This window comes from Lutra lutra, chromosome 2 (genome assembly GCF_902655055.1).
Source record: "Lutra lutra chromosome 2, mLutLut1.2, whole genome shotgun sequence".
Lineage (NCBI taxonomy): Eukaryota > Metazoa > Chordata > Mammalia > Carnivora > Mustelidae > Lutra > Lutra lutra.
This window is the reverse complement of record NC_062279.1, coordinates 48,812,357-49,100,714: the sequence shown is the minus strand read 5'-3', so window position 1 is coordinate 49,100,714 and position 288,358 is coordinate 48,812,357. Positions and strand designations below refer to the sequence as shown.

The 288,358-nt window shown below is 41.7% G+C and overlaps 1 protein-coding gene and 3 pseudogenes across 2 annotated transcripts; 1 reads left to right on the top strand and 3 right to left on the bottom strand.

Moving 5' to 3' along the window:
* The first annotated feature begins 648 nt into the window (after nucleotides 1–648).
* LOC125094047 (histo-blood group ABO system transferase-like) lies at nucleotides 649–40,541 on the top strand (annotated as a pseudogene).
* Nucleotides 40,542–139,916: 99,375 nt separating this feature from the next.
* Nucleotides 139,917–159,337, bottom strand: LOC125094046 (histo-blood group ABO system transferase-like; annotated as a pseudogene).
* A 2,727-nt stretch (nucleotides 159,338–162,064) lies between these two features.
* Nucleotides 162,065–162,335, bottom strand: LOC125094044 (NADH dehydrogenase [ubiquinone] 1 alpha subcomplex subunit 1-like; annotated as a pseudogene).
* A 23,258-nt stretch (nucleotides 162,336–185,593) lies between these two features.
* PPP2R2A (protein phosphatase 2 regulatory subunit Balpha) lies at nucleotides 185,594–278,412 on the bottom strand. 2 transcript variants are annotated; one of them, XM_047717388.1, is made up of 11 exons: nucleotides 278,126–278,412; nucleotides 276,206–276,280; nucleotides 235,428–235,566; nucleotides 220,431–220,528; nucleotides 203,691–203,856; nucleotides 197,053–197,165; nucleotides 196,152–196,329; nucleotides 194,537–194,701; nucleotides 193,416–193,585; nucleotides 189,635–189,726; nucleotides 185,594–186,592 (listed from the first exon to the last, which is right to left on the bottom strand). In XM_047717388.1, exons 3-11 carry the CDS (start codon nucleotides 235,441–235,443, stop codon nucleotides 186,313–186,315), a joined length of 1,278 nt encoding a protein of 425 aa, XP_047573344.1. In that variant the 5' UTR covers nucleotides 235,444–235,566; nucleotides 276,206–276,280; nucleotides 278,126–278,412; the 3' UTR covers nucleotides 185,594–186,312. The 2 variants fall into 2 exon arrangements, with proteins under 2 accessions (XP_047573344.1, XP_047573343.1); XM_047717387.1 differs by lacking the exon at nucleotides 235,428–235,566 and having other exon boundaries at nucleotides 278,126–278,411.
* Between the last annotated feature and the right edge of the window lie 9,946 nt (nucleotides 278,413–288,358).

The following is a 288,358-nucleotide window of genomic DNA, read 5'->3' as shown; positions in this document are numbered from 1 at the left end:
TTGTGAATTTAGGAACAGGTGAAGTCACACGTCAGTTAAAAACTTACAGATCGCATTTCATTAGGCACAGTTAGGGAATTGTGCCCTGAAACCTAACGTCTGGGTGACCTAGCATCGGTGGTCACAGGGTGCTGGCCTGGCGCTCACCGTCAGGGTTCCTAGCCTCACGAGTGTACTCAGAAATGTTTGACGACTGGTTCCAGGGAAGGAGGCCTCCAAGGGCAGCACCCGGTGTGAATATTCCCAACACCGCTGATGTCCAGCTCCCAGGGGAACTCTGCTTGGCCCTGTGGAGAGACCATCAGCAGTACACCCTGAAGGTGCAACAGACGTACATAACGTTAGAGTGCGGAACAGTAAAATGTGGGGAAATCATTAGGAGGTAATGCTTTGGGAGTATATGCAACTATCAGGTTTATTTCACTGTGAATTTATATCATTTACTTTTTAATAACATCTGGGTGAAATAAATGGGTTTTGCAAAATTCCTGGAAACATAGTGTGTGTCATAAGCTGGAAGCCATGTACACCCGTGAGTGCAGGATCTGCCCTCCCCGTGGCCACAGCCAACAGGACCATGTAACGTTATTTAAGGCAGAAGTTATTTGGCTCATAGAGCTTTAAGGGATTTGAGCCACCGACAAGCACATGCTAGCTGTGGTGGATTTTGTGATGGCCCCCAAAAGATCTATTCACCTGGAACCTGTGAACGCCAAAAGGTGCCAAAACCTTATTTGCCAAAAGGTTCTTTGCGGCTGTAATGATGTCAAGGCTCTCCAGGTGAGAACCCCATGGAATTTTGGGTGGGCCGCAAATGCGAAGACACAGACCCGAACACACAGAGACTCAGGGAAGGCGGCCACGTGACTATGGAGGCAGAGGCTGCAGTCATCCACTGACAGACAAAGGGACGCCAAGATTTGCCAGCAGCCGCCAGGAGGAAGGAGGGAGGCATGGAACAGTTTTCCCTCAGAACCTCCAGGAAGAACCATCCCCGTCGACATCTTTATTTTGGATGCGTGGCCCCCAGAAGTATGAGAAAATAATCTTCTGTTGCTTGAGGCCAGCAGGGTTGTAGTAATGTATTGTGACAGCTGTAGGAATGAATACGCTACCCGTGACAGTGAGTCCTAGTTAAACTGGGCTCAGAGAATGAGGCGTTCCAGATTTTACAAGCTGTGAAATAATAATTTGGAAAATCATACAACACTGTAACCATGAACAATTGTAATGGAGGAGGTAGGTGAAATTTCAAGAGAAAGACAGGTTAAGTTACCACAGCTACTCTTCATTCCAAAAAGTCACCTCCTATCACAACAATCCTTCTTGGTCAGGCAAGGCCAGACTTTCTGGGAACCCAGACAGCTTGGAAAGTACCAATGGCCAGAATTACTTTGCCAGGTGGGGGAAACACATGCTCTTACATTTCTCAGCTATGGCCTTCTTTTCATCTCAAAATTGTCTGCTCCTTTTTAACAGAATATGCAATTCTTGGATGGGGAGGGGGGACTAATTAAGGGGGGAAAAAAAGTTGTATATGAACATCTGAGAGACTAGAGAAAGCGTAGCAGATATGAAAATTTCCCATTGATTATGCTTATTAGTGTGACCACATAATTTGTGGGTCCCAGTGCAAAATTTCCAAACAATCACAGCAAAGCATTAAAGCAAGGGGGGGGACCCTTCTAAGCATAAGGTCTTGGGCAGGTACAGAAGTCACAGGACCCCAGATCCAGCCCTATTAATGGAATATCAAGCCTGGTTACTACAGATTAGAAATGGTTATTCTTGAACCGAATACATGACTGTGAAAATTTTTTCAAAGTCCTTATTTACGTCTAGAAATGCCTTGCCATGCATTTGTTGCAAATAAATACTAATACGCGTTGACTTTTTTTTTCCGTAAATGTTTATAGAAACTTTATTCTCAATCACCCAAAAGTCGAAACAAACCCAAGTATCTTTCGCTGAATGAATGTAAAACAAAATCCACACAGCGGCACACCACCCAAAAGCAACAAGAATCGCTACAACTCAAACAAATGTCCTCTCTGGAACATTAAAAGGGGACAGAACCCAGTGATCTGGGGTTGTTTCGGTAAGACCCATCTAAAAGGCCCCAGAAGCCAGATGAAGGACTCCTGAAAAGCAGTCCGAAAGTCAGAGAAGTTCATGTCCTCAACTACCTGCAATGTTTTACTGATTTTTCCAGAGACATCTGCTTCTTCAGAAAAGCACATACTCCTGTGAGCTGATTGTCCTCAAGAGTGTGGGCAGCCCACCAGCAGCTGGGATGTTCCCACTGCTATTTAGGATTCATGATTCAGTAGAGGGTAGGTAGCCCAGAGCTTCAGGAGGGAACGCCATCCCACCAACACTCAACCTCTGGCCCCAGAACTCTGAGAGGATAAATTTCAGATGTTTTCAACTACCTGGTCTGTGGTGCTTTGTTCCCCAGGAAGCCCACTTACCTTCTACTCTTTCATGCAACCATATCTCAGTGCAAGCAAATAAGAGGGACAGTGTCCTGGAGCAGCCTCAAATTTATTCCTTTAAATGTAATCAGTGATAATTTACCTGTGATGCATGTCACAACCAATCACAACACACCAAGCAACCCATGGGTTGCACTAGGAGCTGTCAATCCTACATAACACTGTGACTTTGTACAGAAATGGAGCAGCACGGAAGCCACGTGGCTCACTGAGGGTGACACTTCAGGTTGACTGTGCCCCTCATCACACCTGACCCCCCACATTCTAGCCAAGTTCCTTGAACACAGGTCAAAAAAGACAATCCCAAGAAGGTGGAGACACCACATCGTTACTCATTATTGGTCCCCAAGTATCATCCTCTGGCTCCAGTTTAAATCATTTCATGCAGGCTGGGGGAACACTGAAACTTCCTTAAGCAATTCTACTCATAGCTTTGACTCTGAAGCTGATAAAGTGATTCACTTTGGCTGCTGGACTCAGTGCGTGGGGTCAGGACGTGACCCGATATCCTGTGTCAGGCTCAGATCTCAGGCAGGAGAGGAAGAGCATCAGTGCTGTGATGTTGGTCTTAGAAGACTCAGATTTACTTTCAGATCCTCCTTGGATGGAAAGACCAATGGTGAATTTTTCAGGAAGCCTGCAATATAATTTTGAAGTGAGTGATTTCTGTGCCCCTCAAATAAGAATCTAATACAGGTCTCAAAGACAGTCAAGATAAAATGTCAAAAATCTGAACACGAGGAACTTATAAGTGTAATTAAGTAATATTTTAGCCTGGAATGATGTCCTCCCTGTTCGGATGCCCTTCCAACAAGGTGACTTTGCTGACCTAGATTTCTCCCTGCAAATAGTCCTATTTGCTGCCTGCCTCTCAAAGTGCTAATTGAGTTTTCATTCATGTTTCAGAAAATAAAGTATCTCCTACTTTTGAAACATGACCAAGGAGGTTATAAGAAACTAACTACTGGGGCGCCTGGGTGGCTCAGTGGGTTAAGCCGCTGCCTTCGGCTCAGGTCATGATCTCAGGGTCCTGGGATCGAGCCCCGCGTCGGGCTCTCTGCTCAGCAGGGAGCCTGCTTCCTCCTCTCTCTCTGCCTGCCTCTCTGCCTGCTTGTGATCTCTCTCTGTCAAATAAATAAATAAAATCTTTAAAAAAAAAAAAAAGAAAGAAACTAACTACTGTGCCAGTAAAAAGTTCCCATCCACTCTCTCTAGAAATAAATTGAAGACTCGCATAAGTCAGCTAAACATTAAATGGCACCTTAAAGGGGGTCCAAGTACTGACCAAATAATCTAGTACTGGAGTTTGGGTTTAGACCCCAGAGTTATAGTCGAATAATGTTTCTAGGCACTAGATGAGGAAAGAGTCGGGGGCAAGGCTGAGAGATGCCACAGGTCCAGCAAAGCTGACAGATGCGTCTTCCAGCCAGAGGGATTCCAGGGCTTATAAGAGAGATCAAGTGAGCACCAGGAACCAAGCAGAAAGAAAGCCAATAATAAAACTGGGAGAAAATGAGAGGTCCTGGGCAATTAAATAAAAATGAAAGGTCCTAAAATGTCAGTCAGTCAAAGTGAATTAAAGATAGGATGAGACATTTTTTCTAAACAAGAAGGGTGATTTGATCTCTCAAAAAGTTGGTCTTCTCAAAATCACTTATATCTTTAGTCAGTCACATCACCGGGACTTCTTCTAGTCCCTAAATATGCCTGCCCTGTTCTGGAGCCGGAAACAGTCTAAAGTAGTCTTGTTACCCATTGTGGGATTGCTGTGACTGACTGGATCCAACAGCAGGCACTAGATCCAATCCACCATCGAGCTAACACATCATCAAATACTTCCTCATGAATTTTAATTAAGAGCCATTCCAACTATAGACAGTGGGTGGAACCAAAGAGTCATGTGACCCTGAGCTCATTGTTTCAGTGCAGATATGTAAACAGAGGACACCAACCTGCAGGAAAAGAGAATGCACCAACAGAAAGAGACAGACACTTGAGAGCCTGTGCTATGAGAAATAGTGAGGTGGGAGTTGGGGAGGGTACCTGTCTTGGTAATGGATGGCGGAGCCCTCTTCAGTAACAATTAGTATGAAATATCTACATGTACTTTGTTTCAATGAGGTTTCTGCATCCTTTCTTCAAATATCTCTTGTAACCAAAAGGACTCTGGCTAGAAAAGCACTATTAGTCATTCTCCAAACGCGTTTCTCCTGTTGTGGCCCCTGTATGGTCAGGACTGTCTTCTAGAGAGAAAGAATACCTTGGGAATCAAAACTGTACTCTCAAAATGTGTGTGCATACATACATCTGCGTGTAAAACAATAAAAATCTGATAGATTCATTGGTGTTAAATGTGACAGACCTACGTGCTGCCCTTGGTGAGGCTACTGTGAGCTGTACCCACAGATAGTAATTGCTCATCAGGACCTCAAATTCCACTGACATACGTATGGCCATTTCTATTTCTCTTCCTTAACCCTCAACATAAGGAAGAATATTCTATTACCTAAGGGAAAAACAATGATACATGTTTCTGTAAGATGAATTCTAGATGAGAAGTGTTGAACAGGCAAAGTTAAAAAAAAAAAGACAATTACATAATTTTTATAAAATACAAAGAAAGAAAAGTGGATCATTTGTCCCTGAACCTTCCAGCGGAAGGCAAAATTCAAAAGGGAAAAATATGCTGTGAAAAGAACACCTTTTGAAGTTTTTTGGCTGGAATATGTGGGATTATCAAAAAAGGTTGGGGGAGGATGAAAAATAACTGGAAGACCTAGATTATCAGATGGGCATCACGTTTCAACATGAAGTCCCAAAGACACTCTATGAAAAATCATATTTAAATGACATATTCAAGGGCAAGAGGCAGAGAAGTGGGAAGACCTTGTTTCAACCAGTCCCCTGAAGTGAGCTAAATATCTACCAGAACCTTCTGAATACCCATGAAATCAGCCTGAGATGTAAGATTATACACTTCTGGATCTCTATGAGGGCAGAAGATGCCAATGGAGGGGTAAAGTGGGGTGGGATTTTGGGAGTGGCATTGCAGTTTCTAAAGCCCAAGCTGGGAAGGTCTGAGAGCAGCTGACCTTGCCGGGAGCAAGGACCATCTCTGCAGTCAGGGCTGGTGCAGGAAGGGAAGGGGCAGGACTCTGAGGGTGGTCTTCAGCCAGAGGGGTCCCCAAAAGGGGTTGGAAGTCTGGGAGAGGCCCTGCCTATGACCCGCCCATGCCTGCCTCACCCAGCCAGGTGTTAGAGCAAGGAGGCACTTCTGGGACTACAAAAGCAGGGAGTTTACCCAGAACAGGCAGGCATGGCATCCAGTGGACTCGGGACACCACCCTCCACAGCCATGGCATCACATGAGGGCGAAGCTACCTCTCTTTGGGTGGACACAGAGCTGCCCCAGGATGCAGAGGTAGGGCAGGCAATAGGCCTGGGTAAGATTCTGAGGCAGGGGCTGGGGGGGTGTGTGTGAGCGCTCCATGAGAGCCGGCTGTGCACTGGGGTGGGAGTCCCGGGCATATGGTTCTTGAAGGCGCATGAAGCGAGTTCATTGTAGGGAATCAGATGGGTTTTCTTTTTCCCTTGAAAGCCTCTTCTGCCCAATGTCCATCAACTGGCCTTTTTCCCCAGACCCCTGAACTCCAGGGAGCCTGCTCCCCCAAGCTTTTGTGGGATGGGTTGCAGACATTTCAGGGTTCTCCCATGTTCCCCAGGAAGAGTGTATACAAAGACAGCATACAGTCCCCAACTTTAGTGATGTGCCCCTGTCCCCTGGCACAGTGCAGGTAATGGGTCCTGAGCAACACCCCAAGTTCAGCAGGGTGTCCCCTATTCCCCTCACACACAGGTGTGGTGCTAATAAGCCCCAGGGCAGCTCCCCAGCTTCAGCATTTCCCGCCCTGTCTGTGGGGTTGGTGGTAATGGGCTGTCCGGAACCCGGAGGACCCTCAGGCAGAATCCTGCCTGAGGGTCCTCCAGGTTCATGTTCCCCCAGGCACAGGTTTGGCACTAACAAGCCCCAAAGCCATCCCCCAGCTTCAGCATTGTGCCCCGTGTCCCCCCGGGATGGTGATAATGGGCTGTCAGGATCCTGCAGGAGTATCCTCCTAGTGGGGGCCTGGAAGCTGGAGGAAACCAAACCCTACTCAAGTTGCATGAGGAACAGATGAGTTGAGGTGTTTATTTGGAAGAGTAGTTTTGCTTTTACAAAAAGGACAATGGCATTGGTAAGCTTTAGAATGAAGCTAATCACTACTTAAGAAACAAGCATGTGTCTTCACTTCTCCCAGGAACTAGAACAGGTGTGCAGGCCTCTTATGTCGGAGGTGCCTTCTTATTCCCACCTGACAATACTTCTCCACTCTGGCCCCAAGAGACCTGAAGTTTTGAACATCAGCATCTGAGTCAGTCTTGCACCTTGTCACAGGACATCAGCGTTCAGAGAAAGCAGCAGGTACGTTGGATGCAATGTCATGCCCATGTCAGGATAGGAGGTAAAACTTCTCTTTAACCCCAAACCTCCTGGGCTTTTCTCTTGTCTCTAGTGGAGCCAAAAGTCAAACTGAAGCAGCTGTCAACAATCTAGAGTGGGTGCAAGAGTTCCTTAGTTTCCCTGTGGGGAGAACATGGCAGGGGATCCCAATTTCTCTGTTCATTTCTGGCTTATGAAAGTATTTGTAACATCTCTTTCCTAGGCAATCACTTTCATTAGAAAGGGAAGATGAGATTTACTCTGTGTGTATTTTTAACATAGAATTTGTTCCTTCGGGGTGCCTAGGTAGCTCAGTGGGTTAAGCCTCTGCCTTTGGCTCAAGTCATGATCTCAGGGTCCTGGGATAGAGCCCCACATCAGGCTCTCTGCACAGTGGGGAGCCTGCTTCCCCCCCTCTTTCTCTGCCTGCCTCTCTGCGTACTTGTGATCTCTATCTGTCTAATAAATTAAGAAAAATCTTTAGAATTTGTTCCTTCCTCTAACAGTGTTTATTCCATTGGGCCTATGTTGTGGTAGAGTGGCCAGCATCTAGAGTTAGGTGGTTTTTTGAGGTCAGATAGAGACTTGGATGATAACTTGTCATTTGTCAAAGGTGAAGTTTCCTAACTCATTAGTCTTTTCAACCAAAGACTTACAATGAGGGCAGAGGAAAAATTCAAAATGATTCCAAGGAGACTTTGATAATTTAAAAGGGAAGCTTGACTTTCTAGTTTCACTAAGTGGATCATCTAGGTATTGGGACATGCTGTATTTTCTCTGTAGTATTGATGAAGTCTTAGAATATTGATAAGGTTTGGGGCGCCTGGGTGGCTCAGTGGGTTAAGCCTCTGCTTTCGGCCCAGGTCATGATCTCAGGATCCTGGGATTGAGCCCCGCATCGGGCTCTCTGCTCGGCAGGGAGCCTGCTTCCCCCTCTCTTTCTGCCTGCCTCCCTGCCTACTTGTGATCTCTCTCCCTCTCTCAAATAAATAAATAAAATTAAAAAAAAAAAAAAAACCTCTGTTACTCAGTAGTGAGAATGGTAAAGAAGTGATCACTCTGAGTTACTGGGGAAGTCTTTAAAAAAAAAAAAGAATATTGATAAGGTTCAATGATGTAGAGTTTGGAGCCAACGGACATCTTTGGTGCAAAATGGTGGTTTATTAAAGCACAGGGACAGGACCCATGGGCAGAAAGAGCTGCTGCCCCGGGGATGTGAGGAGTGGTCTATTATATACTTGCAAGTTGGGGAGGGAGTTAGGGATGGCATAAGTCTCTAAGGAATTTTGGAAGCAAATTTTCTAGGACCTTGAGGGGCTAGCTATTGTTTGGGGAAAAGGTTATTCATTACCAGTAATAAAACCTTTTTGTGAGACCCTTTAGATATATATCAGTGGACCATATGCTTGGGAATGATTGTCAACACTATCTTGGAGGTTTAGAGATAAAGTTTCCAAAGGAATTGTTAAAGTAGATTTACAGGATCCTGGTTGGGGGTAGGTGTCAGTCAGGCTAGGATTGCCCTTTGCCCTTAGCAAAGCCTTAAGGTGTGGGGGGGAGTTGAGTCCCTAGAGGAGAGTCACTCTGTCTGTTTTAAGGGCTTGTCAGCAGGTAAGGAAATCTAATAATTTTTCTTCTGACTCTGTTTCCCACATCAGCAGCATTATCAACAATAATGAAACTATGGAGGGAGTCCCGGCGTCCATTCACTGATGAGCGGAGAAAAAAGATGTGGGAGACATAGATATATAATGAAATAGGGCCCAGCGTCACAAGAATGAAATCTTACCATCTGCAAGGATGTGGATGGATCTAGAGTGGTTTAAGCTAAGCAAAATCTGTAAAGAAAGACAAATACGCACTGACTTCACTCCTCTGGAATTACAGAAAGAACACGGGTAAACATAGTGGATGTGAAGATGGGCAAATGAGGAAACAGACTCAACCTTAGAGCACAAAACAAGGGTTGCTGGAGGGCAGGTGTGTGGCGGGGAGCATTAAACGTGTGATGGCTATTAGGGAGGGCACTTCGGTTGAGCTGTTGTATGCTGGTGAGGAATCACTAAATCCTACCCCTGAAGCAAAGAAATTAACACTGCATGGAAACTAACTGGAATTTAAGTCAATGAAGAAAAGAAAAAGACCATGTTCTGCTTCATGAAGAGTGAAGTAAAAATGGAGTGATTTTCGCTCTCCTATTCTGTAGATGATAGTTTCCAAACACACTGTGGTAGGATATGCTAGTTTCTTATTGCATAAGGAGTCCTTGGAAAGCTACAATGAAAGACTCAGATCTCAGAGCACATTCATGTTCCATTGATATGTTACTTACCATTTGCCCAGTTAGAAAGCTAAGTGCCCATAACTACGACAGAAAAGGAAAGTAGGTGTTAACCATTCAGGTGGTAGCCTTCTGCCTTTCTCATGAAAGCCTTGGGCCAGTGTAATTTTGGAAGGGGGGTAGATCCTGGAGTGTTGCAGCAGACAGGGGAGCTCCAAGTCTGGGGAGAGCTGACAGGGGTCGCAGAGGGAGTGAAGTGCATTCTGCGGGAGGGTGTGGGCAGGGCTGGCTCCAGGGGTGGCTGTCAGTCTCCCATGTGACAGTTGTGACAGGTCAGGGCTGTGAGCGGGTTCCTGGCTGAGGACAGGGGAGGCCCAGGTGGAGAGCTGACAGAGCCCCTTCTTCTGTGCCACTGGCCTCAGCCAACACACATGAGCACTTCTTCTGTCCCTGTCCCTGTCCCTGTCCCTCCAGTTCAGACTTCTCCGCGTTGCCAGGCTGAGACGTTGGTTTGTGTTTCATTCTTTGCGTGTGTGTGTGAAGTTTCAAGTTAGCTGGTGGAAATGACGGGTCATCAGAACATCCATTCCTCTTGTATTTCCTACTCTTCTTCCAATCACTACAGTGGATCAGACCTGCTAGTGGAAGGGGCGACCTGTGTGTTTTTCATTCCTGTTTTAATTAAACAATGGGAAAACAGTTTTCTGAAAGAGTCAAAGAATCCTTTATAGGGGTTCACGCCTTTTCCTTCCGTGAACCACTTTCTAATATTCAAAATTATTTTTGAGGGGCACGTGGGTGGCTCAGCCATTTAACATCTGCCTTCAGCTCAGGTCGTGATTCCAGGGTGCTGGAATGGAGCCACACATCGGGCTCCCTGCTCAGAGGGAAGCCTGCTTCTCCCTCTCCCACTCCCTCTGTTTCTGTTCCCTCTCCTGCTGTGTCTCTCTCTATCAAATAAATAAATAAAGTCTTTTTAGAAAAAGACATTTTTAAAAGTAAAACACAGCCTCAGGGCTGTAACAGGGTGTGGTGCCCTCTGTGATGGGGAGAAATGGAGGAGAAGTGTAGGTTGCTTAGGAGCCTGGGGAGTGGCCCATTTTGCTTCCAGTGGAACACAAGCCCTTGTTAGCTGTCCCTGGTAGCAGGGGAGTGGGTGCTGCTCACCTGGTGTCCCATCCTGGGCTCTGAAGCCTAACCCAGTGAAGTACTTACAACTTGAACTGGGGAATTTATGAGGAAACCAGAATGAAACCTGGAGGGTGCTTGTATCCTCTGCGCTCAGACTACCCCATGGAGCAGAGGAACTCATCACCTGTGAGGTGTCTCAGGATCCCTGAGGGTGTGGGCTTTGCATCCTGGGAAGAGGTTATGTCTTCATCCTTATCTGAACCAGAGCCATAACGTCTGGTTATGGAGACCCAGACCTTTACAGACCTTTACGTGACCATGTCATTATCATTCTTATTTTAAGAAAGCAATCTAGACATTGACTTTAGGAAACAAATATCAAAAGGAAAAACACAAGGTCAAATCTATATATGAAGACTGAACTTGTGATGCCTTTCATTAGTATGGGTAATACAGAGCTGCCTGTATGAGAAGGAACACGAAATTCTATTTGAAGTGTGCTGTGCACACATAGTGTTTTCTTCTATACTTTTCCTTACTTCTCTGAAGGGAAAATAGAGTGGTGACTGGAGCTTGGTTTCTGAATTTAAGAAATGGGAGACAAGAGATTTGAAATAGCAGTGTTCATGCTGACATGGTGCTCCGTGCCTAGGGAGTAAGGGTTTGAAGCTTGGACTTGGAAGTGTTGTTGTTGAGGGAGGATGTGGTCGGAGTTTCCCATACAGAGTCACTTGGCTGGTCTGCCCCATCAGACCAGTTCCTGCCTTTTGAAGGGCAGCTTGAAGGTGGCTTGAGACCCTAGGGCACTTGAGGGATGATCTGAAAGGGACACTTGGGCAGGCCAGTGTAAACAAACCAAGGGAATTCCAGAGCTAACAATGAACACGTTTCTGAGACTAGAGTTTGCTTCTCTGTAAGTAGCATTGAGCTGGGGTGGAAAGCAGTCTTTGGGTCTTAGGAGTCACCGTGTCAGCAGGTGTGAGCCTGGCAGGGGTGTCAGATCAGATGGCTGAGAGATGGTGATGCCATGGCGGTGTCCCATTGCTCTTAATGCACAGGCCAGCTTGCTCCCTGGACAGGGCTCTGCTCCCTGGCTAGCCCTCCTGCTGCAGATGTGATATGAAAGTTGCTTCCTATTGGGTTCTCAGGCCCTTGTCTTGGCAGGAGGCTTGGTGGGGGGCAGCCCACAGGCAACATTATGGATTCTTGCCCAGTGTGCCCCTTGATTCCTCCAATGAGGCACCGCAGGTGTCCTCTGCCTGGTGTCTATGAATTCAGAGCTTCTCCTTGAAGCTCTAGTTTCACATGGGACCTGATGTGTGAGACAGAGACTAAACCTGGGTGGCCTGCTGCTGCTGCTGCTGCTGCTGCTAACTTCCTGAAAACTGTGCAGCAAAGCCTGGTTTGTGATGACATCCCAGGAAACAGGGACAGTTGCACCATTCTGCCCCAGTACAGGAGGACACCGGACATCAATCATAGGTGGCTGGTGCAGGGAGGAGAAATGTCTGTTTCCCAGGTCCTTGACCAGAGGGAGATTTGGACCCTGGGATGCTTCTCTGCTCAGCTTCCTCAAATGAGCACATCAGGCAAGGGGAGGATGTGTATGTGCTCACCTGGAATCGAGGAAGGTGTCTGGTTTCAGTTTCATGTGCAAGTGGATTCCTCTTATGGCTCATTTTTCTGATCGTCTTCAGGGTGCCATAGGGAGACCCATTGTCCCGGCCATCCTAGCTGTGCAAGAGCTCTGATCACCTTTTCCCCCAGGGCTCTGGTCTGGGAAATCAGAGGGAGTCAGAGGTGAAATCATCCAAGTAGGCTTCCATTTCTCCCTTGCCAAGATGAACTGGTGACTGTGATAATTTCTCTGGAAATAAAAAGGAGACAGGGCTGGGTGCTGAAGGGGAGGTAGCAACAGGGCTTGGTATTCACAGAGGAACCAGGTGGGACTTCACTAGGAAGGTGATGCTTGAGTCAAGTTCTAAACAAGATGAGTGATATCACTTCAATACCCTTCTAAATGGAAAGGAAAGCATATGCAAAGGCCCTCAGGCAGAACCATACCAGGTATGTCCAGGAGCAGCAGGAAGGCCCTGTGGCCACAGGAAGCAGTTTAGGACATGACCTCAGGGAGGTGACAGCAGGGTAAAAGAAAGCCATTGCAGAGCTGTGACCCCATGGGACCCAGTTTCCCTGGGACATCCTGGCTACAGTGTCAAGAACAGATGACACAGCATTGAGGATGAACAATGGAGGTCAGTGATGAAGCTTTTCTAGGAACTCAGGCAAGAGATGGGCTCCAGTGTGGGTCAGACAGGTGGCCTTGGAAGGAGGGGTTAGTCCTATTCTGGGTACCTATCGAAGATGGAGCTCACAGGATTTGGCAATGGGTTTGATATTGGGAATGGGAGAAAGGAGGAATTGAGGTAACTCTCAGCTCTTGTGCATTGTCCCGAGTGAGGTGAAGGAGGAGGTTTCTGAGGGTAGGAGGTAGTCCATGTTCCACCTGCTGAGGAAAGTGTCTTTCACAGTGGATCTGCTGATATTTGTGTCCAGGAGAACTTTGAACTTGTACCCGCTTAGCAACTTTCAAGTATAAGTCTCCCCCACTTTTCTCAAATTCATGGTAAGACAGAGTTGGCTTCTTGGAAATAAATATGTTATTACCCAGCTCCAGTAGGAGGAAGAAACCTGAAGAGGATTTCCCTCTTACAAAAGTGAAAATGTGGGCATCATGTTCAGCATCTGTTTTGTGAGGAACCACTACAGAGACTGTGTGCACCCCTACCATCCCCTTCCTGGGCACTGCTCTCCACGTCTAGCCACCAGCACTTTGAATTGTGTCTGTGAGAATCTATTGCTTTATCTCCAATTATTTTGGGCACCCCTTAGGATGTTGTGTTCTGGGGCCTAAGAAGAGTCAAAGAGAAGGAACTTTTGGTGTCTGAGCATGCTCACTCATTTTTCTGTAGAAATGAATAGTAATTCTTTTTTCACTTTATACCATTTCTGCTGTGAAAGATTTCCTAGCAACACTGTACTTTCAGATAGCAGGGGATCCTGTACTCCATCCTGCAAGGCTAGCTTTAGTCTCCATGCTGCACAGAACAGTCCATGACTTGTGGGTTTTATCACTCATGTCACATTGGACCACCTTCACCCCTCTTCCCCCTTCCCTGAATCTGGCAACCACCAATCTGTTCTCAGTACGTATGTGTTCATTACTTGTTTGATTGCATGTTGAGAGCCTCTGGTGTTTGTCTTTCTGTGTCTGAGTGACTTCTCATAATGGTCCCAAGGTTCATGTTTCCATATCTGGTTATTGTGAATAATGCTGCCGTGAACATGGGAGGGCATCTCTCTTTTGGAGGGAGTGTTTCTGTGTTCTCCAGAGAAATACTCAGTAGAGCAATTACCAGGTCATGTAGTAGTTGTATTAATTTTTTACAGGAACCTCCACAGTGTTTGTCATATGACTGCATCAATTTACATTCCTACCAACAGTGCGCACGGTCCCCAATGTGCACACACCCTTGACCACACCTGGTGTCTTTCTCAGGAACAATTTCTGTTCCAACAGTTATGAAGTGATAGCTGGTTATGCTTTTGACTTATGTTTCCCTGATGACAATTGGTGATGTTGAACACTTTCTCTATGTCTGTTGGCCACCTGTATGCCATCTTTGGAAAGTATCTATTCACATATTCTCCCCAGTTTTTATTCCATTTTTGTTTGGCTTTGAAGGAGTGTTTTGTGTATTTTGGATATTAGCTTCTTCTCACACATACAATGTGCAGGTACTTTTTCTCATTGGGTAGGTTGCCTTTCAAGGGTTTGATGGTTTATTTGATCATGCAGAAATTTCAGTTTGATGTCATTCCACTCGTTTATTTCTGCTTTTGTTGTCTTTGTTTTTGGTGTCTGATGTAAAAGACTCTTCCCCAAAACAAATATCAGGAAACTTACTACCTGCATTTTCTTCTTGGAGGTTTATGGATTCAGTTCTTATGTTCACGTTGTTCATCCATTCATAATTTTTATGTGTGGCGTAAGAATGTGACTGGATCACTTTCTGCATTGTATATTTTCTGCTGCTGTGTCATAGTTGACTGTACATATCTGTATTAGTTTCTAAGGTTTCTCTTCTTTCTTTTCCTTTCTTTCTTTCTTTCTTCCTTTCTTTTCTTTTCTTTTTCTGGTCTTACAGTTTATTTGTTGGGAAAATATTTTTCCTGTCAGAATATATGCAGTGTGGACTTCATTGGTGACATCTTCATACTCTTTGTTAGGACTTCTCTCCGACATCTGTGTTTTTGTAAATGAGTAGCTGGCTCTATAGCTTTCACCAGGTTGAACATTTGGGCACAACTACTTAAGTAGTATTCTATCCTTCCATCAGATACCGGATTGTGGTGGATTGTCTTCTTTTGGGATGTTCTCAGTTGTGATGATGGATATCGATATTTCCTTTTCCACAGTAGGTTTATCAAAGTGCATTTATTTCCTCTTAAAAATATGGATTCTAAATCATCCTTATTTTATAATATATATTTATAGAAAACTACATGTTTAAAGAAATGTATTTATTGGAAGCAACAGTTGAAACAGGACATAAATATTATTAATTCCCATTCACAGTTAATAATTCTATCTGAGCTAAGTTTAAATATACATATATATTATATACAATGTATAATGAATAAATGTTGCTAACACTGCTATGATTATCCATTTCCAAGGTTTCTATCGTGTTCCATTGATCTGTGTGTGTTTTTATGCCAGTACCATACTGTTATGGTGACAACAGCTTTGTAATCTAGCTTGAAATTGGAGTTTGGTGTGTCCAAGTAGTTTAATCCCTTGTTTCTTTGTTTCTTTCTTTTTTTCTTTTTTCTTTCTTACCATAAGGTTACTTATTTATTTATGTTTACTTAGCTTACATTTGTATTCTAAATGTTTTTGTATTTTTGTGGTATTTATTGTAATACCTCATCTTTCTTTTTTTTTTAAGTTTTTCACATTTTTTAATTTAAATTCAGTTAGCCAAGGTATAGTTTTTGAGGTAATGGTCAATAATTCATTAGTTGCATATAACACCCAGGCCTCATCACCACATGTCCCCTCATTAATACCAATCACCCAGTTACCCCACCCCCCAGCCTACCTCTCCCCCAGTTTGTTTCCTATGATTAAGAGTCTCCCATAGTTTGTCACCCTCTCTGATTTCTTCCCATTCAGTTTTCCCTCCCTTCCCCTCTGGTCCTCCACACTATTTCTTGTGTTCCACATATGAGTGAAACCATATGATAATTGTCATTCTCTGCTTGACTTATTTCATTTAGCCTAAGCCCTCCAGTTCCATCCATGTTGATATAAATGGTGGGTGTTCATCCCTTCTGATGGCTGAGAACTACTATATGGCATGTATGTACCACCTCTTCTCTGTACATTCCTCTTGAGGGTTATCTCAACTCCTTCCACAGTTCAGCTCTTGTGGACATTGCTGCTATGAACATTGGGATACATGTGTCCCTTCTTTTCACTGCATCTGTATCTTTGGGGTAAATACCCAGGAGTGCAATTGCTGGGTTGTAGGGTAGCTCTACTTTTACTTTGTGAGGAACCCCTATGCTGTTTTCCAGAGTGACTACACCAGCTTGCATTCCCACCAACAGTACGAGAGGGTTCCCCTTTCTCCACATCCTCGCAAACACCTTGTTGTTTCCTGTCTTGTTAAATTAATTTTATTTTTTTTTAAGATTTTATTTATTTATTTGACAGACAGAGATCACATGTAGGCATAGAGAGAGAGGAAGGGAAGCAGGCTCCCCAGTGAGCAGAGAGCCTGACGTGGGGCTCGATCCCAGGACCTTGGGATCATGACCTGTGCTGAAGGCAGAGGCTTTAACCCACTGAGCCACCCAGGTGCCCCCTGTCTCATTAATTTTAGCCATTCTAACTGGTGTGAGGTGGTATCTCATTGTGGTTTTGAATTCCCTTATGACATGTGATGTGGAGCACTTTTCATGGTCTGTTGGCCATTTGGATGTCTTCTTTGGAGAAGTGTCTCTTCCTGTCTTCTGCCCATTTCTTCAGTGGATTCATTGTTTCTTGGGTATTAAGTTTAAGCAGTTATTTGTAGATCTTGGATACCAGACTTTTATGTATCATGCCATTTGCAAATATATTTCCCATTCTGTAGTTGCCTTTAGTTTTGTTAATTGTTTCTTTTGCTGTGCAGAAGCTTTTTATTTTGATGAAGTCCATATAGTTCATTTTTGCTTTTGTATCCCTGGCCTTTAGGGACATGTCTTGTAAGAAATTGCAGTGCCCAAGTTCAAAGAGGTTGTTGCCTGTGTTTTCCTCCAGGATTTTTATTTTTTTAAAGATTTTATTTATTCATTTGACAGAGAGAGATCACAAGTAGGCAGAGAGGCAGGCAGAGAGAGAGGAAGAAGCAGGCTTCTGAGCAGAGAGCCCGATGCGGGGCTCGATCCCAGGACCCTGAGATCATGACCTGAGCCGAAGGCAGCGGCTTAACCCGCTGAGCCACCCAGGCGCCCCTCCTCCAGGATTTTGATGTGAGACAGGAATCAGTTACCTTTCTTTCCCGATGTATTTGAGTCCTCCTTCTTTCTTGGTGAGTCTAGCTAAAAGTTTGTCAGTTTTGTTTATCTTTAGAAAAAAGTCAGCTCATATTTTCATTGATCTTTTGTCTTTTTAGTCTCTATTGGATTGATTTCAACATTCCATTTTGTTATTTCCTTATTTCTACTGTTATGGGGCTTTGCTTTTTTTTTTTTTTTTTCCCCAGTTCTTTCCCACATAAAATTAAGTTGGCTATTGGAGAGCTTTCAAGTGGACTGATGAGGACTGGAATTTCTATGAACTTCCCCTTAGAGCTACTTTTCCTGCATCCCATAACTTTTCATTGGTTCTCTTTTTCATTTGTATCAAGGTACTTTTAAAATTTCTTTTGATTTCTTCTTTGACTGTTGGTTATTTCCTAGCATGTTGTTAAATTTCCACATTTTTTACCTTTTTAAAAAATTTATTTATTTATTTATTTGACAGAGAGAGAGAGAGAGAGATCACAAGTAGGCAGAGAGGCAGAGAGTGGGAAGCAGGCTCTCCACCGAGCACAGAGCCCAAAGTGGGACTTGATCCCAGGACCCCGAGATCATGATCTTAGCCGAAGGCAGAAGCTTATTAATCCATTGAGCCACCCAGGCACCCCTAAATTTCCACGTATTTTTAGCTGTCCCATTTTCTTCTTGTGACTGATTTCTACATTCATACTGTTATCATTGGACAAGATTAGAACCAGAGCATGAAGGGAGCATTCAGTTTAAAGTTTAGTTTCCTGGGGTATTTTCTAAGGGCAGACCATGACTTCCAAGGGGAGAGAGGAAGGTTTTGTGAGACTTGGTGGATGGTCAACCCTTGTCAGAATTACTGATTACTACCATGCAGACTGTGTACCACACTTCACACTGTAGCCCTGAAAGACTTGTACTTCCTTAGAAACATTTTACTGTAGGTTCAATGGTGGCCTTCTCTAACAGAAAGGTGCCATTTGAGTTCAAATGATTCAACACCAGGGTAGATGATGCAAGGTATAGTTTCACAGAAAACATGACAAAAACATGTAAATGACAGAACAGTATGTAGTTAAAGGTACTCTGTTCTATGGCAGGGATGGGAAAAGTGAATGATCAGGTCAGAAAGGGGAATGGGCGTTCCAAGAAGCGCTGGAGTTGTCAGGTGGTAGGGGGTGTCCCTTGGAGGTAAGGACCAGGAGACTGGTCACGGGTTACAAAATTGCAGCATCAGGGTATGCGCTCTGCCTGATCCACAACCCCTGGCAGCATTAGGAGCATTCTAGATCCAGAGGATCTACAGACTGCTGACTGGCCTGAGCAGAGTCTCCATGGTATATCTTCTTGGTTCCTGGGTGTGGCTCTTCTCCTTTTGCTTTCCTCTGAGCTGCACTATTTTGTGTGGATTCAGTGCTGGTAGTTGACACGAATTCTTTCCGAAAAGAAGTGGAACAGAAGTCATCCTTGTTTCCTAAGTAGACCTGAATATATTCAATCGTCATAGCCATTTCCCAGGCCCCTGAGCCTTCATCTGCTGGCCAACTCCAAGATTTTTGGAAACATCTTCTATTTTTAACAGGTTGAAAGAATTAGTTTGATTTTTTTAAAAAAGTCAACCAAGTCACACGTTTCATAATCTATAAAATGATCTGAAAACACTGAATGAACAAGGCTTGACTGGATGAAGGAAGAATTAGCTTTGCAGTGGGGTTTGTGCCAATGTTTACCCTCTGTTGCCACCGTGTGGCCACTCTCCAGATAGCACGTGGCCGAATGTGTTCCAACTTCGCAGATCCAAGAGAATAAGACGAAGAAGGTTGGTCCCTGAATTCCTTAGCTCCTAAAAACTATGCTCTAATTTATGAATGATATTCTACATCGAGTATGTCTTAACTAGATATTAGGGTTAGGGTCAAGGTAAAGTTGCATGCATTAACTATGGGCAGCTTTTTGTATGTCAATCTTACCTGCCCAAAGTGATTAAAAAAAAAAACAATAAAATGGGAGAGGATATAGTCACCACAGCACAGAGCACATTACCTGTCCCAGGAGATAGGTAACTAAACATCTTAGCTGAGGACCAGGAGCTGGTCCTGCGGGTACGAGGCAGGTAGCATCTGTGGCCAGCTGCCCTTTACCTCCAACACCCACACCCAGCTTAGCACATCCTCTGCTATGCTCAAGGGCAGCAAAACCATGATCCGGTGCAGGTGTGACTCCCTTTTGTCAGGCGTGGCTTGCTTCCGACAGGTAGAGAAGTGGGCCAGGTCACATACACATGACATGTTCTTTTGGTTCCTTGCTATATGCCTCCCCTTTTGGTCACCCTGGTCCTGAAACTTTGGCTCCTGTGAGAACTTAGGTTTGCAGAACCTTTCTGTTGATATTTCGAAGTGAAGATCTGTGTTACCTTTGTTCCCTGTTCTTGGAAAAGAAATGGAGGTGAGAAAAGTCTTCATATTCTGAAAGCAACAAAAAGAAATATTAAGTGTGTTCTGCCCCTGGCACCTCAGACTTGATAGCGATGGCCAGCTACATACGTCATGTTCTACACAATCAGCTCTAGGGACTCTTAGAAGCATGTGGAATGAAATTGTCTGAATGAAATCTCGTTACTAAACTTTTGCTTTACAGAAGATAGTTTAGGGACACCCGCCCCTCACCCACCATCTTATTTCTGGTCTGGCCCATGCCCAGTCACACTGACATGTGTAGCCACACAAAGGCACAACTATGATATCCTCCTGGAGAACTCCTGGACCCCTGCCCCTTGGTCTGGCCAACCCTGCACACCCCCCAGTCCTCCTGAGCATTCCCTGTAGTGACACAGCTGTGATCATCCTCCTGGAGCATTCCCAGTACCCCTGTCCCTGGGTCTGACCAACCCTGCACACTCACAGTCCTCCTGAGTGTCCCCTTCATGGCACTTGTCACACAAGGCTGTCATTTATTGTCTCTCAGTCCATCCTTTCTGCTTGGAGTAGATCTGTCTCACAGATGCCTGGTTGGATGACAGGTGGATGAATGGTTTCTGGATCTTTTGTCCTGGAAGAGCAGGCATCCTTCAAAACCCTGATGGGCAGCGGGAGTCTCTGTCCCTCTGTGTGCCCCCAGCCTCAGTGGAACCTAGTGTCCAGGACAAGGGATATGGGAGTCCTCCCAGATGAAGTTTGCTCTGTGAGGGTGGATTCCTTCTGAGATCATTATGGCCACTGCATGGCTGTTCCTGTGAGACAGACAGCATGCTACTGCGTTGTATTCTCCTTGCATGCTGTGGCTAACAAAGAGGAAACACATGCTCACACTCACAAGTTCACACTTACACCTCCATTTCTGAGCATCACTACCACATAAACGACAGTGAATTCCCATTGGGCTACAGACATGTAGACATGCCATTCAAGGTGTAAATAGAGGAGGATGGAGATGGAGTTCTGGCTAAAAGGATGGCAGTCCTTGCCTCTGGGGGTGAAGAAATTAGATTTTACCCAGAAGGTGCTGCATTGTACTCAAAGAAGTGACATGATCCTAGGACCTTTGAGACCAGGGATTGGCACAGACTTTTCCATAAAGTCTTCTTTAAAGATTTTTCTGTTAGGTGTTGCAGTCCATGTGGTGTCTCTGACAATGACTCCACTTTTGCATTGCGGCTTGAAAGCAACCACAGACCATCCATAACTAATGTTCCAGCCACACTTGACTGACAGAATACAGGGGGAGGTCCCATTTGGCCCATGGGTGGTAGTTTCCCACACCCCAGATCTGCAACATGATGGATGATGGGGGAGAAGGCTGTTCTTTTCCAGTAGCAGAGTGGGAGTACACTGGGATCTATCCTGCCTGGCCCTTCCACTTGAAAGGAAAAAAAAGATGATAGTGAGATTGGCAACAATTAAGGCCTCAGGAATCCCCTTGCATTTCTTTGGAGGCCTCAAGCTTCCCAAAACACATTTGTCTGTGGTTGAATTCCACATAGGTATTGTTTGGCTGAGTATGTCCCCATTGCCTGGTGGGTATATCTTGTGGATTATATACCAACAGATGGTCACCTTGTTCAGGCCAAGCCCATGAAGACATTTAGGGTTCTCCTGAGTTAGGGAAGGATCTAGCATGTGTGGACTTCAGGACGAGTGAAGCACCTGGCTTCCTGGGTCTTCCGTGACACTGGCACAGTCCTGGCCTGGGCCACTTCTGCAGTTGTGATGGAAAAGCCCCTGGCCTGGGTGGTCCACCCCAAGCTTGGCTCAGCAGGCTGAGACCTGAGCTTCCTCCCACCTCATTGGCTGTGACCAGGTCACATGCCCATGGATGAGCCATCCTTGGAGACATGAAGATTGGCACAGGTTGTTATGACCTCTGTTGTAATGACTTTTCTAATGGAGGTGGTGGCAAGATCTTCTGGGATGCATCTGTTAATAAAACAGATATTAATTTCTGATATAAGTGGGTCCAAGGTGTTAGCTTAGCACCTAGCACCTCAGTCCCAGCACCTTGGTACTACCATCCTACTCTGCAGAGACCATGGCTGAGAATGAGCAGGGTGGATGGAAACTGGTCTGGCGTGCACACGGGAAGGGTGTGTGTGTGTAGGGGGTTGGGGATAATAGCTCTGGCCAAGCTGTATCTCCAATTTACCTAGGTTCAAGAAGGTGCGGGGAATCCATGGTGTTTTACTGTCCGTCATTTTGCAGAGGAAGAATATGCCTTTTGCATGGAGTATGGCGAGACTTGTTCCAAGCATTCTCTAGTTGGCACAGAAGTCTGGGAGAGCAGCACCCTCCATCTGCTAGGATAGGTGTGAGAGGCTGAGTGCTCTCAGGAAGGTGTCTGGCTTTTGCAGGGCTCACTGTGAGCCTACACACAGGACTGATGAGGAGAGTTCATGGTTTTGTTCTGAGGATGGAGTATTGGAAGAATGCGGTGTCCATGTAATCCCGAGAAGGGGACAAATCTGGAGTCCACTGTAGAGTTACTTTGTGGGAGTGGTGGTGATCTGCAGCATCTGCTTTGTGAGATGTCTGCCCTTTCCTGAATTCTGGGTATGGTTTCTGTGACTTTGTCCTAATGGCTGGGATTTCCAAGGAGTGGGATATTTTGGCTTCACTGTAAGAGTTGGTCCACTGGGAGTGGGCAAGTCCCATTCTGCTCCTGAGAAGTATGTCTCTGGTGCCTGGAGTGTGTATTACAAGCCTAGAGGTCAATGGTGAGGTGGTTACAGTGGTCAGCAGGGTATTATTGTTGATGATTTTTATGGGTGAATTCCATAAGATGAGATGGTAGATCTTATTGTTAGGGGTCCTCATTAATTCCCTTAAAGGGTGCTTTTTCTGAGGTTCATATTCAATATCTTTTTATTGCTTCTAATAGCCCTCCTTGTGTTTGGTATTCCAATAGCCGTGCATTACAACATTGCCTGCATTTTACCCCTGTGCTGATGAGATTTTGAGAAAGGAAAATGTTGTCAGTGCTTCCTCAAATTGTACACTGAAACAGCCAAATAGTAAAATTTTATTTTTGACACAAAGTGGGAAGTATCCTGCTGTGATTCTTAGTTTAAAGGAGGGGAGGGGGCCCTCTTTTGGTACTGGTAATGAGTACCATAGGGCTTCCTAGGGAAAATTATCAGATTCTATTGGAAACTTGGTCTTGTTATTGTGGAAGAATCAGGAGTTAATCAATTATTTGTCTCCTGTTCCATTTTCCATGGACATTTTCCTGATATTTGTTTTCACACCTCTACAATTGTGAAATCATCCCAACTTTGGCACCACCTCACCCTTCTCTGCCAAAGGTATGTTTGGGCCAAGGAAAAAGTTGCTTCTGGGTGACTGAGAGACTCTAGGAACAGAATACTTTCAGTATGAAGTTATTGGAATCCTAAATTCCAAACCAGCTCCGACACCCAGATGAAATACATTTCAGATTTAGAAACTCCAGATAGCAGACTGAGAGTTTTGGAGGGGAGAGGGGTGGGGGTTGGGTGAGCCTGGTGGTGGGTATTATGGAGGGCATGTATTGCATTGAGCAGTGGGTGTGGTGTATAAATAGTGAATTTTGGAACACTGAGAAAAAAAAAGCTAATTTAGTTAAAAACCAAAAAAGAAACTTCAGATAGAAATTTTGTGTCCATGATGATAACTGAAGAAAATGTGTCATCCCTAAACCTAACCTTAACCCCTAACTTTAACACTGAAACCTGACCTGACCTTAAAGCCCAAACTGGAACCCTGAATCCCAAACCTAAAATTGAACCTGGAGTCTGGAATCTGAACCTGAGCCCTGGATCCAAGCCCTGAACCATGAACCCAAATCCTAAACCAGAACTCTGAGTCATGAACTCTGAACCCAAATCCCAGCATGAACCCAAACTCCAAATTTGACCTTGAACTTAATCCCAGAAGCCCTGAGTCTTTTTTTTTTTTTTTTTTTTAGGATTTTATTTGTTCATTTGACAGAGCTCACCAGCAGGCAGAGAGGCAGGCAGAGAGAGAGAAAGGGAAGCTTTCGTGGGGCTCGATCCCAGGACACTGAGACCATGACCTGAGCCGAAGGCAGAGGCTTTAACCCACTGAGCCACCCAGGCACCCCAAGCCCTGAGTCTTAAACCCTAAGTCATAAACCTAAAGTCCTCAACTGTAACTGTCTTCTTGCCCTCACTGTAAATCCTCACTATGACCCTAAACCTAAGGCCTGATCTAGAACTCTGACTGAAACCTGAACCTGAACCCAAATTCACACCCTTCACCCCACTTCATTTATTGCATTCACCACTGATGGGTATTTGCAGTTTCTACCTTTTGATTCTTGTGAAACCTGTTTGGGTTGGGGGCTAGAGTTAGGGTTTTGGATTGGGGTCAGGGCCAGGCTTGAGATCAAGTTGAGGTCAGAGTGTGGGTCTCCTTCAGGGCCAGGGTCATATTTGGAGCCACTGTTTAGGTCAGGGACAGTTGTCATACTATATTGTTTCCAATTCATTGTTTCTTAGCTATTTTTGGAGAAGTTGGAGGATATTGGGCTCCATGCGGCTTGAATTTCCAGAATGAAATGGCTTCAGCTGGACCCGCGGGAGGGAGCCGGTGCTTCCATTGAAGGGTGAGCTCCCTAGTCCTACACTGCCTCCCCCACCTGCAGAGGGTGCAGGAGCCAGCTCCTGCCCTGAGCCTGGCCTGCGCAGCCACAGCTGGGAAAGGAGTCTGGCCTCCTCAGTACTCACTGTGGAGACTTCTGGAGGACATGGGGCTGGTCCCACACTGACAGGACAAGCTGGGGAGGATCTGGGTCTGCATCCACACTGACAGGACCCACTGTGGAGGACGTGGGATTACATCCACACTGACAGCAGTCCAGCCCACTCAGGACTGGCTGCTGGAGGAGAAGGTGAGGAGAAGCCACCTGAGTGGGGACTGGCGAGGGGGTGTGTGGTCTCAGGACCCCATGGAGGAAGGCCGTGTTGCGTAGACACTGGGGTTTCCGTGGTTTTGTGTGTGGTGACATGGCTTCCCAGGGTGCTGTGCGCATGGCTGTGGGGTCTCCCCTTTCTGGGCTCATGTGCGCGCCCCGGGTCCCATGTCTGTGTTTGTGCATATGTGGACTCAGTTCCTGAGGCTCCTCAGACAGTCTTCAGTCAGGGAGCAGATGCCCACCTTGGTGCTTGTGCTCCCCCCGCCTTGGCCCTGTAGGATCCTTCCCATGTCCACACCCACTTCAGGGTTGGTCCAGAGCCTGGAAGTTCTGGAACTACAGTGCAGACTCTGTAGAGGCTTTGTGGAGAGCAGGTATCTTCACAGTGTAGGTTCTTCCCTGAGCACAGTGTCTTCCCACCTGCGTGTGCCTCCCTCCCTGTCTGTCATCAGTGTCTCACAGCTGTCAGAGGAAAGGTCTGTCACCCCGTTGGTTCAGGGGACTCCTAGGTATCTTGTTCTTTTGGATGCAGTAGTAAATGAGATTGTTCTCAGTAGTCTCTTTATGATGGTGCCTTTGGAATACGTAAAAATGCAATTGATTTGTGTATATTGATTTTGCTGTTTGCAAGTTTCTTGAATTTATTAGTTCTGTTCACCTTAAACTGCCAGTTACTTGACCAGAAAAATGGGTTTATTTGGGATGAGCAAGCTATGGTCACATCACAGGCAAGTGCAAGAAACAAAGGAGAAGAACATCTTTTCATGGAGAAGGAGGAAGAACTTGGGAGGGTCGCTTGGAAGGAAAGTCCACTGGAGAAAGGGAGGGGCTCGGGGTGATGGAGGATTCTCACTGGCCGAGGTGAGGGGATGGTGGATCTCTTGTAGGAGATGAACTCTCCGGCTTCCCCTGTGGGGTCTGGAATGGATGAGTCTCCCCTGTGGGGGATTGTAATGTGGGGTCTGTAACAGCACTGAGTGCCAGGTGCCCCCTTCCAGCCTCCCCTTCTGGTGTCCCCAGTCCACTTTACTGAGGCTTCCCTTCATGCTTTTTCACAGTTCTAGCCAGGTTGTTGTGGAGTGTTGTGGAGAATTGGAATTCCAATCCCACTGCTTCTACTGCACCCTGGACACAGGGGTCCCCTGTTTAATCCTCCCACAAGTCTCTTGCTAATATGTGGCCTCCTCCAATGGTTAGTGGTCTCTCCATGGTGGGCGAACTGGATCTGGCAGGGCGTGGCCTCCACCCCCGAGTCTGATGTCCTCTCTGCTTCTGTGACGTGGTGCTGACATGAATGTTTGGAAGAGTCATTTACTCTGTGGTGATTTCAAATCTGCAGTAACTTTCCACAGCAGCACAAATACGCTTTATCTCCACACTCAGACTCCCCAGCTGTCATTTCTTTACCACATTTGCCACTTCACATGGGTTACTTCAGTGCATTTTACCCCAAACAGGGGCACTATCCCGCGGAACCACCACGTAACCCCAAGTGAGGAAATCATGACGGTGCCCACATTTGAACCCAGACCACAGGCCCACTTTAGCTGTCACCACCTGCCCAACAGTCGGAAGTGTCTTCTCTATTTGGATCCAGTTTTCTTCTTCTGGAACTTCTTCCACAACTTTCCCTTTTTTGGGTAACCTTTATGGATTTCAGGAACACAGACGGCTCCAATCTGAGTGGTAATTCTATATGGCTAATGTCACTGAGACTGTTTTCACTGTCCAGTCACGTTGTGACATGCATCAGTCCTTCATTCACTTTTTCATGGTGACTAAACATAAGAACATTGATCCCCTTAAAACTTTTCAGGTACACAGTTCTCTGGCCTTAGTTGAGTTCTCATGGTCGTGTGTCATTCTCTAGAACATTTTCATTCTATCTGAGGGAGCCTGTATGCATGAAACACCAACTCCCCATTGCCATTTCCCTTCAGCCCCTGCAGCCACATCCAGCCTTGTGTCCCAAGACACCTCACCCAAGTGGGATCATACAGTATCTGTCCTTCTGTGACTGGCTGATTTCACTCAGTGTAATGACTTCCAGGTTCAACACGTGTTGTAGCCTGTGTCAGAACTCACTTCATTTTTAAGGCCGAATCATGTTCTATTGTGTATAAACCATATTTTGTTTATCCATTCATCTGTCGGTGGACACTTGCATTGCTTCCACCTTTTGGCTGCTGTGAGAAATGCTGCTCTGAATAAGGGTTCTTCTACTTTCAGTTTTAGGGGGCATATAGGCTGCACTGGAATTCTGTGTTTAATATTTTAAGGAACCACCATATTTTCTTTTCCTACAGTGAACCATTTTACTTCATTCCTTCACGGGCAGAACAAGATTTTTTTTTTTTTGCAAGGGTTAGTTTATTTGCCTTTTAATACAGATGTCCATGCTTAAATAAGACATTTTCTTAGAGTATTTTACAGTGAGTAAAGGTTAGCATGTAGCCCAAATAGGTATAGAGAAGAACCAAATGTTCTAAAGCAACACTTAAGAAAATATTTCTTGACATTAATGTTTTCTGGTCAAAATCTTTAAAAATCAAGTTGCTCTGTCACTCTTCTCACAGATGGATTCGCTGGCCCTGTCTTTCTGGTGTTGGCTGAAAAGTATCTTCTCAGTGGGCTTCCTTAATGGGCCTCTTTGAATAGGATGCTCTCTTCGTCCTTAGCCTGCATTCCTTCCTATTGTTGATCCATTGATTATATCCCACCCTCTTTGCAAGCTCCCAGGTGGGACTAGAGCTATACATTTGCACTAAGTAGATACTCCATAAATATTTATGAATTGAACAAGTATGGGTTTCTTTTTAATAAAAAATATCCACGTTTTACCAGTGAATTTTTTACCATTTCAGAATATATTTGGAGAAATCTACTGCTGCATGAGTACACAACTGTCAAGCCTTTGGTTTTCTTATGTCCTACGTCATGCTTCCCTCAGCTAGCCAGAGTGCTCATGACCCATGTATGAAGCTCAGCTTCAAACCTTAGGGGTGAGTTCTGTGAAGGCGCTGGGGGGCATTTAGAGGTCTTGTCCTGCTGGATACCACCGTGTCATCTGGGGCTAGATGTGATGTGAGCACCCCCTCTTTCCCTAGCTTTTCCCATCCACCTCTACCCTCTGTCAAAATGTGGGTTCCCACTGTGTCTTTGCAGACAAACTCTGAGATGGGCTATGCTTGGGACTCATTGACATCACAGAGTCTCGTTATAAACAGTGTCAAGGTCTTCTGTGGCACTGACATGAACTTTGTTCCCAGAATATGCCTCACGAAGAGTCCCATGAGAGTCTGGGAGTCCAGGAAAGATAAATGGGTGATTGTGGCTCTAGGTAAAGCCACTCTGGGGAATCATGCTGGAGGTCATCCCACCTCTCAGTCTGGCTCTTTCACTGATTTCCAGTATGACCTAGGACAGTCACTTCCTCAAGCTCCAGGCTCATCATTTCTAAAATGAGAAAGGTTTTTAGACTAATTGATTCATTTAAGACTATGGGACGTACTCCTAGGAAGTTCTGGGCAGTCTCCAAGATGGATTCTACCTCAGGAGTTCTGACTCCCATCCTCCCTGATCCTATTGAGTTCCCCATTGGACACAACGGCTGCTCCATAGAAATTTCCCAGGGCAATGTTGGACTAGCAAGTGTCTTCAGGTGTGCTCCCATGCCATCCAATGTGGCTGAGGGGCCATGAGCAATTCTGAACCCAAACCAAGGTTTTGGCTGTATGGTCTTACTTGCACAAAAATGGCAGTGCCTGGATCAGACCTTCACTGCAACGGCTGAGCCGGCTTAGTGAGGACCTGGCCCAGGACACTAGCCCCCTGATGCTGTGAGGGGACTGTGAGTCCACAGTGAATTCATGCAACACAACAAGTGATTCAACATCAGGATAGATGTTACAAGGTATACTTTCACAGCCGACATGACAAAAAAAAAAAAAAATTTAAATACACAATAGTATGTAGTTTTTTTTGTTTGTTTGTTTGTTTGTTTTATTTTTTCAGCATAACAATATTCATTATTTTTGCACCACACCCAGTGCTCTATGCAATCCGTGCCCTCTACAATACCCACCACCTGGTGCCCCCAACCTCCCACCCCCCACCCCTTCAAAATTCTCAGATCGTTTTTCAGAATCCATAGTCTCTCATGGTTCACCTCCCCTTCCAATTTCCCTCACTCCCTTCTCCTCTCCATCTCCCCTTGTCCTCCATGCTATTTGTTATGCTCCACAAATAAGTGAAACCATATGATAATTGACTCTCTCTGTTTGACTTATTTCACTCAGCATAATCTCTTCCAGTCCCGTCCATGTTGCTACAAAACTTGGGTATTCATCCTTTCTTTTTTTTTTTTTTTTTTACAGCTTTATAAACATATATTTTTATCCCCAGGGGTACAGGTCTGCGAATCGCCAGGTTTACACACTTCACAACACTCACCATAGCACATACCCTCCCCAATATCCATAACCCCACCCCCTCTCCCAACCCCCTCCCCCCATCAACCCTCAGTTTGTTTTGTGAGATTAAGAGTCACTTATGTTTTGTCTCCCTCCCAATCCCATCTTGTTTCATTTACTCTTCTCCTACCCCCTCGACCCCCCATGTTGCATCTCCTCTCCCTCATATCAGGGAGATCATATGATAGTTGTCTTTCTCCGATTGACTTATTTCGCTAAGCATGATACCATCTAGTTCCATCCATGTCGTCGCAAATGGCAAGATTTCATTTCTTTTGATGGCTGCATAGTATTCCATTGTGTATATATACCACATCTTCTTTATCCATTCGTCTGTAGATGGACATCTAGGTTCTTTCCATAGTTTGGCTATTGTAGACATTGCTGCTATAAACATTTGGGTGCACGTGCCCCTTCGGATCACTACGTTTGTATCTTTAGGGTAAATACCCAGCAGTGCAATTGCTGGGTCATAGGGTAGTTCTATTTTCAACATTTTGGGGAACCTCCATGCTGTTTTCCAGAGTGGTTGCACCAGCTTGCATTCCCACCAACAGTGTAGGAGGGTTCCCCTTTCTCCGCATCCTCGCCAGCATCTGTCATTTCCTGACTTGTTCATTTTAGCCATTCTGACTGGTGTGAGATGATATCTCATGGTGGTTTTGATTTGTATTTCCCTGATGCCGAGTGATATGGAGCACTTTTTCATGTGTCTGTTGGCCATCTGGATGTCTTCTTTGCAGAAATGTCTGTTCATGTCCTCCGCCCATTTCTTGATTGGATTATTCGTTCTTTGGGTGTTGAGTTTGCTAAGTTCTTTATAGATTTTGGACACTAGCCCTTTATCTGATGTGTCATTTGCAAATATCTTCTCCCATTCTGTCAGTTGTCTTTTGGTTTTGTTAACTGTTTCCTTTGCTGTGCAAAAGCTTTTGATCTTGATAAAATCCCAAAAGTTCATTTTTGCCCTTGCTTCCCTTGCCTTTGGTGATGTTCCTAGGAAGATGTTGCTGCGGCTGAGGTCGAAGAGGTTGCTGCCTGTGTTCTCCTCGAGGATTTTGATGGATTCCTTTCTCACATTGAGATCCTTCATCCATTTTGAGTCTATTTTCGTGTGTGGTGTAAGGAAATGATCCAATTTCATTTTTCTGCATGTGGCTGTCCAATTTTCCCAACACCATTTATTGAAGAGGCTGTCTTTTTTCCATTGGACATTCTTTCCTGCTTTGTCGAAGATGAGTTGACCATAGAGTTGAGGGTCTATTTCTGGGCTCTCTATTCTGTTCCATTGATCTATGTGTCTGTTTTTGTGCCAGTACCATGCTGTCTTGATGATGACAGCTTTGTAATAGAGCTTGAAGTCCGGAATTGTGATGCCACCAACTTTGGCTTTCTTTTTCAATATTCCTTTGGCTATTCGAGGTCTTTTCTGGTTCCATATAAATTTTAGGATGATTTGTTCCATTTCTTTGAAAAAAATGGATGGTACTTTGATAGGAATTGCATTAAATGTGTAGATTGCTTTAGGTAGCATAGACATTTTCACAATATTTATTCTTCCAATCCAGGAACATGGAACATTTTTCCATTTCTTTGTGTCTTCCTCAATTTCTTTCATGAGTACTTTATAGTTTTCTGAGTATAGATTCTTAGTCTCTTTGGTTAGGTTTATTCCTAGGTATCTTATAGTTTTGGGTGCAATTGTAAATGGGATGGACTCCTTAATTTCTCTTTCTTCTGTCTTGTTGTTGGTGTAGAGAAATGCAACTGATTTCTGTGCAGTGATTTTATATTCTGACACTTTACTGAATTCCTGTACAAGTTCTAGCAGTTTTGGAGTGGAGTCTTTTGGGTTTTCCACATAGAGTATCATATCATCTACAAAGAGTGATAGTTTGACTTCTTCTTTGCCGATTTGGATGCCTTTAATTTCCTTTTGTTGTCTGATTGCTGAGGCTAGGACTTCTAGTACTATGTTGAATAGTAGTGGTGATAACGGACATCCCTGCCGTGTTCCTGACCTTAGCGGAAAAGCTTTCAGTTTTCTCCATTGAGAATGATATTTGCAGTGGGTTTTTCATAGATGCTTTGATAATATTGAGGTATGTGCCCTCTATCCCTACACTTTGAAGAGTTTTGATCAGGAAGGGATGCTGTACTTTGTCAAATGCTTTTTCAGCATCTATGGAGAGTATCATATGGTTCTTGTTCTTTCTTTTATTAATGTGTTGTATCACATTGATTGATTTGCGGATGTTGAACCAGCCTTGCAGCCCTGGAATAAATCCCACTTGGTCGTGGTGAATAATCCTTTTAACGTACTGTTGAATCCTATTGGCTAGTATTTTGGCGAGAATTTTTGCATCTGTGTTCATCAAGGATATTGGTCTGTAGTTCTCTTTTTTGTTGGGATCCTTGTCTGGTTTTGGGATCAAGGTGATGCTGGCCTCATAAAATGAGTTTGGAAGTTTTCCTTCTATTTCTATTTTTTGGAACAGTTTCAGGAGAATAGGAATTAGTTCTTCTTTAAATGTTTGGTAGAATTCCCCTGGGAAGCCGTCTGGCCCTGGGCTTTTGTTTGTTTGGAGATTTTTGATGACTGTTTCAATCTCCTTACTGGTTATGGGTCTGTTCAGGCTTTCTATTTCTTCCTGGTTCAGTTGTGGTAGTTTATATGTCTCTAGGAATGCATCCATTTCTTCCAGATTGTCAAATTTGTTGGCGTAGAGTTGCTCATAGTATGTTCTTATAATTGTCTGTATTTCTTTGGTGTTCGTTGTGATCTCTCCTCTTTCATTCATGATTTTATTTATTTGGGTCCTTTCTCTTTTCTTTTTGATAAGTCTGGCCAGGGGTTTATCTATCTTATTAATTCTTTCAAAGAACCAGCTCCTAGTTTCGTTGATTTGTTCTATTGTTTTTTTGGTTTCTATTTCATTGATTTCTGCTCTGATCTTTATGATTTCTCTTCTCCTGCTGGGTTTAGGGTTTCTTTCTTGTTCTTTCTCCAGCTCCTTTAGGTGTAGGGTTAGGTTGTGTACCTGAGACCTTTCTTGTTTCTTGAGAAAGGCTTGTACCGCTATATATTTTCCTCTCAGGACTGCCTTTGTTGTGTCCCACAGATTCTGAACCGTTGTGTTTTCATTATCATTTGTTTCCATAAATTTTTTCAATTCTTCTTTAATTTCCTGGTTGACCCATTCATTCTTTAGAAGGATGCTGTTTAGTCTCCATGTATTTGGGTTCTTTCCAAATTTCCTCTTGTTATTGAGTTCTAGCTTCAGAGCATTGTGGTCTGAAAATATGCAGGGAATGATCCCAATCTTTTGATACCGGTTGAGACTTGATTTAGGACCAAGAATGTGATCTATTCTGGAGAATGTTCCATGTGCACTAGAGAAGAATGTGTATTCTGTTGCTTTGGGATGAAATGTTCTGAATATATCTGTGATGTCCATCTGGTCCAGTGTGTCATTTAAGGCCTTGATTTCCTTGTTGATCTTTTGCTTGGATGATCTGTCCATTTCAGTGAGGGGAGTGTTAAAATCCCCTACTATTATTGTATTCTTGTCGATGTGTTTCTTTGATTTTGTTATTAATTGGTTTATATAGTTGGCTGCTCCCACGTTAGGGGCATAGATATTTAAAATTGTTAGATCTTCTTGTTGGACAGTTCCTTTGAGTATGATATAGTGTCCTTCCTCATCTCTTATTATAGTCTTTGGCTTAAAATCTAATTGATCTGATATAAGGATTGCCACTCCTGCTTTCTTCTGATGTCCATTAGCATGGTAAATTCTTTTCCACCCCCTCACTTTAAACCTGGAGGTGTCTTCGGGTTTAAGATGAGTTTCTTGTAGGCAACATATAGATGGTTTTTGTTTTTTTATCCATTCTGATACCCTGTGTCTTTTGATTGGGGCATTTAGCCCATTCACATTCAGGGTAAGTATTGAGAGATATGAATTTAGTGCCATCGTATTGCCTGTAAGGTGACTGTTATTGTATATTGTCTCTGTTTCTTTCTGATCTACTACTTTTAGGGTCTCTCTTTGCTTAGAGGACCCCTTTCAATATTTCCTGTAGAGCTGGTTTGGTATTTTCAAATTCTTTCAGTTTTTGTTTGTCCTGGAAGCTTTTAATCTCTCCTTCTATTTTCAATGATAGCCTAGCTGGATATAGTATTCTTGGCTGCATGTTTTTCTCATTTAGTACTCTGAATATATCATGCCAGCTTTTTCTGGCCTGCCAGGTCTCTGTGGATAAGTCTGCTGCCAATCTAATATTTTTTACCATTGTATGTTACAGACTTCTTTTCCCGGGCTGCCTTCAGGATCTTTTCTTTGTCACTAAGACTTGTCAATTTTACTATTAGGTGACGGGGTGTAGACCTATTCTTATTGATTTTGAGGGGGGTTCTCTGAACCTCCTGGATTTTGATGCTTGTTCCCTTTGCCATATTGGGGAAATTCTCTCCAATAATTCTCTCCAATATACCTTCTGCTCCCCTCTCTGTTTCCTCTTCTTCTGGAATCCCAATTATTCTAATGTTGTTTCGTCTTATGGTGTCACTTATCTCTCGAATTCTCCCCTCGTGGTCCAGTAGCTGTTTGTCCCTCTTTTGCTCAGCTTCTTTATTCTCTGTCATTTGGTCTTCTATATCGCTAATTCTTTCTTCTGCCTCATTTATCCTAGCAGTGAGAGCCTCCATTTTTGATTGCACCTCATTAATAGCTTTTTTGATTTCAACATGGTTAGATTTTAGTTCTTTTATTTCTCCAGAAAGGGCTTTTATATCTCCCGAGAGTGTTGCTTTAATATCTTCCATGCCTTTTTCAAGCCCAGCTAGAACCTTGAGAATCGTCATTCTGAACTCTATATCTGACATATTACCAATGTCTGTATTGATTAGGTCCCTAGCCTTTGGTACTGCCTCTTGTTCTTTTTTTTGTTGTGAATTTTTCTGCCTTGTCATTTTGTCCAGATAAGAGTTTATGAAGGAGCAAGTAAAATACTAAAAGGGTGGCAACAACCCCAGGAAAATATGCTTTAACCAAATCAGAAGAGATCCCGAATTGTGAGGGGGGAGAAAGGGGATAAAAAGGGGTTCAGAAACAAAGAAAGAAAAAAAAAAAGAAAAAGAAAAAAAAAGAAACTATTAAAAAAAAGAAAGCCGATAAAGAAAAAATATAAAAAGAGGAAAAAATATATATATATTAGATAAACTATTTAAAAAACGTTAAAAAAAGAAAACGGTAAGAGTTAAAAAAAATTTAGCAGAAGAAGAGAAAAAGAAAAAAAATTGAAAAAGAGAAAAAAAATTAAATTAACTGCAAGGCTAAAAAATCATGGGGAGAAAGCCATGAGTTCCGTGCTTTGCTTTCTTCTCCTCTGGAATTCCGCCGCTCTCCTTGGTAGGTGAACTTGGTCCTGGCTGGGTTTCCCGTTGATCTTCTGGGGGAGGGGCCTGTTGTAGTGATTCTCAAGCGTCTTTGCCCCAGGCGGAGTTGCACCGCCCTTACCCGGGGCCGCGCTGAGTAATCCGCTCCGGTTTGCTGGGTTTGCTTTCGGGAGCTTTTGTTCCCTCAGCGCTTTCCGTAGAGTCCGGAGGACGGGAATAAAGATGGCGGCCTCCCGGTCTCCGGCCCGGAGGAGCCAAGAGCCCGGGGCCCCACTCCTCAGTGCGCCCTCAGAGAACACACCCAATGACTCCCGCCACCCTGGCCTCCGGCCGCGCTCCGAGCTGACCGAGCCTGCGACCGGTTCAAGGCAACCCCGAGCTGAGAGTCACTCCTCGGCTCTGTCTCTGTAGCCGGCTTCCCCGTTCTAATACCGGTAAGCTCTGCGACACTCAGACACCCCCGATCCTTCTGCGACCCTGCGGGAGCTGAGGCCGCGCTGACCCCGCCTGGGCTTCACCCCAGTTAAGCCTCTGGAGCGATGTCCCTCAGCGGAACAGACTTTTAAAAGTCCTGATTTTGCTCCGTTGCTCCGCCGCTTGCCGGGAGCCGGCCCCTCCCCCCGCGGTCTATCTTCCCGTCGCTTTGGATTCACTTTTCCGCCAGTCCTACCTTGCAGAAAGTGGTTGATTTTCTGTTTCTGGAATTGCTGTTCTTCTTCTCTTCAATCTCCCATTGGATTTGTAGGTGTTTGCAATCTTTAGATAAGCTATTTAGCTGATCTCCCGCTACCCGAAGTAGTCTCAGCCTGCTACTTCTCTGCCATCTTGACTCCTCCTCAATAGTATGTAGTTTTAAACATACTCTATACTATGGCGGTGATAGGAAAAGTGCACGATGGGGTCAGAAAGGGGAATTGGAGTTCCAAGAAGCAGGTTGGAGTAGTCAGGGGGTAGTGGGTGTCTCATGGAGGAAGGGACCAGGAGACTTATCGCGAATTACCCCAGTGCAGCATCAGGATGTGTGCTCTGCCTGACCCACGACCCCTGGGGCACTGGGGGCATTCTAGCTCCAGAGGATCTACAGACTGCAAATTGGCCTGAGCAGAGCCTCCGTGGTATGTCTTCTTGGTTCCTGAGTGTGGCTCTTTCTCTGCTTCTGGAAGTTGATTCTCCTTTTGTTTTCCTCTGAGCAGCACTATTTTGTGTGGATTCAGTGCTGGTAGTTGACACGAATTCTTTCTGAAAAGAAGTAGAATAGAAGTCATCCTTGTTTCCTAAATAAACCTGAATATATTCAATAGTCATCACCTTTTCCCAGGCCCCTGGGCCTTCATCTGCTGGCCAAGTCTGAGATTTTTGGAAACATCTTCTATTTTTAACAGGTTTAAAGAATTAGTTTGGTTTTTTAAAAAATCAACCAAGTCACACTTTTCATAATCTATACTATGATCTGTAAACGCTGAATGAACAAGGCTTGACTGGATGAAGGAAGAATTAGCTTTGCAGTGGGGTTTGTGCCAATGTTTACCCTCTGTTGCCCCCGTGTGGCCACTCTCCAGATAGCACGTGGCCAAATGTATTCCAACTTAGATTCAAGAGAGAATAAGACAGAAGAAGGTTGGTCCCTGAATTCCTTAACTCCTAAAAACCATCCTCTAATTTATAAGCGATATTCTACATCAAGATATCTTAACTAGATATTATGTCAATGTCAAGTTGCATACAGTAACTATGGGCAGCTTTTTGTATGTCAATCTTACCTGCCCAAAGTGAATTAAAAAAATAAATAAAATGGGCGAGGATATTGTCACCACAGCATCGAGCACATTACCTGTCCCAGGAGATAAATAACTAAACATAATTATTGTTTCATCTCAGCTGAGGACCAGGTCCTATGGGTACCTGGCAGGTAGCATCTGTGGCCAGCTGCCCATCTCCCCCCGACACCCACACCCAGCTCAGAACATTTTCTGCTATGCTCAAGAGTAGCAAAATGATGATCCAGTGCAGGTGTGACTCCCTTCTGTCAGGCATGTTTGCTTCCAACAGGTAGAAAAATGGGCCAGTTCACAAACACATGACATGTCCTTTTGGTTCCTTGCTATCTTCCTCCCCTTTTGGTCACCCAGGTCCTTAACCTTTGGCTCCTGTGAGAATGTGGGTTTGCAGAACCTTTCTGTTGACATTTCAAAGTGTAGATCTGTGTTGTTACCCCTTCCCCCATGGATGGATATTTGCATATTTTCTAGGTTTTGCCTATTAGAAATGCTGCTGCTTTGAATATTCCTGTACATTTTTGTTTGTTTGTTTATTTGTTTGAACCAGTGTTTTTAATTGGGGGGGTGGTATATATCTAGGAGAACAATTGTTGAAACATGGTAATACTACTTTGATCTATTCGAATAAATGCCAAGCTATTTTACATGTAGAATGCACCATTTTCCACAACTGAGGCTTAATGATTTCAGTTTCTCAACATCTTTTTGTTATTTTTAGTTTTCTTGACCATAGTGATTCTACTCATGTAAAAGGACATCTAACTGGTTTAAATCTTCATTTCCCTAAAGACTAATGATGTTTAACATCTATTCATGTGCCATTCACCATTTGTATGATTTTTCTGGAGGAGGGTCTATCCAAGTCCTTCGTCCATTTTTTTTTCCTTTGTCCATTTTTAAAATGGGGTTGTCTTTTTGTTGAGGTGTTGTAGAAGCTCTTTATATATTCTGGGCAACAGACTCTTATTAGATAAATAAGGTACAAATATTTCCTGGGGCTGTCTTTTCACTTTCTGGAAAGTATCTTGTGATATACAAAGATTTTTAAATTTTTTGTACAATTTCTTTTTTAAGAGTGAGTGAGAGAGTGTGTGCAAGTGGACAAGGGCAAAGGGAGAAGGAAAGAGAATCTTAAGCAGGCCCCACAATCAGTGTGGAGCCTGATGTGGTGCTCAATCTCATGACACTGAGATCATGATCTAAGCCAAAATTAAGCATCAGATGGTTAACCAACTAAGCCACCCAGGCGCCCAGGACAGATCTTTAATTTTGAGGATATTATTTTATCTAGTTTTTTCTTTCCCTTCTTATGCTTTGGTGTCACATCTAAAAGCATTGCTAAATCCAAGGTAATGAAGACTGATCCCCATTTGTTTCTTCTAGAGTTTATCATTTTACCTCTTACATGTAAGCCTTTAACTTACTTTGAGTTAATGTCTATATGTGGTTTAAGGTAAGGGTCCAGTTCCATTCCTCTGTACATGGATAGCTGATTGTCTCTCACCCTTTGTTGAAAAGACCATTCTGTCCCCACAGTGTAATATTGTCCACCCTTGTCAAAATTCAGAGGACCATAGATGAAAGGGTTTATTTCTGGGCTCTCTGTTAAATCCCACTGATCTCTATGCACACTTAAGATATTTTTTTACTTCATTTATTTAAAAAATTGCTACAATTTATATTCAATTAATTCACATAGAATGTATTACTTGTTTCAGGGTATATGCATACCTTTACAACAGTATCACAATGTTTTATTTACATTGCTTTGTATTAAGATTTGAACTTTGAAAGTATGACCTTTCACCTTTCATTTTCTTTTTCAAGATTGTTTTGGCTATCTTGTGGTCCCTTAAAATTCCTTATGACTGTTACGATTAGCTTGTATAATTCTTCCCAAAGGCCTTTGTGAAATTTCTTGGGAACACATTGAATTTCCACATTGCACTGGGTACTGTTGCCATCTTATCAATAGCCTTTTCATCACCATGGGTGTCCTCAGATTTATTTAGGTTTCCCTGACTTTCTTTCAGCAATTTTTTGTAACTTTTGGTGTACAAGACATACACCTTGATGACGTCTATTCCTAAGTATTTTGTCAATGTTGGTGTTCCCTAAAATGGAATTGTTTTCTTAAATTCCTTTTTGGATAATTCGTTGCTAGTGTATACAAATAAGAGACATTTTTGTGTCTTGATATTTTGTCCTGTAACTTTGCAGAATTAGGGAACTGGCTGTAATCATTTTTTGTTGATTCTTTAGGAAGCTCTCTACATAAAATGATGGCATCTCTGGTCTCTGAACTGACCTAGTTCTACTGTTTTCTTTCACATGTGGATTCCTTGTTTCTTACCTTACTGTTCTGCATAGAACTTTCAGTACAATACTGAGCAAGGAGTAAAAGCCAGCATGATGGACTTGTTTGTGATTTCAGAGTAGAGCTATCGGTCCTTAAAATTGAGCATGGTGTTCGATTAGGGTTAGGGTGGGGTTAGGATTAGGGGTTAGGGTTAGGGCCTCCCTGTCCTCTGCTGTACAGAGCCCAGTCTTCCCCAGTAACCAGAGTGATCTTTTCAGAACATCACCTTTGAGCCTCTCTGTGATCCACTCCCCGGTTGCCCATCCTCTCCAGCCTCACCTTTCCCAGTGAATCCCCCAACCCCATGGGCCCCCCCAGGTGTGTGGTCCTTCCACATGTGCCACAGGCCTGACTCCAGGCCTTTACATTCTCTCTGCCCTCTGCCAGGGGCACTCTTCTCTCCCCTGTTTCATGTCTGCCTTGTTCCCCTGTTGGCTAGACCTGGACTTCTCCCCAGTGACCTGACTTGTATCTGGTGGGTGTGTGTGGCCTTGTCCCCTATTTTAATGTAGTTCCCACTTTCCCTGTGTGAGTGATTTACTAACCTGCCAGATATGGGGCATTCACAGGGAAGTAGCCTTGGTGTCTGTGTGGAAAAAAAATCAGTCTCAGGGTGCCTGGGTGGCTTAGACATTAAGTCTCTCTTGTTGGCACAGGTCGTGATCCCAGGGCCCTGGGATCGAAGCCCGCCATGTCAGGTTCCCTGCTTAGGAGGGAGCATGCTTCTCCCTCTCACTTCCCCTGCTTGTGTTCCCTCTCTAGCTGTCTCTCTCTCTGTCAAATAAATAAATAAAACCTAAAGAAAAATCTGTCTCAGAGGGGCTCATCACCCTTGGTGACAAAGCTGGACCTGATTCCTTATCTGGAGGATTTTGAGGTTGACAGACTCCTAGGAATAGCAGTGGTTGACTGATGGACCTTGTCAGCAAGAGGCCCAATAATCTTCAAGGGAAAACCCTATAGGGGGTGGAAATAGCTCTGTGGGGGCCAGCGACAGCCCACTCAAACAAAGTGGGGAAGGTGACCAGCCTTCCTGATTCTATCCAGTCTGTAGGCTATAGAAAGGAGGGCTGTGCCCAAATGTGCTCCACTCCTGGCAGGTGAGGACAGGAGCTGCAGGGGGTCGGCCAGGGGAGGGCACCTGCAGGATTTGCTTGGGAGCTCGGCACAGGGGGAGTGTTTCTGGCTTCAGAATGCTGACTGTGGGGTTGGTTTCCTGCCTCTGAAGCCTCAGGCTCCCCTTTGTATGATAGGGTACTGATGGCCCCCATCTCTGGGAGCAGAAGGTAGGGAGGTCCCATGAGCAGACTTGCTCAGGACAGGCTGGGAGAGTGACTGTTGCTTAAAGCAACTTAGGGCCTGTCCCCTTGAAGAATGTGCACATGTCCATGGCCACCAGCTCTGGGGTCCTGCTGCCAGCCTCTGACAGTGACCTTCCTCCCACCTTGTCCCTCATCCCTGTAGATAGGTGGTCTTCCTGGAGCTGTTTCTGCAGAGGGCAGAGAAGCCCATCATGGTGAGACACAGAGTCACCTACTAGGTCATCACCAGCCAGCGGGCTGCCAGGCCCGTGTGCACCTCTGGGAGGTCTGAAGGGTGGTGGTCCTCGAGGTCCCTGGCACCCCACACTGGCAGGATTGTCCATGTCCACGCAGCGCATGGCGATGGTCAGCTGCTTCTGTGAGCAGTCCTTCCTCTGTGAGGTGGACGACCTGGTGTGCGTGGATGTGGACATGAAGTTCTGTGATCATATGGGCATGGAGATCCTGTCCGCCTTCTTTGGCACCCTGTACCCCAGATTCTACTGGATGGCTCATGAAGACTTCAGGTCTCAGCACCAGCCACATTTCCAGGCAACATCCCCAGGGACCAGGGCAATATTTACTACATAGGGGCCTTTTGTGGGGGGTTGGTAGTAGAGGTTCACCAACTGACCTTGGCCTGTCTCCAGGCAATGGGGGTCAACCTGGCCAATGGGATTGAGGTTATGTGGTGTGATGAGAGCCACTTGAAGAGGTACCTGCTGTACCACAAGCCCAGCAAGATGCTATCCCCAGAGGACCTGTGGGACCCGTGGGGGCTGTGCTGCCTACCTGTCCTTCATGAAGAAGCTGAGATTCAGGCTGTGCCCAAAAATCACTAGAACATCCCAGACCCATGAGGGGATGTCACCGTCTCCATCAGGAGATGCTGTCCTGAGCAGAGCTGTCATACCAGATTCCTACTTCTATTCCCTTGAGGAAGACCTTGGAGCCCAGCACTGCCCACACGGGCATGTCCTGGGCACCCAGCTGCACCGGCACACAGGAGGCCTGCCTGGCAACACAAGGTCCTCTCTTTGGGGTCACTACATTTTGATAACTTCTGGGTCATTTGGAGCTGTGACGGCTCCAGTTTTATGTTGGATGTTTTTCCCGTGTCAATGCTGAGCAGCCATCTTTTAAAAAAACAATCAAGGGGAAACGTTTTTTTCCTGGTTCTAGGCAAACACTGCCTGGTGGGGCTTAGAATGGTCCTACAGCAGCCTGGAGCCAGGATGGCCTCTGGTTGGGTCTTCCCTCCCAGTCTGTGCCCCTTGCCATGGCCATGGGGCTTCAGGGTTCAGGGTGCACTGAGCCACCTGTCAGACCTCCAGTCCCTTGACCTCCAGAGACCGTGGCCATGGCTGCTAACTCAGCCTCCAGGAACACGGAGCCCTCTGGGTTATATATAGTTCCTGCCTTGGTTTTATGTTTCTATTATTTTTATTTAATTTAGTTTTTAAAATTTAAATTCATTAGCCAACATACAGTACATCAGCAGATTTTAATGTAGTGTTCAGTGATTCATTAGTTACCTGTAACACCCAGTGCTCATCACAACATGTGCCCTCCTTAATACCTGTCACCCAGCTACCCCCATCTCCCCACACCCCTCCAATCTGCAGCCTTCAGCTTGATTCCTGGAGTCCAGAGTCTCTGGTGGTTTGTCTTCCTCTCTGATTTCTTCCCATTCAGTTTTCCCTCCCTTCCCATGTGGTGGTCCACTCTATTCCTTATGTTCCACGTATGAGTAAAACCATATGATAATTGTGTTTCTCTGCTTGACTTTTTTCACTCAGCATAATCCCCTCCAGTTCCATCCATGTCAGTGCAAATGGTGGGTATTCATCCTTTCTGATGGCTGAGTAATACTCCATTATATATATGGATGATATCTTCTTTATCCATTCATCTGTTGAAGGACATCTAGGCTCTTTCCACAATTTGGCTATTGTAGACATTGCTGCTATGAACATTGGGGTGCAAGTGCCCCTTTCAGATCACTACATTTGTATCTTTTGGGTATATACACAGTAACACAGTTGCAGTGTTGTAAGGAAGCTCTATTTTTTATTTCTCTTTTTTAATTTTTTATTTCTTTTCAGTGTACCAGAATTCATTGTTTATGCACCATACCCAGTGCTCCATGCAATACTTGCCCTCCATAATACCCACCACCAGGCTCACCCAACCTCCCACCCCTCGCCCCTTTAAAACCCTCAGATTGTTTTTCAGAGTCCATAGTTTCTCATGGTTCATCTCCCCCTCCAGTTTCCCCCAACTCCCGTCTCCTCTCCATCTCCCCATGTGCCCCATGTTATTTCTTATGCTCCCCAAATAAGTGAAACCCTATGATAATTGACTCTCTCTGCTTGACGTATTTCACTCAGCATAATCTCTTCCAGTCCCGTCCATGTTGATACAAAAGTTGGCTATTCATCCTTTCTGATGGAGGCATAATACTCCATAGCATATATGGACCACATCTTCCTTGTCCATTCATCCGTTGAAGGGCATCTTGGTTCTTTCCACAGTTTGGCGACCGTGGCCATTGCTGCTATAAACATTGGGGTACAGATGGCCCTTCTTTTCACTACCTCTCTATCTTTGGGATAAATACCCAATAGTGCAATTGCAAGGTCATAGGGAAGCTCTATTTTATTTCTTAAGGAATCTCCACACTGTTTTCCAAAGTGGCTGCACCAACTTGCATTCCCACCAACAGTGTAAGAGGGTTCTCCTTTCTCCACATCCTCTCCAACACATGTTGTTTACTCTCTCGTTAATTTTGGCCATTCTAACTGGTGTGAGGTGCTATCTCAATGTGGTTTTGATTTGAATCTCCCTGATGGCTAGTGATGATGAACATTTTTTCATGTGTCTGATAGCCATTTGTATGTCTTCATTGGAGAAGTGTCTGTTCATGTCTTCTGCCCATTTTTTGACATGATTATCTGTATTGTGTGTGTTGAGTTTGAGAAGTTCTTTATAGATCCTAGATATCAGCCCTTTGTCTGTACTGTCATTTGTGAATATCTTCTCCCATTCTGTGGGTTGCCTCTTTGTTTTGTTGACTGTTTCCTTTGCCTTTGGAGACATATCTTGAAAGAAGTTGCTGTGGCTGATATCAAAGAGGTTACTGCCTATGTTCTTCTCTAATATTCTGATGGATTCCTGCCTCACATTGAGGTCTTTTATCCATTTCAAGTTTATCTTTGTGTGTGGTGTAAGAGAATGGTCGAGTTTTATTCTTCTACATATAGCTGTCCAATTTTCCCAGCACCATTTATTGAAGAGACCGTCTCTTTTCCACTGTACATTTTTTCCCGCTTTGTCAAAGATTATTTGACCATAGAGTTGAGGGTCCATATCTGAGCTCTCTAATCTGTTCCACTGGTTTCTCTCTGTTTTTGTGCCAGTACCATGCTGTCTTAGTGATCACAGCTTTGTAGTAAAGTTTGAAATCAGGTAACGTGATGCCCCCAGTTTTGTTTTTCTTTTTCAACATTTCTTTAGCAATTTGAGGTCCCTTCTGATTCCATACAAATTTCAGGATTGCTTGCTCCAGCTCTTTGAAAAGTGCCGGTGGAATTTTGATTGGAATGGCATTGAAAGTATAGATTGCTCTAGGCGGTATAGACATTTTTTTTCCTTTTTTTTAATTTTTAAAATTTATTTTCAGCGTAACAGTATTCATTGTTTTTGCACCACACCCAGTGCTCTATGCAATCCATGCCCTCTCCAATACCCACCACCTGGTTCCCCCAACCTCCCACCCCCCCACCCCTTCAAGACCTTCAGATTGTTTTTCAGAGTCCATAGTCTCTCATGGTTCACCTCCCCTTCCAATTTCCCTCAACTCCCTTTTCCTATCTAACTCCCCTTCTCCTCTGTGCTATTTGTTATGCTCCACAAATAAGTGAAACCATATGATAATTGACTCTCTCTGCTTGACTTATTTCACTCAGCATAATCTCTTCCAGTCCCATCCATGTTGCTATAAAAGTTGGGTATTCATCCTTTCTGATGGAGGCATAATACTCCATAGTGTATATGGACCACATCTTCCTTATCCATTCGTCTGTTGAAGGGCATCTTGGTTCTTTCCACAGTTTGGTGACTGTGGCCATTGCTGCTATAAACATTGGGGTACAGATGGCCCTTCTTTTCACTTCACCTGTATCTTTGGGATAAATACCCAGTATTGCAATTGCAGGGTCCTAGGGAAGCTCTATTTTTAATTTCTTGAGGAATCTCCACACTGTTCTCCAAAGAGGCTGCACCAACTGGCATTCCCACCAACAGTGTAAGAGGGTTCCCCTTTCTCCACATCCTCTCCAACACATGTTGTTTCCTGTCTTGCTAGTTTTGGCCATTCTAAGTGGGGTAAGGTGGTATCTCAATGTGATTTTAATTTGAATCTCCCTGATGGCTAGTGATGATGAACATTTTTTCATGTGTCTGATAGCCATTTGTATGTCTTCATTGGAGAACTGTCTGTTCATATCTTCTGCCCATTTTTTGATATGATTATCTGTATTGTGTGTGTTGAGTTTGAGAAGTTCTTTATAGATCCTAGATATCAGCCCTTTGTCTGTACTGTCATTTGTGAATATCTTCTCCCATTCCGTGGGTTGCCTCTTTGTTTTGTTGACTGTTTCCTTTGCTGTTCAGAAGCTTTTGACTTTGATGAAGTCCCAAAAGTTCATTTTTGCTTTTGTTTCCTTTGCCTTTGGAGACATATCTTGAAAGAAGTTGCTGTGGCTGATATCGAAGAGGTTGCTGCCTATATTCTCCTCTAGGATTCTGATGGATTCCTGTCTCACATTGAGGTCTTTTATCCATCTTGAGTTTACCTTTGTGTACGGTGTAAGAGAATGGTCGAGTTTCATTCTTCTACATATAGCTGTCCAGTTTTCCCAGCACCATTCATTGAAGAGACTGTCTTTTTTCCACTCTATATTTTTTCCTGTTTTGTCGAAGATTATTTGACCATAGAATTGAGGGTCCATATCTGGGCTCTCTAATCTGTTCCACTGGTCTATGTGTTTTTATGCCAGTACCATGCTGTCTTGGTGATCACAGCTTTGTAGTAAAGCTTGAAATCAGGTAACGTGATGCTCCCAGTTTTATTTTTGTTTTTCAACATTTCCTTAGCGATTTGGGGTCTCTTCTGATTCCATACAAATTTTTGGATTATTTGCTCCAGCTCTTTGAAAAATACTGGTTGAATTTTGATCAGAATGGCATTAAAAGTATAAATTGCTCTAGGCAGTATAGACATTTTAACTATGTTTATTCTTCTGATCCAAGAACATGGAATGGTCTTCCATCTTTTTGTGTCTTCTTCAATTTCTTTCATGAGTGTTCTGTAGTTCCTCGAGTACAGATCCTTTACCTCTTTGGTTAGGTTTATTCCCAGGTATCTTATGGTTCTTGGTGCTATAGTAAATGGAATCAATTCTCTAATTTCCCTTTCTGTATTTTCATTGTTAGTGTATAAGAAAGCCACTGATTTCTGTACATTGACTTTGTATCCTGCCACGTTGCTGAATTGTTGTATGAGTTTGAGGAGTTTGGGGGTGGAGTCTTTTGGGTTTTCCATATAAAGAATCATGTCATCTGTGAAGAGAGAGAGTTTGACTTCTTCATTACCAATTTGGATACCTTTTATTTCTCTTTGTCTGCTTGCTGTTGCTAGGACTTCTAATGTTATGTTGAACAAGAGTGGTGAGAGTGGGCATCCTTGTCGTGTTCCAGATCTCAGTGAGAAGGCTGTGAGCTTTTTCCCATTGAGGATGATATTTGCTGTGGGTTTTTCATAGATATATTTTATGAAGTTGAGGAATATTCCCTCTATCCCTATATTTTGAAGTGTTTTAATCAGGAACAGATGCTGGATTTTGTCAAATGCTTTTTCTGCATCAATTGAGAGGACCATGTGGTTCTTGTCTCTTCTCTTACTGATTTGTTCTATCACATTGATTGATTTGCGAATGTTGAACCACCCTTGCATTCCATGGATAAAATCCCACATGGTCATGGTGGAATCATCTTTTTAACATACTGTTGAATCCTATTAGCTAGGATCTTGTTGAGAATCTTGGCATCCATGTTCATCAGGGATATTGGTCTGAAATTCTCCTTTTTGGTGTGGTCTTTGCCTGGTTTGGGGATCAGGCTAATGCTGGCTTCATAGAAAGAGTCTGCAAGTTTTCCTTCTGTTTCTATTTTTTGAAACAGCTTCAGGAAAATAGGTATTATTTCTTCTTTGAATGTTTGTTAGAATTCTCCAGGGAAATTGTCAGATCCTGGGCTCTTGTTTTTTGGGAGATTTTTGATCACTACTTTAATCTCGCTACTAGATATCAGTCTATTCAGGTTGTCAGTTTCTTCCTGGTTCAATTTTGGAAGTTTATAGTTTTCCAGGGATGCATCCATTTAATCTAGGTTGCTTAACTTATTAGCTAAAGACCACCTTGCTTGAGAATGCTTGGATCAGGGCGCCTGGGTGGCTCAGTGGGTTAAGCTGCTGCCTTCGGCTCAGGTCATGATCTCAGGGTCCTGGGATTGAGTCCCACATCGGGTTCTCTGCTCAGCGGAGATCCTGCTTCCCTCTCTCTCTCTCTCTGCCTGCCTCTCCATCTACTTGTGATCTCTCTCTGTCAAATAAATAAATAAAATCTTTAAAAAAAAAAAAAAAAGAATGCTTGGATCAACCAGAAAATCAAAGAACTTAAACAATTCATGGAAACCAATGAGAATGAAGACACTTTGGTCCAAAACCTATGGGATACAGCAAAGGCGGTCCTAAGGGGGAAATACATAGCCATCCAAGCCTCCCTCAAAGAAATTGAAAAATCCAGAATACACCAGCTGTCTCTGCACCTTAAAGAACTGGAGAATCAACAACAAATTAAACCAACTCCACACACAAGAAGGGAAATAATCAAGATTAGAGCAGAGACCAATGAGATAGAAACTAGAGATAAAGTAGAATGCATCAATGAAACTAGAAGCTGGTTTTTTTTAAAGAATCAATAAGATCGATAAGCCATTGGCCAAACCAATCGAAAAGAAAAGAGAGAAGGCCCAAATTAATAAAATTATGAATGAAAAAGGAGAGATCACAACTAACACCAAGGAAACAAACAACCATCAGAAATTATTATCAACGGTTTTTTTTTAAGATTTTATTTATTTATTTGAGAGATGGAGATCACAAGTAGGCGGAGAAGCAGGCAGAGAGAGAGGAGGAAGCAGGCTCCCTGCTGAGCAGAGAGCCCGATGCGGGGCTCGATCCCAGGACCCTGAGATCATGACCTGAGCCGAAGGCAGAGGCTTTAACCCACTGAGCCACCCAGGTGCCCCAACAGTTATTTTTAATTTCTTGAGGATCTTCCACACTGTTTTCCAGGGTACATCACCACGTGCATTCCTAACAGTGTAAAAGGGTTCCCCTTTCTCCACATCCTCACTAACATCTAACTAACATCTGTCATTTCCCGACTTGTTCATTTTAGCCATTCTGACTGGTGTAAGGTGGTATCTCCTTATAGTTTTCATTTGTATTTCCCTAATGTTGAGGGATGGTGAACACTTTTTTATGTGTTTGTTGGCCATCTGGATGTCTTCTTTGGAGAAATGTCTGTTCATGCCTTTGGTCTATTTCTTGATTGGATTATTGTTCTGTGGGTATTGAGTTTGGTAAGTTCTTTCTAGATTTTGAATACTAGCCCTTTATCTGATACATCATTTGAAAATATCTTCTCTCATTCTGTTTGTTGTCTTTTGGTTTTGTTGACTGTTCTCTTTGCTGTGCAAAAGCTCAATCTTGTTGAAATCCCAAGTTCATTTTTGCTTTTGTTTCCTTCTCTTTTGGAGACGTGTCTAGCAAGAAGTTGCTGTGGGTGAGGTCGAAGAGTTGCTCGCTCTGTTCTCCTCAAGGATTTGGGTGAATTCCTGTCTCACCTTGAGGTCTTTCATCCATTTGGAATCTATTTTTGTGTATCATATAAGGAAATGGTCCAGTTTCATTCTTCTGCATGTGGCTGTCCTGTGTCCCTATAACCATTTATTGAAGAGACTGTCTTTCTTCCATTGGATATTCTTACCTGCTTTGTTGAAGATTAGTTGGCAGTAGAGTTGAGGGTCTATTTCTGGGTTCTCTATTCTGTTCCATGAATCTCTGTGTCTGTTTTTGTGCCAGTACCATACTGTCTTGATGGTCACTGCTTTGTAATACAGCTTCTGATCACCTACCTTGGTTGTAAGTGGTTATTTCTGTGCTGGCATTTGTGAAATGTGGGCACTCACTCAGTCTGGATGCACATCCTGTTGAGATTCCTCAGTGCCCACTTGTGGGTCTGCATTTTGTCCTCATCTGCCTTCACTACGTCTCAGCTAGCATTCGCTGAGTACCTCTAGTGAGCTCAGTCCCCAGCTCAGATACAGGATCCCTGTCCTCCTGGGACTTGTGATAACCCCATCCTCTTGACTCACCCCATCCTCCTGACTCACTTCTTTCCTATTATGGTGTAATTGACATACAACTGATAAGCATGTTTCAGGGTACAGTTCCGTGGCAATAAGTACATTCACTGTTCTGCACCTGCCACCTCCATCCATCACCACCAGTTCTTCATCATCCCAACCTGAACCTCTACCCATGAGACCCAAAACTCCCATTCCCCCTCCCCAGCATCCAACAGCTCCTTCCATCTCTTTGAGTAGGAGTGCTCTCTGTCTCTCACAAGTAGGGTCCTCCAGTATCAGTCCTTTAGGGACTGACTTATTTCATGTAGCTCAGTGGTCTCAGTTTCTGTCCCCATGACCCAGGATCTGACACACTTTTGCCCCAAAGGAATCTCTCGGCCCTCTCCTGTCTAAGTCGAGCCTCCTCAGTCCTCTCTGCTCCCCTCTTGTTCCTCCTCAGCCTGAAGATGATCCCAACCAATCTGCAGCTTTGAAGACCAGTTCAGTCCAGAAATATACCCTGGGGGTCTGAGGCAATCTGTCCTGTTCATGTCAGGTGAGTGTATACACATGCCCACTAGCTTGCCACCTGCTCCTCTCACAGATGTCCTCATCTCAGGAGAGGGAAACATCAAGTCCAGACCCTTGGATGCCTCTGTGACTTATTGCTTTCCACCAACTCACCAAGTAGTGAGGTGTCTACTGGAGGACATTTGATGTCCAAACCATTTAAAGGCATATGTGAGTCTCTACTGCTTAGGGAAATGGATAAGAGTTGGGGGAAGTGGAAACCAAGCAGAATCACTGAAAGAAAGGCTGAGTGAAGAGGAGCTTTAGGGGAGAAGGGCCTGGTAGCTCTGATCTATTCCCAAGCCCCTGGGACACTGCATGCATGGGCTGGGTGCCTGCTCACGGCAGACCTGAGAAGGCCCTAGGCTCTGCCCTCTGGTGATTGTCAGACTCAGCAAGTAGGAAGTGAAGGTCAAGGCAGAGTGCTAAGAGGCCTGGCTGGTGCTGAAGGTGTATCCCGACACCCACACATCCAGAGCCCTCCTCCCTTCTGCAAACACTGGAAGTTGTTTTGTTTTATTTTGTTTTTCTTTTTCTCCTCAGAAGGAGGGCAGTTTCCAGATGTTTAAGGAAATCTCGTGTAATCATCATTGACCACTATATTCACAGACCAGACACTTCTGTAGCCACACATGACAAGGGATACAGATTTGACAAAATCAATTCAGGAAATGTCACTAAGCCAACAGCAGAACTGCAATGAGAGGAGAAGCAGCAGTGAACCCTGGGGAGGGGAAGGACTGGTATTTGACTTGCAACATTACACTATTCACAGTGTCCCAGAGCAAAAGGCAGAGAGACGCAGGGTGGTGACACAGGAAAGGAATTTATTTCAGAGCAGCCAACACAGGAACTCAGAGAACTGGCATGGTCTCAAGATGCTGAAAACACCCCTGGGCTTTTACATGAGGAAAATCTAGGACAAAGTTTGGTGGGCAGGTGCTGGGGGTCAGTAAAGTACTGGTCAATCATTGCCTTGGGGTCCATCATGCAGGGTCTTGCTGGCATCTAGGAGTGGTTATTGCTTGAGGGGTCATTTAGGTCCCTGCTGGGTCTTTGACTTGAGTTAATAGATGAGCCTGAAGGAAGGATGTCATCAGTTAGGAAGTACAGACAAAGGTCAGAGGGCAGGTGGGTAAAGGCCTCTTTCACTCCGAGAGCAAGAGAGCTCTGAGCCTCTGCTACACACCTTGCCCTGCTCATCACTTCTAGCTGCCTGGTCCTGAGTTCTGTCCTTTTGATGAACTGGTCATCTGGTAAGTAACGTTTTTCTCTGAGTTCCATGAGCCACTCAAGCAGACTATTCGAACCTGAAAAGGAGGTTGTGGGGACCTTCAATCTGTAGCCATAGCTTAGAAACACAGGTGACCTGTCTGCCCAGCCACTGGCTGACCACTAAGTTAACAGCACGGGATTCAGTGGCCACACACAGCAAAGAACACAGACTTAACCAAGTTAGTTCAGAAAAGTCACTAAGCCAACAGTAGCAACTACAGTGAGCAGCCATAATGAAGCCTGGTGTAGGGAAGGTCTGATACTCAGGATGCTTCCGTTATAATATTCATCATCACACCCTGGACTTGTCAGTGGGGCCAAGTCCCCCGGCTGGGGGTCAGGTAGCTTCCTACAAGTTCCACCTGCCTCTTCCTGGCTCCACCAGCCATAAACAGCCCTTTGCTTCTTCCCAGCAGAGAGCAGTTTTAACCATGGTCAGGAAAACAGGATGGGTTTTCCTATCTCCCTCTACAACCACCCACTGTCCAGGGCTGCAAGAGAGGAAAGTTTCCTTCAACTCCACTTAAGGTCCCTGGCTGGGTCTAGAAATTGACAAAGACAGATGAACAGGAGAAATGCTGGCCAAGTGTATTGATTTTTTTGGTGGGAGCCTCACATGAACATGGAGACCAGCAGAGGCAACTGGAATGGATAGATCTTCTGCCTTTTAGACAAAGAAGGAATCAATGTGTGAGGAATTGAGAGACACAGGGGTTTGGACTGGGGCTGGTAAATGATAAATAAGTAACCAGGAAGATAAAGGTTAGTTTAACCAAGTTTGTTCCTATAGCCTTTGTGGCCCTAAATTCCATGACTCTGGTGATAAGCCTGTCCTCCCTGCAGTCTAGGCAGTGAAAGTGCCCCATGGGAGTATTCTGACCTGATTCAGGGAAGAGGGGCTGATGGATGGGAGATCAAAAGGAACTTTCGGCTTCTGCTCTATGTAAAATTCTTTCAGTTTCTATATTTAATATGCCAGGGGGCCAAATTTGGGGTAGTGTGTATTTACCTTTACTGGCCTGGTGCTGTACTCCATCTCCTCCTAGTATCCAGGACATTGAGTGGGTTGCTGTGGAGACTTCCCAGCCCTGGGGCAGCCTCTTGTCCCAGGAGACACCTGCCTTGAGGTGTCTTTCCACATGAGTGCCCTGTTGCTAAGGGTGGCTACCCCACCTCAGGGAGATTGGGTGAGAGCTGTAAATCTTACTTCAAGAAACTGACTTCATTTCCTGGGAATGGGTACCCAGTAGTGGGATCATACAGGAGTTCTATTTTTAGTATTTTGGGGAAGCTCCATGCTTTTCCCACCATGGCTGTGCCAACAAAGGTCAATTCCAGATGATTTTACCTATAAACCAGAGATTTTTCAAGAACTTCTCTGGCAGAGAACATTTTAAGGCCTTGTGAGGTATCCCAACCTTAGGAACAAACCAGTAACTCAGAAACTATCAAAATCAAGAACTGGTTCTCCCTCTTCCATTTGTGGCTGGTACGTTAGCCTGTGGCTCGATCCCACCTCAGGCAGCTAAAAGGTTGACTGACCAGGTCAGCTGACCTGACCACTGAGATAACTACTATTTCTAGAAATCCTTCGGGTGTGGCCAGGTTTCCCCACCTGTGCAAGATCAAGTTGGCAACCTCTGACAGTGGAGACCAGGGTCCTCCAAGCATGGTCCCTCCCCCATCCCCCAGTAGAGCCATGACACGGAGGGTTTAGGGGGATGGGAGCTGACCATAGGCAAAACCACCCAAGATTCCTACTGCCCCTAACTGACCTTCAGATGCTCCTCAATTACTCCTGAGCCTCTGGTGTCTTCCTGGATCCCTGACCTGGCTGTTTTGGGACAGCTTGTCCAGTCCTCACTTTCTGGGAGGGGAATTTGCTGGAGTCCGCAGTGTGTCCTGCTGCCCCACCTGGGTCGCTTTTTGAAGACACATTGTCTGGGCCGTTTGAGGACCCAAGACTGTGCGTCTGTGGCCTGGAGGTGTTTTGAGCAGAGCTGGTGGGATGGGAGGGCTGCAAGGCACAGAGGCAGATTTCTAGAAAGCTATCGGGTCCGTAGCATCCTACCATTTTTGAATCAAAGCCCTGAGATCCTTAAAATGCCAGCAATGTTACAGCATGGGCCAGAAAATCACATGTCTCTGTGCACCCAACACCATCTAAACTATTGGCCATTTCTTGCACTTGAGCTGAGCACAAAGGATTAAGAGTCAGGTCTTGAGGGGCAGTCCTAGGAGAGACTTTGTGTTTAGGGACAAAAGCCATCCAGACAAGCTTGTGCTATACCTCAGGAGGGGGCCTGTGTGGAGAGCCCAGCTGCCGACAGTGCTGTCCGCTCATGCTGCCTCAGCCCGCCCCAGTGCACTTGCTGCTGGAGGAGCACCTGTCCCATCCTCTCTGTGGAGGGCTCTTTCCTGCTCTAGTGGTGCCTCTTCCCCTGCCAGTCACCCAGTCTGCAGCCTGGGAGGGTGGGTGCCCCAATGATCTCCAGCCTGGGGGGTGGATTTAGTGCAGGTGGGACGTGGTCTCCAGCAGTTTTGAGCACCAGGACCCCACAGTGCTCACTCTCCTCCTGTGGGCTCACTGTGCCACGTCCTCTCTCAGGCTTCTTGGGCCCAACTCCTCTTCTGCTCCGGGACCACTCTTGGGCCAAGATCAAGACACTGGGACTGGGAACAGGACATCTGGACCTTCTGGACTCGTGCTTCCAGTGCCAGTGACATGGGCTCGCCTCAGTGATTCATCAGATGATACCCAGGGCAGGAACATGCAGGCCATTGCAAGGGAGTTGGCAAGTGACCCCAGAGGGAGCACACAGGCCTTTCACAAAACATGGGGCTCATGGAACCCACTGTGGGATGTGGGCATCCAGCCAAGGGGCATGGGGAGTCATGGCGAGGGTGGCCCTGGAGACGGGAGGGGAGACCACCGAAAGGTCGCAGAAAAGGCAGGAGACAAAGAAGATGATGGGAGAGAGCTTCCCAAGGAGGTTGATGGAAGGGTCAGAGTAACCCAGAGATCCTTGGGTCTCTGGAGATGTTAGCTGAAACGATGTCATTCAGTCAGAAAAGTTGTGTCACAAATCTCCAGTCAATGCTGGATGATTTACTCTTTGTTGCTTCTAGGAATCGGTGGGTATGGACCATTAGATCTCATAGTGCATGAAGTTAAAGATATACTTACTTTTCGTCACTTTTCTGAACTAGATTTTTCTTGACGAAGTGCTAAGCATGAGTCTATCCATTCTTTTCTTTGTGCAACTGGCTTCTGTTTTCAGGAGCAGGTTCCTGGTGCTCATCACCACGGTTAAGCCTGAGGACTGCTCCCTGTCACCTCCCACAGTGGACAAGACCACGTAGGTTTGGAGATGCTCGCTAATGAAGTCCCCATGCTCAGTAAAGAGATGGGACCCCAGATCTTCTGCTGAATGAGGGAGGGCAAGAGGGAGTGAGGATTGGAGAGAGGGAAGGAAAGGTGGGAGGGAGGGAGGATGAGAGGGGTAGAGGGGAGGGAGGGGAAGGAGGAAGGATATAAGAGAGTAAGGGAGGGAAGAGAGGGAGGGAGGGTGAGAGTTGGGGGGATGGGAGGGGGGGAGGCAGGGAGGACAGGTTGAAGAGAGAGGTAAGAGAGGGGTTGAAGGGAAGGAGGGGCGAATGAATGATGAGGTGAATAAGTGAGGTAGAGAAGGAGGGAGTGAAAGAGCAGAAGTCCGGTCCATAAAACAGGAGCCATTATTTGGGGTGAGGTCCGAGGGCATCATAGCCCAGGCCCTGCATGGTGGCTCGGGGCACGTCCATCTGTCCCTCCCAGTGCTGACCTCCCCTCAAACAATTCTGAATGTTCCTAGGATGGGATGGCAGGAGAGGGTCTCAGGAGGGGCTTTCTAGATCCTGTGCCCCAGAAGACACTGGACAGTCACTTCAGGGCATTCTATTATGAGGAATGGGACCAAGGATCCCATCCATCTCTTTGGGCATTAACATTGTGCCATTCCCTGCTCTGTCCACCACCACTGTGCTGAAAACTCCTGGGAAAAAACATCTGAAAAACCACACCAGAGTTTCCGGGTGTGAGTCCCAGCCCAAGCAGAGCTAGGTGACGGGTGCACCTGCAGCCTGGGTTGGGTGGTGCTCACTGTTCTCCCAGACAGGGATGCCTGTCACGCTTCTCTCCAGGGGGTCTGCATTGGACCTCTGCCTCCTCACATTCTTCCCCGTGGTGCCAGTCCCCAGACCAGACACCTGCCAGTCTGAAGGTGACTAGCGCTTCCTCCATAGGGTTTTCTTTTCCAGAATCATTTCCCAGGAGCTCCTGCATCTCTGACACATGCTCCCCATGTGCCTATCCTCCCCCTTGGATTTGCATTTGTTTAGTCTTTGTCTCTGTGGAACCCCACGACTTGGAGCATGGTTTGAACCAGAGGCAGGGGAAGCCTTTCTCTGGCCTTGGGTGTGAGCGATGTATTTGCCCTCTGTGGTGTGTCATCCAGCATCCAGCATTTCTCTGGTTTCTGTGTGGGCCACAGGAGGAACCAGCCTTGTGCTGTCTGGGGTCAGGCTGTGGTGTCTTAGCAGGAACAGGGGTCTCAGACCCAAGATTGTGCCCTTGATTCCTAAAGGGGCTTCTATGATTATATCTCATCTGTAATCCACTGGCATTTCAATAACAAATAAGGGAAATTCTCTGTCAAATAAATAGAAACAAACAAACTAATTAACCTGAGTCCTCTTTGAAAATAGGTGGGCAGACACAAAGGCACCTATGGCCTGATTCCACGTGCAGGAAGCATCCACAATAGGTGAAGGGAGAGAGAGAGAGAAAGCAGCATAGTGGTAGTGAGAGCCTGAGAAATGGGCAGGGTGGGCTTTGGGTTCAGGGTCTCCTTTGGGGAAGGAGATATCCCGCAGTGGTGTTCTTGGTGTGGGGGCACAGCACTGGGAATAAACTCAATGCTCACACGTATTCACTGAAAACAAGTAGTTTTATTTAAAACAAATGATAAACAGCATAGAGGACATGGAAAGCCACTATAACAGTTAATATGTACCAGAGAGAAAGAACATAGGGGGAGGGGACAAAACATTCTGGACAAAACCCAGGCCATCAGGGTCGGGGGCTAGAATTAAAGGTAATTGTACAGGGAGCTCTCCCTGCAGGGCTGTGGGCGCTGAATGTGGCTCAGAGATTACCGCAGGAGCAGGAGTAGGAACAAGGGTTGGGATAGGGGCAGGGACAGGAGCAGGGACAGTTGCAAGAGCAGGGACAGGGGCAGAAGAAAGGGAAGGACAGGGTCAGCAGTAGTGGCTGGTGCAGGATCCAGGGCAGGATCTGGCCCAGAGACAGGAACAGAATCACAGGCAGGGGAAGGTGAAGGAGCAAGGGGTCGGAGCTGGGGCAGGATCTGGGTCTGGGGCAGGAATGGGGCCACAGACAGGGGCAAGGGAAGGGACAGGGTCAGAGAAAGGGATAGGGGCAGGAGCTGGGCTAGGTGTGTGGTGATGTCCGGTTCAGGATCAAGGGCAGCACTGGGTCTTTGACAGAAATAGGGACACAGGCAGGAGCAGGGAAAGGGACAGGGACAGGGTCTGGGTCTGAGGCAGGGGAAGGGACGGGGGCAGGGGCAGGAGCTGGGTCAGGTGGGTCAGTGGTGATGTCTGGTGCATGATCAAGGGCAGGGGCTGGGTCTAGGGCAGGAATAGGATCACATGCAGGGGCAGGGGAAGGGGCTGAGACTCTGGCAAGAACAGGAAAAGGGGCAAGATCAGGGGAGGACCTGGGTCAGGGGCAAGAACAGGAGCATAAGCAGGGGCAGGGCAAGTGGGAGCGGCTCTGGCAGGGGCAGCAGCAAGGGAAGGGGAAGTGGCAGGAGCAGGGGTGGGTCAGGAGCAGGTGCCAGCTCTTCCTGGACAGTGTCAGCCTCTCTGTGGGCAGTGCCAGGCCACCTGCTGGCTCCTGGTCTCCTGCTGACATTGCTGCAGGCACCGTCCCCCACTCCCAAGCCATTGGCTCTAGCTCCCCAGCTGGAGCAGCTGCGAGAGAAGAAATCTCACCCTCGTGCCTGCCTCTCCCTGTGCCTTTGCAGAGACCAAGCACTGCCCAGGGCTTCCCAGAGAAGCTGCAGCCAGGAGGGAACCCTCACTGGGAAGTCTCCCTGACTGCAGTTCAACCCTGGATGCTCTGAGCCCAGCCATTGGTCCTGGTGCCACAACAGTCTCTGGGGACTCCTCCCTGTGGGGCTCAGCACTGACCCATCCTCACACACCCACAGACATCCAGTCCCAGCCTTCTCACCCTCGGGCTCGGCCTCCATGGGCTCCAGGTCCAGGACCGCAGTCCAGTGTAGTACATCCAGGCACAGTGGCCTGGGTGGTTGTTGGAGGCCTTCCCAGGACTGGGGACTCCTGTGTCGGGAGGAGTGTGTGTCCACAAGCCTCCTCTCATCATCTGTGGCCTTCTGCAAAGACAGGGACTGGTATCTGGCCTGGACGCATCACAGCCCTGCGTCCCCACCATCCTCCTGCCCAGTCCCCCTGCTGGTCCCAGATCAGACACAGACCTGTGCATGCACAGCCCTGCACCCAGGACAGTGACCCATCCCTGCAGGGCTCTCGGGATAAACCCTTGGCAGAAGGGTGCAGTGCCGCACACCCCATTCCACCTAGCCAGCCTGGACCTAGGGTATGAACATGAACCCCCCCACCAGGCATCTGACCCCTCATCGGCCTGCTCCTGCTAGTGGCCTCCTCACCCTACATGAGGCCGCTTTCCACACACACAATTACACACACACACACGGGGAGGGGACCTGGCGCTGCACAGGTCGATCAAAGCATGTGGGGCTGGGTGGCTGCCTCTGGGCCTCCCTGCGTCACCTTTTGGTCCTTCCAGCCAAATGGCCAGAGGTGTCCGGGAGCCCTGACATGACACCCCCAGGGAAGGAAAGCGTTGGCAGGGCGGGCTTTCCTCTGCTTCCAGCCTCTGGACTTCGGGATGCTACATGCGAACATGTTGTTCCTTCCAGTCCCTCCAACGAAATGAGCTGGGCAGGGGTCTGTCTCTGGAATGTGGGTGCCTGGTTACCTGGATTCCAAGTTCTGTTGGGCTCTGTTGTCAGGGAAGTGAGGTCACCACTGCCTGAGGTCTGCTTACCAGACTTCCTCCTCACACCAGAGCCCCCAAGTGCTCTATGCTCTACCCCTCCCCAGGTGCTCTATGCTCACCCTCTACCATATGCCCCATCCATACAGTGACACCTACCTACACAGTCCACCCACAGCCCCTGTGGGGACTAGATGCAGATGGTGTCCCAGCCATGAGCATGCAGAGCTGGGTTCAGACCGGGTTCCTGCTCAAGCACAGGGCTGTGACCCTGGACAGACCCTGTGCCTCTCAGGGCCTCCCCCAGGCTCCCCCTCTGCACAGGGGTGTCTTCTGGCTTCTACTTCGAGGGATGCCATCAGGAGTAGGATCGCCACATATGTTCTGTACCTGCTATCACAGGAGGCTGGTACACACACATGGCAATGCAAGGATGATTGAGGGGCTGGGCGGAGCATAGAACACAGCTCAGAGTGGCCTGGATCTGCTCTGGGGTCCAGGAAAAGCCACCCTCTTCCTGCCTGTCTCTCCCAACCCCTGTGGGAAGGTTGCAGTGGACTGATTCCAACCTTGTCCTCTCGAGACACAGACTTCCAGGGGCTCCCATTAGGTTAGGGCCTTGTCCTAAGTGGTTCCCAGGGATTCCTGAATCCTGGTCACACAGCCCTGTGGACTCCCCTCCCGTCCAGGGTGGATGGCCTGTGTGACTGCGCTCTAAGGAGTAGAGTGGAGGGAAATGATGGGATGCCCTTTCCAACCTGATTGAGGGAAGTCTGTGACTCCGGCTTTCCTCTCTTGTGTTCATTCTCTGTCTCTGTCTTCTTTGTGTGTGTCTGTGTCTCTCCCAGGGGCAGGACCTGGGGGCTCTGAGGGCAATGTGAGAAACCTCAGAAGCCTCCCTTCTCCCCATTTCCCTCTCCTGTCCTGGTGCTTGGTTCCTTCCTAAGCCCTCCTCACCCTGACCAGAGCACTGATTCTGGAACCTCTTCCAAATGGGGACCCTGAGGCTACAACAAGGAGGGTCCGGCCTTGGTCCCCAGACCAGTGGCCCAGTGCTCTGCCAACCCAGATCATCAGGCACCCAAGCGTCTAGGCTGTCCCCTTCTCAGAAGCATCTTGGGAGAGTACAAAGCATTTTCCCAGGACTGGGAGCACAGTGGTCAGGGATGAAGATCCAAGGCCAACAGACACTTCTACAAGCCTGTGGGACCCCAGGGATACCCCATCTCTACAGCCCACTTGACAGAAGAGTAAGCTGAGACCTTTTGTGCTGTAGCCCTGTCTGGACTTGGGGGGCATCTCTTCCTACTTCCAGTAGCTCAGGATGGTGATGGGCACCAGACCCCAGACCCTGTCCTCTCCCAGTGTCCTGGCAACACCCCTGGGACCCTTGAGAACCCCCTGACCATCACTTTGGCCTGTTTCCATTCCCATGCTAGGGACGTGGGTTCTTGTCAGGAGTCCTGATGCCCCTGCACCATGGCCCAGCTGTCGCCATCCTCTATTTTCTTTCCCCCTTGTCACCCACCTTGCTCTCAAGGTGTCCTCCCCTTCTGACCCCAAGCTGGGCAGTTAGAGTGGGGTGTGTGTGTTTGTGTGTGTGTGTGTGTGTGTGCAGGTGCACATGCCTCTACCTGTCTAGGGATGCCGAGGGTCATGTCCCTACATGGGACAGGGTGGGCTGCATCCCCAAGGATCTGAGGGGCTCTCACTCCCAAAGCCAACCTCATGGGAGGGTTGGGGCTCTCCTAGGACTGGAGAGCAGCCCCACTCCTTGGACTCTATACTCATTTGTCCTGGGCCAGTCCCTGACTCTCTTGACCCCAGGTTCCCAACTGTCCCTGAGGGTTGGACATGGAAATCTTTGAATTTGCCTGCTCCTCCAGGGGTAGGCGGAGGACAGGTGCACCAGGCTCACAGGCCTCCCTCCTGAGGGCTAGGTGTGCACCGGGGACCTGCCACAACACGTGTACCATGACCCAGGCCTGTGGTGGACGTGCACGAGACCCATGGCTCCACACCTGACCGGTCCCCTATGTTCCCTCACCACTGCCAAGTGCTCTGTAGCCCCAAAGTCTGCTGAGCCCCAGACCCATGCCCATCCTGGGCAGCAAGGCTCGGGGTACAAAGCCAGGAGGGTTGGATATCTGAGGATGCAAAAGTCACTGAATACTCCCCACCCAGCTGGCCAGGAATGCAGACTCCCTCCCAGGGTCCAGCTGATAGAGGGCTGGGCCAGAAGACTTGGAGGCAGCAGTGGAGGCCGACTCAGGGCAGGGAGAAGAGCAGTCCACTGCTTTCCCTTCTCTTCTCCTTCTTCTGCTTTGTCTTCCTGGTAGGACCCTGGGACAGAGGTCCAGCCTGTCCCTGACTGCAGCCCTGGCTGGAGTCAGAGGTGTGGGAAGGAGGCCAGGGAGGAGCGGCCCAACACCAGGATGCCTGAGTGTGAGGGTGTCGTTACTATAATGAGTGACCCCGTGGGCATCAGGGATTTCAGCCCTTTTTAGACATGAACAGTGGCCCCAGGACTCCGCCCCTGCCCTATCCTTCACCCTCCACAAGGCCCCACATCTCCCCCAGCCCAGTCCTTGTCTGCAGCCAGTCCTCCCTCCAGCCCCAGGAAATCCAGCTGCTCCAGGGGCTGCAAACTCATTACAAGCTGGAGCCAAGTCAGCCCTATGGACCTGGTTCTGGGTCCTAGAGCCCCACAGTGAGGAGAGTGATACGGCGCCGGAGCTGGGAGAAGGCAGAGTGGACTCTCCCTGGGGGCCGTGGCTCCCTGGTCGGCACAGACTGTTGTGTGCCGGCCCTTAGGGCACCCAGACTCCAGCTCCCAGACAGGCTCCAGGAGGAAGACCAGAGTGTGGCACCTGCCAGCTCAGACGTGTCACTCTGTCCTGTAGCTACAGCCTGTTCCACCAGCTGCACTCCCCCTCCTAGTCAGCCAGCAACACCCTCAGGGCCAAGATAAACCGTCCATGACCAGCTCAGGGACCAGTGTGTGGCTTGGAAGGCAGGGGAGGGCTCGCTCTGGGCTCAAGGAGTCCCCGGCTAGGCTAACAGGGACTCAGGAGCGCTGGTCTTCCAGCCCTTATGCTGACCAGCCCTGTGACTGGAACCATTTGCCTCCCCTCTCCGGGCCTTGCTCTCTGTCTCTGTGCAATGCGGTGATGCTGAATGATCACTCCCATGGCAGGAGCATGTGAGGTACTGGTGATTGACCTAGGCTGGGAACAGGGCCTGGACTGCAGTGTGCAGTGGGGGGTGGTGAACGGTGTCACCACTGAGCACCCCTTCCTCCAAAAGCCATTCAGCCTTTCCATGAAGCCGCCAGGACCCTGGGAGTGCACACTCCTGACACCAGATCCCTGTACATGGCTCTTCCTCAGCAGTGGGACAGAGTGGGGAACCCAGGACACAGGGCCAGCTCCTCCTTCTTAGGGCACGAGAGCAAGGAAGACTTTCCCTGGGGTCCCAGGGTTGTGGCTACCTCCCAACAGGGCATTGAAATTCTGCTTCTGTTAGAACCTAAGCATTGGGGTTTGGTTCTTTCACTTGCTAGGCTGACAAGACACACACACTCTCCATGACTCCTCGAATGAAGAGCTCTTGCATTGTCCCTTGCACCCTGGGGAGAGGGACCAGTCCCCTCCCTGTCTCCTGAAGGAGACCCATCCTCCCAAAGACAAGATCATTTCAGGTCATGATCATGGGCCAGGATGGTAGACAGCTCCTCATGGCTCTCAACTCTGGGCCTGAAGGGGCCTTTCTCAGGCACAGCAATGCCCACTGAGAGTGGGGGCTTCAGAAAGAACACGTGCCGGGAACAGTCCTGCCCCAGGATGGTGGCTGCCTTCCCCAGCGCTGGAGGAAGAGGGACATCTCTGGATGGGGGGCCTCTGACCCATGAGCAGAACCTAGAAATGTTCTAGTCTGCCTCTGGAAGTGCACCAGCACTGAGTAGCTAGATCACTGTTCACACATGAACATGGAAACAACATGCTAAGGAAGCAGCAGAGGTGATCCTGTGCAAATGGCCTCTGGCCGGCAGGGCTGGCAGCTTCAGTGCCCTCCAATGGGTCCCCTTCCCCTGTATGGGAATCCTCCTGGAGTCTCTGTCCTCAGAGCTCCCTTCCTGCTGGTTTCAGCACCAAGGGAGGGACTGTGGTGTGGCTTCAAAAGCTCCACCCCAGCCTCCCTCCTTCTGTACACATCACTCCTCCTGAAGAAGAAGAGGCTGCTGTTCCCACATGCCCCATGCAAGGCTGCTTTAAGGCACTCATTCCCTCCATGGCCAAGCCGCTCTGGCTCTGTCACATACACGGTGGTCATGGCTGCCTGGCTGGGCCAGGGGTCCCAGGAGAGCTCTTCTTTCCCAGGATCAGGTTCATAGTCCTGGCCAGAGAAAGAAGTCCTATCTGCTAGAGAAGGTCAATTCCTGGGCCAGGTGACCCCCAGGTGCCTGAGGACATGGGAGTCCCCTGGAGTGAAGGCTGACGGGCACCCCTGTCTGGGAGAACAGTGAGCAGCACCCACCCCAGGCTGCAGGTGCCCCCAGCACCGAGCAGTGCTTGTACTCAGACCCACGCCAGGAAACTCTGGCATGATTTTTCATAGATGTATTTACAGGAGTGTTCAACACAGCGGTGATGGACAGAGCAGGGAATGCACCAATACTAAATGCCCAAGGAGATGGATGGTGGCTCAGTGGGTTAAGCCACTGACTCTTGATTTTGGCTCAGGATGTGATCTCATGTTGTAGAATCGAGCCCCATGTAGTGTCTGTGTTCAGTGCAGTATGGGCTCACGATTCTCTCTTCCCCCTTGTGCTGCTCCCACCACTCTCGTGACAAGCTCTCTCTCTAAAATAAATTAATAAAATCTTTATAAAAATGGAATCATACAGAATGTACTTTTAGAAAATTGTAAAAAATCCTAACATTAATTTATATAAAGTCCAGTGGTATTAAGTATACTTACACTGCTATAAACATATCTTGAGAATATTTCATCCTGCAAATCTGAAATTCTTTACCCATTATTATATGTTTTTCATGTAGAAATCATGTTTATTTATTTATGTATTTATTTTATTATGTTCAGTTATCCATTACACAGTACATTAGTTTTGATGTAGTATTCAATGATTCATTAGTTGCATGTAACACCCAGTACTCATCACAACACGTGCCCTCCTTAGTACCCATCACCCTATTACCCCATCCCCCTCCCCTCTGTAACCCTAAGTTTGGTTGCCGGAGTCCAGAGTCCCTCATGGTTTGTCTCCCTCTCTGATATCTTCCCATTCAGTTTTCCCTCCCTTCCCTTCTGGTCCTCCACACTATTTCTTACACTCCACACATAAGTGAAACCATATGGTAATTGTCCTTCTCTGCCTGACTTATTTCATTCAACATAATCCCCTCCAGTTCCATCCATGTCAATGCAAATGGTAGGTATTCATCCTTTCCAATGGCTGAGGGATATTCCGTTGTATCTGTGAACCATATCTTCTTTATCTACTCATGTGTCGAAGGTCATTTCAGCTCCTTCCACAGTTTGGTTATTGTGGACATTGCTGCTATGAGCAGTGGGGTACAGGTGCCCCTTCCTTTCACTATGTCTGTATGTTTGGGGTAAATACTCAGTAGTGAAATTGCTGGGTGGTGGGGTAGTTCTATTTTTAACATCTTCAGGAACCTCCATACTGTCTTTCAGAGTGGCTGCACCAGCTCGCTTTCCCACTGACAGAGTAGGAGGGAGTTTTCCGCATCCTTGCCAACATCTGTCATTTCCTGACTTGTTAACATTGACCATTCTAACTGGTGTGCGGTGGTATCTCACTGTGGCTTTGATTTTTATTTCCCTGAGGCAAGTTATGTTGAACATTTTGCTATGTGTCTGTTAGCCATTTGCATGTCTTTGAGAAATGTCTGTTCATGTCTTCTGCCCATTTCTTGATTGGATTATTTGTTTTATGGGTGCTGGGTTTGAGAAATGCTTTATAGATCTTGGATACCAGCCCTTTATATGACATGTCATTTCCGAATATCTTCTCCAATGCCATGGGTTGCCACTCTGTTTTGTTGACTGTTTCCTTTGATGTGCAGAAGTGTTTCATCTTATAAAGTCCCAATAGTTCATTTTTGCTTTTGTTTTCCTTGCCTTTGGTGATGTGTCTAAGAGGTTTCTGTGGCTGATGTCAAAGAAGTGACTTCCTGTGTTCTCCTCTAGGATATTGATGGGTTCCCATCTCACATTGAGTTCTTTCATCCATTTTGACTTTTCTTTGTGTTTGATGTAACAGAATAGTTGAGTTTCAATCTTCTGCATGTAGCTGTCCAATTTTCCCAGCACCATTAGTTGGAGTGACTGTCTTTTTTCCACTGGATTTTCATTCCTGCTTTGTCAAAGATGAGTTGACCATCGAGTTGAGGGTCAGCCTTGCTGGATAAAGGTATCCTTGGCAGTATGTTCTTCTCATTTAGTATCCTGAGTATGTCTTGCCAGCCCTTTCTGGCTTGCCAGTTCTCTGTGGACAGGACTGACATTATTCTGATGTTCCTCCCTCCATACATAAGAAATCTCTTCCCCCTGGCTACTTTCTGGATTGCTTTCTTGGTTCTAAGATTTGCAAGTTTACCATTTTGAATTCTAATAGGGTATTTATAGACTATTCTATATTTTCTATATACACCCTCATATTATCTGTGAATAGTCACAATTATCCCCTCAATTCTTACTCTTTTTGTTTCTCTTGCCTTATAACACTTGGTAGATTCTCCAGTGCAAGGCTGACTATAGTAGCACTGTTTGAGGATTTTAATATACCTTTCTCAATACCTAATAGAAAAAGCAGATGAAACATTGGTAACAAATGTGACCTCATTTACATATATGGAACATTTCATATGAAGGACAGAATGCATTATTTTCAAGTGGTCCTGGGATATTTACCCAAGTAGATGAAATGTTGGCCCATGAATCAAGTCTACACCTTATAAAGCCTGAAATTAACTAGATTATATTCTAAGACCACAGGGGAATTGAGCCTTAGTCATAATGAAAGAAAACCAGGAAGTCCCTCAATGTCTAAAAATTAAATGTAACTTTGTTACATATCCTAAGGGTCAGAGAGGGAATCACAAGCTAAATTCTCAACCTTTCCTACATCAGAGCTGCAGACAATGGCACTCTATCTGTGAAGAGCACTATAATTAGCTAGACAGCACACCTGCCAGCCTTGGCCTGTGGTCCCCCCGCAGCTGCCCTTGTTGGTAGCCCTGAGCTAAGAGGAACAGAATGGCCATATGGAATTGGGAAGCTCCCCAATCCTAGTGATGACGGTGTCCCCCACCCAAACTGCCCTTTCTGGTGGCCCTGAGCTAAGTGAGACAACATGGCCATAAGGAGATGGGAAGCTCCACACCCCTACTGGTGACAGTGCTATTGTATTGTCCTCACCAGTCCAACAACATGTTTTCTGATTGAAATATGACAGAACAGCAGGTTCTTGACCTTCTTTTCAAACCTTAAGGTTTGAAAATCATCCTGTGAGTCATCTTAGAAATATGGATTCAACATGAAAGAAATAGACCCAAATAGGAATCATGGCTTCCTGAGCACCTGCTCTTGAGAGCCATCACACTGGCTCTTTGTGGAATGCTCCCTCTTAAACTTCCAAATTATGATGTAGATATTATTGGTTGCATTTTCTAGATGGTTAGACAGGGGCTCAGAGATGATCCAAGGTCACAGAGGATTTTAGTGTCAGAAACCTAAGTGGGATCCCCAAACTGACTCCAAATCCCTTGTTATCCCATACACAGTACTATTTCCCTCCTGTCTCTGGTCTTCTCAATCTGGAAATATCTCAAGGCTCAGGATTTTCTTGTTGTGTGGTCAACTGGAATGAATTCAGCTGGCCTTTTTACCTCTGCACATCATGATCATTAGGAGTGGAGGACCTCTGAGTAAGATACTCAAAGATCCCTAGGAATAGAGACATTATAATATTTTTATGATATTAAAGTTGCTGAAAGAACTATCTTTTTATAATTGATTCAGGCTCTGGGATGTTCAGAGTGTGCTGCAAGACAGGTCTGAAATAGTATTTAAAAACACTCAGCTCATCCTCTTCTACAAAGTAAGACAATGCTTTATAAACATTGCTCACAAGAACTTATTCCCAACCATCGTAGTGTTTATATGGTATGACTATGACTTTCATTAGTCAAAATCTGCAGGGAAAGAACTAAGACAGTATATCCAAGCTTTAGGGGGATTTTATGTTTAAATTAATATTGGGAAATGAGCTACTCTGTTTTATTCTGTAATCCAAGGAAATGGTTCCAGACATCTCTAAGATGTCGGGTGGTTCTAAAATTGACTTGAAATTGTCTGTGTACTTCAGAGATTTGGGCAGGAGAAAGCAAGCAGCCCAGCTTCTGTGAAGACCTCTGTTACCTGTGTTGACCATGGAACAGGTAAGCTTCTGTAGGCATCATTTTGATTTCTTGGTAGTAGTGTTAAAGGTGCTTTTGTCTCAAGTTCCTCCCTTTAGCAGTAATTAAAATGGTAATGGAAAGTTCTTTTTAAAGATTTTATTTTATTTATTTGACAGACACAGATCACAAGTAGGCAGAGAGGCAGGTGGGGGGGCAGGAGGAGCAGGCTCCCCGCTGAGCAGAGAGCCCAATGCAGGGCTGGATCCCAGGACCCTGAAACCATGACCTGAGCCAAAGGCAGAGGCTTTAACCCACTGAGCCACCCAGGCGCCCCGGTAATGAAAAGTTTTATATTTTACCATCCATGGGCCCAGATACTGGGCTCCCAGGGAAGCTAACCTTTCACATTTTACCAAGCTCAAAATGCCTGGGCCAAACCTCAGAGCATGGCCCCAATTTCTGCCCCGCATACATGTTGTACATCTGCTTTGAGAAGAAAAAGATAACCATAAAATGCCATTGCCAACATTAAGATATGAAAAACCAAAGAACCTCTCTTTTTTAATTTTGTTTTTTTTTTTAATTTTTTAAAATATTTTATTTATTTATTTGAGAGAGAATATGAGAGTGGAGAAGGTCAGAGGAAGAAGCAGACTCCCCACAGAGCTGGGAACCCAATGCGGGACTCGATCCCAGGACTCCAGGATCATGACCTGAGCCGAAGGCAGTGGCCCAACCAACTGAGCCACCCAGGCACCCCCAAAGAACCTCTCTTGCTCCCATAAGGTTAAAGTCCTACTGACTTGCACATACTGAAAACATAAGAAAAATTCTGTAACTTCCTGGAATGTTCTTTCTCATGATGATGTGTAACTCTGTATGTAAAACAAAACAGAACAAGTATAGAAACCTGCCCCAAATGTTCCTCCCCCAGAACACTCCCTTCCTGGTGAAGATTCTGTCTCCCAGGCAGCTGTCTTGACTTGGGTTTGAAGAAAACTCTCTTCCTTTCTCTCTAAAATATTTAAAAGGGTTTGTTCCTTTGGTGTCAACAATAGCAATATGTTTTCTTTTTAAGTGAAAAATCAATGTTCCTGGTTTACAACTCCAACAGCACAGAAGGGCAGTTGTTCTGATTCATCCTGGAGCTTCCCTGCAGAACCAAGCATATGGATATATAGTCCAGCATAAATGGGATCATCCTGGAAGGATGCTCAGAAGGTCTGAGAAGCTCTATCCACTCCATGGGTGAGACCAGAAGGTGAAGCTCCTCCCACTTAAAGCATTACTTTTTGGGTCTTAAAATTGCCTTGGAAATGTGGGAAATGATTGAATTTCCTCCCTTTTTAAAAAATTTTATTATTTGACAGAGAGAGAGACACAGCAAAAGAGGGAACATAAGCAGGGGGAGTGGGAGAGAGAGAAGCAGCCTTCCTCCTGAGCAGGGAGCCGGAGGCAGGACTTGATCTGAGGACCCTGGGATCATGACCTGAGCTGAAGGCATATGCTTAAGGACTGAGCCACCCAGGCACCCCAACCAATGCAGTTCCTAAAGCCCAAGCCTGGGAAGGTCTGAGAGCAGTTGACCTTGCCAAGAGCAGGAAATATCTCCGCAGGCAGGGCTGGTGCATGAATGGAAGGGCCAGGGCTCTAAGGGTGATCTGCAGTCAGAGGGGTCTCCAAGAGCCTCAAAATCTGGGGGAGGGGCGAACCCAGGAGGCCCTGCCCACAACTCGCCCATTCCCAGAAGCCCCCCTGAGCTAGGTGTTAGGCCCAGCAGGCGCCTCCAGGAGTACCTGCAAAAGCAAGATGCAGGTGTATGGACCGGTGGCCTGGTACAGGCAGGCACGCCATCCAATGGGGTCAGGGCACCACCCTCCCTGACTGATCAGCATGTGGGGGTGGAGCTACGTCCTCCATGGACGGAACCATAGTTGCCCCAGGAGGCAGAGGCAGGGCAGGCAAAGGGGCCCTAGGAGAGATCCTGGGCAGGCGTCCTGCCTCCATAATTGTGATCTGTGTGCTGGGGTGGGAGTCCTGGGGGTAGATTCCTCGGAGGACACATGACGCCAATCCATTGTGGAGGCTCAGATGGGTTTTCTTTTTCCCTTGGAAGTCTCTTCTGCCCAATGTCCATCAACTGGCCAAATCCCCCAAACCCCTGAACTCCAGGGCACCTGCTGACCCAAGCTTTTTTGTGAAGGGTTGTGGACATTTCAGGATTTCCTGTGTTCTCCAGGAAGAGTGCATATAAAGACAGCATACAGTCCCTAGGTTCAGTGTGGTGCTCCCAGTCCCCTGGCACAGTGCAGGTAATGGACCTTGAGCAGCACCCCAAGTTCAGCAGAGTGTCCGCTGTTCTCCCCTACAGATGTGGCACTAATAATCCCCAGGGCAGTTCCCCAGCTTCAGCATTTTGAGCCGTCTGTGGGGTTGGTGGTAATGGGCTTCAGAATCCTTCCTGAGGGTCCTCCAGGTTCCTGCCACCCCCCAGGCACAAGTGTGGTGGTAATAGCCACAGAGCCATCCCTTAATTTTAGCATTGTGCCCCATGTCCCCTGGGGATGGTGATAAAGGGCTGTCAGGATCCTGCAGGAGTGTCCTCCAGGTGGGGGCCCGGAAGCTGGAGGAAACCAGACCCCACTCAAGTTGCAGGAGGGTCAGGTGAGTTGAGGTGTTCATTTGGAAGCATAATTGCACTTTCCCAAAAAAAGACAAGTTATTGGTCTACTTTAGAATGTAGATAATTACTACTTAAAAACAAATATGTGGTTCCCCTTCTCCCAGGAACAGAAGCAGGTGTGCCAGCCTTAGGTCAGAGGTGCCTTTTTATCCCCACCTGATAACACTTCTCTGATCTGGCTCCACGAGACCCAAAGTTTTGAACATCAGTATCTGAGTCAGTCATGCAGCTTGTCACAGGACGTTAGCATTCAGAGGAAGCAACAGGTACATTGGGTGCAATGTCACATCCATGTCATGGCTGGAGCTAAAACTTTTTAACCCAAAACCTCTGGGGCTTTTCTCTTTTCTCTAATTGAGCAATGAAGTAAAACTTAAGTAGCTGTCAGCATTCCAGATTTGATGCAAGAGTTACTCCGTTCCCTTGCAAGTAGAACATTGCAAGGAATACCATTTTCTCTGATCATTTACTGCTTACAAAATGTAATCTGAGCATTTGTTTCCTAGGAAATCACTTATATTAGAGAAGGAAGATGAGATTTACTCTTTGTGTGTTTTTAGCATAGAATTTGATCCTTCATCTAGCAGTGTTTATTCACTTGGGCCTAGGGTATGGTTGAATGGCCATCATCTAGAGTTAAGGGGCTTTTTGTCATCAGATACAGACTGGGATGATATCTCATCATTTGTCAAAGGTGATGTTCCGGGACACCTGAGTGGCTCAGTGGGTTAAGTCTCTGCCTTCAGCTCTGGTCATGATCTCAGGGTCCTAGGATAGAGCCCCGCATCAGGCTCTCTGCTCAGCAGGGAGCCTGATTCCACCCCCTCCCCGCCCTGCCTGCCTCTCTGCCTATTTATGATCTCTGTCTGTCAAATAATTTTTTTTTAAGTGATGTTTCACAACATGATTAGGGTTTTTGTCCAAAGAGTTACAACTAAGCTGGAGAGAAAATGCAAAATCATTCAAAGTAGCCTTTTACCGTTTAAAAGTTAAGCTTGACTTTCTAGTTTGACTAAATGTATCATCTAGATATTTTGACGTACTGTATTTTCTCCTTAGTTTCTTTGGTGGTGGAGTCAGAAGGAGAGTCTCTGGGAATTCTCCTGGATAGAGGTATGCTGATGGCTTCAAGGGCCTTGGTGGGGATCTGGAGCCCTGGAGTAAGTTCTGGAACTTCTTGCCTAATGCTGTGTGAGTTGGGTTATCTCACAGAGTTTGTTTCTCCTTATTAAATTGCTGAAAGGTAGTATCTATAGAAAGGCTTTTTACACAGAAACTTTCAGCCTAATGAAGAGCAACTAAACATGAGGTGATTTGGGCTGTATTATTCTGTAAATAATAGTTTTAAAACCCACAGTCACAGGCTTTGGTATTTTATTGCACAGGGAATCCTTAGAAGACTACAATGAAAGACTCATATCTCAGAGCACATTCATGTTCCATTGATAGGTTACTTTCAGTTTGCCCAGGTAGGAAGATGAGAGAAATATGACACATTTATGAAAGCCTTGGGCCAGTGCAATTTTGAAAAGAGGGGGGAATCCTGGAGCTTTGCAGCAGACAGGGGAGTTCCAGGCCTGGGAGAGCTGACAGGGTCCCGGAGGAGAGTGGAGTGCATTCTGCAGGAGGGTGTGAGCAGGGCTGGCTCCAGGGATGGCTGTGAGTCTCCCGTGTGACAGTTGTGACAGGTCAGGGCTGTGAGCGCATTCCTGGCTGAGGACAGGGGAGGAACAGCTGAAGAGCTGACAGAGCCCCTTCTTCTGTGCCACCGGCCTCAGCCAACACATAGGAGCTCTTCGTCTGTCCCTGTCCCTCCGGTTCAGACTTCCCTGAGTTTCCAGCCCCAGATATTGGTTTGGGCTTCTTTCTTTGTGTGTGAAGTTTCAAAACCTAGAAATGGAAATGAAGGGTCCTCAGAACATCTGTTCCTCTTGTATTTCCTGCTCTCCTTTAAGTCACCTTGGTGAATTGTACCTGCTAGTAGAAGGGGCTCTCTGTGCATTTTCATTTCCTGTTTTAATTTAACAATGGGAAACAAATCTTCTGAAATATTAAAAGAATTCTTTGTGGGTGTTCATGTTTTTTTCTCTTCTGTGAACCACATTCCAATATTAGAAAATATTTTTTAAAGTAAAAGACAGTGACAGAGCTCTAACAGGATGCAGTGGCCTTTGTGAGAAGGACAAATGGAGGAGTATAGGTTGTTGAGTAGCTCAGGGAGTAACTCATTGTGCTCCCAAAGAAAATCTAGCCCTCCCTGGAGAGGAGAAGAGGTGGCTGCTTACTTGGTGGCCCATCCTGGGCTCTGGAAGCTTGGCCCAGTGAGTTCCTTGTAAGTTGAACTGGGACATTTATAAAGAAACCAGAATGAATGCTGGAAGGTGACAGCATCCTTTGCACGTGGACAAGTCCATGGAGCAAAGGAACTCATCACCCATGATGCGTGTCAGGGTCCTGAGGGTGTGGGCTTTGCTTCCTTGAATAAGGTTGTGTCTTCATCCTTATCTGAACCAGAGCCATGTTGTCTGGTTTTGGAGACCCAAACCTTTACATGACCACGTCATTTATTACTCTTGTTATTTTTAAGAAAGCAATCTAGACATTGACTTCAGGAATCAAATATCAAAAGGAAAAGCACAAGGTCAAGTCTATATATGAGGACTGAACTTGTGGCACCTTTCATTAGTATGGCAATGTCTGGCTGCCCACATGAGGAAGAACGTGGAATTTTTGGATAAAAGTGTGCTGTGCCCATGCAGTTTTATTCTATCCTTTTCCTTACTTCTCTGAAAGGAAAATAGAGCAGTGACTGGAGCTTGGTTTCTTATTTTAAGGAAAGGGAGATAAGAGATTTGCTGACATGGTGTTCCATGCCCAGTGAGTGAGGGTTTGAAGCTTGGACTTGGAAACACTGATGTTCATGGTGGATGCTGTCCGAGTTTCCTTCACACAGAGTCACTTGGCTGGTCTGCCTAAATGGATCCATCCCTGCCTTTTGAAGGAGAGCTTGAAGGTGGCTTGAAACCCTAGGGCACTGGAGGAATGATCTGGAAGGGACACCTGGTGGGCCAGTGTAGACAAAACAAGGGAATTCCAGAGCTAACAATGAACTCATGTCTGAGACTGGAGTTTGCTTCTCTGTGAGTAGCATTGCACTGGGGTGGAAAGCAGTCTCTGGGTCTTAGGAGTCACCAGATCAGCAGTCACCTCCTGGCAGGGGAGTCAGATCAGATAGCTGGGAGACTGTGAGACCGTGGTGGTGGCCCATTACTCTGCATGGACAAGCCAGCTTGCTCCAGGGACAGGGCTCTGCTCCCTGGCTAGCCCTCCTGCTGCAGATGTGATATGAAAGTTGCTTCCTACTGGGTTCTCTAGCCCTCATCTCAGCAGGGGGGTTGGTGGGAAGAAGCCACAGGCAGTATTATGGATTCTTGCCCAGTGTACCCCTTGCTTCCTCTGATGAGGCACTGCAGGTATCCTCTGCCTGGTGTCTGCGAATTCAGCCAGCAGAAGCACTTCTTCCAGAGCCACACTCATGAGAAATCCTCCCCTTCCTGTGCTGTGTGCAACAGGCCGGTTTTCATTTGGAACTGAAATCTCAGCTCCTGCCATTAGGTTCCAAGACCACATGGCACACCAATTTCCTTGAAGCTCTAGTTCCACATGGGGCCTCACGTGCGAGACTGAGACCAAACTGGGATGGCCTATTGCTGCTGTTGCTGCTGCAGGTTCCTTCCTGAAAACTGTGCAGTAAAGCCTGGTTTGTGACAATGTCCCAGGAAAGAGGGACAAGTGCAGCATTCCGCCCAAGCACAGGAGGATGCTGGGCATTAATCACAGGTGGCTGGTGCAGAGAGGAGAGATGTCTGTTTCTCAGGACATTAGCCAGAGGGAGATTTGGATCCTGGGATATTTCTCTGCTCAGCTTTCTCAGATGAGCACATCAGGCAAGGGGAGGACATGTGTGCACTCACCTGGAATTGAGGAAAGTGTCTGGTTTTAGGTTTCATGTGCAAGTGGATTCCTCATTTTCATTTTTCTGATGGTCTTCAGGGTTCAGTAGAGGGACCCATTGTCCCAGGCATCCTGGCTGTGCAAGAGCTCTGATCACCTTTTCCCCCAGGGCTCTGGACTAAGAAATCAGAGGGAGTCAGTGGTGAAACTATCCAAGTAGGCTTCCATTTCTCCCTTGCCAAGAAGGACTGGTGACTGTGATAACTTCTCTGGAAATAAAAAGGAGACAGGGCTGGGGAGCTGAAGGGGAGGTAGTGTTGGTGCTTGCTATTCACATAAAGGCCAGCTGGGACTTCACTAGGAAGGGGATGCCTGAGTCAAGTTCTAAAGAAGATGAGTGATATCACTTCAATACCCTTCTAAATGGAAGGGAAAGCACATGCAAGGTCCCTGGGGTAGGACCATACCAGGTATGCCCTGGAACAGCGAGATTTCCCTATTGCTACAGGAGACAGCTTAGGACATGACCTCAGGGAGGTGATAGTAGAGTGACAGAAAGCCATTGCAGAGCTGTGACCCCATGGAACCCTGTTTCCCTGAGCCATCCTGGCTACAGTATTGAGAACAGATGACACAGAGTTGAGGATGGGCAATGGAGGTCAGTGATGAGGCTTTTCCAGGAGCTCAGGCAAGAGATGGGCTCCAGTGTGGACCAGAGAGGTGGCCTTGGAAGGAGGGGTTAGTCCTATTCTGGGTACCTATCGAAGATGGAGCTCACAGGATTTGGCAATGGGTTTGATATTGGGAATGGGAGAAAGGAGGAACTGAGGTAACTCCCAGCTCTTGTGCATTGTCCTGAGTAAGGTGAAGGAGGAAGTTTTAGAGGGTAGGAGGTAGTCCAGGTTCCACCTGTTGAGGAAGGTGTCTTTCACAGTGGATATACTGATGTTTGTGTCTGGGAGAACTTTGAACTTCTACAACCTTAACAACTTTCAAGAACAAGTCTCCCCCATTTTTCTCAAGTTCATGGTAAGACACTTGGTTTTTGGAAGTACATACATTATTACCCAGCTCCAGTAGGAGGAAGAAACCTGAAGTGGATTTCCCTCTCATGGAAAAAGTAAAAAAGAGGCATCGTGTTCAGCATCTGTTTTGTGGGGAACCACTACAGAGGCAGCGTGCACCCCAACCAGCTCCTTCCTGGGCACTGCTCTCATGTCCAACCACCAGCACTTTGAATTGTGTCTGTGAGCATCTGCTGTGCTTTATCTCCATTTATTTTGGCACCCATTAGGTGTCCTGAGGCCTAAGAAGAGCCAAAGAAAGGGAACTTTTGGTACCTGAACATGTTCACTCATTTTTCTGTAGAAAATGAATGGTAATTCCCTTTTCAGTTTACACCATTTCTGCTGTGAAAGGTTTCCTAGCAACACTTTATTTTCAAATAGCAGGGGAGCCTGTACTTCATCCTGCAGGGCTAGCTTTCATCTTCATGCTGCACAGAAGATCCCATGACTTGTGGATTTTATCACTCAAACATGGGACCTTGGACCACCTTCACCCCTTTCCCCCCTTCCCTGAATCTGGCAACCACCAATCTGTTTTCAGTATGTATGTGTTCAGTACTTTTTGGATTCCATGTGGAATGTCCATGAGAGCCTCTGCTGTTTGTCTTTCTGTGTCTGAGTGACTTAGCATAATGCTCCCAAGGTTGATGTTTTCATGTCTGGTTATGCTGAATAATGCTGCTATGAACATGAGAGTGCATCTCTCTTTTGTGTTCTCCAAAGAAATCCTCAGCACAGCAATTACCCAGTCATGTAGTAGTTGTATTAATATTTTCCCAGAACCTCCATAGAGTTTGTCACCATGGCTGCACCAGTTTCCATTCCCACCAACAGAGCACAGGGTCCCCTGTGTACACACCCTTGAGCACACCTGGTGTCTTTCTCTGGGACAATTGCTGTTCCAACAGTCGTGAGGTGATAGCCGATTGTGGTTTTGATTTATGTTTTACTGAGGACAATTAGTGATGTTGCACAACTTTCTCTGTGTCTCTTGGGTACCTTACACCATCTTTGGAAAGTATCTATTCACATATTCTCAGTTTTCAGTTTTTGTTTGGCTTTGAAGGAGTGTTTTGTGTATTTTAGATATCAACCTCTTCTCACACTTAGGATTTGCAGATATTTTTTCTCATTGGGTAGGTTGCCTTTCAAGGGTTTGATGGTTTCTTTGGTCATGCAGAAAATCAGTTTGATGTCATTCCACTTGTTTATTTTTGCTTTTGTTGCCTTTGCTTTTGGTGTCTGATGAAAAGGACTATTCCACAAAACCAATATCAAGAAATTTACTACCTGTGTTTTCTTCTTGGAGCTTTATGGATTCAGTTCTTATGTACAAGTCATTCATCCATTCATAATTTGTATGTGCGGTGTAAGAAAGTGATCTGGTCACATTCTGCTGCATTAGTGTCCATTTTCCCAATACCATTCACTGAAGAGACAGTCCTTTCCCCATTGTATATTTTCTGCTGCTGTATAATAGCTTAAGATCATACATGTGAGTCAGTTTCTAAGTTTCTCAGGATTCTTTCTTTCTTTTTCTTTCTTTCTTTCTTTCTTTTTCTCTTTATCTCTCTCTCTCTCTTTTTCTCTCTCTCCCTCCCTCTCTATCTGGCCTTACAGTTTATTTGTTATGAAAATATGTTTCCTGTTGGAATATATGCAGTATGGGCTTCAGTGGTGACATCTTCATACTCTTTTTTAAGACTTTTCTCTGACATCTGTGTTTTTGTAAATGAGTAGCTGGCTCTATTGCCTTCAACACATTGAACATTTGGGCAGAACTACTTAAGTAGTATTCTATTCTTCCATCAGATACCGGATTGTGTCTGATTGTCTTCTTTTGGGATGTTCTCAGTTGTGATGATGGATATCGATATTTCCTTTTCCATGGTTAGAGGTTTATTAAAGTATATTTAATTTCTCTTAAAAATGTGGACTCTAAATCATTTTATTTTATAGTATATATTTATATAAAATAGCAAGACTAAAGAAATGCATTTATTGGAAGCAACAGTTGGAACAAGGCACAAATATTAATTCCCATTCACAGTTAATAATTCTATCAGAGATAAATTTAAATATACTTTTAATACTAATTAATAAACTTTGCCAAAAGTACTATGATTATCAGTTTCAGAGCTTTCTCTTGTGTTCCATTGACCTGTGTGTCTGTTTTTATGCCAATATTGTACTGTTGTGATGACAACAGCTTTGTAATCTAGCTTGAAATTGGAATGTGGTGCTTAATCGCTTGTTTGCTTGTCTTTCTTTCTCTTTCTTTTCTTTCTTTCTCTCTTTCTTTCTTTCATCAGTGAGATTTTTATTTATTTAGTTTTACTTAGTTTACATTTGTATTCTAAATGTTTTTCTTTCATTTATTTTGTATTATGATCATATAATGTGTTATTTGTTTCAGGGGTACAGGTTTGAGATCCTTCAGTTTTACCCAACACACAGTGCTCACCACAACACATACCCTCCCCAATGCCCATCACCCAGCCACCCCATTCCCCCAACACCCTCCCTTTCAAAAACCCTCAGTTTGTTTCCTGAGATTAAGTTTCCCTCATGCATTGTCTCCCTCTCTGGTTTCATCTTGTTCCTTTTTTCCTCTCCTCCCATATGATCCTCTGTCTTGTTTCTTAAATTCCACATATCAGGGAGATTATATGATGACTGTCCTTCTCTGATTGACTTATTTTGCTTAGCCTAATATCTTCTAGTTCCATCCATGTCATTATAAATGGCAAGATTTCATTTTGATGGCTACATAATATTCAGTGGTTTATATATATATGTGTATATATCCATTCATCTGTCGATGGACATCTGCGATCTTTGCATACTTTTGCTATTATTGGCATTGCTGCTATAGACATTGGGGTGCAGGTGCCCTTTCAGATCACTACATTTGTATGTTTGGGGTATATACCCAGTAGTGTAATTGCTGGATTGTAGGGTAACTGTATTTTCAACTTCTTGAGAAACTTCCACACTGTTTTCCAGGGTGCATCACCGTGGAATGCATTACCACATGCATTCCCAACAGTATAAAAGGGTTCCCCTTTCTCCACATCCTCACCAACACCTGTGGTTTCCTGACTTGTTCATTTTAGCCAATCTGACTGGTGTAAGGGGGTATCTCATTATAGATTTGATTTGTATTTACCTAATGTTGAGGGATGGTGAGCGCTTTTTTATGTGTCTGTTGGTCATCTGGAAGTCTTCTTTGGAGAAATGTTTGTTAATGTCTTTGGCCTATTTCTTTTTTTTTTTTTTAAGATTTATTTATTTATTTGACAGACAGAGGTCACAAGGAGGCAGAGAGGTAGGCAGAGAGAAAGGAGGAAGCAGGCTCCCCACAGAGCAAAGAGTCTGATGCGGGGCTCAATTCCAGGACCCTAGGATCATGACCTGAGCTGAAGGCAGAGGCTTAACCCACTGAGCCACCCAGGCGCCCCTGGCCTATTTCTTGACTGGATTATTTGTTCTGTGGGTGGTGAGTTTGGTAAGTTCTTCCTAGATTTTGGATACTAGCCCTTTAGCTGACATGTCATTTTAAAATATCTTCTCTCAGGGCACCTGGGGGGCGCAGTGGGTTAAACCTCTATCTTCGGCTCAGGTCATGATCTCAGGGTCCTGGGATCGAGCCCTGCATCAGGCTCTCTGATCAGCAGGGAGCCTGCTTCTCCCTCTCTCTCTCTGCCTGCCTCTGCCTGCTTGTGATCTCTTTCTCTGTCAAATAAATAAATAAAATCTTTAAAAAAATAAAAATTAAAAATAAACTCTAAAATATCTTCTCTCATTCTGTTTGTTGTTTTTTTATTTTGATGCTGTTTCCTTTGCTGTGCAAAAGCTTTCTATCTTGATGAAATCCCAACAGTTTATTTTTGCTTTTGTTTCCTTTGCCTTTGGAGACATGTCTAGTAAGAAGTTGCTGTGGCTGAGGTCAAAGAGGTTGCTGCCTCTGTTCTCCTCAAGGATTTGAATGAATTCCTATATCACCTTGAGGTCTTTCTTACATTTGGAGTCTATTTTTTGTGTATGGTATAAGGAAATGGTCCACTTTCATTCTTCTGCTTGTGGTTGTCCCGTGTTCCCAGCACCACTTATTGAAGACATCTTTTTCCCCCATTGGATATTCTTTCCTGCTTTGAGGAAGATGAGTTGACCTTAGAGTTGAGGGTCCATTTCTGATTTCTCTATTCTGTTCCATTGATGTATGGGTCTGTTTTTGTGCCAGTACCATACTCTCTTGATGATTACAGCTTTGTAGTAGAGCTTGAAGTCTGCAGTTGGTTTGCCCCCAGCTTTGGTTTTCTTTTTCAACATCCCTTTGGCTATTCAGGGTCTTTTCTGCTTCATACAAATTTGGGGATTATTTATTCCAGTTCTGGAAAAAAGGTGAATGGTATTTTGATAGGGATTGCATTGAATCTGTGGATTATTCTAGGTAGCATACACATTTTCACAATATTTGTTCTTCCAATCCATGATCATGGAATGTCTTTCCACTTCTTTGTGTCTTCTTCCATTGCTTTCATGACTATTGTATAGTTTTCTGAGTGCAGATCCTTTGCTTCTTTGGTTAGATGGATTCCTAAGTATCTTATGGTTTGGAGTGCAATCAGACATGGCATAGACTCCTTGATTTCTCTTTCTTCTGTTGCATTGTTGCTGTAGACAAATGCAAGAGATTTCTGTGCATTGATTTTTATCTGCTGCCACTTTACAGAATTCCTGGATGAGTTCTAGCAATTTTGGGGTGGAGTCTTTTGGGTTTTCCACAAAAAGTATCCTATGTGTGCACAGAGTGAGAGTTGGACTTCTTGTTTGCTGATTTGGACACCTTTTATCTCTTTCTGTTGTCTGACTGCTGAGGCTAAGAATTCTAGTACCATGTTGAACAATAGTGATGAGAATGGGCATCCCTGTCATGTTCCTGACCTGAAGGGAAAAGCTCTCAGTTTTTCCCCACTGGGAATGATATTTGCTGTGGGTTTCTCATAGATGGCCTTTATGATGTGGAGGTAAGTACCCTCTATCCGTTCACGGTGAAGAATTTTGATCAAGAAAGGATGACTTAATTTGTCAAATGCTTTTTCTGCATCTATTGAGAGGATCCTATGGTTCTTGTTCTTTCTTCTATTAAGGTAGTGTATTTCATGGATTGATTTGCGGTTGTCAAACCACCCTTGCAGCCCAGAAATAAATTTGATTTGGTTGTGGTGAATCATCCTTTTAATGGACTGTTGAAGCCTATTAGTAGTATGTTGGTGAGAATTTTTGCATCCATATTCATCAGGGATAGTGGTCCATAGTTCTTTTGGGTAGGGTCTTTTGTCTGGTTTTGGGATCAAGGTAATTCTGGCTTCATCAAAAGGGTTTCAAAGTTTTCTTTCCACTTCTATTTTTTGGAAAAGTTTCAGAAGAAGAGGTATTAAATTTTCTTTAAGTGTTTGCTAGAATTCCCGCTGGGAAGCTATATGGCGCTGCCCTCTTATTTCTGGGTTATTTTTTATGACTGCTTCAATTTTCCTACTGATTATGGGTCTCTTCAGGTTTCCTTTTCTTCATGGTTCAGTTTTGATTGTTTCTAATTTCTTGAAACGCATCCATTTCTTTGAGTGTGCCTGATTTGTTGACATAGAGTTTCCTTCCTATGTTCCTATAATTATTTGTATTTCTTTGGTGTTGGGTGTGATCTCTTCTTCTTGATTCATGATTTTTTTTTAATTTTATTTTTTTTATAAACATATATTTTTATCCCCAGGGGTACAGGTCTGCAAATCGCCAGGTTTACACACTTCACAGCACTCACCATAGCACATACCCTCCCGAATATCCATAACCCCACCCCCCCTCTCCCACCCCCCTCCCCCCATCAACCCTCAGTTTGTTTTGTGAGATTAAGAGTCACTTATGGTTTGTCTCCCTCCCAATCCCATCTTGTTACATTTATTCTTCTCCTACCCCCTTAACCCCCCATGTTGCATCTCCTCTCCCGCATATCAGGGAGATCATATGATAGTTGTCTTTCTCCGATTGACTTATTTCGCTAAGCATGATACCCTCTAGTTCCATCCACGTCATCGCAAATGGCAAGATTTCATTTCTTTTGATGGCTGCATAGTATTCCATTGTGTATATATACCACATCTTCTTTATCCATTCGTCTGTTGATGGACATCTAGGTTCTTTCCATAGTTTGGCTATTGTAGACATTGCTGCTATAAACATTCGGGTGCACGTGCCCCTTCGGATCACTACGTTTGTATCTTTAGGGTAAATACCCAGCAGTGCAATTGCTGGGTCATAGGGTAGTTCTATTTTCAACATTTTGGGGAACCTCCATGCTGTTTTCCAGAGTGGTTGCACCAGCTTGCATTCCCACTAACAGTGTAGGAGGGTTCCCCTTTCTCCGCATCCTCGCCAGCATCTGTCATTTCCTGACTTGTTAATTTTAGCCATTCTGACTGGTGTGAGGTGATATCTCATGGTGGTTTTGATTTGTATTTCCCTGATGCCGAGTGATGTGGAGCACTTTTTCATGTGTCTGTTGGCCATCTGGATGTCTTCTTTGCAGAAATGTCTGTTCATGTCCTCTGCCCATTTCTTGATTGGATTATTCGTTCTTTGGGTGTTGAGTTTGCTAAGTTCTTTATAGATTTTGGACACTAGCCCTTTATCTGATATGTCATTTGCAAATATCTTCTCCCATTCTGTCAGTTGTCTTTTGGTTTTGTTAACTGTTTCCTTTGCTGTGCAGAAGCTTTTGATCTTGATAAAATCCCAAAAGTTCATTTTTGCCCTTGCTTCCCTTGCCTTTGGTGATGTTCCTAGGAAGATGTTGCTCGGCTGAGGTCAAAGAGGTTGCTGCCTGTGTTCTCCTCGAGGATTTTGATGGATTCCTTTCTCACATTGAGATCCTTCATCCATTTTGAGTCTATTTTCATGTGTGGTGTAAGGAAATGATCCAATTTCATTTTTCTGCATGTGGCTGTCCAATTTTCCCAACACCACTTATTGAAGAGGATGTCTTTTTTCCATTGGACATTCTTTCCTGCTTTGTCGAAAATGAGTTGACCATAGAGTTGAGGGTCTATTTCTGGGCTCTCTATTCTGTTCCATTGATCTATGTGTCTGTTTTTGTGCCAGTACCATGCTGTCTTGATGATGACAGCTTTGTAATAGAGCTTGAAGTCCGGAATTGTGATGCCACCAACTTTGGCTTTCTTTTTCAATATTCCTTTGGCTATTCGAGGTCTTTTCTGGTTCCATATAAATTTTAGGATCATTTGTTCCATTTCTTTGAAAAAAATGGATGGTACTTTGATAGGAATTGCATTAAATGTGTAGATTGCTTTAGGTAGCATAGACATTTTCACAATATTTATTCTTCCAATCCAGGAGCATGGAACATTTTTCCATTTCTTTGTGTCTTCCTCAATTTCTTTCATGAGTACTTTATAGTTTTCTGTGTATAGATTCTTAGTCTCTTTGGTTAGGTTTATTCCTAGGTATCTTATAGTTTTGGGTGCAATTGTAAATGGGATGGACTCCTTAATTTCTCTTTCTTCTGTCTTGTTGTTGGTGTAGAGAAATGCAACTGATTTCTGTGCATTGATTTTATATCCTGACACTTGACTGAATTCCTGTACAAGTTCTAGCAGTTTTGGAGTGGAGTCTTTTGGGTTTTCCACATAGAGTATCATATCATCTGCAAAGAGTGATAGTTTGACTCCTTCTTTGCCGATTTGGATGCCTTTAATTTCCTTTTGTTGTCTGATTGCTGAGGCTAGGACTTCTAGTATTATGTTGAATAGCAGTGGTGATAACGGACATCCCTGCCGTGTTCCTGACCTTAGCGGAAAAGCTTTCAGTTTTTCTCCATTGAGAATGATATTTGCGGTGGGTTTTTCATAGATGACTTTGATAATATTGAGGTATGTGCCGTCTATCCCTACACTTTGAAGAGTTTTGATCAGGAAGGGATGCTGAACTTTGTCAAATGCTTTTTCAGCATCTATGGAGAGTATCATATGATTCTTGTTCTTTCTTTTATTAATATGTTGTATCACATTGATTGATTTGCGGATGTTGAACCAACCTTGCAGCCCTGGAATAAATCCCACTTGGTCATGGTGAATAATCCTTTTAATGTACTGTTGAATCCTATTGGCTAGTATTTTGGCGAGAATTTTTGCATCTGTGTTCATCAAGGATATTGGTCTGTAGTTCTCTTTTTTGATTGGATCCTTGTCTGGTTTTGGGATCAAGGTGATGCTGGCCTCATAAAATGAGTTTGGAAGTTTTTCTTCTATTTCTATTTTTTGGAACAGTTTCAGGAGAATAGGAATTAGTTCTTCTTTAAATGTTTGGTAGAATTCCCCCCGGGGAAGCCATCTGGCCCTGGGCTTTTGTTTGTTTGGAGATTTTTGATGACTGTTTCAATCTCCTTACTGGTTATGGGTCTGTTCAGGCCTTCCATTTCTTCCTGGTTCAGTTGTGGTAGTTTATATGTCTCTAGGAATGCATCCATTTCTTCCAGATTGTCAAATTTGTTGGCGTAGAGTTGCTCATAGTATGTTCTTGTAATTGTCTGTATTTCTTTGGTGTTCGTTGTGATCTCTCCTCTTTCATTCATGATTTTATTTATTTGGGTCCTTTCTCTTTTCTTTTTGATAAGTCTGGCCAGGGGTTTATCAATCTTATTAATTCTTTCAAAGAACCAGCTCCTTCGGGCTCTCTGCTCGGCAGGGAGCCTGCTTCCCTCTCTCTCTCTGCCTGCCTCTCTGTCTACTTGTGATCTCTGTCTGTCAAATAAATAAATAAAATCTTAAAAAAAAAAAAAAAGAACCAGCTCCTAGTTTTGTTGATTTGTTCTATTGTTTTTTTGGTTTCTATTTCATTGATTTCTGCTCTGATCTTTATGATTTCTCTTCTCCTGCTGGGTTTAGGGTTTCTTTCTTGTTCTTTCTCCAGCTCCTTTAGGTGTAGGGTTAGGTTGTGTACCTGAGACCTTTCTTGTTTCTTGAGAAAGGCTTGTACCGCTATATATTTTCCTCTCAGGACTGCCTTTGTTGTGTCCCACAGATTCTGAACCGTTGTGTTTTCATTATCATTTGTTTCCATAAGTTTTTTCAATTCTTCTTCAATTTCCTGGTTGACCCATTCATTCTTTAGAAGGATGCTGTTTAGTCTCCATGTATTTGGGTTCTTTCCAAATTTCCTCTTGTGATTGAGTTCTAGCTTCAGAGCATTGTGGTCTTCAAATATGCAGGGAATGATCCCAATCTTTTGATACCGGTTGAGACTTGATTTAGGACCAAGAATGTGATCTATTCTGGAGAATGTTCCATGTGCACTAGAGAAGAATGTGTATTCTGTTGCTTTGGGATGAAATGTTCTGAATATATCTGTGATGTCCATCTGGTCCAGTGTGTCATTTAAGGCCTTTATTTCCTTGTTGATCTTTTGCTTGGAGGATCTGTCCATTTCAGTGAGGGGAGTGTTAAAATCCCCTACTATTATTGTATTCTTGTCGATGTGTTTCTTTGATTTTGTTATTAATTGGTTTATATAGTTGGCTGCTCCCACGTTAGGGGCATAGATATTTAAAATTGTTAGATCTTCTTGTTGGAAGTTCCTTTGAGTATGATATAGTGTCCTTCCTCATCTCTTATTATAGTCTTTGGCTTAAAATCTAATTGATCTGATATAAGGTTTGCCACTCCTGCTTTCTTCTGATGTCCATTAGCATGGTAAATTCTTTTCCACCCCCTCACTTTAAACCTGGAGGTGTCTTCGGGTTTAAGATGAGTTTCTTGTAGGCAACATATAGATGGGTTTTGTTTTTTTATCCATTCTGATACCCTGTGTCTTTTGATTGGGGCATTTAGCCCATTAACATTCAGGGTAAGTATTGAGAGATATGAATTTAGTGCCATTGTATTGCCTGTAAGGTGACTACTTTTAGGGTCTCTCTTTGCTAGAGGACCCCTTTCAATATTTCCTGTAGAGCTGGTTTGGTATTTGCAAATTCTTTCAGTTTTTGTTTGTCCTGGAAGCTTTTAATCTCTCCTTCTATTTTCAATGATAGCCTAGCTGGATATAGTATTCTTGGCTGCATGTTTTTCTCATTTAGTACTCTGAATATATCATGCCAGCTGTTTCTGGCCTGCCAGGTCTCTGTGGATAAGTCTGCTGCCAATCTAATATTTTTACCATTGTACGTTAGACTTCTTTTCCCGGGCTGCTTTCAGGATCTTTTCTTTGTCACTAAGACTTGTAAATTTTACTATTAGGTGACGGGGTGTGGACCTATTCTTATTGATTTTGAGGGTGGTTCTCTGAACCTCCTGGATTTTGATGCTTGTTCCCTTTGCCATATTGGGGAAATTCTCTCCAATAATTCTCTCCAACATACCTTCTGCTCCCCTCTCTGTTTCCTCTTCTTCTGGAATCCCAATTATTCTAATGTTGTTTCGTCTTATGGTGTCACTTATCTCTCGAATTCTCCCCTCGTGGTCCAGTAGCTGTTTGTCCCTCTTTTGCTCAGCTTCTTTATTCTCTGTCATTTGGTCTTCTATATCGCTAATTCTTTCTTCTGCCTCATTTATCCTAGCAGTGAGAGCCTCCATTTTTGAGTGCACCTCATTAATAGCTTTTTTGATTTCAACTTGGTTAGATTTTAGTTCTTTTATTTCTCCAGAAAGGGCTTTTATATCTCCTGAGAGGGTTGCTTTAATATCTTCCATGCCTTTTTCAAGCCCGGCTAGAACCTTGAGAATCGTCATTCTGAACTCTAGATCTGACATATTACCAATGTCTGTATTGATTAGGTCCCTAGCCTTTGGTACTGCTTCTTGTTTTTTTTTTGTTGTTGTTGTGAATTTTTCCGCCTTGTCATTTTGTCCAGATAAGAGTATATGAAGGAGCAAGTAAAATACTAAAAGGGTGGCAACAACCCCAGGAAAATATGCTTTAGCCAAATCAGAAGGATCCCAAATCGTGAGGGGGGAGAAAGGGGATAAAAAGGGGTTCAGAAAGAAAAAAAAAAAGAAACTATTAAAAACAGAAAGCCAATAAAAAATATAAAAAGGAAAAAAATATATATATATATATTAGATAAACTATTTAAAAAACGTTAAAAAAGAAAACGGTAAAAGTTAAAAAATTTAGCAGAAGAAGAGAAAAAAAATTGAAAAAGAAAAAAAAATTAAATTAACTGCAAGGCTAAAGAATCATGGGGAGAAAGCCATGAGTTCCATGCTTTGCTTTCTTCTCCTCTGGAATTCCTCAGCTCTCCTTGATATTGAAACTGCACTCCTTGGTAGGTGAACTTCGTCCTGGCTGGGTTTCTCGTTGATCTTCTGGGGGAGGGGCCTGTTGTAGTGATTCTCAATCGTCTTTGCCCCAGGCGGAGCTGCACCGCCCTTACCCGGGGCCGGGCTGAGTAATCCGCTCGGGTTTGCTGGGTTTGCTTTCGGGAGCTTTTGTTCCCTGAGCGCTTTCCGTAGAGTTCTGGAAGACGGGAATGAAGATGGCGGCCTCCCGGTCTCCGGCCCGGAGGAGCCGAGAGCCCGGGGCCCCACTCCTCAGTGCGCCCTCAGAGAACAGCGCCCAATTACTCCCGTCACCCTGGCCTCCGGCCGCGCTCCGAGCTGACCGAGCCTGCGACCGGTTCGAGGTAACCCCGAGTTTAGAGCTTACTCCTTGGCTCTGTCTCTGTAGCCAGCTTCCCTGTTCTAATACCGGTAAGCTCTGCGACACTCAGACACCCCCGATCCTTCTGTGACCCTGTGGGACCTGAGGCCGCGCTGACCCCACCTGGGCTTCACCCCGGTTAAGCCTCTGGAGCGATGTCCCTCAGCGGAACAGACTTTTAAAAGTCCTGATTTTGTGCTCTGCTGCTCCGCCACTCGCCAGGAGCTGGCCCCTCCCCCCGTGGTCTATCTTCCAGTCGCTTTGGATTCACTTCTCCGCCAGTCCTACCTTTCAGATAGTGGTTGATTTTCTGTTTCTAGAATTGCTGTTCTTCTTCTCTTCAATCTCCCATTGGATTTGTAGGTGTTTGCAATCTTTAGATAAGCTATTTAGCTGATCTCCCGCTACCTGAAGTAGTCTCAGCCTGCTACTTCTCCGCCATCTTGATTCATGATTTTATTAATTTGGGTCCTTTCTCTTTTCTTTTGGAGAAGTCTGGCCAGTTCTTTCAAAGAACCAGCTCCTAGTTTCATTGATCTGTTCTATAATTCTTTTGGTTTCTAGTTCATTGATTTCTGCTCTAATCTTTATTATTTCTCTTCTCCTTCTGGGTTTAGGCTTTCTATGCTGCTCTTTCTCCAGCTCCTTTAGGTATTGGTTATGTTGTGTATTTGAGACCTTTCTTGGTTCTTGAGAAAGGCTTGTAGTGTTATATACTTCCCTATTTGGACCGCCCTTGCAAGATCCTAAGGATATTGAATAGTTGTGCTTTCATTCTCATATGTTTCCAGGAATTTTTAAAATTCATCTTTAATTGACTGGTCGACCCATTCATTGTTTAGTTGGATGCTCTCTCTCTAGCCTCCATGTATTTGAGTTCTTTCCACTTTTCCTTTTGTGATTGAGCTCTATTTTCAAAGCATTATGGTCTGAAAATATGCAGGGAATTATCCCAATCTTTTGGGATGAGAATGGACATGGCAGCCTCCCCATCTCTGTCCCCGGACCTGAGAGCTCAGACCCCCACTCCTCAGTGCACTCTCACAGAGAAGCAGTCAATGCTTCATGTCTCCCTGGTATCTGTCCACATGCTGTGCTCACCAGACCTGTGAACAAGCATTTCTGTCACTCACACATGACCCCGTTTTGAGTCTCCAAAGCCAGCAGTCTCCTGCAGCATGCTCAAGCTCCACTCCTCCGGGGGGAAGAATTGGGGTCACCCAGTTTTGTCACTTCTTTGGCCTCTTCTTAAAGACCAGTGACCAGACTGTGCCATGGATCATATTTTATGGCAACCTCAAGCTTAGAGCCCACTCCTGGGTTCACTCTTTGCCTCTAGCTTCCATGCTCCAATACCTGGGAGCTCTACTGCCCTCAAGTGCCTCAGTCTTCCTGAGACCCCAAGGACCCTGAGATCACACTGTCTCATCAAGGGTTTGACCCCCAGCTTAGCCCCCAGAGCAACATCCCTCACCAGGGCAAACTTCTAAAAGTTCCAATGTTGTGTTCTGCTGCCCCTAGCACTTGGCAGTAGCTGGATGACGGAGGATCCCTCCCCCACAGTTGATCTTCCCGCCTAGCGACTTAGACTCACTTTTCTTTACCTCCTACCTTGCAGAAAGTGGTCGCTTTTCTGTTTGTCGAGTTGCAACTATTCTTTTCTTGGATCTCTGCTTGAATTTGCAGGTGTTCAGAATGGTTTGATAGCTACCTAGCTAAATTCCTTGTACCAGATGAAATTAAGATCTCCTACTCTTCTGCCATCTTGGTCTCTCTCTCTCTCTTTCTCTCTCTCTCCCTCTGTTCTTCTTTCTCCAGACTGCTTTGGGTATTTGGGGCGTTTTGTGTTTCCATACATATTCCAGGACTGTCTTCTATTTCTTTGAATAATGCCATTGGAATTCAGATAGGGATTTCATCACATCTGTAGATTGCTTTGGGTACAGTGGACATGTTAACATTATTGAACCTTCCCATTAATGAATATGCCATCTGCTTCCATTTATTTGTTTCATCTTCCAAATCTTTGGCCCATGCATTCACCTGCCAACATGCACATGTTTTTCCTTCCTTTTCCACCATGTATTCAGTATACCAGGTCTTTCTCATTCCTGGTTACTTTTATTCCTAGATCGTTTTGCTTGATGCAATTGTCAATGGCATTGCTTTCTTAATTTCTCTTTGTGAAAGTTGGTCATCAGTATATAGAAATACAAGTTGGGGCACTTGGGTGGTTCAGTCAGTTAAGTGTCTGCCTTCAGGTCAGGTCATGATCCTGGGGTTGAGCCTGGGAATGAGCCTGGCATTGGGCTCCCTGCTCCACAAGGAGACTGCTTTTCCCTGTCCCTGTGCTGCTCTCCCTGCTTGTGCGTTCTCTCTCTCTCTCTCTCTCTCTCTCTCTCTGTATGTGTGTTAAATAAATAAATTCTTTTAGAAAAGGAAATCCAACGGGTCTCTGTATATTGACTTTGTATCCTGCAGCTTTACTGAATTTGTTTATTCTAACAGGTGGGTTTTTTTGCGGGGGGTACTCTTTAGGGATTTCTACATACAGTATCATAGCATCTGCAATTAGTGACCTTTTTCTTTTCCTATTTAGATTTCACATAGTTTTTTGTTTTGTTTTTGTCTAAATGGCTTGGCTAAGGCTTTTAATACGATGAGGAATGAAAGTGCTAAGAGTGGGCATCTATGTCTTTTTCTTGCTTGTAGTGAATAAGTTCCAGTATTTCACCCTCAAGTATAATGTCAGCTGTGGGCTTTTCATATAGGATCTTTGTTGGGTTGAGGTTTGTTCCCTCAGTACACAGATGGTTTAGAGTCTTTATCATAAAGCCATATTGAATCATGTGAAGTGTTCCTTCTGCACCTACTGTAACAATCTGAGGATTTTTATCTTTTATTTTGTTAAGGTGGTTTATACTATTGGTGGATGTACAGATGTGGAATCATCCTTGCGTCCCTGGAATAAATCCCACTGGATCATGTTGTGTGATTCTCCTGATGGATTGTTGAACTGATGTTGCAGATAATTTGTTGAGGATTTTTGCATCTCTGTTCATGAGGGATATTGGTCTTTCCTTTTCTTGTAGCATCTTGTCTTGTTTTGGTAACAAGGTAATGCTGTTTTCTTAAAATGAGTTTGGACATATGCCCTTCTCTCCTTTTTTAAAAACAGTTTGGGGAGGGTTGTTATTAATTCTTCTACCATCTGGTTGAACTCTTCAGTGAAACTGTCTGGTCTTGGGCATTTGTTTGTTGGGAGGATTTGTCAAATCAATTTTTTAGTAGTGATCAGTCTGTTCAGATTTTTTTTTTCCTTCACGTTTCATTCTAGGTTGTTGTTAAGAACTCATGCATTTCTTCTAGTTGTCCAAGGTGTTGGCCTGTACTTGCTCATAGTAGTCTCATACTAGTCTTTGTAATTTTGTGCTGTTCATTGTAGTAGTTCATCTTTCTTTCTTCTTTTATGTTTTTCACATTTTTTTAATTTATATTCAGTTAGTCAACTAGGTATTTACCCCAAAGATACAGATGTAGTGAAAAGAAAGGCCACCTGTACCCCAATGCTCATAGCAGCAATGGCCACAGTTGCCAAACTGTGGAAAGAATCAAGATGACCTTCAACAGACGAATGGATAAAGAAATATGGTCCATATATACAATGGAGTATTATGCCTCCATCAGAAGGGATGAATACCCAACTTTTGTATCAACATGGGTGGGACTGGAGGAGGTTATGTTGAGTGAAATAAGTCAAGCAGAGAGAGTCAATTATCATATGGTTTCACTTACTCATGGAGCATAAGGAATAATGTGGAGGACATTAGGAGAAGGAAAGGAAAGGCGAATTGGGGGAAATCAGAGGGGGAAACAAACCATGAGAGACTGTAGACTCTGAAAAACAAACAGGGTTTTGGAGGGGTGGGATGTGGTGGGGTTAGGTGAGCCTGGTGTTGGGTATTAAGGAGAGCACGTATTGCATAGAGCACTGGGTGTGATGCATAAACAATGAATCTTGGAACACTGAAAAAAAATAAAATTAAATTAAAAAAATAAAGTCAGTTAGCAAAGGTATAGTTTTTGAGGTAATGGTCAATGATTCATTAGTTGCATATAACACCCAGACCTCATTACTACATGTCACCTCCTTAATATCCATCACCCAGTTACCCCACCCCCAACCTGCCTCTCCTCCAGTTTTTTTCCTTTGATTAAGAGTTTCCAATGCATTGTCTCCCTCTCTGATTTCTTCCCATTCAGTTTTCCCTCCCTTCCCTAGTGTGGTCCTCCACACTATTCCTTGTGTTCCTCATATGAGTGAAACTATGTGGTAATTGTCATTCTCTACCTGAATTATTTCATTTAGCATAACCTCCTCCAGTTCCATCTATGTCGATGCAAATGGTGGATATTCATCCCTTCTGATGGCTGAGTATCATTCTATGGTATATATGTACCACATATTCTTTATCCATTCCCCTGTTGAAGGACATCTCAGCTCCTTCCAGTTTGGCTCTTGTGGACAATGCTGCTATGAACATTGGGGTGCATGTGTCCCTTCTTTTCACTGCATCTGTTTCTCTGGGGTAAATACCCAGGAGTGCAATGGTTGGGTCATAGAGTAGCTCTATTTTTACTTTGTGAAGAACCTTCATGCTGTTTTCCAGAGTGATTACACCAATTTGCATTCCCACCAACTATATGAGAGGGTTTCCCTTTCTACACATCCCCACCAACACTTTGTTGTTTCCTGTCTTGTTAATTTAGCCATTCTAACTGCTTGTTAATTTAGCCATTGTGGTTTCAAGTTCCCTGATGGCAAGTGATGTGAAGCACTTTTTCATGGTCTGTCGGCCATTTGGATGTCTTCTTTGGAGAAGCGTCTCTTCCTGTTCTTCTGCCTATTTCTAAGTGGATTTGTTGTTTCTTGGGTGTTGAGTTTGAGCAGTTCTTGTAGATCTTGGATAGTGGAGCATTATCTGTAATGCCATTTGCAAATATCTTCTCCTATTCTGTAGGTTGTCTTTCAATTTTTTTTAACTGTTTCCTTTGCTGTGCAAAAATGTTTACCTTGATGGAGTCCCAATAGGTCGTTTTTGCTTTTGTTTCTCTGGTCTTTGGAGATGTGTCTTGCAAGAAATGACAGTGCCAAGGTCGAAGAGGTTGTTGCCTGTGTTCTCCTCTAGGATTTTGATATGATAGGAGACAATTATCTTTCTTACCTGATTGTAATTGAGCCCTCTCTCTTTCTTGGTGAGTCTAGCTAAAAGTTTGTCAGTTTTGTTTATCTTTCCCAAAAAGGCAGCTTGTATTTTCATTGATCTTTTGTCTTTTTGGTCTCTATTGGATTTATATCCACATTCCATTTTGTTATTTCATTATTTCTACTGTTACAGAGCTTTGCTTTTTTTTTTCCCCCACTTCTTTCCCATGTAAAATATGGTTGGTTCTTGAAGCACTTTCAGGTGCATTGATGAGGACCAGAATGTCTATGAAATTCCCCCTTAGAGCTACTTTTGCTGGATCCCTTAACTTTTCATAGGTTCTCTTTTTCATTTGTCTCAAGGTAGTTTTAAAATTTCTTTTGATTTCTTCTTTGACCATTGGTTGTTTCCTAGCATGTTGTTAAATTTCCACATATTTTTGACTGTCCCATTTTTGTGACTTATTTCTACTTTCATACTATTGTGATCAGGCAAGATTTGAACCAGAGCATGAAGGGAGCATTCAGCTTAAAGGTTAGTTTCCTGGGGTGTTTTCTAAGGGCAGACCATGACTTCCATTGGGACAGAAGAAGATTTTGTGAGACTAGAGTGGGGGCAGGGGTCAACTCTTGTTAGAATTACTGACTACTACCTTATAGGCTGTTTACCACCATTCACACTGTAGCCTTGATGGATTGGTACTTACTTAGAAATATTTTGTAGGAGGTGCATGGTGGCCTTCTCTAAAGAAAGGTGCCAGATGGGTTCATGGCATGGTCCCAAGTCAGCAACCAGGATATATGGTACACTGGAGGATCAGAACCCAACTTTCTGTAGGAAGTGACAGAAATGGGGCACGGTGAGTTTCATTGCAATAGCTGAGGTCCCAAGCAACCCACCAGTTGTTGGTGGTGGGTAGGGTAGTGGGGCCTGTAGATCTGTCTTCAGAATCTGTGGAATTCAGGGAAACCCTCCTGTCTGTTGACTTGTGTGGAGACAGGTAGACAGCAATCTCTGGCAAGTCACGAGTGTCACACTGGACCACCACCAGAGGCACTGTTTGGTTTCCATCAAAAGTGATTGGGAGGGGTGCCTGGGTGGCTCAGTGGGTTAAGCCACTGCCTTCGGCTCAGGTCATGATCTCAGGGTCCTGGAATTGAGCCCCACATCGGGCTCTCTGCTCAGCTGGGAGCCTGCTTTCCCCTCTCTCTCTGCCTGCCTCTCTGCCTACTTGTGATCTCTCTCTCTGTCACATAAAAAAATAAAATTAAAAAAAAAAAGTGATTGGGATCTGGTGAATGATTCCTAGCAGCAGCATGGGGAGAGTAGGGTGGAGGTGCTGCACACTTCCTAGGGTGGTGGTCAGGACTAGTCTGGAGCCGACTGAAGTAAAACATGCCTGGCACAGAAGGCACCAAGTCACTGTAGCTATGGGCACTGTGCCATGGCACTTTTGTGCCTGCTGCCTCCCATGCTGCTGCCTCCTACTTTTCATCATCTTCATGGTCATGAGCCTCTGCTCTTCCCCATGGCCCCTAGGATATTGCCCTCCTTCCATCTGTCCCTCATTGTCTGCCTACTGCAACCCAATGCAAGGGAAGCCTTCTTGAGAGGCAGCTCTGTCAATCCCCTGATGGAACACTTCCATGGATTACCTGTGAGGTGAGGATGATGCCCTGCCCTAGAAGGGGGCTGCAGGTCCCAAATCAGGAGATCCATGTCTTCCTTTTTAGCCTGGCCTACCCTCCTCTCAGTCCTCCTCAGGGAAGCTGTCTCCACTTCCTGAGGTGAAAACCCAATATTGTTTTCTGTTTCTCCATGCCTTAGTTCATCCATGGCATGTCTTTTGAACCTCTCAGTGGGTTTTCAGCAGCCCTGCAGGGCTGTCTGCTCAAAGAGGCAATGACCTAGTAGAGGCAGCCTTTCCTGCCACCTCCCTCAGCATGCCCCTGAGCCCAGGAGCCAGCTATCCCACTGAGTGTTGAGGGACCTGAGCCAGCCCATCCTGATCCAAGGCTGTGTCAGCTGTGTAGACTGACATGTGCCAGGACTGGTGGGCAGCTGGCATGGGCCAGGTGCAGAAAGTTTTGTTTTCTCATTCCTTCCCCGCTCTCCCTCCCAGAGGTAGCTCAGAGCAGCTTCCATGCTCCACATCTTGAGATCCCTTGACCTGTGCCTCCTGCATTCAGATGGTGAGTTTGGTGGTTTCCCATTGTTTCTGTCTTCCATACCCATGGCAGTTCTGGTTCAGGGGAGGAATCATACCCTTGTCTGTACTTGACCCTCTTCCTATCACGCACTGAGCCCACCCACCTTTTGCCTCTTCCATAGATGTGCTTGGAAGCAAGCTCATCCACAGGGAACCTATTAGCCAAATGGATCCAGGTAACAACCACTGAATTGCTCATCCATGATAGAGAACAAGCCTGCTCTGAAACCTGTCCCATACTCTGTGAGCATCTCATACTAAAACAGATACAATAATAGCTTTCTGGATTATGAAGTGGCACCCATCTCTACTTACACTCTCTGGAATGCTTAGGTGCTGATCCTGGTTGGAAAGGGACCATGGCTTCTATGGGCTAGGATTAACAGTTAAAGTATAAGAATTCAGTGAAATTTGAATTTGAGACATAAAGTGAATAAGTATTGTCGAGGAAATACTCCCACGTAGGGCATATGAACATTGTGTGCCAAAGTTTTTTCAAATAGGTTACTGAAAGAAAAATCTTTTTATTGATTATTTAATTCCAGTCGAGTTAACATACAGTATTATGTTAGTTTCAGGTGTACAATAGCGTGATTCATTCATTCTATATATTACTCAGTTCTCACCAGGAAAAAATGTACTCCTAGTCCCCTTCATCTGTTTCATTCATCCCTCCATCCATCTCCCCTTTGGTAACCATCAGTTTGTTCTCTACTGTTAAGAATCTGTATTTTGGTTTGTCTCTTTTTTCTCCCTTATTTATGTATGTTTGTTTCTTCAATTCTACATAAGAGTGACATCATATGGTATTGTCTTTCTCTGAGTGACTGATTTCACTTAGGATAATACCCTCTAGATCCATCCACGTGGCTGCAAATGGCAAGATTTCATTCTTATTATGGCTGAATAAGATCCCACTGTGTGTGACCGTGTGTGTGTGTGTGTGTGTGTGTGTGTGTGTGTGTGTGTATGTACACATCTCTCATCTCATTTATCACTTTGTCAACAGACACTTGGGTTGCTTCCATATTGTGATCTTGTAATCACAATCATAAATAATGCTGCAAGAACCATAGGGGTTCATGTATTCTTTTGAGTTATTGTTTTCATATTCTTTGGGAAAATACCAGTAGTGTGATTGCTGGATCCTAGGGTAGCTCTATTTTTATCATCTTGAGGAACCTCCATTCTGTTTTCCAGAGTGGCTGCACCACTCTGGAAACCTTTGCAGGTTCCACCAACAATGCACGAGGGTTCTCTTTTTTCCATATCCTCCCAACACCTGTTGTTCCTTGTGCTGTTGATGGGAGCCATTCTGAAAGAATATGGTAGCATCTCATTATACTTTTCATTTACATTTTCCTGAGATTGGGTTATGGTGAACATCTTTTCATGAGACATTTGGGCATCTGTATTTCTTCTTTGGAGAAGAAATGTCTTCTATTTTTTAACTCAATTATTTGTTTTTTGGGTGTTGAGTTTTATCTATTCTATATATTTTAGGCACTATCCCTTTATTGCATAGGATATTTGCAAATATCTTCTCCCTTTCAGTAGTTTGTCTTGTGATTATTACTTCTTCATAGTTCTTCATCTGTGCAGAAACTTTTTATTTTGATAAAGTCTGAGTAGTTAATTTTGTTTTTATTTCCTTATCCTTTTCCTCAGGAGACAGTCTAGAAAAATGTTGCTTTTGTCCATGTCAAGAAGTTACTGTCTGTTACCTCTTGTAGGATTTTTATGGTTTCAGGTCTTCCACTGAGGTCTTGAAACTTTAGATTTTAATTGTCCATATGGTGTAAGGAAGCAAAGTAATTTTATTCTCTTCTGCATAGCTGTCTAGTTTTTCCAACACCGTTTGTTGTAAAGACTGTCCTTTTCCTTTTCAATATTCTTGCATGCTTTGTGGAAGATTAATTGACCACATAATTGTGGTGTCACATCTGAGCTTCTATCGTGTTCCCTTAGTCACTGTGTGTACTTTTGTGCCAGTACCATACTGTTAGAATGACTACAGCTTTGTAGTGTAATTTGAAATCTGGAATTATGACTCCCCCAACATTGTTTTTTTTTTTTAATTTTATTTATTTATTTACTTACTTACTTACTTATTTATTTTTGTTAACATACAATGTATTTTTGCCCCAAGGGTACAGGTCTGTGAATCATCAGGCTTACATATTTCACAGCACTTCACCATAGCACGTAATGTCCTATAACTCAGTGTGCATAATCCAACCACCCTCTCCCTATCCCCCACCCCCAGCAACCCTCAGTTTGTTTTGTGAGATTAAGAATCTCTTATGGTTTGTCTCCTTCCCAATCCCATCTAATTTCATTTTTTTTCCTTCCCTACCTACCCACCAAAACCCCCACCCTGCCTCTCAAATTACTCATATCAGAGAGATCATATAATTATCTTTCTCTGATTGACTTATTTCGCTCAGCATAATACCCTCTAGTTCCATCCATATTGCTGCAAATGGCAAGACTTTATTTCTTTTGATGGCTGCATAGTATTCCATTGTATATATCTATATCTATATCTATATCTATATCTATATCTATATCTATATCTATATCAATTTCTATTTCTATTTCTATTACATCTTCTTTATCCACTCATCTGTTGATTGGCATCTGGGTTCTTTCCATAGTTTGGCTATTGTGGACATTGCTGCTATAAACATCTGGGTGCACGTGCCCCTTTGGGTCACTACATTTGTATCTTTAGAGTAAACACCCAGTCATGCAATTGCTGGGTTGTAGGGTAGCTCTATTTTCAGCTTTTTGAAGAACCTCCATGATATTTTCCAGAGTGGCTGCACCAGCTTGCATTCCCACCAACAGTGTAGGAGGGTTCCCCTTTCTCTGCATCCCTGCCAACATCTATTGTTTCCTGACTTGTCTATTTTAGCCATTCTGACTGGTGTGAGGTGATATCTCATTGCGGCTTTGATTTGGATTTCCCTGATGCCAATTGATGTGGAGCACTTTTTCATATGTCTGTTAGCCATCTGAATGTCTGCATTGCAGAAATCTGTGTTCATGTCTTCTGCCCATTTCTTCATTGGATTCTTTGTTATTTGGGTGTTGAGTTTGGTAAGTTCTTTGTAGATTTTAGATACTAGTTCTTTATCTGATATGTCATTTGCGAATATCCTCTCCCATTCTGTCAGCTGTCTTTTGGTTTTGTTGACTATTACCTTTGCTGTGCAAAAGCTTTTGATCTTGATGAAGTCCCAATAGTTCATTTTTGCCCTTGCTTCCCTTGCCTTTGGCGATGTTTCTAGGAAGAAGTTGCTGTGGCTGAGGTTGAAGACGTTGCTGCCTGTGTTCTCCTTAAGGATTTTGATGGATTCCTGGCTCACATTGAGTTTTTTATCCATTTTGAGTCTATTTGTGTGTGTGTGGTGTTAGGAACTGGTCCAGTTTCATTCTTCTGCATGTGGCTGTCCAATTTTCCCACCACTATTTGTTGAAGAGACTATCTTTTCTCCATTGGACATTCTTTCCTGCTTTGTCAAACATTAGTTGACCATAGAGTTGAGGGTCTATTTCCAGGCTCTCTGTTCTGTTCCATTGATCTATGTGTCTGTTTTTGTGCCAGAACCATACTGTCTTGATGATTACAGCTTTGTAATAAAGCTTGAAGTCTAGAATTGTGATGCCACCAACTATGGCTTTCTTTTGCAACATTTTCTGGCTACGTGGGGTCCTATCTTGTTCTACATAAATTTCAGGATTATTTGTTCCATTTCTTTGAAAAAGATGGATGGTATTTTGGTAGGAATTGCATTAAATGTATAGATTGCCTTAGGTAGTATAGACGTTTTCACAATATTTGTTCTTCCAATCCATCAGCACAGAATGTTTTTCATTTCTTTGTGTCTTCCTCAATTTTTCTCATGAGTACTTTATAGTTTTCTGAGTACAGATTCTCTGCCTCTTTAACCAAAGGTTTATTCCTAGGTATCTTATGGTTTGGGGAGCATTGTAAATGGGATCAACTCTTTAATTTCTCTTCCATCTGTCTTGCTGTTGGTGTATAGAAATGCAACTGATTTCTGTGCACTGATTTTAGATCCTGATACTTTAATGAATTCCTGTTGGAGTTCTAGTAGTTTTGGAGTACAGACTTTTGGGATTTCCATGTAAAGTATCCTATCATCTTCACAGAGTGAGAGTTTGACTTGTTCTTTGCCAATCTGGATGCCTTTTATTTCTTTTTGTTGTCTGATTGCCAAGGCTAGGACTTCTAATACTATGTTGAATAGCAGTGGTGATGGTGGACATCCCTGCCATGTTCCTGACCTTAGGTGAAAAGCTCTCAGTTTTTCCCCATTGAGAATGCTATCTGCTGCGGGTTTTTCATAGATGGCTTTGATGATATTGAGGTATGTACCCTCTATCCCTACACGTTGAAGAGATTTGATCATGAAAGCATGCTGTGCTTTGTCAAATGCTTTTTTCAGCATCTATTGAGAATACCATATTGTTCTTGTTCTTTCTTTTTTTAATGTACTGTACAAGACTGATTTACGGATGTTGAACCAGCCTTGTAGCCCAGGAAATAATCCCACTTGGTAGTGGTGAATAATCCTTTTAATGCACTGTTGGATCCTATTGGGTTGCATTTTTGTGAGAATTTTCACATCCGTGTTTATCAAGGATATTTGTCTCTAATTGTCCTTTTTGGTGGGGTCTTTGTCTGGTTTTGGGATGAAGGTAATGCTGGCCTCATAAAATGAGTTTGGAAGTTTTTTTTCCATTTCTATTTTTTGGAACAGTTTCAGGAGAATAAGTATTAATTCTTCTTTAATGTTTGGTAGGATTCCCCTGGGAAGGCATCTGGCCCTGGGCTCTTGTTTGTTGGGAGATTTTTGATGACTGCTTCAATCTCCTTACTGGTTATGGGTCTGTTCAGGTTTTCAATTTCTTCCTGGTTCAGTTGTGGTAGTTTATATGTCTCTAGAAATGCACCCATTTCTTCCAGATTGTCAAATTTGCTGGCGCATAGTTGCTCATAATATGTTCTTATAATTGCTTGTATTTCTTTGGTGTTAGTTGTGATCTCTCATCTTTCATTCATGATTTTATTAATTTGGGTCCTTTCTCTTTTCTTTTTGGTAAGTCTGGACAGGAGTTTATCAATCTTATTAGTTCTTTCAAAGAACCAGCTCCTAGTTTCCTTAATCTGTTCTACTATTCTTTTGGTTTCTATTTCATTGATTTCTGCTCTGATCTTTATGATTTCTCTTCTCCTGCTGGGTTTGGGCTTTCTTTGCTATTCTCTATCCAGGTTAGGTTATGTATTTGAAACCTTTCTTCTTACTTGAGAAAGGCTTGTATCACTATATACTTTCCTCTCAGGAGCCACCTTTGCTGTGTCCCACAGATTTTGAACAGTTGTGTCTTCATTTTCATTGTTTTTCATGAATTTTTTCAATTCTTTTTTTTTTTAATTTCTTTTCAGAGTACCAGAATTCATTGTTTAGGTACCACACCCAGTGTTCCATGCAATACATGCCCTCTATAATACTTACCACCAGGCTCACCCAACCTCCCATCCCCTGCCCCTTCAAAACCCTCAGATGGTTTTTCAGAGTCCATAGTTTCTCATGGTTTGTCTCACCCTCCAATTTCCCCCAACTCCCTTCTCCTCTCCATCTCCCCATGACCTCCATGTTATTTCTTATGCTCCAAAAATAACCGAAACCATGGATGATTGACTCTCTCTGCTTGACTTACTTCAATGCTTCCTTAATTTCCTGGATGACCCATTCATTTGTGTAGGATGCTTTTTAGCCTCCATGTATTTGAGTTCTTTCTAGCTTTCCTCTTGTAGTTGAGTTGTAGCTTCAGAGCATTGTGGTCTGAAAATATGCAGGGAATGATCCCAATCTTTTGGTATGAGTTGAGACCTGATTTGTGACCCAGGATGTGATCTATTCTGAAGAATGTTCCATGTGCACTAGAGAAGAAATTGTATTCTGCTGTTTTGGGATGAAATGTTCTGAATGTATCTGTGATGTCCCTCTGGTCCAGTGTGTCACTTAAAGACTTTATTTCCTTGTTGATCTTTTGCTTAGATGATCTGTCCATTTTGCCGAGGGGGAGTATTAAAGTCCTCTACTATTATTGTATTATTGTCGATGTGTTTCTTTGATGTTGTTATTAATTGGTTTATATAGTTAGCTGCTCCCATGTTAGGGACATAGATATTTAAAATTGTTAGATCTTCTTCTTGCACAGACCTTTTAGGTAAGATATAGTGTCCTTCCTTATCTCTTATTATGGTCTTTGGCTTAAAATCTAATTTATGTGATAAAAGGATTGCCACCCCAACTTTCTTTTCATGTCCATTAGCATGGTATATTGTTTTTCACCCCCTCCATTTAAATCTAGAGGTGTCTTTGCATCTAAAATGAGTTTCTTGTAGACAGCATATTGATGGGATTTGGCTTTTTTATCTATTCTGATACCTGTGTCTTTTGATTGGGGCATATAGCCCATTTACATTCAGGGTAACTCTTGAAAAATATGAATTTAGTGCCATTGTATTGCCTGTAAGATGACTGTCACTGTATATTGTCTCTGTTCCTTTCTGGTTACTACTTTCAGGCTCTCTCTTTGCTTAGAGGACCCTTTCAATATTTCCTGTTGGGCTGGTTTGGTGATTGCAAATTCTTTTAATTTTTGTTTGTCCTAGAAGCTTTTTATCTCTCCTTCTATTTTCAATGACAGCCTAGCTGCATATAGTATTCTTGGCTGCATATTTTTTTCATTTAGTGTTTTGAATATATTAAGCCAGTCCATTTTGGCCTGCTAGGTCTCTGTGGATAAGTCTGCTGCCAATCTAATATTTCTACCATTGTAGGTTACAACGTCTTGTGCTGAGCTGCTTTCAGGATTTTCTCTTTGTCACTAAGACATGTAAGTTTTACTATTAGATGACTGGGTATGGACTTATTTTTATTGATTTTGATGGTGAACCTCTGCATCTCCTGGATTTTGATACTTGTTCCCTTTCTCATATTGGGTAAATTCTCCACTATAATTTCCTCCAGTATACCTTCTGCCCCTCTCTTTCTCTTTCTTCTTCTGGGATCCCAATTATTCTAATATTATTTTGTCTTATGGTACCATTTTTCCCTCAAATTCTCCTCTCGTAGTGTAGTTATTTGTCTCTCTCCCTGAGCCTCTTAATTCTCTGTCACTTGGTCTTCTATACCATAATTCTCTCTTCTGCCTCATTTATCCTAGCAATAAGAGCCTCCATTTTGTAACTGCACATCATTAACAGCTTTTTGGATTTCAACTTGGTTAGGTTTTCATACTTTTATTTCTCCTGAAAGGGATTTTATTTCTGTGGGAAGGGGTTTTCTAGTAACTTATGCTTTTTTGAAGCCCAGCTAGTACCTTGATAATCCTCATTTTGAACTCCAGTTCTGACATATTACCATTGTCTGTATTGATTAGGTCCCTAGCCATTGCTACAGCCTCTTGTTCTTTTTCTTGTGGTGTTTTCTGCCTTGTCATTTTATCCAGATAAGAATATTTGAACAAGAGAACAAAATATTAAAAGGGTGGCAAGATCCCAGAAATATATACACTAACCAAATCAGTAAAGACCCGAAACCGGGGGGAGAAGAAAGGAGGAAAAAATAAAAATAAAGCAATAAAAAATAAATATATACATATATATTAGACTGGTGAATAGAATAGAGACATCCCCTTGATTTGGGGTGTATTCTGATCTCTTAGAAGAAACTACTTCCTAAATTTTAAAGAAAGGAAATATATATATATATCACAAGATTGTGATCAAACTGGAGACTAGAACAAAACCATGTGCTAGATTTAGGGTATATTTTGATCTATTAGAAGAAATTGTATACCAAAATTTTAAAGGAATAAAAACACTATATGTATACAAACAGTAAGGTTAAATACAATGAAGGGATAAAATATGACTAAACAATGAAAATTTAAAAGATTTTTTAAAAAACGTATTGTTAAGATAAAATAGTTTAAAAAGGGAAAGCTATTTTTTTTTTTTAATTTCACTCTGTAAGACTAAAGGATCATGGGGAAAATGCCATGAATTCTATGTGTTGCTTTCCCCTAGCTCTGGACTTCACAGTTCTCATTGATTGCTCAACTTGGTCTTGGCTGGATGTTCTTGCTGATCCTCTGGTGGAGGGGCCTGTTGCAGTGATTCTCAAATGTCTTTGCCCAAGGTGGAATTGCACTGCCCTTGCTGGGGGCCAGGCTAAGTAATCTGCTTGGGTTCAATCTCAGGAGCTTTTGTTCCCTGAATGCTTTCCATAGAGCGTTGGAGGATGGGAGTGAAAATGGCGGCCTCTCCATCTCTGGCCTAGAGTAGCTGAAAGCTCAGGGCCCCACTCCTCAGTGTGCCCCCAGAGAAAAGCAGTCAGTCCTTCCCATCTCCCTGGTCTCCAGCCTCACACTGTGCTCACCCGGTCTGTGACCAAACATTTCTATCTCTGGTGCACAGCCTCATTTGGAGTCTCCAAACCGAGCAGATTTCTGCAGCGCACTCCCACGCTGTTCCTCCCAGAGGGATAGGTAGGGGTTCTCTCCGGATCTGTCACTTGTGGGGTCCCTGCACGAAGATCAGTGGCCCGACTGTGCCTTGGATCATGGCTTAAGGTAACCTCGATCTGAGAGCTCACTCCTTGACTCCATCTCTGTAGCCAACTTCCCTGCTCCAATATCTGGGAGCTCTGCCACACTCAGACACCCCTGGTCTTTCTGTGACCCCATGGGTCCTGAGCCCACACTGTCCCTGTGAGGGCTCCACCCCTCTCACCTTCTGGAGCAATGTCCCTCAGTGGAGCAGACTTGTTAAAGTTCTGATTTTGTGCTCTGCTGCTCCACTGCTGGCTGGGAGCTGGCCCTTTCCCTGACGGTCTATTTTCCCATTGCTTTGGATTCACTTCTCCACTTGTCCTACCTTCCAGAAACTGGTCAATTTTCTGTTGCTAGAGTTGCTGCTCTTCTTCTCTTCTATCTCCTGTTGAGTTTGTAGGTGTTTGGAATGATTTGATAACTATTTAGCTGAACTTCTGGGATCTAATGCTGTTTCAGTCTGCTACTCCTCTGCCATCTTGCTCCCAGTAGCCTTGTTTTTCTTTCTTAACATTGCATTGGCTGTTCAGTATCTTTGGTGTTTCCATACAAATGTTTAGGAATGTTTGCTGGAGTTCTTTTTGTTTACCTTTAATGCAATGAGCCAACCTAAAGCACATAATTAATTTCAGATGTAGTGTTCTATAATAGATCAGGTGTGTATAATACCCAGTGCTCATTGCATCACGTGTATTCCTTAACGCCCATCACCCAGTGACCCCATCCCCCATCCACCTCCCCTCCAGCAACCTTCAGTTTGTTTCTATAATGAAGATTCTCTCGTGGTTTTTCTCCCTCTCTGATAACTTCCTATTCAGTTTTCCCTCTCTTGCTCTCTGATCCTCTGTGGTGTTTCTTCCATTTCACATGTGAGTGGTACCATGTGCCGATTGTCTTTCTCTGATGGACTTATTCCCCTCAGCATAATACCCTCCAGTTGCATCCCTGTGGATGCAATGGTAAGTCTTCACCCTCTCTGATGCTGAATTACATTCCATTGTAGTTATGATCCACATCTTCTTTATCCGTTAATCTGTCCATGGACTTCTGGGTTCTTCCCATAGTTTGGCTAGAGTGTATATTGATGCAATGAACGTTGGGGGGCTAGTGCCACTACTTGCACTCAATCTGTATTTTTCCTGTTCTGACTCCCATCCTCCCTGATTTCTATTTAGTTCCCCCATTGAACACAAGGACTGCTACAGAGAATTTCCCAGGGCAACACTGGACTAGCAAGAGTCTTCACGGTGTGCCCCCATGCCATCCAATGTGGCTGGGAAGTCATGAGCACTTCTGAACCCAAAACAAGCTTTTGGTTGTGTGGTCTTCCTTGCACAAAAATAGCAGTGCCTGGATCAGGCCTTCACTGCAAGAGCTGAGCCAGCTTAGTGAGGACCTGGCCCAGGAAGCTAGCCCCATGACACTGTGAGGGGACTGTGAGTCCACAGTGAAGTCATGCAACGCAACAAGTGATTCTACATCAGGGTAGATGATGCAAGGTACAGTTTTACAGCAGACCTGACAAAAAACCCCACATTTAAATGACAGAATAGTGTGTAGTTAAACGTACTCTAGACTATGGCAGTGATGGGAAACGTGCACGATGGGGTCAGAAAGGGGAATGGGAGTTCCAAGAAGCAGGCTGGAGTAGTCACAGGGTAGGGGTGTCTCATGGAGGAAGGGACCAGGAGACTTGTCATGGGTTACCCCAGTGCAGCATCAGGGTGTACGCTCTGCCTGTCCCACGACCCCCAGGGGCATTGGGGGCATTCTAGCTCCAGAGGATCTACAGACTGCAAGTTGGCCTGAGCAGAGCCTTGGTGGTATGTCTTCTTGGTTCCTGAGTGTGGCTCTTTCTCTGCTTCTCGAGGCTCTTGATTCCCCTTTTGTTTTCCTCTGAGCAGCACTATTTTGTGTGGATTCAGTGCTGGTAGTTGACACGAATTCTTTCTGAAAAGAAGTGGAACAGAAATCATTCTTGTTTCCTAAATAAACCTGAATATATTAAATAGTCATCGCCTTTTCCCAGGCCCCTGGGCCTTCATCTGCTGGCAAACTCTTAGATTTTTGAAATCATCTTCTATTTTTAACAGGTTGAAAGAACTGATTCAGTTTTTTAAAAATTCAACGAAGTCACACGTTTCCTCATCTATAAAATGATCTGAAAACAGTGATTGAACAAGGCTTGACAGGATGAAGGAAGAATTGGCTTTGTAGTGGGGTTTGTGCCAATGTTTACTCGCCATTGCCCCCGTGTGGCCACGCTCCGATAGCATGGGCCGAATGTGTTCCAACTTAGTAGATTCAAGGGAGAATAAGACAAAAGGTGGTCCCTGAATTCCTTAGCTACTAAAAACCATCCTCTAATTTATGATTCAATATTCTACTTCGAGTATATCTTAACTAGAGGTTAGGGTTAGGGTCAGGGTCAAGCTGCACACCTCAATTATGGGCAGCTTTTTGTATGTCATTCTTACTGGCCCAAAGTGTTTTTAAAAAAATAAAATGGGAGATGATACAGTCACCACAGCACTGAGCATATTACCTGTCCTAGGAGATAGGTAACTAAACATAATTATTGTTTCATCTTAGCCGAGGACCAGGAACTGGTCCTACGGGTACTGGGCAGGTAGCATGTGTGGCCAGCTGCCCATCTCCCCCTGACACCCACACCCAGCTCAGCACATCCTCTACTATGCTCAAGGGCAGCAAACAGACAGACCAGGTGCAGGTGTGATTCCCTCCTGTCAGGCGTGGCTTGCTTCCGACAGGTAGAGAAGTGGGCCAGCTCACATACACATGACATGTTCTTTTGGTTCCTTGCTATCTGCCTCCTCTTTCTGTCACCCTGGTCCTGAACTTTTGGCTCCTCTGAGAACTTGGATCTGCAGCTTTCCATTGACCTTATGAAGTGCAGATCTTTTTGCCTTTATTCCCTCTCCTTGGGTTGGAGATGAAGGCGGGAAAAGTCATCAGACTCTGAGAGCAACAAGAAGAAATATCAAGTGTGCTCTGCCTCCGGCACTTCAGACTTGAAAGCAATGGCTAACTGCGTACTTCATGTTCTACACAATCGGCTCTAGGGACTCATAGGTGCGTGTGAAATGAAATTGTAGTAAAGAAATCTCATTACTGAACTTTTGCCTTGCAGAACACAGTTTAGGGACACCACCCCTCACCGTCCCTGTCATTTCCAGTCTGGCTAATGCCAGGTCACACTGACACGTGTAGCCACACAAAGGCACAACTGTGACATCCTCCTGGAACACTTCTGGACCCCTATCCCCCAGTCTAGCCAACCCTGCACACCCCAGTCCTCCTGAACATTGCCCGTAGTGACACAGCTGTGAGCATCCTCCTGGAGCATTCCCGGTCCCCCTGCCCCCGCATCTGGCCAATCCTGCACACCCCCAGTCCTCCTGACTGTCCCCTGTTGTGGCACTTGTCACACAGGCTGTCATTTGTTATTTGTCTCTTGGTCTGTCCTTTTTCCATATACCTCATTTTGTTTTTCCTTTTCCCCGTGGATGGACGTTTGATACTTCCGGTTTTTGCCTGTTGTGAACGCTGCTGCTATGAATGTTCCTATACATGTTTGTTTGTTTGAACCAGGGTTTTCAATTAAGGGTATATATCTAGGAGAACAAGTGTTCAGCCATATGGTAATTCTACTTTGATCTATTTGAGTAAACACCAAACTATTTTGTATGTAGACTGCACCATTTTCCACAACCGAGGCTGAAGTGTTTCTGTTTCTCAACATCCTTGTTATTTTTAGTTTTCTTGATCATAGTGATTCTACTTGTGTAAAAGGACATCTAACTGGTTTAAATCTTCATTTCCCTAAAGACTAATGATGTTTAACATCTATTCATGTGCCATTCACCATTTGTATGATTTCTCTGGAGGAGGGTCTATCCAAGTCCTTCGTCCATTTTAAAAATGGGGTTGTCTTTTTGTTGAGAAGTTGTAAAAACTCTTTACATATTCTGGGCAACAGACACTTATTAGATAAATAATGTACAAATATTTCCTTCCATTCTGGGGGCTGTCTTTTCACTCTCTGGATAGTATCTTGTGATGTACAAAGATCTTTAATTTTTTTTTTTTTTACATTTCTTTTTTAAGAGTGAGTGTGAGAGAGTGTGAGAATGGACAAGGGCAGAGGGAGAAGAAAAGAAGTTGCTTTTTGTTTTTTTTTTTTAGATTATGTATTTGTTTGTTTGTTTGTTTGACAGACAGACAGAGAGAGAGAGAGAGAGGGAGAAGCAGGCTTCCCGCTGAGCAGGGAGCCAGATGCGGGGCTGGATCCCAGGACCCTGAGATCATGATCTAAGCCAAAATTAAGAGTTGGATGGTTAATCAACTTAGCCACCCAGGTGCCCAGGACAGATTTTTAACTTTGAGGATATTATTTTATCTATTTTTTTCTTTCCCTTCTTATAGTTTGGTGTCACATCTAAAAGCATTGCTAAATCCAAGGTAATGAGACTGATCCCCATTTGTTTCTTCTAGAGTTTATCATTTTACCTCTTACATTTAAGCCTTTAACTTATTTTGAGTTAATGTTTATATGTGATGTGACGTAAGGGTCCAGTTCCATTCCTCTGTATATGGATAGCCGATTGTCTAGCACCATTTTTTGAAAAGACCATTCTGTCTCCCCAGTGTAATGTTGTCCACTCTTGTCAAAATTCAGAGGACCATAGATGAAGGGGTTTATTTCTGGGCTCTCAGTTAAATCCAAGTGATTGTATGCATACTTGAAAAAAAATTACTTTATTTATTTAAAAAAATGTTTTAAATTTAAATTCAATTAATTAATATATAATGTATTATTTGTTTCAGGGTGCATGCATACCTTTAAGACAGTGTCAAAATGTTTTATTTGCTGTTGCTTTTTATTAAGATTTAAACTTTGGAAGTATGACCTTTCACCTTTCATTCTCTTTTTCAAGGTGGTTTTGGCTATCTTGTGGTCCCTTAAAATTCCATATGACTGTTACAATTAGCTTGTGCATTTCTTCCCAAAGGCCTTTGTGAAATTTCTTGGGAACACATTGAATTTCCACATTGCATTGGGTACTGTTGCCATCTTATCAATAGTATGTCTTTTTTTTATGATTTTATTTATTTGACAGACAGAGATCACAAGTAGGCAGAGAGGCAGGCGGGGGGGCGGGGGGGAGCAGGCTCCCTGATGAGCAGAGAGCCTGATGTGGGGCTCGATTCCGGGACCCTGGCATCACGACCTGAGCCAAAGGCAGAGGCTTTAACCCACTGAGCCACCCAGGCGCCCCAATAGTATGTCTTTTCATCACCATGATTGTCCTCAGATTTATTTAGGTTCCCCTTACTTTCTTTCATAAATGTTTTGTAATTTTTGGTGTACAAGACTTACACCTTGATGACATCTATTCCTAAGTATTTTGTCAATGTTGTTTCCTAAAATGGAATTGTTTTCTTAAATCCCTTTTTGGATGATTCATTGCTAGTGTACACAAATAAGAGACATTTTTGTGTCTTGATATTTTGTCCTGTAACTGCAGAATTAGGGAACTGGTTGTAATCATTTTTTGTTGATTCGTTAGGAAGCTCTCTATATAAGATGATGCCATCTCTGGTCTCTGAATTGACCTAGTTCTACTGTTCCCTTTCACATGTGGATTTCTTATTTCTTGTCTCACTGTTTTGGGTAGAACTTTCAGTACAATACTGAGCAAGGACTGAAAGCCAGCATGATGGACTTGTTTGTGATTCAGAGTAGAGCTGTCAGTCCTCAAAATTAAGCATGGTGTTTGATTAGGGTTAGGGTGGGGTTAGGATTAGGGGTTAGGGTTAGGGCCTCCCTATCCTCTGCTGTACAGAGCCCAGTCTTCCCCAGTAACCAGAGTGATCTTTTCAGAACATAACCTTTGAGCCTCTCTGTGATCCACTCCCCAGCTGCCCATCCTCTCTAGCCTCACCTCTACCCCTGTGTTCCTCCAACACCATGGGCCTCCAGTGTGTGGTCCTCCCACAAGTGCCTCCGGCCTGACTCCAGGCCTTTACATTCTCTCTGCCCTCTGCCCCGAGCACTCTTCTCTCCCCTGCTTCATGTCTGGCTTGTTCCGCCATTGGCTAGACCTGGACTTGACCCCAGTGACCTGACATGTGTCTGGTGGGTGTGTGTGGCCTTGTCCCCTATTTAAATGTAGTGCCCACTTTCCCTGTGTGAGCAATTTACTAACCTGCCAGGTATGGGGCATGCACAGGGAAGTAGCCTTAGTGCATGTGTGAAAAAAATCAGTTTCGGGGTGCCTGGGTGGCTCTGTCTTTAAGCATCTGCCTTCAGCTCAGGCATGATTCTGAGGTCCTAGAATCGAACACCACCATGTCAGGCTCCCTGCTCAGCGGGGAGCATGCTTCTCCCTCTTCCACTCCCCCGGTTTACGTTCCCTCTCTATTTGTCTCTCTCTCTCTCTCTGTCAAATAAATAAATAAAACCTTTAAAAAAAGTTTGTCTAGAGGGGCTCACCACCATTGCTGACAGTGGGGGAGCTGCAGTCCCCACAGATATTCCCCTCAAAGAGAAAAGACTTACAACTTCTTGGGGCCAGAGAGATGAAGATCTGGACCTGGAAGCTTACTCTGTTGGATTCACACCTGGGGCCTAAGCAAGGCCCTCTTCTTCGATTGGTCGGTCCTCTTTCTGCTTCCCTGCCCATGGGCTGGACCTGATTCCTGATCTGGAGAAGTTTGAGGGTGACTGACTCCTAGAAATAGCAGTTTTTGATTGATGGACCTTGCCAGCAAGAAGCCCAGTAGCCTTCAAGGAAGGACCCTATAGTGAGTGGAGATAGCTCTGTGGGGTCCAGTGACAGCCCACTTAAAGCAAAGTGGGGCAGGTGGCTGGCCCTGCTGATTCTATCCATCTGTAGGCCATAGAAAGGAGGGCTGTGCCCAAGTGTGCTCCACTCCTGGCAGGTGAGGACAGGAGCTGCAGGGGGTCAGCCAGGGGAGGGCATCTGCAGGATTTGCTTGGGTGCTCCGTCAGGGGGTGTGTTCCTGGCTCCAGCATGCTGACTGTGTGGTTGGTTTCCTGCCTCTGAAGCCTCAGGCTCCCCTTTGTATGATAGGGTGCTGATGGCCCCCATCTCTGGGAGCAGAAGGTAGGGAGGTCCCACAAGCAGACTTGCTCAGGACAGGCTGGGAGAGTGGCTTTTGCTTAAAGCAACCTAGTGCCTGTCCCCCTGAAGAAGGTGCACATGTCCATGGCCACCAGCTCTAAAGTCCTGCCACCAGTGTCTGACAGTGGCCCTCCTCCTGGCTTGTCCCTTGTCCCTGAAGATAGGTGGTCTTCCTGGAGCTGTTCCTGCAGACGGCAGAGAAGCCCATCTTGTTTGGACTCAGGGTCACCTACTAGGTCTTCATTGGCAAGATTGCTTCCAGGCCCGTGTGCCCCCACACCCCTGAGAGGTCTGGAGAGTTGTGCTCCTCGAGGTTCCCAGTGCTCCACACTGGTAGGATGTGTACATGCAGCTCATGGTGAAGGTCAGCTCCTTCTGTGACCAGTGCTTCATCTGTGAGGTGGACGACTGGTGTGTGTGGATGTGAATAGGAAGTTCTGTGATCATGTAGGCATGGAGATCCTGTCCCCCCCTCTTTGGCACCCTGTACCCCAGTTTCTACCGGGTGGCCCATGAAGACTGTAGCTACCAGCATCAGTCATAGTCCCAGGCCCACATCCCCAGGGACCAGGGTGACATTTACTACGTTGGGGCTTTTTGGGAGGTGGGAAAGGTGGTGGAGGTTCACTGACTGATCTTGGCCTGTCACTACGTGATTGGGATGGACCTGGCCAATGGGATCAAGGTTGTGTGGCATGATGAGAGCCACTTTAACAGGTACCTGCTGTACCACAAGACCACCAAGGTGCTATCCTTGGACGAACTGTGGGACCTGGGGCTGCTGGGCAGCCATCCCCAATTCCACCCCATCCCCATCAATAAGAAGCTGAGAATCAGGTCTCCCACTCCTCCACTACCTTGGGCTCTCTCTCTCTTCTTTCTCTAGATTGCTTTGGGTATTGGGGGTATTTTGTGATTCCATACACATTTTAGGACTGTCTTCTATTTCTTTGGACAATCCATTGGAATTCAGATGGGAGTTCAGATGGGTCCTGGGATCCAGCCCCGCATCTGGCTCCCTGCTCAGCGGGAAGCCTGCTTCTCCCTCTCTCTCTCTCTCTCTGTCTGTCTGTCAAACAAACAAACAAACAAATACATAATCTAAAAAAAAAAAACAAAAAGCAACTTCTTTTCTTCTCCCTCTGCCCTTGTCCATTCTCACACTCTCTCACACTCACTCTTAAAAAAGAAATGTAAAAAAAAAAAAAATTAAAGATCTTTGTACATCACAAGATACTATCCAGAGAGTGAAAAGACAGCCCCCAGAATGGAAGGAAATATTTGTACATTATTTATCTAATAAGTGTCTGTTGCCCAGAATATGTAAAGAGTTTTTACAACTTCTCAACAAAAAGACAACCCCATTTTTAAAATGGACGAAGGACTTGGATAGACCCTCCTCCAGAGAAATCATACAAATGGTGAATGGCACATGAATAGATGTTAAACATCATTAGTCTTTAGGGAAATGAAGATTTAAACCAGTTAGATGTCCTTTTACACAAGTAGAATCACTATGATCAAGAAAACTAAAAATAACAAGGATGTTGAGAAACAGAAACACTTCAGCCTCGGTTGTGGAAAATGGTGCAGTCTACATACAAAATAGTTTGGTGTTTACTCAAATAGATCAAAGTAGAATTACCATATGGCTGAACACTTGTTCTCCTAGATATATACCCTTAATTGAAAACCCTGGTTCAAACAAACAAACATGTATAGGAACATTCATAGCAGCAGCGTTCACAACAGGCAAAAACCGGAAGTATCAAACGTCCATCCACGGGGAAAAGGAAAAACAAAATGAGGTATATGGAAAAAGGACAGACCAAGAGACAAATAACAAATGACAGCCTGTGTGACAAGTGCCACAACAGGGGACAGTCAGGAGGACTGGGGGTGTGCAGGATTGGCCAGATGCGGGGGCAGGGGGACCGGGAATGCTCCAGGAGGATGCTCACAGCTGTGTCACTACGGGCAATGTTCAGGAGGACTGGGGTGTGCAGGGTTGGCTAGACTGGGGGATAGGGGTCCAGAAGTGTTCCAGGAGGATGTCACAGTTGTGCCTTTGTGTGGCTACACGTGTCAGTGTGACCTGGCATTAGCCAGACTGGAAATGACAGGGACGGTGAGGGGTGGTGTCCCTAAACTGTGTTCTGCAAGGCAAAAGTTCAGTAATGAGATTTCTTTACTACAATTTCATTTCACACGCACCTATGAGTCCCTAGAGCCGATTGTGTAGAACATGAAGTACGCAGTTAGCCATTGCTTTCAAGTCTGAAGTGCCGGAGGCAGAGCACACTTGATATTTCTTCTTGTTGCTCTCAGAGTCTGATGACTTTTCCCGCCTTCATCTCCAACCCAAGGAGAGGGAATAAAGGCAAAAAGATCTGCACTTCATAAGGTCAATGGAAAGCTGCAGATCCAAGTTCTCAGAGGAGCCAAAAGTTCAGGACCAGGGTGACAGAAAGAGGAGGCAGATAGCAAGGAACCAAAAGAACATGTCATGTGTATGTGAGCTGGCCCACTTCTCTACCTGTCGGAAGCAAGCCACGCCTGACAGGAGGGAATCACACCTGCACCTGGTCTGTCTGTTTGCTGCCCTTGAGCATAGTAGAGGATGTGCTGAGCTGGGTGTGGGTGTCAGGGGGAGATGGGCAGCTGGCCACACATGCTACCTGCCCAGTACCCGTAGGACCAGTTCCTGGTCCTCGGCTAAGATGAAACAATAATTATGTTTAGTTACCTATCTCCTAGGACAGGTAATATGCTCAGTGCTGTGGTGACTGTATCATCTCCCATTTTATTTTTTTAAAAACACTTTGGGCCAGTAAGAATGACATACAAAAAGCTGCCCATAATTGAGGTGTGCAGCTTGACCCTGACCCTAACCCTAACCTCTAGTTAAGATATACTCGAAGTAGAATATTGAATCATAAATTAGAGGATGGTTTTTAGTAGCTAAGGAATTCAGGGACCACCTTTTGTCTTATTCTCCCTTGAATCTACTAAGTTGGAACACATTCGGCCCATGCTATCGGAGCGTGGCCACACGGGGGCAATGGCGAGTAAACATTGGCACAAACCCCACTACAAAGCCAATTCTTCCTTCATCCTGTCAAGCCTTGTTCAATCACTGTTTTCAGATCATTTTATAGATGAGGAAACGTGTGACTTCGTTGAATTTTTAAAAAACTGAATCAGTTCTTTCAACCTGTTAAAAATAGAAGATGATTTCAAAAATCTAAGAGTTTGCCAGCAGATGAAGGCCCAGGGGCCTGGGAAAAGGCGATGACTATTTAATATATTCAGGTTTATTTAGGAAACAAGAATGATTTCTGTTCCACTTCTTTTCAGAAAGAATTCGTGTCAACTACCAGCACTGAATCCACACAAAATAGTGCTGCTCAGAGGAAAACAAAAGGGGAATCAAGAGCCTCGAGAAGCAGAGAAAGAGCCACACTCAGGAACCAAGAAGACATACCACCAAGGCTCTGCTCAGGCCAACTTGCAGTCTGTAGATCCTCTGGAGCTAGAATGCCCCCAATGCCCCTGGGGGTCGTGGGACAGGCAGAGCGTACACCCTGATGCTGCACTGGGGTAACCCATGACAAGTCTCCTGGTCCCTTCCTCCATGAGACACCCCTACCCTGTGACTACTCCAGCCTGCTTCTTGGAACTCCCATTCCCCTTTCTGACCCCATCGTGCACGTTTCCCATCACTGCCATAGTCTAGAGTACGTTTAACTACACACTATTCTGTCATTTAAATGTGGGGTTTTTTGTCAGGTCTGCTGTAAAACTGTACCTTGCATCATCTACCCTGATGTAGAATCACTTGTTGCGTTGCATGACTTCACTGTGGACTCACAGTCCCCTCACAGTGTCATGGGGCTAGCTTCCTGGGCCAGGTCCTCACTAAGCTGGCTCAGCTCTTGCAGTGAAGGCCTGATCCAGGCACTGCTATTTTTGTGCAAGGAAGACCACACAACCAAAAGCTTGTTTTGGGTTCAGAAGTGCTCATGACTTCCCAGCCACATTGGATGGCATGGGGGCACACCGTGAAGACTCTTGCTAGTCCAGTGTTGCCCTGGGAAATTCTCTGTAGCAGTCCTTGTGTTCAATGGGGGAACTAAATAGAAATCAGGGAGGATGGGAGTCAGAACAGGAAAAATACAGATTGAGTGCAAGTAGTGGCACTAGCCCCCCAACGTTCATTGCATCAATATACACTCTAGCCAAACTATGGGAAGAACCCAGAAGTCCATGGACAGATTAACGGATAAAGAAGATGTGGATCATAACTACAATGGAATGTAATTCAGCATCAGAGAGGGTGAAGACTTACCATTGCATCCACAGGGATGCAACTGGAGGGTATTATGCTGAGGGGAATAAGTCCATCAGAGAAAGACAATCGGCACATGGTACCACTCACATGTGAAATGGAAGAAACACCACAGAGGATCAGAGAGCAAGAGAGGGAAAACTGAATAGGAAGTTATCAGAGAGGGAGAAAAACCACGAGAGAATCTTCATTATAGAAACAAACTGAAGGTTGCTGGAGGGGAGGTGGATGGGGGATGGGGTCACTGGGTGATGGGCGTTAAGGAATACACGTGATGCAATGAGCACTGGGTATTATACACACCTGATCTATTATAGAACACTACATCTGAAATTAATTATGTGCTTTAGGTTGGCTCATTGCATTAAAGGTAAACAAAAAGAACTCCAGCAAACATTCCTAAACATTTGTATGGAAACACCAAAGATACTGAACAGCCAATGCAATGTTAAGAAAGAAAAACAAGGCTACTGGGAGCAAGATGGCAGAGGAGTAGCAGACTGAAACAGCATTAGATCCCAGAAGTTCAGCTAAATAGTTATCAAATCATTCCAAACACCTACAAACTCAACAGGAGATAGAAGAGAAGAAGAGCAGCAACTCTAGCAACAGAAAATTGACCAGTTTCTGGAAGGTAGGACAAGTGGAGAAGTGAATCCAAAGCAATGGGAAAATAGACCGTCAGGGAAAGGGCCAGCTCCCAGCCAGCAGTGGAGCAGCAGAGCACAAAATCAGAACTTTAACAAGTCTGCTCCACTGAGGGACATTGCTCCAGAAGGTGAGAGGGGTGGAGCCCTCACAGGGACAGTGTGGGCTCAGGACCCATGGGGTCACAGAAAGACCAGGGGTGTCTGAGTGTGGCAGAGCTCCCAGATATTGGAGCAGGGAAGTTGGCTACAGAGATGGAGTCAAGGAGTGAGCTCTCAGATCGAGGTTACCTTAAGCCATGATCCAAGGCACAGTCGGGCCACTGATCTTCGTGCAGGGACCCCACAAGTGACAGATCCGGAGAGAACCCCTACCTATCCCTCTGGGAGGAACAGCGTGGGAGTGCGCTGCAGAAATCTGCTCGGTTTGGAGACTCCAAATGAGGCTGTGCACCAGAGATAGAAATGTTTGGTCACAGACCGGGTGAGCACAGTGTGAGGCTGGAGACCAGGGAGATGGGAAGGACTGACTGCTTTTCTCTGGGGGCACACTGAGGAGTGGGGCCCTGAGCTTTCAGCTACTCTAGGCCAGAGATGGAGAGGCCGCCATTTTCACTCCCATCCTCCAACGCTCTATGGAAAGCATTCAGGGAACAAAAGCTCCTGAGATTGAACCCAAGCAGATTACTTAGCCTGGCCCCCAGCAAGGGCAGTGCAATTCCACCTTGGGCAAAGACATTTGAGAATCACTGCAACAGGCCCCTCCACCAGAGGATCAGCAAGAACATCCAGCCAAGACCAAGTTGAGCAATCAATGAGAACTGTGAAGTCCAGAGCTAGGGGAAAGCAACACATAGAATTCATGGCATTTTCCCCATGATCCTTTAGTCTTACAGAGTGAAATTAAAAAAAAAAAATAGCTTTCCCTTTTTAAACTATTTTATCTTAACAATACGTTTTTTAAAAAATCTTTTAAATTTTCATTGTTTAGTCATATTTTATCCCTTCATTGTATTTAACCTTACTGTTTGTATACATATAGTGTTTTTATTCCTTTAAAATTTTGGTATACAATTTCTCCTAATAGATCAAAATATACCCTAAATCTAACACGTGGTTTTTTGTTTTGTTTCGTTTTGTTTTGTTTTTGTTTTTTTAGCACATGGTTTTGTTCTAGTCTCCAGCTTGATCACATTCTTTCCTCTTTTGTTTTCTTTTTCTTTTTTCAACCAACTTATCAATTCCTTTTTTAGAATCTTTTTTTAATTCTCACTTTACAGTCATATCATACCTTCATTATGTTTACCCTTATTTTTGTGTATATATATATATATATATATATATATATATAAGTTTTCCTTTCGTTAAAATTTTGGGACGTAGTTTCTTCTAAGAGACCAAAATACACCCAAAATCAAGTGGGTGTCTCTATTCTATTCACCAGTCTAATATATATGCATATATTTATTTTTTATTGTTTTATTTTTATTTTGTCTTCTTTCTTCTCCCCCCAGTTTTGGGTCTCTACTGATTTGGTTAGTGTATATTTTTATGGGCTCTTTGCCACCCTTTTAGTGTTTTGTTCTCTTGTTCAAATATTTTTATCTAGATTAAAATGACAAGGCAGAAAAGCTCACCACAAAAAAAAAAATGTCTGTACCAATGGCTAGGGACCTCAATACAGACAATGGTAATATGTCAGAACTGGAGTTCAAAATGAGGATTATCAAGGTGCTAGCTGGGCTTCAAAAAAGCATGAGTTACTAGAAAGCCCCTTCCCACAGAAATAAAATCTCTTTCTGAAGAAATAAAAGAACTAAAATCTAACCAAGTTGAAATCCAAAAAGCTATTAATGAGGTGCAGTTACAAAATGGAGGCTCTTACTGCTAGGATAAATGAGGCAGAAGAGAGAATTATGGTATAGAAGACCAAATGACAGAGAATTAAGAGGCTCAGTGAGAGAGACAAATAACTACACCAGGAGGGGAGAATTCAAGAGAAGAGTGATACCATAAGACAAAACAATATTAGAATAATTGAGATCCCAGAAGAAGGAAGGGGGGGCAGAAGATATATTGGAGCAATTTATAGTAGAGAATTTCCCTAATATGGCAAAGGGGACAAGTATCAAAAATCCAGGAGGTGCAGAAGTTCACCATCAAAATCAATAAAAATAAGTCCATACCCAATCATCTAATAGTAAAACTTACATGTCTTAGTGACAAAGAGAAAATCCTGAAAGCAGCTCAGCACAAGACGTTTGTAACCTACAATGGTAGAAATATTAGATTGGCAGCAGACTTATCCACAGAGACCTAGCAGGCCAGAATGGACTGCCATGATATATTCAAAACACTAAATGAAAAAAATGTGCAGTCAAGAATACTATATGCAGCTAGGCTGTCGTTGAAAATAGAAGGTAAGATAAAAAGCTTCCAGGACAAACAAAAATTTAAAGAATTTGCAATCACCAAACCGGCCCTATAGGAAACATTGAAAGGGCTCCTCTAAGCAAAGAGAGAGAGCCTGAAAGTAGTAATCAGAAAGGAACAGAGACAATATACAGCGACAGTCATCTTACAGGCAATACAATGGCACTAAATTCACATCTTTCAATAGTTACCCTGAGTGTAAATGGGCTAAATGCCCCCAATCAAAAGACACAGGGCATCGGGATGGATAAAAAAGCCAAAACCCGTCGATATGCTGTCTACAAGAAATTCATTTTAGATGCAAAGACACCTCCAGATTTAAAGGGAGGGGATGAAAAACAATTTCCCATGTTAATGGACACCAAAAGAAAGCTGGGGTGGCAATCCTTTTATCACATTAATTAGATTTTAAGCCAAAGACCATAATAAGAGATGAGGAAGGACACTATATCTTACTTAAGAGGTCTGTCCAACAAGAAGATCTAACAATTTTAAATATCTATGTCCCTAACATGGGAGCAGCCAACTATATAAACCAATTAATAACAACATCAAAGAAACACATCGACAATAATACAATAATAGTAGAGGACTTTAACACTCCCCCTCGGCAAAATGGACAAATCATCTAAGCAAAAGATCAACAAGGAAATAAAGGCTTTAAGTGATACACTGGACCAGAGGGACATCACAGATAAATTCAGAACATTCCATCCCAAAACAACAGAATACACATTCTTCTCTAATGCACATGAAACATTATTCAGAATAGATCACATCCTGGGTCACAAATCAGGTCTAAACCAGCACCAAAAGATTGGGATCATTCCCTGCATATTTTCAGACCACAATGCTCTGAAGCTATAACTCAACCAGAAGAGGAAAGCTGGAAAGAACTCAAATACATGGAGGCTAAAGAGCATCCTATACAAATGAATGGGTCAACCAGGAAATTAAGGAAGAACTGAAAAGATTCATGAAAACAAATGAAAATGAAAACACAACTGCTCAAAATCTTTGGGACACAGCAAAGTTGTTCCTGAGAGGAAAGTATATAGTGATACAAGCCTTTCTCAAGTAAGAAGAAAGGTTTCAAGTACATAACCTAACCCTACATCTAAAGGAGCTGGATAAAACAGCAAAGAATGCCTAAACCCAGCAGGAGAAGAGAAATCATAAAGATCAGAACAGAAATCAATGAAATAGAAACCAAAAGAATAGTTGAACAGATTAAGGAAACTAGGAGCTGGTTCTTTGAAAGAACTAATAAGATTGATAAACTCCTGTCCAGACTTACCAAAAAGAAAAGAGAAAGGACCCAAATTAATAAAATCATGAATGAAAGATGAGAGATCACAACTAACACCAATGAAATACAAGCAATTATAAGAACATATTATGAGCAACTATGCGCCAGCAAATTTGACAATCTGGAAGAAATGGATGCATTTCTAGAGACATATAAACTACCACAACTGAACCAGGAAGAAATTGAAAACCTGAACAGACCCATAACCAGTAAGGAGATTGAAGCAGTCATCAAAAATCTCCCAACAAACAAGAGCCCAGGGCCAGATGCCTTCCCAGGGGAATTCTACCAAACATTTAAAGAAGAATTAATACTTATTCTCCTGAAACTGTTCCAAAAAATAGAAATGGAAGGAAAACTTCCAAACTCATTTTATGAGGCCAGCATTACCTTCATCCCAAAACCAGACAAAGACCCCACCAAAAAGGACAATTAGAGACAAATATCCTTGATAAACACGGATGTGAAAATTCTCATGAAAATACTATCCAACAGGATCCAACAGTGCATTAAAAGGATTATTCATCACGACCAAGTTGGATTATTTCCTGGGCTGCAAGGTTGGTTCAACATCCGCAAATCAATCAGTGTGATACAATATATTAATAAAAGAAAGAACAAGAACCATATGATACTCTCAATAGATGCTGAAAAAAGCATCTGACAAAGCACAGCATGCTTTCATGATCAAATCTCTTCAAAGTGTAGGGATAGAGGGTACATACCTCAATATCATCAAAGCCATCATGAAAACCCCACAGCAGATAGCATTCTCAATGGGGAAAAACTGAGAAAAACTCAATGGGGAACATGGCAGGGATGTCCACCATCACCACTGCTATTCAACATAGTACTAGAAGTCCTAGCCTTGGCAATCAGACAACAAAAAGAAATAAAAGGCATCCAAATCAGCAAAAAAGTCAAACTCTCACTCTATGCAGATGATAGGGTACTTTATGTGGAAAACGCAAAAGATTGCACTCCAAAACTACTAGAACTCATACAGGAATTCAGTAAAGTGTCAGGATATAAAATGAGTGCACAGGAATCAGTTGCATTTCTATGCACCAACAGCAAGACAGACGAAAGAGAAATTAAAGAATTGATCCCATTTACAATTGCTCCCCAAACCAGAATATACCTATGAATAAACCCAACCAAAGAGGTAGAGAACCTGTACTCAGAAAACTACAAAGTACTCATGAAAGAAACTGAGGAAGACACAAAAAATGGAAAACATTCCATGCTGATGGATTGGAAGAACAAATATTGTGAAAATGTCTATGCTACCTAAGGCAATCTATACATTTAATGTAATTCCTATGAAAATACCATCCATTTTTTTCCAAAGAAATGGAACAAATAATCCTAAAATTTACATGGCACCGGAGAAGACCCCGAATAGCCAGAAGAATGTTGCAAATGAAATCCAAAGTTGGTGACATCACAATTCCCAACTTCAAAGCTTTATTACAAAGCTGTAATTATCAAGAGAGTATGGTATTGGCACAAAAACAGACACATAGATCAATGGAACAGAATAGAGAGCCCGGAAATAGACCCTCAACTCTATGGTCAACTAATGTTTGACAAAGCAGGAAAGAATGTCCAATGGAAAAAAGATAGTCTCTTCAACAAACGGTGTTGGGAAAATTAGACAGCCACATGCAGAAGAATGAAGATGGACCATTTCCTAACACCACACACACAAATAGACTCAAAATGGATAAAGAACTCAATGTGAGCCAGGAATCCATCAAAATCCTTAAGGAGAACACAGGCAACAATGTCTTCGACCTCAGCCACAGCAACTTCTTCCTAGAAACATCGCCAAAGGCAAGGGAAGCAAGGGCAAAAATGAACTATTGGGACTTCATCAAGATCAAAAGCTTTTGCACAGCAAAGGTAATAGTCAACAAAACAAAAGACAGCTGACAGAATGGGAGAAGATATTCGCAAATGACATAACAGATAAAGGGCTAGTATCCAAAATCTACAAAGAACTTACCAACTCAACACCCAAATAACAAAGAATCCAATGAAGAAATGGGCAGAAGACATGAACACAGATTTCTGCAGTGCAGACATTCAGATGGCTAACAGACACATGAAAAAGTGCTCCACATCAATTGGCATCAGGGAAATCCAAATCAAAGCCACAATGAGATATCACCTCACACCAGTCAGAATGGCTAAAATAGACAAGTCAGGAAAGAATAGATTTAGGCAGGGATGCGGAGGAAGGGGAACCCTCCTACACTGCTGGTGGGAATGCAAGCTGGTGCAGCCACTCTGGAAAATATCATGGAGGTTCTTCAAAAAGCTGAAAATAGAGCTACCCTACAACCCAGCAATTGCACGACTGGGTGTTTACTCTAAAGATACAAATGTAGTGATCCAAAGGGGCACGTGCACCCAGATGTTTATAGCAGCAATGTCCACAATAGCCAAACTATGGAAAGAACCTAGATGTCCATCAACAGATGAATGGAGAATGAAGAGGTGGTATATATATACAATGGAATACCAGGTAGCCCTCAAAAGAAATGAAGTCTTGCCATTTGCAACAATGTGGATGGAACTAGCGGGTATTATGCTGAGCGAAATAAGTCAATCAGAAAGGCAATTATCATATGATCTTTCTGATATGAGGAATTTGAGAGGCAGAGTTGGGGGTAGGGTGTAAGGAAGGAAAAATGAAACAACATGGGATTGGGAAGGAGACAAACCATAAGAGACTCTTAATCTCACAAAACAAACTGAGGGTTGCTGGAGGGTGGGGGGGTAGGCATAGTGTGGTTGGGTTATGGACATTGGGGAGGGTATGTGCTATGATGAGTACTGTGAAATGTGTAAGCCTGATGATTCACAACCTGTACCCCTGTGGCAAATAATACATTATATGCTACTAAAATAATTTAAAAAATAAAATACAAATAAAAAAGAATGCTGGGGTAGTGATTCTCATATCAGAGCAATTAGATTTTTAAACTAAAGACTGTAATCAGAGATAAAGAAGGACACTACATCATTCTTAAAGGTCTTTCCACCAAGATCTGACAATTGTAAATATTTATGCCCCCAATATGGGAGCAGCCAACTACATAAGACAACTGTTAATCAAAATAGTCATATTGATATGAATACATTAATAGTAGGGAGTCTTAACATGCCACTCTCAGTAATAGGTCATCCAAACAGATATGAATACATTAATAGTAGGGAGTCTTAACATACCACTCTCAGTAATAGGTCATCCAAACAGAAAATCAATAAACAAGAGCATTGAATGACACATTGGATGAGATAGACCCCATAGATATATACAGAGCATTCTACCCTAAAACAACAGAATACTCATTCTTCTGGAGCACACGTGGAACTTTCTCCAGAATAGACCATATACTGGGTCACAAAGCAGGACTCAACTGATACCAAAAGATTATTCCCTGCATTTTCTCAGACCACAATGCTTTGAAACTAGAACTCAATCACAAGAAAAAGTTTGGGAGGAATTAAAACACTTGGAAGCTAAACATTACCCTCCTTAAGAATGTTTGGATCAGCCAGGAAATCAAAGAAGAACTTAAGCAATTCATGGAAACCAATGAGAATGAAGACACTTTGGTCCAAAACCTATAGGATACTGCAAAGGTGGTCCTAAGGGGGAAATACATAGCCATCCAAGCCTCCCTCAAAAAAATTGGAAAATCCAGCATACATCAGCTCTCTTTACACCTTAAAGAACAGGATAATCAACAACAAAGTAAGCCAATTCCACACACAAGGAGGGAAATAATCAAGATTAGAGCAGAGATCAATGAGATAGAAAATAGAGATACAGTAGAACAAATCAATGAAACTAGAAGCTGGTTCTGATTAAAAATAGAGCTTCCCTATGACCCTGCATTTGCACTACTGGGTATTTACCCCAAAGATACTGATGTAGTGAAAAGAAGGGCCATCTGTACCCCAATGTTCATAGCAGCCATGGCCATGGTAGCCAAACTGTGGAAAGAACAAATATGCCCTTCAACAGATGAATGGATAAGGAAGATGTGGTCCATATACGCTATGGAGTATTATGCCTCCATCAAAAAGGATGGATACCCAACTTTTGTATCAACATGGACGGGACTGGAAGAGATTATGCTGAGTGAAATACGTCAAGCAGAGAGAGTCAATTATCATATGGTTTCACTTATTTGTGGAGCATAAGAAATAACACAGAGGACATGGGGAGATGGAGAGGAGAAGGGAGTTGGGGGAAATTGGAGGGGGAGATGAACCATGAGAGATTATGGACTCTGAGAAACAATCTGAGGGTTTTGAAGGCGTGGGGGATGGAAGTTGGGTGAGCCTGGTGGTGGGTATTATGGAGGGCATCTATTGCATGGAGCACTGGGTGTGTTGCATAAACAATGAAGTCGGTACACTGAAAAGAAATTTTAAAAAAATAAAATAAATTTTTTAAAAGTCAATAAGATCGATAAGCCATCGACCAAACTAATCCAAAAGAAAAGAGAAAGGACACAAATTAATAAAGTCAAGAATGAAAAAGGAGATCGTGACTAACACCAAGGAAATAGAAATAATCATCAAAAATTATTATCAACAGTTATATGCCAATAAGTTAAGCAACCTAGACAAAATGGATGCATTCCTGGAAACTTCCAGAACTGAATCAGGAAGAAATTGACAACCTGAATAGACCAATATCTAGTAACGAGATTGAAGCAATGATAAAAAACCTCCCAAAAAACAAGAGCCCAGGATCTGACAGATTCCCTGGGGAATTCTACCAAATATTGAAGAAGAAATAATACCTATTCTCCTGAAGCTGTTTCAAAAAATAAAAACAGAAGGAAAACCCCCAAACCCTTTCTATGAAGCCAGCATTAGCCTGATCCCCAAACTAGGCAAAGACCCCACTAAGAAGGAGAATTTCAGACCAATATCCCTGATGAATATGGATGCCAATATTCCAAACAAGATCCTAGCTAATAGGATCCAACAGTACATTAAAAAGATTATCCACCATGACCAGGTGGGATTTATCCATGGAATGCAAGGGTGGTTGAACATTAGCAAATCAATCAATGTCATAGAACAAATCAGTAAGAAAAGAGAGAAGAATCACTTGGTCCTCTCAATTGATGCAGAAAAAGCATTTGACAAGACACAGCATCCATTCCTGATTAAAATGCCTCAAAGTATAGGGATAGAGAGTACATTCCTCAACTTCATAGAATCTATCCATGAAAAACCCACAGCGAATATCATTCTCAATGAGAAAGAGCTGACAGTCTTCCCTTTGAGATCAGGAACACGACAAGGACATCAATTCTCACCACTATTGTTCAATGTAGTACTAGAAGTCCTAGCAACAGCAATCAGACAACAAAAAGTAATAAAATGTACTCAATTGACAAAGAAGTCAAATTCTCTCTCTTCATAGGTGACATGATACTTTATATGGAAAACCCAAAAGACTGCACCCCCAAGCTACTAGAACTCATACAGCAATTCAGTAATGTGGCAGGATACAAAATCAATGTACAGAAATTAGTTGTTTCTTATACACTAACAACAAAAATATAGAAAGGGAAATTAGAGAATCAATTCCATTTACTATAGCACCAAGAACCATAAGATACCTGGGAATAAACCTAACCAAAGAGGTAAAAGATCTGTACTCATGGAACTACAGAACACTCATAAAAGAAACTGAAGATGACACAAAAAGATGGAAGACCATTCCATGCTCATGGATTGGATGAATAAACATTGTTAAAATGTCTATACTTCCTAGAGCAATCTATACCTTTGATGCCATCCCAATCAAAATTCCACTGGCATTTTTCATAGAGCTGGAAGAAACAATCCTAAAACTTGTATGGAACCAGAAAAGACCCCACACAGCCAGGGAAATGTTGAAAAAGAAAACCAAAGCTGGGAGCATCATGATGCCTGACTTCAAGCTATATCACAAAGCTGTAACAGCATGGTATTCACACAAAAACAGACACATAGATCAATGGAACAGAATAGAGACCCCATAAATGGACCCTCAATTCAATGGTCAACTCATCTTTGACAAAGCAGGAATGAATATCCAATGGAAAAAAGACAGTCTCTCCAACTAATGGTGCTGGGAAAATTGAAGAGCCACATGCAGAAGATTGAAACTCAACCATTCTGTTACATCAAACACAAAGATAAATTCAAAATGGATGAAAGACCTCAATGTGAGATGGGAATCCATCAACATGCTAGAGGAAAACACAGGCAGTCACCTCTTCGACATCAGCCACAGAAACTTCTTCCTAGACACATCACCAAAGGCAAGGAAAACAAAAGCAAAAATGAACTATTGGGACTTCATCAAGATAAAACCCTTCTGCACATCAAAGTAAACAGTCAACAAAACAAAGTGGCAACCCATGGAATGAGAGAAGATATTCAGAAATGACATGTCATATAAAGGGCTGGTATCCAAGATCTATAAAGAATTTCTCAAACCTAACACCCATAAAACAAATAATTCAACCAAGAAATGGGCAGAAGAGGGGCTCCTAGGTGCTCAGTGGGTTAAGCCTCTGCCTTCGGCTCAGGTCATGGTCTCAGGGTCCTGGGATCGAGCCCCGCATTGGGCTCTCTGCTCAGCGGGGAGCCTGCTTCCCTTCCTCTCTCTCTCTGCCTGCCTCTCTGCCTACTTGTGATCTCTCTCTGTGAAATAAATAAATAAAATCTTTAAAAAAAAAAGAAATGGGCAAAAGACATGAACAGATGTTTCTCAAAGACATGCAAACAGCTAACAGACACATGGCAAAATGTTCAACATCACTTACCATCAGTGAAGTACAAATAAAAATCACGATGAGATAACACCTTACACCAGTTAAAATTGCCAAAATAAACAAGTCAGAAAATGACAGATGTTGCGAGGATGTGGAAAAAGGGGAACATTCCAACGCTGTTAGTGGGAAGGCAAACAAGTACAGCCACTCTGAAAAACAGGATGGAGGTTCCTGAAGATGTTAAAAATAGAACTACCCTACCACCAAGCAATTTCACTACTATTTACCCCAGAGATACAGACAGAGTGAAAGAAAGGGGCACCTGCACTCCAATGTTCATAGCAACAATGGCCACAATAGCCAAACTGTGGAAGGAGCTGAGATGACCTTCAACACGTGAATGGATAAGGAAGATATGGTTCATAAATACAATGGAATATTCCTCTGCCATCAGAAAAGATGAATACCTACGATTTTCATTGACATGGATGGAACTGGAGGGGATTATGCTGAATGAAATAAGTCAGGCAGAGAAGGACAATTACCATATGGTTTCACTCATATGTGGAGTGTAAGGAATAGTGTGGAAGACCAGAGGGGAAGGGAGGAAAACTGAATGGGAAGATATCAGAGAGGGAGACAAACCATGAGAGACTCTGGACTCCGGCAACCACAGTTTGGCGACCATGGCCATTACTGCTATAAACCTTGGGGTACAGATGGCCCTTCTTTTCACTACATCAGTATCTTTGGGGTAAATACCCAGTAGTGCCATTGCAGGATCATAGGGAAGCTCTATTTTTAATTTCTTAAGGAATCTCCACACTGTTTTCCAAGGTGGCTGCACCAACTTGCATTCCCACCAACAGTGTAAGGGGGTTCCCCTTTCTCCATATCCTCTCCAACACACGTTTACTGTCATTAATTTTGGCCATTCTAACTGGTATAAGGTGGTATCCCAATGGGGTTTTTATTTGAATCTCCGTGATAGCTAATGATGATGATTCCATTTTTATGAAGATTTTATTAATTTATTTTAGAGAGAGAGCATGGTATGAGAGTGGGGGAGAGGCAGGAGGGAGAAGAAAGAATCGTGAGCACACGCTGCACTGAACACAGACCCTACATGGGGCTCAATTCCACCCATGAGATCACATCCTGAACCAAAATCAAGAGTCAGTGGCTTAACCCGCCGAGCCACCATCCATCTCCTTGGGCATTAGTATTAGTGCATTCCCTGCTCTGTCCACCACTGCTGTGCTGAACACTCCTGTAAATACATCTATGAAAAATCATGCCAGAGTTTCCTGGGGTGGGTCTGAGTACAAGCATTGTTCAGTGATGGGTGCACCTGCAGCCTGGGGTGGGTACTGCTCACTGTTCCCCCAGACAGGGGTGCCCGTCACCCTTCTCCCCAGGGGACCCCCATGTCCTCAGTCACCTGAGGGCCACCTGGCCCAGGAATCCACCTTCTCTAGCAGAGGACAGATGAGACTTCTTTCTCTGGCCAGGACTATAAACCCTGAACTTGGGAAAGGAAAGCTCTCCTGGGATCCCTGGCCCAGCCAGGCAGCCATGACCACTGTGTATGTGACAGAGCCAGAGTGGCTGGGCCAAGGAGGGAATGAGTGCCTTAAAGCAGCCTTGCCTGGGGCATGTGGGTGCAGCAGCCCCTGCTTCTTCAGGCGCAGTGATGTGTACAGAAGGAGGAGGCTGGGGTGGAGCCTTCGAGGCCACACCACAGTCCCTCTCTTGGTCCTGAAATCAGCAGGAAGGGAGCTCTGAGGACAGAGACTCCAGGAGGATTCCCATCCAGGGAAAGGGGACCCATTGGAGGGCACTGAAGCTGCCAGCCCCACCGGCCACAGGCCTCTTGCACAGGATCACCTCCGGTGCTTCCTTAGCACGTTGTCCGTGTTCATGTGTGAACAGTGATTGACCCACTCAGTGCTGGTGCACTTCCAGAGGTGGACTAGAACACTTCCAGGGCCTGCTCATGGGTCAGAGGTCCCCCCACCCCCCGCCGCACCGAGAGAAGCAGTGGATGTCCCTCTTCCTCCGGCACTGGGGAAGGCAGCCACCATCCTGGGGCAGGACCTTGTCCAGGCGTGTGTTCTTTCTGAAGCCCCTGCTTTCAGTGGGCATTGCTGTGCCTGAGAAAGGCTGCCTCAGCCCCAGAGTCGGGATCTGTGAGGAGCTGTCTATATCCTGGCCCAGGATCATAACCTGAAATGATCCTGTCTTTGGGAGGATGGGTCTCCTTCAGGAGCCAGGGAGGGGACTGGCTATGAGGGCACATGGCCCTGAACGTTGATTAGGTCCCTCACTGCAGTAACAACACCCTCACACTCAGGCATCCTGGTGGTGGGCCCCTCCTCCCCAGCCTGCTTCCCATACCTCTGACTAGAGCCAGGGCTGCAGCCAGGGACAGGCTGGACCTCTGTCCCAGGGTCCTACCAGGAAGACAAAGCAGAAGAAGGAGAGGAGAAGGGAAGGTGGTAAACTGCTATTCTCCCTGCCCTGAGTCGGCCTCCACTGTTGCCTCCAGTCCTCTGGCCCAGCCCTGCATCAGCTGGACCGTGGGAGGGAGTCTGTATTCCTGGCCAGCTTTGTGGGGGGGTATACAGTGACTTTTGCATCCCCAGATGTCCAACACACCTGGCCTTATACCTGAGCCTTGCTGCCCAGGATGGGCATGGGTCTGGGTCTCAGCAGACTTTGGGGCCACAGAGCACTTGGCAGTGATGAGGGAACTTAGGGGACTGGTCAAGTGTGGAGCCATGGGTCTCACGCACATCCACTGTGGGCCTGGGTCATGGTACAGGTGTTGTGGCAGGTCCCCTGTGCACATCTGGCCCTCTCAGGCCAGGGAGGCCTATGTGCCTGGTGCACCTGTCTTCCACCTACCCCTGGAGGAGTGGGCAAGTTCAAGGATTTCCATGTGAAACCCTCAGGGATAGTTGGGAACCTGGGGTCAAGAGAGGCAGGGACGGGCCCAGGACAAATGAGTACAGAGTCCAAGGAGTGGAGCTGCTCTCCAGTCCTAGGAGATCCCCAACACTCCCATGAGGTTGGCTTTTGGAGTGACAGCCCCCAGATCCTTGGGGATAACTGCCCACCCTGTTCCATGTAGGAACATGATTCTTGGCATCCCCAGACAGGTAGAGGCATGTGCACCTGCACACACACACACACACACACACACACACACACACAGACAACACACCCCACTCTGACTGCCCAGCTTGGGGTCAGAAGGGGAGGACACCCTAGGAGCGTGGTGGGTGACAAGGGGGAAAGAAGATAGAGGTTGGAGACAGCTGGGCCATGGTGCAGGGGCATCAGGACTCCTGACAAGAACTCGGGGCCATAGCATGGGGATGGGAGACAGGCCAGAGTGATGGTCAGGGGGCCCCCAAGGGGCCCAGGGAGATGGGAGAGGACAGGATCTGGTCTGGTGTCCATCACCATCCTGGGCTACTGGAAGTAGGAAGAGATGCCCCCCAAGTCCATACAGGGCTACAGTACAAAAGCTCTCAGATTACTCTTCCATCAATTGGGATGTAGAGATGGGGTATCCCTGGGGTCCCACAGACTTGTAGAAGAGTCTGTTGTCCATGGGTCTTCATCCCTGACCCACTGTGCTCCCAGTCCTGGGATAATGCTTTGTACTCTCCCGAGGTCCTTCTGAGAAGAGGACAGCCTAGGGGCTTGGGAGCCTGATAATCTGGGTTTCCAGAATGTGACAGAGCACTAGGCCACTGGTCTGGGGACCAAGGTCAGGACCCTCCTTGTTGCAGCCTCAGGGTCCCCATTTGGAAGAGGTTCCAGAGTCAGTGCTCTGGTCAGGGTGAGGAGGCCTTAGGAAGGAACCAAGCACCAGGACAGGAGAGGAAAATGGGGATAAGGGAGGCTTCTGAGGTTTCTCACATCGCCCCCAGAGCCCCCAGGTCCTGCCCCTGGGAGAGATAGACACACAAAGAAGACAGACAGAGAATGAACACAAGAGAACACAAGAGAGGGAACCAGGAGGAGTCACATACTTCCCTCAATAGGGTTGGAAAGCACATCCCATCATTTCCCCCCACTCTACTCCTTAGAGTGCAGTCACACAGGCCATCCACCCTGGACGGGAGGGGAGTCCACAGGGCTGTGTGACCAGGATTCAGGAATCCCTGGGAACCACTGTGGAGACTGGCCAGCACTGGGCACAGATGAGGCTCTGGGACCAGGGCCTAAACCTAATGGGAGCCACTGATGTCTGTGTCACAAGAGGACAAGGTTAGAATCAGTCCACTGCAACCTTCCCACAGGGGCTGGGAGAGACATGCAGGACATGCGTGGCTTTGCCTGGACCCCAGAGAAGATCCAGGCCCCTCTGAGCCCATCCCCCCAACCATCCATCCATTGCCACGTGTGTGTACCAGCCTCCTGTGATAGCAGGTACAGAACATATGTGGCGATCCTATCCCTGATGGCATCCCTAGAAGTAGAAGCCAGAAGACACCCCTGTGCAGAGGGGGAGCCTGGGGAGGCCCTGAGAGGCACAGGGTCTGTCCAGGGTCACAGCCCTGTGCTTGAGCAGGAACCCGGTCTGAACCCAGCTCTGCATGCTCATGGCTGGGACACCATCTGCATCCAGTCCCCACAGGGGCTGTGGGTGGACTGTGTAGGTAGGTGTCACTGTATGGATGGGGCATATGGTAGAGGGTGAGCATAGAGCACCTGGGGAGGGGTAGAGCATAGAGCACTTGGGGGCTCTGGTGTGAGGAGGAAGTCTGGTAAGCAGACCTCAGGCAGTGGTGACCTCACTTCCCTGACAACAGAGCCCAACAGAACTTGGAATCCAGGTAACCAGGCACCCACATTCCAGAGACAGACCCCTGCCCAGCTCATTTCGTTGGAGGGACTGGAAGGAACAACATGTTTGCATGTAGCATCCCGAAGTCCGGAGGCTGGAAGCAGAGGAAAGCCCGCCCTGCCAACGCTTTCCTTCCCTGGGGGTGTCATGTCAGGGCTCCCGGACACCTCTGGCCATTTGGCTGGAAGGACCAAAAGGTGACGCAGGGAGGCCCAGAGGCAGCCACCCAGCCCCACATGCTTTGATCGACCTGTGCAGCGCCAGGTCCCCTCCCCGTGTGTGTGTGTGTAATTGTGTGTGTGGAAAGCGGCCTCATGTAGGGTGAGGAGGCCACTAGCAGGAGCAGGCCGATGAGGGGTCAGATGCCTGGTGGGGGGTTCATGTTCATACCCTAGGTCCAGGCTGGCTAGGTGGAATGGGGTGTGCGGCACTGCGCCCTTCTGCCAAGGGTTTATCCCGAGAGCCCTGCAGGGATGGGTCACTGTCCTGGGTGCAGGGCTGTGCATGCACAGGTCTGTGTCTGATCTGGGACCAGCAGGGGGACTGGGCAGGAGGATGGTGGGGACGGCTAGGCAGGGCTGTGATGCGTCCAGGCCAGATACCAGTCCCTGTCTTTGCAGAAGGCCACAGATGATGAGAGGAGGCTTGTGGACACACACTCCTCCCGACACAGGAGTCCCCAGTCCTGGGAAGGCCTCCAACAACCACCCAGGCCACTGTGCCTGGATGTACTACACTGGACTGCGGTCCTGGACCTGGAGCCCATGGAGGCCGAGCCCGAGGGTGAGAAGGCTGGGACTGGATGCCTGTGGGTGTGTAGGGATGGGTCAGTGCTGAGCCCCACAGGGAGGAGTCACCAGAGGCTGTTGTGGGGCCAGGATCAACGGCTGGGCTCAGAGCATCCAGGGGGTGGACTGCAGTCAGGGAGACTTCCCAGTGAGGGTTCCCTCCTGGCTGCAGCTTCTCTGGGAGGCCCTGGGCAGTGCTCTGTCTCTGCAGAGGCACAGGGAGAGGCAGGCACGAGGGTGAGCTTTTCTCCTCTCAGAGCTGCTCCACCTGGAGAGCTAGAACCAACTGCAACTTCAGCAACTCGGGAGTGGGGGATGGTGCCTGCTGCGACGTCAGCAGGAGACCAGGAGCCAGCAGGTGGCCTGGCACTGCCCACAGAGAGGCTGGCACTGTCCAGGAAGAGCTGGCACCTGCTCCTGACCCACCCCTGCTCCTGATCCTGCCACTTCCCCTTCCCCTGCAGCTCCCCTGCCAGAGCCGCTCCCACTTGCCCTGCCCCTGCTTATGCTCCTGTTCTTGCCCCTGACCCAGGTCCTCCCCTGATCTTGCCCCTTTTCCTGTTCTTGCCAGAGTCTCAGCCCCTTCCCCTGCCCCTGCCTGGGCCCCTATACCTGCCCCAGACCCAGCCAGTGCCCTTTACCCTGCCCCTGTCTATGTCCCTATTCCTGCACCAGAACCAGCCCCTGCCCTTGATCCTGCACCAGACATCACCACTGTACCTGACCCAGTTCCTGCCCCTGCCCCTGTCCCTGCCCCTGCCTCAGACCCAGACCCTGTCCCCGCCCCTTTCCCTGCCCCTGCCTGTGCCCATATTCCTGCTCCAGACCCAGTGCCTTCCCTTGATCCTGCACCGGATATCACAACGGCACCTGACCAAGCTCTTGCTCCTGCCCCTTCCCCGGCCCCTTTCCCTGCCCCTGCCTGTTCCCCTGTTCCTGCCCCAGACCCAGATCCTGCCCCAGCTCCTACCCCCTTGCTCCTGCACCTTCCCCTGCCCCTGCCTGTGATTCTGTTCCTGTCTCTGGCCCAGCTTCTGCCCTGGATCCTGCACCAGCCACTACTGCTGATCCTGTCCTTCCCCTGTCTCCTGCCCCTGTCCCTGCTCTTGCATCTGTCCCTGCTCCTGTCCCTGTCCCTGACCCTATCCCAAACCCCATCCCTACTCCTGCTCCTGCGGGGCTCCCAGAGCCACATTCAGAACTCACAGCCCTGCAGGGAGAGGTTCCTGTACAATTACCCTTAGTTCTAGCCCCTGACCCTGATGCCCCACCAGAATGTGTTGTCCCCGCCCCCTATATTCTTTCTCTCTCATACATATTAGCTGGTATACTAGCTTTCCATGTCTTCTATGCTGTTTATCATTTGTTTTAAATAAATCTACTTGCTTTCAGTTGAACATGTCGTGAGCATTAAGTATATTCCCAGCGATGCGCCCCCACATCACAGAACATATCTGTGGGATATCTCCTTCCCTGAAGGAGACCCTAAACCCAAAGCCCACCCTTCCCATTTCTCCTCCAGCTCAGGCTCTCGCAACCCCTATGCTCTGTTCCTTCACCTATTCTGGATGTTTCCTGTACATGGAATCAGGCCACAGGTGCCTTTGTGTCTGCCCCTCTATTTTCAAAGGGGACTCTGGTTTGTTTATTTGTTTGTCTCTGTTTATTTGACAGAGAATTTCCCTTATTTGATATTGAAATGCTGATGGATTACAGATGAGATGTAATCATAGAAGCCCCTTTACGAATCATGGACACAATCTCGGGGCTAAGACCCCTGTTCCTGCTAAGACACCACATCCTGACCCCAGACAGGACACGACTGGTTCCTCCTGTGGCCCACACAGAAACCAGAGAAATGCAGAAAGCTGGATGACACAGCACAAAGGGCAAACGCATCGCTCACACCCAAGGCCAGAGAAAGGTTTCCCCTGTCTTGGTCCAAACCATGCTTCAAGTCATGGGGTTCCACAGGGACAGAGACCAAACACATGCAAGTCCAAGGGGGAGGTTAGGCACGTGGGGAGTATATGTCAGAGATGCGGGAGCTCCCAGGGAAGGACTCTGAAAAAGGAAACCCTATGGAGGCAAGCTGGTCACCCTCAGACTGGCAGGTGTCTGTTCTGGGGCCCAGCAACCCTGGGGAGGATGTGAGGAGGCAGAGGTCCAATGCAGACCCCTCTAGAGAGAAGCATGACAGGCACCCGCATCTGGGAGAACCGTGAGCACCACCCAACCCAGGCTGCAGGTGCACCTGTCACCTAGCTGTGCTCGGTCTGGGACTCACACCCGGAAACTCTGGTGCGGTTTTTCAGATATTTTTCCAGGAGCATCCAGCACAGCGGTGGTGGACAGAGCAGGGAATGGCAAAACGCTAATGCCCAAGGAGATGGGTGGGATCCTTCGTCCCAGTCCTCATAATAGAATGCCCTGAGTGACTGTCCCAGTGTCATCTGGGGCACAGGATCCAGGAAGCCCCTCCTGAGACACCCTCCTGCCATCCCATCCTAGGAACATTCAGAATTGTTTGAGGGGAGTTGGAGAGGATCCAGGATGACAGAGGGCCAAGAAGGAAGGTCAGCACTGGGAGGAGGACAGAGGGATGTGCCCTGAGCCACCATCCAGGGCCTGGGCTATGATGCCCTCGGACCTCACCCCAAATAATGGCTCCGGATGTATGGACCGGACTTCTGCTATTTCACTTCTTCCTCCTCTACCTCATTTATTTACCCCATCATTCATTCACCCCTCCTTCCCTTCCACCCCTCCCACCCTTCCTCCCTAACTCCCCCTTCCCTCCCTCCCATCCCTCCAACTGTCATCCTCCCTCCCTCTCCTCCCTCCCTTCCTCCCTGCCATCCTTCCTCCCTCCCCTCTATCTCTTTCATCCTCCTTCCCTCCCATCCACCCTTCCCTCCTATCTTCCTCCCATCCTCCCTTCCCTCCTCCCTCTCTCCAATCCTCACTCCCTCATGTCCTCCCTCATTCAGCAGAAGATCTGGGGTCCCATCTCTGTACTGAGCACTGGGGCTTCATCAGCAAGAACCCGAAAACCCAAGTGGACATGTCCACTGTGGGAGGTGACAGGGGGCAGTCCTCAGGCTTAACAGTGGTGATGAGCACCAGGAACCTGCTCCTGAAAAGAGAGGCCAGTTGCACAATGAAAAGAATGATAGACCCATGCTTAGCACATCCTCAAGAAAAATCTAATCCTAAAAAGTAAGTATATACTCAACTTCACGCACTGTGAGATCTAATGGTCCATATGCACTGATTCTTAGAGGCAAAAAAGAGTAAATCATCCAGCATTGACTGGAGCTTTGTGACACAACTTTTCTGACTGAATGACATCGATCAGCCAACATCTCCAGAGACCCAAGGGTCCCTGCGATCCTCCGACCCTTCTGTCGACCTCCTTGGGAAGCTCTGTCCTGTCAACTTCCTTGTGTCCTGCATTTTCTGCGACCTTTCGTGGTCTCCCCTCGCCCCACCAGGGCCACACTCTCCAGGATTCTCCATGCACCTTGGCTGGGTGCCCACATCCCACACTGGGCTCAATGAGCCCCATGCTTAGTGCAAGGCCTGTGTGCTCCCTCTGGGGTCACTTGGCAACTCCCTTGCCATGACCTGCATCTTCCTGCCCTGGGTCTCCTCTGATGAATCTGTGAGGCCAGCTCATGTCACTGGCATGGAAGGACAAGTCCAGAAGGTCCAGATGACCTGTTCCCAATCCCAGCATCTGGATCCTGGCCCGAGAGTGGTCCCCGAGCAGAGGAGGAGTTGGGCTCAAAGAGCCTGAGGGAGAGCATGGCACAGTGATCCAACAGGAAGAGAGTGAGCACTGTGGGGTCCTGGCACTCAAGCCTGCTGGAGCCCACATCCAACCTGCACTGGATCTGTCCCCATGGCTGGAGGTCATCAGGGTACCCACCCTCCCAGGCTGCAGGCTGGCAGTGACTGGCCTAAAAGAGGCACCCCTGGAGCAGGAGAGAGCCCTCCATGGTGAGGAGGGGGCAGGCGCTCCTCCTGCAGCAGGTGCGCTGGGGTGGGCTGAGGGGGCATCAGCACATAGCACTGTCTGCAGCTGGAGTCTCACACAGTCCCCCTCCTCAGGCTCAGCACAAGCTTCTCTGGATGGCCTTTGCCCCCCCAAACAAATCTGTCCTAGGACTGCCCCTCAAGCCCAGACTCTCAATGTTTTGTACTCAGCTCAAGTGACAAGAAATGGGCAATGGTTTAGATGGTGTTGGGTGCACTAAGACATGTGATTTTCTGGCCCACACTGTAACATTGCTGGCATTTAAAGATCTCAGGGCTTTGATTCAAAAATGGTAGAATGCTGGGGACCCCAGACAGCTTTCTGGAAACCTGCCTCTGTGCCTTATAGCCCTCCCATCCCACCAGCTCTGCTCAGAACACCTCCAGGCCACAGACCCACAGTCTTGGGTCCTCAAATGGCCCAGACAATGTGCCTTCAAAAAGCGATCCAGGTGGGCAGCAGGACACACTGCGGACTCCAGCAAATCCCCCTCCAGAAAGTGAGGGTACCACTGGACAAGCTGTCCCAAAACAACCAGGTCAGGGTTCCAGGAAGACACCAGAGGCTCAGCAGTAATTGAGGAGCATCTGAAGGTCAGTTAGGGACAGTGGGAATCTCAGGTGGTTTTGCCTTCGGTCAGCTCCCGTCCCCCTAAACCCTCAGTGTCATGGCTCTACTGGGGGATGCGGGAGGGACCATGCCTGGAGGACCCTGGACTCCACTGTCAGGGGTCGCCAACTTGATCTTGCACAGGTGGGGAAACCCGGCCACACCCCCAAAGAATTTCTAGAATAGTAGCTATCTCAGTGTCATCTGACCTGGGCAGTCAACCTTCCAGCTGCCTGAGGTGGGATTAAACCATGGGCCAGCACACTAACCAGAAATGGAAAAGGGAGAACCAGTTCTTCATTTCAATCATTTCTGAGTTACTGGTTTGTTCCTTATGGTTGGTATACCTCACAAGGCCTTAAAATGTTCTCAACATGTTTTCTGCTGGAGAGGTTTTTGAAAATTTTCTGGTTTATAGGTAAAATCATCTGGCGTAGACCTTGGTGGGAAAAGTATGGAACTTCCCCCAAAATACTAAAAATAGAGCTCCTGTATGATCCCACTACCAGGTACCCATTCCCAGGAAATGAAGTCAGCTTCTCCAAGTAAGGTCTACACACTTTCACCCAGTCTCCCTGAAGAGGGGCATCCACCCTTAGCAACAAGGCACTCATGTGGGAAGCCATAGGCAACCCTCCCCTCAAGGCAGATGCCTCCTGGGACAAGAGGCTGCCCCAGGGCTGGGAGGTCTCCACAGCAGCCCACTCAATGTCCTGGATACTAGGAGTAGGTGGAGTACAGCACAAGGCCAGTGAGGGTGAGGACACACTACCCCAAATTTGGCACCTTGGCAAATTAAATATAGAAACTGAAAGAATTTTGCATAGAGCAGAAGCAGGAAGGGCCTTCTGATCTCCCAGCCATCAGCCCTTCTTCCCTGAAGCAGATCAGAATGCTCCCATGGGGCACTTTCTCTGTCCAGACCACAAGGAGGACATACTTATCACCATATTCAAGGAATTTAGGGCCACAAGGGCTGTAGGAACAAACCTAGTTAAACTAACCTTTGTCTTCCTAGTTACTTATTTATCATTTACCAGCCCCAGTCCAAAACCCTGTGTCTCTCAATTCCTCACATATTGATTCCTTCTTTGTCTAAAAGACAGAAGATCTGTTCCAATCGGCTATGCTGGTCTCCATGTTCATGTGAGGCTCCCACCAAAAAAATCAATACACTTGGCCAGCATTTCTCCTGTTCATCTGTCTTTGTCAATTTCCAGACCCAGTCAGGGATGTTAAGAGGAGTTGAAGGAAACTTTTCTCTCTTCAGCTCTTGGTGGGGGGTGATCCAGGGGGAGTCCGGAAAATGCATCCTGTCTTTCTGACCTTAGTTAAAACTGCCCTCTGCTGGGTGGCAGCACAAGGCTGTGCACAGCTGAGGGAGCCTGGGAGACGCAGGTGGAACCTGTAGGAAGCTACCTGACCCCGAGCCAGGAGACTTGGCCCCACTGACAAGTCCAGGGTGTGATGATAAATATTGTCATGGAAGCATCCTGAAATCAGACCTTCCCCACACCAGGCTTCATTATGGCTGCTCACTGTAGTTGCTACTGTTGGCTTAGTGACTTTTCTGAACTAACTTGGTCAAGTCTGTGTTCTTTGCTGTGTGTGGCCACTGAATCCCAGGCTGTTAACTTAGTGGTCAGCCAGTGGCTGGGCAGACAGGTCACCCGTGTTTCTGAGCTATGGCTACAGATCGAAGGTCCCCACAACCTCCTCTTCAAGTTCAAATAGGCTGCTCGAGTGGCTCATGGAACTCAGAGAAACACGTTACTTATCAGATGACCAGTTCATTAAAAGGACAGAACTCAGGACCAGGCAGCTGGAAGCGATGAATAGGGCAAGGTATGTAGCAGAGGCTCAGAGCTCCTCTGCTCTTGGAGTGAAAGAGGCCTTTACCCACCTGCACTATGACCTTTGTCTGTACTTCCTAATGATGATGTCCTTCCTTCAGGCTCATTTGTTAACTCAAGTGAGAGACCGGGTGAACACCAAAATGACCCCTCAAGCAATAAACACTGCCTGACACCAGCAAGACCCCATGTGATGGGCCCAAAGACAATGACTGACCAGAACTTTACTGACCCCCTGCAGCTCCCCACCAACCTTTGTCCTAGATTTTCCTCATGTAAAAGCCCAGGAGTGTTTTCAGCACCTTGAGACCATGGTAGTTCTCTGTGTTACAGTGTCGGCTGCACTGAAACAAATTCCTTTCCTGTGTCACCACCACTCATCTCTGTGCCTTTGGATCTTGGACACTGAATACTCTAATGTAGCAAGTCAAATACCGGTTCTTCCCTTCCCCAGGGTTCACTGCTGCTTCTCCTCTCACTGCAGTTCTGCTGTTGGCTTAGTGACATTTCTGAACTGATTTTGTCACGTTTGTATCCCTTGTGTGTAGCCACAGAAGTGTCTGGTCTTTGAATGTAGTGGTCAATGATGATTGGGCAAAATTTCCTTAAACATCTGGAAACTGCCCTCCTTCTGAGGAGAAAAAGAAAACAAAACTTCCAGTCTTTGCAGATGTGGCGGAAGGGTGTGGCTGTATGGGTGTCGGGATATACCTTCAGCACCAGCCAGGCCTCTTAGCACTCTGCCTTGACCTTCACTTCCTACTTGCTGAGTTTGACAATCACCAGAAGTCTGAGCCTTGGGCCTTCTCAGGTCGGCCCTGAGCAGGCATCCAGCCCATGCATGCAGTGTCCCAGGGGCTTGGGAATAGTTCAGAGCTTCCAGGCCTTTCTCCCCCAGAACTCCTCACCACTCAGCCTTTCTTCTAGTGATTCTGCTTGTTTTCTATTTCCCCCAACTCTTATCCACTGCCCTAAGAAGCAGAGACTCACATATGCCTTTAAATGGTTTGGACATTGAATGTCCTCCAGTAGACACCTCACTAATTGGTGAGTTGGTGGAAAGCAACAAGTCACAGAGGCATCCAAGGGTCTGGACCTGTTGTTTCCCTCTCCTGAGATGGAGACATCTGTGAGAGGAGCAGGTGGCCAGCTGGCATGGCGGGGGGGGGGGGTGCAGGCACCTGACTTGGACAGGACGGATGGGGTGGGTAAGGCCTGAGACCCCCTAGGTATGTTCCTGGCATCTGGACTGAACTGGTCTTCAAAGCTGCAGATTGGTTGGGATCATCTTCAGGCTGAGGAGGAACATGAGGGGAGCAGAGGGGACAGAGGAGGCTCAGCTTAGACAGGAGAAGGCTGAAACATTCCTCTGGGGAGAAGTGTGTCGGATCCAGGGTCATGGGGACAGAGCTTGAGGCCATTGTGCTATGCGAAATAAGCCAGTCCCTAAAGGACTGATACTGGAGAACCCTACTTGTGAGGGACAGAGAGCACTCCAACTCATAGAGATGCAAGGAGCTGCTGGGTGCTGGGGCAGGGGGAGGTTGAATGGGGATTCAGGTCTCATGGGTAGAGGTTCAGTTTGAGATGATGAAGAAGTGGTGGTGATGGATGGAGGTAGCAGGTACAGAATGGTGAATGTACTTATTGACACTGAATTGTACCCTGAGTCATGCTTATCAGCTGTATGTCAATTACATCACAGTAGGAAAGAAGTGAGTCAGGAGGACAGGGCCATTGCAAGTCCTAGGAGGGCAGGGATCCTGTATCTTAGTTCTCACTCTCCTGATCTGACCCTTGTTGGTGACTGAGCTCACAGTAGGCACTCAGTGAATGCTTGCTAAGACGCAGTGCAGGCAGATGAGGGCACAAGTGCAGACCCACCAATGGGCACTGAAGAATCTCAACAGGATGTGCACCCAGACTGAGTGAGTGCCCACATTTCACAAATGCCAGCACAGAAATAACCATTTAAAACAAAGGCAGGTGACCCAAAGCTGTATTACAAAGCAGTGCCCATCAAGACAGTATGGTACTGGCACAAAAACAGGCACATAGATTCATGTAACAGAATAGAGAATGCAGAAATGGGCCCTCAAATTTATGGGCAATGAATCTTCAACAAAGCAGGAAAGAATGTCCAATGGAAAAAAGACAAGTCTCTTCAATAAATGGTGCTGGGAACATGGGACAGCCACATGCAGAAGAATGAAACTGGACCATTTCCTTATACGGTACACAAAAATAGACTCCAAATGGATGAAAGACCTCAAGGTGAGACAGGAATTCACCCAAATCCTTGCAGAGAACAGAGGCAGCACCTCTTTGACCTCGGACACAGCAACTTCTTGCTAGACACATCTCCAAAGGCAAAGGAATCAAAAGTAAAAATAAACTGTTGGGATTTCATCAAGATAGAAAGCTTTTGCACAGCAAAGGGAATAGTCAACAAAATGAAAAGACATCAAACAGAATGAGAGAAAACAAATGACATATCAGATAAAGGGCTGGTATCCAAAATCTAGAAAGAACTTAGGTAACTCAATACCCACAGAACAATAATCTAATCAAAAAATACGCCAAAGACATGAACAGACATTTCTCCAAAAAGACATCCAGATGGCCAACTGACACATGAAAAAGTCCTCACCATTCCTTGACATTAGGGAAATACAAATCAAAATCATAATGAAATACCACCTCACACCAGTTAAAATGGCTGAAATTAACAAGACAGGAAACAAGTGTTGGCAAGGATGCGGAGAAAAGGGAACCTTCCTAAACTTTTGGTGGGAATGAAAGCAGGTACAGTCACTCTGGAAAACAGTGTGGATATTCCTCAAGAAGTTGAAAATAGAGCTGCCCTACAACCCAGCAATTGCACTCCTGGGTATTTACCCCAATGATATGATGTGGTGAAAAGAAGGGCAACCTGCACCCCAATGTTCATAGCAGCAATGTCCATAAGAGCCAAATTGTGGAAAGAGCCTAGATGTCCTTCAACAGATGAATGGATAAAGAAGATGTGGTCCATATATACAATAGAGTATTACTCAGCCATCAGAAAGGATGAATACCCACCATTTGCACTGGCATGGATGGAACTGGAGGGGATGATGCTGAGTGAAAAAAGTCAAGCAGAGAAACACAATTATCATATGGTTTCACTCATACATGGAACATAAGGAATAGAGTGCAGGACCACAGGGGAAGGGAGGGAAAACTGAACAGGTTGAAATCAGAGAGAGAGACAAACCATGAGAGACTCTGGACTACAAGAAGAAAACTGAGGGTGACAGATGGGAGAGGCATGGCAGGATGGGGTAGCTAGGTGACAGATATTAAGGAGGGGACATGTTGTGATGACCACTTGGTGTTATAGGCAACTAATGAATCACTGAACACTGTGTTAAAATCTACTGATATATTATATGTTGGCTAATGAATTTAAATTTTAAAAATTAAATTAAATTAAAAAATAAATCCAAGGCAGAAACAGTACATAACTCAGAGGGCTCCGTGTTCCTGGAGGCTGAGCTAGGGGCCATGGCCATGGTCTCCGGTGGTCAGAGGACTGGAGGTCTGAGAGGTGGCTCAGTGCACCCCAGACCCTGAAGCCCCATGGCCATGGCAAGGTGCACGGACTGGGAGGGAAGACCCAACCAGAGGTCATCCTGGCTCCAGGCTGCTGCAGGAGCACTCTCAGCCCCACCAGGTTGTGTTTTCCTAGAACCAGGAAGAAAACTTTTCCCTCAATTGTTCTTTTTAAAGATGGCTGCTCAGCACTGACACAGGAAAAACATCCGACATAAAGCTGGAGCGGTCACAGCTCCAAATGACCCATAAGTTATCAAAATTAGTGACCCCAAAGAGAGGACCTTGTGTTGCCAGGCAGGCCTCCTGTGTGTGGGTGCAGCTGGGGGCCCTAGACATGCCCGTGAGGGCAGTGCTGGGCTACACGGTCTCCCTCAAGGGGACAGAAGTAGGAAACTGGTCTGACAGCTCTGCTCAGGACAGCACCCCTGATGGAGAGGGGAACAGCCCCTCTTGATTCCTGGATGTCCTGGTGATTCCTGGGCATGGTGGGAATCTCAGCTTCTTCATGAAGGGGGTGGGGAGGGCAGCCAAGGCGCTGTGGGTCCCACAGGTTCTCCAGGGATAGCACCTTCCTGGGCTTGTGGTCAAGCAGGTACCTGTTCAAGTGGCTCTCATCACACCACTCAACCTCAATCCCATTGGCCAGGTCGACCCCCATTGCCTGGTGACAGGCCAAGGTCAGTCGGTGAACCTCCACTACCTATCTCCCCAAAAAAGGCCCCCATGTAGTAAACGTCACCCTGGTCCCTAGGGATGTTGCCTGGGACTGTGGCCGGTGCTGGTAGCTGAAGTCTTCACAGGCCACCCAGTAGAAACTGGGGTGCAGGGTGCCAAAGAGGGGGGAAAGGATCTCCATGCCCACATGGTTGCAGAACTTCATGTCCACATCTGCACACACCAGGTTGTCCACCTCACGGAGGAAGTGCTGCTCACAGAAGAGGCTGACCATCACCATGCACTGCAGGGACACATCCTACCAGTGCAGGGTGCTGGGGACCTCGAAGACCACCGCCCTCCAGCCTTCCTCGGTGGCACATGGACCCAGCAGCAAGCTTGTGGATAAAGACCTAGTAGGTGACCCTGTGTCCCACTATGATGGGCTTCTCTGCCCTCTGCAGGAACAACTGAAGGAAGACCACCTATCTACAGGGACAAGGGGCAAGCCAGGAAGAGGGTTACTGTCAGAGGCTAGCAGCAGGACCCCAGAAATGGGGGTCATGGACGTGTGCACCTTTTTTTTTTTAAAGATTTTATTTATTTAACAGAGATAGAGATCACAAGTAGGCAGAGAGGAAGGCAGAGGGGGGAGGTGGGGGAAGCAGGCCCCCTGCTGAGAAGAGAGCCAATTGCAGGGCTCAATCCCAGGACTCTGGGATCATGACCGAAGCCGAAGGCAGAAGGTTAACCCACTGAGCCACCCAAGCACCCCACTTGTTCACCTTCTTCAAGGGGGCAGGCCCTAGGTTGCTTTAAGCAACAGCCACTCTCCCAGCCTGTCCAGAACAAATCTGCTCATGGGACCTCCCTATCTTCTGCTCCCAGAGATGGGAGCCATCAGCACCCCATCATACAAAGGGGAGCCTGAGGCTTCAGAGGCAGGAAACCAACCCCACAGTCAGCATGCTGGAGCCAGGAACACGCCCCCTGTGCTGAGCTCTGAGGCAAACCCTGCGGATACCCTCCCCTGGCCAACCCCCTGGAGGTCCTGTGCCCTCCACTCAGGAGTGGAGCACATTTGGGCACAGCCCTCCTTTCTATAGCCTACCGATGGATAGAATCAGCAGGGCTGGCCACTTGCCCCACTTTGCTTCGAGTAGGCTGTCGCTGGTCCCCACAGAGCGATCTCCACCCCCTCTAGGTTCCTCCCTTGAAGGCTACTCGGCCTTTTGCTGACAAGGTCCATCAGTCAAACGCTGCTATTCCTAGGAGTCGGTTACCCTCAAACTTCCCCAGATCAGGAATCAGGTCCAGCCCATGGGCAGGGAAGTGGAAAGACAACCGATGGAAGAAGAAGGGGCTTGCTTGGGCCCCAGCTGTGAATCCAACAGAGAAGCTTCCAGGTCCAGGTCTTCATCTCTCTGGCCCCAAGAAGTTGTAAGTCCTTTCTCTTTGAGGGGAATATCTGTGGGGCAGCTCCCCCATTGTCAGCAATAGTGGTGAGCCCCTCTAGACAAAATTTTTTAAGGTTTTATTCATTTATTTGACAGAGAGAGAAACAGAGAGGGAACATAAGCAGGGGGAGTGGAAGAGGGAGAAGCATGCTCCCCGCTGAGCAGGGAGCCTGACATGGTGGGGGTTTGATCTCAGGACCCTGCGATCACGACCTGAGCCGAAGGCATATGCTCAACCACTGAGCCTTCCAGGCACCCCGAGACTGATTTTTTTTCACACAGGCACTAAGGCTACTTCCCTGTGCATGCCCCATACCTGGCAGGTTAGTAATTCGCTCACCCAGGGAAAGTAGGTACTACATTTAAATAGGGGGACAAGACCTCACACACCCACCAGACACAAGTCAGGTCACCGGGGTAAGTCCAGGTCCAGCCAATGGGGGAACAAGTCAGACATGAAGTGGAGAGAGATGAGTGCTCCTGGCAGAGGGCAGAGGGCAGAGAGAATGTAAAGGCTTGGAGTCAGGCCCGAGGCACATGTGGGATGAACACATACGTGGGAGGCCCATGGAGTTGGGGGATAGGGTGGGAAATATGAAGCTGGAGAGGATGGGCAGCTGGGGAGTGGATCACAGAGAGGCTCAAAGGTTATGTTCCGAAAAGATCACTCTGAAGAATGGGCTCTGTATAGCAAAGGACAGGTAGACCCGCACCCTAACCCCTAGCCCCACCCTAACCCTAATCAAACACCATGCTCAATTTTGAGGACTGACAGCTCTACTCTGAATCACAAACAAGTCCATCATGCTGGCTTTCAGTCCTTGCTCAGTATTGTACTGAAAGTTCTACCCAAAACAGTGAGGCAAGAAATAAGGAATCCACATGTGAAAGGAAACAGTACAACTAGGTCTATTCAGAGACCAGAGATGGCATCATCTTACATAGAGAGCTTCCTAAAGAATCAACAGAAATGATTACAACCAGTTCCCTAATTCTGCAAAGTTACAGGACAAAATATCAAGACACAAAAATGTCTCTTATTTGTATACATTAGCAACGAATCATCCAAAAAGGAAATTAAGAAAACAATTTCAGGGGCACCTGGGTTGCTCAGTAGGTTAAAGCCTCTGCCTACAGCTCAGGTCATGATCTCAGGGTCCTGGGATCGAGCCCCGCATCAGGCTCTCTGCTCAGCAGGGGGCCTGCTTCCTCCTCTCTCTCTCTCTCTCTCTGCCTACTTCTGATCGCTCTGTCAAATAAATAAATAAAATCTTAAAAAAAAAAGAAAATTTCATTTTAGGGAACATCAACATTGACAAAACACTTGTGAATAGATGTAATCAAGGTGTATGTCTTTACACTGAAAATTACAAAACATTGCTGAAAGAAAGTAAGGGAAACCTAAATAAATCTGAGGAAACCCCATGGTGATGAAAAGACGTACTATTGATAAGATGGCAACAGTACCCAGTACAATGTGGAAATTCAATGTGTTCCCAAGAAATTTCACAAAGGCCTTTGGGAAGAATTGCACAAGCTAATCGTAACAGTCATATGGAATTTTAAGAGACCACAAGATAGCCCAAACCATCTTGAAAAAGAAAATGAAAGGTGAAAGGTCATACTTCCAAAGTTCAAATCTTAATGTAAAGCAACAGCAAATAAAACATTGTGATGCTGTTGCAAAGGTATGCATATACACTGAAACAAATAATACATGCTATGTTAATTGATTGAATTTAAATTTTAAAAATTTTGTTAAATAAATAAAATTTTAAAATTTTAAAGTATGCATACAGATCAGTGGGATTTAACTGAAAGCCCAGAAATAAACCCCTTCATGTATAGTCCTCTGAATTTTGACAAGGATAGACAACATTACACTGTGGGAACAGAATGGTCTTTTCAACAAAGGGTGCTAGACAATTGGCTATACATGTACAGAGGAATGGGACTGGACCCTTACCTCACACCACATATAAATATTAACTCAAAATAAGTTAAAGCCTTTAATGTAAGAGGTAAAATGATAAAATATAGAAGAAACAAATGGGAATAAATCTTCATAAGCTTGGATTTAGCAATGCTTTTAGATGTGACACCAAAGCATAAGAAGGGAAAGAAAAAAATAGATAAAATAATATCCTCAAAATTAAAAATCTGTCCTGGGTGCCTGGGTGGCTAATTGGTTATCTGTCCAACTCTTAATTTTGGCTCAGAATATGATCTCAGGGTCATGAGATTGAGCCCCATGCCCGGGTCCATGCAGTGGGGCCTGCTTAAGATTCTCTTTCCTTCTCCCTCTCCCCCATCCATTCTCACAGTCTCTCTCACTTAAAAAAGAAATGTAAAAAAAAATTAAAAATCTTTGTACATCACAAGATACTATCCAGAAAGTGAAAAGACAGCCCCCAGAATGGAAGGAAATATTTGTACATTATTTATCTAATAAGTGTCTGTTGCCCAGAATATGTAAAGAGCTTTTACAACTTCTCAACAAAAAGACAACCCCATTTTTAAAATGGACGAAGGACTTGGATAGACCCTCCTCCAGAGAAATCATACAAATGGTGAATGGCACATGAATAGATGTTAAACATCATTAGTCTTTAGGGAAATGAAGATTTAAACCAGTTAGATGTCCTTTTACATGAGTAGAATCACTATGATCAAGAAAACTAAAAATAACAAAAGAATGTTGAGAAACTGAAACCCTTTAGCCTCTGTTGTGGAAAATGGTACAGTCTACTTATAAAATAGTTTGGCGTTTACTGAAATAGATCAAAGTAGAGTTACCATATGGTTGAACAATTGTACTCCTAGATATATACCCCCCAAACTGAAAACACTGGTTCAAACAAACAAACAAACAAAAATGTACAGAAATATTCATAGCAGCAGCGTTCATAATAGGCAAAAACCAGAAACTATGCAAATGTCCATCCATGGGGAAAAGAACAAACAAAATGAGGTAGACCCATAAATGGCAATCTTGTTCTGCCTATGAAGGAATGAAGTAAAATGATTCATTTGTGGGGTAAAAATATGGTAGTTCTTGAAAATATTAAACACGGAATTCCACTGCAGCCTATATGCCCCCTGAAATTGAAAGTAGAAGTACCCTTATTCAGAGCAGCATTTCTCACAACAGCCAAAAGGTGGAAGCAACGCAAGTGTCCACTGACAGATAAATGGATAAACAAAGTGTGGTTATATACAATGGAACACAATTCAGGCTTAAAAATGAAGGGAGTTCTGACACAGGCTACAACACAGATTGAACCTGGAAGTCATTACGCAGAGCAAAATCAGCCAATCACAGAAGGACAGATACTGTATGATCCCACTTGGATGAGGTGTCTGGGACACAAAGCTGGATGTGGCAACAGGGGCCAAGGGGAAAGGGCAATGAGGAACTGGTGTTTCACTCATACAGTCTCCCTCAGAGAGAATTAAAAAGTTCTGTAGAATGATGTACAACCATGGGATGCTCTTGTGTTCTTATATTTAGTCACCGTGAAAAAGTGAATGAAGGACTGATGCATGTCACTACATGGATGGACAATGAAAACAGCCCCAGTGACATTAGCCATATAGAAATACCACTTGATTGGAGCCCTCTGTGCTCCTTAAATCCATAAACATTACCCAAAGAAGGGAAAGTCCTGGAAGAAGTTCCAGAAGACGAAAACTGGAAAACATTTCAGACTGTTGGGCAGGTGGTGACAGCTGAAGTGGGCCTGTGGTCTGGGTTCAAATGTGGGAACCGTCATGATTTCCTCACTTGGGGTTACATGGTGGTTCCACGGGCCAGTGTTCCTGTTTGGGGTAGAATGCACGGAAGTAGCCCATGTAAAGTGGCAAATGTGGTAAAGAAATGACAGTTGAGGAGTGTGAGGATAAAGCATATTTGTGCTGCTGTGACAAATTGATGCAGATTTGAAATCACTGCAGAGTACATGACTCTTCCAAACATCCACATCGACATGTCAGAGAAGCAGAGAGGACATCAGACTTCGGGATGGAGGCCAAGCCCTGCCAGATCCAGTTCACCCACCATGGAGAGATCACTAACCATTGGAGGAGGCCACATATTAGCAAGAGACTACTGGAAGGATTAAATCAGGGGCCCCAGTGTCCAGGGTGCAGTAGAAGCAGTGGGATTTAAAATTTCAATTCCCCACAATGCTCCAAGATAACCTGGCTAGAACTGTGAAAAAGCATGAAGGGAAAGCCTCAGTAAAGTGGACTGAGGATACCAGAAGGGGAGGCTGGAAGGGGGCCCCTTGCACTCAGTGCCCATTACAGGCCCCACATTACAATCCCCCACAGGGGAGACTCATCCATTCCAGGCCCCACAGGGGAAGCCGGAGAGTTCATCTCCTACAAGAGATCCACCATCCCCACAGCTCGGCCGGTGAGAATCCTCCATCACTCCGGACCCCTGCCTTTCTCCAGGGGACTTTCCTTCCAAGCACCCCTCCCAACTTCTTCCTCCTTCTCCATGAAATGATGTTCCTCTCCTTTGTTTCTTACACTTGCCTGCGATGTGACCATAGCTTGCTCATCCAAGATTGTCACTCTCTGCTCTTCCCAAATAAACCCATTTTGCTGGTCAAGTAACTGGCAGTTTGAGTTTAAGGTGAACAGAACTAATAAATTAAAGATACTTGCAAGGAACAAAATCAATATACACAAATCACTTGCATTTCTACGTGCTCTGAAGGGACCATCATAAAGAGACTATGGAGAACAATCTCATTTACTACTGCATCCAAAAGAACAAGATACCTAGGAGTCCCCTGAACAAAGGGGGTGACAGACCTGTCTTCTGACAGCATGAGACACTGATGACAGATATGGAGGGAGACCCCCAGAGATGGGAAGACACTCTGTGCTCAGGGAAGAACCTATACTTGAAAATACCTGCTCTCCCCAAAGCCATCTAGAGTCCCCACTGTCGCTCCCAAACTTCCAGACTCCAGACCAACCCTGAAACGGGTGTGGACATGGGAAGGACCCTGCAGGGCCAAGGCCAGGGGAGCATAAGCACCAAGGCAGACATCCACTCCCTGACTGCAGACTGTTTGAGGAGCCCCAGGGACCAAATCCTCATGCATGCGCACAAACACAGATGCGGGACCCGGGGCGCACATTAGAGCCCAGAAAGGGGAGACTCCACAGCCCCGCCCACAGCACTGCCAGAGGCCATGTCACCACACACAAAACCACAGAAGCCTGTGTCTACACAGCACACCCTTCCTCCGTGAGGTCCTGAGACCATGTACTCCCTCGCCAGTTTCCACTCAGGTGGCTTCTCCTTGCCTTCACCTCCAGCGGCTGGTCCCGAAGAGGCTGGACTTTGTCAGTGTGGATGCAGCCCTAGGTCCCCCACAGTGGGTTCTGTCAGTGTGGATGTGGACCCACATCCTCCACAGCTTGTCCCGTCAGGGTAAGAGTGGCCCCACATCCTCCAGAAGTCTCCACAGCAGGTCATGAGGAGGCCAGACTCCTGTCCCAGCTGCGGCTGTGCAGGCCAGGCTCAGGGCAGGAGCTGGGGTCCTGCACCCTCTGCAGGTGGGGGAGGCAGTGCAGAACTAGGGGAGCTCACCCTTCAATGGAAGCACCTGTTCCCTCCTGGGGTCGAGCTGAAGCCATTTCATTCTGGAAATTCAAGCTGCATGAGCCCAATATCCCCCAACTTCCCTCCAAATAGTTAAGGAACAATGAATTGGAAACAATATGGAATGACAACAGTCTCTGACCCATACAGTGACATGGAACATGACCCTGGCCTTGACACAGACCCACACTCTGACCTTAACTTGATCTCAAGCCTGGCCCTGACCCCAATCCATGACCGTAACTCTAGCCCCCAACTCAAACAATGTTCACAAGAATCAAAAGATAGAAACTGCAAATATCCATCAATGGTGAATGGATAAACAAAGTGTGTGAAGGGTTTGAATTTGGGTTCAGGTTCAGATTTCAGTCAGAGTTCTAGATCAGGCTTTGGGTTTAAGGTCAGAATGAGGATTTACAGTCAGTGTAAGGAACAGTTAGAGTTTAGGGCTTTAGGTTTATGATTCAGGGCTTCTGAGATTAAGTTCAAGGTCAAATTGGGGGTTTGGGTTCATGTTGGGATTTGGGTTCAGGGTTCATGACCCAGAGTTCTGGTTTAGGGCTTGGGTTCATGGTTCATGGCTTGGATCCAGGGCTCATGTTCAGATTCCAGACTCTAGGTTCAATTTCAGGTTTGGGATTCAGGGTTCCAGGTTGGGCTTTAAGGTCAGTTTAGGTTTCAGAGTTAAAGTTAGGGGTTAAGATTAGGTTTAGGGATGGCACATTGTCTTCAGTTGTCATCATGGACACAAAATTTCTATCTGAAGTTTCTAAATCTGAAATGTCATTCATCTGGGTGTCAGGAGCTGGTTTGGAATTTAGGATCCCAGTAACTCCCTACTGACAGCATTCTGGTCCTAGAGTTTCCCAGTCACCCAGAAGCAACTTTTTCTTGGCCCAAACATATCCTTGGCAGAGAAGGGTGATCTGGTGCCAAAGCTGGGATAATTTCACAAGTGTAAAAGTGTGAAATGAAATATCGGGGAAATGTTCATGGAAAATGAAACAGGAGACAAATAATTAGTCAACTCCTGATTCCTCCACAATAACAAAGACCAAGTTTCCAATAGAATCTGATAATCTTCCCTAAGAAAGCCTATTAGCAGTACCAAAGGAGGGCCCCTCCCCTGGTTCAAACTAAGAATCACAGCAGGATACTTCCTACTTCATGTCAAAAATAAAATTTTACTCTTTGGCTGTTTCAGTGTACAATTTGAGGAAGCACTGACAACATTTTCCTTTCTCAAAATCTCATCACACATGGGTAAGATGCAGGCAATGTTGTAGTGCACTGCTATTGAAATACCAAGTATAAGGAGCGCTATTAGAGCAATAAAAAGATATCAAATATGAAACTCAGAGAAAGCACCCTTTATGGACACTTAATGAGGATCCCTAACAATAAGATCTACCATCTCATCCTATGGAATTCACCCATAAAAATCATCAACCATAATAGCCTGCTGACCACTGTAACCACCTCACCATTGACCTCTAGGCTTGTAACACACACTCCAGCCACTAGAGACACACTTCTCAGGAGCAGAATGGGACTTGCCCACTCCTGATGGACCAACTCTTACAGAGAAGCCCAAAAATCCCATTCCTTGGAAATCCCAGCCATTAGGACAAAGTCACAGAAACCACACCCAGAATTCAGTAAAGGACAGACATCTCATGAAGCAGATGCTGCAGATCACTACCACTCCCACGAAGTAACTCTACAGTGGACTCCAGATCTGTCCCCTTCCCAGGATTACACAGACACGCCTTCTTCCAATACTCCATCCTCAGAACAAAACCGTGAGCTGTCCTCATCAGTACTGTGTGCAGGCTCACAGTGAGCCCTGCGAAATCCAGACAGCTTCTTGAGAGCACTCAGCCTCTCACACCTATCCTAACAGATGGAGGGTGCTGCTCTCCCCGACTTCTGTGCCAACTACAGAATGCTTGGGACAAGTCTCGCCATACTCCATGCAAAAGGCATAGTCTTCCTCTGCAAAATGACAGACAGTAAAACAGCATGGATTCCCCACACCTTCTTGAACCTAGGTAAATTGGAGATGCAGCTTGGCCAGAGCTATTATCCCCAACCCCTTACACACACATACCCTTCCTGTGTGCACTCCAGACCAGTTTCCATCCACCCTGCTCATTCTCAGCCATCTCTGCAGAATAGTACAGTAGTACCGAGGTGCTGGGACTGAGGTGCTAGGTGCTAAGCCAGCACCTTGGACCACTTATTATCAGAAATTAATGTTCATTTTATTAACAGATGCATCCCAGAAGATCTTGCCACCACTGCCATTAGAAAAGTCATTACAACAGAGGTCATAACAACCTGTGCCAATCTTCAAGGCTCCATCCCTGTCTCCAGGGATTGGCTCATCCATGTGCATGTGACCTGGTCCCAGCCAATGAGGTGAGAGGAACCTCAGGTCTCAACCTGCCAGCCAAGCATGGGGTGGACCACCCAGGCCAGGGGCTTTTCCATCACAACTGCAGAAGTGGCCCAGGCCAGGCCTGTGCCAGTGTCACGGAGGACCCAGGAAGCCAGGTGCTCCATAACATTACTAAGGGCTGAATCAGACTCGTCCTAAAGTCCACACATGCTAGATCCTCCCCTAAATCAGGAGAACCCTAAATGTGTTCATAGGCTTGTTCTGAACAAGATGACTATCTGTATGGTCTATAACCCACAAGTTATACCCACCAGGCAATGGGGACATACTCAATAACTACATGGAATTCAACCACAGACAAACAACTTGTGGGAAGCTCAAGGTCTCCAGAGACATGTGGGGGAATTCCTGAGGCCTTAATTGTTGCCAATCTCACTATTATTTTTTTTTCCTTTGAAGTGGAAAGACCAGGGTCAGGGTGGATAGATCCCAGTGTACTCCCACTCTGCCACTGGGAAAGAACAGCCTTCTCCCCCATCATCCATCATGTTGCAGATCTGGGGTGTGGGAAACTACCACCCATGGGCCAAATGGGACCTCCCCCTGTATTCTGTCAGTCAAGTGTGGTGGGAACATTAGTTATGGATGGTCTGTGGCTGCTTTCAAGCCACAATTCAAGAGTGGAGTCATTGTCAGAGACACCACATGGACTGCAACACCTAACAGAAAATCTTTACAGAAGACTTTCTGGAAAAATCTGTGCCGATCTCTGTTCTCAAAGATCCTAGGATCATGTCACTTCTTTGAGTAGAAAGTAGCACCTTCTGGGTAAAATCTAATTTCTTCACCCCAGAGGCAAGGACTGCCATCCTTTTAGCCAGAACTCCATCTCCATCCTCCTCTACTTACACCTTGAGTGGCACATCTACAGGTCTGTAGCCCAATAGGAATTCACTGTAGTTTACATGGTAGGATGCTCAGAAACGGAGGTGTAAGTGTGAACTTGTGAATGTGAGTGTGTGTCTCCTCTTTGTTAGCCACAGCGTGCAAGGAGAATACAATGCAGTAGCATGCTGTCTGTCCCATGGAAAAGGCCACGCAATGTGGCTCCATAATGATCTCAGAAGGAATCCACCTTCACAGAATAAACTTCATCTGGGAGGACTCCCACATCCCTTGTCCTGGACACTATGTTCCACCGAGTCTGGGGGCACACAGAGGGACAGAGACTCTCCCTGCCCATCAAGGTTTTGAAGGACACATGTTGTTCTAAGACACTGATCCCAAAACAATTCATCCACCTGTCATCCAGCCAGGCATCTATGAGAAAGATCTACTCTAAGCAGAAAAGACAGACCGAGAGATAACAAATGACAGCCTTGTGTGACAAGTGCCATGACAGGGGACACTTAGGAGGACTGGGTTGTACAGGGTTGGCCAGACTGGGTGGTAGGGGTGTGGGAGTGCTCCAGGAGGATGTCACAGTTGTGCCCTTGTGTGGCTACATGTGTCAGTGTGACCGGGCACTAGCCAGACTGGAAATGACAGGGGCAGTGAGGGGTGGTGTCCCTAAACTGTGGTCTGAAAGGCAAAAGTTCAGTAATGAGATTTCTTTTACTACAGTTTCATTTCACATGCATCTATGAGTCCCTAAAACTGATTGTGTAGAACATGAAGTACGTAATTGACCATCGCTTTCAAGTCTGAAGTGCCAGAAGCAGAGCACACTTGACCTTTCTTTTTGTTGCTTTCAGAGTCTGATGACTTTTCCCAGCTTCATCTCCGACCCAAGGACAGGGAACAAAGGAAACACAGATCTACACTTTGAAATATTAACAGAAGGGTTCTGCAAACCCAAGTTCTCACAGGAGCAAAAGGTTGAGGACCAGGGTGACAGAAAGAGGAGGCAGATAGCAAGGAACCAAAAGAACATGTCATGTGTATGTGAGCTGGCCCACTTCTCTACCTGTCAGAAGCAAGTCATGCCTGAAGACAGTCACACCTGCACTGGATCATCTGTTGGCTGACCTTGAGCATAGCAGAGGATGTGCTGAGCTGGGTAGGGTGTTGGGGAGAGATGGGCAGCTGGTCACAGATACTACTTGCCCAGTACCTGTAGGACCAGCTCCTGGTCCTCAGCTAAGATGAAACAATAATTACATTTAGTTACCTATCTCCTGGGACAGGTAATGTGCGCTGTGCTGTGGTGACTATATCCTCTCCCATTTTATTTTATTTTTTTAAATCACTTTGAGTAGGTAAGATTGACATAAAAAAGGCTGCCCATAGTTACTGTATGTAACTTAACCCTGACCTAACCCTACTATCTAGTTAAGATATACTCTATGTAGAATACCGCTCATAAATTAGAGGATGGTTTTTAGTAGCTAAGGAATTCAGGGACCACCTTTTGTCTTATTCTCCCTTGAATCTACTAAGCTGGAACACATTCGGCCCCATGCTATCTGGAGATTGGCCACACGGGGGCAAGAGTGAGTAAACATTGGCACAAACCCCACTAAAAGCCAATTCTTTCTTCATCCAGTCAAACCTTGTTCATTCAATGTTTCCAGGTCATTTTGTAGATTATGAAAAGTGTGACTTTGTTGAATTTTTTAAAAACCGAACTAATTCTTTCAACCTGTTAAAAATAGAAGATGTTTTCAAAAATCTCAGACTTGGCCAGCAGATGAAGGCCCAAGGGCCTGGGAAATGCCTATGATTATTGAATATATTCAGGTCTACTTAGGAAACAAGGATGACTTCTGTTCCACTTATTTTCAGGAAGAATTCATGACAACTACCAGCACTGAATCCACGCAAAATAGTGCAGCTCAGAGGAAAACAAAAGGAGAATCAAGAGCCTCCAGAAGCTGAGAAAGAGCTGCACCCAGGGACCAAGAAGACATACCACGGAGGCTCTGCTCAGGCCCATTTGCAGTCTGTAGAACCTCTAGAGCTAGAATGCACCCAATGCCCCCGGGGGTCATGGGTCAGGCAGAGCACACACCCTGATTCTACACTGTGGAACTAGTGACAAGTCTGGTCCCTTCCTCCATGAGACACCCCCTACCCCCTGATTACTCCAACCTGCTTCCTGGAACTTTCATTCCCCTTTCTGACCCCATCGTGCACTTTTCCCATCACTGCCATAGTATAGAGTACATTTAACTACACACTATTCTGTCATTTAGATTTTTTTTTGTCATGTCTGCTGCCAAACTATACCTTGCATCATCTACCCTGATGTAAAATCACTTGTTGCGTTGCATGACTTCACTGTGGACTCACAGTCCCCTCACAGTGTCATGGGGCTAGCGTCCTGGGCCAGGTCCTCACTAAGCTGGCTCAGCTCTTGCACTGAAGGCCCGATCCAGGCACTGCTATTTTCGTACAAGTAAGACCGCACAGCCAAAACCTTGGTTTGGGTTCAAAAGTGCTCATGGCCCCTCAGCCACATTGGATGGCATGGGGGCACACCCTGAAGACACTTGCTAGTCCACCGTTCCCCTGGGACATTTCTATGGTGCAGCCATTTTGTCCAATGAGGGAACTCAATAGGATCAAGGAGGATGGGAGTCAGAACCCTGAGGTAAAATCCATCTTGGAGACTGCCCAGAACTTCCTACAAGTGCATTCCATAGTCCTGAATGAATCAATTAATCTAAAAACATTTCCTTATTTTTGAAATGATGAGCCTGAAGTTCAGTTGAAATGACTCTCCTAGGTCATACTGGAAATCAGCGAAAGAGCCAGACTGAGAGGTGAGATGGCCTCCAGCAGGATCCCCCAGAGTGGCTTTACCTAGAGCCACAATCACCCATTTATCTCTCCTGGACTTCCAGACTCTCATGGGACTCTTTGTGGGGCATATTCTGGGAACAAAGTTCATGTCGGTGCCACAGAAGACCTTGACACTGTTTATAACGAGACTCTGTGATGTCAATGAGTCCCAAGCATAGCCCATCTCAGAGTCTGTCTGCAAAGACACAGTTAGTGGGAAACCCACATTTTGACAGAGGGTAGAGGTGGATGGGAAAAGCTAGGGAAAGAGGGGTTGCTCACATCACATCTAGCCCCAGATGACACAGTGGTGTCCAGCAGGACAATACCCCCAAATACCCCCCAGCGCCTTAACAGAACTCACCCTTAAGGTTTGAAGCTGAGCTTCATACATGGGTCATGAGCCCTCTGGCTAGCTCAGGGAAGCATGACACAGGACGTAAGAAAACCAAAGTCTTGACAGATGTGTACTCATGGAGCAGTAGATTTCTCCAAATATATTCTGAAATGGTAAAAAATTCACTGGTAAAATGTGGATATTTTTGATTAAAAAGAAACCCATACTTGTTCAATTCATAAATATTTACAGAGTATCTACTTAGTGCAAATGTATAGCTCTAATCCCACCTGGGAGCTTGCAAAGACGGTGGGATATAATCAATGGATCAATGATAGGAAGGAATGCAGGCTAAGGACTAAGAGAGCATCCTATTCAGAGATGCCCATTAAGGAAGCCCACTGAGAAGATACTTTTCAGCCAACACCAGAAAGACAGGGCCAGTGAATGTGTCTGTGAGACAAGTGACAGAGCAACTCGATTTTTAATTATTTTCACCATAAAACATAAGTGTTAAGAAATATAGTTTCAAGTATTGCTTTGAAACATTTGTTTCTTCTCTGTAATTTGACTTATAGACTAATCTTTACTCACTGTAAAATACTCTAAGAAAATATCTTATTCAAGCATAGACAACTCGTATTAAAAGACCAAAAATTAACCCTAGCAAACCCCTAAGCCTACCCTTACCCCAACCCCTAACCCTAACCCCTGAGCCTAATCCATGACCCTAAAACCTGACCCTAACTGACCCCAACCTGACCCTAGGTTGGGCTTGAAGGAGTGTGTCCCCAGAGACCTGGCGCCAAACCACAGGGACAGCGACACCCAATCGATTCCAGAAGACTCCCCCTGCCATCCAGAAGGAAACCCTGATGTTTGGAACTCTGGAAATGACTCAGAGCAGGAGAAATCTGCATGCACAATTGAGGCCACCCCCCACATTCAGTGGCCTGCTGGACACAGACCTGGAGCCTAATACTCACCCTGACCCATGCCCTCAACTCAGCACTCCAAGAGTCTTCCCACACAGTTGGCTGATTGAACCAGGCATCATCCTAGGCCCTAACCCCAACCCTAGGTTGGCTTTTTAAAGGACCACACCCAGAGGCCTGGCTCCAAATCCCCAGCGAACGGGGACACCTGAGTGAAGAGGAGGGCTCTTCTTACAACACAGTCAGAAATCATGCCTTCTCCAACTCCATGGAGGATTTAGAGCAGGAGAAATCAGAATGAATTCCTGAACCAATCTCTGCTTATTTTTAACTTCATACCATTTATAACTGAATGCCAAGCCTGAGCCTGATACTCTCCTCAACTCTAGCCCTCAATTCAAATGTCTCTGAAGGTCTCCACACCTAAGCAGATCACACCTTCCATGTTCCTGGGACTACGCCTATCCCAGCATAAGACACAGGTGTAAACATGAACATACGTTTCTACCAATAGCACTTACAAGCGACCAAGAGACACAGGAAGAAGTGCTCCACATCAATAGTCATCAGCAAAATACAAATCAAAGATACCACCTTACAACAGCTGGCATAGCTAAAATAATCAAGGCAGGGAACAACAAGTGTTGGAGAGGATGTGGTGAAAGGGGAACTCTTACACTGCTGGTGGGAATGCAAGCTCATATAGCCACTCTGCCAAATGTTATCAAGTTTCTTCAAGAACTTAAAAATGGAGCTACCCTATGACCCAGCAAATTGCACTACTTGGTATTTACTGCAAGATATAGATTGAGTGAAAAATAGTGGCACCTGCCCCCGCAATGTTCATCGCAGCAATATCCACACTAGCCCAACTAAGGAAAGAGCCCAGATGTCCACAGACAGATGAATGGATAAAGATGGTGTGGTTCATATCTACAACGGAATATCCTTCAGCCATCAGAGAAGATCAATACTTACTATTACATCCACCTGGCTGGAACTGGAGGGTATTATGCTGAGGGGAATAAGTCTATCAGAGAAAGACAATCGGCACATGGGTTCACCCATATGTGAAATGGAAGAAACACCACAGAGGATCAGAGGGGAAGGGAGGGAAATTTGAATGGGAAGTCTTCAGAGAGAAAAACCATGAGAGACTCTTCATTACAGAAACAAAACGAGGGCTTCTGGAGGGGAGGTGGATGGGGATGTGGTAACTGGGTGATGGGCATTAAGGAGGGCACATGATGCAATGAGCACAAGGTGTTATACACACCTGATCTATTATTGAGCACTACATCTGAAACTAATGATGTACTCTAAGTTGGCTCATTGAATTAAGCAAAAAGAACTCAAGCAGACACTCATAAAAATTTGTATAGAACCACCAAGAAACTGAATAGCCAATGTAATGTTAAGAAAGAAAAACAAAGCTGGAGGAGACACAAATCCAGATTTCAAGTTATACTACAAAGCTGTAGTCATCCTAACAGTATGGTACTGACACGAAAATACACACAGCAATCGAGGAAACAGGATAGAAGCTCAGATATAAACCCACAATTATGTGACCAATTAATCTTCCACAAAGCAGGCAAGAATTTCAAAAAAGAAAAGGGCAGTCTCTACAACAAATGGTGTTGGAAAAACTGGACAGCTATGCACAGAAGAATGAAATTAGACTGCTTTCTCACACCATACAGAAAAATAAACTCAAAACAGTTTCAAAACCTTAATAGAAGACCTAAAGACCTGAAACCATAAAAACCCTGCAAGAAGGCACAGACAGTAATTTCTTGACATGGACCAAAGCAACACTTTTCTACACTGTCTCCTGAGGCAAAGGAAATAAAAGCAAAAATAAACTACTGGGAATCTATCAAAAAGTTTCCACATAGCAGAAGAACTATGAAGAAGTAATAATCACAAGAAAAACTACTGAAAGGGAGAAGATATTTGCAAATATCCTATACAATAAAGGGATAGTGTCTAAAATATATAGAATAGATACAACTCAATACCCAAAAAACAAATAGTCCAGTTAAAAAATAGTCAGTAGACATGAACAGACATTTCTCCAAAGAAGAAATACAGATGCCCAAATATCTCATGAAAAGATGTTCACTATTACCCAACTTCAGGAAAATGCAAATCAAAAGTATAATGAGATATTACCACGTACTGCCAGAATGGCTCCCATTAACAGCACAAGGAACAAAGGTGTTGGGAGGATGTGGAAAAAGGGGAATCCTCGTGCACTGTTGGTGGAAACTGCAACCTGGTGCAGCCACTCTAGAAAACAGTATGGAGGTTCTTCAAGACGATAAAAATAGAGCTACCCTAGGATCCAGCAATCACACTACTGGTATTTAACCAAAGAATACAAAAACAATAACTCAAAAGGATACATGCACCCCTATGTTTCCTGCAGCATTATTTACAAGATCACAATATGTAAGTTTCTGTTAATAAAGTGATAAATGAGGTGATACACACACACACACACACACACACACACACACACACACACGGTCACACACAGTGGGATCTTATTCAGCCATAAAAAGAATGAAATCTTGCCATTTGCAGCCACACGGATGGATCTAGAGAGGATTATCCTAAATGAAATCAGTCACTCAGAGAAAGACAATACCATATGATGTCACTCTTACGTAGAATTGAAGAAACAAACATACATAAATAAGGGAGAAAAAAGAGACAAGCCAAAATACAGATTCTTAACAATAGAGAACAAACTGAAGGTTACCTAAGGGGAGGTGGACGGAGGGATGAGTGAAACAGATGAAGGGGACTAGGAGTACACTTTTCTTGATGAACAAGTAGTACATAGAATGACTGAATCATGCTATTGTAAACATGAAACTAACATAATACTGTATGTTAACTCAACTGGAATTAAAATAAACAATAAAAAAGATTTTTCTTTCACTAATCTATTTGAAAAAGCTTTGGTACACAACATTCATATGCCCTACCTGGGAGTATTTCCTCAACAATATTTATTCACTCTATGCCTCAAATTCAAATTTCACTGAATCCTTATACTTTAACTGTTAATCCTAGCCCACAGGAGCCATGGTCCCTTTCTGTCCAGGATCAGCACCTATACATTCCAGAGAGTGTAAGTAGAGATAGGTGCCACTTCATAATCCAGAAAGCTATTATTGTTTCTGTTTTAGCATGAAATGCTCAGAGAGTGTGGGACAGGTTTCAGAGCAGTCACGTCCTCTATCCTGGATCACTAATTCAGCGGTCTTTACCTGGATCCATTTGGCTAATAGGTTCCCTGTGGATGAGCTTGCTTCCAATCACATCCATGGGAAGGCAAAAGGTGGGTGGGCTCAGTGCGGGATAGGAAGAGGAACAAGTAGACAAGGGTATGATCCCTCCCCTGATCTAGAACTGCCATGGGTGTGGGTATGGGAGACAGAAGCAACAGGAAACCACTAAGCTCACCAGCTGGATGCAGGAGGCATAGGTCAAGGGATCTCGAGATGCAGGGCATGGAGGCTGCTCTGAGCTACCTTTGGGAAGGAGAGGGGGAAGGAACGAGAAAGAGAAACTGCTTGCACCCAGCCCATGCCAGCTGCCCACTGCTCCTGGCACTCATGAGTATACACAACTGACATTGGGCTCCTGATGGGCTGGGTTGGGTCCCTCAACACTCAGTGAGATAGCTGGCTCCAGGGCTCAGGGACATGCTGAAGGAGGTGGTAGGGAAGGCTGCCCCTATGAGGTCATCCCCTCCTTGAGCAGACAGCCCTGCAGGACTGCTGAAAACCCACTGAGAGTTTCAAAATACATGCCATGGAGGAACTAAGGCATGGAGAAACAGAAAACAATATTGGATTTTAAGGTCAGAGCTGTCAGCTCAGGAAGTGGAGACAGCTTCCCTGAGGAGGCTGAGGGGAGGGCAGGCCAGGCTGAAAAGGAAGACATGGCTTTCCTGATTGGGAACCTGCAGCTCCCTTCCAAGGCAGGGTATCGTCCTCACCTCACAGGGGATCCATGGAAGTGTTCTACTAGGGGACTGACAGAGCTGCCTCTTGAGAAGGCTACCCTGGCATTGGGTTGCACAAGGCAAATGTTGAAGGCCAGATGGAAGGAGAGCAATACCCCAGGGGGCCATGGCGAACAGCAGAGGCTCATTACCATGAGGATGATGAAAAGTAGGAGGCAGCAGCATGGGTGCCGGCTTGAAAGGCTACTGCCCACAGGTAGATTGACTGGGTGCTTTCTGAGCCAGGCATGCCTGAACCTTGGTGGGCTCCAGACTAATCCTGACCACAACCCTAGGAAGTGTTCACCACCACTGCCCTCCTGTCCCCATGCTGCTGTTAGGAGCCATAGTCACAGACCCCCGATCAGTTTGTATGAAAATGAAGGAGTGGATCTCCGCCCCCCACCCCCCAGCACATTGCAACTCTGGTGGCAATCCAGTGCAACCTTGGTTCCTGACCAGAAACTGCTGTCTACCTGTCTCCACACAACTCAAAAGACAGGAGGGCCTCCCTAATTCCACAGGATATGATGAGACAGATCCACAGGCCCCACTACCCCACTTACCAATAACAACCAGTGGGTCACTCGGAACCTTGGCTATTATCACAAAGCACACCATGCCCCGTTTCTGTCACTTCCAAAAGAAAATTGGGTTCTGATCTCCCAATTTACCATATATCCTGGTTGCTGACCTGGGACCATGCCATGAACACACATGGCACATTTTGTTAGAGAAGGCCATCCTGCACCTCCGACAAAATGTTTCTAAGGAAGTACAAGTCCATCAGGGCTACAGTGTGAACAGTGGTACACAGCCTGCATGGTCAGTAATTTGAATAAGGTTGACCCTGCCCCCCGACTCCAGTCTCACCAAACGTTCCTCTGTCTCCACATAATACGTGGTCTTCCTTCAGAAAAAAAGCCCAGGAAACCAACCATTAAACTGATGCTCCCTTCACCCTTTGTTTCAAATCTTGTCCAACCACAATGGTATGAAAGTAGAAATCAGTCACCAGAAGAAAATGGACAGTCAGAATTATGTGGAGATTTAACAGCATGCCACTAAACAACAAATTGTCAAAGAAGAAATGAAAAGAAATTTTAAAAGTACTAATGAGACAAATGAAAATGAGGACCTATGAAAACTTAGGGGGGGATACAGCAAAAGTAGTTCTAAGGGAGAATTTCATAGAAATTCGGGTCTTCATCAATCCACCTGAAAACTCTCCAATAACCAACCTGATTTTACATGGGAAAGAAGTGGGAAGAAAAAAAGAAAAAAGCAAAGCCCCATAACAGTAGAAGTAAGGAAATAACAAAAAGGAAAGTGGAAATAAATCCAATGGAGACTAAAAAGACAAAAGATCAATGAAAATACAGGCTGCCTTTTTTGGAAAGATAAATAAAATTGGCAAACTTTTAGCTAGACTCACAAAGAAAGAGAGAGAACTCAAATATATTGGGAAAGAAAGGTAATTGATTCCTGTCTCACATCAAGATACTAGAGGAAAACACAGGCAACAACCTCTTGGACCTTGGACACTGCAACTTCTTACAAGACATGTCTCTAAAGGCTAGGGAAACAAAAGCAAAAATGAGCTATCGGGACGTCATCAAGAAAAAAACTTCTGCACAGCAAAGGAAACAATCAACAAAACTAAAAGGCAACCTACAGAATGGGAGAAGATATTTGCAAGTGGCACTATGGATAAAGGTCTGGCATCCAAGATCTACAAAGAACTGCTCAAACTCAAAACCCAAGAAACAAAGAATCCACTCAAGAAATGGGCAGAAGACAGGAAGAGACACTTCTTCAAAGAAGACATCCAAATGGCCAGTAGACCATGAAAAAATGCTCCAGATCACATGTCATCAGGGAATTCAAATCCACAATGAGATATCACCTTCCAGCAGTTAGAATGGCTAAAATTAACAAGACAGGAAGCAAGTGTTGGCGAGGATGTGGAGAAAGGGGGACACTCTCACACTGTTGGTGGGAAAGAAAGCTGGTGCAATCATTCTGGAAAACAGCATGGAGGTTCCTCACAAAGTAAAAATAGAGCTACCCTATGACCCAGCCATTGCACTCCTGGGTATTTACCCCAAAGATACAGATGTAGTGAAAAGAAGAAACACATGCACCCCAATGTTTATAACAGCACTGTCCACAAGAGCAGAACTGTGGAAGGAGCTGAGGTGTCCTTCGAGAGATGAATGTATAGAGAAGATGTGGTACATACATACCATAGAATAGTACTCAGCCATCAGAAGGGATGAATACCCACCATTTGTGTCAACATGGATGGAACTGGAGGAGATTATGCTAAATGAAATAAGTCAAGCAGAGAATGACAATAATCATGTGGTTTCACTTATATGTGGAACACAGGGTATAGTGTGGAGGACCACAGGGGAAGGGAGGGAAAACTGAATGGGAAGAAATCAGAGAGGGAGACAAACCATGGGAGACTAAATCATAGGAAACAAAATAGAGGAGGGTACATTGGGGGAGGGTAACTAGCTGATAGGTATTAAGGAGGGGACATGTGATGATCAGCCTTGGGTGTTATATGCAACTAATGATTCATTGACCATTACCTCAAAAACTATACCTTGGCTAATTGAATTTAAATTCAATTTAAATGTGAAAAAAGAAGAAAGATGAGCTATTACAATGAATACCACAAAAATACAAAGGATTGTAAGAGACTACCATGAGCAAGGAGAGGCTAACATCTTAGACAACCTAGAAGAAATGGATAAGTTCCTAACAACAACCTAGAAAGACTGAACTGCATATATACAAGTGTGTGTATGTACATACACACATGTATATTAGATGTATATATATATATATATATATAATACACATTTTACACACACACACACACACACACACACAATAGAATATTACTCAGCCACCAAAAAAAAAAAAAAATGAAATCTTGCCATTTGCAACAATGTGGATGGAACTAGAGGGTATTATGCTAAGCAAAATAAGTCAATCAGAGAAAGACAATTATCATATGATCTCACTGGTACATGAAATTTAAGAGACAAAACAGAGAATCATAGGAGAAGAGAGTAAAAAATAAAACAAGATGAAACCAGAGAGGGAGACAAGGCTTAAGAGACTCTTAGTCATAGGAAACAAAGTGAGGGTTGCTGGAGGGGAAGGACGTGGAAGGATGGGATAACTGAGTGAAAGACATTAAGGAGGGCATGTGATATAATGAGCACTGGGTATTATATAAGACTGATGAACCACTGACCTCTACCTCTGAAACCAATAATACATTATACGTTGATTAATTGAATTTAAATTTTAAAAAAGGAAAGTTCTTCTTTAATCACTACTTTCCAAACCCTTGGACCCATAGCAACAATTAATTCCAGAGATGTGCCTATCTCTCTCCATCATACTCTGCTGATAGGAATAATAGGCAATCTTTTTTCTTGCCCCCATTAGTGAACCTGTGGATGCGCACAGTGGCTATGTTGGGCATGAACAAGCACACAGCTAAGACGCCAATCCCAGGCAGAATCTCAAACCAAATTGCACCTTGGTTACCAAAGCTAAACCTTTCCTTTGTGGCCCCTTTAAAGAGACCCAGCATCGTTCATTGATTTTCTAATGTGAAAGCCTTGCATACCTGGGATAAATCCCACTTGCTTGTGGTATGTAACCCTTTTTATGCATTGTTGGATATGATTTGACAATTTTCTTTTGAGGATTCTTCTCAATGAATGTGTGTACGTTCATAAGAGATATTGATTTGTAATTTTCTTATGAAGCTTTGTCTGCTTTCAGATTTTGGTATTTGGTATTTGGTTTTAGGGTATGCTGGCTTATAGAATGAGTCAGAAAGAATTCTCTCTGCTTTTGTCTTCTGGAAGAGAGTCTAGAAAATTGATATGATCTAAACATTTCATTTAGTTTATCACTGAACACTTCTTGGCCTGGTGCTTTCTCTTTTAGAGGGCTATTAATTTTAGATTCAATTTCTTTCATAGACATAGCTTTATCTCTTCTTGTGTGAGGTTTGGTAGATTGTGTCTTTCAAGAAATGTATCCATTTTATCTAGGTTATCAAATGTGGGCAGAGAGTTGTTCATAGGATGCCTTTATTGTCCTTTTAATGTCCATGAGATCTGTATTAATGTTCTCTCTTTCATTGCTGATATTAGTAATTTGTGCCCTTTCTTTTTTTTCTTAATTATCCTGTCTAAAGGCTTATCAATTTTATTGGTTTTTTTCAAAAACCAGCTATTTGTTTCATTGAGTTTATCCATTAATATTCGGGTTTTGATTTCATATTTTTATTATTCCATTTGGTGTAGTTTGGGTTTAATTTGCTCTTCTTATTCTAATTTCCTAGGGTAGAACCTTAGATTATTTCTAATCTTTCTTCTTTTCTAATATGTACATTCAATATTATAAAATTCCCTGTAAGCACTACTTTCACTGTATCCCACAGATTTTGAGAACTTGTGTTTTCATTTTCATTTAAGTCAAGTATTTTAAGATTTCTCTTGAGTTTTCCTCCTTGACCCTTGTGTCACTTAGAAATGTGTTGTTTAGGGATGCGTGGCTCAGTCAGTTAAGCATCTGCCTTCAGCTCAGGTCATGATCCTGGGGTCCTGGGATCAAGTTTTGAATTGGGATCCTTGCTCAGCAGGGAGTCTGCTTCTCCCTCTGCCTGTAGCTCCCCATGCTTGTCCTCTCTTGCTCGCTCTGTCTGTCTCTCTCTCTCTAGTTGACAAATAAATAGATAAAATCTTTTTTTTTAAGTGTGTTTGATCTCTGAGTATTTGGGGAATTTCCAGCTCTCATTCTGTTATTAAATTTTAGTTTAATTCCACTATGGTCCAAAAGAAGTCATTATATGATTTCTATATTTTTTTTAATTTTTGAAGGTATGTTTTTTTTTTTAATTTTTTATTTTTTCAGCATAACAGTATTCATTATTTTTGCACCACACCCAGTGCTCCATGCAATCCATGCCCTCTACAATACCCACCACCTGGTGCCCCCAACCTCCCACCCCCCACCCCTTCAAAATTCTCAGATCGTTTTTCAGAGTCCATAGTCTCTCATGGTTCACCTCCCCTTCCAATTTCCCTCAACTCCCTTCTCCTCTCCATCTCCCCTTGTCCTCCATGCTATTTGTTATGCTCCACAAATAAGTGAAACCATATGATAATTGACTCTTTCTGCTTGACTTATTTTTGAAGGTATGTTTTATGGCCTAGAATGGTCTATCTTGATGAATGTTGCATAGGAACTTGAGAAGAATGTGTATTCTGTTTTTGGATGAAGTAAGCTATAGATGTGCATTATATCCAGTTGATCAGTGGTATTGCTGATTTCTACTATGTATTCAGTGGTTTTTTGGGAGCTGGGTGTGTTCATTTCTGATACAGGTAGATTAAAGTCTCCAAATATAATATGGATACATCTATTTCTCCTTGCAATTCCTTTTTTTGCCTGATGTTGCTTGAAGCTCTTTTGTTTGGTGCATATATGTTAAGGTATGTTATGTCTTCTTGGAGAACTGATCCCTTTAATACTATGTAATGCCCCTCTTTATCCCTAAAAACTTTCCTTTTTATGAAGTCTTCTCTGTCTGAAATTAATATTGCTATTCCCCCTTTGTTTGGTTTGGAGTTAACATGTTATCTCCTTCTCGATCCCTTTATTTTTAATCTATATCTGTTTTTGTATTTAAAATAAATTCTTGGGGTGCCAGGGTGGCTCAGTGGGTTAATCCTCTGCCTTCACCTCAGGTCATGACCTCAGGGTCCTGGGATAGAACCCCGCATCGGGCTCTCTGCTCAGCAGGGAGCCTGCTTCCCCCTCTCTCTCTCTCTGCCTCTCTGCCTACTTGTGATCTCTCTCTCTCTGTCAATTAAATAAACTCTTAAAATAAAATAATTCTTTTGTAGACAACATATAGTTACATCTCTTTTTTTTTTTTTTAGATTTTATTTATTTATCTATTTGAGAGAGAGAGCATGTGCACTGGAGTGGAGGAAGGGGCATAGGGAGAGAATCCCAAGCAGACTCTGCACTGACTGCTCAGCCTGACTCAGGGTTCAATCTCATGACTTTGAGATCATGACTTCAGCCAAAATCAAGTGTTGGGTGCTTAACCAACTGAGCCATCCAGGTGCCCCTGGGTCTTGTTTTCTGAATCACTCTGACAAGTGGCACAGTTAGACCATTTATATTCAAAGTGATTATTGATATAGTTGGATTAATATTTGCCATATCTGTTACCTTTTATAATTGTTGCCTTTGTTCTTATTTTTGTCTTCCAATCTTTTTTTGCCTTGTGTCATTTTTTAAATTTTTTTGCAAACATATAATATATTATTAGCCCCAGGGGTACAGGTACCCTCCCAATGTCCATAACCCCACCACCCTCTCCCTACCCCCCTCCCACCAGCAACCCTCAGTTTGTTTTGTGAGATATCTATATCTATATCATCTATATCTATATCTATATCTAATATCTATTAGATCAATTAAACATAAGAACAATAACTTTATTTTATCTTCAATTATTCCTTCTCCAGTGCTCTTTCTTTCTTTTAGTAGATATGAGTTTTTGACTTATATCATTTTTCTTCTCTCTAAAGAGAGACATTTTTTGCAAGGTAGTTTACTGAGAAAAAATTCCATCAATTTTTGTTTGAGAAAGTCTTCATTTCCTTTTCACTCTTGAAGGATAATTTCACAGGATACAGAATTCTAGTTTGGTGGGGTTTTTTTCTCTGAACCTTTTAAATATTTCACATCATTCTCTTTATGTTTGAATGGTTTGTGAGAAGTCTTGTGTTTAGATGTATCTTTGTTCCTCTATAAGTAAGGTGTTTGTTTTCTTTTTTTTTTCACCTGTAGCTTCCTTTAGGATTCTCTTTATCTCTTATTTTCAGTTTTGTTTTTGTTTGTTTGCTTGTTTGTTTGAAAATGAGATGCCTAGGTATAGTTTTTGGTGTTCAACATTAATTTATGGAAACTCTCAGTCCTTATTGTTTCAAATATTTCTTCTATTCCTTTCTCATTCTGTTTTCATCTTCTGTTTTAAGCTGTATGTGTTAGGACTTCTGAGTTGTCACACAGTTCTTGGATATTGTGTTCTGCTTTTTTCAGTCTTTTATCTGTTGGCTTTGCAGTTTGGGAGGTTCCTATTAAGATATTCACAAGTTCAGATATTTTTTTTTCTCAGCTTTTCCAGTCTATTAATAAAGCCATCAAAAACATTCTTCATTTTGGTTAGTGTTTTTAGTCTCTAGCATTTCTTTTTGGGTTTTTTATTAGAATTTCCATCTCTCTGCTTACATTGCTTGTGTGTTGCCTAATTTATCTATTAGAGCCTTTAGAATGTTAATTATAGTTGTTTTAAATTCCCTGCCTGAAAATTCGAACATCTTGCCATATTTGAGTCTGGTTCTGATGCTTGCAGTACTCTTTTAAGAGGTGTTTTTTACTTCTCAGTATGTCTTGTAATTTTTTTAAAATAACTGAGCATGATAAATTCGGTAAAATCATTTGCTGTAAATAAGCCTTTAGTAAGGTACTGCTAAGGTGTAGGCAATGGGAAATGTTCTATATGCCTATGATTAGGTCTCAATCTTTTAGTGAGCCTATGCTTCTAGACTGTGCATTTCACACCTGATTTTCAGTCCCCACTCCCTTTAGGTGAGACAGGATGGCTAAAGTGGGCTGAAATTGGGTAGTTTCCTTCTCCCACATATATATATAGAAGGAGCTTGAGTAGCTCCTTTCCCTGTCCCCTTCTTTCTAGCCTTTCTGTGAAAAGCTAGAGTCATCTGGCGTTGGGTATTTCCTTCCTGGAGGCCAATTAGGCTCTGATAGGAAAAACAAAAAACAAAAACAAACAAACAAAAAAAAAACAAAAAACAAAAAAATCAGCATATATGGATCTGGTTAAATAGTTTCTCTTGAAAGTAGACCTTGTTAAGAAGGACAGAATGGTCAGGCATATTCTAAAAGGGTTTTTTTTTCCCCTTTTCCTGATAAGCACAAGTGGATTTTTCTCCAATATACACTGTGAGAACCTGGCAGAAGCCTAGGAGATAAAACAAGTGTGAGAACCTCCCAGCTATTTGGTTTCCTTGGAGTTTTTATTCTCAGCGTGATCCACCCTGAGCATTCAGCAATCCATCAGTTATGTTTAGGCTTTCCTACCCCGAGCACTGGTTCTCAGGAAAGTTTCAGCTCAGTTTCCAGTATGGAAAACTGAGTCTCTGTGTTTACCTGTCAGTCTTTCCAAATTTGGGGGCAGTGCTTCGCTCGGTGTCCTCACTTCTCTTATGGATCTAAGAATTGTTGATTTTTTTAGTTTGTTTCGCTTTTTACTTTACTTTTTACTTTATAAGATGGAGTGGTGACTTCCAAGCTTCTTATTTACTGACCATAAACCAGATTTGGAATTATTTCTTTCTGCTCCTCAGACTGGATTTTCAAGTCTGTTAAATTATTTTAATTTAATAATCTGTTAATTTATTTTTTCTAATAAATTAATTTAATCTGCTCTAATCTGTTAATTTATTTTTTCATTTCAATTATCGCACTCTGAAGTTCCAGAATTTTATTTTTTTAAAGATTTTATTTATTTATTTGAGAGAGAGAGACAGTGAGAGAGGGAACACAAACAGGGGGAGTGGGAGAGGGAGAAGCAGGCTTCCCATAAAGCAGGGAGCCCAACACAGGGCTCAAACCCAGGACATCATGACCCGAGCTGAAGGCAGATGCTTAATGACTGAGCCACCTAGTAGTCCCATAGTTCCATAATTTTTGTTTGGTTCCTTTTTACAATTTATGTTTCTTTATTGATATTCCCTATTCATTGAGATGTTATTTTCCCTTTTCCCTTTAGCTTTTCTTCTCTGGTTTCCTTTAGCTCTTTGAGCATATTTTAAATAGTTTATTTAAAGTCTCATCTAGTAAGTTCAATATCTGTGCCTTGTCAGACACCTTTTTTTTTTAAGATTTTATTTATTTATTTGACATAGAGAGATCAGAAGTAGGCAGAGAGGCAGGCAGAGGGTGGGGGGGAAGCAGGCTCCCCGCTGAGCAGAGAGCCTGATGCAAGGCTCAATCTCAGGACCCTGAGATCGTGACCTGAAGGCAGAGGCTTAACCCTGTGAGCCACACAGTCACTCCCAGACACAGTTTTTGTTGATTTTTTCTATGAATGGGCTATACTTTTTGTTACTTTATATGCTTCCTAATTTTTGTTGACAACTGAGCATTTTGAATATAATATGGCAACTCTGGAAATCAGATTTTGTCCGTTTTAGGGTTTATTTTGTTGTTAGTTGTGGACTGTAGCTGTTTAGTTTTTTAGTGGCCTTTAAAAACTATTTCTGTAAAGTCCATATTCTTTCTCATGTGATATTTCTGAAGCCTCTGTCCCTTTAGCTTGTGATCAGGTGGTGTTTTGACAGAGATTTAAGAATCTGTAACCAAAGGAACAAGACAAATAAAGAAAGAAATGAAAAAAACACTCTCAGCCTGTTTTGGGGCACTCCTTCAGGGTTTTGACAGGCCATTTACAATGCTGAGCCTCTACTTCTTGCCAATGCTGAGCCTAGAGATCAGCCAGGGTGAAAGTTTAGTGTCTTTCCAAGTCTTTTCTAAGCAAGCATCCCACTTTGGGCATATGCATAGCTTTCTTGGCTCCTCGGCATACATAATTACTTTGAATGCTCTAATTTGAAAAAAACAAAAACAAAAACAAAAAACAAAACAAAACAAAAAAAACCTCTTTCCAGCTTTTCCTTCCAGGCTTTAGGCACATCTACTGCTTGCCTCAGCTGTATTCTTTTGCCAAGGCAATAGCAGTAGTACATTTGCCTTGCAAGGATTACAAGAAGTTCCAACTGTATAACCACTTTTCTGCCCTGATGACTTCCAAGTTAGGGGGAAAAAAAGCAAGACCTTCCAGTAGCCCCCGCACAAGTTAGAACAGACCAACATAGTTCTTTGAAAATGTGGTGTACTCTTCTCTCTCTGAGGCCGAGGCCCAGGATCTCACAGTGGTAATACAGGCTGCCATCATGAGGACTACCCTGGAACGAGGGATGCATGGGGCCAGGGTGAGTAGAAATGCCGCAAATCTTTACTACCATTTTTTGGTTGCCTTTTTCATAATTCAGCATTCCTTTTATTATTATCCAGAGTTCTGAAAATTTTGTTTCTGACAGTTTTTACTTTGTTTTCCAAAGTTTGGGGAAGATATTTTTGCAGGGTATAGAATTCAAAGTTTACAAGTTGTTTTTTTTTTCCCTTTCAGTACTTTATTTTTGAGAGAGAGAAAGAGAAAGACACTGCCTGCCCTCACCTGCATAGGGCATGGGGGTGGGGGAGGCAAAGAGAGAAAAGGAGAGAGAGAGAATCTTAAGCAGACTCCACATCAGCACAGAGCCTGATATTGGGCTTGATCTCAAAATCCTGAGATCATGACCTGAGCCAAAATCAAGAGTCCCATGCTTAACTGACTGAGCCACCCAGGCACCCCTCTTTCAGTATTTTTAAAATGTTGCTCTGGTGGTTTCTTGTTTGCATTATTTCCAATGAGAAATCTGATACCCTTTTCTTTGTTCCCCTGTAAAATACTGTTGTTTTTTCTTCATTGCCTTTAATATTTTCTCTTTATTACTTACTTTCAGCCATTTGACTGTGTTATCTTGATTCAACTTCCTTTATGTTTCATATGTTTGATCTGTTTCATATGTTTGGGATTTATTTAACATTTTGGATCTCTGTTTATCATTTTGATCAAACTTGGAAAAATTTCAGCCATGATTTCTTAAAAAAAAATTTTTGGAGTCTTCTGCTCTCTCCTTTCCTTGTGGTTGCTATTTATCCATATACTCAGTTGTTTAATGTTTCCTATAGTTCACTGGTGCTCTTTTCCTTATTTTTTCCCTTTTATGTTTCATTTAGAATAGTTTCTATTGGAATTGCTTCAGGTTCATTAATCTTTTCTTCTCCAATATTTAATCTACCATTAACTCATCTAGTGTATTTTTCATGTTAGATCTCATAGTTTTTAATCTCTAGAAGTATGACCTGAATCTGTTTTCTGTCTTCCATGTCTCTAATTTTTTTAACATATAAAACACAGATTTACAGGTGTCTATAAATAATGGTGCAATAAACATAAGGGTGTATATATCTTTTCAGACTAGTGTTTTCATTGTCTTTGGGTAAATACCCAGTAGTGGAATTACTGGATCATGTAGTAGTTCTATTTTTAATTTTTTGAGGAACTTCTTTACTGTTTTCCAGAGCAATTGCTACAATTTGCATTCCCAATAATATTGCATTAGGGTTTGTTTCTCTTTCTCCACATTCTCACTGACATTTGTTATGTGGTAGCATTTATTTATCGTGCTTTTAGTAAGCGTGTCTGGCAGTGGTAGCACTAGTAAAGGCAGGTAAATCTTGGCCACTGGTTTCCTGCTCAGACATCATGCTTCCCACAGTAGCAGCCACACAAATGCAGTCTTGATAGCATAGCATCTGTGGGCTCTCAGCCTGGAAGTAGCAAGCACTTTGGACTCATGGTCTTCTGCAGCATCAGAAGGAATAAGCATTCCTGGGTATAAGGTAGTGTTGGCAGTTCCAAGAACTTCCCCATCATTACAGAAAAAACTGTGGGCTTTGAATTTCCCACTTTGGTTATTCAGCTTCAGAGCTGGTAGTGGCTTCTTGAAGTAACTAGTCTATATATAACTATTTGTATAATCAATATCCTGTATTAAATTTTCTCTACAATCTATGATATTTCTTCAAAACATCTGCAATACTTTCTTTTTCTTAACTGAACATGGAGTATTATAGTATAATTGGGCTATACTTTATTTAAAGATTTTTGTCAGCATTACTCCACTGTCTTCTGGCATTCAGTATTGATTGGGGGAAATGTGAGGTCAGCTTGATTTATAATTTTAAATTATAATTTTATATATATATATAAATTATATTAAATATATATTAAATACATATATTTTATATAATTTATATATATATTTATATATAAAATATAATTTATATATTTTATAATTTTATGATTTATATTTTCCTTTAATATTTTTAACTGGAGACTCATGAATTTTTTTCTTCATTTTTGACATCCATTAGCTTTATCCATTTTGTGGATATGGATTGTTCTGTATCAGGTTTTCCCAGATATCTGTATGTCTTTTTTTTAATGATTTTATTTATTTATTTGACAGAGAGAGACACAGCGAGAGAGGGAACACAGCAGGGGGAGTGGGAGAGGGAAAAGCAGACTTCCTGCTGAGCAGGGAGCCTGACATAGGGCTTGATCCCAGGACCCTGGGAGCTGAAGGCAGATGCTTAATGACTGAGTAACCCAGGTGCCCTGCAGTGCCCCTGTATGTTTTTTTGTTTGTTTGTTTGTTTTAAGTCTTGGGTCTTGTTTCTGGAAATTCTTTCTGAATCATGGAGTGTAGTTATTCTATTTTTTTTTCCAGATACAAAAATGAGTTATATGATAGAACTCATTTTCCAGTCTTTAATATCATTTTTGATCATTTTCCTCTTTTTTCCTAAATATTTTACTTCTTTTCTTCTGAATATTTTATATTATAGGTGGAATAGCTGCCCCTCCCCCCAAGATGTCCAGGTCCTAATCACTAGAACCTGTGCATGTGTTACATTAGATGGGAAAAGGGACTTTGGATGCAATTAAGGTTATAGACTCACAAAGAGGGATATTATCCTGGACTAGCTGGGTGGTCTTAGTCCAATCACATGAGCACTTAAAAGTAGAGAATTATGGGGCGCCTGGGTGGCTCAGTGGGTTAAGCCACTGCCTTCGGCTCAGGTCATGATCCCAGGTCCTGGGTTCGAGCCCTGCATTGGGCTTTCTGCTCAGCAGGGAGCCTGCTTCCTCCTCTCTCTCTGCCTGCCTCTCTGCCTACTTGTGATTTCTCTCTGTCAAATAAATAAATAAAAAATCTTAAAAAAAAAAAAAAAGTAGAGCATTATCTCCCTAAAAATGGATGAATCAAAAAAGGAAGTTAGAGAGATTACAAACATGAAAAGGATTCAACTTGCTGTTTTTGATTCTAAGATATTGGGAACCATATAGGGCTAGTCCTCTAGGAGCTAAGAAAGGCCCAAGTTGCACAAGCAAATGGTGACCACCATCTTAATCTACAAGGATGAGAATTCTCTCAGAAATCTGAATGTATTTCAAAGTGGATTCTTCCTAGAACCTCCTGATAAGACTCCAGCCAGTGAACATAGTGATTTCATCCTTGCAATATTTGGAACAGAAAAATTACCCAAGACCACATGTATTTCTGACCCGCAGAACTGTGAGATAAATAAGTTTGTGTTGTTTTAAACCTCTCAGTTTGTGGTGATTTACTTGGAAGCAATAGAAAATGAATTTATTATACATCATGCTTTAATACAATTTATTTAAAAAGGAAAAGATCAAAGTGATACATTGAAATAAGAAATGAATGAATTTGAAATTTTGAACTAATACGTCTGACTGTATATCTTTTCCTTTACATTCCAGTGTTAACATATTACAAATTTTACTGTTATTGTTCAGAATTTCCACTAAAATATGTGGTCACCCATGTTGATTTTTTGAGTAAGACTTTATATTTAAGTATATAAATATAAAAGAAATATACAGCAAAAGTTGTGTAAATATGGGAGAAACAAGTAAAAAAGTAAAAAATGCATCATTGAAAAGGTGCATAAAAAATTTCTAGACAAAGTAAGTGAGAACATGGATAGAACTATTTAAGCAGGATATGTTATGAAAATTATATTACAGTGTATAATTTCATCATTCCATGCAATGGTGGAAGAAACATGAGTTAATTTGGCTTATCCGGTTAATAAATTAAGTCTATTACAACTTGGAATACTAACTAGGACAGGAAATAAAATTTTTAAAGTTTTTATGAATCAAGGACTTCCATTTATAGCTATCAGAGAATAACAGGGACTAGATTTATCTTCTGATAATATAAATTAATAAATTTGATCAAATATACAGAACAATAATTTTTAGACATTGCATAAAGTCCTACCTATTGCACAATTGCATAGGACTTTGATACATGAGAGAAAGGAAACAAGTAAGCCCTAATAATTACCATGGCTTCCTACTTGAAGGGAGAACCACAGCAGAAAAGAGAATCAAAAGCAGAACAAGGAAGACTTGGTGAGGTGAAGATGACATTGAGAGAGAGATCTGAGTCCAGGGAGATAAGAGGGTGGCAGAGTTGGGCAGAGTTCTGGAGAGAAAGAACAATGCATGAAAAAGAAATCCCTTTTATTCTTTGCCTAGTACTAAGCTATGCAAGCATAGAGTGAAATTCTGTAAGCAAAGAAGGCATGGGAAATTGTAAGCTGAAGAATTTCCAGGGATGTACATTACATGGGAATAAGATACATTTAGGTTCTGATAAGACAAACTGTAAAGTTCTCATTGAACACTCAGTAAAGACCCCAGAAGTATCATGCCTTAGGAGTAGGTCTAGGGGCTCCTGGGTGGTTCAGTGGTTAACGGTTTGCCTTCAGCTCAGGTCATAATCCTAGGGTCCTGGGATCAAGCCTGGCGTCAGCCTCCTTGCTCAGTGAGGAGCCTGCTTCTCCCTCTGCCCCTCCCCCTGCTTGTGTTCCCTCTCTCCTGTCAAATAAATAAATACAATCTTAAAAAAAAAAAAAAAGGAGTAGGTCTAAATTATCTCTAGAGTAAAAATATTCTAGGCCAGCAATGTCCAATACAGTTGCTACTAGTTGTATGTGGTTGTTGAATATTTGAAATGTGTCCACTAGGGCTATGGAATGGAATTTTTCGTTTTACTTAATTTTAACTCATTTAAATAATTTATATTGAAACTTAGTCAAATGTGTCTAGAGGCTACCATTGTGGACAGTGAAGTTCTATGGCTGACCTCATGCACCTTAACAAAGACGAGTCTTGAGGAGATGAAATTGAACTGCAAATAACTGCTTGCCATAACAATTACCAAAACTCTTTAAGAGAAGAAAACAAAATCTGTATGTTCAACTATGATTCAAAATGTTTGGAAACTAATACAAAAATCACGAGATATGCCGAGAAGTAGAAAAAATGTGAGCCATAACTAGGAGGAAAATCGATCAATAGAACAGACCTATAGATGACAGAGATGATGGAATAAGTAGACAAAGATGTCAAAATAGTTAGTGTAAATATACTCAAAGATTTTAAGGAACACCATTAACATACTGAGGAGAAAAATGAAAGATTTTTTAAAAACCAATAGAACACTTAGAGATAAAAATAAAATATCTGAAATAACAAATTCACTGGATAGGTATTAAGGACAATTGTATATTGCAGAAGAGAAGACTTGTAAATGAAGAAAGCAATAGAACCCATATTTTTTTTTTAAGCCAGAGAATAAAGATGGGAAGGAAAATGAACAGTGACCTAAGGGATATTATCAAAAAATCTGGCATACATATAATTGGAGTCCTAGAAGGAGAGCAGAGGGAAAGACAGAGAAAACCAGTAAAGAAATAATTTCCCAAACTGATATAAACTATGGTCCCATGCTTACAAAATACTCAACAAACCCAAAGCTTGAAAAACATGAAGAAAATCATACCAAAGCACAACATAATCCCACGGCAAATTTTAAAAAAAGGTGATAAAGAGGGGCACCTAGGTGGCTCAGTCAGTTACACTCCTGTCTTCATCTCAGGTCATGGTCCTGGGGTCCTAGTATCAAGCCTTGCATTGGGCTCCCTGATCAGCAGGGAGTCCGCTTCTCCCTCTCCCTCTCCCTTTCCCCCAGCTTGTGCTGTCTCTCTCGTTCACTCTCTCTCTCTCAAATAAATAAATAAAATCATTTTTAAAAAGTGATAAAGAGGGCGCCTGGGTGGCTCAGTGGGTTAAGCCTCTGCCTTCGGCTCAGGTCATGATCTCAGGGTCCTGGGATCGAGGCCCGCATCGGGCTCTCTGCTCAGCGGGGAGCCTGCTTTCTCCTCTCTCTCTCTATGCCTGCCTCTCTGCATACTTGTGATCTCTCTCTCTGTTTCAAATAAATAAATAAAATCTTAAAAAAAAAAAAGTGATAAAGAGAAAAATCTCAAAAACAGCAGCAAAAAACAACATTTACCTTCCAGAGAGACAAAGATAAGATGTAACAGACTTCTCATTGGAAACCATGGAAAGCAGAAAATACTGGAATCTCTTTAAAGTGTTGAGGGTATAAAAGTCAACCTAGAATCTACACCCAGAAAATTTCCCTCAATAAATACATTACAAAATACCACCTCATCATTAAAAAGGCCAACATCATACTAGCTACTGTTTAGAGCCATGGCCTATGCTAGGCACTTAACATATATTCACCTCAATTGAGCCTCATTATTAGCATCACTTAACCAATGAGAAATCTAAAACCTACATCCAGGGTGGCTCAGTCAGTTGAGTGTCTGCATTTGGCTCAGGTCCTGGAGTCCTGGGATCTAGTTCCATGTTTGGCTCCCAGCTCAGTGGAGAGCCTGCGTCTCCCTCTGCCCCTCACCCTGCTTGTGCTCATTCTCTCTCTCAAATAAATAAAATCTTAAAAAAGAAAAAAAAAAAAAAAACCATACATCCATGGGGTAGCTTGGGCAAGTTTATGGAGGACAAATAATAAAGCCAGAACTTATTCATTAAGTCAACCAATAAGCAATTCTTTGTTTATTAGGTGCCAGACATGTTTTAGGGTCCAGGTTACTACAGTTAAGGAGTCAGACAGCTGTCTTTTGTAGCTTCCTGTCTAATTAGTGAGACAGGTAAGTATCAAGTGAATGATTGCCACAATTTGGATAGGAAGAAAATTGGAGGCCTGGAGGTTGGTGACTGAGGTTCACTGAAGGGAATTAGACTAGGCTTTAGTCTGAAGAAAACTATCTAAGGAGTAGACATCTGAACTAGGACATAGTGATAATAGAACCTTGGTGTGCCCTTGGATGGGAACAGAGAGCCCAGGGGAAGGGTTGTGGAGCTGGAGACAATGACCTATATTGGTTGGGGGTCTGTAAACTATAGCAGGGTTTCCTTGATGTAGTGCAGCAGGTTTCAGTTAAGGCAAACTGAATTACTGAGTAAAGCCTGAATTCCTCCCCACTGACCTGGTAAAGGTCCCATTCCCAGGTTTATTATAATGACATAAGCCACATGCAAGTGCAATCCTAGTGAGGGGCAAAACACATAGTCTGGCCAGCTCCACTTTGGAGGAAGGCCTGAGCATTTGTCTGTAAAGTATGTTATCATGAGGGGAAATCTGTGTTTTACGTGTTAAACTGGGTCTGGATGCTAAAGAATTTGTATGTACCACATTACATTTTACTTCCCCCACTGCCTTTATTCAAAACCAGTTAGATAAGAGTCAGGAAGAGGAGGGGGTCAAACATGTACAAATATGTACAGTCCAACGTTACTGTGCCTTTCATATTCACTAGACTTGGTAAGGACTTCATAGGGTTAGTGTACTATTTAATTCTCTCAACAGTCTCATGGGTTAGGTATTACTACTATTCTACAGATAGGAAAAGCGACACACTTGCAAAGTACCATCCACAAGACAGCACTAGTAGAGCTAGGACTTGAATCCAGAACCATTTGACTCCAAAGCACAGATTCACAGCTACTATGATCCCTTTGCATTTTAACACAAATATGGGAGAAGTGACTACTGTATTATAATTGTAGTCTAGTTTCTCAGGCTCCAAGGCACTGTCTAGAAAAATGGCTCTGGTTCAGCCACGTTCTTCTTTACCCAGACTTACAGGGATTCCACCTGGACCCATTTGGGTTCTCCTACATCATCTGCACTGCCATGCATTCAGATTCTCTCATTATCAGAGTTCCTACTTTAGAGTCTTATGCAAAGTTCAGTCATTGAGGTTCAATGATTTAGTACTTCTCTTGTAGGGAAGAATTTGTTTCCTTTCAAATGCTCAAAAAAAAAAAAAAAAAGCCACCAAAAAACCCACAAGCAACCTGCTGGCTGCCTGTGTGTTAATCCAAGGAACGATCTCTTTCAAATTTCCTGTCAAGAGAAAGAGTCACAATTATATTGTGCAGATAATGTTTTACCTTGATATCTGGAATTTCACCCAGTTCTATAACCTTGCAATTTTATTGCCCTTGGAAAAATAAGGGTCAAATTTAATATAAGTCAGTAAGGAAATGGACATTTTGATCCACTTCTTTGGCACCTGTCATATTGATATCTAAATTAGAACCTTAAGCTTCTTATTCATTCATTCTTTCTTTCTGCTTGTTTTACTTTCTAATAAAGCTTTGTCTACAACCTTTCTGGTGGACAGTTAAAACACTGTGTCCAGATTTAAAATGCAGCTGCTTGATCTAGAACTTTCATTTTCAGTAAATTGGTCTAACAGAATAATCAAAGAGTACTAGATGTCTGTACATGGATAGCTATTGCAGAATTACTTGCAACAACAACAAAAAAAACCTAGAAAAAAATCTAGACGTGGCCAACAGAAAGTCAACTTAATACACCATGGTATAGCTTTGTAATGCAGCAATTAAAAATGAAACTGTGAGGGGCGCCTGGGTGGCTCGGTGGGTTAAAGCCTCTGCCTTTGGCTCAGGTCATGATCCCAGGGTCCTGGGATCGAGCCCCGCATCGCATCGGGCTCTCTGCTCAGCAGGGAGCCTGCTTTCCCCTCTCTCTCTGCCTGCCTCTCTGCCTGCTTGTGATCTCTGTCAAATAAATAAATAAAATCTTTTAAAAAAAATGAAAATGTGTCTCAGTAGTGAGAAAATGTGGGCCACAATGTGAAAATAGTTTACAAAACAGTGAGTAGAGCTCCATTTTTTTTTTTTTTTAACACATGAAAGCAAAACGAATGCCCTCTGAGAGGTCACATTATGGATGAACTTTATTATTTTTTTTTCTGGCAGCCTAACATAGCGGTTAAGACTCTGGGTTCTGGAGGGGTGTCTGGGTAGCCCAGTTGTTGAACATTGGACTCTTGGTTTGGCTGGGGTCATGGGACTGAGCCCCGCGTAGAGCCCTGAGCTTCTCACTCTGGCCTTACTGCTCATGCTCTTTCTCTCTCTCTAAAATAAATAAATCTTTAAAAAAAAAAAAAAAAAGACTATGGTGGGCTCTGGAGATGGCCCAACTAGGTTTAAACCTTGACTCTACTCTTTATTAGTTGTATGGCTCTCTAGGCAAGTAACTTTTATGAAAATTACGTGAGTTACTTTATGTAAAATCTTTAGTACAGTGAAATCATCATCATCATTATAAAATGGGAACAAAGTTAAAAATAAAAAATGCCTTTAATAACAAAGAGGCAGTGTGTTTAATATTATACCAAAGGACACATGGGAACGGGAGTAAGAAAAACTGGGTTTGAGCCAAAGCTTACCAAGTGGTGGAGATTCTGCACAAATCCCATCCTCGGAGCCCTGATTTCAAGGGTCAAATGGGGAGAGTAACACTCTTTCACCATCTCAGAAATGTGGCTGGGATCAAATGAGAGTTTATAAGAGGACTACATAAACCATGATACACTTGGCAAAATATTTTATTATTATATTGAACGTTGAATCCTTAATATCATACGCAATTACAAATAATTTTGTCCTAATTGCAAAGCAGGAAAGGTGCAAACTCAAATGGTTACAGAAGAAAGGGAAATAACTAGATGTAGTGGAATAAGCTCGTCCACAAGATACGTCAGCACTTGGCCACCAGCAGGGAGAGTGAAGCAAGGGTAAGAGGAGAGAAATAACTTTATAACAATATTTTCTTAGACTAGCAGTGTTCCTAGTGTGGCATTCCATCACATCCTAACCACCTGTTCTTTGCTATTTAAGATAACAACTATATAATCTGATCAGTGGATCCTTTCAGGCATCACTGAGTAAACTGCTGGGCAGCAAGGCTTTGATCTAGATCTGGGCCAACAGATTAACATTCTCAAAGTTACTGGGAAGAAACAAAATGTCACCAGTAAAAGTTCAAATTATGGTGCTTCATTCTGCTGACTTTGCTGGGTGATTCAGAGAATAATAAAGTAATAGTACATTTCAATTCCCAGAAGGGACATGTTACAGCTCTCTTTGTAGAGTGACTTACAGCTATGTGACTCTTGATGGAACAATTTTATGTTTTGCCATTTTTCAATTGAGGAGCTTGCCTTAACGGGGTATGAGGTACCTTTAAGCGATAAAGTACTTTATTGATGTATAGGTCAAGATTATGCTAATAGGACATAGTATTTGGTAATTTGGAGTAGATTCTTCACTTATAATTATTTTACCTATTATAACCTTGATGGAATTCAGAATTAAAATAGGGAGGAACTTTTGGAGAAGAAAGTAACCGCCACAGAAATAAAATCTCCTTACCTCTTGCCACCCTACCCCTACTCTGCTGGAATTACCAAGAGTACACCTGATTAAAAGAAGCAAAACCATGCTAAAGCATTGAGAGAGATGAGACCATCTCATTTAATTTTATCAAGCTGGCCCAATCCTGACAACAACTACACACAAAAACGTCATCTAGTATACAGAAGTAAATTCCAAAAATATTATCCATCAATTTAGTAGTTTCAAAGGGAACAAAATAAACTCAATAGACAGCCACAGCATTTGATATTATTACATTGGATAAAAAGAAAAAAAAACCTTAGTGAAAATAGGACCAGGAAGATTTTTCTTCTTAATGGGATGAAAAGTATCTCAATCAACAGCTTATGTTATACTTTAACAACAAATACCAAAGGTATTCCCCTGCAGTCATAAATAAAACAAACAACTTCATGTCTGTTTTGTATTTAGCATCACTTTGGAAGTTACTGCAATTAAAGCAGAAAAGTCAGAGATTTGAAAATAAGAAATTCAATATTAGAAAATAAATGAAATTATGTGTAGACAACATAATTACACAGAACACCAAAGAATCAATTGACATACAGAGTAGAACTACTAAATGTTCTAGTTAATGGTTAAATTTAAAATAGAGTGAAATTAACAGCGCTCATATGTCGTTAATAGAAATGAAAATGCAATGAAGAAATAAAGTTATTCATAATAAAAAGTATTAATTGTAAAAAATGATTAAAGAACTTTTTCTCATTTTCTAACCATAAATGAAATTAACACTTTGGTTGGAATACAAAAGAAGAAGAAGAAGGGGAGGGAGAGACAGAAGAAGGAGAAGGGGGAGGAGGAGGAAAAGAAAATAAGAAAAAACACAGTCTACAGTATTTTTGTTTAGTAGCTTGACCAAAGGAAGATAAAACAGAATGTTATGAATAACTACACTCATGTTTGGTAACTTAGATGAAATGGACAATTTCCTTGAAAGTCAAACTGCCAAAACTCAAGAAATAGTCTGCATAATTCTATTTAAAGAACTGAATTCAGATAAAAATCTTCCAATAAAGAGGCCCAAATGGTATCATTGGTGAATACTATCCAAACTGTAGGGAAGAAATTATATGAAGTTTACCCACATTCTTCCATAACTTGTGAAGGCAACATTACACTGACCAGACAATGAAATTAAAAGGTAAGGAAAACTACAGATCAACATCCCTTATGGACATTGATGCAAATATACTCAACAAAATACTAGCAAAGGAATCAAAGCAATATTCTGGAAATTCAAGGCTGGTCCTACAAAGGAAAATGAATGTGATTCACACACCAACATTATGAAGGGAAAAAAAGACATGATGGTTTCAATAGATGAAGAAAAAAAAAAAAAGAAACATCAGATGAAACCCAATATCCATTCATGATTAACAAGTCTCAGAAAACAAGGAATAAAAGGGAATTTCCTCAGTCTGAAAAGGCCATTTACAAAAGTCCTACAAATAACCTCCTTAATGAAGACTGAATGCTTGCTTCCCAGGACTGATGACAAGGCAAGGATGTGTCTAACCTCACTACTGCTTTCACCATCACCTAGGTCAAACCAGTGCAACAGGACAAGGAAAAGAAATAAAAGACATTTGAAAGGAAAATTTTCTAGAAAGATTGTAAAGAAAGAAAACATTTATTACAAATAAGCTGCAGACAACACGACTGAATAGAAAACTTCTAAAAATTTACCTAAGTGGATTTGGTATCAGGATACAAGATCAATGTACAAAAACCAATTGTACAATGAACAATTAGAAATTGAAAATTTTGTACATATACACACAGTAAACTAGTAACAATGTATGTGCAAGATCTGTATGCTAAAAACTAGAAATACTGATAAATCCATGACCCACATAAAACAAAGCAATATGCTGCCTTCATGGATTGGAGGACAAATATTAAGATGTCCGCTCTCCCTGGTCTATGCATTAAGGGCAATTATCATTAAAATCCAAGAGGTGTTTGTTTTTGTTCTCATCAAGAGGCTGACTCTAAAATGTATAACAGAAAGGTAAAGGAACCAAAATCGCAAAATGTTTTTGGGGGAAAAAAAAAACCACGTTGATTTACTGGCTTATGGAAAGCTACAGCAACCAAGGCAATGTAGTATGGGTGAAAGCACAGATATATAAACTACTGGAACACTTTTTAGAAAAAGACTAACATGGTGCCAACTGATTTTCAACAAAGGTACAAAAAAAAAAAAAAACAAACTTCAACCCATCTGTGGTGTTTATGTAATGTTTATATGTACCATATGTAAAAAGTAACTTAAATGGATCCCAGACCTAAATGTAAAAAGTAGAAACTAGTAAAGTCCTAAAAATAAAAAATCTTTGTCACCTTAAGGTAAGCAGTTTTCTTAGATAGGACGCCAAAAGCATAATCCATTAAAGAAAAAGTTGCTCAAGTGGACTTTGTGAAAATTAGGAACTGCTGCTCTTCCAAGAGCTCTGTCAAGAGTAGGAAGAAAAGAAGCCCAGACTGGAAGAAAATATTTACAGAGCACATCTTGTATCAAGATTATGGAAATTAGTATCTGGCTAGAAATTAAAAAATTAGTTACTTTTGACTTTTTCAATTTAATAAAGATAAGACATGGGATTTTTTTTGTCCATTAGTGAGAGTGTGATGATTTGGGTAATCCCATATACTTGGTGGAGCTTCCAGTTTTGGAAGGAAATCTGACAAGATCTGTCAAATCTTAAATATACCCATATCCTTTAATACAGAAACTCTATTTCTAGGAACCTATGCTTAAAAATCTTGTACTCAAAACAAAACAAAAAACACCTTACACTCAGGTACTTGTTTGCAAAAATGAAAAAAAAAAAAAATCAGCCCTTACAACAGACTGATGAAATAAATAGCAGATCCACCAATATGAGGCTATGCAGACAAGGAACTCTTGCTAAAAGTGTCTTCTGATCTGGGAAACTGCTCAAGACACATTAAGTAGGGAAATAGGACATAAAACTGTATACAGGATCCCATTTTCTATGAAGAAGGAAAGACAAATATGTTTTCTCTGCATGATGAGATTGCTGGTGGGGTATTTTTCCTTTTTTGTACTTCCTGAAAAACATGTATTCTCAGGATATAGAAGTTACTTTGTAAAAGGAAATGGTGTCCCATAGTTTAACTCCACATAAGTTCGACGTAAGTCAACATGTAATTCCTGGGCTCCTTGTAAAGGAGAAAGCGAGCATGGCACGTAAGGATGGGATTTTGCAAAGGGGTTGGCAGATTGCATAGGCTATGACTGACAGCTCAAAACTTTTGTTGCTTCCCCAGTAAGACCGTGACACACACTGTAACTGACATGTGGGTTCCCCCTCTATCACTGAGCCCTCAATTGAGTACTCCTAGTATTCATGTTGAATATTGGTCTTATCTGGACTTAAATATCCTTTGGACTTTCCCTTCACTTGGCTCCCAACTTAGTTTTTAGTAATTAAGATCTTACAGTACGGGAATAGAATTCTGCTGATGCATTCTTAAAAATACCTATTTAGGACTTAAACATTGCCCTCTAGTGGGAAGCCCTCAAATAATTTATTGCTGTTCACAGATTAGAGCAGAAACTGTGGCTAGAATATTAAAAGAAAAAAACTACTAGCTTCCCCCTCCATGCTAGTTTCTTTGCCAGGTTTCCCCTTTTGGAGGAATCTTTGTAGTGCACTCATTATGGTAAGTTCTGTGCTAAAGAGGAACTTTTCACATGTATTAACTTTAAGTCCATAAGGTGGGCAGTTCTTATGTTTTTTTAAAAGTGGCCACTTCTTAATGCTTACACACACAGAGGTTAAGTCATAGCGCTAATACCATTATGCAATAAAATGTCAGGGAGACAAAAAAATTTATCTTATCATTATGGCTAAAAAAGTATCTTCAGCAGTTGAGAACATCCCAAGACCTTTAATTTCACTTTTCATTTAATACTACAGTTACAATATTTTGGCCTCATATGCATTTTTACAAAATGAAGCAGGGTCAGGTTCAAAGATTTTGGGTTGAGGTGTGTAAAAGAACTTTTTAGCCACAGACACACACACACACACACACACACACACACACACACACACACACACACACCACCCCCCGCCACAGCTTCAGTTATTGAACTACTGAATAAAGAAGATACCCCATAGAGTAGTGCTCTCAAATACTAAATAGATTTCAGTTCTCAATTACCTAGCATTCACCTTTTTTCTCTTCTCTTGGTTTGGTTTTGTTCTTTCAGAAGTCTACAGTACTATCTCCACTTGAATATGTATGTGATCTTTAAAAAAAAAAAAAAAAAAGGATGTAGAAGCATTACCTAAGAAGGTAATGATTCCACTAAAAATACTGTCAGTAGTGTTCAGGTTTCACATATAAATTTTCCAAGACTAAAAACCTATTACTTGAAATAAATCCTGTTACACACAAGAACATGTTTTTGTATTTCTCATTTTCTCTAGGAGTATCTGTAACCAGAATCCTCACATTGAAGATTTGAAAAGATCCTCACTTAAAAAAAAAAAAAAAATCCTCACAATTTGAAAGGAAAAAAAGTACACGAATGTAGTATTTATTTCCAAAAGACTAGGCTTCACAGAAGAAAATTTAATATCCAGTAGTTGTTATATAAACTTTTGTTTACATACAGAGATTCATAAAGTAACTATTGCCCAGCCACTAAATAAAGATCAAAGTAAATTAACAGAATAAGAGTTTTTTTCCTACTCTAATTTAAAAGGAAAAAAAGTTTTAGATAGAAGGGATAGGATATGGAGGTGTCAAGAAAATAGGAGAATACAAGCAATTTGACAAGACTAAGTTTATTCTAAGCAAAATTTTTATTAATAAAAAGATTAACCATGACCATATGAGATGAGTGGCTGGGCTTAGAGTCTGCTACATCAAATAAATTAAAAACTGATAATTGAGAATATCATTACAATTTATAATAGCATTCTTTTATAGAGGCATTTTAACTTTAGCAATGTTTCTCTTAAACATAAAAAACTAACCCTTATTGTCATGGGTGAGAATCATCATAGCTACTGCTGACTCAAAAGAGAATTTCCAAGAGCTGTTTGGTGATATTACCTCAAGACCTACACCCGAACTTTAGGGAAACAATCTTCCAAAAAGATCTGGAACGCCTGATAGGAAACAAGTATCAGTGTTTGATACTGTGGCAGGAGGATATCCCACTTCAAGTGTGAAGAATAAATAACACAAATTAAGAATGCACCCAAGACCCCCAAATAAGTTAGCAAAAGTGCCGTTACTTTAAGAATTATCAGACATATGTGTTTAAATACAAATTCAAATTTGTTAAGTCGAAAAGATACAGTAATTTTATTACATAAAATTTCTCCTGTGTGTTAAAAATGTTAACTTACAAGAACATAATATTTGTATAAGTGTAGAGGGAATTATGGTCGAATTGTCTAATCATTTTTCATTGATGAGAATAGAACAGTAGGTAGTGGACATAGTCGAAGCACTCAAGAGTCCTCGAAAATTCAAGGTTGTCTATTACTGCTCAGCCAATACACACTAACCATTCTCTAATAATATAAATGCCTACTTGATTTTTATTTTTAAAAATAAAGTCCATTTGTTTCTCCATTAAAGCTTCTGCAAGACTGACAAAGGTACATTCTACCTATTAAAAATAGGAGTACTCTTCATCTTTGGATAGGGAAATGTAATCATATACAGATTACTAAATTTTTATTTGAGGCAGCTCTTGGGAGTCCATTAAGCACTTTTTGAACACTATACCTTTAAAGTTTGTCTTTAATAGTAATACTTTGGAAAACCAAAAATAGAGGAAAAACATCTATGGCAAAGTACATTTCATTCAGATTTGATAGCAGTAAAGTACAAAAAAAAAAAAAAATAGTGCAGTGTCAATTTTCTCTGTAAATCACTTGAGAATAGTTTTATGTTTTATGATTGAATGACAAAAAAAAGTTTTAACCTGTTAAAAAAGTTTTTTAAGTCTTTGACTTTAGTAAGGCAAAAATGAAATTAAGACTGTAAAAAGACTTTAAAAATGAAGTTCTACAAATTTGGTTCCCATTTACAACAATTTCATTAACAGAGGAGTTAAGTGTAGATACAATGTATCCAATACTCATAACCACAGTAAAAAAAAAATCTCTAGCAATTTGTAGATTGTGAAATCCTTAGTAATACCAATATATATTCAAAACTTGTTCATACAGAACCAAGATCTCTCCTTCTCCAGGTAAAAAGAACACTTGTTAAAGATAATTAACAAAAAAACCAATTAAACAATGGAAACTCATTTCATTTCACTGCGCCCAAAAGTATGACACAAAATATTGGCTTAAAGAGGTAGATTAAAAAGAAAAAAGAAAACCAGATTCTCCATTCTTTGTCACTTTTATTCAGTAGTAGTATTTTTTTCCTTATTTTCGGTGCCAGACACGGCAAGGAGTGATTACAGCCAACTGTTATTAAAACATTTGTTCGCAACATATACCCCCTTTACCACTGACCCCAAACTGACTCATTTTGTGTGCTTTCGTTCTTTCTTTTTTTAATATACCACCACCAAGACTGGGTGGAGGGGGCGAGGGTAAAAGAGATGAAGGGGAAGAGTCCAGGAGGCCAGAAGAGGAGGAATGCTACAAGCCACAGTAAGAATGAGCTGTATTTAATTTAAAAAAGGGGGAGGGGTGTACCCCACAAATGATACAGTAATGAGGATACACAATTAAATCCCGTAAGCATGACTGAAGGCTTTCACTGTGTTTGACGTCATCACAATGGAAGGCATAAAAAGTGGAGTAAATCAATGTTGATACAGTCCAATCTAGTCCATTAGGCAAGATGGTGCAAGAAGTCATTTAAATTAAAAGTGCCTACCCTTACCTACATGGCTAGCAGACATGGAGAACACCACAGTGATGAATCCACAGAGATTTCTCCATGTAGCTATAAAAAATGTGTTGTCGAATGGCACATTGTCAAACACTGGAAAGGGGCGCCACAATGGACCTCTCTCTTTTTTAGGTACGAATGCTAGATTCAACTATCTCAACTAAGCAGGAAGTGGGCTCTTCTGCTGGGAATGCCAACCCTAATTCACTTTGTCTTGAAATATATACAGATTGTTTGTAGTAGCTACAGCAATGATATTTTCCTTGGGGTGCCAGGCTGTATGAAGGATTTTCTTGTTGAAGTCTAAGCTGTCAACACTTATTTCATCCTTCTTTCGCTTGCCACTTGCACAGACTTTTCGTGGTTTCAGAACTGTGCGAGGTTTGTTGTTTTCCCGTGATGCTTCTAGGGTTATGTCTCGCTTTGTGTTCCTGTCAAACATTCTGAAGAAATTATTGTAAGATCCAGTCATGACAACACTGCAAAAGCAAACAGGATGCAAGTAAGTAAACAAAAGTTTATTTCCAGTAAAATGATTCAGTGATGAAACCTAGCCTATTACCACATAGGAAATAGCTACTTCAAGCTGATCTGGATCTAGGGAGAGGGTTGCTGACACCAACCCAAGGACCAATTATTCAAATAAACTAGTACTAGTCTGGTACTAGTTAGTGGCAATTAGCTTGGATTTCTATTAATAGCTCCTTTTCAGAACTACCAAAACTATCACTGAAGTTGAAAATATTCTCGAAAGTAGCTTCTTAGTAGTACTGAAATAATCTCTGCTGAATATATTTTTGCAACTATAGGTTTTGTGATTAACCAAACTGGTAGCTTCTTCAAATACCAACCAGGGGATCACAGGTTCTAAAACCCTTCAAAATTCATGGTATATAGTTATTCATAAGAAACCAATACATTACTTTGTGATTTAAATTATCAACTACAGAATCTGCTCCCAGGATGTTGTCTGATTGGGAAAATGCTGTCTTATGAATGCTTTTAAGGTATCTGGGATGCCTGGGTGGTTCAGTCCACTGAGCGCCTGCCTTCAGCTGAGGTAATGATCCCAAGGTGCTGGGACAGAGTCCTGTATCAGGCTCCTTGCTCAGCAGGGAGCCTGCTTGTCTCTCTCCCTGCAGCTTCCCCTGCTTGTATGTGCTCTCTCTCTCTTAAAAAACAAACAAACAAACGAAAGCCTTATTCTGTGATTATTAAGAGTAGAATATAAATATTTTTCTTCACAGGAAGTCATTTTACCTATTGCATTAAATACAGTTAAAGCACTTTTTCTGGGGACAAATATTTTTACAGTATCCGTTTAATCGTTGCCAAATTTTAACCTTACCCAGGGTACCTCTGTCAGTTCACCTTTCCATCCATCACTGCTCAATGTTTGCTAAGTTTAAGCACCAACAAGCAAAACCACCCAAGTCTGAAACTATTAATTTAGAAAGGGTCTGGTGCTACTATTACATACCATGTTCTTCCATATGGTTTAAATTATTTTTTAAGTAAGATTACAGAATATCAAGGAACTGTTTAAAGTAATGCTTGAAAATAAGTATTTTTATGTTATCATACATTTTATACAGGTCATATATGAAATATAAATGATTACCATCTATTCAGTAATGTCAAGTCCTCCAAAGGACACTTGACAACATTTTAATCAAACTCAAACTGGTGCACATACCTGAGGGTAATAAAACTCTTTTAATATGAATTATGTATTTGGATTGGTACCCCCATATTATCTGAATTTGTGAGATTTTAATAATTAGAACACCTAGGTCGATGGCTCTTTGTAAATTTTAAAAGGTTTTGGTAGGTCAGCATTTCTATGGTATACCTGCCCAAAATGTATAACCTGAATCAAATTATGAGAAAACATTAGGTAACACTCAGATTAAAAAATGTTCTATAAAATCATTGGCCTGTTTTTCAAAATGCCAAAGTGGCAGGAGACAAGAAAAACATGAAGAACTACTATTCCAGATTAAAGGAGAACAAGACAAGACAATTAAATGTTATATATACTTTGGGACTGCATATTTGACTGGATTTTCTTCTCTGCTAGGAAGGATACGGCCAAGAGGGCTGGTGAAATTTTAATGGGCTCTGTGGATTTGAGGGGAGGACTGTGCCACGGGAACTGTTTTGCTTTATATGACTACCCTGTCACAATGTAGAAGAGACTCTTATCCTTTAGAAAATGCTCATTAAAAAGTTTAAGAGCAATGGGCCACCATGTTATTGGTTCACAAATAAAGAATGTGTATCTATTTGCGTGTCTTTACAGAGACAGATATAAAGGAAGAGACTGACACAGCAAACAGTAACAGGAGACCCTGAGTAAAGGCTAAATAAGACTGTGTCACTCTTACAAATTTTCTCCCAGTTTGAAATTATTTCAAAACAAGTTTTTAAACAGTAAGGGAAATCAAGAATTTCTTTTTGATAATGGAACATAACTTAAAACCGGCAGCAATATGTTTCAACAATGAGAAGAGCTGGTGCAGTGGTGCATCAGATCCTAGTGTATCAGTATCTTCTTTCTCTTCCTGTCTGCAAATTTCTCCTTTCTCTTCTTCCCTTTCCTTCTTCCTTCCTGATGGCTTAGGGTTAAGCAGTGGCATTCAAAGGCAAACCTTGCTTGTTCTGAATCTAGGTTTACTGTGGCCAGCCTATTTCTGGGTGTCATGTTACATTCAGATGAAGGTAATATTAAACATCACAGCAAACGTAAGTGATCCAAGTTCTAGCATCCTCTATAACACAGAACACCATGATCCTTGAATGTTCTATCAAGCTTCACTGATTAAACTGTTAAAAAGTACATCTAATGACCATGAAGGCAAGCTTAAGTAATTCCAAAACTGTCTTTTCTAACGTTTTCTGTTCTACTGGAACACAATAAATGGTAAATAAATATTGATAAGGAAAAACTGAAAGACTTATTTGTCCTTCGAAATAATGGTACCACACATTTTAATGATACAGTAAAAATGAATCATACACTGTGGCAAAGTTGTAGATTATAAAAACCTTAATTACTCAGGTAATATGGTTAAAATGACATATGGTAATCCCACTTCTATGAGATATTGATGTGATATCTGGAAAAAACTGGTGTTTAATATTCCAAATGAAATATCTATTGCCTAAATATTTCTCAAAAGTTTCATAGATGAACCACCAAAGTGAAATTTCGCCATTTTAACAGTTGTCATGTCAAAGATGTCACTGCTCTGGTTCATAAAAAGGAATATTTAAAGATGTTTAAATCATAACTTAAGATAACTACATTTTTGTGTATTTTCATATTTACTAATGAGACAAAGTTTAATTTTTATTTGCTATTATTGCTACAAGATTACTGAATTTATTTCAAGCAAACTGAAGGAAAAATGTAGTAAGGATTTATAATTTATGTCAATCATACTAGAAGTGAAACAGAACATTTTTTTCCTCCAATAAAAGGCTGATTTGAATGAGAAGTTCAAATTAAAATCAATTACCTGTCAGATCCATTCCAACAACATTCAAATTTATCAAATATGCAGTCATTTTCATATAGTGAACAAAGTTTACTTCTGAGGTATTCATGAACCTGGGTTTTAAATATAAATATATTATTATAGATATACTTAACTTCAAGATCTAATTGATATTAGAAAAATATTTAAACAAGTCCTTATTTTTTTTAAAGGAATATACAGACACACATACATACTCTGTAATCTTACTAAAACTCAACTCTCTTAGTAACAAACAATAAAGGCGTTTCATCCTTCTCACGAACAAAGCTCTCTTCCATGAACACACATTTTCCTACTGTAGGACAGAGAAAAATACCCTTTGGGGCATGACACATGAACTCTACAAGCTGGACTAAAATATTTAGGCTAAAATACATTTGAAAGTGGTGCAGATAACAGAATAAGTAAAGACTACTATATCAATAGTTGAATATGTTAACACCTGTTTTTTTCAGTCCATTAACTGCTGATTAAAAAAATACTCAATATTATGTTTTACTTCCTTTTTAAATACCATTTTTGGGCATAAATAACTGAATCCTACATTATCATTAAAGTGCATATGCTATGGGGGTGGGGTTATGGATATCGGGGAGGGTATGTGCTATGGTGAGTGTTGTGAAGTGTGTAAACCTGGCGATTCGCAGACCTGTACCCCTGGGGATAAAAATATATGTTTATAAAGCTGTAAAAAAAAAAAAAAAAAAGAAAGAAAGAAAGGATGAATCCCCAAGTTTTGTAGCAACATGGACGGGACTGGAAGAGATTATGCTGAGTGAAATAAGTCAAGCAGAGAGAGTCAATTATCATATGGTTTCACTTATTTGTGGAGCATAACAAATAGCATGGAGGACAAGAGGAGATGGAGAGGAGAAGGGAGTTGAGGGAAATTGGAAGGGGAGGTAAACCATGAGAGACTATCGACTCTGAAAAACGATCTGAGAATTTTGAAGGGGTGGGGGGTGGGAGGTTGGGGGCACCAGGTGGTGGGTATTGTAGAGGGCACGGATTGCATGGAGCACTGGGTGTGGTGCAAAAATAATGAATACTGTTATGCTGAAAAAAATAAAAAAATTAAAAAAAAAAAAAAAAAAGTTTTTCGATAGGAATATATTAATGCCTGGCTTTAAAGCACATTCCTGTAGAGTAAATTTTATACATATTCCTCTCGGTACCTCCAATGCGAGTAGATGTAGTAAACTCACATTTTGGCTTAGATTTCTCAGTCCACACAGGCAATGTGAATTTCAGGCTATGAAAATTAATAAAGGTAATTTATAAATAAAAAAAAAAAAAAAAAAAAAAAAAAGTGCATATGCTATGCAATTATAACTGACCCTTGAGCAGCTCCAGGATTAGGGGTGTTAATCCCCCTGCACAGTCAAAAATGCACATATGGGGCACCTGTGTGGCAGAGTCAGTTAAGCATCCCACTCTTGGTTTTGGCTCAGGTCATGATTTTGGGGTCTTGAGACTGAGCCCCATGTCAGGCTCCATGCTCAGGGTGGAGTCTGCTTCAGATTATCTTCCCCCTTCCCTGTGCCCCTCCAGTTTGCACTCTCGCCCTCTCTCAAATAAATAGGTCTTAAAAAAATAATTCACATACACTTTTTGACTCCCCAAAACTTGACTACTAAGAGTCTACTGGGGGGACTTACTGATGACAAAGTTAACACGCCATTTTATGTCTGTAGTATGTATTATGTACTGCGTTCTTATAAGAAAGTAAGCTAGAGGAAAGAAAATGTTATTCAGCAAATCACAAAGAATATACATTTGCAGTATTCTACTGTTTTTATAGACAAAATATCCAAGTATAAAGTGGACCAACACAATTCAAACGCTGTTGGTCAAAGATCAACTGTATACAGTTACTCAAAGCATGCATCATTGAAAAAAATCTTATCACTTGATATTCCTCACAGAATATCAAAAACTAATGAAAATGTACCTCTTTTTTGAAGTATAATTCACTAGGATTTCACAAGGGAATAAACCAAAAGATAAATAAATTTGGTATTTAAAATGTACTCTGAGAAATAATGCATTTCAATATTAACACTGTTAAATTACAAAGGAGGAAAGTCCCAAAGCTTTTGTTGTGATGGAGTGGGAGGGAAGGGGTTGTCTTGATCTCACTAATCCTTTTTACTTAAGAAGAACCTTAAAAAAGAATTAATGATAGAAAAGAGTAGGTACCTTCCCAATGCTTAGAATTCCCTGTTCCTTATGAAGCAACCTAAAATCATTTTAAGTGTCCATTTCAACTTTTAAGTATAATGGAATGATTCAGGCCATGTCTATGTGACATTACGTGCAAATTTGTTAACTATGAGGAACTGCAACTCAGGGAGGGGTCAGGATAGAAGGCAAAAACTTAGTAAGATCAAAATACCCTTTAGTCACACAAAGCTCAGGAAGATGCTTATATAAATTCAACAACAGCTAAATCTGCATACGTTGAGTATAAAATGTAACTCTACTCTGAATCACTAATCCAATTCAGCATAAGCAGAAAAACTGCAAATTAGGTTAATCATAACAATTCAGCAAAGTTCTAGAATCCACATATAGGGTTTCCCACCAAACAATTTTAAGAGTATGAAATTAAGATCCAAATCAATTTTATTCTCAATGGCAACGGGGGTGGTGGTGGTGGTGGTGAGAAACAGCAGGAGATAGATCACAATCTTGGAAGTTATACAAATTTAACTGAAAACAAAGCAGTATGTATCTCTTTGCCGTTGTTTCAAGGTAGCATTTCCTTTAAAAATTTCAAACCAGAGACACCTGGGTGGCTCAGTGGGTTAAGCCTCTGCCTTCAGCTCAGGTCATGATCTCAGGGTCCTGGGATCGAGCCCCGAGTTGGGCTCTCTGCTCAGCGGGGAGCCTGCTTCCCCTTCTCTCTCTACCTGCCTCTCTGCCTACTTGTGATCTCTCTCTCTCTCTCTCTCTCTCTCTGTCAAATAAATAAATAAATAATCTAAAAAAATAAAATAAAATTTCAAGCCATTAAGGAAGAATCTTTATAGTAGTTTATGTTTGTAAAAGAGTAAAAGGCTTGAGAAACATCATTTTAATTTTATAGAAAACACACAACATAAAGAAGGTACCATTTACAAATTCTGTATTCTTAAAACAGTGTTAAGTGTCTCCTATACTGTAGTTTAGGGTTTACCCCACGTTTCTGCTCGCCCCCATTCCTGTCCTCGGCTGTGCATGTCTTTATTCTATTCTCCAGAAGAAAGGGATAGGGGATCGATGGTGGCTGACTGACAAGAGAACCCAGAACTAATATCCTGGGCTTTCAAGCCCTTCTCCTTTAGCCTAAGACAACAGTCATCCGCCGAAAGGCAGAATGTCAGTCTATTTGACTGGGCACGCCAAAGTTAAGCTCCAGTTCAACTACTACTGCTCATACTCCAACCAAGATGGGCCATTCTCCGCAATCTTCTTCCCCACCTAGACCTTATTATTCTTCCTCCTCATTTTAAATGCAGACAGCAGTGTGGAAAAATGGTGTCAACAGTGAACCAAACTGGTAGCAAAATCACCTTTTAACTGAACAGACAACACAACCTCTATAAAAGTATACATAAAATCAACATATGGAAAAGCAACATACTTATGAATCTCTGAAGGAAAACGCCTAAGGGTCCACCCATGCTGTACTGGGATTAACACATAGTACAAAATCCCTTTCTATGAAGACTTAGAGTAAATAGGGCATATGCTAATTGAAAGAAAAAACTGCAAATACCTGGTATGTTTCCACAGGCCTGTTTTCCATATTTAAGTCCCAAATTTTGACTGATAAATAGTCTCTAGTCATCATATATCGACCACTATGGCTGAATTTTACATCAGAAATAGAGGAGATGATTTCAGAAAAAAAAGACCTGTTACTGGGATCTTCAGGTTCTTCAAACACTAAAAACAAGCAAAAAAAAAATTTTTTTAAAAAGGGCAATTTGTAGAATATTCTGGCTTGGACAAAGCACTTGCTGAGACAACCATTCACAAACTTCCTAAGAGTGAGCTGGAGATGACAGGCTAGTGCAGAACTGAAAAACATCTCTCTGACTATAAGAACATAACCTTCCCTGAAAGTTTCTTAAGGGGAATGACTTAACATTGATATTGAAGATATAAAAGTATACAGTATCTTCCCAGGGTCCTATAGCTGATTTAGCAGAAAGAGGAATAGCCAGGACTTCTGATTTCAAAGTGCACCAGGTCTGTAGGTTCTGCATATACCTCCATAACTTTGCCTGTATGTTCACCACAAGGGAACACACCATCCATATTTATACCAGATTTTATTTTTTTTTTAGCGGCCAGGTATTTTGGTAACAGGCATGTACCCATTTTTATGAGTTTTAAAAACACTTAACAACATGAAGACAATAATAATGCAACCCCTTAATTTTTTAACCCAGTGTTTTTTCGAACTTTTTTTAAACCAAGGAAATCTCTTCTCAGAAAAATCTTCCTAGAAAGCTCAAAACAGAAAGCAACAAAGGGAGAGCAGGAGGAAAAGAGAAAAGGGAGGCAAGGAGGAAAGGAAAAAAAAACAAAACCAACTCTACTTAAGAGTTAGAGAGCCCAGCCCCAAGTTCTCCCAAAATCACATTCCATTTAAAAATATATCCACTAGGACAACAACAGACATGCTCCCAAGAGAGCCTTTTATGGTCTTCCAGTAGAATGACCTATAATACCTCACGTGGAGTCAGGCAGTTTATTACCAAAGGGTACAGGAGGCCCTGGGCACACAGGTTTCCAGATTTATAAACCCATGTAAATGTAGTCACTATGCCTGATGCCACTTTCAAAGAGCAGAAAATGTTACCATTTGAAAAAAAAGACGAAAACACTTACGTTTAGAATGCCTATCACAGAGGGCAGAGGCCCTCATGTCACATAACCGAATAGTTCCTTTACTGCTGCTGTATACAAACGTGTTGCAGCTGTTTGGATGGAATTCTGCTGCCGTAATCACCTCTGTTAGCTCTTCCATATTGGCAGGCTTGATATCCACAATATCTGGATAGCATTTTATTAAGGAATTTCCACTTAGAAAAAAGGGCAAATATAATTTTACATTTCTCAAGTTTGAAATTAATTCATAAACTTAACCACAAGGATTAATTCTGAATTGCATTATACTCCTTATAGGAGTACAAATCCCAGAGGGATAAAAACTTCTAATGCTTGGGAAAAAATCTTAGAACAAACCATGTTAGAATGTAGATGGGCCTCTTTTTCTGAGTATGATGCGAATCCCAGAAGCCATAAGGGAAAGACTGATTAAGTTTATCTTCCTATATTAACAGGACTTAGTGTAAATTCTAAACAAATCAAAAGTAAAAAACTTCAAGGGGGTAAAAAAGGGAACCTATCTGCATACAAAGGAGCTGATTCACTTAATATTTTTAAAAAGTGCTTTAAAAACAAACAAAAACCCCGGTAAGTATATAAATTCAATGAGAAAATGAGAAGAGAACAAAAAGAAATATAAGTAGTTGATAAATAGGACTTTTCACTAACTAGACTGGTAATGAAGGGAAACAGGCTCTTTTATATACTATGGGCAGATTATGAACTATAGTAAAGTGCTGATTTTTCAAATGATGTCTATTTAAAAAATATAACATTAACACTAGCAGTAATAACTACATGTAACAAGACCTTTAAAGAAAGATACTTAAATACATTTATAAACAATCCTAGGTTTATATGTATATAGTATACTGTGTATGCCAGGTATGTCTGAATCACACACTTGTACATGTACAGAAAAATCTCAGAAGGATAATATAAACAATGAAAGTGGCGTCTGGAGAAGTATTTCTATTGCCTTTATACCACGATGACTTCTATGAATTTCTTTAGCCAACCTCACTAAGAATATTTTTATAATTATAGATAATACTCTACAAATTTGTTTTATTAAAAACTCAACCATTAGGGGCGCCTGGGTGGCTCAGTGGGTTGAGCTGCTGCCTTCGGCTCAGGTCATGGTCTCGGGGTCCTGGGATCGAGCCCCGCATCGGGCTCTCTGCTCCGCAGGGAGCCTGCTTCCCCCTCTCTCTCTGCCTGCTGCTCTGCCTACTTGTGATCTATCTCTCCCTGTGTCAAATAAATAAATAAAATATTAAAAAAAAAACTCAACCATTAAAAAAACTTTTTATAGGTAAAACTGTATTTAATATACATAGTAGTATTATAGCAAAGTATTTAATACTAAGTACTAAACTTACTATAATAGTACTTATAATTCTAAGAATCCTATTTTTTAATCAATGTATCATGCTCTTTAGCAAAGAACTTCCCACACTATTTAATCACTTAAACACAAAGAAAAACTGTTATAAAGTAAGAGGCTACTTTTAAAAAGAAGAAATAAAAATACACGGAGAGATGAAAATAAATCTAGTATGGGGCACAACATGTCTTCTTTACCAAACACCAAAAAAAGAAACCAAATGGATACTAAAACTCCTGTCTGTAATCTCCAGATGCCAAAGATTAATCCGTAAATCGTCTGCAGATAAATATGTTTCATAATCACTATTAATAGAAATTGAGTTGATGTGATATGTATGAGCATTGGCAAATATTCTTCGTGGACTGGCCTCAACCATTAGGTCCATGGGCCTAAAGACTGGCACCTGTCAATAAGACACATGAAAAACGGTCATCACAAAATGCTCACTATTTACAATGGCACTTAAGGTTCAGTTCTTTATCCTAGTTTTTGAGGCAACACTATAGTATAACAGTGCAGTACAGTAGTTTATATAGTGTAATATTACACAGATTTAGCTTTATAAAGCAATTGACATTGATCTTTATAAAGTATTGAAATGAAAAGAAAAATAAATAATTTTGTTAATTTACCTTCTTTTATAGATAGCAGTATTATTAGAATTTGATGTGCTTTCTAGTTCCAATCTTTTGCTGGAGACTCGCAAAGCTAAATGTTTCTGGTTTGGACTGGCTAAGAAGGAAATTAGCTCAGAACACCTAATTCTTGGTATTTCTTAGCTTGATCTAGAATATCTGGTCCATTTTTACCTACTTTCTTATCTCCAAAGCAAATTAATCTTGATACTTAAGGTCAGAATAGCTGACATGCAAACCATAAGGGCAAAAAAGAGTGTGGTATTGTATAAAACGGTCTTGTATTGGGTCCTGGATCACCCCTTGGCACAGACAGACCTTTATGTGGGACAGTTATTTAAAACAGGAATTTTTAATGTCCTATCTGGTTATATACTTTTTGAGAGGGGGCAGATTATCGTTAATCCTATTCAAGTTGTTTAGGATCTAGAATATGTAGTATGAATACAGAACACTATCAGAGTTACCATCATTTTTTCTTAAGTACTTACTCGTAGTGTAGTGACTGTAGTAGGATCTCTATACCTTCCATCTTCCTCTTTCAAGTTATACCCTTCTGGTCTTTTGTCCCTTTCACTGATTTTCCATAATTTTATTGTTTTATCTGGAGAGAAAAATGAAAAAAGTCCTCAAAAAAAGAATACTGCTAATAGAAGAAAAACATTTTAAGGCATATTCAAACACGCTATCTCATAGTTACCTAAAAGGATCCCAAGAATACAATCTCTTATATGACTTAATAAAAAAAATTTCCTATTACCTGGCGAATAAAGACACATATACATAGAACTACAATACAGAAATGACAAATTATACATTAGTGGCACTCACGGTACCATTTTTTAGAAAGAGTTGTATTTATTTATTTATTTGAGAGAGAGAGAGCGAGCGAGCAAAAGCGGGCAGAGCAGCAGGCAGAGAGAAACAAGCTCCCCACTGAGCAGAGGCCTGACACTAGGCTTAATCCCAGGACCTTGGGATCATGGCCTCAGAGCCAAAGGCAGACACTGAACTGACTGAGTCACCCAGGTGCCCCTCAAAGTACCATTTGGTATTAAAATCAAGTCACAACCAGGTCCTTGTCCTTTAAAACTAATTAATCCTGGGGGGGGGGGGGGGCGTTGTGTTTGTGTGTATAAGCACCTACATGTCTGTAAATACAAACACATACATACACATACACATTTTTTAGAAAAGAATGGAGTTACTACTATAGCCTATTATCTAGAATAAAAAGGATAAAGGTGTATCCATCTCCTTTATCTCCTAGGATTTCTAACAGATCCTACCAAAGACTCCACAAATTCCTACAAAGACTGGATGCCTCTGTTTGAATCTATCTTTCCCTGTTGTATTAGGGATTCAAGTCAAGTTGGTCACGGTCTGAAAAAAAAAAAGACCAATTAAAAGCTGTGTCCCAAGTTCTTTAAGACAAAATTCCTGGTATCAAGAATATATTAAATAGTATTTTTATTTTTTAAAATAGTATTTTTTAAATAAATGCTTATTTTTGGAGTAAATTTTGACTTACAGTAAAGTTGCAAAATTGTCCAAAGTGTTTCCATTCTACACTTCACCCAATTCTTCTAATGTCAACATCTTAAGCAACCATGGTATATTTGTTAAAATTAAGAAATTAACATTGTACATTACTACTAACTAAACTCTAGACTTTACTCAGAATGCACCAGGTTTTCTCCTAACAGCCCTTTCTCTTCCAGGATCTAAGCAACACTGTATTTATCTGTCAAGTTTCCCTAGTCTCTCTGACTTTAACAATTTCTCAGACTTTCCTTAGTTTTCATCATCCTGACAGTTCTCAGAAGAGCGATGCAGTATGTCTGCTGTTTTCTCATGATCAGACTGGGATCACTGGTTTTTAGGAAGAATACCAGAGGTGCAGTGAAGGTATACACAGTATCAACATGACTTTCCCACTGGAGATGACAGTTCTGTTCACTTGGTTAAAGCAGTATCTGCCAGGTTTCTCCATTTCAGAGTTAATTTCCCCCTTGCCATACTCTAGTCTCTGGAAATGAATCTCTGAAGTCCAGTCCACACTTAAAGGAACAATAAATTACAGTCCCTGTGAGGAGGAGCATCCATCCATGTATTTTAAATTATCCTGTAAGAAGCATCTCCTCTCCCTGCTTATTTATTTATTCAACTAACTTTTTATTTAAATCATTACAGACTTGTGCATGTTTATTTAATACTTTGGTTATAATCTTCGAACTGCATTCATATAAAAGTATCACATTCTTAATGGTCCTTTCATAATCCAAAGGGTACAACTGAAAAAAAAAGAAGTGTATAGAGGCACTTTCTAATACATTGTCTCACAGAGAGGTACAGGACTCCTCTAAGCCTACCACCTCTCTCTGCCTGGTAGTGAAGAGGGTGCTAGCCAACCCTATGGATACCCTTTGCAAGGATGAAGTGTAAGAAAAAAACTGCTAACTTTACTAACTTGTAATCTATTTCATCTAAACCCTAGCAATCTACAGTTAAGTCATATGTGTTTTCTATGTAGTATGTCTAGGTAAAGACTTATGCATTTTAGGATATTCTACTTGTCCCCAAATGTAGTAAGTCAAGCCTAAACTCTTAATTTTCAGGGTAATTACCAAAAAATAAGGATGAAAAGCTTCTCCTCACCCAATCTCCAAAACTGTCTTATTGCCTGTCCAAATTCATCATCCTTACCAAAGATCCAGATAAAGAAATCACAATATACTTACCAAACTTTTCAAATAAGATGTAATTAGTTTATGGTTCCTAATAGTGTTTTAGGAAGAAAAAAAATGTTTTTTTAAATCACGAAAAACTGGGTAAAAGGATTTTTTAAATGTATTACCAAAAAAGTTGTCACTTAAGAGGTTAAAACAATTTGGGAGTCTGGGTGGCTCAACTGGTTAAGCATCTGCCTTTGGCTCAGGTCATGATCCGGGGTCCTGGGATCGAGTGCTGCATCAGGCTCCTTCTCAGTGGGAAGCCTGCTACTCCCTCTGCCCCTGCCCCTGCTTGTGTGCTCTCTGTCAAATAAAATCTTAAAAAGGGGGGAAAAAAAAAGAGGTTTAAAAAATTTAGTAACATAGGGGCGCCTGGGTGGCTCAATGGGTTAAAGCCTCTGCCTTTGGCTCAGGTCATGATCCCAGGGTCCTGGGATTAGGCCCCCCACATCAGGCTCTCTGCTTGGCAGGGAGCCTGCTTCTTCCCCCCTCTCTGCCTGCCTGCCTGCCTCTCTGCCTACTGGTGATCTCTGTCAAATAAATGGATAAAATCTTTTTAAAAAATTTTAATAACATAAACACAGGATAGAAAAGTACTATACAATTTCAGTGCAATGCTTGGGAACAAGGCAGGTCAGAAATAAAATATTTTAATACATGTAACAATTTTTTAAAAAAAATCAAATTCTTAAGCTCTGTAGTAGTGACTTTTTTAGCTATAGTTTTTGGCCTATTGGAGGTATGTGACAATAATCAAACTCCATAGGACTACATGCAAAATTATGCAAATATACATATTTTTCTATAAGGGGATTATTGGATTCCTCAAAGAAATCTGTCATTTCCAAAAGGTTAAGAACCACCGCTCTATGGTGTTTCCCTACAGTGCCAATACTAACAAGTAAGGGCACCTGGGTGGCTCAGTCAGTTGAGCATCTGCCTTTTAATCAGGTCATGATGGGGGGGGGGGGGGGGGGTGTCTTGGGATCCACCCCTTAGTGAGCCCTGAGTAGGGTTCCTTGCTCAGCAAGTATTCTGCTTCTCCCTTGTCCTTTGCCCCTCCCCCTGCTGATGCACTCTTTCTCTCACAAATAAAACCTTAAAAAAAAAAAAAAAAAAAAAAAAAAAAAAAACCTAACACATAAAGAGGGTTCCTAAAGTCCGTAAGCCCCAGTGTTGGTCTCATCATAAAAAGAGAATTGGGAAAGGGAAAACCGCGCTACCATGTTTCCTTTGTGGGAATGCAGCTTTATGATTAAAGAGATTCTTAACAAGCTGTTAAAATACACTTTACTAGTAAACTTTTTATTACTCATATATATATTACTCATATATACAAGACCCACGGTCAACAGGTTAGAGGTAGAATGAGGAGCAATGAGGAAGAGTTGAGGAGAACTCAGAGAAAGCAAAAGGAGATGAAAGAGAAAGAGTACACCCACCTGAAGAAACATTAAATGAACTAAAACTATGAAGTTATTTAAGTAAAACCGATTTGGGAGACATGGGACAGTTTATGATGACCGTGGAAAGCCAATAGCCAAAAGTAAGATCACAGGTGATATGTTTAGTCCTGTTTTCCACCAATGTCCTACAGGAGTTCATCTTTTATGAGTGGAAAGGCCTGTTGTTATATGTGGAGGAGAGGTATTATTTTGCTCAATCTCACAGAGACAACTATACCAAATAATATAAAAAGTATTACTTAGATTTAAGCGATGCTGACATTCTCCCATGATTACTTTCTCTCTTCTTAAACAATAAAGCTTTCCAAATATTGCTTAAGTTTTAGCCCTTCCATCCTTTCCCCATCCCACCACATCCAGACACAGCAGTCTGTAAAATTCCCACACTGGTTTTATCCTTCCAAAGTGGACTCTATTTTCTAGCTCCAAAAAAAAAAAAAAGAAAAAAAAAAATTACACAGCCCCAAATAAATGTATTTTATTTACTATTCATTAACAGTAACAACAAAAGACAGAAACCTACAATGCCTTGTGCAAGTGCCCTTTAAAATAATTTGTATTATTAATCAAGGGCTTAAAATTTACATGGTAAACATACTGGGGAGAGACTGCTGTTTCCGTCTACAGAAAAATACTACATAGAGTCACATACTTGAGACCCAACCACTGGAATTCCCAGTGGCCTCTCCCTCCATTGAGCCTTTGAAGAGCTTACTGCCTAGAAAAGCTTGTCTGGCTAAACACTGCCTTGGTAATTCAAATCAGAGAGCACGTGGATACCTGCATGGAAGACAAATTTGAGTATCAACAGAGAAGTTAAGAGGTAATTAAGACTTAATCCATAAGTGAACTAAAATGGGATTTGTTTCCAAACAATACTGAGAAAGAGAGGAAGTGGAAGTATCTGAAAAAACAACTGGCTATGAACTCAGACCTGCTGAAGCTGGCTGATGGGTACACAGGGCTCCCTTATCCTAGTTCAGCCTGTATTTTAAATATTTCCCTTTATAAAAAGAAAAGTAATTTATCCCATAAGAAATGAACTGCCAAAATTAAGAACAAATATCCCAATACATGAATTATGTATGTCCCAACACACTTACCAGGGGCATTTATTTCCAAAAGCAGAAACCATGTAAATGATTAGATTATGATTTTATGTGAAAGAGCAGTATCTCAAGTGCTATTTGAAATAGCTCAGTTTACCATATAAATGAAAACTGAACCAAGATTAGAAGCCAACATACAACAGGAATAAATATAATTCCTCCATCTATAATGCTCTAAGTCATAAGCTTGAAATCATTTATTTTTCTTTTAGTAAGGAGAAGAGAGGCAAATACAGTGAAGTGAGAAGAGAGGGGGTAGAGGGTTTTGGTGGACTGGCTGGGGAGAAATTTGACCTTCAGAAAAACAAAATGGACACCTAAGAGGAAGTAAACTTGAGGTGTTAGCTAATGACACTGTGTTAAGGAATACACCTTTAAGAACTTGAAAAAGTGGGTGATGAGGCCTAAACAGGCTGAAAGGGGCACTTTGCATTTTCCACCATGTAAAAAACTTTTCAGAAGTTTCCTGAGTTTATAATCAGCAAATGGTAAAAAATGGTAAGGTCTACCAAGTATTAAAATCTGATTTAATTAACAGTGCCTTATATCAGCCTCAAGAAAGTTTTAATTTAAACTTTTACAGACAATGGCTAACCTGAACCTATAAGTCCCCATCAATCACCCAATCACTCTAACGGTTCTCTTCAGACCCAAGCCCCCGAGGATTAACCAAGTCACAAAAACCCATAAGAAAAAAATTTTGAAGAACAAAAAGAAGGTGCCTGTGTGGTTCAGGTCATGATCCCAGGGTCTTGGGACTGAGGCTGGCATCCAGCTTCCTGCTCCACAGGAAGCCTGCTTCTCCCTTCCCCATCTCTCATGAATAAGTGAATAACATCTTAAAAAAGAAAAGAAATGTTCTTCAACTTGTCATGAAGTACTTTAAATTCTGGTATTCTCTTATTTGATAACTTTTCCCCAGCAGACTAAGAAGAATCTTCTCCCTCCCACCCATGAGGTTTGTTGGGAAGAAGGCAGAATGCAGGGCGCCTGGGTGGCTCAGTGGGTTAAGCCTCTGCCTTCGGCTCAGGTCATGATCTCAGGGTCCTGGGATCGAGGCCCACATCGGGCTCTCTGCTCAGCGGGGAGCCTGCTTTCTCCTCTCTCTCTCTATGCCTGCCTCTCTGCATACTTGTGATCTCTCTCTCTCTGTTTCAAATAAATAAATAAAAATCTTAAAAAAAAAAAAAAAAAAAAAAGAAGGCAGAATGCAGACTCCAGCCTGTATCCTAACTGAACAATGGATCAAGTAGGAAAGGTGCTCCTCTAGAAAGTATCCTGGAATGGAGACCATCCTTTGATGGAGTATTTTGTATTTATAGTTTGAGATATTCTTTGGAGAGTTTAGGCACACTTTAACAATTATGAGAACTTTAACATTTATGAGAACTTACTACGCTTACCAGGAATTTTATTAACTACCCATAACAATACTACTACATAGATATTACCATCTCCAGTTTGCTGACAAGGAAGTAACTCAAGTGCTATAACCTCTCCAAGGCTAGTAAGCCAAGCTGGGACAAGCCATACCTGATCTAAATCCAATGATTAAGTCCCTTTTTATTTCCACTACAGACTGTGTGTGCACCATAAGAAAATTGACACCCGAGGACTTTTTTGTGGAATTTAAAAACTAAGAAGAGAATTTAAAAACGGAAGACAAAAAAGAAGAATTTACACATTCCCTATGGGGAAGACATATTTCCAAGTGTCTATTTGCAGAAATCTCTGAACACCTATTCCTCTTTGTAAAGAACTAAGTATCCTATAGGACATATGTAGATAGTGGGCATACAAAAGGAAAAAAATTAACACTTACCATTGGTAGACAATAAAAACTGAGCAGCATTTTTCTGGGGTAACCACCTAATTTTGTTGATCTTTTCTTCTATTTCTAAACTTTTCAAGTAGTCAAACTCTGGTTCATGGCTCTGAAAGGTGCTGTAAACATTATATTCTCCTCTGCTATGAGACTGGATTTTGTTCTAAAATGGAAACAAAAATATTTGGACCATTGTTGAAAAATATTTCAAAAAATAAACATGCAATCAATTTCCAACAGACCTTGTAAAATGCTGGTTAATTACTTGCATCTTAAATACAACTATATTGTTTTTTATATTTAAGGCCTTCAAGGAATAAGTAAAACAGCTCCTCTCAAAAAGGGAAAAGCTAAATAAAGCCTAATAACAATTAAGCCCAATTCAATAGGAAAAGTGACATTAAAATATGATCATTTGATTATTAATTTACCATTATTTAGTACACAGTAGAGAACTATTAAAAAGATCTAAGCATCCTTAATGAGGGAGCACAGCTGAAAAGGTAAGATTAAATAAAATTAATAAAAAGGGAAGATAAGCGTGTCAGAATCAGCTGGCCACCACACTCTTTCTCCACCCACTTTAAGGTCAATCAGTTATTTATTATGATGTATTGTCCTCCTCTTCCTTTCTTCTTTTCTCATGCCTGCCTTTAAGTCATTTCACTGCTGAAAAATTCTTATTTAAGAGCTCTCATCAATGTAATGGCATTATCTGACCCTGACTTCCCACCCCAAGACCACTGTTACAGAGCTCTGTTACTCACTAAAGACCACATTCAGCATTACCCAGCAAACCTCATTCCACAAACCCATCAACAATTGCTTCCCCTCCTTAAGTCTGCCTTCTTATGAGCCTAGCACACACTGATTTCTTTCATTTAGTTATCAGTGTGAGTGAATATAGTTTAAGCTATTGGATAGAGACTACTTGTGAACTACTTCAGTTAACACTAATACCTTTGCAAAAGTGAGAATCAGAACCATGAAAGAATTTCATCTTTTCAACCTATTACCTACCACATAACTAAAAATCTTTCCATCAAAAACATTAAAAGTCTAGTTCTAAGAACCTATGGGAAAACAGTTTATAAACGAAAGATATTACTGATAGTCAATTACTTTAAAGTAGAAGTGAATTTATCAAGTGAAATGTTTACGATTACCTGATTATAAGAATGGCTCATTAGTTATTGTTCTCCATATAGAAAGAAAACCTTATTGAATCATCATCTTAAAACCATGTTTTGGGTTTTTTTTCCCCAGTAGTTTGATTATCTGGATTGTCATTCATAATTCTAGTTATATTTGAACCCTCTGATAGCAGTATCAACTATTGAGTTTGCCAATATAAAGAATGCAGGGCATACCATAAAACATAATCCACACTGCCGATTCGAACCTTAGTCTCATTATCATACTTACACACCAAATCAAATAACCCTATCTATTAAATATATATATGCTAATATTGCTTTAGAGAAATTCCATAAGCCTTCTATGGAAAATTGCTGTTTTAAAAGGTCTGTCATGCAGATGTTGGCGAGGATGCAGAGGAAGGGGAACACTCTCTCACACTGCTTGTGGGAATGCAAGCTGGTGCAGCCTCTCTGGAAAACAGTATGGAGGTTCCTAAGAAAGTTGAAAATAGACCTACCCTATGACCCAGCAATCACATTACTGGGTGGGTATTTACCCCAAAGATACAAATGTAGTAATCCAATGCACCCCAGTATTTATATCAGCAATGTCCACAATAGTCAAACTATGGAAAGAGACCACATGTTCATCAATAGATAAATGAATAAAGAAAATGGGATATATATACGAGGGAATATTATGCAGCCATCAAAAAATGTGACTTCTTGCCATGTGCAACTATGTGGATGGAACTAGACGGTATTATGCTAAGTGAGATAAGTCAATCAGAGAAAGACAATCATATGATCTCACAGGTGTGTAGAATCTGATACACAAGGCAGAGGATCATAGGGGACGAGAGGAAAAAATAAAACAACACAAAACCAGACAGGGAGACAATCCATAAGAGACTTTTACTCTCAGGAAACAAATGGAGGGTTGCTGAAGTGGAGGCGGTGAGAAGGATGGGGTGGCTGGGTGAAGGACACTGGAGAGGATATGTGTTGTGGTAAGCACTGTGTATTGTGTAAGACTGATGAATCACAGACCTGTACCCCTGAAACAAATAATACATTATAAGTAAATAAATAGTTTGTCATGTTATTCTCCAAAAAATCCAAAATAGCAATTCGATTTTTAGCATGAATGCTATGTTTTGAATTTAAACAAGAAACTATGGTACTATGTACACATCAGGTTCTAGAAGTATGGAGATTGAAAAACACAGCATCTCTACCTTCAAGTAACTTATGTATGTGAAACTTTACTTAAAGCAGAAATTAAGGTCCACATAACTTAGGTAAGCAATATAAAGAACTAAGGGCAAGCACATATAGTTCTATATGTAAAAACTGTATCTATATGGATCACAACATAAAAGTAAGAAAAGCACAAACATATGAACATATCTTCTAAAACAGAAAAGAAAAAAACACCATCATTCTAAAGACTCAATAATTACTACATGGGTCTAAACATGATCCATTACAGAATACAAAACGAAACCATGGAGGTGATTAACAGTCTTAATGGATTTTAAGAAGCACTGTTGCTTTTCAGCAGAAAAAAAATACATCACAGAAGATGAAAGTTATGTCTACAAGGTTAAAAATGCCAGCCTAGGCTCATATATTAGCATCCACACCCCTGAAACTCCACTAAAATTACAGTGAAAGAATTTTTAAAGACAAATCAACAAGAACAAAGAACAGCAGCAAAAATGACAGTAGCAGTAACAAAATGCAGCAGCCATAAAAGAGACGCATAAATGGAGACTAGCTTAGTGAACTGCAGAGAGCTGTGAGCTTTTGCCTTAAGTGATCAATTAGATTCCGCCTAAAACGAGGAGAGGGATGCGTTTATATTATTGTAATGATCATGACAGTGAGTAAGTACAAACGAAGTACCGTGAACAAAATATGAAGAAAAGGAAATATAATTCCCTGTTCTTAACACTGTGCCCCCCAAAAATGCATCACAGAATGCTTTGTTTTAAAAATTCTCCTACATAGAGAACCGACACATGGTAGAAATGCCGCATATTTGTGTTTTCTTGCATAGCTGTTTGCAACTCCCTTTATCGTAGCTTGTTATGACCACTTAGAGAACTTATGTTCTTAACCAATCTCTTTATAGAATTATATATACAGCTAAATAAAATATTTTTATATATGAAAATAAATAAAATAAATCTAGAAGTGCTTTATCCTTCAATATCATGTAATAGTGCCTGGCGTAACAGGCATTCAATAGATGACCAAAAAGAATAAAAGCTGGTGCTGGTATGGTAAAGGAGGTTGGAATTAACCCAGTAATTAGAGTACAGTGCAGAAATCAGAAGAAATGGGTTAGAGGTACATATAGTAAGACAAAAGGATCTTGAAAACATAGCTCTTCGTTTAAAAAAGTAGGATATTGAATGAGATGTGAGATACAGTATTTTTCCTATATACTGAAAACACACAGTACAAAAAAAATGAAATCACACATTTCAACAAACAAAATTCATAAATATATAAAAGATACTATATCATGACCAAGTTTTAGAACAAAGTAATGAAGACAGTGTGGTACTCACACAGTACTGACAAATAAACCAAAGGAATAGAATAAAAGGCCCAGAAATAGCCCTGAATTACAACAAAGTAGCACTGGTGAACCAGGATGGTCTTACCATTAAATGGTTTTGGTTAATTTGCTATTCATATGTAAGAAAATGAACCTCAGGGCACCTGGGTGGCTCAGTGGGTTAAAGCCTCTGCCTTCCTCTCCGGTCATGATCTCAGGATCCTGAGATAGAGCCCTGCATTGGGCTCTCTGCTCAGCAGGAGGCCTGCTTCCCCCTCTCTCTGCCTACTTGTGATCTCTCTCTGTCAAATAAATAAAATCTTTAAAAAAAAAAAAAAAGAAAGAAAGAAAGAAAATGAACCTCAAGCCCTGCTACCTCAAACCAGTCATATAAATTGATTCCAGGTGAATCAGAAATACAAATACAGGGGCCCCTGGGTGGCTCAGTGGGTTAAAGCCTCTGCCTTCAGCTCGGGTCACGATCCCAGGATCCTGCGATCGAGCCCCGCATTGGCCTCTCTGCTAGGCAGGGAGTCTGCTTCCCTTCCTCTCTCTCTGCCTGCCTCTCCGCCTACTTGTGATCTCTGTCAAATAAATAAATAAATAAAATCTTTTTAAAAAAATAAATAAATATAAATGTTCAATAATCAGGTTCTAGGACAACAATGCCCAATATAGCTTTCTGTAGCGGTAATAGTCTGTATCTGTGCTGTCCAATATGGTTGCCACTAACCACATGTTGTTTTATGAAATGTGGTTACTGTGACTAAGGAAATGAACCTGAAATTTTATTTAATTTTAATTAATCAGAATTTAAATAGTCACATGGAGCAAGTAACTACCATAATAGACAAGCACACGTCTAAAAGATCTGGCACATATGTCTTCCTGGACCTTGATGTAGAGAAGTATTTCTGATGCAAGGCAGAAAAAGCAGTAAGCTCAAGGAAATCATTGATAAACTGTACTGTGTTATTCTACTAATAACCTCTATTTATCAAAATCCACCACTGAGGAAAGGGAAAAGGTAAGACACAGAGTGAAAAATTCTTCCAACAAATTTTAATTACAATTACAGTATGATATACTTAAAACCTCCAAAAATATTTGAAATTTTAAAAAGACTGACAATAATGAAGCATTGGCAAAGATGTGGAACAGCCATAATTTTCATATATTGTTCATGAGAATAAAACTGGCAGAACCACTTCTTACTCTTCTGTCTACCCCATGACATAATTTTATGCATGATTATATTACCAAAAAACATAATCAGGAATATTCATAGCTGCATTTATTAATAGCCACAAACTGAAACACCAAAATGTACACTTCTACAACATAATGGATAAACTGTAATACAGCAATACAAAAGAAATTATACAGCAATGAATGTGAGCAAATTATTTCTATACAAAGGTAATACTGAGACAAAAGGCCAGACCCAACACTTACTGCCTGATTCTATTTATAGAAAGTTCTAAAACTATAGATTAAACTAAGTGTTAGAAGACAGGCTTATAAATAGGCTTATAGGGGGAGGAAGAAGAAATCAGTGACTTGGAAGGGGAATGAGAAGGGTTATGTAGAAGGGCAGGAAGTTCTATTTCTTTTTTTTAAAGTTTTATGTATTTCTTTGAGAGAGAGACGAAGAGAAAGCACACACACGTAAGCGGGTGGAAGGGCAGAGGGATAGAGAATCTCAAGCAGACTCCCCACGTGCACAGAGTTCCACTTGGGGCTCAATCTCACGACCCATGAGATCATGACCTGAGCCAAAATCACAAGCTGGACACTTAACCGACTGAACCACCCAGGTGGTCCATCTCTTTCTTGACCTAGATGTCTGCTGTGTAATAATCTCCTAATGCTTTGTGTGCTTTTTTGAGTATATTTCAATAAAGTGTAAAAAATAAATATAGCACACAAAAGGTGCAGCCACTTTGAAAACAGTACCAGGGAGTGATTTTTTGAAATAAAACTACTCTGTGACACAGCAATTCTGCTTCTAGGTATATATCTGAAAGCACGGGAAACAGGATCTGAAAGAGATTATTCATAACAGCCATGTGGTGGAAGCAAACTAAATGTTCATTGATGGACAAATGAATAAAGAAAATGTGACATACAAACACACATGAATATTATTCAGCCTTATAAAAAGGAACTCCTATCATACACTACAACTTAGAGGAACCAGGAGGAAATAATTCCAAATCAAACAATCCAGGCAGATAAAGACAAATACTTCATGATTCCACATATATGAGGTTATCTAAAGTAGCCAACTTCATAGAAACAGCAAGTGAGAATGGTGGTTCAGGGGCTGGGAGGAGAAAGGGGGCCGGAAGTTGTTCAGTGGTTATAGAGTTTCAGTTATGCAGGGCTGAGGGGTAGTTTCTAGGGATCCGTTGTACAACAACATATACATGGTTGGCAATACTGTATCATATAGTTGGAAACGGTTGAAAAGTTCCATGTTATAGAATATTTTGCTATAGTTGAGTAAGAATTCAGCACACAAAAAAACAAAATACATATTTACAAGAACACACTGAAATGATTATCCAAATGAGGAGGAGGTGATGTGCAAAGTATGTGCGTCTGCACACCTATGTGTACGGGTTCGTTTCCTTCAAGAGAGGACCTTGCTATGGTATGTCATGCACTCAAGTAGGCCCCTTAGGCTTAAGCAAACCAAAACAAAATTTATAAAATAATAATAAAATTCAATGGTGTTAGAACCAACCAACCATTGGACAAGAGGACTGAGCTTCATTTCTTATACAAAAGTAAATTTCAGAAGGAAAAATTAAATTCTTAAAAGTAAGTAAAAGCACCAAAATGAAAGAACAATGGTGAATTTCTATGTATCTTGACAGTGAAGAACTTTTTAGTATAAATCACAAGCAAAGAACAGAGAAAGGCTGATATCTAACTTAAGAAACAAATATTTAAAGGTTAAAAGAAGCATACTAGCAAGAAAATTGTATCTTATGATAGCAGGTTATGGTCTTTCATGTATAAAAAGTCCTTAAAAGTCACTAGGAAAAATATTAACACCTTTCCTTGAAAGATGGCAAAGGTCAAAAGTTGATAATTTATATAAAAAATGGTGAGATATTTATGTATAACTGATCATCAGTAATCAAAATTAAGAAACAATGTTTTGTCCTTAAACTGATGAATAAAAAAAATTTAATGTTCCTCTAAATATGGGCAAAATCATATACTACTAGCAGAAGTATAAATTTTTACAGCCTTTCTGGATAATTTGTCAATACTTATTGAAAGCCTTAAAAAATAACAGATACTCAACAATTCCATTTCAAAGTATAATATATGCAAAGATGTATCAACTTAATGCATAAACAACCTCAATGTCCATCAAATCGACTTATGAAATTACTACAGAGCCAACTACATTCAATCGCAAATCAATGTTTGCCAACCATATTAACTTAGGCACAACGCTTCCTGGTACCCATTCTCTGCGGTACCCACAAGCTACATTTTTATTGGCACTTTTGTCACTTAAGTTATAAAAACAGACTGGACATATTCTTCCAACTACACATGTATTCCTTTCCTTTCAATAGTTGTAACAGTCTCATCACTTCACTTAGATTAACCTGAGTAAACCTGAGTAAACATCAACAGATATAAAAACTCAAAGTTACAGAATGACATGTTCAACATGATTCTCTCTCATTCTGCAAAACAGTAACAAAAACACCCAGAACATGCACAAATTGGTTTTTACTCATGAGATGGGATGATTTTGGATTTTTTATCTTTTTCTTTGTGAAAAATGATACATTTGTTCATATTTTCCATGATAAACAAATCAAGTATAATGAATTAAAAATGATCTTGGAAAAGAACATCACCTGATAGTCCATTAACAGTTAATTCTAAATATAAATAACTACACTGTGCTTTTACTAACTTCCTCCTTTTTAGATGAAGCTCTGAAAATGTAGGATTTCCTCTGCTCCTTGAACAATACATAAGTTTCAGTAAAAATGAACTATACTTCAATCATTTCATATAAATGAGAATGGATATTTTTTAAGCTTCCAAACAGAACACTACTAAAACTTAGTTACTGTTTAGTAATGCTACTTTAATCTTACGTTTGTCAGGGAATCATTTGTTTTCTATTTCAAAGTAGTTTAAGGAGTTTTAGAAACTTGTGAAAAGGACCATTCAGGGACAGTGAGATAAATCAATTTATATCTGATAACAAGCCACTATCAATGCAAACAAGTGGAACTTTCTAGAATAAATCAAATCACAACACCAATTACATCAATGATGTAAACAGAAAAAAAAAGAAATTTCAAACATTTTATGAACTGATCACAATAACAGTGACTGTGGTGGAATACCTTAAGATTTTGCAGGAACTTACTAAATTACTTTCAGTAAGTTGTGCCCCTTCACTGAGTGCCTACTATATACATACTTTACTAAGAAACATACACTTTATAGACAACTTTTTAGACTCTTAAGGAGTTGAGTTTCAAGATTCAGCAGATGGACCCCACTTAATGTTAAGATTTAGAAAAAGGGGGGAGAATTCTTTCTACTAATTTTGTGTGTTTTTACCTCACAGATTCATTAAATATAAAATCTTCAGACCTCAATTTCCTCACGTGTTAAACAGAATTTATCCTCACTACCTTTGGTGTGACAGGGCAGTTTTGAGAATTAAAAGAGAAAGTGAGTAATGTTGAAGTATCAGTTTTTCTTCCAGATAGACAGGAAGTCCAATCAATCCACATCATGCGATGTAGAAACAACATGATACAGCTAAACATATAATGGCCTCAAAATCAAGGAGCCTTAAGTCAGTTTCTCAAATTTGGAAACCTCCAACACGCTTTATTCTGACCAAGTCATTTATTTTGAAAAGAACATAAAGAGATATATGAGAAAGAAACAACTTCAGTGAATTTCAAAACCTGTCTATACAACTCAATTACAATACGGGAAAAATGAGGGGAGCCTGGGTGGCTCAGTCGGTTAAGCGTGTGCCTTCAGCTCAAGTCACACATGATCCCAAGGTCCTAGGATCAACCCCTATGTCGGGCTCCCGGCTCAGTGGAGAGCCTGCTTCTCCCTCACCCTTTGCTGCTCCCCCTGCTTGTGCTCCCTGTCAAATAAATAAATAAAATCTTTAAAAAAAAAAAAAAGTTGTTTCATAAAGATACATTTAAAACAATCATTGTGAAAAGATTTTCAGTAAGTATGTTGGAATCACATGCCTGTCCATTTGGGAGTGGCACAGAAAGCAGAGGCGGGGAAGATCCTGAAACCATATTAAATAGGGTAATAAATTTCAACCAGATAATGAATTGAAATGGGACAAATGAAATATGAGTAAATGTCTAAATAATTTAGAGTCAGGAAAGCAACAACAAAAAAGTGAACAAAAGTTAAAGGCAGTCAATCCACAAAACTGAAAAACACAGCCTCATGAAAAAACTTGTTCTCCTCACAACACGTGGCCTATAAGAATCATTTTAACAAACACACCAACAGAAAAACATAGCATAGAGCAAACAATTTTAAGAACTCCAAGTATTACGAGGTTAGGTAAAACTAAAACCCAGTAAAAAATATGTTTTCAACTACCAATTTGTTTTATTTATCTCTATTGAGAAATTTTTGGTTGAAGTATAAATCGGTAAAATTTACTAAAAGAGATCTGGCCAATATGACTAAAAATGTGCACAACCTTAGATCCAGCTACTTAATTTCTAGAAGGTTCTAAAGCAGTAATAAGTTCTTCAAAGATTCCACCAGAAGAATATTTTTATAGCGTCATTTATGATAGAAAACAAAAAATGAACAGAAAACAAGAAATAAAACACTCTAGGTAGTATCTAATCTAAAAATAGAGACTACATTAAATAGTAAATGGAATCAGTAATGGAATACCATACAATCATTAAAAATGATGATTCAGAATCTTTAATGACATGAAAGGTCTTTACATACATTATGCAAGGGAGAAAAAAACCACACCACCCTAAATATATTATAACATCATTTTAGAAAGATAAACTTAAAAACACACCAAAAGTGTTTGTTTTTGTTTGGTAGTTGTAGATATTTTCTTTGCACCTTGTCCTTATTTCCTACATTATCTACAATGAGTATGATGACTTTTTTTTTAAGATTGTGTTTATTTATTTGAGATAGAGGGACAGCACAGGGAGAAAGGGAGCAGCAGACTCTCCCCTGAGAAGGAAACCCGATTTGGGGCTTGATCCTAGGACCCCAGGACCATGACCTGAGCCAAAGGCAGACATCCAATCGACAGCCACCTAGGCATCCCCATGACTTTTTAATTAGAGATAAAAAATTACTTAGGAGAAAAATACAATGAAGTAGTATTGTATGATGTTGAGATGATAGAAGAGGGAAGAAAAAGTAAATTCTAAAATTACTGGGTATTACTAGTTTCATAGATTTTGATCTGTTTGTTGCTTGGAATTTGGGGAGGACAATATAAGAAATATGGTTAACTCAAATTTCTGGGCAACAGGTGAAGTGGAAAAGTAATTTTACTTTAATATGTCAAAATATTCTTTCAAGATCTAATCTAGTGTTAAGAAAAATAACACTTAAATGAATCCTACTTTGTCTAACAGTTGTTTAGTGACCATCATTCTGACAAGCTCAGCAATCAGCAAAGGTACTTTTTTAAGTGATAATCCACTTTTGAAAAATATAATATTCTAAATGAGATAGAACCTCAAAAATTAATAGGTAGTTTATAAGTGTGTGACAGCTGGTTGGAGAGAAATGTGGAGACAGACAGATGAACGAGGTGAGGTTGCTGGATGAATCCATGAACAAACAGAAATGAAGACTACAACTTCTCCAGGTATTTAAACTATCAATTCAAACTTTTTAATTTTTCCTTCCTTAAGCCTACCACAGAGAAGACATCATTCATTAATGGCTACTATTAAAAAGCTAAGATCCAGTACTTTCCTCATTATTATTAAGGGATGAACCTGATTTTCCTGTGTGATTTATACCACTTAGTCTCATTACTTAGCAGAGACAGATTTTTTTCATTTGTTGAAAACAATACTCAGCGTTGTGGGTATTCTAACAACTTATACAGAATTAGCTTTTTTTTTTTTTTAAAGATTTTATTTATTTATTTGAGAGAGAGACAGTGAGAGAAAGCATGAGCGAGGAGAAGGTCAGAGGGAGAAGCAGACTCCCCATGGAGCTGGGAGCCCGATGCGGGACTCGATCCTGGGACTCCGAGATCATGACCTGAGCGGAAGGCAGTCGTCCAACAACTGAGCCACCCAGGTGTCCCTATACAGAATTAGCTTTTACCCACCTTCGCTAGCTGTGTGATCTTAGAAAAGTTAATTATCTTCTCTGATCTCAAGTCATTTATAAATTGGTGATACACTGAGACACAGATAGGAAGTATGCATACATCTTCAGTATTTTGCTGTGAAGATTTATAATTGAGATTTAGCGACCTTGGCAGGCCTGGCAGAAAAACTACTGTTGCTATACCCAGGTCGAAATGGGAAAAGCTACAGGCAGGTAAACAGGACAGGGAATAAGGGTTCACCTTATTAACTGTATGATTGTGGCCCATCATCTGGGCCCCTAATCTCTTTATTGGTTAAAAGAAGATTACATTACTAGGGACTGTTAAATCAGGGCCCTATTACAATCTTATCCATGGACAGAACCCAGGGATTTTGTGAACTTGGATGTGGTGCAAGTTTACGTATTTATCCCACTAATGTCCAGCTAAAATTCGGCTTTTCTTCTAATTATGGATAGAGGCGATAAACCATCATTATTAGGAGTACCTGTGACTTTGTCACTATAGAAATGACAGGTTTTAAAATCACACCCCAGCTGCTGTCCACAAAAAACACGTATTACTCAATGTGTTTTAACCTTGAAAATATTTTTCAATATAGTTTCCTTCTATGTATTTTATGCATCTAAGACATTTTGAGAAGTCCATGGAATTGACCAGGCTGGAGAAAATCCATGACACCAAAGGTGGAGAGCCCTTGAAAAATCCTATAAATTTTAGCATTTAATTTCTATGAATGCATCATATAAAGTTCAATACAGGCAAAACAAGTTCACAGCTTTGGCAGAGGGTAGTAGTGACAAGAAAGGACAGAAAAGGCTTCTGATATGCTAGTAATATCCCATTTCTTGATCTGGGGAAGAGCGACACAAGTGTGTTTGTTTTGTGAAAATTCACAGAACTATACACTTGTGATTTTGTGCATTTTTCTCTATGTATCATAAGATCTACCTTGGGAAAACAGTTTAAATGTATTTTTAGGTAATATAAACCTGAAGCTATATTTTGGAGTTTGTATCATTACCCTGGTAGTGGAATATACACAATTTCAATTTTACATTTTCTATCAGGTGAAGTTCCCAAAGGACTTAAAAAAAAAAAAAAAAAAAAAGTAAAAGTGGAATCTCATGCTTCCAGACATTCTGATTTAGTGATTCAGAGACACAGCCTAGGAATCTGCATCTGAAATATATGTCCCTTGGTAATTCCAGTATTTTGCACTCTGAAAAACATAAACAGGTCAAACAGAGAATGAAAAAAAAAAAAAAAAAAAAAAAAAAAGAGTGAAAGCCTGGTAGCTTAGAAAAGAAATCTCATTTAATAGATTATGTTGATTTGTGGTATTTTCTTGAACTTCTAGTGTATTCTTTCTAGAATACTCCTGATAGAAGGGCATCCAGCTCTTGTGCATTTATTTCCACATACAAAATAAACTAATCATTTTCTTCTCACGCATATCTCTAAACATCAAGACTAAATCATCTCTTCTCCCAGCTATTACAGGCTCAGTCCCTTTGACCATTCCTCACTGGCACTGCTGAATTTGCTGTTCTGATTGGCGCTCAGTAAATACACCACGTTAAGTGAATGCTGCCACATCACCCTAGAACAGTGAGTGGGTTCTATTCCTTCACTTAAACATCAAACTAGATCAACTCCTTTGTACAAAGTTATAGTTATAGTTAATTTAATTAATAAATTCTGTTAAACATCTTGTTGATTTTGAGCCCTATTCTAGTCTTCCAAATAATTTAAAAAGAAAATTCAATCTTTTAAACCCCCACCCATCTTTTGTGATAAGCATGATTTCTAAGGTTTCTTCTATATCCTATTGAGCAGCTTTAGGAATACCACAAAGCAACAAACAGAGAGAGACAGAGACAGAGAGGGGAGAAAAATCCTGGCAAATTACTAGCACTCATAGAAAACAAAAACCAAAGGCTATATAATGATCTAGGAAGAACTGAAAAAAAGGAAAAATTCTCCTTCTCACCTTTCTCCTTAATTATTCCTTTAAAAAATCACTCCCCACACACTTTAACTTATCATGTACATCAGAAAGCCTTAGAGAAAACTGAAGATCTGAGCAATCCAAAGTCAAGAGGAAACCAGCTATTTCAACAACTGCAAACCACCTAATTTGAGCACCCATAAAAACAAAGCTCCCCTAAAAAGTACAGAAACCAAGCACACCTAACAGTGGCTTTGGAATCAGCCAAGAACAACTGTATTAATATTTTCATTATCAAAAAAATATACCCCACCATCTACTTTGTTGTGAAAAGCTATTACATACAAGCTATGACAATAAATTAGTTAAGACTGATGACTTATTTCAGGACATGCTATGAACACTTGATTGGATATCAAAACACAAGAGGAAGGATGCCTCATGGAAATCATCTTATCCTTGTGCCTCAATTTCCCTACATGACTGCTTCTATCAAGAGATTCTATCAAACAGAAAACTTTAAGAACATATTAGTTAGGGGCACCTGGGTGGCTCAGCAGGTTAAAGCCTCTGCCTTCGGCTCAGGTCATGATTCCCAGGGTCCTGGGATGGAGCCCCGCATCGGGCTCTCTGATCCGCAGGGAGCCTGCTTTCCCCTCTCTCTCTGCCTGCCTCTGCCTACTTGTGATCTCTGTCTGTCAAATAAATAAATAAAATCTTAAAAAAAAAAAAAAAAAAAGCACATATCAGTTAGAAAAGTTATTACTGAATGACAGCAAAAAATGTTACAGGATCACCAGGCTGAAATATACTGAATTGAATGAAGACCTACCCTCAAAATGAATACCTAGTTTCTCTGACAGGGGAAAAGAGGGACAGGCAGCAAGAGGTACCTAACAGGATGACAGGCAGGGGTTTGCCACATTTGAAGCGCAACAGAAGTGAGAAAGGCGAGTTAAAGGTATCAGTCTGATATGTCAGTTAAGTGAAGTTCTCTCCCAGCCAATGGGTGAGAAGATAAAGACAATAATGCAAATGCCACTGTGTTTTGCAAACAGAGCAGGCTAGCATCATCAACAGAGGTGAAGACGTGCTCCATGGACAAGCACCAGTGTGCCCTGAAATGTATGCATAATAGCTGTGATTGTTAGAAGGTGGACTGAAATTTAGAAATCAAAGTTGTAATTCCAGAGCTCTGCTATTAAACTAAACAATGTAGCCTTCTGATATAAACTTTTCCTATGATTATCTAAAAACTAGGAAAGGGCCACTTTTCAAACTGTATCACTGTTTCACAGATGTAATAAGTGTGAATTCATAAAAATCTAAATATATTAGGTACTGACATAAAGGTGCCTCTAGATGTAAGCAGCACATATAGTATCAGTGACGTAAACAGTGACTGTCCTGAATACAGCACTATACTAGAAGCTCCAGTAAAAGATATGGCTTTAAAATGTGGAAAATAAATTAGGTAACAGGCACCAAATTAATATTAACAAGATCAAGTTTCAGAGAAGGAAATCAATCTCTACATCATCATTATTTAATCTATCACTTAAAAATACTGATACTCACACTAAGTAATTCTCAGTGGACACACTACTAATCTGAAGTACTAGATAATGAATTCGACTTGAATTCTTAAACGCAGTTAAGAATGATAGATACCAGTGGCCCTTCTCAAAAAGTCATTTTGCTGATTCTCGTTATCAGGGCATGTATTTTAAATATCAGTACTTTAGGGGTGCCTGGGTGGCTCAGTCGTTAAAGGTCTGCCCTCGGCTCTGGTCCTGATCCCAGGGTCTTGGGATTGAGCCCCACATCAAGCTCCCTGCTCCGCAGGAAGCCTGCTTCTCCCTCTCTCACTCCCCCTGCTTGTGTTCCCTCTCGCTGTCTCTCTACCAAATAAATAAAATCCTAAAAATAAGTATCAGTACTTTAGAATCTCCTATATCATTTCACAAAAAAAAATTATCTGCTTCAAAAATTTTGTTTCCCAATACAAGTAAAGTTCAAGCAGTTTCAAGTAACTCCGTGTTAGACCTTTTATTCCAATTTAAGGTATTACTGACAGCTGCAACTGTTACTCTTGAGTACATTTATCGAGAGCTCCAAATACCTTTCTTTAGAATAGAAGCAAAGCATAGACAAGTCTTTCACTTCCAGGAAAAAAAAAAAAAGGCAAAAACACTCAAGGGCACAGAATGCTTAGGGGAATGCCAGCTCAAATTCTGAGTAACAAAATTAACATTCCTTTTTTTGGTTATCCAACATGAAAGACACTGAAGAATACTGAAAAGATTACGTGTCAAAAGTTTTGGGTTCTAGTTGTTAGTTCTGCCACTAATCAAGTGATCTCTTAGTATCCTGACTTTCTTACTTGTAAAGAAAGGGAAACTGTAATGATCTGTAAGGTTCCATTTCAACTCTATGTATTTCAAGATTCCTGTGGTCAAGATTTTAGTTGCTTGAAACAGGAACAGAAAATTGATGTTGCCCCCATCCCCAACCCCACTTCCCACAAGAACAGTCTCTGACAAGAAAAGCTGGAGTCTTTTCATCTTGTCTTCCAACCAAAAAAATAATAAAAGGAGACATATTTAGTGTTTGTGCATCTTCTAATCAGACACTATTAATCATTTCTTTTAAAATTAAATTACCTACCTCACTGGGGTGTTGTGAGGATTAATTCATTAGTGTTTGTAAAGCACTTTGAGATCCTCAGGTCAAAGGCGCTATAGAAGTGCAAAGTAGTAGTATTATTACTAGATTCTTTGCTTATTTAAGGAACTTCACAATCCTTTAAAACCTAACTCCCTGTTATGATTTAGACATCTCTTTGTAAACCCTTGCAATTTATGCACATTATTTTAACCCTCTTTGGATCTATAGACAGGGACAGGATGTTTCAAAGCAAATGATTTTAAATAAGGTTTAAGCTTTGATCTATAACTGGTGGGAGAGAGCAAGGGAAAATCTAGTGTGACAAATTCTGTTCAGCATAAAATTTTAGTGAGAAATCCTGTCAATCGGATTTAGAAGTGTGCCTAAGCTATACCCAAACAAAATAAAACTCACTTTAATCTCAAGAGTCTTGAATGAGAAATTCCTTTCTTCAAAGAGAAAAGGAAACAATTTTCAAATCAACTCATCTTAAAAAGGGTACTGAGCTTATAAAATTACATTACATAGGTATACATGCAATTGTCATTTAAAACCGATTTAAATCATAGTAACAGTATTAGTATGAACTAATTATCAAAATAAGTGAGCAGCTTTTCCTTTAAACTAGCCTCCCACCCCCAATTACACAAAGCAAACTAGGCACTGAGAAGACAACAAAGCAATTTTGCTTTACCGAGTTTTTTTTTTGGGGGGGGGGGGGTACAGGGGACCAAGGCTTCAAAACCAGTTCAACTCTTGGATTAATTCCACCACTTCCCACTCCTTTCTCTAACCAAATCTTCTAACAATTAAAGTGCTGTGTTTTTAAATCAAAACCACACACACACACACACACACACACACACAAAGCTAAGAAAAGCAGAGCTATCTATCAGTTAAGATATTCTGCTTGAATAAACAGGTACTTCTTTAAAAGAAAAAAAAGCCAACATCCTTCGATGAGATACTTCAGTGCAACACAAGTTCTAGCCCCAAGAGCAAACTGAAATTTAGATATTAAACTTTAAACACTTACCTCCTGCTCCTGTTGAAAGATGACAACTCTACCACCTTTATCTCCTGTTGCTAGTAATTCTCCAGAATGATTAAATTCTACCGTAGAAATTATATCTGCTGTATAATTGAAACAAAAACAAAGAGAAAATATAAGTTTTTCTTTCCCAACTTACTAGTTTCAGAACTTAGCATGTTTTCCCTAACATGTTCCAAGCATATAGATCAAACCATCATCAGAAATAAGTAATTCTAAGGTTCTTTCATGAACATTTTGGTTCTCCAAAGAAACACTCTCTCCAGAATAAATCAATATGAGAATATTTTAATAAGAACAGAAGTAATAAATACTTAAATACTAGAGGGTTACTGGTATTTCACTAAAACAATTTGTGAAACATTTTGATTGCATCATTAAACATTAATAATTCTGTTAATTTTCTTTCTTATATACTTCTGATAAAGTTCTTTATGCAAACCCAAAGGCAGCCTACAAAATTAAAGCAGATATAACTGAAATGGGGGAAAATTTTAAATGTAAAAATGATTTCAGATAGAATAGTAAAATTATTAATTCAAATTATGGCCTCTCAAACAAAAGTCTGCAAACAGAACACACATACAGCAGAAATGCATTGCACTACTGCACCTTCAATATTGCACAGCTCTTGTGGCAACACAAAGGCTACTAGAATCAGTCATGTTACACCTGAAGTCAGTGCTAGTCGCACAGTTAAGTTCAAATAAAATTAAAGGGTTTTTCACTTGCTTTTTGACACTAGAGCCATTTTGCTAAGGAAAAAAAAAATCCAAGTTACAGAATTAGGCATTAAGATAAAGCAACTACTGTGTAAAACTTACCACTGTTATTAACAAGTTCTTCACTACAAAGTATTAAGCCAAATTACTAAATACTACGTCATATGCACTTGAAGTAAGTAAACTTCCTACAAGAGAAGAGTCATTTTCTGGTCTACACAGGCTTACTGTAAGAATTTAAAGATGCTGACTTGATATAATAAAGAATGCGGTCTACCTTAAATTTTTAAAATTACTAACATATCTTTATCAATAACCCGTACAACACTGCATTTTATAGTTTTCTTTTTAGTGATTTTTCCAAGACCAGTTTGATTTTGGAAAGCTTTCTTTGATTTCTCCGTTGCCTAGGTCCAAGACACTTTACCTTTTTGGAACACTCTTGAGACTCTACTGCAAGTTACACAGCATGTAAGTGCGTATGTTTTAAGTGTGCACAAAAATTTGCGTATACCTTTCAGAAGGCATGGACAGCACCCCACCTCCAGGTTAAAAACCTTATTCCAGAAGCCTACCATGGTCAGTGGTATCAGGAGGAAAGATTAAGTTTGGTGTTTGCATATGTAACATAAAGCTGTAAACTGAATAAACTGCACTACTCTGTAAAGCCAAACACATGTAAATACTTCTTAAAGCCATTCTATATTTTATTGTTTTTTATTTTAGTTCCAGCATAGTTAACATATAGTGTTATATTAGTTTCAGGTGTACAATATAATGATTCAACAATTCTATATTCAGTGCTCATCATGATTAAGTTTACTATCAATCCCCTTCACCTGCTTCACCCATCCCCCCACTCACCTCACCTCTGACATGATTTTAAATGAATACCCTTAGTTAAAATTTTTTTTTCAAGAACATTTTTTACTTGAAGCATACTTCAGAATACATGATTCTAAAATATACATATAAAACATTCACAAGAAAAGCAGAATACATATTTTCTTCAAGTACCGAGAATCCCCTGATTAAATCACATAAAAAGAGACCTAACAAATACTACAAATTTAAGACTGAAATCACACCAAGTATATTTTCCCATCACAATAGTAAAAAACTAAAGATCAACAATAAAATAACATTGGAAAAGCTACACTGTAAATATTAAATATTTAATATGTAAATACTGATCAACACACTACTGCACAAGCAATGGGACAAATTAAGAAATCAAACATTAGGGGCACCTGGGTGGCTCAGTGGGTTAAAGCCTCTGCCTTCAGCTCAGGTCATGATCCCAGGAGAGCCCCATATCAGGCTCTCTGCTTGGCGGGTAGCCTGCTTCCCCTCCTCTCTCTGCCTGCCTCTCTGCCTACTTGTGATCTCTGTCAAACAAATAAGTAAAATCTTTAATAAAAAAAAAAGAAAGAAAGAAAGAAAGAAATCAAACATTAAAGCCATTCTATTTGGTGCTGTGTACTGTACTTACTTCTGTACTGAATATGTTAAATGACTAAAAACATACAAAGTCCCCTCACTCAAAGTACATTACAGTACAGTTTGAGACAGAAAGTAAGGAGGAGCTAACAATATCAGACAGAATATATGGACTCACTTATTTGAAGGTTAGGTTCTAAAATTGGGGAAGAAGGTAAAAATCATACATAATAAAATTATCTTTAAATTCAAACCCCTCAGGGGCTTCTGGGTGGCTCAGCAAGTTAAGCCTCTGCCCTCAGTTCAGGGCATGATCTCTCTGTGTCAAATAAATAAATAAAATCTTAAATAAATAAATAAGTAAATAAATTCAAGGCCCTCAGACAAGCATAAATTGCTTCTGCTGTCAGTCCAACTCAGCCAAGTTCCCCTAATGTACTGCTAGTTTATGGTTTCTTTGGCTAATGCACCAAATGAACTACTTAGTTTGAATATAAAGTCACGCTGCATCAAATGAACTCTAAAACTCTTGACTTGGTAAAATGCTCACACCTAACACCAGATTCATTTTTCTATTCATCTAACAAATAATAGGCAGGATTTGCTCAGTATTTACATTATTTCATCTTTTTTCCGGGTACAAATTGTTGCATTCACTTAAATCACAACTGCTTGTTTAGTAGATGAGCTGTCATGGCTATACCTTAATACATGTCAATGAAGATGGTATGACTAGCCTGACCAGCTTCCCAGCTGAGTAGTGAAAAGCAGGAGGGATAGGTATTCTGCAAGATGGGCTCTATTTCCAATGAACCTTCTTGGAGGACCGGGACAGGAAAAAAAACCGAGAGATGATCAGTCAGAAAGGAGGTTGTTATAGTAAAAAGGGCTAAAGAAAGATGTGGAATGGGGATGGTGGTGATGGGAAATCCACATCTAAATAATCCTTAGAAGACAGAACAGGGATCAAGTAATAAAGCAGCCTTTAATACACTACCCCTAGGTACTAAAGACAATACTGGAGGCACCTGGGTCGTTCAGTTGTTAAGCGTCTGCCTTTGGCTCAGGTCATGATCCCAGGGTCCTGGGATTGAGCCCCACATCGGGCTCCCCGCTTAGCGGGAAGCCTGCTTCTCCTTCTCTCATTCCCCCCACTTGTGTTCCCTCACTCGCTGTCTCTCTGTCAAATAAAAAAATAAAAATACAAAAATTTTAAGACAGTATTGGTCCACGAAGCAAGTTATAATGCAGTCACTGAATATGTGATAGGGAGGGGAAGCAAAGTAAGTGTGTAGGTCTGTGTCTGTGCACCTGTAACAGAGAGCCCATGGGCGGGGGGGGGGGGGGGGAGTAGAGGAGGGAGAGAAGAACAGAAAAAGACCAGTATTTTAGTGCAAGCTGCAACAAGAATAATAACACATCTGTTCTTACATATGTTAACTAGAATTTAAATAAAAATTTGAAAAAGGAAAAAAAAAAGAAATGTGTTCTCACAATGGTCACTCATCCCAGGAATGGTTATTTTCTAACAGCTAGAATGCCAAAGTAAAGTGATGTTATAAATGTTTAATACTGAAACAACTCTGCAGCAAGAGTACAAAAAATTTTAACAGGCACACTTGACAGGCTGAGAAATCCTATAAACAACTAATAACTGGCCTAAGAATCCAAAGACACTGAACATTAGGGAAGGGCAGGAACCAAAGATAAAGATACCATACACCACAGAAATCAACCTACTTTAAATCCTTTCGGAAGGAAGAGAAATGATGGGTGAAAGGCATACAACTTTCTCAATTTAGATATTCTTAAGATACTGGTGTTTGCTATTATTCGTCTTGCCAAAGTCAACAGACAAAGAGAAATTTTCAGAATAGTCAACCAAATCACTGCTTAGTTAAACAGTGTAGAGCAATGTTTCTGGTGAAGGGGTAGGTGGACAGACTTGTAGCCTCCTTGCTGTGATTTTTATACTTCATGTATTTAATACAGCCATACTTGAGGTAAGTATTTTTGTGGTTTGTGTGATGGGATTTAAATAGGCACGGTGTCAATGGCATTCCTTCATCCTTTCCCCCCAAAAGAAAATAAATATCATGATTTCTGGATGCTAAGCCACATGTATCAGCGTAAGAACCATCTAATATACACAAGCACCTATTAAATCTCCAAGTCTGTGGATGATGCTTTTTAAGTTGTTTTTTGACTGGTGAAATGCCAAGATCTCACAGGGTCTCACTGAAAATGTGACTATGAAAGGGAGGAATAAAAGGAAGAACAAAACCAAACGCTGCCTACAAAACCACAAAACCTCACTTATGAAGAGCACTATGAAACTGAGCTTTGAACTGCACAGGCCACGGCCTACTGGTGTGCTAAGATGGATTATGAGTTTGACTGGATACTGCAAAGCACCCAAATCTGTTAACCTCCCATCTGAACACTTTTTACCTCAGCGTGCCATACTGACACAATTGCCTTCTAGGGGTACCATGATGCACAAAAGGTGAGGAAGAAGCATGGCTCTAAAAAGAGTGCTCCCTTATCACACTATATACTGGCAATGTTGACCAAATACAGGTTATCAGTTTTTGGAAAATTATAATAAATTCGCTCCTAGAAAATAATCCTTTTAATGTTCCATACCATTTTAAAAAAATAGAGGCGATCTGTAAGTCCACAACAGGGTTATTCTACAAAACTGTGTTATAATTTAAGTGTCTTGTATCTGCACTGTTTAATACTATCATCAGAAGCCACACCTGGCTCCCACACTGGACAGTGAAAGTCTAAAACATTAGAGCACAGACCCTGACTTCTATCGCAAAGCCAAGAATGCCAGACCGAAGCTACTTTTGAACCTTTAAACAATGAGTTATGGGTAAAATAAAACTATCTTACAAAACATGGACTGCTGCCCCAAGGAGCAGCAGGATGAAAATATAAATGTGTTTCATGAAAATTTAGATTCCTGGATACTACTTTTTAAACAAACTATTAACGAAAACTTGAGAACACTTCAGAGACTAAAGTAACTATAACATGCTTTTAAAAGCAAAGACATTAACCTCACTGTTAAGAGTCACACTACTAAACTCAAGGGATGTCTCAGTGTAACACATCAACTAGGCTATGTTCTCCCATACCAATAGCAACAAACAACAAAACTCAAAGAACAAAAACTTCCTCCTTTAAAGAAAAAAGAAAGATACTGCCTATGGGCAATAAAAATGTTATTTCACAATGAAAAAACTGCCTATGTTAATCTCATAAAAGAACATTCTAATATAGTTATTAATAAAAAGAAAGGACTCCCTTTCAACTGCCTTCCTGTGCACTAAGTCACACAGTAATTTTAGGCAGAGACTGAATTCCAAGCAATATAAAGACATCACTTCAAGGCACCATCAAATTTTTAGTAAGAAAACTTAATATCCACAATGTTTTTTACCTTTACTGTCAAATCTTCTATACTGTTAGTAAAAACCAACAATTTATAATGTATTATATAAAATGGAACTCATTTCTTCCAACACTTTCCTTCTAAACTATCAGTAGCCAAATCTCATTCTAAGAAAGCAAAATAACTGCTTTTGTTTGGCAGCAGAGTGGTAGGTAGTTGGTGGTGGTTAAGAGTGACAACCGCAGTATTATTGGTCTGTTTTTATTTCATCAGACTAACATTACCTACCTTCTCTATTTCTTAAGTGGTAAAATAAACAGGGTACAGAAATACAACATTCTCAGCAAAAAAAATCAAACAAGGGAAAATTAACTTATGGTATATATATACATGGTAGTAATAAACAATAATTTCTATGTATTAGGTGAGGAAATAATTATTAGTTCTGACATGTGGGTGAGGAAGAGGGTTAGGATGGGTCTTCTGCTTCTGGCCATGAGAAAAAGAAAATAAGACAATCTGGATGGATCCTCCTGATGGGAAGGACTAGAAAAAGGAACAAAATACCATGGACTATGAACTGTTAGACAAGACAAAGAAATGGAGTCATATATTTAATCCCCTTTACTTTCGGACAGTGTAGTCAGACAGAAAGAATTCAAATACAGACCAGCACTCTCACTTAGTTGTGGTAACAGAAACTGGGGGTTAGAGAAAGCAGAATCAGCTGCAATTCGTGGCAGAGTACCGAAAGAACGTTGGAGGGATTTAGAGGAAACTTAGGATCCTTAACTGAATACCCATCTGAGCATTCCATATGGCCTAGGAAAGAACCACCAGAAAGCTAATGAGGGCTCAGGATTGTTAAGGATCCCTACCAGCTGGAATAGAGAAACCTCACAATTAATGAGGCACCAGGTAAAGTCTTCAGAAGAGCATCCCCTTAGAAGTGGACTAAATCAGGGGCGCCTGGGTGGCTCAGTGGGTTAAGCCGCTGCCTTTGGCTCGGGTCATGATCTCAGGGTCCTGGGATCGAGCCCCACATCGGGATCTCTGCTCAGCAGGGAGCCTGCTTCCTCCTCTCTCTCTCTCTGCCTGCCTCTCTGCCTGCTTGTGATCTCAGTCTGTCAAATAAATAAATAAAATCTTTAAAAAAAAAAAAAAAGTGGACTAAATCAGCACTAAAGATGGAAATCTGTCCTAACAAAGCTAAAAGTAAACGTTAAAACAACCAAATTTACCTCAAGTAACGATGTGCTAGAACAAAATCCAACGCTCAACAACGTAAACTGACACTGTTTGGCATCCAACCCCAATTCACCAGAATGTAAAGTAGTACGAATATGTGACTCATAACCAGAAGAAAAATAAACCAACAGAACCAGAAATGACAAAAAGGATGGAATAAAGGTCTCACCAGACAAGAACCTTAAAATAGCTGTTTTAAATATGCTCCAGAACACAGAATTATCAACATGTTGAGAACTATGAAAGACAAAGAAGGAACACCTAAAAATGAAAAATACACTAGATGGCATTAATACTGAAGTCGAAAAGATCAAGAATTTGAAGGGCTAGCAATAGGGGAGGGAAAATTTTAAAGAGGCAGGAGCAAAGCAGGAAAAAAGAACAAAGACCTGACCTGTGGGATACAAACAGTTATCTAACGTATGGGACACTGCAGTCCCAGAAAAAAAGGTGGGAAATACTTTTTTTTTTTTTTGAAGACCACTATATAAATGTTCAAGCATGAGGACACTACATGTAGGATAACAACTATAAGAGATCAGTTATAAATGCAGACTTATACAGGTATATAATAGTGATAACTCAAAAACTATCAATAGCCTGCACTGGGGACTGCCTTTGCAAAATCACAGAGAATTCTTTGTAAAATTCCAGTATTTCAGGGGTGCCTGGGTGGTGCAGTTGGGTATACAATTCTCGCTTTTGGCTCAGGTCATGATCTCAGGGACCTGGAATTGAGCAGTGCCTAGGGCTCTGTGCTTCGAACTCAGCCCTTCCTCCCAGCTCACCCTTTCTAGAATCTTTAAAAAAATTTCTAATATTTCAAAGCACAATATTCCCTTGATATACACAGTAAACCTCAGTATGTACATTAAACCCATGTTTAACTAAAAAAATAGCTGATAAATAGAAAGTTGTATTTTAGGCTCAGAGTAGGTGATTTTTTCTTCAGCACCATGAACTTTTGGCAGAATATTCTAAGTCATGCAGACCAGAACAATTTTTCCTTGTTCAAGACCATCCTGCAAGCTGCCAAATAGCTAATACACTTGGCCCATGCCTAGTAAATGCCAATAATGCCTCCAATCATGGTTAAAGTAAAAAAGAGATCAATAGAAAAAAAAGCATGGTAGAGATGTTAACAGTCATGAATCTTTACACCCAGAGATTTTTACTATATGTAATTCAAGGTTATCAGAAATGAAGGAGCTGATAAAGATTTGACAAAAATTTAAACTACAGTGTAAGAATGACATATGCTTCTCCATGCCTGATAGATTTGAAGAACAAGGGGACAAAGTGTATACACCTAGAAGACATAAATGATACACACTTGCAGAGAACTTTATACTAATATAAAAAATTAATATCTTCCAAAGAACTATGCAATTTCTAAAAACTCATCCACTGAGCCACAGACAGTCTCTTAAAGAATTCTAATTACAAATTTAAAGACCACATTCTCTAACCACAATAAAATCAGTTAAAGATTAAGAACCACTGGTTCTAACTAACCACCTGGTAATCTTACAATTCTAAGGCAAAAGATAAAAATAAGAATACCGAATATACCGCAATAAGAATACCGAAAAAAAAAACTTAACAGGAACCTAAGTATATAAATATTTAAGACAAATATTTAAGACAAGTGTCTTTGTTAAAAAAAAAAAAAAGAAGAAAAAGAAAAAGGAAAAAAAAAACAGCGATCACTTTAACTTAAAAAATAACTGAAAGAATAAGAAAACATGAAATCCCGCTACTAAGAGATGACCACAGATGAAAGCTAAATAGTCTTTCAGCAAACTTGTGAAATTATAAAATATGTATCTGATGTATTTATATACACTGTGATTTCTGTAAGATCTGTAATGGAATTATAATAACTTTACTCTGTTTCAATCACACAAACTGCTTTATAAATAAAGACAATCATCACTCTTAACACCACTTCTGAGAGAACCTATTATATTAGTATATATCCCTCCAGAGTTTGTCCATGTATACCTTACATTCTCAGTCCAAAACAGTATTATCTATTTGTATTAAGAATGTTGTCTACATTGTATCACTGAGTTTAAAAAAAATAACAAAGCATATTTGATCTTACTTGTGAGACCTAAATAAACAATGAGCATTATGGAATTTGTTTCCAGAGCTCAGACAGGAAGACCAGGTTAATACATCTATAGCCATTACCATAAAAGTAACCTGGAAACTCTGACAAAAAATTAATCTCTACAAGCTTTCAAGCTTTGGAAAAAAAAAAAAAAAAAAAAAAGGAAATGAGACACCACTACACACCATCTGAATGACTAAAATTTAAAAAAGAAAAAAGATGACAATGCCTAGTGCCAATACTGAACAACAGAAACTCGCACATATAGCTGATGGGAACGGCACACCCACTTTGGGGAAAAGGAGAAAAAGTCTGGCAGTTTATGAAGTTAAAACACCATGTGACCTAGTAATCGCAATACTAGATACCCAAATGAAACAAAAACCTATGGTCATAAAAAAATCTGGATGCAAACGTTTATGCAGCTTTACTGGATGAAAAACAAGAAACTGGACGAAATCACAATAAACTGGACACAATCCAAAATGACCCTCAACTGGGAAATAAAGAGAATACAATATAACCATACAATGAAATAACACTCAGCAATAAAAAGCAACTACTGATACAAACAATAATATAATTAAACTCAAAATGCATTGTGCTAAAGCTAAAGGAACCATATTAAAAGGTTACATACTATATAATTCCATTCTAGACATTCTGGAAAAGGTACAATTAGAGGGACAGAAAACAGATCAGTGCTTGCTTAAGAATGGGGTAGAGGTTGAGTACAAAGGGACATGAAACCTCTTGGAATGATATAACTGCTTTTCATCTTGGTAGTAACTTATGTCTGTATGGGTTTTTTTTTTTAAAGATTTATTTTTATTCATTTTAGAAAGAGAAGAGAGAACACATGCGCGTGCAAGTGCACATGCTTGCAAGGTGGAGGGGGAGACTGAAAGCAAGGGGGGGTGTTCACCAGACTCCGCGCTGAGCCTGGAGCCAGACACGGGGCTCGATCTCACCACTCTGAGATCACTACTTGAGTTGGAACCAAGAGTCGGAATCTCAACCACGCAGGCACCCCATCTGTCTGTGTGTGTGTGTGTGTGTGTGTGTGTGTGTGTATTTTTTAATCAAACCTTGAAGAACTGTACGCTAAAAGGGTGAATTTCATTGTTTGCAAATTTTAAGAACAATATGAACCTTTCCCCTGATTATACCATCTTCCTTTCTAGTTCCATAGCACTAGCCAAATTCTCTAGAAAACATGACGTTTTACATAGAGCTTCCACATTTATACTTATGCTCACTCTTATACCTCCTCTAGCTTGGGTGTCTTGTCTGCCTTGCTTGAAGTATCACCCTTCCTACCCCCATCCTTTAGCCCTTCTGTATGTGGCCCATCAGGGAAAAAAAAAAAATTTGTATCAGATCTTTGGAGGGGTGGAAATACACCAGAGATAATCAATATAGATGTAATAAAAGAAAATGTGATTTTACACAATAACTAAAGACAAGTGGACTAGGAAAAAAATGCTTGTATTTCCAAAAACAGTTAATATACAACATGATAAGACAATTCACAGAAGAGCAATACTGGTAAAATCTAAGAAAATATCCACTCAAAAGTAAATTAATTTTTAAATAAGACATCATTTTCTACCAAACAAGAGAAAAAATATAAACTGTTCTACTTACATTGTAGAGAGAAGTGTATCTGGTTATTTTGGAAAACTATTTCGTAATTTGTATAGACAGCCACAAAGCACTGATTCTCTTGGAACTTTATGTCAGGTTCCAGAAGTTATCCTACTGAAATAATCCAACAATTTTAAAAATGTATAAAGATGTTCACTAATATCTTCAGTAATCTAAAGTGTCAGAGAATATAAGGGAAACATCCAATGTTCTTATTCTGCTAATATCCTTTCACATTTTGCTCTAATTTTCCTTGCAATACTCCTCCCTTTCTACTCTTTTCCCTTGGCCCTTCATTAACCATTAGGCAAGAAGTAAAAGACCCCTGGAGACGTAGTCTCAACTGTACTATAAGATATAATTCGATCGTAAGTCATTTATGAACTTCAAAATTTGCAAAGAAATTTCATTTGCAAAGAAACACCAAAAGATGATTTTTCTCTTCAGAGGATTTATCTTTCACACAGCATATACCATGTATTCAAATACTTAACACATCTAGGAAAGGAAGAAAACAGAACAAAAAATGGCTGGAGAAAAATAATGTGCTTTTATCAGGCAACTTGGAATACAGAAAATTTTAAGACCTGAAAGGACAACACATCTGCAAATGCTAAGTAACTCCACCCATGACCATGTATCTCTCTCTGTCAGTCCACTAGTCCAGAATGCACTGCCGACAAAATGGATCTCAGATTTGTTTCTTTGTAACCCGGAATTCATCAACAACACTGATTTAACATAAGTTACTTTCTGTAACTTATAAGCCAATCAATGGTGAAATCAGAACAGAACTGAGGCAGTGTATGTAGCATGATTCTGCTCTATTCAACTCCCACCACTGCTAGAGCAGTTAACCATGGTACTAGAGATTCTTGAGTCACTCACTGATCACTACTCACTCTTTTGAGATGAGGCCTTTCTCGCTTTTAAAGTCACACACACAAAAGTCACATGCTACTTAACTCCAAGTGATAATGCATAAATACGTAAGAGAGAAGTTCCCCATATTTCAAGACACAGGATGGTTTTTCAAACATCACTGAACCAAAGTTACATAGCACAAAAGTTAACCAAGCTGAATCTTTGTTTTCCATAAGTTAACTTTAGCATAATTTTAGAATTACGGAAGAGTCCCAAAGACAGTTCCCGTATACCTTCACCTAGGTCCTTCCTTATTTCCTGGCATCTTACATTTGCTATGGTTTATTTGTCACAACTGAAGAACAACACTGGGATATTAACTGAACTCCACACTTCATTCAGATTGCAGTCACTTTCTCTAGTGTCCTTTTTCAGTTCCACGATCCCACATTACATTTAGTCCTCTTGTCTCTAGCTTCCTCTGGTCTGTGACAGTTTCTCAGACTTCCCTTGTTTTGGATGACCTTGAAAATTCTGAGGAGTACTGGCCAGGTGCTTTACAGTATGTCCCTAAATTTGAGACTGTTCTTCTCATGGCCACACTTGCTATTATGGCTTACTGGCAGGAAGATCACAGAGGTGTAATGTCATTCTTATCCCATCAGGCAAGGGTACATTTTAACAGTATTATTTACTGATGACTGCCAGGTTTCTCCACTATAAAATCATCCCCTCCCCCCCTAAGGTGGGAAGTCATTAAATGCAGCCCACATATAAGGAGGGGGGGGGGGTTGTTAAGCCCCACCCCTTTGAGGAGTATCTACATAAATTACTTGAAATTCTTCTGTTGGAGAAATTTGTCTCCCTCCCCCACTTATTTAGTTATTTATCTATATGAATTCATATTTATTTATTTCATACTCTGGGTTATACTCTTACTATATTATTTATTGTATTGTTCAAATTATTCCAGATTTGGTCAATGAAAGCTCTTTCAGGCAGGCTCCTGCATCCCTCTATGGGATGCTCCCACCCTTGTTGTTTTTTGTTTTTTTTGAGCACTTCAAGAATCTTTAAAAAATGTGTAATTTTCACATATTCTTAATATTACCACAAACTGAACATGACTTCTAACTTTTTCATTCTATACATACTAACTATGTATGAGTTCTGAAGAGAAGAATAAACCATACTGAGAACAAGAGGAGTACATTCGGTAAAGGTCAGCAATGTAACTAAATTCTCATCCATGGGGTATCTGACCAGAACTAAGATTTCTGTCTTCAAACATATTTTTCATTTGGTCAGCTGAGGTTCTAAAACTTAAATTTTATGTTAGCTTTCTTAGGTTTTAACATACGCCTGCAATTTGGACTTCGGCATATCAACCTTCTGGTACTCAATGCTCTCTTCTTTTCAGAAGTTGGGGAGGTGGGGTAAGAACACAGCGGGTATAGTGATCACGTTTAGCTCTGCTAAAGTCAAGGCCTGCTGTCAGAATGTTCTGATAGCACAGAAATTCATTCTCATTTTCATCCGGTTTGCTTCAACACTCAGAGCTCCCATTAAGAAGCATGCTCTTTTGTTTGTACACAATCTACTTTCAAGATCTTTTCTCCTTTACTAGTTCAATATACCCTAAAATACAGCAAACACTGAATATTAGGATTGACCCCGCATAGCTTATTACAGTTATGATTAACCCAAATTTCTTCTCAAAGGTAGCTAACCACTCCCCAAAGAAAATATTTTTCCAAACACTGCATCAATAAAATGCTAGTTTCTTGCTAGCTTCTTTCATGAAGGCGAGCTATAGGTTCAGTTTTTTCCCATTATGATGCGCCTTTCTCACTGTTGACCTCTAGAGGGAGCTCAAAGGTTTTGTTACCTTTACTCAAAGGTCCGTCCACTCCTCCCACAAATGCGGTATATTCAAGATTTAAGAACATTTTATTATGGCCTAAAAGCAAGTTATGTGTGTGCACTCCCTTTAGGAATCTCTTGTTCCTGTTACGTAAATAAGGTCTTGACCCACTCACCCTGGGGGGGAGTGGGCTCCAACCATTTCTTTCTGTCTCCCTTCCAGACTCTCTTAACACTCTTTCCCACTTGCCACTGACTAGCACTTATTACTATAGCCAGAAAGGCTGACTGGAGGATGGCTGTAAGAAGTGGGGACAAATGCTCTCTCTTGCTGACTCTTGTTGCTTTCAGTGGAGCCCGCCAGTGCATCTCTATCTTCCTCATGTCAGCACATACACAGAATACAGTATTTGTATGGCACACCAGTATAAAAGATTAGACTGGTCATATCTATTCAGTCAGACATTCTAGTCAGCTAAGTTCCCCCACCCCATCCAGCCCAGTAGGCATCCCCCAGGATCAAGTGATCATTATCTTAGCACACCTGTAATACATTCTTGGGGCCCCATCTCTAAGAAACTTGTTCAAGAAATGAGAAGTCATACTGGACACTTCTTCACTTCACCTGCCTGTATGACCCTGAGGAAGTAACTAAGGCTTTTAAAGACTCACCTTCCTCATCTTTAAATACCTATCTCTCAGAGTTGCTCTGAGGACTAACCAAGCAATAAACGTAAAGAAATGAGCACTGAATGTGGCACACAGTAGGCACACTGGTAAGCAAAAGGTGTCAGCAGGGGTTTGGGCTTTGCTGCACAAAGAAACAAGCATTTACCAATTCTAGTTCTAAGCTACTGAGGCCAATTTGGCTTAGGTAAAGTTCTCCAAATGGTCCAGCAAAGCTCCCTGGAGCCTGAAGCTAAAGCCAGAACTACCAACAAAGTGTTACAGCTGACCGGCTTTGCTGCTTCTTTGCATTAACAGTCTTGACTGAAGACAGGGTTACAGCCCAATAAACCCATCATAAATTGAAAATACCATAAACTGAAATGCATTTAAATGCACCTACCCTACAAAACACAGCCCAGCCTTAAGCCTACCTTAAATGTGCTCAAAACACTTATATTAGCCTACAGTTGGCTAAATTATTGTATTGGATAATTTTGTATGAAAAGCCTGTTTGATAATGAAGTGTTGAATAGCTCATGTAAGTTACTGAATAACTATCCTGGCAGTGAAAAATAAATGGTTATATGGGTACAGAATCACTGTTAAATGTACTGGCAATTTACCCTTGTGGTCACATGGCCAAACGGGAGTATCATACCTTGTATTGCTAGCCCAGGAAAAGATCAAAATTCAAAGTACATCTACAGAACGCATACAGCTTTCATACCATCACGAAGTTGAAAAATCCTAAGTCAAATCACCATTAAGTCGGCAACTGTCTGTACATTCAAGAAGCCTCAGGCTGAAAGCAGGACTGGTCAGATAAGATTCTGTACTCCTAGGTCTCTGGACCAAAATATCACTTTGATTACACCATTATTTCCAATAATAAAGCAACTGCTAACAGACTTTATAATATCCTTTTTCAACCTCTGACTCAGTGAACAGGAACATGTTACGTGATAGGCTCAACAAAGACCACTGGCTATTGATGCTCATATAAAACCTACATTGTAATGTTGCCATGAGAGTCAGGGTCCATAGGGTAATTTCCAGAGATGTGTTCTGGAACCAGTCTCCCTTCTTTTTAACTTGTTCCTGGATAATCTGATATCATGTTTGGATAAAATGGAATGGAACCATACCCTCCTGCAACAAAGAACAGAAAGATAAACAGTTGCTAATACATTTACTCTATAGGTGTGATCTTAACAAACAAGCCTTGGTGTATTAAGATTATATAATGTTAGAATGAAGAGCTCGAAACTGACCATTCTAAACCTAAAGTTACCATCTTTGTTAGATGTTCACTAACTCTTAACTGGCTCATAATTCATTCCACAAAGCAAATCACCTCATTAAGTTGCCTTATCAAAATATAATGCACATAGTTTCCATGGAGATTATACAAAGTAATACTGCACAAAATTTGTACATCTATGCATGCCCTAAGATATTTTTATAATCAGAATGGGCATCTGGTTATTAATATCACCTAAAATCTTTACAAACTAGGGGCACCTGGGTGGCTCAGTGGGTTAAAGCCTCTGCCTTCAGCTCAGGTCATGATCCCAGAGTCCTGGGATTGAGCCCCACGTCGGGCTCTCTGCTCAGCAGGGAGCCTGCTTTCCCCCTCTCTCTCAGCCTGCCTCTCTGCCTACTTGTAATCTCTGTTAAATAAATAAATAAAATCTTTAAAAAAAAAATCTTTACAAACTAGAATTATTATGGCCATGCTTTAAGAAACAGAAAGCCCTTCCTTGTTCATCTGTCCTGGCAAAGTCACAATCAATTCTATTTTGTTTTGACAGGACTCCTCCCTATTCACCTATAAACCCTGCTACAAAAGAGCAGCCTTCACAAAAAGAAGTCAGAGTTCATAAGGTATGTTATAAAAATTTTCGCAGATGTTACACCAATGATAAAAGGAGCCCACTGTGAAGTTTTAAACAGGGAAGTGTTAAATACAAGTAATCCAAACAGGTGTGCCTTTAGATTACTCAGGCTGAAGTGAAGAGAAGTGGGAACTGGGAGATGACTAGACAAATCCTGGTAAGGAATGAGAGTGATCTGAACCAGTATCTACAGTAACAATATTAGCATAAACAGCAAATATTCAAAATGCACTTATAGTATGTTAGATATTTAACCCTCACAACAAACCTATTAAATTGGTTTTTTAATATTAACTATTTCATTAACTAAACCACAGAGGCAAAAACGGGACAGAAGTGAAGAAATTTTAAAATACATCTATGAAGTTTAGAATGCAAGGCCTGATCACTGATAAGGTGTGGAGAGCTAAAGATGAAAGCAAGAATAATAATGTCCAGCTTCCCATCATGGCGCCTGAATATACTTAATACCATTAGTAGACTGATATTTGTCTAATATTAAGTATTATTTAACAGCATCTAAATGGCAGATACAACTTTGGTTTAAAGAAAAAAGTTTACCTCCATTGGCTAAATAATACAAAAGATTATGTCACGAATAAGAAAGCACCAAAATGCTTGACTAAAAGGAAAACATTCTATGACATTAAAAGGAAATTTAGTTCAGAAAAAATCTTCTCGTCCATTTTTCCCCTTTTTTAAAATCCTTTTTCTCAACTCTGGCAGGTTTGCTCAAGGTCATACTCCTGACCTTCCTAACAACTGTATTTACACTGAGATTCATGTGCTCGCTTCGGCAGCACATATACACTGAGATTCACTGCCTCCACCATACTTTTTTTAAAAATTATTTTTATTAACACGTTATTATTTGCTCCAGGGGAACAGGTCTGTGAATCATCAGGCTTATACATTTCACAGCACTCACCACTCACCATAGCACATACCCTCCCCAATGTCCATAACCCAACCACCCTATCCCTACCCTCCCACCCAGCAGCAACCCAGTTTTGTGAGATTAAGAATCTCTTATGGTTTGTCTCCCTCCCAATCCCATCTTGTTTCATTTTTTCCTTCCCTACCCCAAGCCCCCACCCTGCCTCTCAAATTTCTCCTATCAGAGAGAGCATATAATTGCTTTCTCTGATTGACTTACTTAGCTCAACTAATATCCTCTAGTTCCATCCACATCCTTACAAATGGCAAGATTTCATTTCTTCTGATAGCTGCATATACACACACACACACACAACCCACATCCTCTTTATCCATTCATCTGTTGATGGACATCTAGGATCTTTCCAGAGTTTGGCTATTGCGGACATTGCTGCTATAAACATTCGGGTGCACATGCCCTTTGGATCACTACATTTGTATCTTTAGGGTAAATACCCAGTACTGCGATTGCTGGGTTGAAGGGTAGCTCTATTTTCAACGTTTTGAGGAACCTCCGTGCGTGCTGTTTTCCAGAGTGGCTGTACCAGACTAATCCCACTAATAGTGTAGGAGGGCTCCCCTTACTCCTCATCCTCATCAACATCTGTCATTTCCTCGCTTGTTAATTTTAGCCATTCTGACTGGTGTGAGGTGGTATCTCACTGTGGTTTCGATCTGTTATTTCCCTGATGCCAAGCGTTTGGAGCACTTTTTCATGTATCTGTTAGCCATCTGGATGTCTCCTTTGCAGAACTTTTCTGTTCCTGTCTTCTGCCCTTTTTTTTTTTTTTAAGATTTTATTTATCTGACAGACAAGAGATCACAAGTAGGCAGAAGAAAGAGAGAAGAGGAAGCAGGCTCCCTGGGGAGCAGACAGCCCTATGTGGTGCTCGATCCCAGGACCCTGGGATCATGACCTGAGCCAAAGGCAGAGGCTTTAACCCACTGAGCCACCCAGGCACCCCTCTTATGCCCCTTTTCTTGATTGGATTATTTGTTCTCTGGGTGTTGAGTTTGTTAAGTTCTTTATAGATTTTGAGTACTAGCCCTTTATCTGATATGTCATTTGCAAATATCTTCTCCCATTCGTCAGCTGTCTTTTGGTTTTTTTTTTTTTAAGATTTTATTTATTTATTTGACAGAGAGAAATCACAAGTAGGCAGAGAGGCAGGCAGAGAGAGAGGAGGAAGCAGGCTCCCTGCTGAGCAGAAAGCCCGATGTGGGGCTTGAACCCAGGACCTGGGATCATGACCTGAGCCGAAGGCAGCGGCCTAACCCACTGAGCCACCCAGGCACCCCTGTCTTTTGGTTTTGACGACTGTTTGTTGCTGTGCAAAAAGCTTTTTGATCTTTAAGTCCCATTTTTTCCCTTGCTTCCCTTGCCTTTAGCGATGTTTCTAGGAAGAAGTTGCTGCTGCTGAGGTCAGAGAGTTTGCTGCCTGTGTTCTCCTCTAGGATTTTGACGGATACCTGTCTCACTTGAGGTCCTTTATCCGTTCTGAGCCTATTTTTGTGTGTGGTATAAGGAAATGGTCCAGTTTCATTCTTCTGCATGTGGCTGTCCAATTTTCCCAACATTAGTTGAAGAGGCTGTCTTTTTTCCATTGGACATTCTTTCAGCTTTGTTGAACATTGGTTGACCATAGAGTTGAGAGTCTGTTTGTGGGCTCTCTATTCTGTTCCACTGATCTATCTGTCTGTTTTTGTGCAAGTAACATACTCTCTTGATGATTACAGCTTTGTAATAGAGCTTGAAGTCTGGAATCGTGATGCCACCAACTTTGGCTTACTTGTTTTCAACATTCCCCTGCCTTTCGGGGTCTTTTCTGCTTTCATATAAATTTTAGGATTATTTGTTCCATTTCTTTGAAAAAAAAAATGGATGGTATTTTGATAGGGATTGCATTAAATATATAGATTGCTTTAGGTAGCATAGACATTTTCACATATTTGTTCTTCTAATCCATCAGCACAGATTATTTTCCATTTCTTTGTGTCTTCAATTTGTTTCATGAGTACTTTATAGTTTTCTGAGTACAGATTCTCTGCCTCTTTCTTATGGTTTGGGGAACAATTGTAAATGGGATCAACTCTTTAATTTCTCTTTCATCTGTCTTGCTGTTGGTGTATAGAAATGCAACGGATTTCTGTGCAATGATTTTATATCCTGACACTTTACTGAATTCCTGTATGAGTTCTAGTAGTTTTGGAGTGTAGTCTTTTGCGTTTTCCACATAAAGTATTCTCTCATCTGCACAGAGTGAGAGTTTGACTAGTTCTTTACCGATCTGGATGCCTTTTGTTTCTTTTTGTTGTCTGACTGCCAAGTCTAGGACTTCTAGTACTATGTTGAACAGCAGTGGTGATAGTGGACATCCCTGCAATGTTCCTGACTTTAGGTGAAAAGCTCTCAGCTTTTCCCCATTGAGAATGGTATCTGCTGCAGGTTTTTCATAGATGGCTTTGATGATATTGAGGTATGTACCCTCTATCCCTACACTTCGAAGAGTTTTGATCATGAAAGCATGCTGTACTTTGTCAAATGCTTTTTCAACATCTATTGAGAGTATCATATGATTCTTGTTCTTTTTTATTAATGTGTTGTACAACACTGATTGATTTGCAGATGTTGAACCAACCTTGCAGCCCAGGAATAAATCCCACTTGGTGAATAATGCTTTTAATGTACTGTTGGATCCTATCGAGTTGTATTTTCGTGAGAATTTTCACATCCATGCTCATCAAGGATATTGGTCTGTAATTCTCCTTTTTGGTGGGGTCTTTGGTTTGGGGATGAAGGTAATGTTGGCCTCATAAAATGAGTTTGGAAGTTTTCCTTCCATTTCCATTTTTTGGAACAGTTTCAGGAGAATAGGTATTAATTCTTCTTTAAATGTTTGGTAGAATTCCCATGGGAAGGCGTCTGGCCCTGGGCTCTTGTTTGTTGGGAGAATTTTAATGACTGCTTCAATCTCCTTACTGGTTATGGGTCTGTTCAGGTTTTCAATTTCTTCCTGGTTCACTTTTGCTAGTTTATATGTCTCTAGAAATGCATCCATTTCTTTCAGATTGTCAAATTTGCTGACGCATAGTTGCTCATAATATGTTCTTATAGTTGTATTTCTTTGGTATTCGTTGTGATCTCTCATCTTTCATTCATGATTTTATTTATTTGGGTCATTTCTCTTTTCTTTTTGATAAGCCTGGACAGGGATTTATCAATCTTACTAAGTCTTTCAAAGAACCAGCTCCTAGTTTTGTCGATTTGTTCTACTGTTCTTTCGTTTCTATTTCATTGATTTCTGTTCTGATCTTTATGATTTCTCTTCTCCTGCTGGGTTTAGGCTTTCTTTGCTGTTCTTTTTCCAGCTCCTTTAGGGGTTAGGTTGTGTACTTGAGACCTTTCTTATTTCTTGAGAAAGGCTTGTATCGCTATATACTTCCCTCTCAGGAGCACCTTTGCTGTGTCCCAAAGATTTTGAACAGTTGTGTTTTCAATTTCATTTGTTTCCATGCATTTTTTCAATTCTTCTTTAATTTCCTGGTTGATCCATTCATTCTTTAGTAGGATGCTCTTTAGCCTCCATGTATTTGAATTCTTTCTAGCTTGGTTGAGTTGTAGCTTCAGAACACTGTGGTCTGAAAATATGCAGGGAATGATCCCAATCATTTGGTACCGGCTGAGACCTGATCTGGGACCCAGGATGCGATCTATTCTGGAGAACGTTCCATGTGCACTAGATGAGAATGTGTATTCTTTTGCTTTGGGATGGAATGTTCTGAATATATCTTTTATGTCCATCTGGTCCAGAGTGTCATTTAATGCCTTTATTTCCTTGCTATATTTTGCTTGGAAGATCTGTCCATTTCAGTGAGGGGGTTGTTAAAGTCTCCCGACTATTACTGTATTATTGTTTGACTGTTGATGTGTTTCTTCGATGTTGTTATTAATTGGTTTGTGTAATTGGCTGATCCCATGTTAGGGGCACAGATTTTTAAAACTGTTAGATCTTCTTGTTGGACAGACCTTTTAAGTATGATAGGGTGTCCTTCATCATCACTTATTATATAGTCTTTGGCTTAATATCTTATTCATCTGATATAAGGACTGCTACCCCAGCTTTCTTTTGATGTCCACTAGCATGGTAAATTGTTTTCCACCCCCTCACTTTAAATCTGGAAGTGTCTTTAAGTCTAAAATGAGTTTCTTGTAGACAGCATATCGATGGCTCTTGTTTTTTTAACCATTCTGATACTCTATGTCTCTTAATTGTATCATTTAGCCCATTCACATTCAGGGTAACTATTGAAAGATATGAATTTAGTGCGACTGTATTGCCTTTAAGTTGACTGTTGCTGTATACTATGTTTGTTACTTTCTGGTCTATTATTTTTAGGCTCTCTCTTCCCTTAGAGTACACCTTTCCCTATTACCTGTAGGGCTGGTTTGTTGTTTGCAAATTCTTTTAATTTTTGTTTGTCCTGGAAGCTTTTTATCTCTCCTTCCATTTTCAATGACAGCCTACCTGCATATAGTATTCTTGGCTGCATATTTTTCACGTTTAGTGCTCTGAATATATCATGCCAGTTCTTTCTGACCTCCCAGGTTTCTGCGGATAAGTCTGCTGCCAATCTAGTATTTCTACCATTGTATGTTACAGACTTCTTGTCCCGAGCTGCTTTCAGGATTTTCTCTTTGTCACTAAGACATGTAAGTTTTACCATTAGACGACGTAGTATGGACCTATTTTTACTGATTTTGATTGGGGGATTCTCTGTGCCTAGTGGATTTTAATGCTTGTTCCCTCTGGAATATTAGGGAAATTCCCTACTATAATTCACTCCAATATACTTTCTGCCCCTCTCTTTCTTTTTCTTCTGGGATCCCATTTATTCTAATATTGTTTTATCTTATAGTATCACTTATCTCCCAAGTTCTCCCCTCGTGGTCCAGTAGTTGGTTGTCTCTCTTTTGCTCAGCCTCTTTATTCTCTGTCATTTGGTCTTCTCTATCACTAATTCTTCTGCCTCATTTATCCTAGCAGTAAGAGCCTCCATTTTTTATTGTACCTCATTAATAACTTTATTTCAACTTGGTTAGATTTTAGTTCTTTTATTTCTCCAGAAAGGGATTTTATTTCTCCATAAAGGGATTCTTTAATATCTTCCATGCCTTTTTTGAGCCCTACTAACACCTTGATAATCGTCATGCCTTTTTCGAGCCCAGCTAGCACCTTGATAATCGTCACTCTCAAGTCTAGTTCTGATATCTTACTAATGTCCATATTGATCCGGTCCCTAGCAGTCAGGACTCCCTCTTGTTCTTTTTTTTTGTGGTGAGTTTTTCCGCCTAGTTATTTTATCCAGATAAGAATGTAATAATGAGAGAGTAAAATACTAAAAGAGTGGCAAAGACCCCAGAAAAATGTACACTAACCAAATCAGAAGAGATCCAAAACCTGGGGGAGAAGGGGAGGGTTAAAAACAAAAAAATAAAAAATTACACATATGTATTAGACTGGTGAATAGAACAGAGCCACCCACTTGATATGGGGTGTATTATGGTCTCTTAGCAGAAACCACCTCCTAATTTTTAAAGAAAGAAAAGCATATATACACAAAAATAAGGGTAAACACGATGAAGGGATGGAATATACTGTGAAGATGAAAATTTTTAAAAAAGAAATGTTAAAATAATTTGGTTAGAAAAAGAAAAAAAAAGAATGTGATCAGGCTGAAGACTGGAAAAAAGCCAAGTGCTAGATTTAGGGTATATTTTGAGCTATTAGAATAAATTGTATCCCAATATTTTAAAGAAGAAAAACCTATATGTATACAAAAAATAAGGTTAAATACAATAAAAGGATAAAATATGACTATAATGAAGAAAATTAACGATTTTTTAAAAAGGTAAAGATAAAATAGTTAAAAAAACATTAAAGAGGTAAGAAGGATAATTAAAATAGAATAAGAAAAAAATAAAATAAAATAAATTTAACTTTGTAAGACTAAAGGTTCTCGTTCATTAGTGAACTTGGTCTTGGCTGGATGTTCTTGCTGATCTCCTGGGGGAGGGGCCTGTTGCAGTGATTCTCAAATGTTTTTGCCCCAGGCAGAATTGCACTGCCTTTGCCAGGAGTCAGGCTAAGTAATATTTATGGGTTCAATCTCCAGAGCTTTTGTTCCCTGCATGTTTTCCCTACAGCTTTCAAGTAAGGGAATGAAAATGGCAGCCTCCCAATCTCCAGCCCCATCGGAGCAGAGAGCTCGAGGCCCCACCCCTCAGTGCACCCTCAGAGAAAAGCAGTCAATCCCTCCCGTCTCCCTGGTCTCCAGCCACACTCCATGCTCACCTGGCCTATGACCGAGCATTTCTATCTCTGGTGCACAGCCCCATTTGGAATCTCCAAACCCAACAGATTCCTGCTGCACACTCCTGTGCTGCTCCTCTCGGAGGAGGAAGGGAGGGCGTCTCCCCGATCTGCCTATCAAAATACCATCCATTTTTTTTTTTCAAAGAAATGGAACAAATAATCCTAAAATTTATATGAAAGCAGAAAAGACCCCGAAAGGCAGGGGAATGTTGAAAACAAGTAAGCCAAAGTTGGTGGCATCACGATTCCAGACTTCAAGCTCTATTACAAAGCTGTAATCATCAAGAGAGTATGTTACTTGCACAAAAACAGACAGTGGCCCAAATGTGCCTTGGATCATGGTTTAAGGTAACCACAAGCAGCAAGCTCACTCTGGGCTCCGTCTCTGTAGCCGGCTTCCTCACTCAGATACCTGGCAACTCTGTCACACTCCGACAGCATGACCCCATGGGTCCTGACACCACATTGTCCCCGAGAGGGCTCCACCCCCGCTTAGCCTCTGGAGCTATGTCCCTCAAGGGAGCGAACTTCTAAACGTTCTGATTTTCTGCTCCGCTGCTCCACCGCTTGCAAGGAGCCGGCCCCTCCCCCCACAGTCTATCTTCCGGTCGCTTTAGATTCACTTCTCCGCCCATCCTACCTTCCAGAAAGTGTTCTATTTTCTGTTCCTAGAATTGATGCTCTTCTTTCTCCTGTTTAGTTGTTCAGAATAATTTGATAACTGAAATCCTGGGACCTAATGATATTTCAGTCTGCCACTCTTCTGCCACCTTGCTTCCTCCACCATACTTTTTGAATAATTGTAATCATGTTTATCCAATGACTTGAAATTTTCACAATTCCATTTTCAAAGATGCAATTTCTTTCATTAATTCATTAAGAGAGAATTAAACATTAAAGATCTTCTCCACTTACTAGAACTAAACATTTACCCTCTAATTCTGGAAGCTGTTTTTTTTTTGTTTGTTTGTTTGTTTGTTTTTAATCTCATTCACTTCTGTGGTTTTGCTCATTTTAGGGAAAGGCCTCCCTTCAACAATAGTTTAGTAAGCATCTATTTATATGCTAGTACAATACTCTGGGTCATGCTAGGATTTCTAGCTGCTAGGGATATAGGAGTTAAATAAGACAAAAAAAAATCCCTGCCTTCATGAACATACATTCTAGTGTTGGGGGCTATTATAAACAAATATAAAATGTTTCAACTAGTGTTAACTACTATAAAAACAGACCAATAAGAGAATGTAAGTAATGACAGTGGGGCATTATTTCAGGTAGAATGGTCACAGAAAAGCCTCTCCGAGGATGTGACTAAAGCAGAGACCAAAATGAACAGAGAATTAGTCATCCAAACTTGTGAAGGAAAATATTTCAGGCAGCCTAAGTAGAAATAAGTTTGCTAAATTTAATAACACTAATACAGAGTAAGGTGGTAGAGGAGATGGCTCAGTTAGCAGAGGCCTGACCAGACACAACTTTGTATGCCATGGCAGAAGGACCGTGCATTTAAGAGTGGTTAAGAAGCCACTGCAGAGTTTCTACCTTGTTCTGAGGTAATTATCTGTTGTGTGAATACAATGCGAAACTGGAAAAAAGGAGACTGGTTCCTGAATTACTGCTGTAACATAGGTAAAGATAATGATGGTCTGACCTCAGGGGCAGCCACAGACAGATGGATAAACTCAGAATACGTTCTGAAGATAGCACGGCCAGATTTAAGCTGGTGGACAGAGGAGTCAGAGGATAAATCCAAGGTTTTAGAACCAAGCCCAATGAAGGAAAAGGCGAAAGTTCCATTTACTGAGGAAAAACACACCAGGAATGCGCAAGTCTGGGGTAAGAAAGGAGCATACAGGCCCCTAGGCACCGGAGTCAGTTGGGCGTCTGACTCTTGGTTTCAGCTCAGGTCATGATCTCAGGGTCTTGAGACCTCAGGGTCAGGCTTTAGCTCAGTAAGGAGTCTGCTAGGGTTTCTCTCCCCTCCTCCCTCTGCCCCTCCCCAAACTTGCTCCTGTACTCTCTAAATAAATAAATCTTATTTTAAAAAGAGAGAGAGAGAAGCCAAGAATTTCATTTTCACCTCTTTGGGTATTGATTTCAATCACACATACAAGCAGAAGAAATGTCATATAGGCAGCTAGACAGATTTAACAGCAGTTTAGGGAAGGAAGAGGAGATATAAATTAAAGTATCATCAGCTAACAGAAGACATTTAAACACTAAATGTGATTTCCTAGTGAGTAATTACAGAAAACAAGAAGTCTGGCCTGAGGACTGAGCCTTGAGGCCTCCCACATTTAGCACTAAGGAGGAGGAGCCAGTTAGTGAAGGAGACTGCACAGGGAACTACTGGTAAGGTAGGAAGAGCTTTTCTGGAAGCCAGGCAGTGTTTCTAAAAGGAGACAATGATGAACTGTGCCCAAGAAGTACACAGATCAAGCAAAGTGAAGACTGAGAAGTCAGCTTGGATTTGGCAGCACGAAGATATTCTGTGTGATTTCAACAAAAGTTGTTTCAGTGGATTAAGTGTCCTTAAAATACCAACTGTTTTCTGTGGTTTTATTTAACAACCGTCAGAGGGAGAAGCAGCTCTGGAGTTAAGATGTTGTTGGTTGAAATCACTGCTCTCACAGCCTGAAATCTGGTTTATGAAGGATATTCTCTTTAGATTTGTCATCAATGAAGATTTTCCCTTTAACAGACCTTAGGTCATTCTGAGAAACAGAGCGTTAAACAAATAGGACTCTGAAGCTGATTCATCATCCTTCTGAGTTGCTGACTCCCCAGGGGCCTGGATTTACAGAGTAGGATTTTTTCAAGAAAAGTACTCAAGAGACATACTTCCAATCATCACAAGCCTGAAAACTGCCATACTGTTATCCTGACTATTTGAAGGATAGTTTCACCAATTTAAAATTCTTAGGTTATAATAGCTTCTTCCTCAGGATTTTCTAAATGCCATGCCACTATCTTTAACATGATGCTATCCAACAAAACTTTCTATTATAATGGAAATGCTCTATTCTGCACTGTCCAACATGGCAGCCATATGTCTTCCTTTGCAGGTAATCTGTTTCTTGTCTGCATACTTGTACTATTTATTTCTGTATTTCAAAATTTTTAAATCCACTAGGCTATTCCTAGGTATGGATCTCATTTATTTTGCTTGGCATGCATTTTAGTTATCTGTAGAATAACAACATTAACAGATCCTACCACATATGGGGGTGGTAGAGAATTTCAAATGAGTTTCAAAGTGAAAAATACTTGACACATAATAACTGTTCATAAATGTTAGCTATATATTCTCTGAGCCCTTTTGATCCTTCCTCTCTAGGTCAAGATAATTTTTACTGTTTCTCTGACTTTATCTTTTATATGTTTGCTCTGATCGCTCACTCTGAACCTTTATTATACACTGGATCTATTCTTTGTTGTTTCTTACGCTTGTGCCTAGAGTGTCCATTTCAGATTTTCCTCTTAAATATGGGACTATTTCTAAAGCCTTCTGCTACCTCTCCAAAAACAAATCAGTTAAGAATCACAAATCTCCATGAACACTGGGGAAGGTATGTGCTATGATGAATGCTGTGAAGTGTGTCAACCTGGCGATTCACAGACATGTACCCCTGGGGCTAATAATACATCATATGTTAATAAAAAATTAAACATAAAAAAAAAAAAAAGAATCACAAATCTCACTTAAGAATTTTCACTCTTGGAGCACCTGGGTGGCTCAGTGGGTTAAAGCCTCTGCCTTCGGCTCAGGTCATGATCCCGGGGTCCTGGGATCAAGCTCCACATCAGGCTCTCTGCTCCGAGGGGAGCCTGCTTTCTCCTCTCTCTCTCTGCCTGCCTCTCTGCCTACTTGTGATCTCTGTCAAGTAAATAAATAAAATCTTTAAAAAAAAAAAAAAAAAGAATTTTCTCTTTCCTGCTGTCTAATTCTTTTTCTTCAAATGTTCATGAGTCTCCTTGAGAATACTAATTGGTTCTTCTTTAAACTGCAACATTTTCTCTCATTTCTTGCAATAAGTCTGTATCACAGGATATCACTTGCTCATAATGTCATCTTCTTTTAGACTACTGAGACTGTATGTGTCTAGCTTTTTGTATATTCAAATTAAAAGAGAAAGATCTATGTTTATATAACATTTGGGAACTGTGTCAGGTTCAATCAGAAAACATTCAGAACCAAGTTCAAAACTTGGGGGCAGGTGTGTATGTGTGTGTGTGTGTGCACGCGCGCTTGTGTGTTCACATTGTTATTTCCTGTCTTGGCTCTCAAACTGCTGCCTAACAAATTAGCCCAAATTTAAGAAGCTTAAAAAAAATCAAACATGTATCTTCTCAGTTTTTCTATTTTCTCAGAAATCTAAGTGTGGCTTAGCTGGGGGCATTCAGCTCAGGGTCTCTCACAAGACTACAGTCTATGTGTCCACCAGGGCCTCTGTCATCTCAGAACTTAATGGTGGAAGGATCTGCTGGCAGTCCAAGCTCATATACATGACTACTGGCAGGCATCAGGTCTTCACTGGCTGTTGGCCAGAACACTAGGTCCTTGCCTCATGAGCTCCACAGAGAAGTTTACAAAATGGGAGATTGTTTCAGAGAAAATCAGAAAGGACAGATCAACATGAAAGCCAAAGCTTTTTTGTAACCTAACCTGAAAAGTTTTGCTGTTAAGTTAACCCATTCACTTCTGTCATACTTGGGAGAATCAAGTCACTAGCTCCAGCCACACTCAAGGCGAGGGGAATCCGATACAAGGCATGAATACCAGGAGGCAGGGATTATTGGGGGCTATCTTACAGGCTGCCTGTCAAACTTCCTTGGTCACCAGAGAGACTCAGCAATATGTAGTCAAGTAGCAACAATCCAGATCACAGGCAGATTTCAGAGCAAGCGAACTCTGAACTCTGTGCTTCACGGTTAGTCTCTCCCCTGCTTCATGCTTCATGGTTAGTCTCTCCCCTGCAACCATGATCATTGATCATACTTGCCCTTGGTAAGTACCATTCTGAGTCATTTAGTTTTCAATCCTTGCTTCAAAGTACAATATATTAAATCAACCACCTACCCCATGGACAATCCTTAAATTCTATCTCAAAATAGGTCTTTACCCACAACCACAGAGGGCTTCTCAACCACCAAGTTAACCAGAAAGAACTTCCCTCGCTGCATTTCTCATTTGTACCTTTTCCTGCCAAAATTCTCTTTAGTTTAGTTATGGCACCTTTCCAGGATTTCCATGGAGACCAAACTCTCCCCTTATCTTGTTGGTCATTTCAGTGTGTGTTTGTCTGTTTGTTTTAACATATGGGCTTAGATCATCATCTTCCACCGGAAGTCAGCACAGCGATTTGTTTAAGTAAAGAACTTTACACATTCTTTAAAACACTGTTTTGATAAATATGGCAGGAAATGCCTGTTGGTCTTCCTACCCATGAATTCAATTCTATTGTTAGACAAAACAAAGATGTTTTAATCTGCATCATCAATTCGCAGGATACATTCTACTATGATAATTTAAGTAACTAAATCTTGATGATTTCCCAAAAAACGCAATGTCCAAACTTAGCATAGAAACACTTTAACAAAACACTTAAAATCTTAAAAGGAATCAGACACACAGCTGCTCAGAAGCATAAACTAGTCACACATGGTTGTAAAGAAGCCCCTACAACTATGTGCCCAGCAGCAGGTACCTAGCACTGTCAAAAGAACCTAATGCTTAATCAAAGACAAATCTTAAGTCAGAATACCAACAGAACTGTAATTCACAAACCAAAATATCCAGTTTTGGTTTACAATGAAAAAAATTTTTCCTACACTGTATTATTCCTCTACCCCACCCTTATTCCCCTTAACATCATTTATTTGCCCTATTTTCTTCGAATACTAATAAACAGGGCAGGAGGAGAATCAACAAAAACTATTATCAGATGTCAACAAATTTTCTCAAGTGATAATATCTGGTACAGAGTGTATACTCTTCTGGGATAATCAGAATTATGGTTTCTTGTCCTCTGCTGATGAATATACAGGAAGTGGAATTAAGAAGGGACTTAACACAAATAACATTAAGCACCAATAACATACTGCTGCACTGGACCTATCCTATATAGCAGCCAACCTGCACAGACGGGTAAAGCAGAGCGCCTGAGGGATAAACCCTGTATCTGAGCTCTGATCAGATTTCTAGGTGGTATGTTCTTAGTCAAAGAAAAGGGATTTTCAAACGTGTTAGCACTTAAGGAATAAAATTACTTGTTATCTCAATGAAGTTGCAGGACACAAAATCAACACACAAAAATCCATGGTGCTTCTTAACAATCCCAAAAGGAAATCATGTAAACAACTGATTTTACAACAGCATCAGAAAGAATAAAATATTTAAGAATAAATTTTATCAACAAGGTGAAAACTACAGAACATTACTAAAAGAAATTTAAAAAGTGGAAAGACATCCTTTGTTCATGAACTAGAAGATTTAATACTGTTAACATGTCAACATTATCAGAAGTGATCCACAGATTTAATGCAATCCCTATCAATATCCTGATGGCATTTTTTTGCAGAAAACTGAAGGGACCTGAATAGCCAAAACCATGGGGGGGGGGGGGGGTAAAGTCAGAAATTTTGCACTTCCCTATTTCAAAGAGTACTACAAAGCTACAATAGTGTGATAATGACATAAACACAGACATACACACCAATGAAACAGTGACCAGAGAGAAATACTACTCTATTCCACCTATGGTCCCATGTGACTGCAAATACAGTCAAATGTTTTTTGACAATGTCTTTTCAATACATGGTGATAGGGAAATTGTATAGCCACATGCGAAAAGAATGAAGTTGGATCCTTTCCTTACACAACCTACAAAAATGGATCAAAGACCTAAAACTAAGACATAAAACTTTTATAAGAAAATAAGGAAAAGCACCCATGCCATGAGATTTGGCAGATTTCTTCATCAGGATGCTAAGAAAAACAGGCAACAAAAGAAAAAGTAGATAAACCGAACACCACCAAAATTAGAACTTTTTTGTGCATCAAAAGACAAAAGTGAAAAGGTAACCCATGGAATGAGAGAAAATGTATGCAAATTATGTATCTGATAAGGAATTATATCCAGAACATATAAAGAACTCCAACAACTCAACAATTTAAAAAAAGGCCAATTTAAAAATAGGCAAGGGACGTGGAGAAACATATCTCTTAAGACATACAAAAAACATGTAAGAAGATGTGTAACATAACCAGTCATCAAGGAAATATAAGTCAAAACCACAATGAAACACCACTTCACATCCATTAGCATGACTATTATTGAAAATAAATAGTGTTGATGAGGATGTGAAGAAATTAAAACCCATGTACACTGCTGGTGAAAAGTAAAATAAAATGGAGCAGCCACTGTGGAACAATATGGTAGTTTCTCAAAAAGTTAAACACAGAATTACGTTAAGATTCAGCAATAACACTTCTGGGTATATAACCAAATGAATTCAAAGCAGGGACTTGAACCTATACCAGAACATCAACGTTAAGAGCAGCATTATTCGTGATAGCCAAAGGTGAAAACAATCAATGGATGAACAGATCAATGGATAAACAAAGTGGTATTAAAATACAATGGAGGAAAGAAATGGACACATTCTGGAACATGGATAAGTTCTGAGCACTATTATGGACTGAATGTTCTTTTTTTTACCTCCCCCTTTCTGTATTTTGTATCTCTCTTCTCTTACAGTGAGAACCTCAGTTCCCCAATCTGTAGCTAACTTTTGACAGAATATAAGGTGAAAATAACCTGGGTCTCCGATGAAATAAGCCCAAAATTCATGCTGAAATCCTAACCCTCACTGTGGTATGAGGATGTGGGGCTTCTGGGAGGTAATTAGGTTGTAAGGGTAGAGCCCTCATGAATGGGTTTAGTACCATTCTATAAAAGATCCCAAAACGCTCTCTCACCTCTTCTGCCATGTGAGGACACAGTGAGAAGATAGCGGTCTGTGAACCAAGAAGCCAGCCCTGATCAAATACATAATCTGTCAGCACCGTGATTTGGGGCTTTCCACGACTGTGTAAAAATATTGTTATGGCAGCCTGAACAGACCAAGACAAAGACATTATGCTATGTAATGTTATACATTATGCTATGTATGACAAAGACATTATGCTATGTAAAATAAGCCAGTCCCAAAAGGACAAATACTATGTAACTGCACTTTTATGAGGTACCTAAAGCAGTCAAATTCCTAGAGACAGAAAGTAGACCGGCAGTTGCCTGGAGCTGGGAAAGGGAAGAATGGGAATTTACTGTTAAGTAGGTATGAAGTTTTAGTTTGTAAGATAAAAAGATCTGGAGATAGATGGCAATGATGGTTTCCACAATGTGCACATACTTATTAAACTGTACACTGAAAGATGGTTAATACAGTAAATCTTATGTATATTTGATTACAAAAAAAATTATTTGTTATCTCCCATAAGAATTCCCAAAGTAAGGCAATTAAATGCAAGGTTAGTTAATTCAGTGGTTTATTTCATCAAAGACCCAGGTTCTTTTCATCTTCATATTTGGCCAAAAGATAGCTATGGATCTGGGAACTGAGCTTCTCACTATAAGAGAAAAAAAAGATACAGATAGAGTGGGGAAGGTAATAGAGAACTCTGGTAGTAAATCGAAATGGGCAGATCAGTATAAACCAGTATTCTACAAATTTCATCACGAATTATTTTAATTATATATGAAAGTAGGTAGAAGAGAAAACTCACGGCCACTCTTGCTTTATCCATAAAACCATCCTATATTATTTTGTGCATATCCCAGATACCTAATTATTTTGCCCATAAAAATTTTTCAAAGTTATCTTTGAAAGATAATACCATTTTAAAAATAACCGAACACCATTATACGTGGGAAAACAAAGCAAAACATAGTACTTCCTTAATATCAAATATCCAGTATACTGCATAAATTCAAATTTCTAATTCTTATGTTAAAAAAAAGTTTACCTGTCTGAATTATAATCCAATAAGGTTTTCAAACTACAATGGATTGATATATTTTTAAGTTTTTTCTTTCATCTATAGGATCCCCCTCTATTTTTTCTTGCAACTTATCTTTTAAAGAAACAAAAGTACTGTAGTTCATCCTGTATGAACTCATAAACTAAACACAAATTGGCAAAATCCTTTTAATAGCGGTCTTAAAAAAAAAAAAAAACCTGACATTCCAGCAGTTAAGAACACACTCAGCACAGAAAATGGTTTCTAAATACCATGCCCTCCTAAAAGAACCCAAGACTTCTTATGATTCCAAGTCTTAGGAAGAAGAATTGTAATCTGAAACATCTCTTGTTAGAAAATAGGGAGTGATCAAAAACTGGGACATGTAAAACCCAGCAAAGGAGGGACTTGAGGTTCTCTCTCACAGATCAAATTTAAGACAATCTGAGCAACAAAAGGACAGTGGCATTAACAGACTGGGTGACATTAACTGATTAACACACTGAACAACAAAAGAACCTATCAGTCCACAATGATACCATAAAGGAGAGGAAGAGTTAGAAGATTAGGAAATCACCATTCTGCATCCAGAAATGGAGTAACTAACTGCCTCAGGCAACGACCATCAATGAATGTTTATTAATTACAAAGATGAAAAAATTGTCTTTCTTGAGAGATCAGGCATACAAGTGATCAATAATGGGACAAATTTCCAAGATTTGATGTACGAGGAAGTACATATTATGTTTTGCTAAGAATGTTTAACATGGAAACGGTGAAATCCAGAAAGTATGATGTTTTAGATAATAAGCTTTGACTCTTCAAAATTAATAGAATGCTTTGACTGGATTCTGGATTAAAAAAAAAAATTAAGTATAGTTTTTAAGCCACCTGGGAAAGTTTAAATATGAACTGTGCAACAAAGAACATTTCTGAATTAATGTTAAATTTCTTGGGTATGATAATGTTATTGTGTTTGTGTAAGAGAATACTTCTTAAGAGATTAATGCTAAGTTATTTAGGGGTAAAGCATATGCTGTTTCCAACATATTTTCAAAAGATTTGAGAACTTAAGTGCAGGTCTAAGTGTAAAAGGAGGTAAAGGTAAAGCAAATGTGCCAAAATGTTTATAACTGGTGAATATAATTAAAGCATAGTTATAGAGGCACCTGGGTGGTTCAGTTGGTAAGCATCTGACTCTTAATTTTGGCTCAGGTCATGATCTCAGGGTGAGATTGGCTCAACGCTCAGCAGGGAGTTTTTTCTGGTTGAGATTCTCTCTCTCCTTTTCCCTCCCCACCGGTGCACACACACTCTCTCTCTAAATTAAATAAATACATCTTTATTTTTTTAGTAAGATTTTTAAAATTTATTTATTTGAAAGAGAGAGCATGTGCATGCACCATCATGGGGGGGGGGGGCGGTGGACAGAGAAGGTAACTCCCCAGCTGAGCAGGGAGCCTGATGAAGGATTCCATCCCAGGATGCTGGATGGTGACCTGAGCCAAAGGCAGATGCCCAATCTAACTGAGCCACCCAGGTGCCCCAATATATACATCTTTAAAAAAGAAAAAAAGAAAAAGAAAAAAATTTGCAGCCCTCTTCCTTGGGTTTCTTTTTAAAGCCTTTGCAAAGCCTTTCATGGAACCACCCCCATGGCTTCTACCCCCAAGAAAGAGCTCTTTATTATTTCATTGTATAGATCTAATATTATCTGTCTGACCTCATTTCATATTTAGCTTAGTCCTAAAATCATGAATACACCTACAACGAGGAAAAAAAATGTCAGACTGGACTTTTCCCACCTAACCAGCAGGAAAACCAAGATCTAAGCTGGTATGTTTTTCCCAAACCATTATGGAGACAAAAAAATCTCCCCTACTCTATCTAACACTAGGCTATATAAGGGCACTCATAATTGGGGAAGGATTCTTGCCTCTTAAAAAGGACATTTAAGTCTTTTCCATCTCCCATCAAACAAGACACAATCAAACCAAAATTGAAGACTGTTACTCTTTTGTTACTGCTCTAGAACCTACCCCATTCTGGATTAACCAACATTTTATCTGACAACGAAAGTTGCAGAAATACTTTTAATTTTTAATTTCCTGAAAAAAATATCTAATGTTAGATATAAATGAGGTGGGAAGGAAAGAACAATGCACTAAGGAGTCAAAGGCTTGAGTAAAAGTTCTGAAAATTACTAGCTATAGCAGAGACTAACTGTCCTTGCAAGTGGCCATGTTTCCCTTTCCTCCTTTTAGTAAAAAAAGGTACCCTGGTACCCCTTTCCTCCCCAGCAAAACATCAGAGTTTTCAAGTAAATAAGAGGTTACATTCCTTGGGCTCTCCTAAAGCCACATGACCAAATTCTGAACAATGGGATATAAGTGTAAAATTTTCATGTCACACCCTTACAAAGAAGCTACTTGCCCCCCTTGCTTTGTCTTCCTCCTATGGGCTGAACAGAGATGTGAGTCAGATCTGACCATGCAGACAAGAGCATACTAAACACCAAGACAGAAGAAAAGAAACCTGGGTAGCTGGAAAATCTCTACAAAAGCAGCTTATCCACTCTGGACTCCTCTCTACCACTGGAGAATTACGTGAGTGAGAAATTAGCTGATTTTCAGAACCACTGTATGGGTCTTTTCCAGCAGCTTGGACCATAAGAGCTTGTATGACTGGGTACTTCTCTGGGCCTCATTTTCCTAGATTACCCAAAACTGGGAAGATGGGTATCAGTGCTGTAACTTCTTCTTAGCTTACTGTATTTTTTTTATTTAAAAAAAAAAAAGGGGGGGGGGGGGGCGCCTGGGTGGCTCAGTGGGTTAAGCCACTGCCTTCGGCTCAGGTCATGATCCCAGGTCCTGGGTTCGAGCCCCACATCGGGCTTTCTGCTCAGCAGGGAGCCTGCTTCCTCCTCTCTCTCTGCCTGCCTCTCTGCTTACTTGTGATTTCTCTCTGTCAAATAAATAAATAAAAATCTTTAAAAAAAAAAAAAAAGATGTACATTTAATAAAATTAAAAACAGAAGTTTCAAATATTTTCAAATAGGATGACATGTGAAAACACTTTGTACAGTTTACATAACCCTTCAACAAATAATTACAAAATGTCCACCAAGTGCCAGACACTGTTATGTGTCTGAAACTGTTCAAAATGCTAACAATAAAGTGGTAAAACAAAAGAAACAGAGTTCATTCCTTCACAGGTGAAACTTAAAATGTGAGAGGAAGCCTATAATAAGCCGGCAAACAATAAACAAACAAGATTATTCCAAGTAACAGCAAGGTTATCTGAAAAAGAGAAAGAAAAAAAAGCAAACAACACTGAGTTATCTAGGTTTAGGAGGGGAAATCAGTTAATTTACACAGGGCCACACAAAAAATCTGGGTGAAGTCTATTACAGGTTAAAGGGCAAGTCTGAGGCCTTAAGCAAGAACAAGATGGTGTTTGTTTAGGAACCACCAAGAAAGTCCCAGTGGCTTGGAGCTACTAGTGAGCAAAGGAGAGAAAGAAAAGCTCTAAAGCAGGCAGGGGCAGTGTGGTATTAAGCGCACAAACGTTATATTACTATTATCAGGGGATGCGTGCTCCTCATGAAAAGCAGGGGAAAAACAATTACTCCCTTAATTCTGTTTGCTGGTTTTAGGAACAACTAATAGTCCCAATAGAAAATTATGATCTTAGCTGCCCTTCAATCAGTAAGTGACTATAATCTTACATTCTACTTATAAATGTCTTTACTGGGATGCCTGGGTGGCTCAGTGGGTTAAGCCTCTGCCTTCGGCTCAGATCATGATCTGAGGGTCCTGGGATCGAGCCCCACATCGGGCTCTCTGCTCAGCGGGGAGCCTGCTTCTCCCTCTTTCTCTGCCTACTTGTGATCTCTCTCTCTGTAAAATAAATAAATAAAATCCTTAAATGTCTTGTCTTGGGGATAAATGTTTCATTAATTAAAAGCAATTTTTGGAGTAGAAATAAAACTTAAACTCACTGGAATCCAATAAAGCTAACACCTTCTCTGGTATTTTAGATATGCGAACAAATTTCACATATGTACTCAGTCAACAATACTTCATGAGGACCTACTGTGTATGCCAGATATGGCTGCAAGCACTTTATTAACATACAGACCCACTCCTTGTAGAGTTTAATAAATCAGAATACATTTCAAAGTTTAAATATGGTAATAGTAAGTTTTTTAAAACCTCACTGCTTTTGGCTGATTCCTTAAAGGTACCTAAAACCTAGGTTTTGAAAATCCAAGTTAGTATCTTAATTTCTGTCATCTATTGCTGTACTTGAGGGAAAGAATTCACAACTGTCTAAAGCTTAGTATATTAAAAACAATACTACATAACCTTAGAATTTAGATCTAAGAAAGCAATTTTCTAAAAAGAAAAACAGAAATATGAATTCTGTGAATTCTCCCTTTTTTTTGGTAGATAAAGCAATTATCAAGTGTTTTGGAACATGAAGGAAACAGTACTAGAAGAAATGTTTTATTAATACACTTGTTAAACACAGAAATCCGAAACTCCGTTCTCTCCCCCCTCTGGATCCCATTAAAGTGACAATAAATGAATAAAAACAGTTAAAGACTGTAAGAACAATGGAGCATGCAGGGAATGAGCAGAAGGAAGAAAACAATGAATGTGCTAGAAAACAGAAACCACGTAACTTAAGAATAAAAGCATGTGGAAGGGGTTGCCAAGCAGAGGCGAGCAGACTCGCCTGGCAGACCCCAAGAAGGGTCAGGAAAGGACAACAGAGAGGAATGGGGCTCAACACACGGCTACTGGTTAAAACCTCTGTGTAAGATGCACAGAAACCCCATTCTCATGGAAAAACGACTTTACTTTCTGAAGTAGCTGGACCAGAGAAATCAGAGCTGGAGCTGAGGCTGATGGTGAAGTACCAAACTGAAAACAAGATTAAGTGGAAGGACACAAACAAAACAATGAGCTGTTCAAGGCAGGGCTTGAACACACCACTCTGAGACCAAAACCTGTTAGTTCCTCATTCTTAAATGCTACTGATGACCAAGGATCCCTAGATACTGCGGTCTGCTGACACAAAACAAGAAACTTGAAAGAAATGGAATGCCAAAACCAAAACACTTTTTTAAAAATTTAGCCTTCTCAAAAAGAAAGGTCTACTGGAAAATGAACAGAGTTCTTAAAAACAACTGGAAATGTAAAAATCAGTGATAAAGAGTTGGAAACAGAACTGAAGAATTCTTCTAGAATGTAGAACAAAATGGAGAGAAGAAAAAAAAATTGGAGGATCTGTTCAAAACTGAAGGAAATGAATTCACAAGTTGAAAGGGGCCAAGGAGAACCAACCCAGTATCGAAGCACATCATCCAAATAGGAAAAAAGAAGAGTAAACAGAGTGGCATTAGGCTTCTCAAATCCAACAGCAGACAGAAGAAATGACTTTCAAATTTTGAGGAAAGATGACTTCCAGTTACCAGCCAATCCTTGAAATGGGCAAGTAGAATAAAGATGCATTTTCCAAGCAAGGAAGACCTCAAAAACTACAACCCATGAAATCTTTCTCACAAAATATTGATGCTGTGCACCACTAAAAAGAGGAAGCAAACCAAAAAAGGAAAAGATACAGTTCCAGGAATAGAGAGCCAACACAGAAGAAGCAAAAAGAATTCCCAAGATGATGAAGTAAAAATAAGAATGAAGGAAAATCCAAGGACAAGAGCTATGCAAAAACTTAAGAGAAAAGCCAGGCCAGACTGAAGGATAGAGCCCAAGACAAAAGTAAAACTGGTAGAAATTTGACATACCTCAATATACTTACAGGAGATTTAGTAACCTGTCAGAAAAAACTAAGGATGATTTAGTGATAGAGTTACAGAGAACAAAGCAAATCAGTTTAGACTGAAACATGATGGAGAATTCCAGAAGGTAGGGTGCGTATGTGTGTGATCTGATTCTCTTGACCACGTAGAAAATTATATTGAAAGGTACACAAAGAAAACAGTGATGATGTATTAAAAAACAACAACTGAAAAACAAGGTAATTATTAACCCTAGAGAAAATAATGTCAGAGCAGAAAGGATATAACCACAGTACCTGGCAGCAGTGAGTATATAGACATAGTAATGTCCACTCTTCTATAGTTTCCTACTCAACTATAACAAATTACCACAGATTTGTTGGTGGCCCAACAGTATGCAGGTTACTCAAAGTTCTGGAAGCCAGAAGTCCAAAAGCAGCTTCACTGGACTCAAGGTATCAGCTAGTCTAACTCTTCTTACTAGAGGCTCCAAGGAAGAATCTGGTTACTTTCTTAGTTTTGGGAGGATACCTGCATTTCTCAGTTTCTAACCCTTCCCCTGCATCCATCCTTCCAACCTCTTGCTTCTGGTATCCTATCTACCTACTTCTCCTCCTTAGATCTTACCTCCCTCTTTTCCTTGTAAGGATCCTTGTGATTACATTTAGGGCCTAGGATAATACAAAATAATCTCCCTATGTTAAGATCCTTAATTTAATCACATCTCTACTCCCTTTGCCATATAAGGTAAATTCACTTGTTCTGGGAGGACATCATTCAGCTTACCAAAAACCTGAATACTGGTTTAAACTGTAACAGTAGGGGTGTCTGCCTTCAGCTCAGGTCCTGATTCCTGGGTCCTGGGATCAAGTCCTACGCTGGGCTCTCTGCTTCTCCCCCTACCTCTGCCTGCCACTCTACCTGCTTGTCTCCCTCCCCCTCACAAATTAATTAATTAGTAAATTAAATTTAAAAGAACAGTAACAGTATAGCAATACTGAAAAACGGGAGCAGTAAGAGGGGCTATCATTTACATATGAGGACACCTAAAATTGACAAACATCTAAATGAACATACTCTTTAGAAATAGGAAAATAAATACCTGAAGAAGCTAGCTGGAAGTCTGAGGAAGGGGACTCCAGGGTAGTTACAGGTGAGGAAGACATAAAACTGTCACTTTTCCTCATAAGCATTTTAAAATTACTAACTTGTTGAACTACGCACACGACCTATAAGGATAAAGTGAAAATCAACTTAAAATAAAACTAAGATTAGGCAGGGAGGGAGAAAAATCCTGACTGGAGACTGAAAAAGTATCTCCCAGGCTAACAAAACAAACAGAAAAATCAGAAAAATAAAAATAAAAAAGCTAATCATTTATACTTCTAAAAATCTGTTAAGAGATTATAAAACAACCAATTTAGGAGTGAAGATTTTATTTCCTAAATTCATCTTTTCACAGCACTAGGAGGACAACCTATTTAAAAAGGCAAATAAATTACTGGGACGCTTGGGTGGCTCAATGGGTTAAAGCCTCTGCCTTGGGCTCTCAGGTCATGATCCCAGGGTCCTGGGAACAATCCCCACATAGGGCTCTCTGCTCAGCAGGGAGCCTGCTAACCGCCCCCCTCTCTCTGCCTGCCTCTCTGCCTCCTTCTGATCTGTCAAATAAATAAATAAATAAATAAATCTTTTAAAATAAATAAATAAATAATAAAAAGGCAAATTACTAGCAAAGGCAAACCTTTAAGTATACTGAGATATTGATTAGTATGAGCTAAATTTGAAATACAAACACAAATTTAATCTAACAATTAGGGGTGGCTAACAAGTAGTACACTATGGTGCAAGCTGCTCTTTTAACAGCTAGTACAAAGCTCCCCAGGAGGTATTTATTCATTTATTGAACAAATGGTAAATGATGTGAGAACAGTACAATGAATCTATTCAGTCTGTCAGAAATGCTGAGTAAGATACTACCCTACCTGTTCTCCCTTCCCCGAAAAACGAAAAACGGCAACAAACTGCCTCTTCCCTGTAAGTGTAGACTGCAAACCAAGTGAGCAGCAGTGGCGGCAACATGACAATCACTGGAGTGAGCAAAATCATAGGCTCCGCCCCAGATCTATAAGCAGAATCATAATCTGCATTTTAATAAGATTTCAGGGAAACCCATAAGCATATAAAGCTTGAGAAGTGCTGATATCCAGCTAATACAGTTCTTTTGACAATAAAATAGTGCACTTCTGAATAACGAATCAGAGAGAGAAATAAGGGTGTTCATTGGTACAATAATATGCACTTTCTCTTCAGACTCCTGTAAAATTTTTTATGGGCTCAACATATATTCATCAGCCTACTCAAGGCCTGGTAAAAGATTCAGATCATCACAGAACATCAGAGAAACAGAGAACACTGCCACAGAGGGGGAGGAATAACAGGGCTTTTTTTTAAGAACCTCCGCAGTTTAGGGTCAACACTTCTCATGGGATTTTCCTAAGATCACACCTTCAGGTGCTTCCAAACTCCGCTCCTACCAGCTAGGGGAATATGTAACCACCAGTATGAAGAATGCTTTGGCTCTAGTGCCCGCTGAAAGCCCCACCATTGATGCAGAGTATCCAGTCCCAGGAAAGAACAAAACCATGGAGGGACTTGAGAATAGAAAAAGGAAACAAAAAAAAAATTAAGCAAGCTTGAACTTTTACTGTAAATTAACCTAATAATCAAAGTGCCAGACCCCAGCCTAACTCAAATTCTGATGAAACTTATCTTCCTACTTTTGTCTTTGGATTCCCCAAACTCCCAACTCAACTAAGCTAAAGCTGTATTCATTAACGCAACATGTACTTATTGAAAGTGCCTATAAATCGCAAAAACAACTGGCCGATCTTGGTTTGTGGACTTGAAAGACATTTATTCTGTTAATTGTTAATCTGTTATTTCTGTTAATCATGCATTAAATAACTAACTGCGCCAACTAAATTTTCTGAGCACTAAGTATATGCCAAAACTAAGCACTCATGTATATTTAATCCTTTAAATAACAATGCAAGTGCTATTAATCATCCCCATGTAGATAAGAAAACTAACAAACAGCAGTTGTCAAACTTTTCTTACACTCTGCCTTCCACTGCCTGTCAATAACAGACCAACAACAACAACAACAACAAGGCCACTTCATTTAGAAAGACTTTCCCCTTCTACTCTAGACCCAAATTACTCCTTTGAGTTTTCACACAACTTTCCTCAGCTATGATGATGGGAGGGGGGAGAGGTTTAGCTATTACAAATGAGTAAGAAAAGCACTGGCAAGGAGCAACAAAGGACATGAACAGAATCTACATACTTAAACATGCTCAAACAAGTAAGTGGAAAAGATTTTACTGAATGGCAATATTGTGCTAGACACTGTAAACACATCAGGAAATGGGTACTCCTATTCATTGCTGGAGGAAGTGAAAACCCACACTAACTTTCTAAGGCAATTTAGCAATACATTCTTTAAGCCATAAAGAAGGTCACATCTTTTGGCCATAACTCCCATGTCTAGAAATATACCCTAAGTAGTAAGATTCTCACAAGGATGTTCATCATAAATTTACAATAGCAAAAACTGTAAAAACTAAAAAGCCCAAATTAAGTACAAAAGCCATTTATCTTCTTAGACATTAACGGGGAAAAAAGCATTATATAAAGCCTAACATGTAATGCTTGTTTTTAAAATATACATTCACAGTAGAAAAAGGAATGACCAACACCAATATGTTAATAGGTGTTACCTTAAAAATGGTGAGATTATGTGTGACTTTATTTTGTTGTTTACTTATGGTAGTTCTAAAGTCAGAAGAACCAAGGTTCAACCTCTGGCTCCCCCACTCACCATGTGTAACCCTGATCAGGTTATTTTATCTAATTCTTGACTTCCTTATCTATAAAATGAAAATACTATTAAGACCTATCCTCAGGGGTGCCTGGGTGGCTCAGTGTTTAAAAAAGCCTCTGCCTTCGGCTCAGGTCATGATCTCAGGGTCCTGGGACTGAGCCCCGCATCAGGCTCTCTGCTCAGCAGGGAGCCTGCTTTCTCCTCTCTCTCTCTCTCTCTCTCTCTCTCTGCCTGCCTCTCTGCCTACTTGTAATCTCTGTCTGTCAAATAAATAAATAAAATCTTTAAAAAAAAAAAAAAAAAAAGACCTATCCTCAGAAGCTAGCTGTGATGATTCAATGGTAACACATGCAAAACACTTAACACTGGTTGGCAGTTAGCTAAGTTTCTTGAGCACTTTTTTTTTTTTTTTAAAGATTTATTTATCTATTTTAGAGAGAGAGCGTGCACACACCAAGCACAGGGGTGATGGGCAAAGAGACACAGGGAGCCAGAGTCTTAAAGCAAACTCTGCCCGGAGCCCAATGCAGGGCTTGATCCCACAATCCCAAGATCATGACCCGAGCCGAAACAAAGAGTCTTAGATCCTCAATCAAGTGTACCACCCAGGTGCCCAGCACTTACTTTTAAAATATATGTTTATGCTGATACTGAGTTGTTTTTCCTTAAATTAAAAAAAAAAAAATCCGTAATATTAACAAATCATCACATAACAAGAATTTAATGAAGCTGTATTGTCACTAACTTGAGCAGTGTCATTTTACACAACGTTAACAAAATTCCCAAGTGATCTGGTCAAAAATCAGAGATGGTGGACATATGAATAAAAGGAGCTATGCATTTACTGAACAGTCAAAGACTCAAAAGGAGGGGGGGGAGACACAGTTAGGTCTTTAGGATCTAGCATACTTAATAACGTCTAGTTTAGTTCTAAATAAGCACCAAAAAAAAGACCAAGTCACTTCAGACATCAGAAACAATTCAAGGTCTAGTTTAATGATGGAGTATGACACAGACTTCCGCTTCAGGTATCAATGAAACCAAATTGTTATTTTTTAAAGATCAGGGTATCTTGGACATTACTACTTTATTATTAGACATTATTATTTCATAAATTTACTTAGCTTTAGAGTCTACTAACTGCACATCTAGATGCACATTCCGAACATGTACAACCTTCCCAGCAATTCTTCAGAATGAAGCTATAGAAATCACAGGATAGTTACAAGAAAATGGTAGCTACCTGAGCAATTCCTTAAATCCTCTCTAAGACAAGGCCTATATACCTTGCCTATCACAGATCTCTGGAATGTAATTTCCCACTTTCAAATCTAAAATGATGAACACACTCTGTTAAGTTAAAAACATTCAACTATGAAAAAAAAATTGTCATACATGAAAAAAAACATGCAACTATGAAAAACTTCTGAAACCATATATAAGAAATTCATGACAAGATCTCTAGGGACAGAGAAGCTGGGAGAATGGGGTTAAGAGGGAGACACATATTTTCACTCTATACCGCTTGCACTGTTTGGATTTACCATCTGTAGGTGTCACCTATAAAGTTTACTTACTATTATTCATTTGTAAATTTCAGTGTACAATTCAGCATTTATTACTATATTCAAAGAACTGTGTAACCATCACTATCTAATTCCAGAATATTTTCATCCCCCTTTTAGAGAAACGCTGTATCCAATGGCAGTCACATCCCTCACTGGTCTTATCAACCACAAATTTACTTTGTCTTAATAAATTTGCCACTTCTGGGTATTTCATATAAACAGAATCATTTAATATGTGGTCTTCTGTGCCCAACTTCTTCAACTTAGCATAATGTTTTCCAAGTCCCTCCATGTTGCAGCATATAACAGCATTTCCTTCCTTTCTATGGCTGCATAATATCCCATTGTACAGATACACCACCTTTTCTGTATGCATCATCAATTAACAGACGTTTGGTCTGTTTCCACTTTTTGGCTATTATGAGTTATGTTGCTATAAACATTCATGTCTAAGTTTTTATGGACATATGTTTCAATTCTCTCAAGTATATACCTAGGAAGAGGACTGCTGGGCTGTATGGTTAAATCTATATTTAACTTTTTAAGGATCTGCCAAATTAACCAAATGCAGGCTTGAAACACACAGGATAGAGGAAAGAGAGAAAAAGGCTTATGGGCAACTACATTTACTTGGGAGAGATCTCCAGTAATATTCATTTGTAAATTCAACTCACAAGCATTTAAAACCACTGAAAGACATAGTTATATCTTAGAAAAACTTGAGATACATGTGATTCTTCATTTAATTCCAAGAACAACTAAGTATTTGTACTACAGCACCATCTCAACACCAAAAAGCATGTCAACTCAAAAAACGGAAAATAATTAATTATTCACATTCCAAAACTACCTGTAAATTTTTTACATAGGATTAGCCAAGGATCTCCCAATAATATGAACAGGTTAATACCACAAGCCAGAAAATGTTATGGAAAAGGCTTAGTGTAACAAATTGATGCTCTTAATATACCTAAAGTGAAGGATATATATACCTATGTTTCTCATATTTTCCACAGCACTGGGCACTCACTATATTCTTGTTGACTTGTGGATGAGTAACTATCACTCTACGCTTTCTCTATGAGAACCAGAGATTTAGATTTTTAATCAAATAGTATTTTTAAAAACTGAACTACAGAGAAGCAATGGGAAAGACTAAAAAGCAGACAGAATAGTTTTACTCACTCATAATCTTGTGTACAAAACGACAATAATGTCTACCTCAAAGGCTACCTCAAGAAATACAACTATGATCATTCCTTATACAGGTACCAAATTTCCCTAGTATGCTAAAGATTTTGCTTAATTAAAACATGTATGAGGGGCGCCTGGGTGGCTCAGTGTGTTAAAGCCTCTGCTTTCAGCTTGGGTCGTGATCCTGGGGTCCTGGGATCGACCCCCACTTTGGGCTCCCTGCTTGGCAGGGAGCCTGCTTCCCTTCCTCTCTCTCTGCCTGCCTCTCTGCCTACTTGTGATCTCTGTCAAATAAATAAATAAATAAATAAATAATCTTTTAAAAAAAATAAAACGTATGAAATAACATACTAACCGTCTTACTGTTAATATAAGGTTTACAATAATGAAATGTGATTTACAAAATTCATGGGATCTTCTATTTTTAAACTAGAAACTGCAAAACAAATGAGGTAAAATTCTGGTCAAAAATTTAGATTTTTCGGCGTGCCTGGGTGGCTCAGTGGGTTAAGCCTCTGCCTTCAGCTCAGTTCATGATCTCAGGGTCCTGGAATCGAACCCCACATCAGGCTCTCTGCTCGGCAGGGAGCCTGCTTCCCCTCTCTCTCTGCCTACTTGTGATCTCTCTGTCAAGTAAATAAATAAGAATCTTTTAAAAAGAAAAAAATTTAGATTTTTCCTTAATCCTATCCTGTAATAGCCTACAAAATAAAGTAATCCATTTCTGGTTTTCAAACTGTTAACCTGGGATAAACAAATTTGTCACACAGCAGTACCCATCTGCCTTCTTTAGTATCTTCTGTCCAGGGCTCTCTTGGTCTACCTCCAATCATTTAAAGGAAGTACTTCTGCTGTTCCTTCCCCCAGCAATAAATAAAGACTAGAAGCACACACTTGCTATAAGGTAGAAGCTACCTAAAATGTCCATAAATGCATGAATGGAAAAACAAAATGTGGTATATATATACACAATAGAGTATCTTTCAGTCTTAAAAAAGGAAGGAAATCTTGTCACATGCTACAATATGGATGAACCCTGAAGACAGGAAGTAAGCCAGTCACAAAAAGACAAATACCATATGATTCCATTTGTAGGAAGTATCTAAGGTAGTCAAGTTCATAGAAACAGAAAGCAAAATGGAGGACACCAGGGGCAGGGGAAGAATGGGGAACTGTGAAACAGGTCTAGTTTCAGTTTTGCAATGTGAAAAAGATCTAGAGATAAGTTTCACAACAACATGAATACAGTTAACACTACCAAAGTGTATGCTTAAAAATGGTTAATATGGTACACTGTGGGGTTTTTTGTTATGTGTTTTTTAACAATAAAAAATGCATTAAGAGAATTTATTTTATAAGCTAAAAAATATTTTGCTTGAAGAACTGGTTCTGTTGCTAGAAAAAAATTAATTCTCCTTTTATGTCAAGGGAGAAGAAGACTAGGAGCAATCCCTTCTCAACTACCAATTCCCATAATAACCATTTTTGCATGCTGCATCCCTAGATAAAGAATTTGACAAGAATTATTTATTGCCTGCAGCAGATTTCTCTCTTGAAATAGAGCCTTCCCAATCTACTAGCCAATAAGAATGTATTAAAGATTCCTCTTGGGGTCCCTGGGTGGCTCAGTGAGTTAACTTCCCTTCCTTTCTCTTTGCCTGACTCTCTGCCTACTTGTGATCTTTCTGTCAAATAAATAAATATTAAAAAAAAAAAAAAAGATTCCTCTTATGCTATCTTAGAAACACATCTATTCCATACCCATAGGTCTCTTACCTTGTGGTAAACTAGAAAAAGAAAGAGACAGGCAACACCAAAAAGGTTCTATTTCCACTCTGAGACAAAGGACACCTGATACTCTACAATGTCAAGTTCTAAAAGTTAAAATTTTTCCAGATCTTTAGAGAATTTAAAAAATTTTCTCACCAATCATTTTTATCTACTTTGGTGTCTCTCTTAATATGGGCTACTAAAGAAATTTAGATTCCTTCTGAATAAAGTATAAAACAAGCCAAGTTGTTCAAAACCCAATATATCCCTCTAATAGTTTTACCCATGGCTAAGAGAGACAGAAGTTTTTAACTAAAAATTTTAAAAAATGGGAATACACTAAAACTGTCAAGTCCTCTATCTTAAAGATCCTACCTCTAATATCATAGCAGAAACAGTGAGTACTAAAAGGATTCCTAAGAAAAAGATTACCCTCCTAACAGTCTAAAAGCTATTATTTCCATATAAAATAATCTCAACTCTTCCATATTTCAGTAGGCATATAACCATAGGCAAAACTTTAGGTTAAAGCAGAGGTTCTTAAATAGGGTCACTGGTCCATGAACTCCCTTGAACTGGACAGAAGAGATCACTGAAAGATTTCAGAAGAGAAAATCTCAGTTGATACTGGAACATTCAGAGAGGGAATCAACCAAAAGAAACTAAAAATTACAAAAGTACCACCTCTGTACAGTGAGTTATAGAAAACCATTTCATCATGATTTCCCAAGGATTCCACATATGAAGTAGGCGAAGACCTGGGTGACACTTTAATCAACTAAAATTAACTAAACACATGTTATGAAAAGTAAGTTTTTAACAAACTCAGCATTTAAATTTTTTTTTTTTTTAGATTTTTTATTTATTTGACAGAGAGAAACCACAAGTAAGCAGAGAGGCAGGCAGAGAGAGGGGAGGAAGCAGGCTCCCCGCCGAGCAGAAAGCCCGATGCGGGGCTCGAACCCAGGACCTGGGATCATGACCTGAGCCAAAGGCAGTGGCCCAACCCACTGAGCCACCCAGGCGCCCCACAAACTCAGCATTTAAACACGGATTGGGAAATTGGTGCAGCCAGTTTTAAAAGGTGTATGTACTTGGACAAACGTTCTCTGAAGGACAGAATAACAGCCACAAAAATACTGAAAATACTAAACAATAAATAAGATTGGGAAATTCAGCAACTGCTTTAAAACAAATTACGCTGTACTTAAAAAGTAAAATTTAGGAGTACCTGGCTAGCTCAGCAGGAAGAGCATGCAACTCTTGATCTCAGGGCTGTGAGTTTGGGCCCCCCATTGGGTGTAGAGATTACTAAAATATAATTTAAAAAAAAAAAAAAGTAAAACTTAAAGAAAACACTGTTCTCTCTCCCCTTCCTCCCTATAGTAATGAAGAGTTGGGAAGTACAAAGTTACCATGCCAATTTTATGCCTTTCTTCCAAGAAAAAACAACACATCAAACTGCTACATACTGGCCTCAAAATTAAACACAATGCCAAGGTCACCAACTCATTTCTAATAACCAGGCACCAACCCAGAAATGGCACCACACCAGGCTCTGAGAAACTCTGTAATCCTACATTAAGTATTAATGTTAACTGGACCTGAGCAGACAGTGGGAAAAGCCCTAAAAAACTTTAAGCTAAAGTATTTTGGCAAGTATGTACTGGTATGTAATCCCTGCAAGGGAGGTAAATTTAAAAATAGATATTTTAAAGTCCTAAAGGTATCCTTCCTTCACCAAGATCACCAGATGAAAGAGCTTAAGGCAGATCTAATTTGGTATCTAAAGAACAGCGAGAGAGTAGGCTGAAACAATATCAAGTCACAGGAAAGCTTTTATAGGAAAGCTTTAGACATTCATGCACAAAAGCAGCATACTGCTCTGATCACTTATCTTATAGTCTGTGAGACTCTTTTAAAGCATTAATACAGTGAAGCCTATTAGCAAACTAAACCAACTGCTGTCAAGTATTTCTGGATGTCAGGATTTCTTTACACTTAAAATCTGAGGACCCCTAAGGCCTTTCAAATTTTCAAGTATTTATCGATTTTAAAATATTAGTGAAAAACCCTACGCATTAACAAAAAAAAAAGATGAAAAATAATTTTACTTTCCCACAAAAAATTAGCAAAAAGAATGGCACTGTTTTACCCTGCTGCAAATCTCTTTAATGTGTGGCTTAACAGAAGACACCTAGATTCTCTTAACTGCTTCTGCATTCAATACACTGTGTTGTGTTGGTTAGATATATGAAGAAAACACCCTCATTCAGGTATGTGGTTGAAAAGGCAGGAGTATTTTAATAGGCCTTTCAGGTTATGGATATCCCTTTGACACTACACCAAAACTGGACAAGTGATAGTTTTTTGAAGGTCTGTGGAATCTGAAACCATTTATCAGTCGTGTGTTACATTAAAATCCAATGCTGTATGATGCATCTTTTACTTACACATTTTTTAAACATCACAGGCACTGGATAGTTTTAAAACACTGATTCAGTCATCCAAATATTCAGAGGTTCCAAATGTTGACACATTTCATCACATTAAATCAAAAAATTGCAATCATTAATATTACAGGTCGCATCTGAAACATCTTTACGTATTGGTAAGTTATCCAACTCAGGATGGCATATACATGTACTCTAAAATTCTCACTTTTGCTTGAAAGCTTAAATTTTATCGTGGGCATCAAGTATTGTCCACTGAGGCAACAAATTCACTGTTTACTTGAGAAAACGTCTGCCAAATAGCCAAGTCTAAATAACCATCGTTTATTTGTCATTAGTTCTTTCTAACAAAACAATGTTCCATGAAAGGAGGAGCTAGTTAAATAAGCTCAAAACCCAAGGAAGTGCACCAGTGCTTTTCCTCCAGACAACATGAATTCTGGTCTGTGGCATTAGTGCTGTGCTGTATCTCTCATTTTGCCACACAGAATGTTTAACAGACATGTACTCAAGAATCAAGATTTAATAAAGTTCGTTTTTACTGCTTCATCCAAAACATTGCTATGTAAAACTGGCATTTTCAAGCCGCTGGTACATGGTGAAGATTATTACCATGACTGCTGGGGCCAGCTGCTGCCAAGAATTGATTCACCAAGACGCCAGCAGCTTTACCCATACTGCTTTTGTACCATTGCTGCACATGCCAACACTGTCAAAAAGGCAAATATATTATAATGCAAATAGTTTTGACTTCATGGACCTTTTGAAAGAGTTGAGGGGTCACCAGACCACACTCTAAAGTAGCTGTTCTGATAATGGTTATGGACCCTCTCTAACCAGAAAAGTGTGCATGTGTACAAATATACACACTACTTTTTTCCAAAGATTTTGAGAGTGTGTGCACGCATGTGAGCACACTGGGGCAGAAGGAGAGGGATGGAGAAGCAGACTCCTCACTGGGCAAGCAGCCTGATGCAGGACTCGATTCCAGGACTCTGGGATCATGACCTGGGCTAATGGCAGACACCCAACTGACTGAGCCACCCAGGAGCCCTAAAATCATTAAAATTTTATGTGATATCCCAAAAACTGTTTTTCACAATTTTATTTAGGTCTTTATTTGGGGAATATTTAGACTCTACAACTGAATTTTTTTTCCCTGAAGAACCAGTCTGTAGGTCTAAATGCTACCAAAAATAAACAGAAAGTAAACTGTTGAAAGATGCAATGCACGTGGACATGGATATGCACTAGATATGCAATGCATATCCAAATTCCATAAAAATAAGGCTTCATGTAATAAAATCATATCCTAAAATAATTTACTATAAAAAAATCGAGACTGTCAAATATGGAGATAAGGGAAGATATACTTGTTTTAAAATATTATAAATCTAAAATTATTAAGTCAACAATATTAAATAATGAAAATGTACAAAAAATAATGTCCACATGTATTTGAATTTTTAGTATTTAATATTTCCACAAGTAAAATTTAAGCAAGTAATAGATTACCAGGTATTGCTACTGCAAAAAAAAATTAGGAAAACTTCCTTCCTGCTGCACTTTAAAATGATGAACTTGGTTTTCTAGTGTTGAATCCAGATTTTAAAAACAAAATCAGTAATGTTTCTACTACTAAATACAAAGGACTGAGAAGGGACCAAGTGATATATAAATGGGTTGCACTGGCCATGGGTTGATGATGTTGGGTGATGGGGGTTCAATACGCTATTCCATACACTTTCCATAATATTCAAAATCTCCCATAACAAAGTGTTTAAAAAAAAAAACACAAATACAAAAAAATAAAAATAAAAGCACAAATACAAAAAGAGCCAGACCAATTAAAAACTGGCCAATTACTACCTTCAGGACAAATGAAGGGATGCACAAGAAATACTGCAGTCTTGGTTCAGCAGTGAACATCCACATGGTCATCAAAATGTAAGCACTGACTTCTAATTTAATCATATACATGGTATGGTTAAATTAGGGTATGGGGATGATAAACTGGGGTATGGGGTGATGGGGTGATAATATTAACAGCTTCATCTTCATCTACTAGAGGAAAGTCAATTGGAAATGTCTAAAATGCATGAGAAATAGAAGTTATCACTTTATTCACAAAATATTAAGCAACAGGGAATAGTGGAAGAGTTGAATATAATCGCCTTTAGAAGGACAAGGGAGGATTAGGGCGTGGATGAAGGTAGGGACTGCCAGTTTTCACTCTAAACCCTTTCTAGCACAGTACTCATTTAAAAACATACAGACAGACACACACACACACTTTTTTTGGGTGAAATCTAACAAATACAGAAAATCAAAAATCAAAAGAGAAATGTCCGGGATAATGGGTTAATCACTACAGCCACCACCCAGTCAAAACACTATCTCCATGAGGCCCCCAGATTCCTTCTCCATCACTTAAAAGTAACCACCACATACTGGCTTTTATAGCAATTATTTTGTAGCTATTCTTCAAAGTTTACCACTTTAGTATGTGTCTCTAAGGCTATGGTTTAGTTTTGAATGTTTTTTAAACTTTGTATTAGTGGACTCAAAGAATATGTATAAAACACATATATGCCATCTCTTCACTCTGGCTGAGGAGAAATTCTTAATAAATTCCCCAGTTTTCTCATTCTCCAACTCTTCCTTACTTGCCATAAATGTTACAACAATAACAGCTAAACCCTTACAACACTGTATGTGCCAAGTTACTGTTTTATGCATACTAACTCATTTAATCACCAAAACAACAACATAAGGAAGATTTTATTGTGTTCTTCATTTTAGAGAGAAGAAAACAGGCACAAAGAGGTGAATTAATTTGCCCAAGATTACCCAGGTAGCAGAGGACTGTATTATGTAGAGGATGTAATTATGTAGCCTAGCACCAGTGTCTGTGCTACCTACTATCTCATGAGATCAAGCTGTCAATAAAGGAAATTTTTCAAGTATGGAATATGGTAAAATGTTATTACCACTACCACGGATGATTAAAAGGAAAACTGCAGGATTAGAGATTGAGTGATAGAGACTTTAGTACCTCACCCTTCTCCCAAACAAAGAGCTATACCAAAGATAAACCACTTAAAAGTGCCTGAGGAGGGGCGCCTCTGTGGCTCAGTCCTTAAGTATCTGCCTTCGGCTCAGGTCATGAACCCAGGGTCTTGGGATCAAGCCCCACATTGGGCTCCCTGTTCTAATGGAAGCCTGCTTCTCCCTCTCCCACTTCCCCTGCTTGTGTCCCCTCTCTCACTGTGTCTCTGTCAAATACATAAAATCTTTTATTTAAAAAAAAAAAAAAAAGTGCCTGAAGAGACCTGTGCATAGAATAAGTATCCCAATAAGAGTACCCCCATCAACCAAAGACCAATCAGTTATCTGGTCAAACAAAAAAATTCTTAGTTCTGCAAGGCACTTAATGAAAAATTCTGAGCCTTCATTAAGTCCAATAAAGACTTCTTTGTAAATTAAGGCCCCCAAAGAGCCCAGTATCTCATACAACTTAACTTACCGTAGTAATAATGTTGGGCTCTTTCTTCTCTAAAACATCTTTGAGTGTTAACAAGATTAGCATATAAGGAACAACAGAAATCTAATCCAGTCCTGTCATCTTAAGGCTAAGCTTACTGGAACCCAAAGAATCACTTATTTCAAGTGACATATACTTGTTTATCCCTCAGGATAAAAACCTCAAGGTCTCCTAACTTCTATTACACAGCTGTAGAACATCAATCCAAGTAAATACATCCATGACATCCAGAGTATATCACAATCATCTTTTCAACGGATCTCTCTCCCTTTCAAAACCTCTTAACAGTAATCACATTCCTTCATTCAACAAGTACTCAACATTTACTGGTGTGCCAGGCACTGTTCTAAGCACCGTAATTTGTATAGGATACTCTGCATAGAGCAGATGCATTAGTCCTACACAGTGTAACAGCAGAGATTTAGGGTAAATTATAAATAAGAAGGGCTATAAAGAAAGATTTTTTAAATATTTCCAAGAAAGGAAGATAAGGAAAAGAGTTACAGACATGACCTGAAGAATTCTAATAAGTGATAAATTGTGGGATGACTGTAAGGCATTCTGAGGTGGGAACAGCAAAAAAACAAAGACCCAAGAGTAAGACTGTACAAGACTTGTTTGAAGAACAGCAACCATTTAGCTGGATCATAAACCGTATTAGCAGATGAACTTAGAGAAACAGGGGACATACTGTTGAAAGATCTCATATTCTAGGCAGAAATATCTGAATGTAATTCATAATCCTAGGGAAGCAGTGACCACTAAAGATCGCTGAGGAACATAAAATTGGGACAGCATTTAAGATCAGCTTAGAAGCAAAACAGAGAACAAGAAGCATGGAACCATTTAGGAAGTTACTGCAATGTGGATGAAAGATACCGAGATCCTGAACTAAGGGAAGTTGGGTATGGAAAGAAGACTAAAGCATCACAAAAGTAACAATGGTATGCCATGACAGCTAGCTGAGTGTAGGAGGGGAAAGACAACCCAGAGCCTTTGATGGGAAAGAACTTGCAATACATCATTAACAGAAAACAGGCAAGCTAAACTGAAGATCTAGCTAGATGTAACCTGTTTAGAGATTACAGTCTAAACCAAGGGGGAAAACATTAATCTTATTTGAGAAAAGCTAATCTTCCCTTAGGAACATAAACATAATAGACCATGACATGGAAACTACAGTATGCAAAAAAAAAAACAAAAACAAAAAAAAATTAAACGAGTATAATGTTAAAATTAGGGGCTTTTTTAAACTTACTACACTAGCATAAACTTAGGTACTTAAGTCATGTTTTTATTAAAATACACATACCAAGCCTCAGCATGCTAAGATGCTAGGAATGCACTGTATGTTAAAGTATTATTTAACAACCTAAAAAAAAAAAAATCATTTAATGAATCAGTAGCAAGGGGCACCTGGGTGGCTCAGTGGGTTAGGCTGCTGCCTTCAGCTCAGGTCATGATCTCAGGGTCCTGGCATCTCAGAGTCCCACACTGGGCTTTCTGCTCAGCGGTGGGGGGGCTGCCTACCTCCCTCGCACTCTCTCTCTCTCTCTCTCTCTGCCTGCCTCTCTGCCTACTTGTGATCTCTCTCTGTCAAATAAGTAAGTAAAATCTTAAAAAAAAAAGATGAATCAGTAGCAAAATGTAGCTACTAAGTATTAGCAGAATAGAACTACAACTGATCCCATCATACATCACAAACCATCATTTAATTCAGTTAGGTAAGTTTAGAACCATCAATTTCCTCTAATTAAAACCCATGTGGTCTCTTTGCCTACTGTTTAAAAAAAACTATGAGCTCCTTCAGGGCAGGGTTTATGTCCCAGATACCTTGCAGCCCCAATGCTCAACATTTGGGAACCCCCTCAACAGATCTTTGCTATAAAAAATAAATGGAAATCAACCCAGGAATAGTTTCCAAGTATACAGCACTCTCATAAGTTGAGTATTATACAACAGCACAAATGATCCAGTATTCAGTGGCTACTATTCAACAGGTAATGGAATTACAAAATGAGTAACACATGGGTCCTCCCTTGAACTTAGAGGATTTCTCTCAACAAGTCAACCACCACAAGCTTCACCAGAAAACCTTGATTTGTGCTATTTATGCGATCATCAGTGAGTCTCTTAACTAAGTAAGATTTCTCGTTTCTCATCTGAAAAACAGATGAGGATTCAACAGAAATGTGACAGTGCTCCATAAAGTATCACAGGTACAATGTATGCCAGCTGGCTCCCAAAGAACCCCAAACTGATCAAACTGATAAGGACACTGACACAGGCAAATCCAAGCATTTGACTGGCTCAACACAAGTCTATCATCCTACCACCACTTGAAGAAATCCTCAAAACTAACAGTACTGCCAACAGTAGGTTAGAAATAGGATCTTAACGAGGACAATACAATCTAGAAGATGATTTATAAACTTAAGGGAAACTTTTAAATACAATCTAGAAGATGATTTATAAACTTAAGGGAAACTTTTTAAAATTAAAAGTACATTTTAATTCATTTGAGTTTTGTTGGAAAATTCTTACTATAATTCAAGACAGAATACCATTAAAATTCAAACTTTAAACAATATTTCTGAACAATGAAATGATACAACTACTTTATGGGAAATAATGCCTCCAGCACCTAAAACCATCTCAAATGAGTACAAAACTGACATTTCCAAACTTGAAGTTTTTGAAATACACTAATAAATTTGGGAGAAGAATTAAGACTTAAGTAGTTTAACTGACCAAACCTACCTTCTAACCGCAAAAGAATAGGCTCTCCAGAACCATGGTTGTTTCCTTACCCACCTAAATTAATCCTTACCAGACAATAAAATGTATCATTTGAGCCATCATTTCTTTACAGAATGTCAATTAACACCACACACTGAAAGCAGGCACGTTAAACACTAAAAATCTTACCTCAAAAATGAAAGACAGTCATTCAAAAATGTCTGAGGTAAATGTTGATGCCTTTTTTAACATAATTATCTAAAAATGACGTCTGAACATGAAAATGCATCACCATTTATTTGTACATGAAATTTACAGTCAGAAAATCTTTACAATATGAAACTTAGATTCTTCTTGTGACAGTTTTATATACATCATCATCTAGTACCTTCACTTAATAGATAAAAAGTAATGATATAAGGTATTAATAATAAAAGACTAAAGACCATTTTCCAGAAAAGTGACTTTTAAAACTGTTCCTCCATTGCTCAGACAATAAATTCAGTCTGTTCTTAAACTGTAACAGATCGAGCTGCAAGGAAATCATCCAGTAATAAAGATTCTGACTCCATATTCAAATTTTCATTATTAAGTGCTTTCTTACCTTCTGCTACATCATCATCTACTGCTCCTTTCACCTGAGAAAAACACCACTGAATATCGTTCCCTCCTCCAGCTCCTGGAAAAAGAAAACATAGCAATTAAAACTGAGTTCTGTTCATGTTTACTCTCGTAAACACAGAGATGGTATCCATGGTTGGCATGATACTAATAGCCTGGTACTGCCCACACATACAACCACCAGCCCAGAGCACTAACTTGGAAGAAGGTTAGTCTCCAATAACTGATAGTGCATTTAAAAAGAGTGAGAGATTCCAGGTATGAAATATCTGAAGGCCACGTACTATCATTAACACTGCACATGGGTTTAAAACTTCCATTTTCCCTTCCCCTCAAATACAGTAAAAGCCTCACATTCACGCAAGACCTACCAGAAAAAAGTAAATACCAAAAGTCAGACAGTTTTCCTTTAAGTTTACAAAAGCCTGCAGAAGGGTTAATAAGGTTAAACTACCATAAAACATGGAACGAAGAGAAAACTTCAGGAACATTACAGCCTGGGTGAGGAATAATGATTCATATGAACCCAATCACCAAAGCGCACACACAGCAAACACAACACTCACCACCCATTTCTTTGCATTTCATTACCAGCAAATCACTGGCTCCAGACGGGAAAGAAATCGAAATAAATGCTGGTGAGGAGACTGTCAGAGGAAGCTTGTTTTGCCTCCTTTCACCTTATCCCTCAGAATCCAGAGGACCTTGCAAAGAATTTCCCTAGTTTGTCATCATCTTGTGCAAAACAGTTTTTATTTAGCTTAATTATTCAACAAGGCCAAAGAGCAACTTGTTTACAGCAAAACAGAGGTCAATCCAACATGTTAACTTTTTTAAAGGTTTATTTAAAGGTTATCTAAATACTATAAAAAGCATGGAAAATTGGTTTCGTTCCTGAATGTCTCTATTTCACTTCCAAGCACTGTGGAGAAAATGTCCCGGATCTATGGAGGAAGAAACTGAATCAACACCTAAAATTGGTTCTTAGAAGAAGGAAGACATTCAGCAACATCAAAATGTATAAAAATCACTCTCAAAGCAATTACCTTTCTTTTCCTTCACCTTCATTCCTTGCTAAATATTCCAAACTGGATTTCTCTATGCAACCTCCCCCACCCCAAGCTTTTACCTAAATCTCTCTCCCCTTGGCTATTTATATCACTGAACTCCACAACTATTTTAACTAACTCTACGAAACCCTTTTGGGAAAAGGACATCTGCACAAAAACTAACATACAAAATGCAAAGTTTAAATTACATTTTTCATGCAATTTGGTGTATTAAAGACCTTGCACTCTTAGACACGAAGGGTAAGAAACCAAAGGGAACTAGTTCAAGATAAAAAAATTTAGGCTTATGGTCTCAAAAACATACGTACCCACAGTGGGGGGGAAAAACAGACATAGGTCCCCATTGTATTTCAACTTGCAAAGTACTCTTCCTTCTCAGTACAAAATACATTAATATGAACACCCAAGAAGGCTTGCAGCAAGGGAAAAAACAGGAATTGTATCAAGGAAAAACCCTAAAAAAAGCCCCATGGAGCTGGGGGGAAACCCGGGAGAGCGGGGGTTATAACCGGCTCTTCCAAGCAGTAAGGACAGATCTGCACTCGCCCCCACCCCGCCCCACCCACGCCTTACCCCCCGGCTCGCCAGCACACACCCCACCCCCACCCATGCCAAGGTTCCAGCCCTCATTTTAAAAGCCATTTCTGTATCACAACGACCCCTTGCCTCAGCAGAACCCTCCCCACCCCCACCCCACCCCACTTGACCAATTCCCTGAAATCCAAGGGGCGCCCCGTGGCTCTACGAGAGGCACAGGCGGTCGCTAGGGGGTGATGGAGGGAGAAGGAAGGAAGCGGTGCCTTGTCAGTGGACGAGGGTGATTTCTCCTTTACCTGCCATGTTGCGCTGCAAATGGTGACCCTGCTGGGTTCCTCGGGGTCTCTGCTTCCTGAACTCACCCCCCTCACCTGGGGATGGGGGGGTAGAGAGGGCGGATGGCGGCGGATGGCACCTGTGGGGGGAAAGGGCGGGGGTCAGGGGAGAAGGAAGGAGGGGCGAGCAGATCAGCCAGCAGGATGGTGGATTTCACTCTGGGGCTTCCCCGCTCTCGCTTTTTCTCCAGCGGCGGCGGCGGCAGCTACGACAGCGACGGCGGCGGCAGCGGCAGGGGTAGGCGACTCCACTTTCAAAATGGCGCCGGCTGGCCTGGCCAGTGACGTCACCCGGGGGCGGAGCGGCCGGGCCGGGCCGGGCCGGAGGGGCGGGGCGGGGCGGGGCGGGGCGAGGGCCGGGGCGGGAACCAGAGGGGGAGGGGCGGGGAGCCGCCGGCCGACTCCAGGTCCCCGCCTCTTCCTCCCCCGCCCCGCGGGCTGCGTCCTCGCGGGCCTGGCCTGCGCCGCGCCCTATCCCGCGCGCTGTTGGTCTGCGGTCTTGCAGTGCCCCGTCTGCCCTCCGTCTCCGGCCCGGTCCGCTGTCCTGTGCACATCGCAGTGTCCCAAACCCTCGCGCCTGTGCCTGGACTCCGGAACGTGCTCAGCCGTGCAGTTACCATGCTCGCTCGCGGGGATTCGTAGGATCCTGTGTCTTTGAGCGTACCGTGTTTCTACTTAAAATAGTGACTCTGTAGCCAATGAAAAAAAGGACAAGGGTGGGGGCGCTGAATAGACTTGGCGGCTCGGCCAAGGGAAGAGTTCGCGGGTCTGAGAAGGACGCAGCTGGCCTGGTTCCATGCGGGTGAATTAAATACCTTCTCATGGGCCCCGGGAACCGAGGCAAGAGTCCTTGGCGACTGAAAGCAGTTGAGGGTTTCTGAACAGAAAGCGGAGTTTGCTGGTAGCAGACATGGCGGAAAAAGTGGCCCCGGTCGGTCCAGCTGAGAGTGTGGAAGCGGTGGTTAAGCAAAGAGCTGGGCTCTGAAGCCAGGCTGCCAAATGCTGACGCCATGCATGAGATGAGGTTAACAGTCCTACCTCATAGGATTGTTTCAAAGATTTATGACTTAATTAGAATACATGATGAATGTTTGCCGCCGTTATTGTTAGATTTGTGTTGAAAGCATCTTCAACAGAGTTAAGAGGTATAAGGAAAAAAAAAACAAACAGGAGACACTAGTCATCATCCAAGAGGGTTAGCATAGGTACCTCATTGAAAGATGCATTAACAATGCAGTCGCTATATCCTACTGGACACTTTACATATCTCAGTCCCCGCAACACTCCTAGGATACAGATATGCATATTTTGCCCATGACCAACACCTGTAAAAATATCCGGAATTTGACCTTAAGCCTGAAAGGAGTGATCAGGCATTCAGAGACTAAGGGGAAGTTAACAATTATTTACATCTCCTCCTCATAGCTCCACTTTCTACCTTGGTCTTGATTTCTAGAACAGTTCGATTGTAAAAACAAGTTTCAAAACGTATCCACACAGGGGTGCCTGGGTGGCTCAGTGGGTGAACCTTCTGCCTTTCAATCTAGTCATGATCTCGGGGTCCTGGGATGGAGCCCCACGTTGGACTCTCTGCTGGGCGGGGAGCCTGTTTCCTCCTCTGCCTCTCTGCCTGCTTGTGATCCCTGTCAGTCAAATAAATAACTAAAATCTTAAAAAAAAAAAAAAAAAAAGAATAAAACAAAACGTATCCACACAGAAAAACTGCACCATTGGATTATTATTCCTCCATTTCTATCTTAGTATTTCTCCCTTAACCAGTGCATAAGCAAACTAAAAATCCACCCTGTATTTGTCATCTTCCAGCTACCTATATGAAACATGAACGCACTGTGTGCAGTACTGACTTCTATTTTGGTTGATCTCATAAATGTGTCTCTCTGCCTATGCCTTTACTACTCGTTTTTCCTTTTTACTTTCCATGCCATTGTTTAATAATTCAATCCTAGACTCTCCAGTGAACCTTAATCAAAACAGAGAGAGACTAGACCATTATACTAGAGGACTGGCACCCCAATACACAAGTCACTTTCTTGTTTTATGCTTCAGCTTTTGCTATGTGTAAGATTTGTATCTTCACACTTCCTAAAAAATGATTTGGTCTACATAAATGATTCGTTCTTCTTCGAAGCCAATGAAGCTTGCCTAGAAACTAAGATAATTATAACAGAAGTTCATACAGCACTATGTGCTGGGTGCTGTCCTAAGAACATCGTACGAACTATTGAGGGTACTACCGCCTATGGGACAAGCTGAGATAGGTCTAATGGGTCTAATAATCAAGAATTGGTGACCTTAAGCTAGTAGTCCAAAGACAAGGGTTGCTCTTGTTGGTCCCTGCTTCCTTATCTTACGTTCTATCTTCCGTCTCTGTACTAGGGCCCTTTCCTTAGCATTTCATGGAAATGTCTTCTGTCAAGGTCATTAATGATCTCCATGTAACCAAATCCAATGGTCACTTCTTTGATTTTCTCTTTCTCGACTTTCCAACAGTATTTGAAACCACTCACCACTCCATGCTTTTTGAGACCCTTTTTTTTGCTTGTTATATGATTGGTTTACACCCAATCTTTCCATACACTTTAGTTTCCTTTGCTGGCTCCTCCTCCTGGACCACCCTGTAAATATTAGGGTGATATGTCTTCCTGTCTTCTGCCCTATATACGCCTCTCTATCCCAGGCAACCTCATTTAGTATTTACAGATGTAAATACCGTGTATATACCAGTCACTGCCAAATCTAGACCTCCAGCTATCCTCCCCGTGGAACTGCAGACACATACATCTACCTGCCTGTTTTACATTTCTACAGATGTCCAATAAGCATATCAAACAAGTAGTGACAGAACATAAATCTTGATTCCACATCTGCTTCATACCTTGGCTGATGCTGGTTTTTCCCCGGAATGTCACCATTCCCTCTAACCCACCCCTGCCTCAACAGACCCACATACCCGTCTCTTTCTCCTTCCTCAGCCAGTAAAACCCTTCCTGGTTCTTTAAAAATCAATTCTGATGTAACTGCCTTCAGAAAGCCTTCTTTGATATTTTCCCTCATTCCTTATCAACCTTAAGCTGGGTTGGGTGCACTTCTGAAATATTCTCATAAAATCTAATGTACTTCACTCTTACTAGATTATGTTAAAATCATATAAATATGTGCCTGTTACTAATGGAGTTCTTTGAGGAAGGAGGTATGTCTTATTCATCTCCATATCATCAGCCACATAATTTGTTGGATTAACGGATGAATGAATAAATCTCTCTGGCTTGGGAAGAAAACCACTGAAGTATTGTCTCCATAAAGCTTACCCTATCATACTTGTTTTTACTTACTCTTCTTAACCCTGGAAAAAAGAGGCATTTTACAAATTATCTTGGTCATTCCGATGTACATCTATTAGGCATAGTTGGTTAAATTTCTAAGTTGCTTAGGGATAGATTCATCCCAATTATTTCCAACTTCTCCTTTGTCCCTGAATACTTATTAACCAAGAGAATCCCACAGGACATCACTCCTCATCCATATGATCCACACACCTTCATGCAAACATTTTGTCATTAAGCCCCTAGTCAGAACTTCAATACCTGACCATGGGTAAGATGTCTAAAGTAATAGTTCCCTGCAGAACTGAGTTCAGCCTAGACACACCAAGAGGAAAATTCGAGGTTTTCCCGATGAGGTCCTGGAGAACCTACAAGTCTTAGAGGTGTTTTGGTTCCAATCTAAGCTGAGAGGCACTAAGGGCACCTACAATCTCACCAGCAGAATGGAGCTAATGGGACTCACCAGTGGGGTTTCGCAAGCTGGCTTTTTATTTTTTATTTATTTTTTTTAAAGATTTTATTTATTTATTTGACAGAGAGAGATCACAAGTAGACAGAGAGGCAGGCAGAGAGAGAGAGGAGGAAGCAGGCTCCCTGCTGAGCAGAGAGCCCGATGCGGGACTCGATCCCAGGACCCTGAGATCATGACCTGAGCCGAAGGCAGCGGCTTAACCCACTGAGCCACCCAGGCGCCCGCAAGCTGGCTTTTTAAAGCATTTCGTATAAGGAGGGGAGAATCACTTGAAAGTTGTTTGTTTCCTTGGAGTGAGGTTGAATACAAACCCTCCTTCACACTGAGAAGTGGCACTGTCTAGATGCTTCTCCTCTAGGCAGTTAGAATTAGGAATGTCTAAAAAAGACCATGAACTCAAGGGTAAAAGGAGAAGTCCTTGATTAGTAAATGACACAATTTAAAATTTTGGCAAACTCACTACAAGCCATGCTTTCTAACATAGAACAAGTTCAAGGACTTCATAGGGAAAATTATAAGCAGATGTCAGCTTCTTACATACTTTCTTAATATCTACAAATTTGGCCTACAAAGCAGTTTTCCAAAACCCCGCACAGAGTCTAGATTATATTGACAATTCACATCACAATATTCAAGGTATAGAACACACTATCAGTGGGTGCCTGTGTGGCTCAGTTGTTAAGTGGCTGCCTTCGGCTCAGGTCGTGATACCACGGTCCTGAGATCGAGCCAGGCATCGGGCTACCTGCTCAGCGGGAGGCCTGCTTCTCACTCTCGCACTTGCCCCTCTCTCGCTATCTCTCTCTCTGACAAATAAATAAATAAAATCTTTAAAAAAAAATGCACTATCAAATCACTAAAATATCCTACACTAGCAGGTGTTTAAAGAAAACAATAGTGAATCTACCAAGAGAACTTTATGTAGCCAAATGTTTGTAAAAACAAAGGAAATTGCTTACGCTTTAGTAACAGGATACGAGATACAAATACAATACGATCATAGGTATGTACAACAAACATACACAAAATACATGGAACTGAAAAAGACAGGAAGGAAAGGTACCAAGGTGTTCACAGAAATGTCTCTAGGCAGGGACACAATGGTAATTTTTTCTTCTTTGACATTTGTGTTTCTTCCAATTGTCCATAATCAATAAATATTAAGGGAAAGAATAAACTTTAGCTTGAAAGTTCTTTAAAAGTCCATTCTAGGGGTGCCTGGGTGGCTCAGTGGGTTAGGCCGCTGCCTTCGGCTCAGGTCATGATCTCAGAGTCCTGGGATAGAGCCCCGCGTCGGGCTCTCTGCTCGGCAGGGAGCCTGCTTCCTCTTCTCTCTCTGCCTGCCTCTCTGCCTACTTGTGATCTCTCTGTCAAATGAATAAATAAAATCTTTAAAAAAAAAAAAAAGTCCATTCTAATGCTGGTATTAGAGTTTGTTGATAAAATCTGTGTTATAGATACTCTACCTTAAAGTAAGAGTTGTAGTCCATTATAAATAACTATGTTCAAAGATGTGACTTAATCCACGGTTTTACCATAAAACAAAGAAATATTTTCTTTTGGCCTTTTAACAGTGTGCATTTTTTTTAAAGATTTTATTTATTTATTTGACAGACGGAGATCACAAGTAGACAGAGAGGCAGGCAGAGAGAGAAAGGAGGAAGCAGGCTCCCCACAGAGCAGAGAGCCCGATGTGGGGCTTGATCCCAGGACCCTGGGATCATGACCTGAGCCGAAGGCAGAGGCTTTAACCCACTGAGCCACCCAGGTGCCTAAAACAGTGTGCATACTTAAAGATGAAGAAAAGATCAGTAAATTCTTGCCGTTACCTTGAGTTTGTAAATTGCAACCAAAAATCTCGTTTTGTGCCTTCATTGGATATACAGTGTATAGATATATAAGATGAATATCTCTTTGATATAAAATGCAAACTTTGTGAAATTAAACATTATCTCTGAAATCTATATTCAATATTGCTTATTAAATAACTATAAATGCTCTGCAATGTAGATAAATTATTATCCAAACCGCTTGTTCGATGTATAAATCTATTTCCACGCTGTAGATTTTTTAGGAGGCATTTGAGTTTAACTAAGACACTGGCATGTGTTTTATGCCTAAGTAATAGAAACATACACACTCAAGATTAGAAGGAACTTTAGGGACTCACTAGCTCAATTCTCATGATGCATGAACTCCCTATTCAACACGCTTTCTAGTGCTCATTCAGTCTTTGCTTACAAGTAATCAAGAACTAAGATCTCTTCTGATTTTACTAATCACTGAGTAATTCTTCCCTATATTGTATAGCAATGCACTTAATACAACTTTATTCTACAGACCCTGGCTCTCCCATCTGGGACATCTTTTACGTGAATATGAAGGTCATTTGAGTATTAGGATATAACTATGTCTCTCAAATTTTCTCTTCTCCATATTCATTGCCCCAGCTTCCTTAAAGCTTCCTTCCTTAATCCAGCTTTGATCTATGTATCAATGCATTATCTCAGTCAATATCCTGTACATACAGGCCAATTGTTCCAAATGCCTCATACAATCATGCAGAGGGCTAAGCACAACAATTCAGGCCCAACAATTACACATCTGCTACCTGCTCTCACTTGGAAACCTTGTTTCCATTAATGTAGTCAAGAATCCCTGGGATTTCACAATCATGTATTGTGATCTGAGTTCCTCTTCCATGCTTAGCTGTTAAAATAAAACTCCCTAATCTTTTCCCCTAATGGTTCATTTTTCAGATTAATACATAATCTCTAGAACATAGTAGGAACTTGATAAATATTTGTATAAACAAATACAAGTCTTATTTTCCATTATTGTTTCCTTCATAATTGAAGTTTTATTGATCACAATTTGATGAACGGTTCATAGAAATTATGAAAAATATATAGGGAAAATCTAAAAAGCCATGCAATTGTAATTCTTCCTAGAGAACTATTCCAGTGACTTTTTAGCTTAAAATTTGGTATCAAAGGGCGCCTGGGTGGCTCAGTGGGTTAAGCCTCTGCCTTCGGCTCAGGTCATGATCTCAGGGTCCCGGGATCGAGTCCCGCATTGGGGCTCAGCATCTCTGCTGAGCAGGGAGCCCGCTTCCCCCTGACTCTCTGACTACTTGTGATCTCTCTCTCTCTCTCTATGTCAAATAAATAAATAAAATCTTTTTTAAAATTTTGGTATCAAAATGTTTTTTAAAAGAGAAGTTCTTACATCTAAAGTCCCCTGAGTTCACAGTTATCAGTTACACTACATGCTCAGGAATTTATACATTACACATTAGCAGATTTTTTAAAGATTTTATTTATTTGTTTGTTTGTTTGTTTGTTTATGAGAGAGCAAGAGGGAGAGAGCACATGCAGCAGAGGGAAAGGGAGAAGCAGGCTCTCCGCTGAGCAGGGAGGCTGATGCAGGGCTCCATCCCAGGACCCTGGGATCATGACCTGAGCTGGAGGCAGACGCTTAATGACTGAGCCACCCAGGTGCCCCCACATTAGCAAATTATTAAGAAAAAGTCATCTACAACAACCAAAGACATTACAGATAGTTCACATGTCTGACAGAGAAGATTTTAGGGCCCAACTCCAAAGATTCTGATTTAGTAGGTCCTTTAAGAAGCTTCCAACCTATGATCCAGCCATCCCATTTCTGGATATATACACAAAGGAAATGAAATTAATACCTCAAAGAGGTATCTGTGTTCCCATGTTTATTGCAACATTATTCACAACGTCCGAGATATAGAAACAACCTAAGTGTCTGTCAGTGGAAGAGTAGATAAAGAAAATGTGAAATAAATAAATATATATATATATATATATATACATATATATATATATATATATAATATTAGTATTATTTAACCTTAAAAAGAGGGAGATCCTTCCATTTGCGGCAATATGCATGAACATGGAGGACACTATGCTGAATGAAATAAGCCTGACAAAGAAAGACAATACTGCATGATTTCACTTATATGTAAGGCCAAAAAGTTGAACTCACAGACGCAGGGAGCAGAATGGTGGTTGCCAGGGGCTAAGGGGAGGGAGAAGTGGGGAGATATTCGTCAAATGGTATAGAATTGCAGCTATGTAGAATGAATAAGCTCTAGAGATCTATGTGCAGCATAATAACTGTGGTTAATATAGTGTATTATACACTGGAAATTTGCTAAGACAGATTTCAGGTGTTCTCACCATGCACACAAATACACACATGCACACACACAGAGCAGTAACTACATGAGGAGATGGCTATGCTGATTAACTTTACTAGTAATCACTTCATATATGTATATTAAAACATCATGTTTTAGGGATCCCTGGCAGGTTCAGTCAGTAAAACATGTGACTCTGGATCTCAGGGTCATGAGTTCAAATGCCACATTGAGCATGGAGCCTACTTAATAAAATAAATTATTTTTTACATTTTAAATAAATTAGCATGTTTTACATTTCATAACAAGCAAGCTTCTACACGAATCTTATACACAATTAAATTTGAGACTCACTGATTTAGCATATCCACACACTTGACTGACATGCTGTAAAGTGTCTGACTGAAGTCATTAAAGACAAATATTGAGGGACGGGGTACTTCTTGCCTACTCACAGAGCAGTGCTTTTCAAACTATTGTCCATGAAATATTAAGTACTCTGTAGAGGAAAAAAGGATTCTACAGTCAAAAATGTTGGGGAACATTAGGTGTAAAAGGGTTCTTTACTATGTAATGTTTTAAAGATTTTATTTTTTTTATTTTAGAGAGAGGGAGAGCGCACTCATGTACATGGATGGAGGGGCAGAAGGAAAGAAAGAAGCAGAGGCCCCGCTGAGTGTGGACTCTGCACAGGGCCTACATCTCAGGACCTGAGATCTTGAACCTGAACTGAAGTCAGACCCTTAACCCACTGAGCCACCCAGGCGCTCCATTACTATGTAATTTTTAAGTACATCTTGAATATGCAGCAAATGAGATCTAACACGAAGCATGGAACAAAAAAGATGGATCCAGAAGCCAGCATTATTTGAGCATAATCACTCTCTAGCTAAGTATTAACTTGAATGGAGAAGGATCTAAACCCACATTTCTCTGTATTTTTTTCATACAGAAAAAAAATATTTCACTGCTCTTCCTTTATCTTTTTATCTTTCCCTAAAGAGGTTCTGATGTTCTTTAACTCACAGCCAATGGTGTCCTAGAGCACTTCATATTGTCTCTCAAGAGCTGGTTGTTAAATTTTTAGGAATTTTGCAAGCTGGTTGTTAAACAGACAGTATTAAAGATTAAAAACTATATAGCAAAAATCAAATTATTTATATTACAAACAAAGATAATACACACTCAGATCTCATTACTTTCTAATTATTTTACCATTTCACTCTTTTCTATGCTTTGGGGGTTATTTACATCTATTGCAACTGTATGGTAGAAACTGTCATGACGGGAATATTTATACCTTGGGAAATAGCAAATGCTAGAAATTAGCCCACAGTCCTCCGAGATCCCCTACAACCCTTGCCGCTCCCACCAGAAAGCTGGTGGTTAGACATTTATTAGCACATCACCACCCATAGATTCAGGGACTTCCCCATAAGTCCTAAGTAAATCTCTTTCTCTCTTTTTTTTTTTTTAAATTGAGATGACTACACATGTTCATGTGTAGTCATGACTGATGACCAACCAACCAACATCAAAAGAAATCAATTATTTACAAATAAAGGCCGTTTTTTTATTGCAATAAAGATCAATTTGGACATGCTAGAAGCTGTTCCTTATTCGTATCTCACCATACTGTCAGTCAGTATCGCTCCTGTATTTCTTCCCAGAAGTTGCTGCACAACTCTGCCCCGATGTGTGATAAGCCACTTGTGGGCTTAAGCTGTTTGTTTCTGTGCTTTAACCTCATTTTGGTCATCCACTATATTAGGTTTATTGTATCCTGCCATGGCCCACTCCTTACTCCTATCTAGCTTAAGGCATTCTGTAGCAGGTCATGAGAAACACTTCAGAGCTCACAGTTCTTCCAAGCCTCCTGGCGGGACATCCCGCACAGTCCTTCATTATTCCTCTGGACTCACAGACAACAGTGATGAAACAGTACTTCCATGAGTCCTTATTACACACATTTCCTTCCTTACATACATTCTTAGCCATGGTACATTCAACCCAAAATAGCAAATCCTTTTACGTGTTTCCACCAGACCTTCTATTCATCACTTTTGCATTAACTATTCAGATAAGCAGTAGGTCTGAATACATTCAAGAACCTAGGGGTCCTCTAATATTGATTACTGGATCCTGTTCTACCATATCCAAGGCCAGTGCACGTTGCTTCGAGGTCCCTCAGAGCAACAAAGAATACA

What these genes read in the sequence shown, in the direction of transcription:
- PPP2R2A (XM_047717387.1), bottom strand. An exon ending in CTACAGTCACTACACTACGA is followed by an intron (nt 196,330 to 197,052) that starts GTAAGTACTTAA and finishes TCTTATTGACAG; the next exon opens with GTGCCAGTCTTTAGGCCCAT. An exon ending in TGTTGGAATGGATCTGACAG is followed by an intron (nt 186,593 to 189,634) that starts GTAATTGATTTT and finishes TTGCTTTTGCAG; the next exon opens with TGTTGTCATGACTGGATCTT.